The sequence below is a fragment of the Rhinolophus sinicus genome, chromosome X, assembly GCF_036562045.2.
Source record: "Rhinolophus sinicus isolate RSC01 chromosome X, ASM3656204v1, whole genome shotgun sequence".
Lineage (NCBI taxonomy): Eukaryota > Metazoa > Chordata > Mammalia > Chiroptera > Rhinolophidae > Rhinolophus > Rhinolophus sinicus.
The window spans coordinates 41,818,765-42,107,122 of NC_133768.1; the positions used below are offsets into that span (position 1 = coordinate 41,818,765).

General features: G+C 45.6%; 6 protein-coding genes and 1 pseudogene across 19 annotated transcripts; 3 read left to right on the plus strand and 4 right to left on the minus strand.

The window, feature by feature from the left end:
• Window positions 1-21,960: 21,960 nt before the first annotated feature.
• On the minus strand, window positions 21,961-54,776 carry KDM5C (lysine demethylase 5C). 4 transcript variants are annotated; one of them, XM_019717696.2, is made up of 26 exons: window positions 54,317-54,776; window positions 50,156-50,233; window positions 47,640-47,762; window positions 47,161-47,331; window positions 46,504-46,638; window positions 45,643-45,766; window positions 45,353-45,534; window positions 44,167-44,325; window positions 42,246-42,365; window positions 41,957-42,115; window positions 41,161-41,342; window positions 40,905-41,067; window positions 34,601-34,720; window positions 34,297-34,491; window positions 28,697-28,878; window positions 28,483-28,607; window positions 28,209-28,356; window positions 27,469-27,574; window positions 26,424-26,782; window positions 25,683-25,821; window positions 25,030-25,209; window positions 24,730-24,867; window positions 23,944-24,540; window positions 23,605-23,674; window positions 23,270-23,469; window positions 21,961-23,167 (listed from the first exon to the last, which is right to left on the minus strand). In XM_019717696.2, the coding sequence occupies exons 1-26, from the start codon at window positions 54,464-54,466 to the stop codon at window positions 22,802-22,804; spliced, it is 4,671 nt and encodes a 1,556-aa protein (XP_019573255.2). In that variant the 5' UTR covers window positions 54,467-54,776; the 3' UTR covers window positions 21,961-22,801. The 4 variants fall into 4 exon arrangements, with proteins under 4 accessions (XP_019573255.2, XP_019573253.2, XP_074180368.1 ...); XM_019717694.2 differs by having other exon boundaries at window positions 23,596-23,674; XM_074324267.1 differs by having other exon boundaries at window positions 46,504-46,635; window positions 54,317-54,773.
• Window positions 54,777-61,941: 7,165 nt separating this feature from the next.
• Window positions 61,942-137,877, minus strand: IQSEC2 (IQ motif and Sec7 domain ArfGEF 2). 6 transcript variants are annotated; one of them, XM_074324134.1, is made up of 16 exons: window positions 136,939-137,835; window positions 114,684-114,713; window positions 101,378-101,473; window positions 81,136-81,397; window positions 79,932-80,333; window positions 76,487-77,382; window positions 74,926-75,087; window positions 74,319-74,441; window positions 73,171-73,337; window positions 70,769-70,908; window positions 69,842-69,967; window positions 67,863-67,962; window positions 67,168-67,329; window positions 65,372-65,545; window positions 64,858-64,907; window positions 63,168-64,247 (listed from the first exon to the last, which is right to left on the minus strand). In XM_074324134.1, exons 1-16 carry the CDS (start codon window positions 137,643-137,645, stop codon window positions 63,282-63,284), a joined length of 4,563 nt encoding a protein of 1,520 aa, XP_074180235.1. In that variant the 5' UTR covers window positions 137,646-137,835; the 3' UTR covers window positions 63,168-63,281. The 6 variants fall into 6 exon arrangements, with proteins under 6 accessions (XP_074180234.1, XP_074180235.1, XP_074180237.1 ...); XM_074324133.1 differs by lacking the exon at window positions 101,378-101,473 and having other exon boundaries at window positions 61,942-64,247; window positions 136,939-137,877; XM_074324136.1 differs by lacking the exons at window positions 114,684-114,713; window positions 136,939-137,835 and adding an exon at window positions 103,361-103,513.
• Window positions 137,878-139,048: 1,171 nt separating this feature from the next.
• LOC109438091 (small ribosomal subunit protein uS2B) lies at window positions 139,049-140,256 on the plus strand. The gene is given in 3 exon segments (XM_019717690.2): window positions 139,049-139,060; window positions 139,451-139,969; window positions 139,972-140,256. Coding segments are annotated over 3 exon segments (816 nt in total).
• A 64,999-nt stretch (window positions 140,257-205,255) lies between these two features.
• SMC1A (structural maintenance of chromosomes 1A) lies at window positions 205,256-242,897 on the minus strand. Of its 2 annotated transcripts, XM_019718920.2 has the most exons (25): window positions 242,730-242,897; window positions 238,518-238,706; window positions 238,294-238,406; window positions 235,730-235,933; window positions 235,396-235,634; window positions 234,460-234,718; window positions 234,225-234,365; window positions 233,357-233,439; window positions 232,318-232,525; window positions 230,936-231,121; window positions 230,667-230,846; window positions 230,429-230,575; window positions 230,202-230,339; window positions 229,232-229,348; window positions 229,017-229,123; window positions 225,764-225,905; window positions 223,085-223,230; window positions 222,840-222,993; window positions 221,706-221,816; window positions 210,796-210,952; window positions 210,202-210,356; window positions 209,933-210,084; window positions 208,769-208,838; window positions 208,374-208,484; window positions 205,256-207,946 (listed from the first exon to the last, which is right to left on the minus strand). In XM_019718920.2, exons 1-25 carry the CDS (start codon window positions 242,836-242,838, stop codon window positions 207,863-207,865), a joined length of 3,702 nt encoding a protein of 1,233 aa, XP_019574479.1. In that variant the 5' UTR covers window positions 242,839-242,897; the 3' UTR covers window positions 205,256-207,862. The 2 variants fall into 2 exon arrangements, with proteins under 2 accessions (XP_019574479.1, XP_019574481.1); XM_019718922.2 differs by lacking the exon at window positions 238,518-238,706.
• On the plus strand, window positions 236,302-237,213 carry LOC109438818 (proteasome subunit alpha type-3; annotated as a pseudogene).
• On the plus strand, window positions 242,829-256,915 carry RIBC1 (RIB43A domain with coiled-coils 1). 4 transcript variants are annotated; one of them, XM_074324138.1, is made up of 10 exons: window positions 242,829-242,962; window positions 243,099-243,256; window positions 243,587-243,701; window positions 247,155-247,280; window positions 248,127-248,243; window positions 249,893-249,974; window positions 250,180-250,524; window positions 255,635-255,753; window positions 256,176-256,570; window positions 256,688-256,915. In XM_074324138.1, the coding sequence occupies exons 5-10, from the start codon at window positions 248,127-248,129 to the stop codon at window positions 256,767-256,769; spliced, it is 1,140 nt and encodes a 379-aa protein (XP_074180239.1). In that variant the 5' UTR covers window positions 242,829-242,962; window positions 243,099-243,256; window positions 243,587-243,701; window positions 247,155-247,280; the 3' UTR covers window positions 256,770-256,915. The 4 variants fall into 4 exon arrangements, with proteins under 4 accessions (XP_074180239.1, XP_074180240.1, XP_019574482.2 ...); XM_074324139.1 differs by having other exon boundaries at window positions 247,155-247,269; XM_019718923.2 differs by lacking the exon at window positions 247,155-247,280.
• Window positions 256,916-257,078: 163 nt separating this feature from the next.
• On the minus strand, window positions 257,079-259,426 carry HSD17B10 (hydroxysteroid 17-beta dehydrogenase 10). Of its 2 annotated transcripts, none has more exons than XM_019718927.2 (6): window positions 259,270-259,426; window positions 258,768-258,932; window positions 258,032-258,196; window positions 257,800-257,928; window positions 257,610-257,718; window positions 257,079-257,412 (listed from the first exon to the last, which is right to left on the minus strand). In XM_019718927.2, the coding sequence occupies exons 1-6, from the start codon at window positions 259,294-259,296 to the stop codon at window positions 257,222-257,224; spliced, it is 786 nt and encodes a 261-aa protein (XP_019574486.2). In that variant the 5' UTR covers window positions 259,297-259,426; the 3' UTR covers window positions 257,079-257,221. The 2 variants fall into 2 exon arrangements, with proteins under 2 accessions (XP_019574486.2, XP_019574485.2); XM_019718926.2 differs by lacking the exon at window positions 259,270-259,426 and adding an exon at window positions 259,056-259,201.
• Window positions 259,427-288,358: the final 28,932 nt, after the last annotated feature.

Consider the following 288,358-nt stretch of genomic DNA (forward strand, 5'->3'; position numbering starts at 1 on the left):
GAAACTGACTCGAAGCTGCCATCTTTCCAGAGGTCACCACAACCTGCAGGGCTCCCAAGTCAGGGCTGTCTCTACCAGCCTCAATGAGCCTGGCCTATAAAATATAAAGCCCTGCACTTCCCCACTTCATCTCCCTCCCGCCTTACTCCTGGTGCTCCAGCCATTCTTACCAGGACAAGCTGGGCCTTGCTGTCTGCTTTCTAGGCCTTCGCTCCTCCTGAACCCCAAGGCTGATTCTCCTCTCTCTCCTCATAATCTGGTAACCCTTGCTCATCTCTCCAGACAGCTCCTCATCATCTTCTCTGTGGGATCTTCCCTGACCCTTTCCCTCAGGCACAGAAAAGTAGAAATATTAGCTACAATATATATACAGAGGGTGCCAAAAAAACGTATACACAATTTAAGAAAGGAAAACTGTATTGCAATTGTAATACTCAATATATACTGATAACAAAAGATGAATACAAGTCACGTTTGACTTCTGCAATTACAGGAGGTGCTCAAAGTGGTTACCATCAGCGTCCAGACACTTCTGATATGAACTACTGCTTGAGCAACGTTGACCAAAGTGTCCACTTGTGTACATTTTTTGGCACCCCTGGTATGTGTGTGTGTGTGTGTGTGTATACACATATTTGAAATAGCGAACACAATAGATGGGATAAATAGTGGGTTGAATATAGATGAAGAATGAGTGAGTTGGAAGATCAGATTGAGGAATTCTCCCAGAAAGCAGCAGGAAATAATAAAAATATAGAAACTATTAATTTTAAAAACCAAAAGAAATGTAAGATAGAAGTGCCAGCATCTTCATAATGGTCTCAGAGGAAGTGTAAGAATAAACAAATAAATAAATGAATGAGAGGAGAAAATATTTGAAGAATGGAGATAAATGTCCCAGGATTAAAATTTACTGAGTACACCTGTCAAGCTGGGAGCGTGTGTCTGGATTGATGGAGGAGGACTCTGCTTTCCATCATGGCCGCCTTCACTGGCTCAAGCAGGAGCAGTTGCGGCTGTAGGGACTGGAGCGCTCTGGGGGCCGGGGTGGGGGGTCTGCAGAGGCCCCTGGCCCACTGCGTGCTCCCCCCCCCCCAACGACTCCAAGCTGCGCTTCTCCTTCAAGAGTAACACCCAGCACCTGGAGTCCTGGCCAGGGATGGAGGTCAGGGAAGCCCCAACTCCACCCCAATCCCCTGGGGAGGTCATTTCCCCACTGGCCACCCCTGCCTGCAGGTCCTCAAGTCCCCGAAGGTCCCACCATCCCACAGGAACTCCCTGGACGTGGGGGCCGATGCTGGGTAGGGGGTTCCACGCTGCCTAAACCCCAGCACTTCCAGCCTAAAAAGGACAACTATTATCTCCAGCAGCCCCAACCATACCCAGTACAGCGGCTCCCAGGGCCCCGCTACTCTTCATACACTACTCTCCCTCAAATGAGACAGACGGCAGCACTCAGCCCCAGACTGCTCAAGGAGAGTGGAGCAACGGTGTGAGCCCCACATCCTGGATAGAGAGGGCCTGGTGGGGCTCCTTGCTAGGAGGAGAGAAGATGCCTGAGATGCTGCTTCCCCAGAAGCTCTGCGTAGGGAGGCCCCAGGCATAACAGAGAAGGTCCAAGTAGGTGCTAGATGACTTGGGGGTGATGGGCCCGAGGCTGACAGAAGGAAGAGGGCTCGGAGTTGCCAGGAGCAAACCAAAGTGAAGGAAGAACAATGGGAAGCTCTCTTGGGACTGCCTCTTGCAGCGGGGCATCCCACAAATGCTGCCTTGGGTGGGGTGGGGGCTGGGGTGCTGCATAGCCAGTGTTTGACTTTCTTTTCAAGTGGGGGCAAAAGGGAGAGAACCTAGAGTGAGTAGTGTTCTCCTCCCTGGCCCCGTCTGTCTGTCTGTGGTGGTTTGTGTTGCCAGGGAGGTGTGGCGAGATCATAAGTCATTCCCTTCCCAGTCCAGGCCTCCTGCTATATTTGGAGGACCTATCTGGTTTCTGATTTGGCTGGGGTCCCATGAGGATGTGGGACCCTTCAATACAGGATAACAAACAGGGGAAAAAAATGCTGGGTACAAAAGTCAATTTACAAAGATGACTGTATTTCTGTATACAAGTAGATACAGTTAGAAGATAAAAACTTTAAATTACCATTTAAGTGGCATTTAAAAATCAATTGCTTAGAAGTCCTAGAAATGCATCTAACCAAGAACGTGTAGGTCCTCTATAAAGAAAACTATGTAATTTTTTAAAGAGAGTTTAAAGAAGATGTGAATAAATGGAGTGACAGATCATATTCATAGGCTGGTAGACTCAATATTTGAAGGATATCAGTTCTCCCCAAATTGATCTACAGATTCAATGCCATTCCAGTTAAAGGGTTGTTGTTGTTTTGTGAAACTTGACTGATTCCAAAATTTATATACAAAAGAAAAATGCCAAAAATAGCCATGACACCTAAAGGAGAACCATGTGGGATGACTTGCTCTATCAGATGTTAGGATTTTTAAAAATAAATCTATAATAATTAGGACTGTAGTATTGGCACAAGGATAGAAAACTAGCCTGTGGAAGAAACAGCTCAGAAAAAGACCCATGCATATTTATTTGCATGCTTAATTTAACAAAAATATAGCAACGTAGAGCAGTGGTGCCAGGGCAGTCTTCTCAATAAACGATGTTGGGACAACTGGGTGTCCACACAGAAAAAGAAAAAAAAAACTAAATTGGATGTTTACCTCATATCATATATATTATAATATCAAATAATTCACAGATTATAAACCTAATGTGAAAAGCAAAGAAGATAACATAGGAGGATATATTTTTGACTTTGGGATAATAAAACATTTCTTAAACAAGACACTAAAATTACTAATGATAAAAGAAAAGGACTGACAAAATTGACTACATTAAAAAAATTACTTCTTTTCACATAGAAACATTATAAACAGTGCAAAGGCAAGTTATAGAATGGGAAAAGATATTTGCATCATTTACAACTATCAAAGATTTCATATCCAGATTACAAAATCAAGTCCTACAGTTCAACAAGAGAATGATAAGTAATCAATAGAAAGATATGCAAGAGTTGAACTAGAATTTTATAAAAGAATATCCAAATGGCCAGTAAGTATATGCAAAGATGCTCAATTTCATTCGTTACCAGGGAAATACCAATTTAAACAACATGAGATACCATTTCACGTTCCTCAGATTGGCAAAAGTTCAAAATTGACAGTACCAAGGATTGGTAAAGATATGGAACAACAGCGCCTCTCATACTCTGATGAAACTAAAATTTCTCTAAAAAATAAAGTCTGTATTAAAAAACAAATCTCAGAGAGAGATCCAAGATGGTGGAGTAGATAAACACTGTGGGTGCTTTCTTCTGTGAACACATTAAAATTTCAACTAAACTATACAACAATCAACCTGGAGAACCATCAGAAGTCTAATCTGAACAGAAGTTTTACAACTAAGGATATAAAGAAGAAGCCACATCAAGACTTGTAGGAGGGGCAGAGATATGGAACGGGCTGGCCCCAAACTTCCGTGTGGTGGTTGAGAATCAGGAGAGCTATCTTGGCCACGCAGGTTCCCCCCGAGAAGCGAGGGACCCCAGCCCCACACCAGGCTCCCCAGCCTGGAGAACTGATGCCAGGAAGAGGAGTCCCCACAACATATGGCTGTGAAAAACAGTGGGGATTGCAACCATCAGGTGGAACAGAAGGCTGCGGGAAAACCAGACGTCCTTTTAAAAAGCCCACCCACAGACTCACTCACAGGCGTTTACCCTGGGCCTCAGCAGAGGGATGGTGACTCAAGGGGTGTCAGAGGCATATAGGGTCAGACTGAGGTGTGTGGCTTCCAGGCAAGGGCTGGAGGACAGTTGCCATTTTCCCTGTGTGGAGTCCTCCTTGCGTGCATCTGGCAGGTGGAGGCCATCTTTCCTGTGTTGAGCCCTCCCCCACATAACCAAATCTGGCTTGGTCTGGTAAGCTCCACTGGGACCCAACCCCACCCAACTCCCTCAACGCTGGAGGCACTTTCTTGGCAAGCAGCAACCCCATCTGCGTTACACTCTTTTTTGGAAAACTACTGGAGTCTGCAGGCCCCAGGCAGGAGATGGCTGGCCTCAGTGTGCTCTGAGACTTTTGCTGCATAGCTCCAGGCTCAGCACTGGCACCAAACCAGAGTCTGCATTAACCTGATGAATACAACTCTTCCCACTCTAGTGAATCCCTGAGACCCTGCCTCACCCAACTTGCATACCACATGAGGCTTTATCAGTGGCTGAACCTTAAGAAAGTGGGCAGGTGGCAGCAGGCCTCGGGGGGGTCCTGGCTTTTTTGCAGAGATACCCCAGGCCTGGTACTGGTGGCAGCCATCCTCGTTTTGCAGCATGGACTCTCCCACACACCTCCAGATTAAGCACAGGCAGCAAACTGCGGATCACTTTGTAGCTCCTACCAGGTAGTCTCCTGCCAGTCACAGGGAGTGGGTGACCTGGGCTTGCACTGAAGCCCCTCACAAAAAGCCCCAGAACGAACATACTTGGAGGTTGGCTTCAGAACACAACAGAGCACCACCCAATCAGTCCCGTAAGCAACACACACAAAGGGCGGTCTCAATAGGCACCAGAGCTTCCTGAGGTGAATCCCACTCAATGAGGTAAGCCCACCACACTGCAGCCTGTGGACATGGCCAAACTCCACAGCCAATCAGCCTGAGGGTCAACCTCACCCAATGACCTGCCAATAGCAATCAAGGATCAACTATAATAGGAGGACACACAACCCACACAAGGGACACTCCTGGAGCACCCAGACCAGGTGACCACTCAGACTGTGCCACTGGCCCCACAGGACACCTACTACATAAAGCCACCTGACCAAGACTGGAAAACATAGCAGATCTACCTCATACATAAAACAAACACAGAGAGGCAGCCAAAATGAAGAAACAAAGAAATACATCCCAAATGGAAAAAAAAAAGGAGAAAATTCCAGAAAAAGAACTAAACAAAATGGAGGCAAGCAACCTATCAGATACAGAGTTCAAAACAATGGTTATAAGGATTCTCAAGGAACTTAGTGACAACTTCAACAAAGAGATATCAAGCATTAAATAGGACATAGAAACCATAAAAAGAACCAGTCAGAAGTGAAGACTACAATAACTGAAAGGAAGAATGCACTAGAAAGAATCACCAGCAGACTAGATGAAGCACAGGATCAAATCAGCAATCTGGAGGACAAGATAGCAGAAAACACTGAAACAGAACAGCAAAAAGAAAAAAAAAGAAGATAGTTTAAGAGACCTCTAGAACATCAAAAGTAAAAACATTCACATCATAGGGGTACCAGAAGAAGAGAGAAAGAAAAGGATTAAGAATGTATTTGAAGAAATAATGACTGAGAACTTTCTTAACATGGGGAAGGAAATAGACATACAAGTCCAGGAAGCACAGAGAGTCCCAAACAAGATGAACCCAAACAGGCCCACACCAAGACACATTATAATTAAAATGCCAAAGTGAAAAACAAAGAGAGAATCCTAAAAGCAGCAAGAGAAAGGCAGCTAGTAACTTATAAGGGAGCTCCCAAAAGATTGTCAGCTGATTTTTTCAACAGAAACTTTGCAGAACAGACGTGATTGACATAAAATATTCAACATGATGAAAGGTGAGGACCTACAACCCCGCATTTAGAATGGAAAGACAGACAAAGAGCTTCCCAGACAAGAAAAAACTAAAGAAGTTCATCACCACCAATTCAGTATGACAAAGACTGTTAGAGAGACTTCTTTAAGACAGAAAAAAAAAAAAAAAGATCAAAATTATGGATAATAAAATGGCAATACCTACATATCTATCAACAATTACTTTCAATTTATTAAAAAATCCAATCAAAAGATTCAGGAGTGCTGAATGGATAAGAAAACAAAACCATTACATGTGCTGCCTACAAGAGACTTGCTTCAGATTGAAAGACACATACAGACAGAAAGTAAAGGGATGGAAAATATATTTTATGAACATGGAAACAAAAAAGACCAAAAAAAAAAAAAAAGCTGGAGTAGCCATACTTATACCCTACAAAATAGACTTTAAAACAAAGGAGGACCAGTAATCCCACTTCTGGATATTTATCTGAAGAAACCCAAAATGCTACTTCAGAGGGACGTGTGCACCCATATGTTCATTGCAGCATTATTTACAATAGTCAAGATGTGGAGGCAGCCTGGGTGCCCATCAATGGAAGAATGGATAAAGAGGAAGTGGTACATATATACAATGGAATATTGCTCAGCCACGGAAGGGAATGGGTTCTTGTCATCTGCTGTGGCATGGATGGACCTGGAGGGTGTTGTGCTGAGTGGGATGTCTGACAGAGAAAGGCAGATGCAATGTGATTTCACTTATATGTAGAATCTAAAGAACAAAATAAAGAAACAAAACAGAAACAAACTCATAGATACAGAGAACATTTTGATGGTTGCCAGACAGGAGGGGTGTAGGTGAAATAAGGGGCAGGGATTAAGTACAAATTGCTTTTAAAAAGTACTCATGGGGATGTAGGGTACAGCATAAGGAATATAGTCAATAATATTGTAATAACTATGTATGGTGTCAGATGGGTACTAGATTTATCAGGGTAATGAGAGAGGGGTGGGGAGCAGGGGAAAAAGGTGAAAGAATTAAGAAGTACAAATTGGCAGTTACAAAATAGTCATGGGGATGTAAAGTAAAGCATAGGGAATGTAGTCAATGATATGGTAATAACGATGTATAGTGCCAGGTGGGTACTGCACTAGTCAGGGGGATCACTTCTTCAATTATATAAGTGTTTAACCACTATGCTGTACACCTGAAATTAATATAAAATAATATTTTTAAAAGCAAATAAATAAAAGACAAGAAATCTCTTTATCTCTTCTAGTCCTCGGACTGATGTAGCCTGAAATCAGACATAAAACCAAATCCTGCATGTTGAATTCACAAGATCTCCAGGTCTCTTATGTGAAACCAAAATGCCACTGACTGGGGGAAGAGTGGACCCTTGGGAACTGGAAAAGGAACACTGGGCTTGATTTGGATAGATCTGAATTTCGTAAACCCAGTCCCCACTGGGCCTCCCTTGGTGGCAGAGGCAGCCCTTCCTTGTTAGTCTAATTGAATGAGGCCTGCCTGACTTGGGGACCCTATAATGATTTGGCTATGTTTCTCAAGATCCACCCATATCACCCTTTGGAGCTTCCATACCAATTACTGGATTCATTCAGATTCCTATATGTCCCAGGGGAAGTAGAGTCGGACCTGTGAGGAGAAAGGCTACATACACACGAAAATGATAAGATGTAACTAATTTATATTGGCAGAAACCTCTGTAATATGTGCAGGAATTGCTTCTATGAATGATAGATTAGAGAGAAATAAGATGTAGCTTTAGATTGGGGCAAACTTTATTATTGTGGTAAAATATATAGCATAAAATTTTCCACTTTAGCCATTTTTGAGGGTACAATTAGGTGGTGTTAATTACAATCACAGTGTTATACAACCATCACCATGATCTAGTTACAAAACTTCATCACCCCGAACAGAAGCTCTGCATTCATTGTGTAATAACTCCCTATGTCCCCCTCTCCCAGCCCCTGGTAACCGCTAACCTACTTTCTGTTTCTATAAAGTTGTCTATTCTAGATATTTCATATAAGTGGAATCATACAATATTTTGCCTTTTGTGCTTGTATTATTTCACTTAAAAAATAATGTTTTCAAGGTTCATCCATGTTGTAGCATGTGTCTGAACTTTATCCCCTTTTATGGCTGAGTAATATTTCAGCATGTGTATATAGCACATTTTGTTTATTCATCTGTTGATGAACACTTGGGTTGTTTTCACCTTTTGCTATTATAAATAATGCTGCAGTGAACATTGCCGTACAAGTATCTGTTTGAGTCCTTGTTTTCAATTCTCTTGCGTATATACCTACGAGTGGAATTGCTGGACCATATGATAATTCTCTTTAAGTTTTTGAGAAACTGCCAAAATGTTTTACACAGTGGCTGCACCATTTTACATTCCCACCATCAATGTACAAAGGTTCCAATTTCTTCAGAGCCTCTGTTTTTGTTGTTGCCGTTGTTGCCATCTAGTGGTGTGAAGTGGTATCTCATTGTGGTTTTGATTTGCATTTTCCTAATAACTACTGATGTTGAGCAATTTTTCGTGTGCTTGTTGGTCATTTGTATATTTTCCTTGGAGAAATTAAAATATTTTGCCCATTTTAATTGGGTTGTTAGTCTTTTGTCATTGAGTTGTAGGAGTTTATATTCTGGATTTTAAACCCTTCGCAGATATATGATTTGCAATTATTTTCTTCCATTCTGTAGGTTGTCTTTTTATGTTCTTGATAATGCCCTTTGATGCACAAAAGTTTTTAATTTTAACTAAGTTCAATTTATCTACTTTCCTTTTGTTGTTCATGCTTTTGGTGTCATATTTAAGTATCTGCTGCCAAATCCAAGGTCATGAAGATTTACTTACCCCTATGTTTTCTTCTAAGAGTTTTATGGGTTTAGCTCTTGTATTTAGTTGTTGATCCATTTTGAATTAATAGTATATGGTGTGAGGTAGGGGTTCAGCTTCATTCTTTTGCATGTGGAAATCTATTTGTACCAGCACCATCTATCAAAGAGACTATCTTTTCCCCATTAAATGGACTTGGCATTCTTATGAAAAACCATTGGGCCATTTGACTTTGTTCTTCTTTTTCAAGATTATTTTGCTTATTCAGGGCCCCTTGCAATTCCATATGTATTTGAGGATTGGAATTTCCACACTTCTGCAAAAAGGCTGTTGAAATTTTGATAGCAATAGTGTTGAATCTGTAGATTGCTTTGGGTGATCTTGACATCTTAACAATATAAAATCTACCAATCCATAAACACAGAATGTCTTTCCATTTATTTAGGTCTCCTTTAATATCTTTCAGCAATGTTTTGCAGTTTTCAATATACAGTACAAGTCTTTCACTTCCTTGGTTAAATTTATTCCTAGGTATTTCTTTTAGATGCCATTGTAAATGGAATTGCTTTCTTAATTTTAATTTTGGATTGTTCATTGCTAGTGTATAAAAACACAACTAATTTTTATGTGTTGCTCTGGTACCCTGCAACTTTGCTCAATTTGTTTGTTAGTTCTATGCTTTTTCTGTATCAGAAATGCCTTTTCTGCATCAAGTAAGATGATCATGTATGTTTATTTCTTTTGTTCTATCTATGTGGTGTATAACTTTGATCATTTTTTTTATGTTGAACTACTCTTGCATTCCTGGGATAAATCCCATTTGATCATGGTGTATAATACTTTTAATATGCTATTGGGCCTCAAGAAACAAGAAAAATCTCAAATAAACAATCTAACTTTACACCTAAGGGAACTGGAAAAAGAATAGCAAATAAAGCCCAAAGTGAGTAAAAGGAAGGAAATAATAAAGATCAGAGTGGAAATAAATGAAATAGAGGCTAAAAAGCAAACAAACAAAAATACAAAAGATCAATGAAACCAAGAACAGGTGCTTTGAAACGATGAACAAAACCGATAAACCATTAACGAGACTCATCAAGAAAAAAAGAGGAAAAAGAAAAAAGAAAAAAAGAGAGAGGACCCAAATAAATAAAATCAGAAATGAAAGAGAAGTGACAATGGAAACCACAGAAATACAAAATAATTTAAGAAAATATTATGAGCAATTATATGTCAACCAATTGGACAATCTGGAAGAAATGGATAAATTCCTAGATGCATACAATCTTCTAAAGCTAAATCAAGAAGAAACAGAAAATCTGAACTTCTGATTACTACTAATCAAATGGAATCGGTAATCAACAAGCTCCCAACAAACAAAAGTCCTGGACCAGATGGTTCCACAGGTGAATTCTACCAAACATTCAAAAAAGAATTAACACATATTTTTCTCAAACTAGTCTGAAAAATTCAAGAGGAGGGGAGGCTCCCAAGCTCATTCTATGAGGCCAGCATTACCCTGATTCCAAAACCAGACAAAGACATTATAGAAAAAGAAAATTATAGGCTGATATCCTGGATGAACATAGATGGAAAAATCCTCAACAAAATATTAGCAAACTGAATTCAGCAACATATTAGAAAGATCACACACCATATTTAAGTGAAATTTATTCCTGGGATGTAAGGGTGACTCAATATCCACAAATCAATTAACATGATACACCACATAAACAAAATGAAAAATAAAAGTCATATGATCATATCAATAGATGCATAAAAAGCGTTTGACAAAATCCATCATCCATTTATCATAAAAACTCTCAGCAAAGTGGGAATAATGGGAACATATCTCAACATAATAAAGGCCATATATGACAAACCCACAGCTAAAATCATACTGAATGGGGAAAAGCTAAAAGCATTCCCCTTAAGACCAGAAACAAAACAAAGATGCCCACTTTTATTCAGCATCGTACTGGAAGTTCTACCGACTGCTATCAGACCAAAAAAAAAAAAAAAAAGAAAAGAAATAAAAGGCATCCAAATTGGAAAGAAAAAAGTAAAACTGTCATTTGCAGATGACGTGATACTATATAGAAAGAACCTCAAACATTCCACTAAAAAACTATTAAACTGATAAATGAATTTAGTAAAGTAGCAGGATAGAAAAATTAATATTCAAAAATTGGTTCCATTTTTATACACCTATAACAAACTATCAGAAAGAAAAGTTAAGAAAACAATCCCATTTATAATTGCATCAAAAAATAAAATAATTAGGAATAAATTTAACCAAGGAGGTAAAAGACTTGTACACAGAAAATTATAATACATTGAAGAGAGAAATTAAAGAAGATACAAATAAATGGAAGCATATGCCATGCTCATGGATAGAAAGAATTAATATAGTTAAAATGTCCATAGTACTCAAAGCAATCATAGATTCAAGGCAATCCCTATCAAAATACCAATGACATTTTTCACAGAACTAGAACAAATAATCCTAAAATTTATATGGAACTATAAAAGACCCCAAATAGCCATGGCAATCTTAAGAAAAAAGAACAGAGATGGAGGTATCACACTAACTGATATCAAACTATACTATAAGGACATAGTAATCAAAACAGCAGGGTATTGGCATAAAAGTAGACACATAAATCAATGGAACAGAATAAAGAGACCAGAAATAAACACATGCCTATATGGTCATTTAACCTATGTCAAAGGAAGCAAGAAAATGCATTGGGGTATAAACACTCTATTCAATAAATGGTGCTGGGGAAACTGGACAGATACATGCAAAAAAAAAAAAAGAAAGAAAGAAACTGAACCATCTTCTTACTCCATATGTAAAAGTAAACACAAAATGGATTAAAGACTTAAATTAAGACCAGAAAGCATAAAACTCCTAGAAGAAAACATAGGCAGTAAACTCTCAGACATTACCTTTAGTAGTATTTTTACTGATATATCTCCTTGGGAAAGGGAAACAAAAGAAAAAATTAACAAATTGGACTACATCAAACTAAAAAGGTTTTGCACAGCAAAGGAAACCATTAACAAAATGAAAAGATATCATACTGAATGGGAGAAGATATTCACCAATAATATATCTTATAAGAGGTTAATATCCAAAATCTATGAAACAAAAAACTCATATAGCTCAACACCAAACAAACAAACAAAAATCCAATTGAAAAATGGGCAGAGGACCTGAATAGACATTTCTCCAAAGAGGACATACAGATGGTCAACAGACATATGAAAAGATGCTCAGTGTCACTAATCGTCAGAGAAATGCAAATTAAAGTCACAATGAGATGTCACCTCACACCTGTCAGAATGGCCACCATCAATAAATGAACAAACAACAAGTGTTGGCAAGGATGTGGAGAAAAGGGAACCCTTGTGCACTATTGATGGGATTGCAAATTGGTGCAGCCACTATGGAAAACAATACGGAGGTTCCTCAAAAAACTAAAAATAGAACTACCTTATGACCCAGCAATTCCACTCCTTGGTATTTATACAAAGAAATCCAAAACACTAATTTGAAAAGATATATGCACCCTTATGTTCACTGCAGCACTATTTACAATAGCCAAGGTATGGAAACAACTGAAATCCCATCAATAGACTATTGGATAAAGAAGTTGTGGTACATATATACAATGGAATATTACTCTGCCATAAAAAAGAATGAAATATTACCATTTGTGACATGGATGGACCTACAGAGTATTATGCTAAATGAAATAAGTCAGACTGAGAAAGACAAATGCCACATGATCTCATTTATATGTGGAATCTAAAGAACAAAATAAACAAACAAAACAGAAACAGACTCATATATACAGGGAAAAACTGATGGCTGCCAGATAGGTGGGGGGTTGGGGGGCTAAGTGAAAAAGGTGAAGGGATTAAGAAGTACAAATTGGGGGCCAGCCCGGTGGCTCAGGTTGTTAGAGCTCCATGCGCCTAACTCTGAAGGCTGCCCGTTCGATTCCCACATGGGCCAGTAGGCTCTCAACCACAAGGTTGCCGGTTCAACTCCTCGAGTCCCGCAAGGGATGGTGGGCTCTGCCCCCTGCAACCAAGATTGAACATGGCACCTTGAGCTGAGCTGCCACTGAGCTCCTGGATGGTTCAGTTGGTTGGAGCACATCCTCTCAACCACAAGGTTGCCGGTTCGATTCCCGCAGAGGATGGTGGGCTGCGCCCCCTGCAACTAGAAAGCGGCAACTGTACCTGGAGCTGAGCTGCGCCCTCCACAACTAAGATTGAAAGGACAACAACTTGTTGGAAAAAAGGCCTGGAAGTACACACACTGTTCCCCAATAAAGTTCTGTTGCCCTTCCCCAATAAAATCTTTAAAAAAAAAAAAAAAAATTGGTAGTTACAAAATAGTCACAGCAATGTAAAGTACAGCATAGAAAATATAGTCAATAATATTGTAATAACTATGGATAGTGCCAGATGAGTCCAAGACTAATTAGGAAGTTCACTTCATAAATTATATAAATGTCTAACAACTACACTGTATGCCTGAAATTAATATAAATTAATATTGAATGTTGACTACAGTTTTAAAAACAATAGTCATGGGATGAGTAGTGCAGCATGGGGAATAGAGTCAATAATGTTCTAATATCTACGTACAGTGTCAGGTGGGTAGTAGACTTGTTGGGGTTCTCACTTGGTGAGTTATGTAAATTTCTGATCACTATGTTGTTCTGTACACCTGAATCTAATAAAAAATGTGCTATTGTGTTCGGTTTGCTAGAGTTTTGTTGAGGATTTTTGCATCTATATTCATAAAGGACATTGGTCTGTAATTTTCTTGTGATGTGTTTATCTGATTTTGGTAGTGTCAAACTTTTCAATATGGGTGCACTTATCAGCAATCCTGGATGTACTGTGTTAGCTGAAGCAGCTAGGAGTATTTATAAGATTTATTCTAGTGATTGATTGAAACCTGGACTCAACAGTAGCCTGTGTTAAATGAGGTTAAGAGGTCAGATGTACACTGTAGAGTAAAGAATCTAAATGATAGTGGTGTTGGTGGTATAGTGGTGACATAGCTGCCTTCTAAATGTTTCGGACAATAAGAATGTTGGAATCAATTCATCATATGCAACTCATTTAATTCACCCCCTAACTATGTGGACATTCTTTTTCACAAGGGCTTTGAGAAATACATTATGAGGTATGATAGAGACTAGTTAGGTGGTCGTTAAGCCTAAATTTGTCCTCCTTTGGACAAATTTAGACTACATTTTCTAGTGTCCCTGGCAGTTGGGTATAACCACTGAGTTCTAGCTAATGCAACGTGAGCAGAAGAGATGGCCACTACATCCAGGCCTAGCTCATAAAAACCTCCTACAAGGGAGAGATCCAAAATACCAGAGTAGATAAACACTGTGCCTGCATCCTTCCATGAACACATTAAAATTACAACTAAATTATAGAACAATCAACCAGCTGAAGTCTGGCTAAACAGAAGTTCTATAACTACGTCGAGACTGGTAGGAGGGGCGGACATGCAAAATGGGCTCCAGACCTCCACGTGGTGGATGAAAATTGGGAGGGATACCTCAGCCATGGAGGTTCCGTCAGAGGATCAAGGGACCCCAGCCCCCCACACCAGGCTCATGAGCCCAGAACACTAGTACCAGGAAAAGAATCCCCCACAACATCTGGTTGTGAAAACCAGTGGGGATTCCAACCGTCTGAGTGGGATGGAAGGCTGAGAGAAACCCAGATGTCCTCTTAAATGGCCTGCGCACAGACTCGCTCACAGGCACTCGCCTTGGGCTCCAGTGGAGGGATGGTGACCCAGGAGGCGTCGGAGACATATGGGGGTCAGAGTGAAGTGTGTGGCTTCGTTGGGGTGGGGGGAGTGGAGCAGTGGAGGACAGTCAGCATTTTTCCTGTGTGAGGTCCTTTTTTGTGCAGCCAGCTGGCAGGCACCATCTTTCCTGTGTTGAGCCCACCCTCACCACAGCCAAATCTGAATCTGATTGGCCTTGTGAGCTCTGCTGCTCCATCCTGCTGACTCACTGGGACCCCACCCTACCCAATTCCCCCAATGCAGGAGGCAATTCTTGTGTTAGTAGCCAGCCTTGCTTGCATTGCACTCTTTCTTGGAAAATTATCAGAGTCTGGCAGGCCTCCTGCGGGCAGTGACTGGCCTCTGTGTGCTCTGAGACTTGCTGAGTAGCTCCAGGCTCAGCACTGACACCAAACCAGAATTTACATTAACCGGGTGACCAGAAGTCTTCCCACTCTAGTGACTCCCAGAGACCCTGCCTCACCCAACTTGCATACCACATGAGGCTCTATTAGTGGCTAAACTTTAAGGGAGATGGCAAGTGGTAGCAGGCTTTGGGGTGTCCTGGCTTCTTGCAGACCACCCACTGATGTGCCAATAGCAATCAAGACTCCAGTATAACAGGAGGACACACAACCCACACAAGGGACACTCCTGGAACACCCAGAGCAGGTGACCACTGAGACTGTACCACTGGCCCCACAGGACACCTACTACATAAAGCCACCTGACAAGACTGGGAAACATAGCAGATCTACCTCATACATAAAAACAAACACAGAGAGGCAGCCAAAATGAAGAAACAAAGAAATATGTCCTAAATGAAAGAACTGGAGAACATTCCTGAAAAAGAATTAAACAAAATGGAGGAAAGCAACCTACCAGATAAAGAATTCAAAACAATGGTTATCAGGATGCTCAAGGAACTTAGTGATAACTTCAACAAAGAGATAGCAAGCATTAAAAGGAACATAGAAACCACAAAAAAGAACAAGTCAGAAGTGAAAAATTCAATAACTGAAATGAAGAATGCACTGGAAGGGATCACCAGCAAACTAGAGGAAGAAGAGGATCAAATCAGAGATTTGGAGGACAAGGTAGACAAGGTAGCAGAAAATATCCAATGGGAACAGCAAAAAGAAAAAAGAACCCAAAGAAATGAAGATAGTTTAAGAGACCTCTGGGACAACACCAAGCATAACAAAAGGGATTGAGAACCTATTTGAAGAAATAATGACTGAGAACTTTTCTAACCTGGTGAAGGGAACAGAAACACAGGTCCAGGAAGTGCAGAGAGTCCCAAACAAGGTGAACCCAAACAGGCCCACACCAAGTGTTATGTGGGGTGTCATGCAGGGGTCTCTGGTCCCACTCCCCGCACAAGAACGCAGGACATGGTGAGGCCAAAAAGGATCACCCACGGAGCCATAGATAGGGGAGTCATACCACTATATTCTCGCTGGTGGCTGGGTTGGAGACACAGGAAGCAGGAGCCACATGATCCGCAACCTGCCGACCGCTTCTCTGACAACCAATCAACCCCCTTGCTAAGAGCAATCCGCTGTGCTAACTGCAATCGCCGTTTGCTAGCTTAGCCACCGCTGTTATAGCAGTGGCTAATGGCTGACTGGTAACAGTGATGGCCAACTTGTCACAGCTGACGGTCACCTAATAACCAAGCCAGTACCTTTCCACTTGAGGCCGAGAGCCTGGAAACTGCTCTCCGGGACTCTGTCCCCACACCGAGACACATTGTAATGAAAATAGCAAAGATTAAAGGCAAAGAGAGAATACTAAAAGCAGCAAGAGGAAGGCAACTAGTAACTTACAAGGGAGTTCCCATAAGACTGTCAGCTGATTTTTCATCAGAAACTTTGCAGGCCAGAATGGAGTGGCACAAAATATTCAATGTGACAAAAAGCAAGGACCTACAACCAAGACTACGCTACCCAGAAAAGCTATTATTTAAAAACAAAGGACAGATAAAGAGCTTCCTAGACAAGAAAAAGCTAAAGGAGTTCATCACCACTAAACCAGTATTGCAAGGAATGTTAGGACTTCTTTAAGATGGAAAAAGAAATCAAAATTATGAATAATAAAATGGCAATACCTACAAATCTATCAACAATTACTTTCAGTGTATTAAAAGTGCCAATCAAAAGATTCAGGAGGGAGCGCCCGGATGGCTCAGCTGGTTGGAGCACGAGCTCTGAACAACAGGGTTGCCGGTTCAATTCCCACATGGGATGGTGGGCTGTGCCCCCTGCAACTAAGATTGAAAACGGCGACTGGACTTGGAGCTGAGCTGCACCCTCCACAAGTAGATTCAAGGACAACTACTTGGAACTGATAAGCCCTGGAGAAACACACTGTCCCCCAATATTCCCCTAATAAAATTTATTTAAAAAGAAAAGTTTTAGGAGGGCTGACATTGGGTAAGAAAACAAAACCATTACATATGCTGCCTACAAGAGACTCACTTCAGATTGAAAGACACACACAGACAGAAAGTAAAGGGATGGAAAAATATATTTTATGAACATGGAAACAAACAAACAAAAATATCTGGGGTAGCCATACTTATACCGGACAAAATAGACTTTAAAACAAAGGCTATAACAAGAGACAATGAAGGACCCAGTAATCCCACTTCAGGGCATTTATCCGAAGAAACCTAAAATGCTACTTTGAGTGGACGTGTGCGTCCATATGTTTATTGCAGCATTGTTTACAATGGCCAAGATGTGGAGGCAACCTGGGTGTCTGTCAGTGGAAGAATGGATAAAGAGGAAGTGGTACATATATACAATGAAATATTGCTCTGCCACGGAAGGGAATGGGTCCTTGCCATCTGTGACAGCATGGATGGACCTGAAGGGTATTGTACTGAGTGGAGTATGTCAGACAGAGAAAGGCAGATGCAATGTGATTTTGCTTTTATGTGGAATCTAAAGAATGAAACTAATGAACAACAGTGAAACAAACTCATAGATACTGAAAACATTTTGATGGTTGCCAGATGGGAGGAGTGTTGGGGTTTGGGGTGAGAAAGGGGAAGGGTTAAGAAATACAAATTTGTTGTTATACAGTAGTCATGGGGATGTAGGGTATAGCACAAGGAATACAGTCAATAATATTGTAATAAATATGTATACTGTCAGATGGGTACTAGATTTGTTGGGGTGATTGATAGATGGGAGGGGTTGGGGGCAAGGTGAAAAAGGTGACGGCATTAAGAAGTACAAATTGGTAGTTACAAAATAGTCATGGGGATGTAAAGTAAAGCACAGGGCATATAGTCAATGATATGGTAATAATGATGTATAGTGCCAGGTGGGTACTAGACTAGTCAGGGGGATCTCTTCTTAAATTATATAAACATCTAACCACTTGCTGTACATCTGAAATTAATATAAAATAATATTGAATGTCAACTGTGATTGAAAAACTTAAAAAGGGCAAAAAAGGTGATGGGGAATAAGAGGTCCAAATTTCCAGGTATAAAACAAATACTCAGGGGAATGTAATATACAACATAGGGAATATAATCAATAATATTGTGATAGCGTGGTACGGTGTCACATGGTTGCTGGTCTTATCATGGTGATCACTGCTTTAGGTATATAAATATTGAATATGTATTGTGTACACCTGAAACTAATAGAGTATTGTATGTTAACTATATTTTTAATAAAAATATTTTTAAAAAAAACTTCCCACATGGTCTTTTCCTTGTGTGGTTGGCTGGGATGGAGATAACAACAGTACAATGACGATCACATTTTGAAGAGGTCAGTTCTTCTAGATAGAAGGTGTCTAGGCCGCTGAATCATCACTTAGAAAAGGGAAGCCCGATTATTAACATCTGTTTTGGAATATTATAGGAGCAAGAAATAAACTTCTATTGTTTTAAATCACAGAGATTTTTTTTCCCCCAGAATCTAATTTTGCCATAACTATTACATGAGTGAACATCAGTATCCTTAAAAAGCATTGCAGTGGTTTTTTCCTGTAAATCAGGGTCATGGTGAGCAATCATGATAATGGGTCTCCTGATTCAATGGGGATGATAGAGTTACCTCCAGAGACAAGTTGGGCCTGATTCCTGTAATGGACAGCAGAGCCACAGCAGTAATCAGAATGGTTTGACCTGTCGAGATCTGTAGTGGTTGCTAATTAAACATAGTTTCCCTAGTTCCAAAATAGATGGACAGCCTAATAAAGTCCTATTTGATTTATATAACAACAAAAAATCTAACCTAGCAAATGGAGTCCTTATCTAGGCCTCAAAATGTAGAGTCCTAGCCTCTCCCCCACTTCATGGACTCTCTCTCTCTCTCCCCCTCCTTCCCTCCCTGCCTCCCTCCCTCTCTGCTCACTTGATTGGTCTGACAAAGGAAGCAGCCATGTTGCGAGCTGCCCTATGGGAAGGTCCACATTACAGGGAATCTGAGGGTGGCCTCCCGCCAACAGCCAGAAAGAAACTGAGATCCTCAGTCCAACAACCTGCAAGGAACTGAATCCTGCCAACAGCCACATGAGTGAGCTTGGAAGTGGATCCTTCCCCAGTCATATCTTGAGGTGACTGCAGCCCCAAATGACAACTTATGGGAAACCCTGAAATAGAAACCCAGCTAAGCTGTGCCCAGATTCCTGACCTACAGAAATTGTGAGATACACGTTTTGTGCCACTAAGTTTTTGGAGTAATCCGTTACATAGCAATACATAGAGCATAGGTAGGCATGGAGGTGATATGCAAGTTCAGCAGTATGGACTTTTGCTTACCAAGGCCAATCTGGCTATAGCACTACTGAGTTCCCACCTGCCAGCAGCAGAAATCACCACTGAGCCCCCGCTATGAACGATTTCCTGGGGGCAGGCTGATTCCTTTAGACCCCTCTGTCATGCAGCACAAGCTGTAGGTTCAGAGGCTTTGTGGGAATTCCAGCTCTGCCAGGCTGATATGCCTGGGCCAGGCCTGTTCTTCTTTGGGGTATTTCCTGAGTGTCTGACAGGGACTTTGTGAAATCTCCCACATGGCACACAGGAGGGACGTGGCACACAGGGGGTACTTCACAAGGGGCTGCTCCCTTCCTTTTCCTGGAATGTGAATGTCCCAGGGGCAGGGGCCCTGTCTCTCTGCCTCCAACCTCTCTTCTCCCACCACAATTTCAGGACCTCTGGGAAGCTTGGTCATTGTCTGCCCCTTCACGAGCCCAATGACCATGGAGCTCAGGCCCGGTCCCCACTCCCATGGGGTAACACCCTTACCAATGAGCTTTATGCAATGCAAAGGGAAGAGAGTTCACATGCACAGCGTGGGGCTCCAACTGCTGCTCCCATCTGAGCCCAGACTGTTCAGGCCCCTGACTGGAAGTGGGGTCAGAGGACGCAGGCCTGGGCCCTGCCTTCCCTCCAGGAGCTCCCAGTATGAGACACAGGCCTGTTTATCCTAGAGTGTTTCAGATGCCACATAAGGCACAGTAGTGGCACTAGGGAGGGGAAGAATGGGGTTGGGGAAAGTCCTTAGTAGAAATGGTCTCTTCCCATCCCCTTGTCACCTGCAGACTCAGGAGTCACCCTGGGATGTGGCAACCTGGGAGGATGCAGCAGCAAGGCGTTGTCTCTGTGGTAGAAAATGACTTGGAGGTAAAAAGACACCCGCTGCTTCCTCACCTCCCACAGGTGATGGAGGTACTCACTGTTCTCCCCCTTCAAGGTTCTGGAAGGGGTGCATGTCCACTGTGGGGGTTGGGGCACGGACAGGGCCAAGATGGGAACGATGGAACCTGCTGACGGCTGGTCTGGACCCTGGAGGACCCCAGCCTGGGAGCTGCTCCAGGTCATAGGCACCCTCCTCCTCTCCTGTCAGGCCACTGCTTCCAGGGGCTGCCTTGGGGTGGGGAGTGGTAGTGAAGTGCTGAGCCTGAGCCCCTTCCTGCCCGTCCCAGTTGTCACGCCCATCTCTTCTAAGGTCATCTCCAACTCTCTTCAGGATCAATTCCGCGTAGAACTGGGCCCAGGACAAGGTTGTTCAGGAGTCCCCATCTCCCTTACTGGTATAGCTGTGTTTCCTGACTTGGAGGACGGACGCAGGGCTGAGCCAAACCCTCCCACTAATGGAAGCTGCCAGAAGAAGTGGGCTTTCTCACCCATCGCTAGGTTACTACCAACTGGAAATCGTGGGGAGGGGAAGTGAAGCAAAACAAGCCCCCTGAGCATTCCGAGAAAGGACAGAGTGGCAGTATGCTGGGCTCCTGGGCTAGACAGGTATCAGGGCCTGGCCTTTAGCCTTTAAGCCCTCCGTGCAGCTTCTCCCCCACTCCGGAGTAACAGTCCTTGCAGAGCCGGGAATGATGGAGAGCTGGAGGGCTGCGCCACTGGAGTAGCCTCGAGGCTCCTGCTTCCCGTGTCCCATCATGGACAGACGCTAAGAACATTCAGGAGCGCAAAAAGTGGTTCTTAGCCTTTGAAGGGACTAGAATCCCTTTATGAATCTGATGCAAGCTGGTTAGTCTTCCTGCCAGGAGTACATGCGTGAGAACCCCCACAAAAATATGTAAACGGTGGCCGTCCCTGATCTAATCCAACACCTTCACTCTGGGGCCCCGGAGGAAAATATCTGTCCAAGATAACTGCACCATTAATGTCTACATTTCAAAGTGAACTCAGCTTGAAACCATTATGCTAAGTGAAAGAACACAGTCACAAAGGATCGCATATTGTATGATTCTATTTATATAAAAGATTCAGAATAGGCAAATCCATATAGATTAGCGGTGACCTGGAGGGGCCCGGGTGATGCCAAAGGATGTGGTTTCTTTTTGGAATGATGAAAACATTCTAAAATCTTTTGCAGTAATGGTTGCCGAACTAGAATATACTAAAAGCCACTTAACTCCATACTTTCGGTGGGTAAACTGCATGGTATGTAAATTGTATTGCAATGAAGCTGTTTGAACTTGGGTTGCAAATGCACACACATCTGAGATTGAAGTCCCCATTCACAGGGGCAGAAAGAACCTTGAGGGTGGAGAAAAATCAGGGAAGGGTCCCTGAATGTGGCATGTGGGTTGGAAAGGAAAGCATTCCAGAAAGAATGAGATCATATATATAACCTTGGACTTCAGGGCGATGCAGCAGCACAGACAGTTTTAAGCAGTAGACATGAATGGTCAGAACTGTACTTAAGAAACACCCCTCTGAATTGTACATTTAAAACAGGTAAATCTTATGGTGTATAAATTATACCTCAATAAAGCCAAAAACAAAAACAAACAAAAAAAAACCCACCCCAAACCAAACCAAATCCCACTCTGAGGGCTTGATAGATGAGCTACTACTGCAGGAGTTAGGTGAGAGGTGGGTGCAACGCCATCTGTTGGGAGATAGGGAAAACTGGCTTGGGGTGCAGTGGGGAGGCTCTGGGATGTCCTGCCCCCAGTTAAGGAGACCCTGGTGGAACTTGGTTCCAGAGCCCAGAGCTCCCCGGCTTCAGCCCTCGTGCCCCCGCCAGCACGGCAGCTGCTCCACTGACAGGTGATGGAGGTAACTCACTGTTCTCCCCCTTCAAAGAGAAATGCACTTCAGAAACATGTTTCCAAAAAATGTTGCTAAAGGGTTTTATTTCTAACAAGAGGAAAATAATAAAATAAAATTAAAATAGGCTTCAGTTGGGACCAAGTTCCTTGTTTTGCTTTTTTTTTCCTTTTGAACAAATTAATTACACACCAACAATCTTGTTTTATTACAACATGAACCCAGGAGGAGGAAAGGAGACAGGGCAGGACAGGGAGGGAAGGTCAAGGCGGTTGTGAGGACAAGCACCAAACGCTTTCTTCAGATTACAGGGCGCCCTGGTCAGCTCCCCAACCGAGTTTATTTAAACTGTGAGCACAGCTATGTGAAATTTCCTCCTCCTGGGTGGACCAGTCAGGGGAAGGGGGAAGGGAGACAGGAGATGGAGAGGGAGAAGAGGGAAGGGGGAAGGAAAAGAGAGGGAGGAGAGTGCGGGGTGGGGGGTGGGGGGGAGGTGAGGTTAGTGTAGCCTGGCCTGGCCAGGGCTGGAACTGGGGCAGGGGAAAGGAGATTCCCCGTTTGCAAATGCACTGGCCTTGTCTCTGGAATGGTGCTGGCCCGGCCCCAGCCACCGCCCTGCCCACCTGCCCATCCGTCTGTCTGTCTGCCTCAGGTGTCTGGGAATGCTGGTTAGAGGCTACCAGGGAGGGGTACTCCAGGGGCCGGCCCCCAGGAGCTGAGGTCTGAACAATACCTTGGAATCAGAATATAAAAGTCAAGGGGCTCAGGGGTGGGTTGGGTGGGGGGTGGCCATCCCCCCTACTTGCCCACCTCCCAAGAAGCAGGCTTGATGGTCAGAAAGAGGATCCTTGAGGCCAAGGGGGGGTCTCTGTTGGGGTCTGTGCCAGACTCAGCCACTGTCACAACTGTTGCTGAGGTGGCTGCTGTGGGCAGGGCACGTGCAGCCGGGGAGTCAGAGTGGAGAAAGGGGCCGAGGGGCCTGATCCGGCCCCTAGCGCTGGCTCCAAGCCATTCTGGTTCTCCTGGGTGCTGGGGCTGCCGGCGGAGGGCAGGGGTTGGCGGGGACCCTCAGCCCCTGTCTCCTCCTCCAGCTCCTCCTCCTCCTGGGCCTCCTCGGCCTCTGGCCCTGAGCTCCGGACCCTCTTTGGCTCTAGCTCCTCTCGGGCTGGGTCATCGCCCTCCCCACCCCGCTCCACCTTCCGCCGCCGCCGCCTCTCCAGTGCCCGGCCCCGGGCCCGGCTCCCATGGCGCTCTGCCTTCTCCAGCTGTGATCACAGATGGGCAGAAAGAGGTGCGGGCCAGTGGTCAGGTTTGCGCTCTGCCTGTTTGGCCTGACCTCCTGGCCCGGCCCACAATCCCTTCCTCACCTCCAGAAGAGTACGGATCCGCTCCAGGTCTGGAGGCTGTCCAGCCTGAAGCAGCTGCCAGATGCTGTGGTTCTCATCCAGGGTCACCTCAAGCAGGTCCCCCTCCAACATGAGTTCCTCCAGGGGGGCCCGGGTTGCCTCAGGCAGCTCTAATATGGGGCCAGTCAACTGTGGCAACAGTGAGGACAGCAGCTCCAGGTCTGGGGGGTTGCGGGGACAGGCTGGATTAGAGGCTGCCCCTGGTCATATCCCCACGACAGAGCTGAGGACCACGTGGGTCAAGTCTGGTGACATCCAATAAAGAGCCTGCCCACAGCTAGACCTACCTCTCTTACCTGAGCCCTCCCCCGGGGCTACCTTCTCGGGACTGGTCACGCTGTCGCCATTCTCCAGCAAGCCCTGGACCTGCCAAGGAGAGCAAGAATGGGGACTGGTGACTGAAGAATGAGGTCCTGTTCTTCCCCCCCACCGCAGACTTGGGCCCCCCCACATCCTGGAGGAGGGCAGGCACAGGATGCCAGCAGCGAACACTTAACACTTTAGGGACCCCTAAAGGGTACAGAACGGGGCAGAGAGGCTGGGCCAAATAAAACTGGAAGTCAGAACAGGGCCAGGGCCGGAGCCCACACGGGGAGACAGGAATGCGAGGACAGGAACAGGGCTGGGCGGCTCACCTTAGGCACGTCCTTGCCACCACCTTCTCTGAGAGGGTCAGAGGCAAGGGCTGAAGGGCAGGTAGGGGGCTCCTCAGGCCTGGGTTCGGCCTGCAGCCGCTGGCGAAGCTCAGCCAGCCGTCCCAACATAGCAGTCACATCCTCTGAGGCCAGAGCCTGCCTGGCACGGCCTTGCCAGTTGATGGCCCTCTCTGTGAGGCACTGCAGGGCCTCGCCCTCGGGCAGCCGCACAGGCAGTCTCTGCAGGGCCACCAGCAATGCCAGAATGGTCTCCAGGCGTGGGCGCCGTGAGCGCATGCACAACGGACATAAGAATTTGGTGTCCCACTCCCACCAGGCCAGCAGTGGGGACGAGGTGGGACTGGGCCTCGGGGAGCTGAGGAGGCGGGGTACCGACACACATCCCCCATGGAACCAGTCCTGACACAAGTCACACTGCAGAGCTCCCACCCCGGCCGGCACCTGCCCACACACACAGATGGAGGTTGCAGAGGCGGCCACGGTCGATGCCAGTGGATTGGGCTTGGCAGAGTTGGTGCGACGCAGCTGCAGGATACCCTCCTTCTCCTTCTGCTCCCCCTCCTTGAAGGCCACGATCTGCCGTGCCCAGGACGGGGGAGAGGAGGTCAGCAGTCCATCCTCTCCCTTCTCTGGCACCATCAACACCCCACCCCCAACCCAGGAGTACCGAGGCCCAAGAAGCAAGCCCGTGGTCTGCCCATGGTCACCCAGCTCAGACACTCTCGTCGCCAGGCTCTTGTCCCCACCTGGGTCCAAGCTCCTTACCACAGAGCCTGGGTCCCTGAGGTCCTGCGCAGACAGCCCCAGCAGTTCTGTGTCAGATTTGTACAACCCCAGCTCCTTCTCCATCCACCGGTTGCGCTTGGTGCTATCTGAGCCGGCGTCTGCACACGGGCAGAGCACCTGAGGCAGGCGGGCAGACACGAGGGAGCTGATGGGCTTCCCTGCTGCCCAGCCTCTCTCCTCCCCTCCCCAGCATCCCAAACCCCCATGTTGTCGTATGAGCTGTCTCGCGACAGCCAGGTCAGAGGAAGGAGAAGCTGTGGGTCAGATCCCGGGCCTCACCTCCAGCAGCGTATAGCATGAATTCTTCTTGAGGAAAGTTTTCGAGGCCTTCTCCCTCCAGGAGTGTGCTGTAAGCACCTGCAGCTCTAACTGTCTCAGCTCCTCCAACCCCACAGGCAGGTCCCGGCCCACGGCCACCAAGCCCTCCAAGTCATCCAAACAGGGGTAGTGGTCACCATTCTGGGACAGGGGCAAAAGATAGCTCAACGCAACATGCCAACAGCTACTGATGGGACTCTGTGCCCGGCCCTGAGATGGAAGATGGATTGGACTCGCCATGTTGAGGCACAAAAACCACAGGGATCACCTAAGGCAGGCAGGCACGCCCACCCGGCTCTCCCCACAAACCCTCCAGCCACGTGCTCACCCCCAGCTATCCAGTCGGTCCCCAGGACCAGCAGACCAGTGCTCTTCTGTGCTTTGCCTCTTCTATCCTCCCCGGGCCCACCACTCTCCCCCTCACCAGCACCCTCTCGTCCCTCAGGCCAACCTCGCGACCGCTGCTCACTGCTCGCCAAGCACAGTTTAGCTCCTTACGTTGCCCCCTGCCCCTCACTAGCCAAGCCAAGCCGACCCAGCACGATGCAATGTATGCCCTGTGTCCTGGCTGGACTGCAGGTGCGAGGGGGGGACGGGGGGCGGCAGGGCCTCACTTGGATCTCGTCCACATCTGCAATCCAGGCCCTGGCCTTAGCGAGGGCATCCTTGAGGGCCTGGATGTTGGGCAGGTGAACAGGGATGTTTTCTGCCTCATGGATGATGGCCTCGAGTGTGGCTGGTGGGTGCTTCTGCCTAAAGGTAGGGGAAAGAGAGGCCTTAGTTTGGGGTGACCCGCCAGACCGGAAAGCCAGCCTGACCACCAGCTGGATGGGCACAAGCCCGTGGGGCTGCCACATGGGCCTGCTTGCATGTATTCTGCCTACGGGTGGCTGCCAGTCACTGCATGCCCCAGGCGGCATGCACCCAACTTCTGCCAGAGCCCTCGTGCCTCTGCTTGTCCGCCAGTCTGTCAACCTGCTGGCAGTGACTACACACACAACCTCAGGTATTAATCCGGTGCTGCACTTTGTCAGACTGCCCTGTGAGTGGTGTCTTTCTACCGGTATCTGTCCATCTGCCTGTGGGTACTTGTGCTCATGCGCATGCGCACGTCAGCCTGCAGAGCTAATCCTCTCTACACTTCTGTGTCTGTCCACCTCTGCCTCCCCACAAGCCTGTCTCTGCTTCTATGGGTATATGGAGTGAAAAATATAAGAAGAAACCAAAAAGGGAAGGAGAGTCGATACACCAGCACAGGAGTCTGGTACCCAAGGCCACCCATGGGAATCCCCTTCAGCTTCTCCGCGAAACCTGAAGGCAGGGGTAGAGCAGGGAGGGCAAGAGGCTAGACCTACCTGGCCTCCAGGCAGAGGTGGGCTTTCTCCTCCCAGCGTTCAGCAATGGTCAGCAGCTCCTGCAGCTCAGCCCGGGCCTTATCCACAGCAGGGCTAGGGGCTACACTGGCACCCGCGACCAACAGTCCCCGCATGACAGCCAGGGTGCCCCTTCGGGCTGAGGGGGCCAACGTGCGTTTCACCTCATCCAGCCATCGCGCCTGTTCCACCTGCCGCTGCAGCTGCTGGGCCTCAGGCACCTCCACCCCCAGCTGCCGCCCCCTCTCCAACAGGGACTGCAGGAGCCCTGGACTGGAGGGCAGGGAGGCCAAGGCCTCACGGGCCTCAGCCTGGTAGGCCTCCACCTGTTCCAGAATGCCCTACCAGGACACAGACGAAGAACAAACTCCTCAGCTGGGCCCACTTACACGTCCCACCACCAGATCCCCTTGCCCCCACCACGCCTCCCCCACCACTATCTGGGAAGAGAACCTAGCACGGGCTGGGTGCTCCCCTAAGACAGTGCTTCCTAACACTGCCTGTCACAATACACTGGAGAACTTGTTGAAATGCAGATTCTTGGGCCCCAGGCCTACAGGTTCTTAATAGGGGTTGGTCAGGAGTCTGTGCTTTATTTCAATCCCCAGAGGATTCTGATGCATAGCACCACACCGACCACCTTAAAAATGCCTTGCTACGCCTTCTCACGAGCCCTGCACTCACACTGCTGTCCACTGCCCTCTCCATCCCTCTTCTCTGCCTTCCTGAACTTGACTCTGCTTCCCAGGCCCACAAGCATCCTTCTTCCTCCTTTTCCACCTCTGCCAAGAAACCTTCCCTTGACTCTGCATCCTGTACTCAGACCTTTGCTACCTGCCCCTCAAATCCTATTTCTAAGAGGCAGTTGCTAGACCCTTTGTCTCCTCCCATTATTTTCTCACATGTGCAACCTGTCTCACCCAAATACTTGAGCCATTTTAAGGGAGCCAAGCGTGGCCTGCTGCTCACACCCGCTCCCCCCCAGCCCCCGATCCCTCAGCAGCACTCCAAGCCCACCCGTCCTCACCTTGACATCCCCAATCTGGTGCATGGCACAGGGCAGGTTGCTCATCTGGTCCAGAAAGTCCCGGAGCTCAGCTAGGGTCATCTGTAGACCAGCCACCCTATGGGGACTATGGAGGTTCACATGTGGGGTTTCCAGTCCAAACCCAGTCCCCTCCCCCTCCACGTCTATGCGGAGACCCAACACCTTTCCTCACTCCTGCCCACCTTGACCTCTCATGCTTCACGGTTCCCCCCAGCTGTCCAGGACAGAGGGAAGGTTCTAAGATACAATCACGTTCACGTGATGAGGGGAAATAATCAGAAAAGAGGGATACAGGATATATTGGGGGGGGGGGGGCTTAGAAATTAACTGATGGTAACAGAAGCTGGACTTTTCAATCCATCCTCTACTGTAAACTCTATGGTCAGGTCTATGCACTGTGTCCTTTTCTTGCCCCTAAACCTTCCAAACTCCTCCCTGCCCACAAAACCGCTCAGCCTGCCTGCCATCTCCTGTAGGCACTTATGAGAAGAAACATTTTTAGCTTTCTTAGCACGAGGCGCTCTTTTCCGTGCTCGCTGCCTGGCCTCCTTGCCCCTCCCGCCCCCAACGCCACTCAGGCCACCTCGCACGCACTACCGTGCTTGTCAGCTTCCCCCTGATGGCGTCTGCCCAACAGTACTCAGTCACCCCTTGGAGTACTTCTCCTAGGTGCTGGCTCGTGACAGGCTACCGGCAGCCAACACCTCAGGCTGCCATACCCAGCTTCCTGGCCGCTGACCAGTCCCAGAGCCCGGGACACGCACGCCTCTGCCTCGTTCAGGCAGTTCTTCAGTCGCTGCAGCAGCTCACTGTTAGGAAATCTCCGCTCACGGGCCTCAGACTCTAGTGCCCTCAGCTCTTCAAGGCCTGGAGAGAGAAAGAGAGCAGCAAGGAGGAAGCAGTGTTGAGTAAAGGCAGAGGAAGAGGAAGGGGGCTACAGAAGAAAAGGGAGTAGAACTTGCCTGTGGAGTCCCCCCAGCCCCCATCACTCACTGCGCTTCCGCCCATCCTCCACCTCCAGGGCCACTCGCACTTTGTTGGCCCAGGTGTCAAAGGACTCAGCCCGAACCTTCAGCTTATGTAGCATGGCAGGGAGCTCATCCAAGGTATACCGATACCTGGAGGAAGAGGGCAGGGAAGAGCACCTCTAGCCCAGCTCAGCATCTCCCTCCTCAGCCCACTTCCTCCAGGTAGGCCCCCTGCTCACCGCAGGTACTGCCGGCTACTGGAGCACTTGCAGAGGTCATTGATGTGGGAAAGGCAGACAAGGCCGTCTGGGCAGTCGTAGCAGGCCAGGGCTGATAGGAAGCACGTGGTCTTACACTTGATGCACTGGCGCTCATCATCCGGGAGCAGCTCAAAAGCCTCTCGCTCAGCTTCCGTGATGCCCTGGGGGCATTCGACCCGTGCACATTATGTAGAACCAGAATAGGGCCACAGAAACCCCCATCTGAGCCACCACCAAGCCCCGTGTTAGACACAAATCTGTGCTGAGAGCTGTGGGGGAGACCCGACGCCATAGAGCACATTGCCTCTATGAAGTCCAGACTTTCAAAGCTGGGGGAATCAGATGAACCAGGGCAAAACCAGTGAGCTGAGAGGGAAAAAAATCAGGTAAGATTCAGATCGGGTGAAAGGGCCTTTTGGGTGCGAGCAGGTGAGGAAAGTGGTGGACCAAGGCACCAGAGAGCTGGCGATGTGTGCAAGTGGCCAAGAGAAAGGCCACGTATTGGGGAACAACAGTGGCTTCCAGACACTCCGTGTCCACTGTGTTCTAGGCACTGTGCTGGCTGCTTAGCGGGCAGGACGCACTGCGTACACATATGTAACTTACAGAAATAAAACTATTTGCTTGTGTCCAGTGTTTAAAGATGCAACAGTTTTTTCAACAACATAGCTTCCAAACCTAAGCAATGACTTCATCTGTTGTTCAGATGAAGACAACACAATCCATTCCAAAAATAGAGAATGAGCTGGCTTTGTTGGAGGAATTGAAAGACAATACAGCACTATCATTACAGGCAATTTTAGGGATTTTAAAGGGACATTTTGACTCTTAACTTTTTATCTTCTATACCGACTTTAACATCCAACCTCTGCATAAGATATGAATCCACAGCACAATACAAATCCCACTTTGCCATTTAGTAGCTGTGTTATCTTGAACAAATTATTTAAATCTCTGTAGGTTTCCATTTTCCTACCTTGTAAAACGGAGATAATGGTACAATCTCATTGGATTGTTATGAGGATTAACATAGATAAAGCAACTGATAAAGATACTTCAGAAAAGTATCTTAGCACTTAGAATAAATGGAACCACAAAATACCCCAAATAGCCAAAGCAACCTTGTGAAAGAAAAACAAAGCTGGAGCTATCATGTTTCCTAATTTAAAACTATTCATAAAAAAAAAAAAAAACCACACACACAAACTATTCTACAAACTTATAGTAATCAAAAACAGTATGGTACTGGCAGAAAAACAGACACATTGAGCAATGGAACAGAATTGAGAGCCCAGAAATAAACCCCTGCATACAGATGATCAACTCATATTTGACAAAGGACCCAAGACTACTACTCAATGGGGAAAGGACAGTCTCTTCAATAAATGGTGCTGGGAAAGCTGGATAGTTACATGCAAAAGAATGAAACTAGACCTCTATCTTACACCACTCACAAAAATTAACTTGAAGTAGATTAAAGACTTAAACGTAACACCTAAACCATAAAACTCCTAGAAGAAAACATGGGAAAAAAATCTCATTGACATTGGTCTTGTCAATGATTTTTCTGCACATGACGAAAGCACAACAGAAGTAAAAATAAATAAGTGGGACTAAATCAACTTAAAAAACTTCTGCACAGCAAAAGAAACAATCAACAAAATGAAAAGGCAACCTACAGAACGGGAGAAGATATTTGCAAACCATATATCTGATAAAGAGGTTAATATCCTAAATACTTAAGGATAAGAATAGACGACTCATTGGCAAAAAAAATCCAATTTAAAAAATGGACAAAGGAGCTGAACAGACATTTTTTTCAAGAAGACATACAAATGGCCAACAGATACATGAAAAGTGCTCAACATCACTAATTATCAGGGAAATGCAAATCAAAACCACAATGAGGTACTACCTCATACCTGTTAAGATGTCTATTATCCAAAAGATTAAGTGTTGGCGAGGATGTGGAGAAAAAACCCTTGTGCACTGCTGGTGGGAATATAAACCGGTGCAGCAACATGGAACACAGAATGGAGGTTCCTCAAAAAATTAAAAATAGAACTGCCATATGATCCAGCAATCTCATTTCTGGGTATTAATCCAAAAGAAATAAAATCAGGATGTGGAAGAGATATCCGCACTCTCATGTTCACTGCAGCATTTCTATAGCCAAGATATGGAAACAACCTAAGTGTCTGTCTACGGATGAATAGATACAGATGATGTGGAGAAATGTCTATTCAGGTCTTCTGCCCATTTCTCAATTGAATTGTTTTTTTGATGTTGAGTTATATGATTTCTTTATATATTTTGGATATTAACCCCTTATCAGATGTATCATTGGCAAATATCTTCTCCCATTCAATACGTTGCCTTTTTGTTTTGTTGACGGCTTCCTTCGTGGTGCAAAAACTTTCAGTTTGATGTTTATTTTTTATTTGTTTATTTTTGCTTTTGTTGCCTTTGCCCGGAGATATCAAAAATATACTGCTAAAACTGATGTCACAGCTTACTGCCTATGTTTTCTTCCAGGAGTTTTATAGTTTTAGGTATTACATTTAAGTCTTGAATCCATTTTGATTTTATGGCTATTATCAAAAAGACAACAAAGAGTAAGTGTTGGCAAGCATGTAGAGAAAAAGGGACCCTCTTGCACTGTTGGGATTGTAAACTGGAGCAGCCACTATGGAAAACAGTAGGAAGATTCCTGAGAAAATTAAAAACAAAACTACTTTGTGATCCAGTTATTCCACTTCTGGGTATTTACCCGAAGAAACTTCTGAAACACTAACTCAAAAAGATATATGCACCCTATATTCTTTACAGTATTATTTACAGTAACCAAGATATGGAAGCAACCTGGGTCTCCACTGATAGATGAACAGGTTAGAGAAGATGTGGTATATACAGTTGACCCTTGAACACAGGTTTGAACTGGGCAGGTCGACTTACACATGGATTTTTTTCAATATACCAGGTGGACCTCTGTATCCCTGGGTTTTAGATCCACAGATTCAACCAACTGCCGATGGAAAACAGTATTTTTGATCTGCAGTTGGGAATCCACAGATTTGGAGAGCTGACAGTACACATTTTCTACGCCATTTTATATAAGTGACTTGAACATCTGTGGATTTCGGCATCTGTGAGGGGCCCTGGAACCAATGCCCCAAGGTCAAAAGTTATATGCAAATTTTCAACTGCATGTACAATGAAATATTACTCAGCCATAAAAATGAATGAAATCTTGCATTTGTGACAACCTAGAGGGCATTATGCTAAATGAAATAAGTTAGAGAAAGACAAATACCATACGATTTTACTTATATGTGAAAATTTAAAAACAAAACCAACAAAACAAAACAAAACAGAAACAGACAGAGAACAAACTGAGGGTTGCCAGGTGGGAGGGGGGTGGGGGATGGGTGCAATGCGTGTAGGGACTGAGAATCACAGACTGCCAGCTATACAGTAAGTCATAGGAATGTAATGTATAGCATAAGGAATACAGTCAATAATATCACAACTACAGAGGGTGCCAAAAAAATGTATACACATTTTAAGAAAGGAAATAATTGTATTGAAATTGTAATACTCAATATATACCGATAACAAAAGATGAATACAAGTCATGTGCATATGTTTTTTTGGCGCCCCCAGTGTGTATGGTGCCAGATGGGTACTAGGCTTATTGTGGTGATCACTTCATAACATATATAAATGATCTCATCACTATGTTGTATACCTGAAACTATTATATTGTATACATCAACTATTTTTTTAAAGTAAATTTAAAAAAATGAATTTTTTTTTTAACAAAGGAAGAAAACAAGATGTGGTATAAGTACGTATCCACGTATGTATGCATCCACACACACATACATACATACAATGGAATATTATTCAGCTACGAGAAAGAAGGAAATCCTGCCATTTGTGACAACACAGACACTGAGGACGTTCTATTAAGTGAAATTAGTCAGACAGGAAGAAATACTATAGACGATCACTTATATGTGGGATCTAAAAACGCTACACTCAGAAACAGAGCAGACTGGTAGTTGCCAGGGGTTGGGGAGCGGAGGAAGTGGGGAGATGTTAGTCTAAGTTATAAGACAGTTTTGGGGACCTAATGTACAGTATGGTGACTACAGAATAAAAGAAGTGCTCAACAAATATTTACTGTTATTAGCTCTAATTTTCAGGTAAGGATACCTATTTCACAGGTCTATCTCATTTTACTAAGGAAGAAACTAAGTCTCAGAGAGAGAGTTAGTAACTTGACAATGTGACAATCTGAATGCAGTCAATTTGACTCTGAAGCCAGCGAATGCTCTAAGGATGAAGTCCCTAGGTATTTTGGGATCATGGACTCCTCTGAGAATTGGATGCCAACTATGAGCCCTCTCCCCAAGAGTACTCAAACACAAACAGACACACGCGCGCACACACACACAGACACACACACACAATCTTTTACACAATTTTAAGATTGGGGGTCGAGCACCCCTCTTCAAGGTAAGGGCCAAGTATAAAGAAATCTGAATGTCAGGATGAGAATGCCAGTCTTCCCATCTTGCTTTGGCTCCCTCCTGGAGTCTGGTATAGCCCCAAGGTCATCATTAATAACAGCACTGAACAGAGAGAGAAATGATGCCTGTAAAGCCCAGGGGCTCACCGACTAATGCCACAGGCCGGCCCCAGACTTCCAACTCTTATTGCTGCTGCAATTCTCCTTATAGCCCATGCTCATAGGAAAGTTGTAAATGAGCTTTAAAATGAAAATGTATTACCCTGAACAAGCAGCAAGATTCCTCAGGACTATTATTTCTTTGTAATCCTATGGAGGACTCTAAGTTAATTCCCTAATTGGGCAAGTGTGGAGCTTTAAGAAGACAGCTGAACTACACTCATCTATACACAAATGACACATACTTATGAGAAACTGATTAAAGGAGGACTGCCTTCTACTTGGTAATATTACACTAGTGTGAGCTACTGAACCATCTGAATGTAATAAATGACATTGTCTAAGAAAGGTTCCATATTTCGGTCATTTTCTTCATGTATTAATGTTACTAATAGTAGCTGCTACACTGCAACAGATGCTTTGACATAAATCACCTTACTCAAGTTTTACAATCATCTCGTAAGTTAGGTATTAATTCCCATTTTAGAGTGGGAAAGTGAGACTATGAGAGGTTAAGTGACTTGGAAAGGTCATCCAGCTCATCAGCATATGCCAGTCTGCCTTGTTGGGTTATTTAAATAATGAATAGCGGCCATAGCAGCACCTGCTATGGCTCAGTCACTGAATAAACACCTTAATCTACTCAACTATCCAAAAAGATAAGCACTATTACAATCCCCATTTTGTAGACAGGGATATTGACGCTCTGGTTGTTGGTAAATGGTAGGGCAGGGAATGCAATGTGGTTCCCAATCCAGATGCCATCTAGTTCTTTTCACTACTCTCCAAGAACAGGAGCTATCTTCAACTTATTGGAGCCTCCCCTTCCTTCCTCCACCTCTGCCAGGCTAGGGTGCCCAACCAGGGCACTCTCCCCACCACTCACCTTCTCCAGCAGGGCCTTTCGGAGACGCCGCTCCTCCTGCACCATGATGAACATCTCCTTATGTACAGCTGCTGCCAGGTTCAGGTCTAGCTTCTCTGGGCAGGCAGCCATCTTGCATATGAGCTCCTCATGGGAGAAGACGCAGTATCTACGGAGCCGGCGGTAGTGCTCAATGCACTGGCGCCCCGCTGGCAACTGTGGACAGGTTCAAGGTTGAGTGTTGTCAAGTCTGGAGGCCGCGGTGCCTCAGCTTTCCCATAACCCGCCTGCTTCTCCCTTTCAGCCCACCACACTCCAGACTCACCCAGTCCGCAGTGCAAAAGTTGACGGCCTCAGCAAAGTTGTAGCCTTGGTTGAAGCCACTGTGGTAAGCACGAGGGAAGGTAATGACGAATTCTCCTGCACACTGGTTTGTGCGGACAACCTGAGGAAGAAAGGCCAAAGTCACTGAGACAGAGATTTTCCAGTATGCAGAAACCTGCTCTAAGTACAGGGTCCTTAAGGAGGCAAAGGAAAGCCTCAGGGAACAGTCTGACAACAGAGTCCCAGACCCTCAAATTCTGAAAGAGAGGATCACTGGTCTCTGCTCTCAAGGTTTGGTGTTGACAGATGACAGGAAGATTTGAGTCCAAAGTTAGGAAACATACATACCAAACTATTTCAACTTCTCTAGTAATTCTTATAAAAATTTAAAATACCACCTTTCATTAAGCTGGCCAAGGTTTTTTCTTTAACAATGATCTTTATCAGTCATATATGCAGTTTCGAGAGCCAAATGGTTCTACAAGATTTGTTATAAAATCAGCAGGCCCTGCCATTCTCTACTCCCCAGAGCCAATCACTTTCACTTCTTCTGATTATTTTGGCATTTACCTTAACACTAAATAATATGCCTCTAGACTATATTAAAACCGTGTTTCCCTGAGAATAAGACCGGGTCTTGTATTAATTTTTGCTCCAAAAGGTACATTAGGGCGTATTTTTCAGGGGAAATAAGACTATTTTTTCATGTACAACCATCTATATTTATTCAAATACAGTCATGTGACCTTCTGGAACATTGTCATGATGTGCTAAATGCATCCGTCTGGCTGATGATCTTAACTGGGGCTTATTTTCGGGGTAGGTCCTATTTTCAGGGAAACACGGAAATAGCCTCCTATGTCTCAATTTGTTTAGTTTTCTATGCATATATTAGTAATTTAATTCCCACCTTTTGGACAAGTGCCCAACTCTGCTCTCTATCAGTTTTCACGTTTGTCTCTCATGGAGCCTTATGATCTGTTCCAATCTGGACCAGCTGTCCTCCCTGGAGCGTCACTCTCCAGTGACGCACTGCCTGCTTCTCAGAGCCCCTGTCTTCCTCTTTCTTGGTTTATTCCTTTGCTGTGCTTGAGCACATCCTAATACCCTCCTGAGAAATGGTGGGAAGAGATTTTTTTAAAAAAATATCTCTACTTTACTCTCACCCTCGATAATTTCACTGTATATAAAATTCTAAATTGACAATTATTTAAAGGCATGGGCTCTAGTCTTCTAGATTCCAGTGTTGCTTTTCAAAGTCTGAAGCCATTCTCACAGCTAATGCTTTGAATTAAACCTGTTTCCTCTCTCAGAAAGTTTGTAGGATTTTTCTGGTCCCAGTGTTTGATATGAAAATCCACCATATATACCTTGGTGTGAACCTATTTTCATTCATGTACTGGGTAGGCCCTTTGCTTCTAGAAATGCAGTCTTTCGGTTCAGGGAAATTTTCCTGAACAATTTCATTAACGACTTGATCCTTTCAGTTTTCATCTATTCTTTTCTCAGAACTCCTGTTATTTGATTACTGAGCCTCCTAAACAAATTCTCTAATTTCCTCTCTGTTTTTCTCTCCTCATCTTTTTATTCTATTTTTCTGGGAGATTTATCATAATTTTAATTTCTAAGAGCTCTTTTTATTCTCGGTATGTTCTTTCTAAATAGTATCTTGTTCTTATTTCATGTTTGCAATATATGCTCATCTCTGAAAATATTAACAAGGTTTCTTTTCCTTTCCTTTTTTGAAGTTTACTTCTCCCTGCCTAAGCTGTCTTTCTCCAAGTTGCTTTCTTCCCTGTTTGGTTCTATTTTGTTTTCTAGAGGTTTCCTTGGTTGTCTGCTAATCTGTGGCTGTCTACTTATATTGAAGAGGAAGAAATGAAAAAAGATGAATAGAAGCTCTGAGTACACAGGTAAAGTCTGTCAGCTGTGAGCTTCACTGGAGGGTGATCTGGCTCAGTCATTTAGTTTGGGAAATTCTAGGCCTTTCCTTTTGGGCCAGATTCCCCAGAGAAAACTCTCCCATTTTTTGCCTGAAAGAAAAAGGTTTGACTGCCAGTGTTCTAAGAGCCAAGTGGAGGGAGATGGCTGGGAACCTTAGCAGCTAGTATATATACAATGATGAATCCTACTATTTTCATAGTACCTCCACCCTCAACTGTACCTAGAAGACCTCAACCCAGAGATCTTCTATTTTAAACTCTTCAAAATTAAATTTCCAGTCTTTTCCTAGAGTGAGGGAGGGTCACATTTCCAGATGCCCAGTGTGGGAGAGCATCTCACAACTTCTTATATAGATGTGAACCAATCCTTATTTTCACCCCATTCATCTTTATTCCCAGAATGCCTGGTACCACCAACTATTGAACCTTTGGGGAATTCTGATGTATAAATCAGATTGGTTCTCAGATGTACCAGTACTGGCTTAAGATTGAGTTTTCTTAACTGTTTTCTAGTTTCAAGCATTTTATCATTGTTTTCTCTCGTTTTTCCATCTCTGTATTCTTTTACCTTAAAAAACAAAAAAAACCAAAAAACCTTTGTACCATTTTAGTGGAGTTTCAGTACATAATGGAAATAGCCATATGTATGTTTAAATTCACCATCTTTACCGAGAAGTCTCACAAAAGTTTTTTTAAGATGAGCACTCAATGCCAATGAAGACACAGTGAAACAGGCACAGTGTGGAAAAGAGGACCAATAACATCTATTCTCTGGAAAGCAACTGCTAATCCATACCAAGAACCTAAAATGTTTATACCCTTCAACCCAATGATTCCTCCGGTAGGATTCTAGATTAATGTGGAGAGAATTAACATCCTAACAATACTGAATCATCCCATTCGTGAATACATCTACACATTTATTCAGGTCATGCATCAACTGTCACCTCCAATACATTTTTGTCATCTCAAATCTATCCCTACTTAGAGGCAACATTAGCGTTTCTTGCCTGTATTACTGCACTGGCCCCCATTACCAACCACTAGAATTGTTTTCCAAAAAAACGCAATTTTGACCATTTAATGACCCTACCGAGAAGCCCTCACTCGAGTCCCCCTGTCCACACGATAAAGCCACGGCCTGACAGGCAAACTCTCTTTTTGCCAGGGTCACCATTTCTACAAATGTTTTCCTGACCACTCCTCCCCCCCAACCTTCCTAATGAGGCAGTCTGTTGTTCTTTTGTAGCACCTCTAACATTTTATTCCACTTATTTAGTCATCTCAGACCTCCACTCACCTGTGCATACCCTTCGGTAGGGACTGGTTTATTTACCTTCAGGGCGTTGACCAGAGAGGCCTTGCACACAAAAGGAGTTCTAGCAGTATCTGCTGAACAATCTAGTTCCAGCCTTAATTTTATAGATGTGAAAACTGAGTTCCAGAGAAGCCTCAAGTAGCAGAGCCAGAAATAGAACCTAATGCTCCTGACTCTGTCTCAACCTACACCCTGATTCTGGCAATGTCACTTTACAGTTTCCTATGTAGTTATTTTAAAAAGTTCTCCTCACATTCTGCAGCTGTTAAAAAATGACCCAAACGGCCATCAACAGGTGAATGAATAAACAAAACACGGTGTACCCATACGATGGAAAACTATTCCATATAAAAAGGAATGAAGTTCTGATACAGGCTACAACATGGATGAACTTTGAAAACATTATGCTAAATGAAGGAAGCGAGACACAAAAGACCACATATTATTCCATTTATATGAACTGCCTACAAAAATCAAATCTTTAGAGACAGAAAGCAGATTAGTGGCTGCCTGGGACTTGGGGTTGGAATGGGGAGTGACCAAAAGGGCATGAAGGATCTTTCTGGGGTGATGAAAATGTTCTAAAACTGGACTGTAAGTGATGGTAGCACAACTCTGTAAATTCACTGAACTGTACACTTAAACTGGGTGAATTTTAGGGTATGTGAACTATACTGCAATAAAGCTGCTTTTTAAAAAGGCTTGGTATTTTTTAAAAGGTGGTTATAAATAGTTCATAGTAAGAAAGCAAAAATCACTCTAGACCAGCACTGTCCAATATAATGCCAGCTACATATGCGCTTTAAAATTCTCCAGTAGCCACATTAGAAAGAAGAAAACAGGTGAAATTAACCTCAACATATTTTAACTTAATGTAGTCACAGTATTATCATTTCAATGTGTGGTTGGTATATAAAAATATTAGTGAGACATTTTATATCGTTTGTTTCATAGTAAGTCGTGAAATCCAACATGTGTTTTAACTTTCAGCACATTTCAGTTGGTATTAGCCACACTTCAAGTGCCCAGTAGCCACATGTGGGTGGCTACCAAACTGGACAGTGCCATTCTAGATCATTAGAATTACAAAAGACATTACAAAATTCACAGACTGATTATTGCTATATCAAAATTTACATAGAAAAACAACAGGTGGAAACATAACAAAACGGGGAAGAAACAGGGATGACCTCTCCTTTTCCATTTTTTTGGACAGGAGGCATGTTTCTTTTATAATGAAAATAATACTTATGCTATATATCTATAAAAAGAAATGGCCTTCTCCCACCAAAGGGGAAGGGGGGGCAGGCTAAAGATAGCGCTGGGGGAGCTCCAACCGGCTAAACTGCAGCCTGCCAGCACGAGAATATGAAAATCATAAAATGCCTGGATTGAGGGACACCGCCGAGTCCAAAGAGCCCAGAGATGCTGGGAACTACCTATAGAAGGGGCAGGGCACAGAAGTGGGGTGGTGAAGCAGCAGGTGGCCACAGAAGCTGGTAGGCCATGAGCAAGAGAAATGCTGTGGAGGTGGAAGGAAAGCACACATGTTTAAAAGTCGTGATCAAGTTTTTTAAATAGAGGTAAGTACTAAATAGCTATATATATACATTAGCTGTCTGAGTCCTTAAGGAGAATCCTCCTCTACTCTTAGAATTTTCTTTGACATTGGAGGAAAGGTCAGACCCAATGTCTACTTGTGAAGAGAACTAGAAGGGCCCTTGATCATCTCGACATCGCGAGTCCAATGATTCTTAAATAGGGTGAAGCAGAGAGGGAAAGGACAGCCCTACCTCTGAGGGGAGAAAGTTGCCTGAACTGTTGTAGAATGCTTCCTCTAATTCCCTAGATACCTCAATCCTTGGTTAAAGATCACTAAAATGTATAATAAAAAATATGACGCACAGGGTACGTAGTATATCAAAACAAGGTGAAGGCAAGAAGAAATTCAGGTGAGAAACACTGACCTAGTCCAAAGCCCTATTGTACAGATGTCCAGGGATCTCAAGGAGACATTAATTCAATATGGAATGACTGCCAACCATATCCCATGCATCAGACTTAGTGGCAGGGCAGGCAAGGCAGGGGTGAGGGTGGAGAATGGAAGGGAGTGGGGAGGAGAGAGTACAGAAGACTCAGAGCAGAGGTGGTGGAGATACTAATCCCTGTTCCTACAGGACTGTGGATCAGGTTTTCAGACCCACACCAGAAAACTAGCTGATGCAAATTAATGCTGGAAATTCCCAAGAATATAAAGTCCCTTACAGGTAAGCCAAGATGTATACCCAGCAAAATGTTTTATAGGGTAGGAGGGGCCCACAGAGGAGGACAGTATAAACCAGGATCCCAGGTTAAACTTTGTTTTTATTTTAATGTTGGAAGATACTGGTACTTTTTCTTTTAAGGTTACTTCCTGCCACCCCCACCCCCAGCTTCACTGAGATACCGAAACATCAAATAAGTTTCAGATGTACAACATGTTCATTTGAGAGGCTTATGTATTGCAAAATAATTATCACACTGAACTTCTGACCTGCTAAATAAATAAAAAGACCTGCTCCAAGAAGAGTTATAGTCTAGAGAGTATGGCAGAGACTGTTGTCCCAATATCCTTTCTCACCTTCTTTCATAATAACATAACCTCCAATTTGTAGTGGTACATGACCATCCAGAACAAAAATCCCATTTCCCAGGTTTCCCTGCAGCTAAGTGGCCATATGACTAACAGGAAATGAATGGAAATGATGTGTGTCCTTAGAAGGAGACTTGTCTTGCCCTGTCCTTCCCCCATTTCTCTCTTCCACTCGTCAGAATGTAGATGTGATAAGAAGCCATCCCTAAGGCACTGCCCTCAAACACATGGCCCAGAAAGCTTGCCATCACATTGTGTATCTAACCACTACTATTTTGGGTCTGTAGAATCGTCAAACCGAGTGCCCAATTAAGATGGAACGGCATAGCTTCCAGACGATCACCACCACCACCACCACCAAGGACATCGCTACAGCATTGCCACCCCTCGTCCCTGTTTCTCAGGCACTCACCGGCACGCCGTGGGACATGAGGGTATTGGGATTCATGAGGGTAACGAGCTGGTGCAGGAGATCAGGCTGGCTATCAAAGAGCTCAGGCGTCAGCTTCTTCATCACCTCCTCCAAATGTTCTGCTGCAAGCGAGGGCACCCCATACCAAGTCTTCGGCTCACCCCTGTCCAAGCGGAAAGGGGACACACGGAGTGGTCACAACCATGGTCCTGAGGGAGCCCACCCTGCCTCCCTGGTCCCCCAGGGCTGCCCTCACCAATGGAGATAGTTAATGGAGTAACTCCAGTGATCCTCGATATGCCAGCAAAAGGCTGAGAAGACCATGCCCACGTAGAGCCAGGGCACCTTCATGCCCGAGATGTCTGCATTGATGTGGCACAGCACGGACTGCTCCAACACCGGCATCACGTTCAAGTTCCAGCCACTGGTCGCATACTCCTGTCGGGTCGAGAATTGCGGAAAGGGGGTGAGTTATACTGAGGGGCTGAGACCTCTAGCCCAGCAAACCTTAATTTCAAGGTCACAGACCTTTTTGAAACACCTACGAAATATTATAGGTATTCTTTTCCCCGCAAAAATGCATACAAACAAAATTTCAATTCAGTTCAATTTCAAGGAGGTTGACAGATACACCCACTCACCAAAATACCTGCAAATTAGAAGCCCTTGCTCTGGATCAAAATGCACCCTTCCCTTGAGGCAGGCCTGGCCCCTCCACTTTTCCTGAACATACAGTCCCAGTCGCTGAACTTCTTATGAACGAGCCAGGTACCCTGCCAGGCATTTTACACACCTTCTTATGTAATTCGTGTAACAAATTTGTAGGTAAGTACTATCCCCAACCTACGGGTAAGGAAACAGCCAATCTCATGGTTGGAGATGCCACACCAGTACTAGGCTGTGTTCTTTACCCACATATCATCTCACCTAAATCCCACAGCAACCACAAAAGGCAGGTGTAAGTATCTGTATCCCATAGAGCCACAGAGTCTTTCAGCCGCTAAACGACGTGCCTAAGCTCACGTAGCCGCCATAACGAATCATCCACTCACCTCCTCCTCAGGGGTCAGGTGCCGCTTACTGTCGCTGACAGGGAAACCGCTGCCAAATTCTTTGGAATGGATGTCAGCCCCATACTCAACAGTCACATCTTCCTCAATGCTATTCACCAGCCGCCAGAACTCCTTCTCCACGAGTTCTGTGGGCACCATCTGGGGAACAGGGGGAGCAAATGACGGTGGTCCATCCTAGCCGAGCCCCACTGCCCCAGGAGAGCTAAGGCCATCAGGCACCAACTTCTATGACCCTAGCCCTGCACTACCCCAGCCCTCCATCACCTACGTGCACGGGCATGTTGAAGTAATCAGCTTTAAAGGAGTCGGCCATCTCGCCAAAGCTCTGCAGAGTGTATTCCCGGGTAGCCTGCTCAAAGCCAAAGGCTTCAGGGGGGCGCTTACATTCCTGAAACCCAAAGGAGAACATGTCACCAAGACAGAGGCAAAGAGGTGGAGAAGCCTCAAAAGCCGAGCCGGAATATGGTAGGAGTAGGGAGGGTGAAGAGCCCTAGGTCTGCACTCCAGGTCCCTGAGGCAGGCCTCACTTAATAGCGCCACCTTTTTCTCCTAGCACTTCAGCTCAGTCTTTTCATTCGCCACATGTGCACTACCATACTTTTGATCTTCTCTTCCTTTAAGACTTTACTATCTAAACCATGGGCTCTGACTTAAATATGCTATCCTATGCTTTTCTGCCACCATTTTTTTTTTCTTGAGCTAAAATGTAAGCTTATATAAGGTGCTTAGGGAAGCTTTTTTATGTCCAGACCGGAACTACAGGCCTGGAAAAATGGCAGTGAATATTCTAGTAACTTAGAGGATGACAAACAAAGGCACTAGCTTCTCCAGTGCCAAACCCTATACTGTTCGTTTTTCAGACTGTCTCAGAAGACTGGCTGTGGGCTCATCTCACTTTGTACCTATGTTCATGGCTTTAGACGAGAGCTGTATGTATGCAAGTCAGACACACAGTCTGCCTATGTCTGAAAACTAAATGTCAATCTGGTCCACTGGTCCAACACCACTTAAGAGTCAAGTAGGGCTGATAGTCTTCTGTTATCTATTGTTCTGCGAGTATCCAAACTCTTCCCCCAAAGGAATCTCCACCACTACCAAGGCCATCCATTATGCACTGTCTTGGTCTCTTTCCTTATCTGTACGTGTGCGTGTGTGCATATTCACACCTGGTCTCTATTCACACCTGGTCTCTACGACCACAGTTGAGGCCCTAAGATAAGGCAAGAGAGATTATCCACGTCTGCTCTCCAGAAACCCAGAAAGAAATGTAGGTGAACACCCAGCATTTGCATGTAGGCAGGAAGCGCATGGAACGGACTTGGCAGACTTGCCAGGCCTCTTAGCCCTCACCGCGGCTTCAGCTGCTCTGCTTACTGCCTCTCTTGCACTAGGTACCTTTGCCCCCTCTCCCCTTGCTCCTGAATGCCCTCCATCCCCCGGTCTAGAATGACCGCCCAGTTCTTCGAGTAAAAGTCTGCATCACTGCAAACCAATTTAACTATCACAACAGAAGAAAAACAACTAAATATTTTACCCATATGACGGACTCCTTCCAAGAAAAACAAATCATACTCATGAATAAATTGAATAGCTTAGAAAAATTATAAAGTAACATATGAAAATATGCAAAATCCCAAATTTGTTAAAGATAGTTTACTATACGTATGCAACAACAAAAAGATGAGAAGAAAATATGCGACTATTAACAATGGTTGTCTCTAGGTGGTGAGATAGGTAATTGGTGTATTTTCCAAGCTTTTTTAAGAAAACAAACAAAGCAAGAAAACCAAAGAATAAAAAACTTGGAAATAAAAAGAGCAATTTTTTCTTCATACTCCTATCGTCTAAATCTCAATCCTGACACCTACCCTTAGTCAGTTCCCTCTCCCCAGAACTTCCACACCTCTGAGTTTCTAACGTACAATTTAGCGTTTGATTACATGTCATCACAGACAGGCTGTCTAATCAGGACTCTCACTTTCCCAGGTGGTCTGGGAGCTCCCAGAAGACGTGCAAAGGCTGAGTCTCCTCGTCCTCTTTTTCCTGAAGCTCTGCCCATCCTAGCCTCACCCCAGGGACACAAAACCCAAGAGTGTGGCTGAGCTAGGATGCTGCTGTCAGTAAGGCCAGATGAAGGAAGGCAAGGACACCCTACAGGCAGACATGCACCGGGGCTGGGAAGGCCTTACCGCCATGACACACTTTGGGCACCGCCAGACACCCTTGGGAATCTCAGGCAGAGGAGGCAGCAGGCAAAAGATGTGGTAGTTGTCGTCACAGCCATCACACAGCAGGAGTTTGTCGTCCTCATCCCCGCGGGTACACATCCGGCATACATAGGACTCGATCTGCCAGGGGAGGGAAGCAACAGTTCATCCACCTAAGCCCTGTTCAGCCTTCACACAGCAGACTCCTCCAGAAAGGAGCCAGGTCCACAGGGCTCTCCACCAGAAACCTGCAGTGCTCGCTGGCTGGATCATTCTCGGCCCTGTACAGGCCAGTCATGCTGGGTCTACAGTTCAACTGCATGCACGTATCATCTCCTCAAACTGGTAGAGCTGTGAGAGCAGAGTTTTTATCATTCAATCTACAATCCCCCATTGTTATTCATTCAATAAACATTTACGGAACACTTACGTGTTCGACAAATGCTAGCCTCTGTAGTACAATGATGACGGCGGCGTGGCATCTGCCTTCTAAAGGCATACAGTACTAGAGACACATGTTCGTAACAATTACAGGGCAGTGTATTATATAGAAATTGCCAATACCGGCCCATGAAGGGTACTGTGGGAGCCTAGAGAAGGAAGCACTGAAATCAGCTGGAGATAAGGAGGGACAGCCTCGGAGAAGGACTTCACTGAAAAGGTAACACCTGAAACTGAAACCTGAAAGCAAACTGCAATAGGGCAGAGCACAGGGGAGAATTCTTTCAGACAGAAGAAACAGCGTGTGCAGAAGAGGGGGAAAGAAAGAGCATGGCACGTCTCAGGGAAAACACGAACATACCTACAAGTAGTTCAGTGTGGCTACAGCAGAGGAGTGAGATGGGCAATGCTGGGGAATGAGGCTAGAGGTCAGCTGGGACTGAATCATGCGCGGTAAGGAGGAGCTTAGCCTTTATCCTGCAGCAGTGGAGAGGGAGTCTCCTTCTGCGGCCCCTCGCAGCACTTGGTGTTGACAGTACGTGATCACCCTTTCCTGTTCTGTTCCATGGGACTTGGCCTCGTTTCTCCAACTAAGTGAGCTACCTGATGGCAGGGCCCACCAGGCCCACTTTTCTGCTTAATGCGACCCGGTCCAGTGCCACGCCGGGGAAATGCTCGTTGAAGGGACGAGAAACAGAGCATTAGGAAGTCAGGGCTGGGTCCTTACAAACTGGGCATTGCTGTGGTTCCTCCGCAGCCTCATGGTCATCTTGGTGCAGGGCTCTGGGCTGTGACTCGGCTCCTCCTTGCTCTCCAGGAAGGCCTTGGGTGAGGTTGACTCCACCTTCACGTCCCCTCCTGAATCCTCCTTCACCACTACGGTGGGGGGACACTCAGGCCCTTCCTTATCTGGGAGAGCAGAACAGCTCTAAAGTACAGGTCTGCAACCCTCAGGGCCCCACCTCCTCTCCCCAGGTGACACCGTCCTTCGCACTGCCCCCGCCTGTCAGGCCTCACCTTTCTTCCGCAGAGTCTTATCCTTGGCCATGAGGCCCAGGCCCATCATCTTGGGGCCTGCCCCATAGATCTGCAGCTTCTTCAGCTCCGGATTCTTTTCAATGTCTTCTTCTGTGGGTTCCGGCTGGAAGAAAAGGCCAATGAATCAAGACTGCTACCTGTCCCATCCTAAAAGAACAACAGCGTAGATTATGTATCCCCTGAGCTGATGCCAGGGGCTGAGGCATGGGCAGGCTAGGGCAAGAATTCAGAACTGCTTTTTGGAGACAGGGTAAATGAGCTCCCTCCTCAGCTGTCTTGGAAATGAATTAAGACAGGATCGCAATTTTCCCAGCTGTAAAATTGAGACTATTAACCCCGACCTTGGAGTTACAAGGGGGTGTGGGAATAACATACAGAAAGAAATCTACCAGGGTTTGGCACTACTAATAAATGGCAGTGCCTAACAGGATGTGCTAAATGACATGCTTCGATAAGCCCAGGGACAGTGTCCAGCTTGTTCTCTGTTGTATCCCGGGTGCCCAGAAGAATGCCTGGCACGTAAGCTTCCGCCTGAAGCTAGGATACAGCTCTAAGGAGAAAGAAGAGTTCTACCCCTGTGAGCAGAGTGAGTCAGGAAAGGAACAAGGCAGGCAGGAAGGGCAGACAGAGAAAAGATACTGTATGAACAGATCAAGACCCACTTCGGAAGCTCAGCCGAGAGTGGAGGAAAGAGCAGGAGTGAGTTCAGAGAGGCTCACTACTGTTCAGAACTAGAGAACTGAGAGAAGGGCGAGTGGAACAGGAAACAGAGCCTTGGCCAGAGGGAGGGAGAGGCCTCTCTCGGACCGCAAAGCTCTAAGTTAGGCGGGAAGTACTCACGTCAGGCTGCAGCCTCTTGGCCCGCCGGCCATAGCTGTTGAACTTGGAAGGCTGCACAGACTGTCGCAGCGGGATGCTGTGAGGTTTGTATTCCTTGTCCTTCTCCTCATTATCAAATGGACGTGTGTTACACTGCTGGGGACAAGTGAGGGGTAAGTGGCAGGCCAAGGGGCCCCAATCCCCAATAGCAAGGATTTTCCTCTACCCTCACCCAGTGGCAACCAAAGCTATGGCTGCACCGCCCGGACCCATACCAATTGGCCCTGCTCCCCTGGTCTTTACCCCTGACACCCAGCACACACTTTGGGAATTCTTCTCATGCCTCTGCTTATGCCATTTCTCCTTCCAACCACCTCCCCACTACCAGCTCCCCAACTAAATCAGACTCCATCTCTTCCCAGACCTCTGAAGCCCAAAAGACCTCTCCCTCCTCTGAATTCCTCTACCAGTTAAAACCTTGTCACACAATGGACAGTAGGCTGGCCCTGCGGATAACTCCATGACCTCTGAGCCTGGGCTATGTGAGAAGAGAACGAACGCCGCTAGAAAAGGGTGGAGTCTGGCTCTGAGGTCTCTAGTCCACTGAACCACTTTCATCAAAAGCAAATTTAGACATCTGCATCTGGTGGGGGCGGGGTGGGTGTGAGGCCTGCTTACCACTAGGTTGGCTCCAGACTGGTACATCTCATAGGGGTAAACGATACGCTCATAGTGGGAACGTAGCAGAGAGCCAATGTTTTTGCCTGGTGGGTAGTTGAGGCGCTGGGCCACCCGAGCCCATCGACGGTCCTTGCAAATGGCTTCATAGCCACCTTCCTCCACCACGATCTGCAAGGACAAGCAGGAGGGAATGTGGACATGCTGTGTGTACATACATGAGGGAATAGGCCTGCAGGAAGGGCAATGAGGACAACTCCAGCCCTCACTTCCCCGGGGGCTACCCCCTCCCTCCTACCACCACCATACAGACTCGAATTGCAGCAAGAGATGCCCAGAAGTTATGCTGACAGCTTGTGTGCTACCAGGCTGTACTCCTTCCACTGCAGCCTAGACATCCAATATCCAAACCAAGGGAGCCCCCAGAGTACCAAGGATATTAAGGTGTGGGAAGGGGTTTAAGAAAAACCTGTTCTTACTTTGCTTAGGCTGTAGAGGTCCAAGATCCGCCGTTCAACATTGGGAATCTTTAAGGAGGAGCCCTGGATTTCCCAGAACTTGGCAATCTGGTCCAAGTAGTTCAGTTTCACTCTCGTCTGGGCCTGGAAGAGAAACAGCTCAAAGAGGCTGACCCTTCCACCTCACCGTCTTCTGGCTTATCTTAGGGGAGGAGAAAAGGGTACAGAACAGCCCACTACCCAGGGCCTCTCCCAGTGAACTGCATCCCAAGCTCCAGGCCGTGCTTAGCCTACCTCTCTCATCTCTGCCACCTTCTAGTTCACAGGATAAGCCCAAGATCCCCAAATGGAGAGTGTGGGATGACAGCAGCCAAAACTTTACATATACTCTTTCTCAATCTCCCTGACGGGGCTGGTTGAGTATCGTCATCTCCTCTACAGAGAACCTGTTTTCTTAAATCACACAGCAGGTACCAAGAGATCTGAATGCCAGTATAACGAATACAGATAATATTACACTACAATTATATAATGTGATAAATATCACTACATCAGCAATCTTATTATTATAAATGTATCACAGTAATTTGCCATATACCTTAAACTTACACAACATTACAAGTCAAGTTTATTCAATTAAAAAGAGAGAGATCTGAATGTCAAATAACTTGTTTCAGCTTTTCCTCTGCTACTGATTTGCTGTATAGCCTCGAGCAAATCAGTTTTACTCTCTCAATCTGTTTTCTGATAATAAAAGGGAAATAAAACAACTTCCCAGTCCACTTACCCCAGAAGGGTGGACTTATGAGAGGAACAATGAACACCCCCTGGAAATTCCAGAATTTTATCTAAGCTCTAGACATGTTTCAGAGAATGAAGGCTCCAAAAGAGCACATTCACCTCTTCTTGTGCACCACGAAAACTTGTTCCATGGCAGCTGAAGGCTGAGAGACAGAGGGGCCTAAAGAACTAAGAAATTGCGTACCAAAGCAGCGCTGGCACCTGGCCAGCCCAGGACCCGATGTGGGCCAAAGATCCTAGGAGTAAAGTATGTACCAGGCTCCCCTGAAATCTCAGTGGTGCAAGAAGGGCTTCACAAGGCCCTAAGTCTATAACCACCTCACCCTGGTCCGAGGCCTGACCTTAGGGAGAACTAGTTAAGTCACTGCCATTCACTACGTTGCTCTAATCCTATTAGGGGGAACAGGGACAAGTCTTTCTATTCCATAGATGAGAAAAACTAAGGTCTATTTGTGGAAGGAAACAACCTATGGGTACTAAGCTGTCAGAACCCCTAAGGGGCCAGGAACTCTACTCCCTCCACCTCAAACCCTTGGCTTTCCAACTTTGGCCTCATCCCTGCTCCTCCCCCTTCATTAGTCAGCACTATCTTTCCAGAAAACCTGCCCCTGTGCCATACTAGGCAACACCTTGCCCTAGCTGTACTCCCACGGACCTGGGCAGAGCCATTTCTTTAAGGATCTTATACCCTTACAAGAGATGATCTTTGCTCTGATCCGAACAGTACTTAGACCCTAAAACAGCGATTCTCAGTGAAGGGCAATTTTGCCCCCCAAGAGACAGGTATCAAGGCCTAGAAATATTTTTGGTTACCATAACTGGGAAAGGGTACTACTGACATCAAATGGGTAAAAGCCAAGAATGCTGATAAATAATCTGCAATGCACAGAACAGCCCTTCATGACAAAAAAATTATCTGGGCCAAAATGTCAATAGTGCCAAGGTTGAAGAGCTGTGGTCTGTATGACAAGTAAGCTTTTCAGGTCACAGGTATTTGGTTGGGCCTAATATGCCCCCAGGACACTGAGTAAGGCTTGTGGATACATAATAATGATGCAGGGGGTGGTAGCATACTTCTAAGCTACATCTTCCATGGGAAACTCCAGGATCTTACCTGGAACTGGCTTCAGGGCACACACTCTCATTAACCCAGGACATTTTCAAGCCCTTAGTGGAAAACCTCACCTACCCACACAAAGGGCCTGGACTTCCTGTACAGAACAAAAGGGAGAGGGAAAAATCTACCTGCCTGACCTCCGGCCCAAGTTTGTAACCATTCCAGCCTCCACACAGACCAGTGTTTGTGTTGTTCCCACCCATCTCCGTCACTAGGCACCATGGAAGGAACGATAGGAAGCACAGGGTTGTGGATGAATTGGATGACGAGGCTGAACTCATCTGGCCAAACAAGGGTCTTGGCCACCTCCACACTTCCCTCTTGTGGAGTCAGGTAAGGTAGGTAATTGACAGGGGAGCTTCAGAAGTAGCAACCGTTTGTGGGGAAGGGACAGCCCCAGCCTTTGGGCTACGACACCAGAAACGCTAAATGCCCCGCTCTCAGTTATAGTTAGAGCCCTAAAGCTTCCTCCATGCCCTCCATGCAACTTCACAGAAGAGAGAATAAAGAATAAAGGCCCAGGCAACAGGTACCTTAGCCAGAGAAGGTATGAGGGAGGAGGGGCCAGAGCTCAGGTTTCCATTCTCCCAACCCCGCCACCAGCTGTTAGTCTTCTCACCTCTAGTTCATTCAGCCTCTGGATTCGGGGAGTAAATCTGAAGTTGTCCACTTCTACAGCAAAGGGTGGCTGCCAGTCCTGAGGGGGTACAGAGGGGAAAGGGAGTTGGGTTATTCCAGCGTAGCACAAGACCAGAGGGCACCAAAAGTAGCTCAGCACTCCATTCACCTTCCCAAACCCGTAGCCACCCCTGACTTTTTAACCTGCAGACACTCGGCCCAGTTGCACCACAGAGAACTCAGAAGAGGGCCTTAGCAGCCCCTCAAGTCCACCCCCAACGCCTCAGGCCCTGGGAACCTTCTTCCAAGTCCCTCCCAACAGTAAAGTGCTAGGATTTCAAGAAACAGAGAGATGGGGCCCCAAACAGTTGACCCCAAACTCTCCCTACATCCACGTGAAACCCCTCATCCCCTAGGCATGTGCTGTGTGTGGGACACACAGTCTGGAAGTCCGGGAAAGCGCGCAGGATCTGGAGTCAGAAGACCTGGGTTCACGTTCTAGCTCCACTACTGACTAGCTATGGGATTTTACCTTTCTCAGCCTGTTTTCTTGTCTGTAAGGTGGCAATAGAAACTCTTGCCCCGGCTTCCTCATAAGACTAATATGGAAAATTAAACTGGTTTTCAAATCAAAATGTTATTCAAAGGCACCATTATTAAGACTTAACATCTAAGGCTGACCCCACTACCCAATACACATGCAGGGTGGCTCAGCTCTGATTCTGGCAGGATTTAAAGGTCTAGGCCTGTACTGTCTGTTCTCTCATTTTAAAGGGCCTGAGACAGACAGTGCAGGGACGAGCAAGGAACAGGGAGCAAGAATGTGTATCAACCACCCAGCCTGGGAGGCTCTTGTGGGTCCTCTCTCAAACACCTGCCAGCAAGAGGCAGGGGAGGAAGCAGCGGGGGGGCTTGGGGGGGGTGCGGTGTAGTGCTGGGATGTCCAACTATGGTGGCAAAGAACGGGAGGTTTTGGGGAGGAGGAGGGAGGTCAGAGGAAGATCACGATAATAAAAGTGGGGAAGACTCTGCCCTGCCACGTTGGAGCTTGCTGTGTCCCGCCCAAAAGGTGGCTGTGGAGAGCCCCCTCCCCAACACCCTCCTCTTCGAAACCTCCCATGCAGTCCTCTTCTCCCCAGAGGCCTGGCTCCTGCTGCGACGGTGAGAACCTACAGTAACCTACACCAATGCCCTCATTTTACGAATGGGGAAAGTGAGGCCCAGAGAAGAAATGTGATTTCTCCACAATCACCTGCTGAGTCAGTGGGAGAGTCAAGACTAGAACCCAGGTCTTCTGACTGCCAGGCCAAGGCTCTTCGCACCGCCCCAGGCTACCCGTGCTCACACATACATAAGGGGGGGTGGGCAGTAAAAGGAAACAAAAAGCTGTTGGCCTCTTTTGTATGCACATATTTAGAAAAGGGGCCCGAGGACTCATCCTTGCATCCACACATACGTCCCCCAACCTCCACACAGGTAGCAAACACCTGGAGCTCAGTGAAGCAGGGGCTTAAAAAAACCACACGGTTAGAGCTCCATGCTCCTAACTCCTAACTCCGAAGGCTGCCGGTTCGATTCCCACATGGGCCAATGGGCTCTCAACCACAAGGTTGCTGGTTCGACTCCTGCAAGGGATGGTGGGCTGTGCCCCCTGCAAATAGCAATGGCATCTGGACCTGGAGCTGAGCTGTGCCCTCCACAACTAAGACTGAAAGGGCAACAACTTGACTTGGGAAAAAAACAACAAAAATAACAGAGTAAAATGTTATAGCTCAAGCCCAGACACGCTCCCTGTGCCTTCTTGCCTCCTATTAGTAGGGCACTCCCCTCAGTGCAAGTAGCCCAGGTAGAAAGGTGCTCAAACCCCAAACTCCAGGCACCCTTCTTTCCTGTTGAATCAAGTTCCAGATAAGAATAAGAGCAACTTCAAGCAACCTGACAGGAAGTGGCAGAAGCAGAATCCTAGAGCAGGAGGAGCTGTGGGTGCACCAGACAGCTGAGGAGGGCCAGCAAACCTCCCTGCCTGGCTCTCCCTGGAACCGACGAGCTTCCCATCCTGCCTTCAGCCTCACTCTCCCGTGTTTGTGTGCCAAACATGCAGTGCCTCAGTTCGAGCAGGAAGGTGCTAAAAAGGCTGACTACCTGATGCAGGAGGCAAGGCCCTGCCCAGCTCCCCTGGGTGTGCTCCGGGGCACCAACACTCTCCTCTCACCCATCTTCCCCAAGAGTAGCAGTCACCTGTCTAGCAATTCAGAACCCAAATGGCCCTTCCTCAGACAAACAAACCTCCATTTCCAAGTACCCACTGATACATAGGTTCCCACCCCAGGCCCAACCACTACTTGGGTGAGTGCTTCAAATTCCAGCCAGGAGGCCTGGCTGCCTAAAGGTGGCTGAGCAGCAGCCTGACAAGAGGAAAAACAACAACAGAAAACAGAACAAAACCAGACAGCCAGGTCTCCTGAATTGGAGAAGCACACTGTTGAGGTAGAGAAAAGAAGCGTAACAAAGGACGGCCCCCTGCAAAGGACAGTCTCACACACATTAGGGACGTGTCATTTTTTTCCCTTCCTGGTCCCCCAACGGAGGGTAACAACACCTGCACAGGGCCAGCCTGCCGAGATAAATCCAAGATAGAAAAAAATGGAAAGTCAGGCCCCCACTATCCTCTACGTCAGACATTGCCTCCTTGAGGCTGCCCAGGATTCAGCTTGTCCTTTCTGCTAGCCTTCCTGACCTCTCACTACCCACTGCCACTCCCTCACCACGGACAAGGATACTTCAGAGATCTGTGGCCAGGCTCCAACAAGGAAGAAATGAGCTTACCCAACACCTCCCAGAGGATCCATTTGAAACCAGCCTAGATCTGTGGCAGAGCACCAGAAAGCACTAAGTTAAATAAGAAGGCCTGCGGTGCCCTCCTCAGGTGGCAGAGAGGCTTCCCATCCCGTTTCAGCCAGGGACACCCACTCGGAAACATCCTGTTCCAGACAAACTCAATTTCTGCCCTTGGAATCCCAAGTGGTGACTGAACACACACGTCGTCATTTCTCCTCCATGCCAGCCTTTCCTAGCCCTTTGGGGACTTCTCCTGGCCTAAAGCCAGGCCTAGGAGCAAAGATATGCCCTTTGTTGCTGACCTCTGGGATTCAAGCATTCCAAAGGAGGCAGACTTCCATAGCTCCATTCTGTTTCTGGGAGTCCAAGAATACCCTATCCTCTGGGGCCTCCTACATCCTGGGACAGAGTGGAGTAGAAACCCTCTGAGAAGGACTCATACCCCACCAAGCCGACTGGTCCAAGCCTCTCCATAGAAGTCAAGTCTGGGGAGGGGTGATGTGTGGCAAAGTCCCGGATACTGCCTTCCACTAGGAAAAGAAAGGGACAATTCCCTGAACCCATCTCAGGGGAGCCAGACAGAGCACTCGCTGTGAGACTGATTTCCTGACTGATCTACCAGGCCAGCCTGATATTATCATAGATGGATTGGCCTGGCAGGATGTGAGTAAATATGAGTCAATTCACATAGGAGCAAACCAATGACCACATCAAACACCTTCGCAGTCACAATAATTACCACTTATCTAGTGCCTACTACACATAGACGCGACCTAGTTTAACCGAATTTTTGAAATAACCCTTCGTGGAACCCATTTCACAGGCTCAGAGAAATTATATTACTTGTCCAAGGTCACACAGCTGGGAAGCTGCAGAGTGGTGTTTTGAATTCAGGTCTGTCTCCCTTCAGAGCTTCCCCCTACACCACACCGCCTGCCTTAAGAGAAGTGATGACAGTAGATGGGGGAAAGGCCTTATTTAGTGAAGCCTTGACCTGGAGGGTCTGGGGTAACTAAGAGATGTGTGGGTGCCTGTCTGAACTGTCCCGGCCCACTAGGCATCCCTGTCTGGACCCTTACTAGGAGTGATTCCGAAAGGCGAAGTGGGAGTGGGGGTGGGTCTGAGCCCAGGTCACTTGGGGGCCTCAGATCACGGGGACCCCTGGCCCCAGCACCCTTTCTCCGACCCGCGCCGCATCCACAACGGTCTCAGCCACCCCATTTTCCCCACATCTCAAGCTGCCCACCCCCACCCCCCAGACTCCCCCGTCAGCTACTCTAGGTCCCTGGCCTCGCCGCGGGCGACCACCGGCCCCGGGCCTTACCGCGGGTGGGCGGATCTTGCAAATGCCCGACTTCTCGGCGATGGGCCTGATTTTCGCGATGTAGCCAAGAGGGTCTCGGAACTCGGCCCAGCTAGGTTCGAACACCGGGCACTCCGGCGGTGGTAGGAAGTCGTCAGACCCCGGCTCCATGGTGGGCCCTAGGACTGCAGGGTTCGGACCACCCTTAAGGACTCATGGCGGACGCTGCTGTATGAAACCGAGGCACTGCTCGGAGACTAGGCCCTAAGCGGGGCGGCCGCCACCCGCCGGGGGCCAAGGGGGCGTGTTGCTTGCCGCGCACTGAGAGGCACAGGCTGACGCTGCTGCTACCGCCTCTTCGTCCTGCTCCGTTCCTTCCAAACTCAGCCGCTGCCGCCCAACTCCCGCAGCCTTCACGACCACAGCTACCTCCCAACCGCCGCGGCCTTCATCGCCGCCGCCGCCATCTTGGTTTGTCAGCGCCCCCCCCTTCCCTCACCACAACAAACCGGATCCCTCCGCGGGATGTCCCTCCGAGCCTCGTATATCTTGTATGAGGCCGGGCCCTAGGAAGCCTTCATCCCGTGGGGACAAAGCAGATGGGCAGGCGTGGGTTCCCTATTTGGAAGCGGGAACTCAAAAGTAGGTCCCAGGCTGAGAGCAAATAGTCCTCCTCTGCAGCGGAGGAGCAAAATTGTAATTAAACTGCCGGATCCTTTTTCCGGATGGACCGGCGGTGCACGTTTAAAGGCCAGTGGTGCGCATGCGCGTTATGGAGACAGACCGGAAGAGGAGCTGGGGTTGGTGGGCGGTAGACCGAAACTGGCACCCCCCCTTCGATGACCTCAGCCCTGGCGGGAGCCCCGCCCCAACATTCTCTCCTCCCTCCTCTTTCCGGTGTGGGCCGCTGAAGGCAGCTCTCGTTGCCTGATTGCGGGCGACACCTTGTGCCAGCCGGCAGGTTAGGGGAAACGTAACGAGCTCCCAGCTCTAGGCGCTGACACCTCTGGGGCTTTGAAAGAAGGAAGGCAGGAGGCTGCTCACTCCCCAGGCATTATAGATTTTTAGAATCCTGGGCCCCAGGGAAAGGAAGGAAATATTTATTTCATCCAAGGTTATGCGTAGAGACCTCTCAGGGATGGGGCTTCCATTGTGACCCCCAAAGAGTCATTGTCAGCATTTTAATGAACACTTTCAACTGTTCTGTATGCACTTTTATTGTGTGCATATTTGTGGAATGTACTACAAAATAAGCCTGAGTGTATATAGTATTTTAACTATTGAATATTGGATGTTTAGCAGCAGCGTATTTATCACCTCTCAGTGCCTATGGTATGAGAAACACGGTGCCCATTTGTGAGTCTACTGTGTGCTTATCAAACATCTATGTACACGGATTGTATTTACTGTGGATAGCCCGTCACATGCATTTGAGTACCTTCTATGTGTACAGCTATTCCTATTGTGTACACATTTGTTGAACACTTTCTAAATCGGTTTATCACAACTACTTTGAATGAGGATCAAACCAGTACTTTGCTCATACATCAGGCATCTACTGTGTTTGAGGATCATCTGTGTTATTCAACAGGTGCACATAAAGTTTGAACACCTGCTGTGCACATAGAGTACTTGTGTACATGCTGATTAAGTGCTTATTTCGTGTTCCACCATCAGATTAAATTCCTTAAGGAGGGACCATGTGTGGACTTACACATCCTTAACACTTGGCATAGTAAGCAGTAAATTGATGTTGAGTAAACAACAGAAAAATGAATGTATACTTTTGAGCAGTCTTAGTATATACTGACTGAAAATAATATCAACTCTTTGCAAACATTTTCTGTGTATTAAGCATCTGCTGTATGCTCAAATATGTTTGAAGTGGGTAGGCAATATCATTCCTTCATTCAGTTAATTGTTGCTAATCACATACTGCGTCCCAGTTAGGTACATCATCCTGCCTGCTTCAGGACTGAGCTAAGCACAGCCTATCTGTGGGAGCAGGGCACACCCTGGGGTCAGACAGACCCGACTTCTAGTCCCACCAGCTCTGCCAATTTCTACTTATGTGACCTGGGCAACTCCCAGCTTCTGAAACAAATGGGGATGATAATATTAATACCTACCTGGCAGGACTGTTGTACAATACCTGGCAGACAGAAGGCCCTCAGTATCTGTTAACTAACTGTTATCTTTACTTCTGAGAGTCAACAACCAATATGTCAAATCTCATTAAGAATCTCTTTTGTGTCAGGCATTGTGCCTAGTGATTTCTTATTTTTTATCACTTGAATCCTTATTTTACCTCGAATGTTTAGAATCTTTATCCCCACTTAGCTTGTGAAGAAACTTGTTCCAATTAATACAAATAGTGACATCTCTTTTCTAGTTTTTTAGGTGTCAGGGGAAACCTCAGCCCCTTTGCACTGGAAACACATGTGAATGACCCAACCAAACAACTGTCTAGATGGGAAACAGAAAACTAGGGAAGGTGATGCTAATACCAGTAAAATCACTAGCCTTTCACATGTGTAAGCACTGAACAGCCCACAGAGCTCTTTAATATAATGTCCCTTAATCTTTGCAACAGTCTTGGGAAAGATGTAGGTCAATTTACCCTTTCTGTAGATGAGGAACTATGTTCCAAAAAGATTGAACAACTTGCCCACTGTTACACAAGACGTTGCTGACTCTTGGTCAAATGCTCTTCATCTCATTTGCTCTCACCAGTAACAGAACTGGGCAGGAGAATGGTGAGAAGAATGAAGACGGTGGGAAAACATGCCAAATCCTAGGCTGAAGAAAGTTTGACCTTTCCATCTGGAGGCAGCTTAGTGAAGGACAAAGAGCATGAATCAGGAGTTGTGAGGCCAGGTTTGGGGTCTCAGTTCAGCCCAGGCTTCCCGTAGCCTTCTTTGAGGTCCTTAGCCCAGACATTCCCCCCACCATCCTGTAAATGCAAATGGAAATTGCATAGAGTCTTTAAAGCCAGTCAGATTCAATTCATTCACAAATATTTGTTAAATTTCTACTGTGCACCAGGCACTTTTCTGGGCCCTGGAAATATAATGGTGACCAAGACAGACATGGTCCTGGCTTTCCTGAAGCTGACATTCACCCACTGAGATCTGCCAAGTACCTCACCTCCTTGATCCTTGATTTTCTCATTTATCCAATGAAGTGCTATAATCCCTTCCTTACAGGGTAGTTATGAAGATTAGAAATAATGATGACTGCCATTCATCAAAGGCCAGGTGCTATGAAGTAGGTATTGTTATCTCTGTTTGACAGATGAGGAAACCGAAGCTCCAAGAAGTATAAACTTGCCCAAGTCACATGGATAGTAAGTGGCAGAGCTAAAATTCAAACCCAGGTCTGTCTGACTGCCATACAATTCTGCCTGTAAAGTCTCAGATGGCATCATTCTCAACACACACACACACACACACACACACACACACACACACACACACACACACAGGTGCTCAGGAAACGGGTTCCTTTCCCAGGCCTTGGGTCTTGCTGAGGACCAACTGGAGTCTGGGCACTGCAGACTGAAGAATTGGGAAGCACTGGGGAGCTCACCCTGGACCGGAGGCTGGGTTACTCTCAGGCACCCACCTGGGACAGAGGGTCTGGCATGGAGCTGGTACAGAGCAGTGATTGGAAGGCTCGGCTGGGCTCTTGACCACACTCACCCCATCCATGTTTTCTGGATGAACTGGATAAGCATGACCTTGTGCCTCACTTTTTTGATCTGTAAAATAGGGTCCCTTCTAGTTCTGAGCTGTGAGCTGTGAGTTCTGACTCCTAAGGAGCTCTGGAATCCATCCCCTCCTGCCATGCCATTTTCTAATCTTCTATTCTATGTGAGAGCCATTTACTATCTCTAGCCTGATTATTGAAAGAGCCTCCTCAAGGTATCAACATATCTGTGTGAACTCATGGTTTCATATACATATATGGAGAGAAATATAGACATATGTTATGTGCTTAATACATACATATAACAATAAAAAGATATATTCAAAATAATAATTCCAAATGAATTATGATAGTAGTATAACTCATTGAATAAAATAAAAATCTATAACTCTGCACTGATACAAATGCATAAAATGAGGGAAAAGGGAAAGCTCTTCCTTAAAGGAATGATGAGTGAAAAAATCAATAGATGTGCAAACACTTTTCAAATGAAAAAGCAAACTCTAAAAGCAGCTATAACACCAAGTGCCCAAATCTTGGTTTCTAAATGTCATTCTCATCCAAAAAGAGCCAGGTGTCCTTGGAAAAAAAATGGTCAGTTCCTGGGCTGGGCACGGAAAGGACAAGATGGGCCTGCAGCATCTTGTGATGCAAGAAAACAAGGAAGCGCTCAAAGAAAGATGGAGACCTGCCGAAAGCACACAGGAGCCAGCGTGGAGGGCCTCTTGCTGGCCAAATGTGGGGCATTTTGGAATATCAAAATAAAGAATGGCATGAGTGTGTTATAGCCCATTGAATAAAATAAACAACCATGAGTCCATGAGGATATAAATAAATAAATGTGGGAGAAGGGAAAGCTCTTCCTTACATTGGAAAGCCAACTAATCCATGTCAAAAGGATGATGGTATTTGAAAAATCACCATTTGGCTATCTGGAGAATAATGGGTGAATGCTAAAACTGGTGGGGGAAAGTTTGAGCAGTAACATGTTATTTACATTATTTTGATGCATCTCTCCACAAGACACTCATTAATTACAAAGAGAGAAACAGTCATTTTACAGTGGAGACATTATGTAGCCCAAAGTGTCACTTGGTCTTACTTTCACTTTTTCTGAGACCCTGGTGAGAAAACCTGTGGCAACAGAAGAATGAGGGTACACGGATGGCTCACATCCATCACCCCTGGGCTGCCCTCTCCCGTTCCTTTCTCATTATTCCACAAACACATCGCAGACTCACATACCTCCAGGCCTTTTCATACGCTGCTTCCTCTGATGAATACCCTTCTTTACCTGGCCAGTTCCTACTCACCCTTAGAGACTCCGCGAAAGGGGAAGTTCCAGATACCCTTCCCTGACCCACCCCACCCCTCCCCAAGTTGGGTTTTCCCCTTCTTGGTGCCCTCATACACGCTGTGCTTCCTTCTTGGCCTGTACTTATTATGTTGTATTGACATATCCCTGCCAGGCTGTCCACCCCTGAAGGTCTTGTCCTGCCCTGTCCAATATGACAGCCACCACCCACATGTAGCCATTTAAGATAACTTTAATGGTAAAAAATTGGTTCGTCAGTGGCACTAGCCACATGTGGCTTCGGGTTACAATACTGGACAGTGCAGTTACAGGACATTTCCAGCAGCACAGAAAGACTTATTGAATAGCACTGGTCTAGGACAAAGAACTCTGTGAGATTCCAGGACCTTTGTCCTTTGTTACGTGTTGTCCATCTCCAACCACATCCTTGAAGATACTGGCAATAGAACCTTTGATGTGAGGACAGCCACTGGTCGGTGAGCCTCCAGGGAGAGGGGGAAGGCGGGACAGGGATAGCCCAGTGCTGGGACTGCAGTGAGGAGGACACTGGAGAGAGCTGAAGGAAACATGAGGAGTTCCCACGGGGCCCCAAGGCTTGGTACACAGGTGCAGCAATCAATAAATCAACCAAAGATAACTTACTCTAAGATTTAGCTTAGAAAGAACCGTTCATTCAAATCAACCAAATGTTAGTGTCATCTGTGCTGTACCAAGCATTGTGTTGGGCAATGCTCTGGACAGAGATGATTCAGACCAGTGTCATTCTTGAGCCACTTATAGTCTGGTGAGGAAGACAGATAATGATATGAGGAACCTCAGAGTAGGGAACCAAGGGCACATTCTGTGAGGGATGGGTCCTTTACGCCCATCTCCCAAGAGTGAGAAAACCCTTATCAGGCATATTGGGAAGAGCACATCGGGCAGGAGGGAAGGCACAGGTAGAATACAGTGGACCCTTGAACAATGTGGTGAGGGTTGGGGTAGGGGCGCCGACCCACCCCGGATCAGAAACCCGCATATAAATGGACCTGTGCAGTTGAAACCCGTGTTGTTCAAGGGTCAACTGTACTGAGTTTGGAAATTACACACAGGCCTTTTCAGGGAAGTGACTGGATGACCAAAATGTGGGTGAGGAATGAGAGTTAGGACTACAGAGATCAGCGGGGGCCACATAGTGGAAGACCTCCAACCTCAAGACAAGTTTACGCTTGTGTCTGTAGGTGGCCCAAAACAGTTCACTGTGTGTCTAGCAAGGGGTAGGCATTTCACATGCATCTATTAACAGTTTCCCTGCAAGATTAGTATCCCTAGTCTTTTACAGGCAAAAGACCAAGCCCTTAGAGGCTAAGTGACTTGCCAAAGGCAACACAGTCAAATCTGTGACTGAGCCAGGATTTGAGTGCTAAAACTGAGCTTTGGGGAGATGAAACCAGCGTCTAACTGAAAGTGGGAGAAGGGGGAGTGACCAAAGGCAGTGCAGCTTGGTCCACCAGGGAAGAAACAAACAAACAAACAAACAAACAAAACACAGATTGGACTTGATTCCTGACCCTCTTCCTCTGGGTCTAAGCTCTTCGAATGCCTCCTCAAGGAGGCATCAAACGCTTAGATAGTCCCAGCTGCTGCTTTTGCTTAAATGTACGTATGAGGAAGAAAACAAAGACATTGGTCCAAGATGCTAAAGAGTGGGGCCTTCCAAACCATGCCCTCTTAGAGGCCATTCCAGACTCTAAGAAGGCACCAAAAATATGTACTGACTGCTGCTTCTGGGGACCCTGCTGCTGACCCTAACCAAGAACCATTGCTCTGCCTCATTCCTCCTGGGCTCAGAGCCCAGGGCGTAATCAGTGGTGCTGGAAACATGTCCAGTTCATAGGAAGGCAGTTGTGGGGACTGGAAAGAGGACTAGCCTAGAAGTCAGGAACCCCCATCCTGACTTGTTATGCGGCCTTGGGAAAGATCCTTCCCTTCTCTGGGTCTATACTCTCCGCTGTGAACTAAAGGGAGTCCTGCTATTTGTTATCTAACATCCTAAGTATATATACAGAACTCTTATAATGTATCTAGCCCCTGGCTTCCTGGCCCAGGTTACCACCCCCCTCGAGGACAGAAATGTGGCCAGCTGTGGGGAGGGGAGAGGACTCCAGGGCAAAGCCAGGCCAGCCACAGGAAGGGTAAGAATAGACACCAGAAGAGTAGAAGGAAGTATCCAAGCTGTGAACGGAAGAGAAGGGAACTAACTTGTCGAGCACTGACTCCACGCTGACTGCTAGACATTTGTTACCGCCGTGTGGCAACGGCTACCACCCCAAGTTCTAAACTGAGGAAACCGAGACACAGAGAGTGTGTCTTTCTCCAGTGCACATGCCTAGCAAGGAAAAACCCCAGGATTTGAACTGGATCAACTCCACAACACAGGGCCTCACTACTCTTGTCACACAGACCATTAACAAATTGAGACAGGAAAACTTCCCTCATCTCCACCTCCCGCCCAATCGAAGCATGTCACCCACCCAGTTACCAGAGCTTCTCCCATCAGCGCCTCACCTCCCAGGGCTAAGGCCTCTCTCTCCACAGGCTCCACAGTGGGAGAGGGCCACAAGGAGGAGGCAGAGGCGGGAGGTGAGCACAAGGTCTTTTATGAGGCATCAAATATACATTCTTATATACAAGGAGGAAAAAAGACAATGCCTGAACCCCAGCTCCTCTCCATACAGCCCCTCCCGCTGCCGTACTCCCGCACCCCCAGGCCCCACAGGCCCTGGCCCTTCATACAGCCAGGATCTGTCTGTCTGTCTGTTACTGCAGCCCATGGCAGAGAGGGGAGAGGGAGGCAGGAGCTGAGAAAGGAGCTGGATATGTGGGGCAAGAAGAGGAGCTGGGGCTTGTAAAAAATATATTTATAATAAATAAACAGGGCTGTAAAGGGGCTGAAGAGGCAGTGGAGATTTTGGTGGACAGAAGGACTCAGGCATCCTGGTTCCCAGCCCCCACTCTGATGGCTTCAATCTCTGGCTCAGGAAGGACATCTCGGGCTTAAGGTGGCCCTCTGGGAACCTCTCTCCCCAAGGCTGATGCTGGGTGCCCTGCCCCAGCGAGGTGTGTGTGGGTGATATCTGTAAAGTGCATTGTCTTCAGTTGTAGGTGGGGTAGGTGTAAGGGAATGGGGGGGGCATGCAATATGGGTGAGGGAGGGCAGTGCCCTTCTCATCCCAGACCTGAGCCCCCCCCCCAAACCTGTCTGGACTTTGATCAGGATAAGAACGCAGCAAGGAGAGTCAAGGTCCTGAAGCTGAAGAGGTCTGGACTGGGGCATAGACTGGCTCTGGAGAGGAAGCACTGCCCCATCTGGGGGCTAGCATAAGTGGGTCCCATCCACTGAGTGCACTGACAGTCCATGTCCTCCGGCAGGTGGAGAGACACATGGAAGTGTGTGGCCAGGCCCTAAGGTCAGAGAGAGGGCCAAGCCAGCTGAGGTTTGGCCACAACTCTACAAAGCTCCCTACTAGTTCCACACAGCCAGGGGCGCCCTGGGGAAGTCTTCAGCCTCACTCCTTCTGACACCTGCCCTTCCCTACCAGCCAGAGCTCACAGGGAGCTCACACTGGCTCAGAGGTCTGAGGCCACCCCAGCTAAATCTCCCGGGGGAGGGGGGAGCGAAGGGGAGAGATGAAGAGAGGAAAAAGAGAGCAAGGATCTCCAAAAGGTCCTCATCACTCCCCAGAGCTCGAGAGCCCTGTGTCCAGGCTTCAAGTGGCAAGGGTCCTTGAAGCTGGAAGGAAACCCCATGGCGACTGTTGGGGGTTAGAGGAGGGGTCCCAAGGCAGGGAGGAAGTAGGGAGGATGACATTTCTATGTGTATATAGTATATTTTGGAAAAACTGAAGAAGCAGAGAGGATGCAAGGCCACCCTCCTATGGATTCCCCAGACCTCCCCGGGCCCCAGCTCACTCTCTGCATTCATCAGACCACGGTGCTGATCCGACTGGGCTTGGCCTTGGGGTTTGCAGTGGGTGGATTGGCCGTGCCAGGGGGCCCAGAGGCGTGCAGGGGGCCATGGGGGGAAGTGGGTGGCAGGGGCGAGTGCGGGGTGTGGGGTGAGGGTGGGGGCAGGGGTGGGTAGGAGGGGTGGGGTGGGATGGGGGAATGCGGTGACAATGGTGACTGGGGGTGGTGGGGGTGGGAGTAGGAGCCCCCTGGTGGCCGGGATCCAGGACCCCCAGAGGCCCCTGCTGCTGGCATCATCTGTGGATGGTGGCTGAAGATGAAGTGCTTGGGGCCCTGTTTGTGGGCTGGAGGGTGCTGGGGGGCAGGACTGTACAGGGGCAACGGGGATGTGGGTTGGTGCAGAGGGTGGCGGCCATGTGGAGCAAACTGAGGGTGTCCTCCAGCCCCCCGTCTGGGAGCCCTGCCTGGCCGGCCCAAAGTATAGTGCTGGGGGCCTGGGACTGGGCCATGGGCGTGGAAGTGGCGATGTGGCCCCACAGGTGGGGCTGAGGCGGGAGGTGGTGGAATGGAGCCCAGCTGGGGCAGGGGTGGCGGCTGCTGAGGAGGTGGGGGGAGAGGGGGTTGCTGGGGTGGGAGGTAGGGTGGTGGAGCAGGGCCTGGTCCTTGGCAATACTGGGCATGCAGGGCCTGGAGCTTGGACTGCCCATCGGGCAGCACCCCCAGGCCACCGTGACTGTGACCATGGTGGTGGTGGTGGTGGTGGTGGTGAGTGGAAGAAGCAGATGAAGAGGAAGCAGAGGCCTGGCCTGTTGGCGGTGGTGGCATCTGGAAGGGCCCCTTGCCCCGCTTGCTTCCAAATAGGGAGCCCAGGAAGGATGAGGAGTTGGAGACGGGCCTCTGGCTCTTGTACTCCTCTGGCGGCGGGGGTGGGGGCGGAGGTGGCATCCTCTGGTGAGGGCGTGGACTGCTAATAACGGACCCCTGGAAGGGGGGAGGGGGGAAGTCAGGCCAGTCTAGACGTCCTATATCCCCAACCCTAAACTCCTCCCGGGCCCTGAGGGCTGGAGCTAGGGAGACAGGAACCCCAAGGCATCAAGAAAACCAAAGTAACAGTCCTGTACTTGTACATGAAGCTCCCCAGCTTGCAGAGCTCTGCTGTCACATCCACTATCTCATCTGAGCCTCAGCTGGGAGAGGAAGAATTAGCAGTCTCTCCTCCTCATCCCCATTTTGCAAGCAGAGAGAATGTTAGGCCCAGAGAGACAGAGTGACTTGCTCAGGCTCCAAGAGGTAGGACTTGGAGGACTTGGAGGTAAGAGCTCCTTGTGGCCCAACTCCAAGGGCCTCACTACTCAGAGTCGGCCCAGGGGTTGGGAGGGGGCTTGGGAGAGTGGAAGACAGACTGAGAGACAGGCAGAGTGAGGACAGACAGAGTTGAGGACAGATGGAGAGAGTGGTAGGCTGGGAGAGGTAGTCGCAGGGTTCCCAGCAGGTAAGATGGGGGAAGCAACAGGTCCCCTCCTCCTCCAGGGTCCATGGCAGAGGGGCGGGGCTCATGCAGAGGATGAGTGGGGCAGGAGCTGGCACTTACTTCGATGGTGCTGTCCAGCGATCCCACGCTGTTACGCCGCCCCCGCTTCCCTGCACCCACAAGCAAGGAGCCCAGCGTCAGAGCAGCAACCCCCCCTCCCCACCCTGCTGGGCTCCAGAGCTGGGCCCCTCCCGGGGACAGACACCCCTATTCCCTTTCCCCCATTGAAGAGGGGGTGGTGGGGAGGAGGAGAGGTGGAGAAGGAGGAGCAAAAGGAGGAAGAGATGGAGAAGGAGGAGAAGTGGTGCTGGAGAAATAGAAGAGGAAAGAGAGGAGGAGAGGTGGAGCAGCAGAGAGGGGATAAGACTGTGGCCCCACTTCACACTCCCTGGCCCAAACTCTGGGCTCCACCTGTTCTGACCTGGCTCCCAGGCCCCCTGTGGCGCAGCGCCCAAGGCTCTAGATGAAGGCAGGGGGCGTGCGTGTGTGGCAGGTACAGGGAAGGCTGGCCGTCAATGAAAGGAGGCTAAGAGGACACTGGGTCCCACATCTCCCCAGGGCCTGGAAGACTTGCCTGCATCTGAGAGGTCTCGCAGGGAGCTGCTGAGTGCGCCCCGTTTGAGCCCATCGCCTGCTCCATATGTATCCTCCAGGCTGCTGCGGACCAGCGTGCCATTCACTGAGTCCTTGGCCCCTCCAGGCTGTGAGGCGTTAGGCCGCATCATACCTTTCTGCTTCTCCAACTCCGCTGGGTGGAAGTGAGGGAGACAGGGAGTGAAGGTTAGGAACAGGAGTGAGAGGCCACCTGACGGACCCCAGGCCTCCATGGGCCTTCCCCCTCCTCACTTGCTCTGTCCCTAGGGCCCCTGCTTTGCCCCTTGGGCCGCCAGCACATCCCCTCAATCCACAGCTACATCTCCCAAGCCCCCTACAGCACCCAGCCCCATCTTTTGCCATCTCCTCTGGCGGTCTTCCCTTCTTCCCTCTCAGGGCCTGCTCCTCCAGCTCCTCTCCCCTTTCTTTCGCCCATCTTGCTTCTCCCCTCCCCTGCCCGCTCTCAGTGTGGTCTCCCAAATGACCCCTGCCCTTCAAAACAGAGCTTCACAGTGGCTGGTTCACAGCAGGGGTGGAAGGCCCTTCTAGCCTATGGTGAAGGGCAATCATTCCAGAGTCTGCTCAATTCTCAGATACCTTGCTTCAGAGCAGAGGGATCCTGGAAGGTCAGGAGCAGGAAACAGACAGGAATTGTGTCCCCTACTAAGTGCTAGCCGTATACTGGGCTCTATGCATCCTTGATCTCTCTCAATCCTCACAAGAGTTCGGAGGTAAGTATTACCATTCCCATTTTTCAGAGGAAGAAACTAAGAATCTGAGAAGTCATAGAGCTTGCCCAGAGTCGTACAGCTGGAAATGGGGGAGCTGACATTCTGGAAGCAGGTCTGCCTGAGTCCAAAGCCTGTACTCTCTGGCTTCCTTACAACCCCAGCCCCCGCAGAGGTCATGGAGACTTCTATCGCCCTCCCCTTATCTTGGTATGCTCACCCCTCTCTCTGAATGTCCCAGTGTCTCAAGGATCTGGGGAACTGAAATGTGTGACCCTGCCTTACTGAGGAGTAGAGTAGACCCTGGAAGTGTGAAGGCCTCCATCTCTCTCTCTCTCCGTCTGCCTGCCTCTTTCTCCTTAACACCATGTTACTTAACTGTGACTGGAGAAGAAAAAAACTTGGAGAACATTGGGAGGAATGAGATGTAATCACTATTTTCTATTATATATGATCAAAATGACTTGGTGTGGCCCCTGGAGGCCAAGAGGATGGGTCACTGGGACTCAGCTGAGGAACTGGCATGTGTGGAGAGGAGCAGAGAGGCTGGGAAGGAGAATAACATTTGCTGGACGCCTAGGATGTTCAACACTGGTGTCCTTTTAGTATGGAGGATTCTTCATTGGTCTCCTCTCATTGACTCTCCACAACTCTGTGAAGGAGATTTCATTATTCCAATTTCATGTAGGAAGAAATTGGGGCTCAGAGACTCAGGCAACTTGCCCCAGCTTACCCAGATAATAAGTAGCATACTTGGGAACTAAAACTAGAGTCCTACCTCCAATATCCTGATTCTTCTCCCTGCTGCCTTTCATTAGAAGGAAGAGTTGGCTCATAGTTAGGGCTTGGAATAATAATCAGAGGTTGACAGGTAATGAGCCCCTTGTCCCTGAAGATATTCAAGCAGAGACTGAAGGGTTCCTGGAATGGGGTTAGGAAGTCTGGACAAGCTAACCCTCAACTCTGAGATTCTCAGAGGACAAGACTCTTGGTGTCAGCAGGGCAGCGTATCGGGAGGTGTGGAAGGAGACGTGGCAAGGCTACTCACATTCCACGCGGTACTTCTCCATCTCCTGTACCTCAGCGATGGACTCGCGCAGGTCAGACGTGAAGCGCAGCCGGTCCTGGAGGCTGGGAGCATTGAAGATGATGAGGACTTTGCGCTCCCCGCCAGGTACTGCTGACAGCAACTTGATCCCAAACTGGTAATCTGTGGGGCAAGTGGAAGTGGGACCCCTCTGTTAGGACTGCAGCAATGTGTCTCATATGCAAAATAATCTTTCTAATGTCCAACTCTGATTGAACCTCTCCTCTGGCTCAAGCATCTTCAGTGGCTCCCCTTTGTTCCCAAAGTCCCCCAAAGTCTTCTGGGAGTCATGGCCCTGTTACTCCCTGTGCTCCAGGATGAAAGGGCAAACTGAACTCTGACGGCTCTCTAGAACCCCTTCCTTCACACCTCTGCCTCTTCTCACATTGCTTCTGCTGGCCAGAAGGCCACCCAACAAAGCTCCTCCGGCTCAGTTCTTCAAAGCGCAGCATGATCACCGTCTTTTGGGCCCACCAGAAAACATACACACCGCGGTTCTCTGTGACCCCATCAGCTCTCCAGGGCACAAACCCAAGTCATACTCCACCTTGGGCTGCCCTGCATCCCAGGACCAAGTGCTTTGGAGACCTCAGACTAGTTATAATGGGGACCACAGCATAGACTCTTGGGATGATGGGATCCAAGAAGGGACTCACATGAATTCTGGAAGAGCTGCATGTGCATTTCCACGAGGGGAAAGGATTGACGGAAGCTGTACGTCACCAAGATCTTCTTCTTCTGGAAAATTTTGGTGACCTTTGGCAGGGATGGGAAAAAGACAAGAGGCAGGGTTTGGGGTGGGGAATTTTCACATGGCACCTGTTTCTCCTCACTTCCCTCCCCTCCCACTGCCAGTAACAGACATATACACACAAACACACATACCCAGAATTTGGGGAGAACTGAAGCTTGAGGAGCAGAACAGGAGAAAATGCAAGCTCCTGATGTAATGACAACATACATACAGGTGTTTACAGTTTTCACAGGAAGAAACTGAATGCTGCTCCCTCCAGGAAGCTTGTCCTAACACCCCACACAGATCCCCTACCCCACCTCCTCTGCTCCCAGAGTGCTGGTTCAGTGCCTTTCACCATCAGGCTTGAGAACATTCTATGGGTGTGATAACCCCCTGCTGGACCGGGAGCTGCAAGAGGAGCCTGGTTTTCATGCATCTTGCCCACCCCCACGGGCCCCAGCACACAATGGCAATCTCTGCTGAATCAATGTATAGAGTTAACAAGTCTTCCTCTCAACAACCCACGGTCTTTATCTAGTACTCGGGCACTCTGGACTCAACTAACATAGGTTGTGAACACCTCAGACAATCTGCAATTAGAGCAGTCTACATTTTGCATTTAAAAGCAAATTATTTTATTTCAGGATGGTTACAGTGCACAGTTAGGCAAAATACATTTTTATTCCTTTGGACTGTGAGCTCCCCAAGAACAAGGACTGAGTCTCAGCCACCTCTGTGAACCCAGTGCCTAGCATGAGGCTGGACACACAGGTGCCAGTGAGTGACAGATATTGAAACATTTACTCAGCACCTGTGTAAGCCAGGCACTCCTCTGGGTTAGGCTATTCCACAGCTGACCTCTTAATTTCATCCTCAGGACAACCCTATGAGATAGGGAGTAGCCCCACTTCACAGAGGAGGAATTGAGGCTCAGAGAGGGCATTGGAAGGGCTTTGTCTAAAGCAGCGATTCTCAAGTGGGAATGACTCCCCTCCCAGTGGACATTTAGCAATGTCTGGAGACATTTTTTGGTTGAGGAAGTGCTACAGACATCTAGTAGGTAGAGACCAGGGTGTGGCTAAACATCCTCCAATGCAGGATAGCCCCCGGATAACAAAGAATTATCCGGTCCCAAATGTCAACAGTGCCAAAGGTGAGAGACTCTGTTCTAAAGGAAAGAAGATCAAAGGGGACAAGTCACTGTCCTCAAATCCCCGAGCAGAGGGAGAACACTTGTTCTCTGTGATCCCAAGGGGTGAATGACAATCATTGGAGGAAACCCATCAGGAGACCGAGTCTAGCAGTCAGAGATGTCTAACAGGAAAACTGGCTGCCTTGAAGGAAGGCAGCCTTCTGTCCTCACAGTCATGCAAGCAGGGAGCCATGCAGGAAGCCAGTTTTTGCTCTGGGTAAAAGGTTGGACAGGAGACCCTGAAATTCCCTTCCCACCTGCAGAATCCTAAGAGTCCCAGCTCTGAAAGACACATGTCGACAATGGTGATGAGCTCAGTTTTAAGAATCACTTCAGGCATCCCGACCACCCACCTGAAGGTTTCAGAATGACTCCAGGGTCACAGGTTCACTTCCCTCCACCCAACCCTCCGGGCTATTGAGGTGGACGGGACATTTCCTACCTCTTCCCAGGTTGTAAGTCTATCATCTCCCTTGATCTTCGCATTTTTTGCTACACAGATGCCTCTGTGTAGCTATCACTACCTCCAAATGGATCCAGGAAGTAAAGGAGGGGTGGGGGTGGCCTTATCCAACACCACATAGATTACATGGCAGAACCCTTCACCTACCACACCTTCACCACCAATGTTAACATGATTCACACCAGACGCGGGGATTCAGCTCACCACCTCCCTTCCATCTCCCCCTGCCCCACAGTGCTCGTACCACGAGGAGGTCATTGAAGAGGAAGACCTCCCGCTGATGCAACCCTAGTCTCTGGGGGCGGTTGGGATCTGGCACCTCATAGAGCTGGCAGCAGCAAACCAGTCGACGGTGAGGAAGAGACAGGACCTAGATAGGCATGAAGAAGTAGGTGTCAGCAAGGTCAGCATGGCAGCTTCAGGCACCTTAACATGGACTGCAAGAGGACGTTTACCTCTGATATGTATCACTGGCACTCGGACACAAGGCGCCTAAGAACCGAAGGCCCAGGCTTTCCTGCTGCCTTGCCTTTGTCCCAGTAGCTCCCTGTCTGGAATGCCTTTCTTGCCCAGCTTCATATGGCCACATTCCGCCCTTCCTCCGAATCCCAGTTCCAGTGATACTCTTCCAAGAAGCCATTCCTGATCTCCCTAGGCTGAAAATGACCTCTCCCTCATTTGTGCTCTCCTAAACTAAGTGTAAGGCAGAAGTATTGTGTCTCTGTCTGACAACCCCCTCCCCCAGTCTGTGAGCACCCCCAAGGCCAGAGACCATGTCTGACTCATACCTGCATCCCTGGTACCCAAATGCTGGGCTTAGTGGAAAGGCATCTGTCAATGTTTGTAGATTAAAGACTGGAGTGTGTTTCTGACTTTGGTTATCAATTAACTATTAGCTTGGCTCCTCACTTGGAATGGACAGGCAAAACCAGAGGTGGGAAGGATGTTAATATTTACACAGCACTCACCGTGTGCCTTGCTGTGTGCTAGATGTACTCTCAAAGAGCACCTCACTCAGTCTGCACCATGACCCCTGAGGAATGCGTCATCACCCACTCCATTCAGCAGGTGAGGGGGTCTGAGGCTCAGAGAGGGCCAGTGACTTACCCACCACTCGGTGGCAGAGGCAGACCCAAACCCTGTCCCCTCTGAAGCCACCCAAGTCACTTACCGGCTTCTTGCCCACAATCATGCGCTCCACAGCCTGGACCTGGGACACGTGGTCATCGTTGGTCCGCAGTTCGCGCCCCTGGATGCGCTGGTAGATGCCCACCAGGAGGTCTCGAGGGATGTCTTCACCGTTGTCAACCCCTGAGTGGGAGGAGTAACACAGGGATATATTCCACAAATGTGGGGAGCGGGTGGCAGGGGTTCTCCATAACACCCCACACCCAGTCATGGGCCATAACAATGACCAGGACTAGAAAGAGTGGCACCCTCAGTCCCGCGGTGAGGAGAGGGCCAGGAAAGGCGCCCTTCAACCAGACAGCCAGCTGCTTGCCTCCCAAGCATGGTTTTGTCTAAACAACTCAGAACACACTTTGATGAAAACAAGTAGATACTTTTGTTTGCCTTTCTAACTAGCAAAAATAATGCTAAATGATCATATCCAGTGTTAGTAAGAGTGCAGGGAAGCGGGCATGTATATTAATTAGCATAACAATTTGGGAAGGTAATTTGGCAAGATCCTAAATATTCAGTGATTTTCCTCTTCTAGGAATCTGCCCTAAGGAATTACTCAGAAATATGTGCAAAGACATGTACAAGTACTACTTAGGGCAAAATTTTGAAACAGCCTAAGTTCTAACAATAGAGGAACAGTGAAGTAAAGCTAAGTATACCTGTTTAATAAAATAATTTACAGCTATAAGACACCTGATGTTTACAAAAAGCATGAGAAAATTCCTGTGGCAAGTTAAGTGAAAAGAGTGGGACAGTAAATTGCATGCATGATCTTTACTTTATATAAAGTTACATAAGCATAGGAAAAAAGACTAGAATACACCAAAATATTTACCACTGTTGCCTCTATGGGGCAGAATTTTGGGTGATTAAAAGAAATTTTCTAATTTTCTATATTTCCAAAAGTTGTGGAATGAGCAGGTATTCATTTCATTTGTTTGTTTATTTGTTTGTTTGTTTAGTCATTTAATAATTGGAGAGGGAAAGATATACATATATACACACACATATAAAATATATATACATACACATATACATCAAGAGAGAGAGGGGCGGGGAGGGAGGGGGAATGAGTGAAATGAATGAATGAATGAATGGCAGGATTCTGGGAAACGGCTCCCGACGGCCTCTGATCTGTCTAACTCCCTCCTCCTGTCTATCATTCTTCACTCCTGATTGTCTGCTGAGCGAAACCTATTCACTCTTGTCTTTAAACTTTCTTCTGGAGAAAATGTTTCTCTTTTGAAAAGGCCACATCTCCTCCTTGGACAGGTGCTAAAAGCACATCCATCATCGCACTGCCTTTTGACCTCAGCTGTCAGAGAGCTTAAGCCCGTCAACTGTGCAAACCCTGCCGGTCAGCAAATTTGTCTTGTCTGTTTTTCCGCAATTCGATTTCCTGCTTTCATTTCTGTTTCAATAATCCTAACATCTGTGTCATTTTTAGTAGGCTGCTCTTTGGTGAGAGACAGGGCCTGACATCAATACAATAAACCAAGAGAAAAGGTCAAGGTGACCCCTTTAATCTGGCACACAAGGTCCTCGTATATTGGTTCCAACCAATGTTTCCAACTGGATGTCTAAGCCATCTTGATTGTTCTCCAGACAATTTTACATTTTCCTACCTCTGTGCCTTTGTTATTCTTACTGCTAGTTAAGCCCTCCTCTATGGCCATTCTGCCATGTTATCAGCGCGTTCAAGGCCCACCTTAAAATGAAAATACTGCTTCCTCCAGGAAGCATATGGGAGGCGGGCTCTCCCTCCTCTGAGCTCTGACTGCACTTTCGGCCTGCCTGACATCACAGTTCGCTTTCGGTCTTGTGTTTGGTCCCTTGTACTATAAGTCAGTCTCTCCCACGGACAGGGAGCTCTCTCGGGGCAGGGACTGTGGCAGATACCCCTCCATTGTCCTTAGCGCCCGTCATAGCGCCTGGAACACATGACACACTTGGTTTGTATTGACTGGCTGGCTGGTTGGTTGAATGAAAAAAATGAATGCACGGAGAGAGAAAAGGGTACTAAAATAATCAAGTGAGTCTTTATGGGCATACATAAAGAAGACAGAAAAGGGGGGAGTGATGAGTGAACGGATGTGTGAATGACTGAGTGAATTAGTGGAAGCTCTGTAAGAGTCAGGACTTTTATTTCTCTTGTTCAGGACCTGCTCAGGCAATATCCAGTGGGGGAATGAGTAGATGGACAAACAGCTGATTGAATTAGTAAGTGAATGCCCTGGGAACATCCAGCCTTGGCGAAAGTGAAAGCATCATAGGTTAATTTCCAGGGAGCCGAAGTGATCTCCCAGTCCTTCCCCACCCTATCCCCCACCCTGCCCACTTGCCCTTCCCAGGTGAAGGACAGGAAAAGCTGGTAAGGAGATCTGGGGTCACCTCTCAGGTTCTTGATGAAGTCATCTAGTTTCATCTTGCGTTCAGCCTTGACACTGGGACTGTACATGTCAGTATTGAGGAGGATGATGGCAAAAGCAAGGATGAAGATGGTGTCTGGGTTCCGGAACTGGCGCACGAGGGCTGGGTTACACACACAGTACCGCTGGCTGTAGGATAGGAGGGGTCAGGGCCAGGGTTAGGCACCAATTATCTCCACTTACCCACTCGCCTCCCAGTCTGGCACCACCAACCCTCTCCTTTGAAAAGTACTCCCAAGCCCTTTGGGTCTGTCCTCTTTCTTCAGAGTTTCCCCAAGACTAGCATGTAAAAATCACAATCACTACTACATTGTACCGAGCTCTACCAGGGGATTTATGTACATTGTCTCATATAATCCTATCCCAGTCCTTCAAGGTAGCTATTAGCAGCCCCATTTCACAGATGAAGTGACTGAGACCCCAAGTGGTAAGGTAACTTGCCCAAGATAATAGAGCTGGTAGATGGGAAAGCCAGGATGAAAATCTAGATCTTTCTGATTGCAAAGCAAATCCTCGTCCGATTATGGGAAAAAAGTTCTCAGCATCTCTTGTTTCTCCTCTAAATATGCCAAAGTGGTGGGACCAGGATTTATACCCAGGTCTGCCTGATCCCTGCAGCATTCATAGTAGAGGATCAGAGTTAAGGGCATGGGTCATGGAGTCAGACGCACTTGAGTTCAAATCCTGGTTCCACTGCTTACTCACTGGATGACTCTGGGCAAGTTATTTAACCTCTCTAAACTTCCGATTTCTCATCTGCAAAATGGGAATAATAATAGAAGCACCTACCTCATAGGGTTGTTGTGAGTATTCGGAAATATAATCATGAAAAGTGCCCAGTTAAGCACCTGATACCTGGAAGTGCTCAATGAACATTAGCTATTGTTGCTAATGCTGTTGTCACTTTGGAGGCCCATGACTAAGATGCTGAGCTAGATACTTTCTGCACATTACCTGTGATCCTCACAACTTAACTGTCTTGCAAGATCAGATTTGTAACTGCCATTTTCTGATGAGGAAAGTCTGAGGCTCAGAAAGGTGATCTGCAAACATACTATGCTGCCCCCCAAAATAGGGAAGGGCAGCTTTAGCAGTGGGAAGTAGGCACACCTGAAGGCTTCGATGAGTCGTTCCACTTTTTGGGCCTCACCCTGAACCCGGATATGGGACTGGAACTTCCGGAGTGCATCATCCAAATCCATGGAGGAGAAGTCCATCTCATCCACCACACAGCTGAAGAGCAAAGATGGAGGTGTGACCCTCTCAATTCCTCGGTAGGAAACCTCTGACCCACTCAGACCTGCTCAGATGGACAAATATCCCCCCTGATAGACTTCCACAAAATCTGAACCTGTGGCCCAAGCAAGTACATAGGAGGATGGAACATTTGAAATTGAATTCATCCCAGAAAATCAAAGCCGGACACATGGTTACTAAGAGTCCTTTCCATCAACCGACTCATTTCAGAGATGAGAAAACTGAGGTCCAAAGCAGGCCATAGGACAAACATGCCTTGCCTGGGGCCACCCAGAAGACTTTAGGAATAGGGCCAAGGAAAATCAGAACTCTTATGGGCAGGGGAGTACGGGAACAGGAAGGGCCATGAATCCTATTTTATAATTTATCTGAGCAGAAAGGACAGGCTTCCCTCCTCCTCCCTCCTGCCCTTCTTTTTCAGGAATCCCTGGCCCGGCCTGCCCCATCCTTGGGTCCTCACTCCAACACGTCTCTGTTGAACTGCTTCTGCCGGTTCCCTAGGAATTCCCCTATCATCTGCCGGCTCAGGCCTTTCCGTTCCAGGATGAAGTGAGCCACTCCCACCGGTGTGTCTGACAGGAAGCCGCGCTCAATGAGATACTGGATACCCTTCTCTGGCTTCCTGCAGAAATAGGAGAGGTAAATGAGATGACTGTCCTCCTGGAACTCTGCCCTCTGTCCCATTTCATGAACTAATTTTGGGCCCAACCGTGGCCTCAGAGAACCAAGGAAGTCGAATATATAATTTGGTGCAATCCTTTCACAGGACAGGTAGGAACACCGAGGCCCAAGGAGAGGAAGCCACTTTGCCATTTCACAGAGCTTCAGATCTCCAGGGTATCCTCAACCCAACTTCCTCCTTCACTGGAGCTACAATTTAAAGAAAATTAAGATCTAGTAAGAGCCTGCTCTATTGCTGGAGCTTTGATATTCCCCACAGGCACCAAGGAATCCTGGGAGGGGGCCTAAGCTCCAGGCGAAGCCCTTCTCTCCGAGTCCTAGGCCCTCAGAGTAGGAATGAAGTGAAGAGGTTACTTTGCTCTTTATCCCACATTCCACTCACATCCCCCACCCACCCAGACAGGTATCACCCAGCCTCTGAGTGTTTCCACGGACAAGGTGCTCCCTGCTTTCCACTAAGCCAACTCTGGGTCTGAGCTATCCCATATTCAGAACCCGAGCGCCTTAGCACCCCACAAGGCTAGAATGTGGAAGAGACTTTGGTGTGACAGGAGTCCCAGACCCATCATTTCCCATGTTTGACTTGGGACAATTCCGTTTACTTCTGTTCCTTCTCAATAAAATAGGGACGCTACCATCCACCTTGCCGAGTTTTTCTGATAACTAAATACAGTAGGTGGCAGTGTCTAATAGGCTACAGACATAAGGCATTTATTTTCTTACTATTTTCTGAACAAATGTCACACTCCAGCCCCACTCCTAAGCACCTGGCACAAGACTATGTACCTAGAAGGAGCTCAGTCCTGGTCACTGACTAGTCCAGCACCCCACCCTACCCTGCAACACCTCGAATGCACACACCCTGCTAGTGGATAGATGGAAACACTGAAGCCCAAGGAAGGAACCTATCTTGCCCAGGGCTACACAGTGAGTCTGGCCAAAGTCAAGCTAAGAGTCCAGGTCTCCTGTTCCTCAGAGCAGGACTCTTTACACACCACATTAACTCCCCACCGAAAAGGGGAGGTGGGGGAACCCCAGGTTCAGAATCCATCCTGTAGACCATGAACTGGGGCCCAGAGAGGGGAGCATCTCATCCAAGATCACACAGCTAGTCAGACGCAGTACTAGGACATGAAGTACCGCTAATGGGTATGTTGGGGAGGGGGCTTTCTACTCTGCTACCTTGCTGTCAACCCTCTTCCCTGAACAGCTGGGGAGAAACACCATCCACAGAATGAGAGGATGGTGGTAGCAGATCACTGCTTGGAGTTCAGCCCCAAGGTCAAAGTACCCAGTGGCAGGGTAGGAAAGGGCAAGAGGGTGAGAATGGGAGCACGTACTTATTGAAGAGGTTGAGGCCAATTCTGTAATGGCGCCTCTGTACCACGTCGTTGTTGAAGGCTGGTGAGTCCCAGCTGTGCCTCGTTTCCCGCTGGTAAGTCTGCTTGCACAGGCCGGTGGCTGGAGGCTCCCTCAGGCTGTCCCTCGAAGAGGAGCCAGAGCTGCAGTTGATGGTCTCATTGGAATTGCTGGAGCTCTCAAGGCTCTCATTGTCTCCACCATCAGAGTTCTCTCCCGCGGCCTCACACTTCCCCAACCTCCGACCCCCAGCCACACCACTGGGCCCAGTACCACTGTTGGGGGCTGGTGGCAGGGGCCCTGGCGGGGCTGGGGCTGGGCCCTCCGGGGCTGGGTAGTGGCGATGTGGGATCGGGGCCCTGCCCGGTGGCCCCTTGTGCTTCAGGGTCCCATGGGGGCTGCAGCCATCGGCTTCATACACCAGCTGGCGGTGAACAGAGCCACGATCTGAGCGGTCACTCAGGTCTACAGAGCTGTCACTAGGAGGCTCGATGGTAAGTAGGGGAAGGTGGGCGGCTCGCAGCCGGAAATCACGACACTCTAAGCACCCAGGCCCCCTGCGAGTGCCTTCCTCACGGCTACCATCTTCCCGGGTCCCTGGTGGCACTGGTGGAGGAACTGGTGGGAGAGGGGCTGGTGCCCAGAACTCAGGCCGGCCCTGGGGTGGGGGCTCTGTGCTGGGCAGTCGTTCAGGGGATGGCGGGGGAACTGGGTCATCCAAGTAGAGGGGAAGGTCACTGAAGGATGTGGCTGAGCTGTCCTCTTGCTGTTCCTTTGACTCTCGCTTCTCCAGTTGGGCTGACCCTGGCTCCTCGGACATGGGCCCCGATGGGTGGCAGTTCAGGGCCTCGTCGATGGATTCAGCCAGAGACTTTACCTGTGGGGGGGAGGGAAGGAGGGAAAGGGAAAGAAAGGAAGGAAAAATGAAGGGAAAGATGGTGGGATGGTAGAGGAGTGGGAATGAGGGAGGAAGGAAAGGAAATAGTGGGAAACTTCCTGGTGGGTCAGCCAAGAAGAGGGATTCCCCTGCCCCACCTCCACAGGTTCTCTGCAGTGTATAAAATAACGCCCAGGGAGCCATGGGTGAGCTCGCAGGAGCTGGGACTAATGCCCACAAGTTCCCTTCTCAGATATCCCAATACCTCCTTAATGTCTGATTAGACCCAAGCCAAATGCCACCTCCTCCCTGATTCAATCCACATTCCTGCCTCTGCCATCCCTTGGGTAAACCCAAATCCCAGCTTCCTCTGGGCTCCCAGAGCCCTCTGTCTGGTTCTTTCTTAGGAAATCCATAAGATTTAGCCTTGAGAATCCAGACCCTGACTGGTCTGGATTCTCTGTGGTATCTGCCTCTCTGTGGTATCCAGCCTCTAAACTGACCCCCAATGATCCCTGTCTCCTGGTTGGTCTGTGGGACTGATGACATATGGCAGAAGTGACAGGATATCACTTCCGAGATTAGGTTATGGAAGACTACAGCTTATGTCTTGAATCCTCTCACTCACTTGTGCTTTCTCTCTCTCAGACCCTTTGCTCTGGGGGAAGCCATGCCATGAGCAGTCCTATGGGGAGGCCCATGTGGTGAGAACCTGAATCCTCCTGCCAACAGCCAAACGAGCGAGCTTGGAAGCAGACCCGTCAGCCCTAGTCAAGGCTTCAGAGATTGTGGTCCCACCCTACAGCTTAATTGCAGCTTCATGAGAGACCCTGAGACAGAACCCCCCAGCCAAGCCGCTCCCAGATCCCTGGCCCTCAGAAACTGTATGAGATAATAAATGTTTGTTGTTTAAGCTCAGTCTTTAAATTTAGTTTTAAGCTACTAAATTTTGGGGTGATTTGTTATGCAGCAATAGATAAACTAATACCCTTCCCCATCAGATTGGGATAGCACTGAGAGCTGGGCCCAGGCCTGCTTCCTCGATGTCCCCAGAGACTGTGAGCTCCTTTCCCCCACTACCCCTAGGGGGCTGGTTCCAGGCCCAGTTTCTTTCTTTCTAGCTCAGCTCAATACATTGCTTAAGACAGAAGAGATGTTCAATTAAATGTTTGTTGTATGAATGAATAGATGAATGATTTAGATTTTTCTTTAATACTTATTTCCTTCCCTCTAACCACCCCCAACACAACCCCTTCACTAGCTACAAGCAGGCATGCCCAGACTGACGGCAGAGCCAGATCACAGAGGTTAGAGCAGGGTGATTTCTTCTCTTATAAAGCTTCTTTCCTTCCTTCCTTCCTTCCTTCCTTCCTTCCTTCCTTCCTGCCTGTCTTCCTTCCTTCCTTCCTTCCTTCCTTCCTTCCTTCCTTCCTTCCTTCTTTTAACAATCTCAACCAAACACCTCCTCGGTTTTAGGAAGGAAACTCACATGTACTTAGCATCTACCACATACTAGGTGTTTTCATATATATTATCTAGCTGAAGTGAATCTTTAAAACAACTCTAAAAAGAAGGGTTTATCTCCACTTTATTGATCATGTTTTAGTGAGGTTAAACAGTTTGAGCAAGGTCATACAGCTGGGAAATGACAGAGCTGGGATTTGCACCTGAGAAGCTGTGCTGACATGCTCAAGCCTAGAATGATCTCCCACCACCATCAGTGCCTGATACATTCCCACCCTTCCATGTTTTTGGCTAATGCAATGCCTATGCAAGCGACACCCTGCCTATCTCGCTAAATCTTATCTGTCTGGTAAGGCCCAGCTCCAGTGCTGTTTTCTCAAAGAAGCCTTCTCTGGTCCTCCCAAAAGAAAGCTTCTTCTCCCTCTTCTGGTTCCCCCAGGACTATACATGATCATTTCTCAGGGCTCTGAGCACACTCTATTTCAGGAGACAGTAATGTGCACATACGTTGGCCATTAGATCCTGGAGAACTACTGGCCTGGGAGATCCTTGAAAACAAGGACCTGGGTGGTTCATCTGTCTCCCCCAAGGTGGCCAGCAGAGAGCCTGGTCTGCGGTAGTGTGGTGTAAGCCAAAGGGCATGGGCTTTGGAACCAGGCAAAGCTGAGTTCCAATCCAGTTTGGAAAAGTCACTTCATCTCTCAGGACCTCAGAGCCTCAGTCTCCTCCTCTGTAAAATCAGGGTACCCTCCCTCATCTCACAGGTCATTATGAGGCACGCACAGTACCTGGCACAGAGTAGTCACTCATCACAGGCTTTAGGCCAAAATTTGATAGTGGATCAAGTTCCAAAGAGTGAGAACTTTCATTTTCTTATGTGTTCTACACCCCCAGATTTGTAACTTGCTTGTTTTCACTATATAATTTTTCTGTCTTGCCAATTCACAGTCCCTACTCATGGTAGCTAGTGGTTGTTCTTAAATATTCGTGGGGCAATGTCTTTCAGTTTGAAGTATAGGTAAAAAGTCATAGGAGTCGTCAGAGAACGGGGATGGGGAGGAAAGGCCCTTCTCAGGGATGCTGACCTGTTTGGAGAAGGAGTCCTCGAGCTCTGTGATGTCATTAGAAAACTCTCCTGATGTGGTGACGGAGCTTCCCCCACCATCGATGCCCCCTCCACAGGAGCCTCCATACGGTAGCCCCCGTTCAAGCCGGTGGCTCCGGGCACCAGCCATGGCACCCTCGTCCAGCGAGGCAGGCTTGCCCTCGAAGTACGCAGGGTTCTGTGCCTTCTCGTACTCCTCGAAGGAGAACTGCATCCGCATGTTGGAAAGGATGATGCGCCGGGACATGCGGCTCTCCGAAGCTGAGCTGCGGAGCCGCTCAAAGTTCTTGTTCATGCGGTACTGGCGGAAGGCCGTCTGGATGGTCCTGGCGGCCCTGCGGCTCAGAAAGGAGCCCCCATACTTCCTCTCCAGCATTTCCACCTGGCAGAGGAGGGTCGAGGGGAACAAGGTCAGAAACGCACTACAGCCTCATCTTTCTAGGCCTCAACAATACTACCAGAGTCACAGCTAACTGCTTACAGCTGCCTGAATGCACCAGGCTGCACTCTCAGACTTGTCTTCTCGCTCTAATCTCAGATAGCACTTGTCACACGGGGCTGGATTGTGGTTTTCTTTTTTTATTTACAAGAACTGAATAGACATTCAGTATTCCAAAAAAGTTAGAAAAAAATTGAGAGGCCAAAAAAGGAAAGAAAGAAGGAAGGGAGGGAGGGAGGGAAAGAAGGGAGGGAAGGAAGGAAGGAAGGAAGGAAGGAAATAAGATTGGTTCACCTAAACTCCTAACGCCTAACCATAACCACAATTAACATTTTGGTATATGTCCTTCCAGTTTTTTTTTCCACACATAGTATTTTGTGCCTCCTCCTTTAGCTAAACAATATCTTGTGTGATATACTGAGCACACTCTTCTCAAATTGTCAACTTATGTGTGTGCTTCTTCCATCAGACAGAGATTTTTGAGAACCAGTCCAGGTCTCATTCATCTTTATATCTCCAGGACCCAGCATGAAGCTCAGTGTTTGCTGAGGGAATCCAGATTCAGTGGATAAGTGGTAAATGAGTTCCCAATAGGGTGAAGGGTCCTGGAGCCTGTCTTCTCCCATTCCAGCCTTATTATCCCTCTCTGGATACCACCCTCAAGTGGCACATGCCAATCCCTCCTGCGATTCTCTCACACCCCCGTTCCCACTCCCATTCCCCGCCAGGGCCATCTCCTGTTCACCTTCTTGTCCTGCAGGTCTGTGGAGAGTTCGTAGCTGTCCGAAAGGGCCTTGGAGCGCTTTATCTCCTCCTCCTCCTGCTTCCTCAGGGCGACACTGGCTGGCTGGAGGCGGGCCCGCTGAGCCCAGGGAAGGCCCACCCCAGCAGGGGGGCCTCCCATGTGGCTGCTGGTGGAAGACAGCTGGCTCAGCCGGTAGGGGGGTTGGCTCCCAGGACTATCAACCGCTGTGCTCAGGTCACTGCCTGGGGCATCACCCTCCACACTGTGGGGATGAGATAAGATGAGCCAGGATGTGGGAACAAAGGACAGACCTGCTGGGCCAGACTGAGAGTGGATGGACCAGATTCCTTCCCATAGCCCCACCCCCCAGCTTCTTCACAGTTATAAGGACCCAAGTATTTAAAGGACAAAAGGGAGTCTTACACCCCACCCCCCTACCCCATCCCCTCCAAACTTTCTTTTCACTGCCCTCAGGGTCCCCTCCCTTCATGCCCCCTTGCCTTGACAGCCTCATCCTCGGTCCCCTTCTGCCCCAGCCCTCACGGCTCTGTCCTCAAGTGGCCCCCGCCCTCTCACAGACCTGGTCCCGGCACAGCCCCATCCTCTAGACTCCTTTCCCTCAAGGCTGGATCTTCTCAGTCTTGTCCCCAGTCCTGTTCACCCCTCACTGCCTGGTCCCCTCATGGCCACATCCCCTCACAAATTTAGTCCCAGACTAGTTTTCTTCTAGTCTTGTCCTCTCAAGCCCCCTTTTCTAAGAGTCCTGTCCCCTAATAGCTCCATCTTCAAATCCTCCTTCCCCTGATGGACTAGTTCTCTTACGGCTCCAGCCTTCCCCCCAGACCTCTTCCCTCACGGCTCTGTTCCCAACACAGCATGTGCCTGTGGTTTACCGTCCAGCCTGATCCCCAGCACCACCCCAAATCAGGCCAGAGGCCCACTCTTGCATCCCAGGCAGGATCTGCCCAGCCCTGCCCCCTGCAGCCCCGCCCCTGCCCTCAGCTGTCTGGCCTCAGGCCTGGGCAATTCCCAGGATTCCCCGGCATGAGGGCACAGGGCTTAGAGACAGTGGGTGGGGCCTCTCATCCAGCATCCTCACAGGTAAAGAGCTGCCCTGCGGGGTAGCTTCCTTTTTCTCCTCATGGCCTCCTCTGCTCTGCTAGGGGAGGCGACCAGGGGTCTCAATGCTGAAGGGTGGCAGGAGCCGGGCACTGGGCCTTGCCTGCCCTGGTTACCCAGAGCTGTTGTTCCGTCAGAACCTTTCCCATGGTGCCCAACTCCGCCAGACCTGCTTCCATGGGTGTCAATGGCAACCAGGCTGCCAGGGAACCCAGGTGGCAACAGAGCCCAGCTGCCCTGAGCCGCCCTGAGCCGAGAGGGCATGGTGAGGAGGCACAGAGGCAGGAGAATCGGGGAGAGAGTCAGCAGGGGAGGGACAAGCAGGTGAGGCCCAGGGGGTTGTGGAGTAGGGGGAATGGGTGTGGCTGGGGCCCAGATAATGGTTTGGTCTGGGCAGGCACTGGATTGATGGGGCTCTTAGCTGGTGAAAGGGTTAAGGGCCACTCCCCAGCCCTGACTTGGCAGAGGCCAGGGTGCAGGGCAGAGGAGAGCTGGGATGGGTGTAGGAGGGTTCCCTATCAGTACGGAAGATTGAGCTGCAACAGGCCTGCCAGCCTTGCAGAAGAGCATTTTGGGCTGGATGCTGGGCGGGGTGGGGAAGCTGTACCTATGAGGCTGGGACCTGGGCTGCAGGGATGGAGCTTGGCTCTGCGCTGGTGGGAGCTCCTACCCACTGCTCATCTACCACCTTCCCAAGCATTAGTCTGCAACACTGCCAGGAGCTAGGCGGAAACAGACTGAGGGGGGTGGGCGGCTGCCCTCTCCCCCAAATGCTCTCTCCTTCAGGGCCTCGGGCCTGTGAAATCCCCCTCCAGGAGTCAGACCCAGGCCAGCCCCTCCCCCCCTCCTGGCGTCTAAGATGCTCCTCTCCTCTCCCCTCAGGACTCAGGTTCCTGCCCACCACCTCTCAAACCTCTCACTTCCCAGTACACAGCTCCAGCTCAGTTTTAATCAACTGTCTCCTTTGTTCACGAATCATCCATAGCTCCCACTGCCCACAGAGATAGCTCAAGTTCCTCATTGTGGCATTTGAGCCATCTCCAAGATGAACAATAGCTAATGCTTAGAGAGCACTTAGCATGTTCAGGCACTGTTCTTACCACTTCACATTTAATAACTTGTTTATTCTTCAAAACAAGCCTATGAGACAGGTATTGTTATTCATTTTACACATAAAGAAACTGAGGCCCAGAGAGGTTAAGTAATATATCTATGATCACACACAGCTATTAATGATAGAGCCAGGATCCAAATCCAAGCTGTCTGATTCCTGAGCTCACGTTCTTAAACATTAAGCCATGCTACAGGGCTGGCTGCCAATACCCCACCCCCTCCACCCTTCCCTCCAGCCTGGTCTGGTCCTGTTTCTCCCCAATACTTCTCTGCTTTCCACCTCCAAAGCTGCTCATACAGTACCTTCCACCTGAAATGCATTCGCTATCATCTCTGCCATCTACAATCTGAGAAATCCCCCCACACCCTAGTTCCATCAAGACTCAGGTCATATGCCACCACTAAGAAGCCCTCTTGAAGCCCACCTTCAGCCAGAAATCATGGCCAATCCTGTTCAGAGCTCCCCCACACAGAACATGTCTGTCCTTTTTATGGCACAGATTAGCTTTGGCAAAGTGTGACAGCTATTTGTGTACATGACTCCTAGATCCCAGCACAGGAAAAAAATTTGGTAATCTCCTAGCTAACACAGAGCACAAGGCCTGGAGCAGAGTAGGTGCTCAATAAAAACTTCTGGAGTGAGGGAGTCAGTGAATGACCTCTGGTGGGCTGAGCTAATAAATCCTCTCACCTAAACTTTGACAACAGCCTCCAGTCTCCTCGTCCAATCTGTTCTCCATCTTGTGGCCAGAGAGATCTTCCCAAAATACAAGTCTGACCATTTTGCTCTCCCACTAAAACCTTTCCATGGCTCCTCACGATTCGTTCATGATTGAGTGCTTTCTCTGTGCCAGGCAGTGCTGGGTGCTGGAAATATAACAGTGAACAAGATGCATAAGATTTGTTTCCACGAGGAGGTGACATTCTAGTGGAAGAAGCAGACTATAACCACATGCTATTATTTCAGATAGAGATAAGTGCTAGGAAGGAAAATACAGCAGAATAAGAAAAGCTGTTGTTTTAGATGTGGTGGTCAAGGAAGGTCTTTTGGAAGAAATGGCATATAAGCAGAGCCCTGATGGCAGGGAGGGAGCAAGCTGTGTGGTTATCTGAGGCAAGAGCAATGCAGACAGAGGATAGAGCCAGTGCAAAGGCCCTGAGGTAGAACTGTGCCTGGCATATTTAAGGAACAGTGAGGAGACCGGTGTAGCTGGAGCAGAGTGAGTGAGGGGAAACTGATAGGAGGTGAGATCGAGAGATAATAGAGGGCAAATCGTGAAGGGCACTGAGTCCACAATAAAGACTGGCTTTTGCTCTGCTTGAGATGAGCAGAGGAGGGACATGATCTAACAAGGTTTACAGGAATTATCATCCATAGGATAACCTCCAGCTTCCTCACCATAGCCGTGGCTGGTTCTCCTGACCTGACCTCTGACTTATACACCCTCTGCCCCATTACTCCAACCTCGTTACCTCCTGTTCATCCTTCAACATGTAGCTCAGGTGTACCCTTCCATGTCTGCCTGTCCCCTTCACACAGGTTGGCTTACAGGCTCCTCCTCTGTGCTGCCATAGGGCCCTATAGTCCCTTCCATCCCTAGGGCAAGGGTGTTCATTGGCTCATTGAAGCCTTGCAACTTATTGAGGCAGGCATCATTAGCCCCATTTTATAGATGAAGACACGGAGGCTCAGACTGATGATGTAAACTGGCTCAAGGTCACACGGCTACTAAGTGTGAACGTCAGGATGCAAACCCAGGGCCCAGGCTGTCTTTTCATGACATCTGTCTGCCTCTCTCCACTTCTGGCTCGCTCTCCCCTCTGCCACCACTTGGTTGCAAAGGGATAATGGTAGAGAGGTCAGGATGTAAACATAGGCTCCCCCTAGAGGGCCTGGTAAAAAGGACAAGGCTTGAGGGCATTGCCCCTGATGCCAGACATACAGCTGAAGAAAGGAGACTTGGGGACGTGAAATCGCTTAACTCAGAGCCCCCAGAGCACTCAGGGACATGTTGATCACATGGAAAATCAATCTCTCTCTCTCTCTCTCTCTCTCTCTCTCTCTCTCTCTCTCACCCCCCCACCACACACACACACCTGCGCCCTGTTTTGCACGCTTTGCTGGGCTATTCTGTGGGGGAACTGAGAGTGTCCTCTGCAGCGGAGGAAATAAACCATGTTACACAAATAACCACAGTACAAAGCCGAAAGTTCTCAGGGTTTGGGAACAGAGGAAGTGCTGGGGGTGCTCAGGAGAGAGATTCCTTCTGCGTGGGGGTGGCTGAGCAGAATAAAAATAAACTCGCACTTACAGTTCACCTTCCCCGTGTCAGGCATTTTTGCACATTATTTAATCGGCATGGCAAACATGAAGGAAGAATTAGGATTCCTATTCTGCAGGAGAGGAAAAAGGCTTTGAGGGAGGAAGTGACTGCCGAAAGTCTCAGAGCTAGGAAGTGGCAAAACAGGGACTCAAAGCCCAGAGCTTGCACTAGTTCCCCTGCTGCCTGAAGGCTTCCTGGGGGAGGAAGCTACTGAATGGGGCCTCGCCTAAGAGGAGTCGATAGAGTGCCTTGTGAGCCAAGACACTAAAATGGGGAGAGGAGGGACAGGATGGTTTGTAGGGATTTGGGGTAGCCTACCCATGGCAGGGGCACTGACTGCTGCTCCTAACGGGAGGTCTCCCTCCTTCCCTTTACTGGCACTGCCCAGAGCCAGGCAGCCAGCAGGGGATGGGATCAGGATGCAGTTGCCATGGAAATGAATGGGGGCTGTTGCTATAGATACCATAAGATGAGGGCAAGAGGAAGCTAGGGATGCTGAGGACTATCCCCATGACAACTTGGGCTGGAAGGGGGGGGCGCGGGGACCAGAAGTGAGAGACAAGAAAACAAGATGAGGAGGTCAGTGCACATAGATGAGGGTCTGTGGGTTCTGGAGGAAGACTGGGCAAGGAGACAGGACCCAGTGTGTGCGGGGGGAGAAAGGGATCTCTAGTCACCTCTCTCTCCTCTGATAGCTCTTCTGAAAGCTATTTCTGCTGCCCAATCCCAGCGCCACAGAGATTCCAAACCTGAGGCCAGACCGGCTTGGCATAGGGGCTGGAAGGGAAGAAGGAAGCCATCGAAAGCCTGACTGAGTAGACAGCAGGCAAATAGGCTGGTGAGCACACAGACCTGGGTTTGAATCCCAGCTCTGCTTCTTTGCAGCCCTAAAAATAATAGTTGTCATTTACTGAGTACCTACTCTTTGTTAGACCTAGTAACCCTGAAAGGTATGGGTTGTTCTCTCTGAAGGGATAACACAGATGAGGAAACTGAGGTGTTAAGAGATGAAGTCATTTGCCCACAGTCTCAAAGCTCAGCAGTGGTGGTGCCAGGCGAGTCACACCAATGTACACAGCAAGTCAAATCAAAGTTCCTGCTCTTACCTACCATCCCACACTGAGCAGCCCCTCCAAGGCTGAGTCCCTGCATTCTCCAGCTCCCCATGCCTTCCCCCAGTGGCACACAGAGGGCCAGAAGCTGGGTAAATATTTGTGGAGTGTGTGAGTGAGGAAGCAACCCAGGAAGAAACAGGAAAACCTGGGGTAAGAATGCAGAAGTGCCTGACTACGAGAGCAATAGTTCATGGGTTTGGCTGGCTGAGGGTAGAAGATCCACAGAACTTTATGAACCTTCCAACCCCACAGATCCAAAATGAGACCCCAACAGTCAAAGCGCTTTGCCCAAGGTCCCAGAAGATGAGAATTCAAGTCCCCTACTTTCCCACTCCCTAGGCTGTGACGAATTGATCTCATCGCCATGCCTGTGCTCATGCTCTTCCTTGGTTTCTTCTGCCCAGGATGCCCTCCCCCTCCCCTCACCCTCAGACTCCATCCGTCTGATGTAGCTCATCTACGTCTTACAGCAGCCTGGGCAGGCAGGCCCTCCTGGGAAGTCAGTTCTGACTCACTCTACTGACCCCAAACCTGACAGAGTCAGCTACACCCGGCTCTGTGTCCTGCGCACACTCACGTCACAGGCGGTACTCATCTCCAGCTAACCTGTGATTCCCTATTGAAGTGTCCATCCCCCACCCTGTTCCTGTTTCCCAAGGGCAGTGGCTGATGTGATTCACCTCTGTGGGCCCTCCAGGCCCAGGCCAAGGCCCGGCACACAGCAAGCACCAACAGCCACCTTAGTCCCCTAAGAGCACAGGTAGCAGTCATGTGTGTCTGTGTGACCATCCTGCCTGACAACTGTCACACTACAAGCCACAGCCCCGCATGTTCAAAAGTCACCTACACCCAGTTTTGTGATTATCTTCACTGGGCACAGAAAGAGAGCCCGCCAGGCACAGAAAGTCTCCACTTCACACGCTCAGAATTCCTCACACCCAGCCTCACACAATCACATTCCCGGAGATACATACCAGTGCACGGTCTCTCACTCCCGTCAGACCCGCTGGTCTCATGTAAAGACATGCACACATATGCACAGGCACACACGTTTCCCTCACAACTGATAGAGACCTCCCCCTTCCCGCAGCACAGACCCTCAGCCAATTTGGTTGCCTACACCCTGGCTCCCATCATGGCCATCTGACCCTGACTGGCCCTGTCTCCCCATTGAGTTGAACCCCGGCCCCCCTACTGCCTTCTATCTCCAATCAAATGAAGGGTAAAATGTTCTCCCACTCCCCAGCCACAGGTCACCTAGACCCACCTGCCATGGAGAGCCAGTCAAACAGAGGAGTCTACACACCATTTCCCAGCATGACCCTGGAGCTCTCTGCCAGGTTTTTCTTCATGCTGTCTCTGTCTCCTGTAACGCCTCCTTACCTCTTGCCACCTATTCAAAGCCTTCCCAGCCTTCCACTCTTGCCCCTCCTTGTCCAGAGAACCCCCCTGGACACTACCCCTCAGTCCACCTTGACATCTCCCTCGTCTTTGGGCCAGGAACACATTTTGCTCATCACTGAAGCCATATCTGCTCAATCATTTCAGCCCTTCACACCCTGACTACTTTCTCAAAGGATTTCTCATCTCCCCTGGGAGATGGAAAACTTACAGATAATATATTTTTGACCCCTCACAGTATTTCACTTGAAGCCTTGCACACAACAGGTGCTCAAGCAATGCCCTCTGGAGGAGAAAATAAGGGAGAGAGGAAGAGAGGGAGGGAAGAGATAAATGAGAGTTTGAATGAATGAATGAATGAATGAATGAATGAATGAATAGATGAGTTGAGTGACTAAGTGCATAAAGCAATGAGTGACGGAATGAGGTGAGCCTATGGAAAAACGACGAGCTCAATGTGATAGGGATGACAAAAACAGGGAGGGAAAAAAAGGAGAGGGGGACTCTCACCTGGGCCTCAATCAAAGCAAGAGCCATTAATCACTGCACACTTTCCCAACCGTGCACCAGACCCTATGCTGGGCTCCTTGTATTTTCTTGCTAATCTTCATGACAACCCAGAGAGGTAGATATACTCTCACTGTACTCAGGAGGAAAATGAAGCTAAGGAGAAGAAAATCCTCACTCCAGTTTATGCAGAGAGTTAGCGGCAGAACCAGAGGTAAACTCAGATTCATCTAATGCCAAAGGCTCAGAAAGGGAAAGTGTGGGGGTCTCCTGGCTTTTCTCCTAACACAGACACATCATAAAAGATGTGGGTCCTACAGCCCATAGAGGAAACCTTGCACTCTCCTGCTGACAGCCTCCAGGGATTCTTAGAACCAGCTTCTGGCAGGTGCAGGGTCATTTAGGGTCATTGTATCTGGAGGAAATGGCTTCCCCTCAGATTCAGAGATCCCTAAAGTTGTAGAATCAGAATCTTGAAAGTAAAAAATCAAGGACTCTTAACACCTCAGAATATTAAAACCACACCATCAGAATTTTTTTTTAAATGGTAGAATCATGAAATCTTAAAACCACAGGATTGGAGAATCCAAAAATCATTGAAGAATTAGAAACCACAGGATTGCATGGAATGTGTCACTGAATTATCATATCTTAAATTCGTAGTTTCTTAAAATTGTAGCATCTCAGATTGACAGAATGTCAGAGCTGGAGGAGCCCTTGGAGATCCTCTGGTCAAGCCTCCCTCCTCCTTTTACACACGAGGTAGCAGAGAAACCAAGCGACATGTCCAAGTTGGCCAGCTCATGCCACCTCAGGCTGATGGGCTGGAGAAGGCAACAGGCTTGCCTGTGGTGAGAGTGCCACACCGTTCATCCATTTATCAAGTGCCATTTGGGCGTTGACAATACCATGAATAAAACCCTACTCTCTCTCCCAGCCGCTGTTCCCAGCCTTGGATAGGAAAGCAGGTAAGGCCCTGGTGGGGACAAGAAGAGGGAAGCAGGGGTAAGGGTGGAACATACATCAGACAGAGAGAAGAGATCAGCTTTTATTGATGGAAATTCCTTTGTACACAGCGACACGCGCTCCAAAAGGCCTTTTCCTTCTGATCATATTTACAGAGCACTATGGGAGTGGCAGGGGGCATGGGACAAGGCCTTCAAGCAGTGGAGGAGATGGCAGCGATGGCCACAGCGAGGGAACGAGCTAGGCAGGCTGGGCCCGCCCCCGCCTGGTCCTCTGAGCCCTAGGCACCCTGCATCTCTGTTTGTGCTCACAGAGGCCAGAGGTAGGTCCTTGGGATGTCACTGGAGACCTCTCCAGGGTGCCTGGGAAGTGGGGTGCGGGTGCAGGAGGGTCCAGGGTCCAAGTTCCAAGCTCCAAGCTCCAAGCTCTGCTGCTCCCATATCTTAGTCAGACCTAGGGCTCCAACCTTTCGAATTTGAGGGCTGGAGTCCAAGGGAGACAGCAGTGGGGGAAGAATTCCAAGAAGGAGGTGGGGGGAGGAAGGGGCTAGATGCTTGCCCATCTAGTTCTTGAAGTAGGGACAGGGTCCCATGGGGGATTGCGGGGGCGGGGGGGGGCTGGTTAAGGCTTTTGCTTCTGCATAGAAAATGACCCTCGTCCTCTCAGTTACCGAGAGGACGGACTGCTGCACTCGGAGGCCGGACAGCAGAACTGATGAGCGTCTTCCTCTTCCTCTTCCTCAGTCTCCTCCTCCTCCTCCTCTTCCCTAGGGTCAGGAAGGGCAGGGTAGAGGCCACAGGCGGCGGGTGACAGAGAGAGGCAGAGGCATTAGTTTGCAGAGCAGGGGAGATACCTGAAGGGCTGGAACCAGGGAGGTGGGGCTAGGATGGGGGTGGATTAATCCAGGGCCACAGCCAACTCTGCTCTGAGGAGCCAGTTGCTGGTCCCCTCCTGAGACAGCCCTCCCCCACACCCAGGCTGGGCTCAGTCTTCAGGTCTTGCCCAGGGGATATAAACTCCACCTCTGACCAGGTGAGGCAGTACCTTCATTTGAATATAAATAGTAGTAACCAGCTCTCTGGGGCACTTTGCATACATCATCTCATTTAACTCCCCTAACAACTCGGCAACAATTTAGAGATGAGGGAATTGAAGCTCAGCGGAGAGGGTCGATAACCTGCCCCAGGTCACATAGCTGGGTGAGGGTAGAGTCAGGATTTAGACCCGGAGTTCCCGGAACTCCACACCTCAGACTCATCCCTCCAGGGTCTTCGGGTGAATTTGGTACTAGCTCTAGAAATCCACCCTGCCCTTAAAGGACAAAGATTTGTATTTCCTGAAGGCTCAGGGCTGGGAAAATGGGAGATGCTTAGAAATGGAGTGTGGAAAGCCCACATCTTTGGAAACAAAGAGACCTGGGTTCCAATGCCAGCTCTACAAGTATTTCCAGGCTATGTCCCCCAGGCAAATTATTGCCCTTCCTGGAGCCTCAGTTTTCTCATCTGGAAAAATGGGGCTCATAAGCCAACCCCACGGGATTGTTTCAAGGACTGGAACACACATCAAGTGCCTGGCAAACATGAGCAACGTGAGTATGATGGTCGTTATGGTTCACTGCTCATGAGCTGAATCTAATTCCCAAGGTGGCCCTTTGCACCCATACAGAAGTGCCACAGAGGCAGGGAGGAGTCATTGCAGGAACAAACGCCTGTCCCTAGGGTACTGTGGAGCACTACCAGGGGCCAGTCTGGAGGTGCCAGTCACTGGAGCTGGGCTACAGTTTCATGGGGTGGATGGACAGACAGAACAGAGGTGGAGGGGAGGGTGACCAGGTGCCTTGGGAGTGAACAGCCTCTTCTGGGGAGAGCCAATGAAGCAGTATCACCCCACTCCCAGCCTCCTTGGCTGGGAGAGGCAGTAAGTATGGAATCCAGGAAACTAGAGGATTGGGAAGAGATGGGAAGGAAAGAGGACAGGCAAGGGAAAACGCTGCTGTCGATCTGCCAGACAGACAAGCGCACACATATGCACACACATCCATGCATGCACACTTTCCTCACACTCAGAGTTCCCTTTGACACATTGTTCCACAGTCACTGAGTCATTAAACTCATGAGTCAGCAAAATCACATGAACCAGGGCTCAAGTCCTAGGCAAGTAGCTCCTGCTTTCTGAGTCTCCCATTCCTCATCTATAAAAGGAGAAGAAAACTTCACACCTCTCAAGGCTGTCATGAGGAACAAATAATCTTTTAGGCCCACTGCTCGCTCCCCTCGTAGCCAGGCCAGACCTCTGCTACCCTTCACTTTGATACTGCAGCCACTTTCTGATTTCTTCTCCCTACCCTCTTGGACCACATTAGCCTTTCTTAAGCCCTCCTTCGAGCATGAATCTGTTCTGCTCAGACACCCACCGTGGCTCCCCATTGCTTTCTGGATAAAGTTCAGACTCCTCAATTTGGCATTCAACTCTCCCTCACCATATGGCCTCACCTGGCCTTTCCTGTTAGGTGAAAAAAAGCACGGGGCTTTAGCGTCAGACAGGCCTGGGTTTGAATTATCAGCCCCACCGCCTACTAGCTGGGTGAACTTGGGTCCATTTCTTCACCTCTCTAGGACTTCCTTTCCTTATCTGCAAAATGAGGAAACACCTATTCTGCGGGGCGTGCCGGGATTAAACGAATTCAAGTACGTAAAGCAACTGCCACAGGGTAGGTTTGGTGCTTCACACATGGTAACTGTTATCATTACTGTCATTACCAGTGGCATCAATGTTATCCTGCTTGCTCATGGCCAGCCTTCATCATGCTAGCTTGTTCATGATTCCATCAGCATGTCCAGCCTTTTCACATCTCTATCCCTTTGCTGACTATTTCTTCCTTCTGCACCGATCTTTGCCTATCGAAATCCTGTCTGAACTTCATGGTCCAGCTCAAATGCTGCTTCCTGTAGGAAGTCCTCCCTGACTCCCAACCAGAAGTATTCTTTGCTTCCTCCTAGCCCCAGCATCCATGCCTTTGGCCAGGTATCTCCATTTGTTGCTTTGAACTTGCCTGAAACATTTCTTTCACCAGTCTCCTCTACGCCCTTGTATTTGCCCTCGCTACCACCACTGCCTCTGCTTTCCTTCCCTGTAACAAAGAGAGGGCCCCTATGCTATTTAAGGTCAGTCCCTCCACCTGGGCTGTGGAGCCCACTCCTGCTACCTCCTCCACAGCAATCATCCCCTCTTCCTCCCATATTTCAACCTCTCCCTCTCTGTGCCTCCTTCCTACCAACATTTATAGAAGCTCAAGTATCTCCCATCTGGGATAAAAACCCTCTATCTGCCCCCACATCTCCCTCTAGCAATCGCTGCCCCTCTCCTCTTCATAGCTACACTTCTTGAGAAACTCGTCTACACTGGCCATCTCCATTTCAGTACCTCCCACAAGCTCTTCAACCCACTGCAATCTGCCTCATGCGCCCACCACGCCACAGAAACTCTTCTTAGTAAGGTCACCCAGGATCTCCTAGTGGTTAAAGCCAATAGACTCTCTTCCACCTTCATTTTACATCCCCCAGCTGTAACATTTGCCACTCTTAACAAGCCCCTCCTACAGGCGGAGGGCTCTTTCCTTCCTCTGCTTCAGTGAGCCCACTCCCTGCTGGATTTCCTCCTACTTCTCTGCCCACCCCCAGCTCCTCTTGCTCTCCCCAGTCCTTATGTGTTGGTACCTCTTCCCCAGTTCTGCACCCATCCTCTTCTCTTTCATTCCACACTCTCCGTCACTGATATCATTCCATTTCATAACTTCAGGTACGGCTGAGGACCCCTGCAGCTCTCTCTCTAACATAGTCTCTCTCCTGGGTCCCAGACCCATCAAGCCTAATGCTTGCTGGACGCTCCACTGAGATGGCCCTTAGGGCCTTCAGAGCTCACAGGGACCTCTAACTTAAGCATCTCACCACTGCAAACCTGTCCTCCTGCATTTCCCACCTTAGTGAAAGTCACCACTATCCACCCAGTCACCCATGCCCAGAACATACCTGGGAGTCACCTTCCTGCTCCCTTAGCAATTCTAGGCACCAAATCCTGCTGATTATACCTTCTAAATAGCTCCCAAAGGCTATATATACAACATCTGACCCCTGCTACCTCATTTCCTACTCCTCTTACCCCTTGTTCACTTTCCAATCATACTGGTCTCCCTGCTGGTCTCCCTCAAACACAATGAGCACTGCTGTTCCTTCCATCTGGAACATCGTTCCCCAGATAGGTGTGGCGCCAGGCAGTCTATATATTTAGTTGTTTGTTTATTGATTATCTGTCTCACCCACTGTAAGATGTCTCAGGACAGGCATCTGTGTTGTTCATTGCTTGTATATTCCCAATTCCCAGCACAGTGCCTGGCACTCCATAAATATTTGTTGAATGAATGAATGCATTGCCAGGCCCGAACACTGCAACTTACTGTGAGCTCCACCCTCAGTCATCTCCATGCCCAACCCCCCATTATCTATTCAGTCTCTAACTCCCGTCCTTTCTTCCTCCCAACCACCTCTCAAGTCTATCTCCTCTGCTCTATCGCCATGGCCACTATGTTAGCTTATCTCTCTCTGGGGTTACTGCAACAGCCTCCTCCCTACTTTCCCTTCCTTCTAAAATGCTAATCTGATCATGTCATTTTCCCTGCTCAAGAATTGCCCATGGCTCTCCAGCTGCCTACCACAAAAAAGAAGCCTGAATGCCCCAGAGAGCTGTGAGGCATGTCTAACTTCCGCACCCTCCGGTGTTTAGTTTTACCATTTCTCACCTCCAGGCCTTTGTGTACACTCTCAGAGCATCCTCTCCCACTTCTACCTCTCAGAATCTTTATAGACTTTGAGTGACTGGCTCACACACTACTTTCTTCAGAAAACTCACAAACTGGAAGTAGTTCCTCTCCAAAGTCCATAGAGAAATAAGTGTCTCCAGGGTCCCTCAGGATCTCCGAGTACCAGGAGTAGGATGGAAGGCAGTAATTATGTCTAGGATCAAAGAGTTTGGGTGCTGGGTGAGCACTAACAGGGGTTCCTTTTTCCTCCTGAGTTATTACCCTGGACCCATATCCCTCTGGCCCTCTGCTAACGCCAGCTCATCCCGGCCTCCTCCCTTTCTCTCATCTTCTATTGGGTCTATCTCATTAACAGCTCTCAAAGAATTTGGGTTCCAGAATTTGAAGTTAAAATGCTTCTATGTGAATGGTGCCCACTAGAGTAGTCCAACACACAATAGCCCTGCTCGAATCCATTTCTTTTATGCCAACACGCAAGTTTGCACCTTACAGCTGGCTTCCGTACTTACAATCCATTTTTCATATTGCTAACGTGATGTTTTTAAATCACAAATTTTACCAAATTTCTCTCCTATTTAGTTAGGATCCATTTACATGACACTTTATCACCAGCAACACTGGTTCTTAATCATTTGGGGGAAACACAAACCCTTGGTGCATTTAATGAAAGCCATTAACCATCTCCTTGACAAAAAATACACATAGGTATACATACACAACATTTTTCATTCAATTTCAGGAGGTTCATGGGTCACTTGAAGCCCATGAGGGACCTATGCACCCCAGGTTAAGGACCTCTGGCCCTACCCAATAACATCCAGCTGCTTCTTTTGCATATGCTGTTCCTTCTTCCTGGAATGTTCTTCCACTCTTCACCCTTCTGTCCCTGGCTCTTCCTCATCCTCTAAGACTCAGCTCTTAGGCTAGGTTGACCTGTGCCAGCTCTAGATGGAGCCAGATCCCTTCCTCTGGGCTTCCACAGCCCCCCATGCTCTCCTCAGTCATAGCTCTTCCCAGTCTCCCGAACTGACTGGGAACTTGTGGAAGGCGAGAACCATTACCCAGCATAAGCCCTGGCCATAGCAGAGCTCCATAAATATCTACTGAAATGAATGCTAATAACTGCTACGCTCCCACCCTTTTTTTTGTTTCATTTCATTTCATTTCTTTTTTTTAAATTTATTTTTGCTGCTACTCTTTTTTGAGTACCTATTGTGTGGCAGGCACTCAGTTTGGTGAATTCTATTTATGATCTCATCCACTCTCCAATAAATAATCCCCATGATGTTGGTGATATTGCGTCCTTTTTAACAGATAAGGACCCAGGCTCAGAGTTGTGATGTGAGTTGTTTAAGGTCACCCAGCTAGTGAGTGACAGAGTTGGGACTGAAACTGAGACATGTTGGCACCAATACAAATATTGGTCCACCATGCTTCCCTGCCGTGGACTGTGAGATTGGGAGACGGCATCAGCAAAAGAACAGGACCAAGAATCAAGGTCAGAATACCCTACCTGGGCTCCATTTCCCAGGGCCGCCGCCTTTTATTTTCCCTCCTGTTTTACCTTCATTCTAAGACCAGGCACCTGGCTATCTCTTCTTTTGGTGAAATCCCCTCTATCCTATATACTACTACTCTCAGCCTCTTCATCCCAAAGCCCCACTATGGTCAGGCTCATCCTTTGCCTCAGGACCATTCCAGACACGTACAGCTTTTAGATCCAGTCTAATCCAATGCTACACACTGGGCTGTGAGTAAAACAAGACATGGGTAGTCCCTGCCCTTCAAGAATTGATAGTCACCCAGGAGTTTTACATGTATCATCTCCAATACTAAAATCAGCCCTGAGAGGTAAGTAAGCATTATCATTACACAGATGAGGAGACAGGCTCAGAGGTTAAATGGCTTGCCAAAGTCATAGAGTTGGTAGGTGGCCAAACTTGGACTTGAATAAAGGTACCGACTCAACCGTTTTTCCCCCATTAGGTCATCCCGCCTAGAAGAGCCAAAGCGGGCAATCATTTCTAGCAGAGTTCAGGGAGGAAGGAAAGTTCAAGACTCCATACACACGTCCCCTCCTGTAGGGGACAGATAGGGTTAGGTACCCCTCCTCCAGCTGCCCTCTGATCTTACTTCTGCCCCATCCCAAACCACACTACGCTGTCACTGTCTGTGTCTCTCTCCCTTCTAGGTGTGGGTTGCACACCTTTTTCTTATTGATTTCCAGGAGACAATATAGATAGAGACAGAGATATTAACCTGTGCCTGATATCTATGCAGCAAATATTTTCTCCTAAGCTGTTGTTTCTGTTTTAACTTTGTATCTATGAGTAGTATCTTTTTTCACACAGAAGTTCTTAACTTTAATGTAGTCAAAATTATTGCTCTTCACTTTATGGCTTATGGGTTTTTAAGTCATGCTCACGTAGACTTGAACTCGCTCATGGGAGAACCAGATACAGTTTCTTCCTCTATCCTACTAAGGTTCAGCACAAGGCTTAACTGAGCAGGCTGGACAAATGCTTGCTAAGTGAATGCGGTAGTATTTGAACTAGTTATTAAAAGGAAAAGCAAGATCTGAACAGTTGGGTACAGGAAAAAGATATAGAGGAGGAGGAGGTAAATGAGTGAGTGAAAGTAAGGAAACAGGACCAAGGGAAAACGCCAGTACTTTTGAAACTGTGACAGGGTGTGTATAACATGTTGTCATTATTGTTATGGGGCTTTTGTTTTCCTTACAAGAATGGGATCATACTATAAGCCCTGTTCTGCAACTGGGTTTTCTCATATAACACTAAGCCTTGGACATCTTCCTATGCCAGTACATGGAGATACATCTTCTTCTTTTGATCTGCTACAGAGTAATCCATATACTACGGGTGAATCATGGAGGAAAACCTGTTCCTTACCGATGGACATTTAAGTTGTTTTAATTTTTCGCTATTATAAACAATGCTGCAATGAATATCTTTGCATATGTCTGGAAGTAGTTTTGAATGATAGATCCCTAAAAGTTGAATTGCTGGGCTAAAGGAATGCACATTTTGTTTAAAATGTAGATAAAATTTATTCCCGTTGCTTTAACATTTTTATAGACTGGTTAAAAATAAACAGTATTTCTATTCATAATCCTGTTTTTATTTTGGGAAGCATATACCATGCAACCTTTTCATTGAGAGTTGGATGAGAACGCCATCCTTGTGGGCATGTGATAAAGAGTTGCACAGCATGGTTTACGTTTGAAGTTAGGATTGAGGTGTTTTAGAAAAGGTCTCTGGTTGGCCAAACTGGGGTGCATCTAGTAGTAAAACCTAAGGAAATCTAGCTTCAAGACATGGATCCCGCCTTGCAAGTATATGACATTTAAGATTCTGGTGGCAACTAACAAATTATCCGATTTAAAAAAATGGTACCAATTTGCACTCCAATCAAGGTATGTGAGAGGTTCTGTTTCCTCACAACCCTTTCAATCTTTTAAATTTTCGTACTTTAAAATTGGTACTTCATTGTTGTTTTAGTTACATTTCTTTAGCTATTATTAAGCTTGAGCATTTTTTCTCATTCATTAGCTAATTATCTATTTCTTCTCTGAATTGTCAAATCATGTCATTTCTCCATTTTAAATCAATTTTTCTTATTGATTTCCAGGAGACAATATAGATACAGACAGAGATATTATCTTTGCTTGATACCTAGGTAGCAAATACTTTCTCCTTGCCTGTTGTTTATGTTTTAATTTTCTATATACTATCTTTTAAAGTTAAGAACACAGAAGTTCTTAACTTTAATGTTATCAAAATTATTGCTCTTCACTTTATGGCTTATGGTTTTTCAAGTCATGCTCAGAAAGGCTTCTCTAATATTATAAAAATGTTCTGGATTTTCCTTTGGCACTTTTACAGTTTTTTTTTTGTTTTTGTATGAGGTAGGGGTTTAACAATTTTTTTTTTTCAAGTGGTAGCCAATAGTCCCATCCGATTTACTGACTCCCCACTGATTTGAAAGGTGTCCTTTATCATAAATTAAATTCCCACATGAATATATGGATTTCTTTCTAAACTCTCTATTTTGTTCCATTTATGTATTCCTCTATTTCTGTGATGATATAATATTTCTAATTACTGCAGCTTTACATAAGCTTTTGTATCTAATAGGGCAAGTTGCCCCACATTGTTCTTTTTAAAATTTTTCTTAGTAGTTCGCGGGCATTTAGTCTTCCAAATGAACTTCAAAATCCAATTGTCCAATTCTCAAAGAAAATACCACTGACATTTTAATGAGAAATGCATTGAACCTTTTGACCAAATTGGTAGGGAAATGTCATTTTTATCATATTGAATCCTCCCATCAAGAAATAGGATAGGATTCTTGATTTCTTCAAGCCTTCTTATAGCCTTTGGTGAAATTTTATAGTTGTCTACAGAAAACTATTTCATTTATTGTAAATTCCTAGGAATTTTATAATTTTTTTGCTGTTGTGAATGGAATCTTTTTCTATTATGTCTTCTAATTAGTTATTGCTGGTATTCAGAGAAGCTAATAGTTTGGGTGTATATTTATTTATCTTGCATCTCCCCATCTCCCCAAATTTTCTTATTAGTTCTAATAATTTTTCCTTTTATTCTCTTTGCATATCTAAGTAGACAACCTTATCATCTTCAAGTCATGCTAACTCTGACTCTTTCTTTCTAATATTTATGCCACTTATTTCTTTTTTTAACTCCATTGGTTAAACTTCCAGAAAAACAATGGTTAGTGACAGTGATAGCAGTCATCTTTATTTTGTTCCTGAATTTAACGGAAATTTATCTAGTACTTCCCTGTTATATTTGATGATTGTCTTTGGTTTCTGACAAAAATTCTTTACCAAGTTAAGGAAGTTTCCATTGATTCCTAGCTTACTGTACTAGTTATCTATTGCTGTGTAACAAATTACCCCAATGCAGCAAGAGATAACTAAGACACTAAGAGTTTTTAAATCAAGAATGAATATGTAATTTTATCAGATTATTTTTTCAGCATTTATGGAGCTAGTTATGTGATCTTTTCTCTTTAATCTATTAATGTAATTAATTACAATAACATCTTTCTTAATGTTGATCAATCCCTGCACTCCTGGGACAAACCTTCATTTGTCATGACTCATTTTTCTTTTAATACACTAATGGATTTAGTTTGATAATTAAAATATTTGTTACTCTATTAATATGTGAGATTAAGCTATAGTATTCCTCTTTTTTTTCTGTCTAAACCTGTCCAGTTATCCTAGCCTTCTGGACCGAACTGGAAAGCTGTCAATCTTTTCCTATTATCAGATCTTTCAAGATTCGATAGAACTTCCATCATACCAACTGAGCCTGGTACCATTTCTGAGGAGAAAATTTGGACCATCTTTTAAATTTCTACTATATTGTTCTAGTCTGTTCAGGTTTTCTGCCAATCCTTAAGTCATTTGCTAATTCATATGTTCCTAGAAAACCACCCATTTCATCTAGATTTTCACATTTATTGGTATAAAATTATACAAGGCATTTTCTTTCTTTTTTTGTTAGTTCCAGGTGTACAAAACAACATAGTGATTAGACATTTACATACCTCACAAATAACCCCAATAAGTCTATTACCCAACTGACACTGTACATAGTTATTAGAATATTGACTATATTCCCTATGCTGTACTATATATCCCCATGACTATTTTTTAACTATAGTTGATATTCAATACTATCTTATATTACTTTCAGGTGTACAATGTAGTGGTTAGACAGTTATATAACTTATGAAGTGATTCCCCCCGTAAGTCTAGTACCCATCTGACACTACACATAGATTTTACAATATTATTGACTATATTCCCTATACTGTACTTTACAGCCCTACGATTCGTTTGTAACTACCAATTTGTACTTCCTAATCCTTTCACCTTTCTCACCCTGCACCCCAAGCCCTGTCCCATCTGGTAACCATCAGTTTGTTCTTTGTATCTATGGGTCTGTTTCTGTTTTGTTTATCTTATGAGTTTTTTCGTCTCCTCCTTCATCATACCTTATTTTATTTTCTTGCTTTTTCCTCGGAAATATTTGCCAGAGGATGGTTTTTCCAGTTTACTGGTCTCCTAGTTTATCAAATGTTTTGTTTTCTATTTCATTAATTTCTGGTTTTATCTATAGTAATTACTTTATTCTGCTTTCTTTGGGTTGTTCTTTTCCTAGATTCTTCAGTGGAATAACTAGTTCATTTAATTTAAACTGTCTTATCATTTAGTAAAAGCATTTAAGACTATAAATTTTCCTCTGGGAACCTCCATGATTATATCCCATAGGTTTTGATAGATAGTATTCTCATTGACATTTATTCTGAATAGTCCATAAATTCCATTGTTATTTCCTCTTTAACACAAGTATTTTTAAACTTTCAAATGGGCCTAGCTTTTTTGCCATTGCTATTAATATTCATTTTATTGCATTATAATTAGAAAATATAAAATGTTTTTTCCAATTAACTTGGAAATAATGTTGTTCTCCAAAGGTGTGGGCAAATTGTTCCTTCTGCCTAAACACCCTTCCCAGTCCTATCCAACTGGCAAACTCTTACTCATCCTTTAAAACACTTGTTACATATTCTAGGACCAACCACTCCCGCTTTTGGGGGCAGGTATCTAGGGAAGGATTTTTTTTAGGAAGGACAAACTACAAAAGGATTCTGAATGTCCTCGTTGGTCTCCTGACCTGGTCCCCTAGTCACTCTCCTCACATGCGCACGGACACCCATTCCACAATCATTCCAGGGGCTAGAGGGAGATAGGGGGAGGGTCTGGCAATGATATTGCATATTTGTCTGGAAGGGTGAAGGATTAGGGGAGGGATGGGTCTAGCTCTTACCTGCTCTCTGCCAGCCTGCCTGAGGGGGTAAGCTTCATGGAGTCAAGGACCTGAGTAGGACAGCAATACTGGTGTAGAGTATGAGACGCTGTGGACCTGAGAGACAGCGAGAGACAGAGAGAGGGAGAGAGACAGAGAGAGAGACAGGGAGGGAGGGGAAAGGAAAGGTGGGGAATGGGGACAAGGAGGTGAGAGTGAGTGGGGGAGGGGAAAGGGAAGACTGGGAGGAAGGGGTGGTGGGAGATAAGGCATGGAAGAGGAGGAGTGGGAGGTAGGGAGGCAAGGAGGGAAGGGAGAAAGGGAAAAAGAGAGGGAGGGAGGGAGGGAGGGAGGGAGAGCGGGAGGGAGGGAGGAAGGAAGGAAGGGAGGAAGGAGGAAGGAAGGAGGAAGGAGGAAGGAGGAAGGAGGAAGGAAGAAAAAAAGAAAAAAAACCACAAAGTCAAGAAAGAGAGGACGGCACTCGAACCACAAACAGAACACAACGACAACAGGGGGCAGCAGAGACAAAAGAGCTAGGCTGGGCCTCCTGTGTTCCAGGTGACTCCGTGGGGACCTTGGCCACGGAGACACCGGGACACCACAGCAAGGAAGGGGAAAGGGAGCCCTCCTCACACCAGACGCCACACGGGTAGGGAAGAAGGGAGCAGGAAGGGGGGATGAAAGAGAAAGGCAAAAGACATATGGGGGGATGCCCCCTTATAGAAGACCCCTCACAAGAAGGGAGGGAGGGAATGGAGAGAAGAGAGGCTCTGGGTCTGAAGAGTGGGAAGAACCCAGGCCAGGCAGGTGGAGGAAACACTGTAGGAAGAGAGGGAGAGAGACAGCAAGAAACCGAAAGAGACAAGGAAAGGGTGAGACAGAAAAGGAGAAAGACAGAGAAAGAGGGAAGACAGAGAAAGGGCAAGACAAAGAACACAGAGAGAAGACAGGGAGAGGCAGAGAGAGCCAGAGCAAAGGAGAGGAGAGGCGAGGGCGGAGGAGAGCTGACAAGGTCTCAGAGGTCTTGGTGACAGGATGGGACTAGGGGGTGAGTGGGCGGGTGGGGCCCAGCTAGCCAAACAGGGTGGTTCAGAGGAGCAGGAGCCTTTGCTTCCAAGGCCAGTGCTGTGCCCCCACCCCAGGGCAGTGCCCAGGCTCCGCCCACCCCCCCCCAGTGCTGTGTCCCCACCCCTATTGCAGGGTCCAAAGGCCCCTCTGCGTCCTGCTTCCCACAATCAAAGTCCAGAGAATGGAAAGGACAGCAGGGTAGTGAGGCTGAAGGCCTGGTCCCTGCTCTACCCAGCTCGGGGCAGATGCTGGGAGTGGAGCTGACCCTATCAAGTCAGCCAGCCCCCATCCTCCACAAGCCCCTGAAGGCAGGTTGTGGTCAGGGCCTGGCCAGTCAAGAGCCCAAGTAAAGGCCCGGAGAGGTGGCTGCAGGCCAGGCCAGGCCAGCCGCCCACTATCTCACTTGCTGCAAATTTGACGATGCCCAAATCTTAGAACCTTACGGAATCTTGGAATCTGAGACTCTTCTTATCAGAGATTCTGGAATCATCATCATCTTCAGAACAACTGTTTCTCAAGGGCCATCTATGTGCCAGTTACCAGGCCAAGTCCTTGACTCATTATCTCATTAATCCTGAGACCAGAGACCCTAAGGCTGCTGGAATATTGGTATCAGAGAATCTGAGCAGCTATAGGGAGTCCTGCAGTGACAGGCCAAGCTAGCAAGCCAGGGCAGCCACCAATCATACCCCTCCCAGGCCCCAGACTGCACTGTTCAAGGTTCCAGGGCCCTTACAGTGCGGGACACCCGGACGCCTATGGGCTCACCCACTTGAGCTGGCTCCCTCCCCCAAGCCTCCAAGAGTCCAAGAGGGGAGCCAGAAACCAGGAAGCCAGGAAGCTGCTGAATCAGCAGCCCAGGGATCGGGTCCAGGCCTGGGCAGAAAGGAAGGGGTTCAGGCTGCAGGGTTTGGAGTGGGGGGTCCAGGTTCCTACCTGCTACTCCTCCCGGGGGTCTCCATGGGTCTGGACCTGTCCAGAGGGCAGGCCCCCTGGCCTGGGCGGTGCCTCCACCGTGTCACCAACCCCTCCTCCCCAGCCCTTCCCTAGAAGGAGGAACCAAGGAGGCGGGGCCAGGCCAGCTGGGCTGTAGGCCAGACTGCAACTGGAAACTTTGCTCCTTCCCCTGCTCCCCCAGGAGTGCTGGGAACTCCTGGTAAGAGGAAGCCGCTTTGAGAGCTCACAGTGACTCCTCTGGGCCAAACCCCAGGCTGGGCTCCCTATGTGCACCTCCGCCAGAATCTCCCCAAGCACCCTGTCAAGTCTATGTCACTAGCCCCATTCTCCTGAAGAGAAAAAATGAGATGGAGAAATGTTAAGTAATGAGGCACAAATAATACAGCCAGTAAGTGACAAAACCCCAAGATCAGAATCTGGTTTGGCCATTCCTGAATCTGGAATCTGTCCCCTTGTGAACACAGAAACCTTTCCATAGAAGCTTTTAGCAAACGTCCTCATCTTCAGCACAGCTGAAGAGACTATTGGGTTGTTCTGGGATGCTCCAGATCAAGTAAAATTCAACTCATATATTTGGGGAAATCAAGTTGAGGCCCTGGCCAATATTCTTGACCATTACAGTAAGTTCTCACTTTCTTCTATGTTGTTTTCTGGACTGGCTGAGAGAAAGGCTCCCTGAAGAGGAGAGCAAAAAGCCAAAGAAATGCCCTTCACAATCAAGAAGCTGTTTTCCCCAGGAAATTACCCTGCTTGATTTCATGGATGGGAAAATTGAGGCCTGGAGAGGGGAAGAGTCTTACTGAAGTTCATACAGACAGTCAGACTAGAATCTAGGGGCCCCAACTCCCCACCTATCTGCCATAGTCATCTCTCTCCCTCCATGTGGATGGGGCTGGTGGAAGGAGAGAATGTGGAGGATTTGAAGGATGTGGGGCTCCTGAAGGGCACACCAGATCCAGCTCAGAGTGTTTCTATCCTTTCACGGCTCCAGAGCCCAGGCTCCCGGCTGTTCTGAGCAGAAGGCGGCCCTGGGAGGGGCCAAGGGTACAGTGATCTAGAAGGAATAGGAACTGACAGGTAGCAGGCCAGCCTTCCTGCTTCCCTGCTGGGGCAGCTGGTTCCTCTCAAGAAAGCCAAAGCTGCTGAGCGAGAGGGAGGCCCTCTGGACCACGATAAAGTTGGCATCTGTGGGTCCTTCATGGCCTCCTCCTCTCCCTCTGCCCCCCCCAGTAAAGCCCCCTGGTCCTCAGGGCTCTGGCCTCAGGCCCTGTTCTTTTCTCTCTCCTTCAGAACCTCCTACTTCCTGCTGCAGCTGCACCTGGTGCCCACTTGCAGTTACTGTGCTAAGAGCTGCACCTCTGGCCCAAACCTTCCTCTTGACTTGGCAGGAGTTCAGGGACTGAAATTCTAGTCCTGGCCCTAAGGCTGTTGCTGTGTGACCTTGGGCAAAACCCCTTCTCCTCGCTGATGAAGCAAAGAGCCTACACTTTGGTGCCTGGTAGAGCCAAGTACAAGTTCCATCTCATCCACTTTAAGCTAGAAAGCCCTCTGAGGCTCAGTTTATTCACATCTAAAAGACAAGTGGCAATCTCCACCTCATAGGTTCTTGGGAGGATTCAGTGAGACGAATGTGCACATAATGAAGTGTCTCAGCTTGAGCCTGAGAGAATCTCTCCCTTCTCCCAGGGAGGCAGAGGGACCTATGAGAAGGCTGTTTGTTTTCAGGATGGGAAGATTTCTAGGAAAATATCTCTTAATCTGGGCCACTCTTGCAATTCAGACATATCTGAGCATGCTGGGTAGACTCATGTGATGACCCACCAGGGGCTGAAGGGAAAAAAGGAATTATGGGTGAGGAGCTTGACCCAGCCACAGGGTACTGTCAAGGCCTTCATTCACTTATCCAATAGATTCTGCAGACCAGGCACTGGGCCGGGGGCCAGATACAGCATTGATTAAGGGTAGTAAACAATTTGATCTCATGAAACTTATATCCAAGTGAGAGGAGACAGACATTCAAAGACTAATGGAATTAAACTGGGCAAAAAGTGGAGGTAGCAGGGAAGAATGTTCTACGCAGAGGAAACAACTTGAGCAAAGGACCTGAGGCAGTATTTCCAGGAACTGCAAAGAGGCCAAAGGGGACGAGTGGAAAAAGCAAAAGGAAAAAGGGCGAAACTGGAGATGTAGGCAGGGGCCTGAGTATGCAGAGCCTTGGAGGCCACAATCAAGTTTTAGTATTTATACTAAGGACAATTTGGCAGCCTGTGGTTCGTGGAGAGGCATGGGGGTGTCTCTGATGCCCCTGAAGCTGTATGACAAATATCGAGTAACAGCATGTTTCTGGGGAGAACAAAGCTTTCATCAGATGCTCAGATGGGCTAGTGATCCCAAAAGAATAGGGAAGCTCCTTATATGAGTCCATTCACTAAGTGTTTACTCTGAGCTAGTGGTAGGCAGGAATCCTAGAACTTTCTGTGAGCTGGCCCCTACCTCCCACCTCCAACAGGTCTCAGCCTCCCCCAATCTTCACTCTGTGCTTCACCCAGACAGAAGTGCTTGTAATTCTCTGCCACTCTGCTGTCCACACTTATCTTTGCCTGTGCAGTCCCTCTGTTCAAAAGGCCCTTCCTCACCACCCGGCCCCATGGCTACCTCCCCACCTCTCTAGCTCCCCCTTGTTCTTCACAAGTCAGCTCAAAGGTTGTACCCACAGGGAACCTGCCCCGACTCCTCCCCTCTGTTCTTCCCACCCTGCACTTCTCTCAGCACTGTCTGTTGCCTCTTATGGGCCAGAAGCTCTGTGGGACAGGGGCCAGGTCTTATTCATCCCAGTGTCTTCAGCATCCAGCACAGGGCACCTAGTCACACAGGTCAGTTAAGTATTGGTGGGAGATAGACGATTCACACTGAGGTGGAGGCTGCAAGATGGACTGGTGGACACTAGAGGGCACTGTGGCCATTGGAATCCTGGCCTGACGCTGGCCAGGCTGACAGGCTGGGCCCAGGGCCTGGCAAGCACATGGGATTGTCTCCAGGAGCTCAGAAGCATGGAAACTCTGCTCCTAGATCCTGCAGCATCTCAGCTCCGGGCCTGATTGACCAGGATCCCCATTCCAGCCTCCCAATTTACCTTCTGCCCCCTTTCCAGACCATTCGTCATGACAGCACTATCCTACTGCACATACAGCTTTCGTTCTTCACAAATACAGGTACCAAACACTCCTCCCACAGCGCTGGCATACACTTTTTGTTCTGTCTGCAACACTCTACATGTCTCCTCACCCACCCCACCCCTCACCTGGCTAACTTCTATTCACCCTTCACCTCTCAGCTTAGATGTTAGCTTGGAGAAGCCTCCCTGACCTTCAGGCTGTGTTGGATATATTTCCAGGGTGCTCCCACAGCCCCCTACACTTCCTCTGTAATTGTAGTTGTCTATTTCCTCACCTGTTTCCTTACCAGATGGTGAGTTTCCTCGGAGCAGGACTCTGTTATTACCTGCCATTGTTATCAACCACATTTAATTTAGCACGTTAGAGTCCGGTACTTTGTACGTACTCAATCATCCCCGAGTAAATGAATGAATGGATAAATGGATAGATGGGTAGATGGATGGATGACCTCAGACAAGTCATTTTACCTCTCTAGGTTTGTTCCCCATTGGTAAAGTGGATATGCTCACCCCTCCTTGGCAGGGCAGGCAGGAAGATTAAAGATAATGTGTGTCAAGTGCTCCCTAACAGTACCTGACACATAGCAGACATTTTTGGAATCAAAGCAATTACTAATATTTGGAATAGTGACAAAAGGGAGGGGAGGAGTTGAAAGAGACCGCCCTGAGCCTGGGGTGATCCCGCCCACTCAGGTTTACTATTTATATGTGGAAGATGGCTTTAACAATAATAAGAAAACTATCATTTTTATTAGAAACAACGACAGCACCTGCTACGTACCAGACCAGAAACAGGAGGTCCCCAAGGAGGTGGTGGGCAGCCTCTAGTCTCAGCCATGGGATGCAAGGCCAGGGCTGAGGTCAGAGCCGTGGGCATTGCCCCTGTGTCTGGAGAACAGTCATTATGGGAACAGCTGGTTCTGAACTCTTTACTCATAGGTGAAAATTTGTCTAAGGGGTCATTAATTCCCTCTGTAATTAATGTAAAAACTGCAGGGTTTGTATTCATGGAAAAATAGGCTCAAGCGTCAAGCTGATAATATTGATAATGTGTGCTTGTAATTATATACTGCAGATAACTATAAATTCAGTCACTGCACTAATAAAATGTAAAAATTCCCAAAGCAACCAAGAACTTGGTAGCAGTTGTACCATGAGTTGCATTATGCCAGTCGTTCTGAGGCTAGGAAAATCACCACATACTGGGAGTAATGGTAATATTCACTGTGTACTTAAAAGCTGTTTCGGCATAAAGTAAAGAAAAATTTTTAGATAAAACAGGGCACTTTTATGCAAAAGCATGAAATTTGAAAGCATAGTGAGCAAAGGTCAATTTGCATTAGAGTAGGAACCAAAACCTTGATGAATTGGGTAATCTTACAATTGAGGCTCTCAGCAGACTGCCCTTCGGGCTCTGACTTTCCTGTGGACACATAAAAACTATGGTCATCGTAGAAGACCAAGTACAAAGCATATGACCTCTCTACCCTCACCCCCTTCAGAGAGAATCGACTCCCACCTACAGCCCCTTTCCACCTCATGTTACCATAGGCTGGATAAAAACACTGCAGTCACATGGGACATGGACACTGAAGCTGGAAGGTCACATAGCCTCCAGGTTGGTAGCCAAATCAGGCCTCATGAAAGCAGAGGAAGCCAGTCCAGAGAGAGGAGTCAGTGACAAAGAGATGAGAGGGACCAGGCAAGCCATGAGAGATGGGAGTCAAGACATGGACCCCAGAGATGGAGAGAGGGAGGGAGGGAGGGAGAGCGAGAGAGAGAGAGAGAGAGAGAGAGCACAATCTTGGTCCCTTGGTCCTTGATTTCTTGCTCCCACTTCCAGTTGGCGTGAGGCCTGGCTATACTTCATTTACTGTTTTTAGATTCTGTGAGGTGTAGCCTCACAATAGGTCCCCCCCACCCTTTATTCTTGAGCAATTTTGAGTGGGTTTCTGTTCCCTGCAACAAAATGTACCCAGACTAAGAGAAGGGAAAATTGGGGATATAAGTGCAGGGCTTGCATAAGCAAAAAACTCATAAAGAACACTTATGTAGGGAGGGGTGAATGCAATTATAAAGCATTTGTGTTTGTTCACCCAAATGCTCCCTCATTTCCTAACACTTGCTCTCACAGACACATGCTACAGCCACATACGCACACACACTGACATTCAATGGCACACAGAAACAAAGGCAACAAGAACCAGATATGCTCTTATGTGGACACCCTGACATGCACAGACACGCACCAGCATGCAGCACTGCCCGTGCCCACAGCCGCATGGACACGGCCGGCCTGCCTGCATGAAAGCCATGGATGGCACTGCCCATAAGGCTAGGGCCAGGGTGAAGGCTCAACTGGGCACTGCACTGCCTATCTTCCCAGCTGCCAAGTGACTCATCTACAGGGCTGCTAATTAAAGCCAGGACAGAGGGGACAGACGCAAGGGGAGGGGAAAAGAGAGAAGGCAAGTTTATTTTGGTGCCAACCAGGCACTCAGCCAGCTTAGGGGTCACCCACTTCCTGGGGCTGGGCCAGGTGGGGGCAAGGGAATACAAACAGGAAGGGGAGGGAGGACCCTCTTACTCCTTCTGGACCCTCGACCCTCGTGAACTTCCTGGAAAGGTATTTCCAACTGACTCCGCCTCTCTCCTCCTCTGTCCTACTGTCTGATTCCAGCTGCACCCCCTCCAGACTTGTCCTTACAACTGGCTTCTCCTCAGCAGCACACTCCCATTTGGGCTTGCCAGAGCTGGCTCATCTGTGCCGGTACCCGGCTTCCGTCTACCAGCCGCCCCCCACCACAAATGATCACCCAACACAGGCCTGGTACATTGGGAATGCTCTCTATGTGCTTCTGGAATACGATTGGGTTAACCCTGGTACAGCCCAGCCCAGTGGTGACTATCGCTCTGATGGGCGGGATTCCTATCCTAGTTCTACCAGGGCAGGAGTTACTTTAGCTCTTTAAGCCTCAGTCTCCTCATCTGTAAGATGACAAGAACATATATATATCCTATAGGATTATTGTGAGGGCTAAATGAGAGAATATAGGAGAGTGCCTAGGACGGTGCCAGCATACATTAGCTTTAGCGATCAGCCAGTAAGTGCTGCTGCTAACATCCGCCTCAGCCTGGGGCAGCAGCACTTACAGAGAGCTGAGGTCCAGGCCCGGCTCCACCTCACAGTACCCGGGGGACTGCAGGCAAGTCACATAAGCTCTCAGAGCACTGTCTCTTATATAAAATGGGGATTCGTGATGTGACACCATAGATTTACTGTAAAGATTTCAACCTGTCAAGTGTCCTGTGTGGAGCCCAGCTCTTAGAAGTGGCTTAATAAATTGCAGCAGTGATTACTAAGGATACTGTGTTTCCCCAAAAATAAGACCTAGCCAGACCATCAGCTCTAATGCGTCTTTAATTAATATAATTAAAATAAGCAAAAATTAATATAAGACCTGGTCTTACTTTTCTATAATATAAGACCGGGTCTTGTATAATATAATGTGATATAAGACAGGGCCTTGTATAATATGATATATAATATAATATAATAATACCTATAATATGATATAATAATATAATATAATGCTGGATCTTACATTAATTTTTGCTCCAAAAGACACATTAGAGCTGATGGTCTGGCTAGGTCTTATTTTTGGGGAAACAGGGTAGCAGGAGGAGCTCAGACCTCCAGAGCCAAAGAAGCCCAGGAGGGAGGAAACAGGCAAGGAAGGCTTCCCAGAGTGGGCAGGACTGGAGTTGGGCTCCCAAGCCAGAGCGTGTTGGGCAGGCAGCAAGTGACAAGGTTCCAGGCAAAGGAAGTGGTGAGAACAGAGAGGTGGATGGGGGAGCAACCAGGCTGCACCGGACAGGACGCAGCATGGGAGGGAATAGTCGGCTGCAGCTGGGGCGGCTCTGGGGACTGGTGGTGTCTTGGACACGTGGATGGGGGAACCATGGAAGGTCCATGAGGTCTCAGCCACCCCAGCTTACCAGGAGGGGGATTATCACTGTGTGAGGGATATAAATGATAAGGGGGGAAGACGGTGGTAGATGAGGGTAAAGGGGATCAAATATATGGTGATGGAAGGAGAACTGACTCTGGGTGGTGAACACACAATGGGATTTATAGATGATGTAATACAGAACTGTACACCTGAAATCTATGTAACTTTACTAACAATTGTCACCCCAATAAACTTTAATTAAAAAAATAAAAAAATAAATGATAAATGTCTAACTACTACATTGTTTTGTACACCTGAAACTAATTAAAAAAACAAAAACAAGGAAGAACCTTAGAGATTATCTAATCCAAACTCCCATTGGGCAGATGGGGGCACTGAGGTCCAAAGTGGGAGGCCTCCTCTGGGAGTAGAGCCAGCAGTGGCTCCTCCTCTCATTTTTCCTCCCAAGATTGCAGCAGCTCCCCGTTGCCATGGGGACATCCCTGGGTGTCAGTGGCTCCCCACCCCTTCCTCCTTTCCTAGCAACAGGCCACCTCCTCCAGCCTGCAACCGCAGCCTGTCTGCCCCCCTGCCCCAGTTCCAGTTTGACCCTCTAGGACTGGGCTCCCTCTGCTTCGGTGGCAGAGATATCGGTCCCTCCTGCCCCTCTGCTTTCAAGTTCTACACTTCTCCACATTTCTCAAGCTTGACTATCCAATATATGACAAAGGACTGGGTTAGGGGAGGGCAGAAGGCACTCCAACGTGTTGAGTCACTATTTTGTGCTGAGCATTGCTTTACTGTAAATTCTCTCATCAGCCTACCGAAGTCAGAATTATTGTCCCCATTTTACCGATGAGGAAACTAATAAGGATCAGAGAAGTTAAGTGACTGCAAAGAGCACACAGCTAGGAAGCAGGCACTGCTGAGAGCTAGCTTCATGACCTTGAGCCATTGCCAAGGTCTCTGGACCTTGGCTTAGGTACCTGTAGGTTTGATGACTTCTTAGGGATCTACAGGAAGCCGACGCACCTTCCTCTGTGCACAGCCCTCTTGCAACAACAGCTGTTCAGCTCTAATTAGACACCACACTTCCTCCGGCACCCCATACTGGGAAGCCCTCAGGCCTTGGCCCTGCCACGGGCTTGGGGTGGGTGGGCTTTCAATCCACCAATTCGGCTCATTCCTTGCTGTTCCACGTCTGACAAAGCCAAGGCCTAGCCCCTCTCCTTGGTGTTTCTCCTATCCTCCTAACCTTTCCCCTTCACACACACACAGAATTTATTAGAGGACACTGGGGCTCCAAGGGATGAACAGATTTGTGCAGTCACGTAACTAGAAAGTGACCTAGCCATAAACAGAACCCTTTGCTGCCCTTGCTATGCTGCAAAGCCCAGCCTCTCCTCCAAACTTCTCCAGCTCCTCACTGACGACAAAAGGCGTCTGTGACCTGGCCCTGACTAGCGTTCTGATCTTTAACATTTGTGCCTTTCCTGCCCAGATCTGTTTTAGCCCAAACGTCTGCTCCCATCCCTAAACCCACCCTCACTTCCCGGGCATGCTGGTTCCACTTCCAGCGATTCCTTCTGTGTGCAGAGTTTGCGTGTCAGTCCTTCACAGCCCAGCTCAGATGCTGCATTTTCCAGGAAGCCATTCCTGACCCCTAACTGAAGTGAGCTCAAGAATTTACATGCGGGTCCTGAGAGCATCCTCAGACAGTCCCACCTGGGCCTGCTTCCCCGTTCAAGAGTCTTCCCAACACGTTTGCAAGATTCTGCCCCACAAGTGCTATATTTCAGGTCCCTTCCACAGCCCAAGTTTCACCCTTGCTTCTCCAATTGCTGAGTCCCCAAGGCCCCTGTAGCCTCCTTGACTGTGGGCCCAAGATCAATGGCAGGAAGCACGTCTTAGTGACACAAATGCTGGCTTTGGAACCAGACAGCTCAGGGTGTGAGTCAGAGTGATGCAACACAGCCCCACTGCTCTTCTTCCCCTGGGCGAGGCACTTACCCTCGTGGGAACCTCCTAGTCCTCGTCTGTAAGTCAGGGACCCTACTCCATGTCTAATAGGGCTGTTGCAAACATTAAATAAGATCGTGTTCAGAGCTCTTAGTATGTGAGGAGCAAACGATAACTGCTACTATTACTAACATTAGGATGAGGATGAGGATGATGACTATTATCCGTAAGGCTGTCGACATCTCCTGCAGGGATGGCGTAGGCAGGGCTCTGGGCTTAGTGCCCGGCAGACCTGGGTTTGAATCCCAGTTCAGCCAAACATTAGTTGCGTGGTTGTGGGCAAAACCCATAACCAGGCTGAGCCTCAGTTTCCTCAACTGTAAAACAATGATGATCAGGCCAGCCAAGTTTCCACCTACAGTGTCACTGGGAGGATCAAACAAAAGAAAGTCCCTGACAACGTCAGTAAGTTGTAAAGGCCCAACTTATATCATCCTCTGACTTATGATTATGATAATTACTAAATACCCTGAGCTACAGGTCCCAGGAACTCCCCTGCTGGGAAGAGCTCAGAGCTTGTAGAGCCTTTAATGGGTCCCTTGACAAGTAGCAGACATATCAACAGGGATGCAGGGGGAGGGCTGTGCTGGAAGTCAGCCCAAGTTGCCTTTCTCTAAACCCACAGTGGGACAGTGGGATCTGTGTCCTTTGCTAGACTAGTGCCTTCCTAAATTCTAGGATAGGCTGTGCCCATGCCCCTTGGCTGCATGCTGGGACTAATTGTGTCTTGTCATATACATTGGGCCTGATTGCCGCCATCACATTCCCCTTGATTTCCTGCTGGCCCACAGCCCCTATCTCGGCCCGGGGCATCAGTGTGCCCACCCCATACCCCCTGCCTGGGATACTAGGGCACTACATTACACACTTCTGCCTCCCTCCCATATCTACTGCCTGGATGCCAGGACCCGGGCTGCTGCATATGGTTGAGCAAGCTATGCCCTGCACAAGCGTTCACAGCCAAGAGGGCGTGAGTGGGGACTGAATCCAACCTGTGCTCTGCTCACCGAGCCGGGAACCCTGGTGAGGACACATAATTACCCAGTGGAAAGGGAACATTTCTCCAACTGATCCACTCAGTGGATTCTGCTCTTCACAAAGGTGCTATACAGAGGGTGCCAAAAACATGTATACACATTTTAAGAAAGGGAAAAATGTATTAAAATTACACTGATGGTAACCACTCTGAGCGCCTCTTGTAATTGCAGAAGTCAAACGTGACTTGTATTCATCTTTTGTTATTGGTATATATTGAGTATTACAATTTTAATACAGTTTTTTTTCCTTTCTTAAAACGTGTGTACGTTTTTTTGGCACCCTTTGTGTATGTTCGTTGTAACCCTGGCTGGGACTGAGTACATTCATCCGATGCCTCTGTTGCCTGGGACCATCTCATCTCAGAGGCCCATCCCATCAGCCCTGGCCTGGATGCTAAGACCGATGGGCCCCACTCTGAGAGCCTCATCATTCCCACTTAGTCCCTATACTGCATATTGTGTCTTCATGAAGCTTCTGAGAGGTTGAGGCCTGGGAAATGCAAACAGAGCCCTTGTCTCTAACCCAGTTTTATTCCTGCCTCCTCAAGTGGCAGATTGATCACACCCTGAAAACTTACTGAAACTTGTAAACCTTTTTTTTTTTACCAAGCATGCAAAAAAAAAAGTGCACTTGTCACCATAATTATATTTCTAATATGTAGAATGTGTCACATCAAAAGTCCATCCAAATCCCACTACTCAGGGCTAGCGCAGTTCAGGGTAGAGCACAAAAGCCGGACCAGGGAAGCCCCACGCCTACTGTGCCCTCTTCTCCTGGGAGGAGAAGGTGGAGAAGGTCCCAGGGTCAGAGGTGACCTGCCTGCAGGTCGGCTTTCCCACCTGGGCAGCTCCCCTGAGCCCCTCCAGGGTTCAGCCCAGCACCGGAGTCAGTCAGGGTCAGAAAGACTGAGGAACAGTTTCAACCCCCTCCCCATGCTTGCCAAATTCACTCCAGCCCTCCCACCCTACTCCATACCCACCCCTAATACCAACAGGACAAAACCAGCTCTGGAGTTGGCCCCCACCCCTACCTATGGATCCTGAAGTAACAAACCAGAAGTCCCCACCCCAGTCCCTGCCCCACCTCCCAACTCATGCTAAAGAAAGGAAGTACTGACCTGACTGTTCTGGAATTCTCACCATCAGATCTGAAAGGGAAATAGAAAAAAATCAACAGTCAGCATATGCTTTCTCCTCTTCTTCCCCCGCTACCCTACATAGTGGCCTTGAGGTCTGACACACATCGTGAAAATGAGGGGTAGGGTATTTCTTGCAGAATGAAAAGCCAGTGCAAGTGCCGTGAGATGGCACAGGGTCTGGCCAGTGGTTGGGACAGGGAAGAGGACAGTGTGGCTGGGATGGAGTGAGTGAGGGGAAGAGTGGTCAGAGGTGAGGTCGCAGAGGTGCCAGGAACCAACCGTGTAGGCCTGATGGGTCATGGTGAGGAGTAAGGCCTTCCTGGGAGTGGCTGAGAGGCAGCCTGCAGCTGTGCGCAGGAGCAACACCCGAGCTTTGAACACAGACAGACGGAGCCTCTGATAACGGCTCTGCCACTTACCAGCCCTAGGACCTGGGCAAGTCACTTCTCTCGGAACCTGAACCTCAGTCTCCCCACTTGTAACATGAGGCCAATTCTCAGAGGGCTGTTGGGATGATTAAGCCCTTTGGAACCCAGCAGACAAATGCCAGGTATTATTAACAACATAGAAGAGGCTTTGCCAATTGCCTGGTCCAACCTGCTTATTTTCCAGATGAAGAGAATGAGGCAGAGAGGGTGAGTCAGCTGCTGAGCTCCTTTTTACTACATTGGTATGCCTTCTTCACTGTGAGGCCCCTCAGAGGCAAAGGAAGGGCGACAAAAGAGAATGGAGTGGGGGACAGCTTTGAGGGAACCGAGGGGATGAGTGAAATCTGAACTACATCCCTGTGCTGCTCCTCCCTAAAAGGTGTGTGTCTGTGTGCACACGCACGCGCACTCACACACAGGCATGGAGAGTTAGGAAGGACGGGAGCTGCTGCACTGGGGGTGGGGAAGGGCAGGAAGGAGGAGCAGGGAACTTGGAAGAAGCGGGAGAGTGTGGGAATTGCCTTCCCCATCCCCTGTCGTCTTTCTCCATCTTTATCCACCGCCCCCAACCATAACTGACTGCAGAGCGGACAGAGATGAACACACCGCAGGCTCTGTCCTCAGCTGCGAGAACCGTGATGTGACCTTTAGTGAGGGGAGCGTCATCTATGCAGAGTGCAAAACGAGAGAGGGACACACACAGGTAGGGTGGTGGACCTCAGAAGAGAGTATTTGTTGGAAGAGTGACGGGAGCACCCCCCAGTGAGGTGAGGCAGGCAAGCATCAGGGTGCTGGGGCTCAGACAGTGAGCTCAGTGCAGTAGTTGAGTCCAGTACTTCCAGTTCTGCTACTTATTAGCCACATAATCCCGGGCAAGGCACTCCTCTCTGTCCACCCTCAGCTTTGTCACTTGTAAAATGGGGGCAGGATAATGACAATCCCTCTCCTTGGTGGAGGAGGGGGTGCAGTGAGGCTCGGCCTAGCACAGTGCCTGGTACATGGTACAATGTACATGCGCAGCCAACAACAATGGTTCCAACCTATAGCCTTCACAGCCCCCTAAAAGATGGAGGACCAGGGTCATAGAGCACCTTTTCACATTTATTAAAACTTTCTATCTGACTCTGCAGCAATAAGATTGCTTCTGAAGCCTGGCCCAATTATCCACAGGTACCAGGTCAGAGGGGCCTAACTTCAGTGACTCCCTGACTACTGAAAGAATGGAAGCCAAGACCCTCAGCCTCTCTCCCAAACATTAACCCTCTGCTCCAGGCACGCTGGTCTCCTTGTCACCCCACCCCCAAACCCCAAAACACTGTTATGCAGTCTACTGTATACCAGGCCCCAACCCAGGAATACAAACCTCAAGGAGCTCGTGGGCTGGCCCCCTGCCCCAATCTACTTTAGAGCGACGTATATACTCATCTCCATTGTCATGTGAACAATCACTAAGCACCTACTATGTACCGGGCAAGGTGTCAAGCTCTTTTTGTACATTATCTCCTTTGATCCTGCAAAGTGGGAATTACCTATCCAATTTTAAGATGATGAAACTGAGACTCAGAGAAACTGAAATGATTTGCCCCATGTCACACAAGTAAGGGGGGCTTGGTGTGAACCCCAAAGCTCGTGCTCTTACTACCAGGCTCCACCGTACTAGCAGCTCAGTGCTGGGCACTTGTGCATGGTTAAGATGGCTTTCCTCATGCTGGTTCCCCAGTGTCAAGACAGACCCTTCCTCTGCAGGGCCTTGTCTTCTCGGAGGTTACCAGATATGTACCTCTGCTCCAAGAGCATTTCTAGATGATGTTCCAGTCCTCAAGATGGCAGCTAAGAGGAGCAAAAGACACTCTGAGCCATGATACAGAGTGAATTAGCCAGTTCTCACTGCGGACTGATTCTTACTAGTTTGGGGGTATACGGAATCATACGACCTTCAATGTAGTGATGCATCCACCTCAGGGGTCTGCGGCCCCTTATGCATTTAGTATATTATTAATTATGTACAGATAACGATCATCAAGCCCTGCCCAGTGGTCAATCCACCTCTTACTCCAGGTAGCTGGGCTGCCATTCTTTCAGGGCACAGCACAGACTGGTAGAAAGAATGCTGGGCTCTATTACGGCTCATTCCCTAACTGGCAGCATAGACTTGGACAAGTCATTGCTCTCTGGACCTTGGTTCCTCATCTATAAAACAACGAGGCTATGTTAGTTGAGTCCCAAACAATCTTCAGGCCCTAAAACATTTAGTTTTGTTAGAATCCCAAAGTTTCTCCTTTATCAACTGGGTCCAGCTGTCCACATGAAGAAGCAAAGACTCAGGATAGCAGGCCTTACTGTATCACTCCACGTCAGGAGAGGAGAAGGATTTCTCCTGCTAGTCCCACAGCCTTCTCCTAATGAAAGGCCACTTAGGACCCCAGGCTTCTCAAAGGCTCAGTTATGCCAATTCCCCTTCTCAGGAGTGATGTCACTAAACAGTAATGCATTGAAGCCTAGGAGTATAGTGACCATATTTGCTGAACTGAAAACTCAGGCATGTAATCTGACCAAGGATTCTGATGTTGCTGTTTCCAGGTACAAGGAACAATCGGCAGATGAGGGAGCATAAATGGCAAAAAAATCAAAAGTTCCTGAACCTTTTGAGGACTTATGGGGACAACAGAGCAGAATAGCTGAAAAGAATATAGGACCTCAAGTAGCCATATTGGGGTTTCTGCCCTCATCTCCTGACGGGATTCCCGGCCTGTGGTTTTGATGCTCTAGGCAATCTATAAACATCTGGGGAAACTATAAGGCACCTCTCACCCAGAAACTGGAATTAGATAAACAAGGTTGTCCTCTAAGAGCTAAACTAATAAAACAAACATAAAACACACCAGAAACAAGATATGCAAAGTGACCTGAAAGAATCAGACTGGTCCTCAAGCCAGGATTCGAGTAACATGTCAAAAAAATCAGGTGTCCAACAGAAAGGAGATTGGACATCAATGAAAGCAGAATTTTTTAAGGAGACTTGAAGGGCAACTGTGAACAGGGCTCCTCCCAGAAGTGTCCTGAGGAGAAAGAGGTGGGTACCCTGACCCAGGAGTCATGCAGGTCTCTCCAAAAGCTGTGAATGAGACCTGGGGTTGCCAGGCACCTCCTGTCCCAAACATCACTTTGTCTAACTGCAAGTCTCTTCAACGGACACTCCCTTGTCAGACCGGCTGCCAAAGGAACGTCTCTGAAGTGCAAAGCACTTGACATGGTTCCACTTCCATCATCATTCAGTAATTTTCCCAGCAACCTTCCTGCTGGTCAAGCCCAACCTCTCCAAAGGTCTAAATCTCACTCTGCCCTTCCATCTGCTTTTGTTTGTTTGTTTTGTTTTGTTTTTAGCACATCTGGTATTTGCTACCTGGAACACTCTTGCCCCTATTTACAGTTTTAGAAATATTTTTAATTTTATTAAAGTGATAGGTGAAATAATTTAAAAAGTCAAATTATAAAAGCATCTTAACAAAAATAATAGCCTCTTGGGGTGGCCAGTTAGCTCAGTTGGTTCGAGCATGGTTCTAAAAACACCAAGGTTACCAGTTTGATCTCTGCATGGGCCCCTGTGAGCTGCGCCCTCCTTAAAAAAGAAAAAAAAAAAAGAGTCTGTCAACTCTTTTAGTTATTTTTTTCTGAGTTCACACTCATATTTCCAAAGTATATACTCATATTGCTAATCCATTTGAAATTTTTGTGTATTATTAAAATTTTGTTTTCCAAAGTAATACATGTCTATAGATTATTAAGTCACACTGTACTGGAAGGATTATAACAAAAAACACAAATTCCCCAGTCTACCTGTTCCCACCCCACCCCCAACACCCACTCTCAGAGACAAACCGTTTTCAAGTCTTTTAACTGTCTTCTCAGATATTTACCTTCTCATTTCTAAAGACCACACACATACTTCCATTTCTTGATTTATTTGTGTAGTGTTATATATTCTGTACAGAATTCTTACTGTGCAGGGAGAGGATACAGCTTTACACACACTTCCACCTCCAGCCCCCAGTTTTCATGCAGGTACACACGTCCCTTCCTCTCATTCTACCACTATAGTCATATCACAAAGTTTTGGTTAAATCAATATTAGTGGTTTACATTATATGACTGCCTCAATACTAATAGTGCATAAATCATATCATATGGTATAGTTACATTTCCTTTTCCATACAACTTTTTCTTTTCCCTGGTGTTGATTACTACTATAATTATTATTACTATTTTGCTTGCTGGCTTAGTTTTCTTCATATATATGATCGATTCTCTCCCAACTCTATCACAAGTGCAATTCTCCTCTCAATATGTTTTGACATATCAGGTAAATCCATCAGATTTTTTTTTTTCCTTCAAGACATCCGTTCCTGCTACAATTCGAACTGGTTGCTCTCTAGGCCTGCACAATGTTGCCCTAAGATCTTCTCCCTTCCCCACCACCCCGGGATTCTGTGTTGGATTTTCTGTTTCCTAGATTCTTTGACCTTTTTTATGAGCTTATGTCTTCATTTCACTGGAGCGCTTTCTCCAGTGCTTCCTGAGAAAGGAGGCATGGGACATAAAATCTTTAGATATTACATGCCTGAGAATGCCTTTATTATGCCCTCACCTTTGATTGACATCAACTGAGTATAGAGTTCTAGGTTGGAAATTATGCCCCCTCAGAATTTTGAGAACACTGCTCCACTGTCTCCTAGCTTCCAGTGTGGCTGTTGAGAAGTCCAATGTCATTCTTTTTCTTGATCCTTTGTACGTGACATGGTTTTCCTCTGGAAGCTTTTAGGATCGTCCTTTTATCTCTGGTGTTTCACAGGGGCATACCTTAATATGGGTCTTTTTATCGTTTATTTTGCTGGTTACTCAATGGGATTTTCATTCCTTTGGTTCTGGGACATGTTCTTGTATTACCTCTTGGATCATTTCCTTCCTGCTGATTCCTCCTTTCTCTACTTCTGGGACTCCTATTGTTGGATGTTAGAGTTCCTCAACCCATCCTCCAATTTTCTGTTGTCCATCTCTTTGTCTCGTTATCCTGCTTCCTAGAACATTTCCTCACCTTTTATTTTCTAACCCTCCTGCTGAAATCTTTATTTTGGCTCTCACTGTCTTTAATCTCCCAGGTTTCTCCTCCTCCCTTCATTACCCCTGTTCCTTCCAAGTTCGTTTCCTATGTTTGTTTGCTTGCTTGCTTTTTTGGTCATTCTTGCAGGTTGATGGTCTTCCTCAAATGGCCTTGTACTAGCTGACCACCTCTGGCTACCTAAGGCTCGGGGTTTTTTCTTCATGTCAGTTTTACTGAGGTTTAATTTACATAAATGAAATATACCTATTTTAAGGGTCCATGGCTGGTGAGCCTTGGTGATCAGTTCCCCATGACACTAAAGAGCTGATGGGAAGCTGTGTGTGTAGGTGGCGCCTGCCAGGTGGTGGGCTTCACCGAGTTACTGAGCTGCAAGCCTGTTCTTGTGTTGGAAGACTCCCAAATGTCATCTTTTGGAGGCCTTTTCCTGGAGCCTTTCAGTTTCCCCAGAGAATAATCCTTTGCTCTCTCATGTGATCCTGACTTTGGGGTCTTAGAAGTAGGGGAGTGGAAAGAAGTTGGGGGTCCCACTGTTTCAGGATGCAGGTCCCTTTGCTTGTAGCCCCGTTTCACCCCATCCTCCATTGTGCCTGGTGTACCCCAGCCCAGAGCCTCTTAACTTCAATTTCTACAAAGAATCTGCAGAGATGGGCCTGGCGGGGGCAAGGCAGGGGCAGTCCCTGACTAGATGCGGTTGGAGAGGGGCCAAGAGGCTCTGTTAACAGACTTCCAATATTCTCCCTATTTGCAGTTCCACACCTCACCCGGCCTTCTGCCTTCATAGCGCCTCTGAATTCTGAGTATTTATGGGGCTTTCTGGATGGAATAATTTACTTCTGATCAGCATCCCTGACCTTAAGTGTTGTCCCTTTTTTATTCATTTACTCATATTTCAGTGGGATTTGGGGGAAGCAACAGAGATAAATAAATTTATTCGATTTGTTGTGTTTACCAGCAAGCTCCCTTTCTTATCCCAGCAAACTCCTATTCATCCTCCACGACTCATGTAGGCAAGCTTCAGGAAGCTTGTCTCAATGTCCTCAGGCTGGATGATGATCCCTTCCTCTGTTCTTCCACAGGTCCTTTCCTTGACTCTATCACCGCCCTGATCAAACTGTGCTGACAGTGTCCATTTCCATGCCTGACTCTCCCTGCAGACTGGGACATCGTAGCAGCGGGGGCTGTGTCTTAGTCACATCCATGCCCTCAGTTCAGCATCTGGTCCACAGCAGTACCGAGCAAACACGTGCTAATGGAATGAATGAATGAATGACTACAAGAATGGATCAGACCAGCCAGAGGGACCATCTAGAAAGGGAAATAAGCTCAATGGAATTGTTCCTGTACCAGGCCAGTTCCCTAAAGCTGTATGTACAGGGATGCCCACTGCAGCATGATTTAAACCAGTGAAAAATGGGCCCAGCTTCTACACCCTACGTTTAAGAATGATGAGGTACATTACGTATATCCTTGCCATTAAAAATGATGCTTATGAAGAATATGCAGTGACGTGAGGAAATGCTCAAACAAAAAAGCAAGAAAAAATCATATGTGCTGTATCATTTCAACTGTATGAAAACAATGCAGAGAATGAGGGAAATACACCAAATGTTCCGAGTGGCTGCCTTTGTGTGTGGCAATGATGGGTAATGTGTTTCTCCTCCACTTTTTCCACTTTTTTCTAAATTTTCTAATGGAAGAATGCACTAAATGTTTAATTTTTTAAAGAGCTCCTAAGAAAGGACAGTAAGTATCCCGAGAGTGCTCTGAACACAACACTGTGAAGGTAACCTAGTGGCCTGTGTGCACACCCAGTGACACTTGCTAGGAAGGCAGGTGTCCAGCCAGAGGGCCAGAGACCCCGAAGACCCAGGCCCATGGAACACTGCCCCCCTCACTGCAGAGCAGGACCTAGCTCCGGAAACCAAAGTAGAAGGCTCATGGAGCCCGGCCTATGACAAATCACAGTGTCGTAGGCTGTATGAGGAAACAGAGGCCGCTACACTGGGCCCCACACTTTAGAGACCCATCTCTATGAGGTCTGTGGGGCCAAGGGAATATGTCCATCAGCAACTCTGGCCCCCTCTCTTCCAGACTGCACTCCAGATACCCCAAACCCCAGAATTCTCTGCCCATAGTTCTTGAGCTTCCTTGCAGGAATTGTGTGGTCTTATTATCTCGGTCCATCTGCTAGGCCCAACGGGTGGTCAAGGGGGTGGGGAAATAGACGGGGCTTGAATGTGGGCTGGGCTGTCCACACACATCTTAAGGTTCCATATGAACCACAGGTGGGAAGAGAAGGGAGGAGAGCCAAGGGCCTCAACTGGTACCTTGCCTGGACCCCACAGAGGCAGGCAAGTCCATAGGTCCCTCCTAGTCCTCAGGGTTTGTAGAAGGGCCTAGCCTTGGGTGTTGGACAGATCTGGGTGCAAATCCATTTATTTGCTGTGCAACCATGGATGAGTCTATTCCCCTCTCTGAACCTATTTCCCCACGTATAAAATAGGTTTGATAATTCCAACTGCAGAGACTTGTTGTGAGGCTTGTTGGGGGCACAATGGCTTAGTGGTCGTGAGCACAGGCTTTGGGTCAGACAGGTCTGGGTTTAAACCCCAGCTCTGCCCCTCCTAACTACGTGATTTACATCTCTAAGGCATAGGTTGCTCATCAACATCATGGAGATAATAATACCACTAACCTGATAAAGTTGTTGGAAGGATTATGGTTTTAATGAATATGTAATAACATTGGAAAATGCTTAAATGAGAAAAGGCTGCTTAATAATGGTCATGTGAACACTGGCTATGGTGGAGTTGACTGGGCCTCTGCATTCCCCATCTCCCTGCCCAGCCTTATTTTTCTCCATAGCACTTACCACTGTTTGACATATTCTGTACCTTCTTTTTTGTTTCTGTTCTGTCTCTGCTTCCCCCATTGGAAATGTCTGCTCTGCAGGGCAGAGGTTTTGTCTGTTTTGTTCACTGTTTCCAAGTGCCTGGAACAGTGGGAGTGTTAAGATGTTCTTCAACAGTCAAGTAGATATCTATCACATACCCAGGGGTAACAAGGCATTCTTGGCCAGGAGAACCGCTGGAACATCGGCATAGAAGCATAAACAAGCCCACTAGCTTAGAGAACCCTGGACAGTTCAGTACAACTTGAGTGCAAAGTCGGGAAGGGAATAAAGTGGTCAGAAAGATGAGTGGGGCTGTGGTGTGACCCAAAGGCACACACAAGAGCTTTCCTAGACCACAAATGGTGTGAAGACCTACCTGTGATGGCCAAGCACTAGGAGAGAGGCAAAGATGCCTCCCAAGTTCAAGTGCCATCTAAAGCATGACCATGTGAAAGGTGAAAGTAAAAGCCTTTGGAAAGATGATTCAGGTGGAGAGGAAGACCCCTTTCTAAGGGGCCCAGTTGAGCCGAGAATCAGACCTAGAAATGACAAATAAGCAGGTATAGAAGTCAAGTGGATGAGGTAATGGTAACATGCAAGGAAACCTTTTAAAGGTTATTAAAAGAGAAGAACAACAAGATGAACCACAGGACAAATCAAAAACTCGTCGGATAATGTAAACACTTTCAGCAATGAACCCACGCAACATCAAGGCCAAGAAGGTGGTGGGGATGCAAAATGAAGGCCATGGTGGTTTTAGACAAGTTGTGGGATGGTAAGAATGGCGATGAGGACGACAGCTGCAGACTTCAAAGGCCATATTTGTCTCTCACTTTTTAAATTTCTTGTCAGGAAATGAAGAGGCAAGTATCACTTTACATTTTTATTCTCAAGAGAAGAAAGACAGTCAGAGACTACAACAAAGAGAGCCTTAAACACCAGGCAAGAATGTGAACTTCATCCTATAATTGCTGGGGAGCCCTTGCGGGGGCTCAGCCCAAGGAGTGATGAGGTCTAATGCTATCTTCTCTAAACCCCCTCTCCTTTCAATCAGTAAAGCAGGCTTTATTTGGTCCTTAGCATATTCTGCCTTCTAATAATCCAAAAAGAATAAGGTGACTATTTATTAAACACCTACAACGATCCAAGACTTGTATTATCTTCATAACAGCTGTACAAGGTAGTTATTATTCTTCTCATTGTATAGATGTGAAAACTGAGGCTCAGAGTAGCAATGTGATTTACCTAGAGTCACACATTTAATAAGCAGTGCAGCTGAAATTCAAGTCTGGGTTTGTCTGATTCCAAAACCAATGCTTTTAAGTGCTACAGCTGCAGCTTCCTTCTGTCATGCCAGAGCTAAGTGGCACTTCATCTCCCATACCAGCCTATGAGTTTGGCCTCTCTCCCTCCCAAGCTCTGGTCTCCCCTCCACACAGCACAGCCCAAGATCCCCCATACCATGAGCATTCAAGGATGGAAGCGGGGAGCACCAGAAAAGGAAGGTGAGGTTAGGCATGGGTATTGCAGCCCAGACCAGCTCAGCACTATGGCAAAGAGAGAGAGGAGAGGAGAAGAGAGGAGAGGAGGGAGGGAGGGAGGGAGGGAGGGAGGGAGGGAGGAGGAGGGAGGAAGGAAGGGAAGGGAAGGGAAGGGAAAGAAAGGGAAATGGAACTGGCTCTCCTGCCCTCCCTTCTTGCTTCCCTCTGCTGGAGGCAGAGGGCTGGAGATTCAGCCATGATGGGAAAGAGAGTGGGTGGAAGGGGGAGCAGCTAAAGCAGCCTGCTGTTGCAGAAGCCTCAGCTCAGCCTCAAAGCCCCCTCCTGTGAGCTTGGGGGCCATCTCTGGCCCACCTGCTCCTCACTGCCTAAGCAAAGGAGGCTGGGCTGCTCTCCAAGCACCCACCCAAATCCTATCGACGCACAGCTCACAGCAGACCCAGACCCTCTTGAGTCCCGGCAAGCTCACCCTGAGAGGCGGAGGGCTGGCCCAGAGCTACAGAGGGAGGCAGTGGCAGGGCAGGGGTCAGAACACAGGTCTCCAGTTCTTCAGCTGAGGGTTCTCTTGACTGCATGGTCTAGATGACAGATGTTGAAGAAAAGGGTGCTGTAGAGGCTGCTACGGGAATGCTCATGACAGGGCTGGAGCCAGAGGCAAGACATGCCAATAAGGCTACCCAGGGTTGGGTATTTGGGGGGTTTACTAATAATTTCCATTCTCAATCTAGACTGAGGAAACAAAAGTAGATTTAGCCTCAGTTTGGACTTCAAGAGCATTAATGTTTACATCTCCCCTCTCTCCCAGGACCCCACTAACATGAAAGTGAAGGAATAAAATAAGGTATGAACTCATAACAGTGAAGAGGATGCGAGAGGGTGATAGCAATGGGTAAGAAATTTCGACAAATTTCTGGAAGCAGAAAAACAAAGAGAAGAGTGTTCACAGCGGAAGGAGAGCCAGGGACACCACTCAGGAGGTTGTGGGGAAGGAGCCAGTCAGGCCACCAGAGGCCCAGAGAGATTCCAGACTTGGAGATGGTAAGTATGAGAGAGGGTAGGAGCGACCAGGGGCTGAAAACAGGGGGGTAAACTGAAGGTAAATATGTGAAATCTTCCCCCTTCCCCCCAGCCCCCAGATCCAGAACACAAGTTACCTGGTATTCACCCTGAGGCAAAATATCAGAGGGCTTTTGGCTAAAGAAATTAAATTACGTCGGATGAATTAAGACACCTAGTGACGTGTTGATGACCCCCAAATAAATTCTGGTATTTGGAAGGCACCCATTATAATAGCCAGCTCCTTGGTGGTTCACTTAAAATAAAGCCAGTGAGTGAACAAGCCAGCCTGGATAGACAAATGTCTCAGTCACACCTTCTATTAACTTATTCATAAACTCTAAAATGGAACATACGAGAGAAAAGGTAAGCAGCCTAGAGGATCAATCCAGGACGTTCAACATCCAACTAACAGACATTCCAGAAAGAGAAAATGAAGGGGGGAAACTATCAAAGAAATTATGTAAGAAAAGACAAAGTGCATCAAATGGCAAGGTCTCACTGGGTACCAAGTGGGGTGAATGACAAACAGACCTTGAGCTAAATGCTGGTTACATAAAGTGTGTTTGGCTTGTAAAAATTGACCAAGCTATTCATTTGTGATATGAGCACTTTTCTGTCTGCATATTGTATTTCAGTATGAAGTTTCAAAAAGTTCCTCTCCTAAAAGTCTCGAAGTAAAATGTCCCCAGAAGATGTGTTATGATTATCGCATGGTTTCAAGGAACTACACACAACAGTAATCAAGCATGCAAATACATCAAAGGGAAAGAAGGGAGGAAGGGAGGGAGGCAGAAAGAAAGCCCTGGTCCAAATATGAAACAAAATAAAAAGTGGTGCGATTTTGAGCAATTCATAGAGCACAAAGAAAGGAAAATTCATTTGATTTTGATGCTAAGAACATTTTCCTGGAAGTACAGGGGCAGTGACTGTGGACCTGTGGGAAGTGAGGTGCAATTATAGTACATTATTTGGCCTTGCAATGAATAATATTGACATAGTCATCATCACATAAACACAATGTACTGGTCGTCAACTTTTAAAATCAATTTGTCTAGATAAAACGCTGGAGACCTAATTATTGTCACAGAACAGGATGCAAATGTCACCAGCCTTGCTGGATGCAAAAGTACCAAACACAGAAAAGTGGGAAGTGGAAGGGTAGAGGGGAGATGGAGAGAAGGATGGGGCACTAGAAACTATGTCTTACAAACTGAGTGGTCAAGAGATACTGTGAAAAACTGATGAAATAAGAAATCACAGTTTAAAACAGCACTTAATAAAGTTACCAAGGTAACAAATAGAGGAACCAAAATGGTAATATAATTATCCATATTTTGGAGAGGGAGAGAAAGAATCAGGTGTTAAAAATAAGCTAAATTTCTATTTGTCATAGTAAGAGGAAGTCAGCAGATAATGTTTAAAGTTGATAAGTGAAGAAATAACTATTAAAGCATGTTATTTAGAGATAGGAAGTTATCACCAGAAAACCTACATGGTAAAAGTGGTCCTTCTTGGGGCTGGAAAGCGGGGGACAGAGAGATGTTGGCTTTTTATCATACTATTTACGTCCTTGTGTACTATTTGCCTTTTGCAAATTGCGTAAATGTACTGCTTTGATTTAATTTTAAAAACAAATTCACCCTCTTTCTTTGAGCCTCAGTCTCCCACACGTTACACACAAAAGGGTGATTCTAGGGAGAGGTGATGTAGGTGCTGCTCTCCAATCCATGCTTCTTTTTAGAGCAGGAACAAGACAGGCAAGTGAAGGACCGACTCCTCCCTCAGCCCTCAACTCTTCGTAGGACCACAGTCACCCATGCAGATGCAGCCGTCTCTCCGTTGCCTCAGCCTGCACCACCCTTTGTTCCTCTTCAAAGCCCACCACCACCAGTCCAGCCTCTCCAGGCTTCTACTCATTCAACTATTTACACCCATTAGTTATTTATACCTGCCTGAGTCACAAAGGCTTTGAGGTGGCTTGCTCCAATAACACAGATAAGGAAAGATTAAGAACTGAACTAGAAAACAAGAACTCAGTAAAAAAGATCAACAAAGATGCTAGAGCTGTACTTCAGATGAACTGGTACCTGAGGCAGAAAGCAAGATACAAGGAGCCGTAACAGCCTCATCCTGGGAAGGAGGAAAGACACCAGTTTTCAGGGGAAGCAAATCTTTGCCAAGCACTGAATTGTTCAAGTCATTGTCCATGGGAGATTTCACGAAGGAGAAGGAAATGACTGCTTTTCTTTGTTTTGCTCTGCTGTGCTTTTTTCAACTTTGTCTTATTTTAATGATATGCTATTTCAATATTTGGATGAGTTACCGCCTATGAAAACTGAAGAATCTCTGGCAATATGATTATGAAATGAGGTATAAGAGCATATGTTTTGGCAAGATCATGGATTATTTCATTGGTTTTCTCCCCCCAGAAATAACTCTTTATTGAGTACCCGCAAGTACCATGGAGTACCATTCAAATGATTGTGGTTAATCCTGAGAATCGGGCATTGTTATCCCATTGTACAGATGAGGAAATAAGGCTCAGAGAAGGTAAAATGACCTAGCTGAAGTCATCCAGTGGGTTGGGGCAGAGCCTAGATTCAAACTTAGGTCTGCCTGTCTCCAAAGCTCATTCTTTCTGTATCATACCATGGAGCCTCAAAACAAAGGCACCCAAGCCAGAGATACCCTGCCCAAGGCAATGGGGACACAGCGATGACAGACACAGGCCCGCCCTCTTCCATGAAAACAGAAAAAGCAGGATGACAGTGCTGGCCACCTGGCCAGAAAATACCTCTGAGCTGCATCAGTTACGTTAAATGAGGACATCTAAGGCAGAAAGGAGGCTAGGCCTGGGTGGAGGACAGGAGACCGTAGACCCCAGCTATGAATCTAGCAGATCTGATTTCCGAGGGCCTGAACCAGGGCAGAGGGTTTGTCTGCCACTAAAGCAAAAGAACCTTTATTGAGGTGATGCCTCCTCTTCATTGCTCCCTCCCTGACAAGTCACCCAGCCTCCTTGAGCCCCGGTTTTCTCATCTGTACGACACAAAGATAATGATCCCCACAACCTTCACAGGGTTTCAAGGCATGATATAGCACATTTAACGAAGGATGCTTTGAATACGGAATACGAGAGTGGCTCTTCTAATCAGCTCCTCTGCTCACATGTTGAGTGGCCTTATAAAAGTCCTCTCTCTCTCGGCCTCAGTCTTCTCACCTAGAAAATGAATAGCCTGAGCTGGATGATTCTTAAAGGTCCTTCCAGCTCAAACTTTCTTGACTTTTATGCTGGTATTATTAAAAACCCTACTGGCCCTAGATGGCAGCCGCTCATCTGAGCTCCCACAGTAGGCTGCACTCCCCTCTGTCACAGCACTTGTCATTGTGTTGTCACTGCCTTCTCCCTAATAGATTATCTCTATTCCCACTGCTTATGCCCAGGCCTTATCATCTCTTACCTAGACTATCACACCAGCCTCCTCATTGGATGCCCTCCAATCTATCTTCCAAACTGCCCTCTAATGGATCTCTCCAAAACATGGCTCTTAACAGGTCACCCCATACTCTACCATTCATACCTCTCCCCTCAGCTTAAAACCATATATTGGTTCCCAATTTCCAATGGGATAAATCTCCTTATGATCTGGGCTGGCCAACTCTTCAGACTCTTCACCAGACACTCCGTGACTCCCTGTGTGTGCTCTAGTTTGTACTGAGCTGATAAAAGGGCTCCTCTCCTCCCCATACCCTGCTGCTTCCCTGCCTCTGTACTTTTTCTTATGCTGCCCCCTCTGCGTTAATCTCCTTTTTACCCCCCATTCCCACCCACATGCCATCCTTCTTCACCTAGCTAACTCCTACGCATCCTCCAAGCCCAGTTCAGGTATCACCTCCTCCAGGAATCCCTCCCTGACAGTCAGGGTAGAAGTCCCTCCTTTGGGTACCCATGGCTCCCTAGCTCCCCTCTGGCATAGCGCACAGGACATCGCATTGCCATCATCTGTTTCCATGTTTTCCACCCAACTGTGAGCACCCTGAAGCCAGGAACTGTATAATATTAATCACGAACTTCCTTCCTACAATAGCACAAGCCATGCCCCATACTAGGCACACAATATTCACTGGACTAACCTCTCAGAAATGTGGTAAGCTCCCACATGGCTTCTAACTCCTGCCCTTCCGCAGCACATAGTTTTTACAAAGTCATTATTAATAATAAAAATGCCTATAACTGAGTAAACACACACTATGTGCTGAACACTTCATGAGTCATCTTATTTAATTCTCACAACAATCAGCATTAGATGGGTTATTTATGAATTGGCTAGCATATCAGATGTGTACAGTTTTACAGGGAAAATTGGGGGGAAAAAGAAATTAGGTACTTTTTATTACAGATATAATGACAATAATTCTAAAGTGGTTATATAGAGAAAAATACTGGTTTTAGCCAGCATACTGCATTCTGGAATCCAGTAGGAGGAAATCAAAGGCCCAGATATGCAATCACACTACCCCTTTAAAAAGGCATAAAAATCACATAGCAACAAAGAAATGCATTTCATAATAATGAAATGGTACATATCGAGTGACAACTGTAATAGATTTCTTTCCAAAATGCTAGAGGAATTACCCTTCTGGGCCACGCAGCTCTGGATTGTCATCCTTGTTTTGAAAAGGCTGTGATGCGAAGATCTTGGCTTACTTTGGTTGTTTTGGTTGCTATGCTCCACCTCTAGGGGGCAGGGCAGCCTCACATACTACTTTCCATCCTTGCCCCTCAGCTTTCCATCCAGATTGGAAGCTTGATGCGTATGCTACGCAACCAGAAAATTTTCTGATTCAGTTTTGTGGAGGGCAACATGAATCTTACACATCAGAAAACATAGTCTTGTCCCCATTTACTACTTGAGAAAACCGAGGCCCTGAAAGTTAAGTGACTTGCCTAGAATCAGAATCCTTCCCCAGCAAATGCGAAGGTCCCAGAGAGCTTCAGCTCCTAAGTGCTTAAGAACGGGCTTCCCTATGTAAATGCTTTCAACATGGATGCTTGGAGAGAGACCCAATGCCACGAGGCAGTGAGAATGACTGGCAAATGGTCTTGCCCTAAATGAGTTACCTCAAAAGAAGAAATAAGTCACTTATCCATCATTCTCCCTGTGACCAGTGTTTATTATTCTGCCAGGAAATACAGCAGGGAATGAACCAGAGGGGATGCATCTTATTCTGACTCCAAGACACTGTGCCTGGCCCAGGGTTTGAGCCTAATACAGATTTGATGGATAAACAAATAACTTTCCACTGGACTGGATGGACTGTACAAAGGTCCTATGCAGGCCTCTTTGCTCCTTTCAGAACAAAATATCTTGCATTGAGGGTCAAAACCATGGTATGACATGGGCATAGCATGGGAGGGAGAAGTAACTGTGAGCAGGGTGGCCTAAATGTCTCCAAAGTCTTATCTATCTCTGCTACCCTGACATTCTACGAAAGGGGAGACTGGTGAGTGTGGGGAGCACAGACAGCAGAGGCCAAACAGCTCCAGGGAGCACGAGATAAAAGCCACACAGGAGGCAAGAGAATTCTGAAGTTGAGTCACCTCTCTCTACAGGAGTCCTGGAATGAAGAAAAACTTAGGCACCTGTGGCTATTAATGCACCATGACTTAATCTGATATCCATTTGTCTGCTCAACATTTATTAAGCAGCTACTATGTGCTGTGCTATGTGTTTCCAAGCTTCTAGCTCCTTCACTCATGCCCACAGCACCTAGCATAAGGCCTGACACCATATGCACTCAATACAGTTCAGTTAAATCACAATCTGAAGAGGCTCTCAATTTAGCAGAGAGGACACAAGATGTAAACAAACAACCAACAAGGTATAAAAAGGGGCCAAGTTCTCATTTCAAGGGTCAGGGATAGACCAAGCACCGGGAGAGACCAGCGAACAAACATGGGAGAGGTGACAGCAGAGCTGAGTGAGCCTGGGAACTGGATGAAGCCGCCCAGAAGGGAGCAGCATGAGCCAAGATGCAGAGGCTGTCAGAAGGCTGCGTGGGCTCACAGGGGGGCACACAGGCCAGTCTGGCTGGAGCATGGCCTGTGTGAAGGAGACTGTAAAAAGATGACATGAGAGAGAGAGAGAGAGAAGTTGGGGGCGGATCCTAAGAGGACTGTGCATGGCAGATGGAGGAGTTTGCGTATTCTCCTGCAGGCCAAAGAGAGAATGAAACCATTGGAGCCTTGCAGAAAGTTTGGCCTGGCTGCCCTTCGTCAGAGGCTTGGCAAAGCAAGAGCGGGAGGGGCATCTATTAGGAGACTATGGCAGAAATCCAGGAGGCAATCATGTGAGGGAGCCTGACTCCGGCAGTGGTCCCAGGAGCTCTGCTGGGGGAAGCCCAGAGCCATGCCTGGAGTGTCTTTATGGCTTTACACCACACCTGTCTGCAGGAGGCAACGGTGTACCATAGGCTCAGGAGCCAGATGGTTCTAGGCTTCATGCAGTTGTGTGACCTTAGGTAGGTAACCACCCCTCTCTGATCCTCGTTACCTTGTCTGAAAAATGCGGAAAATACTAACACCCACCCGGCAGGGACTATACAAATGAGATAAGAGGCAGTATTGCCTGATGGGTAAGAACACTGCAGGAGGACTCTGGAGCCCCACCACTCGGGCTCCTTCCAGCTCCTCAGTTCTGTCACTTATTCACTGAGTGACCTTGGGTAAGTTGTCCAACATTTCTGGGCCTCGGGTTCCTTATCTGTAAAATGGATTTAATAACAATATCTACATCAGAGAATTCAGATGAAGATTGAATGAATTCATACATGGAAAGCACTTAGAACAAACAGTGCTTGGCACACAGTAAATGCAGAAAAAAATGTTAGCTATTGTTACATAAAGCCACATAGGATGGCACCTGGCATGCAGAAGGCTGAGACTCACTCAGCACATACGTGGCCCCCTCTCTATGCTCCAGGCCGTCACTGTGCTCTCTGCAAATTCAGAGGCCACAGCAGGCAAGGGTGGGACAGAAGGAGGAGCAGAAGAGAGCAAGCCTAAGTCCAGTCTTCTGCCCACCTCCCCCTCCAATGGACACCAGGAGATGCCCACTCTCTTCAAAGCCCCTCCATCTGGGTCCTCAACCAGCGGCCTGGCCTGCCCTGACCTCTCCCTCCTCCGAGGATCTCCACTCCTCACCACCTTTGCTACGCATTTTGTCCTGGGCACCACCGCGATGGGGGACCAGCCTGGAACTCTGTGTCTCTGGCCTGGGGTAGGGAGGGTCTCAAGCACAGAGACCATGGTGTTGGCTCAGGCTGGTGGTTCCTCCTGCTGTGTGCACACAGCTAAGAAATGTTTGTGGATGACAACAACCCCATTCTTGCCCCAGATCTAGACAGAGAAGTAAGACTCCTCTAATTCTCATTCAACTCAACATTATTATTTCCTCCCACACAAATACAATGCTCCCAACACAGTGGGCAGGGGCGGAAGACAAATGGTTTTTCCTCTTGAGGAGAGACCCCCCTGGGAAAAGCACTCAAGACCCCACATGAGACAGACTTCCCCAGGGTCCCTCCCTGGGCTCCCTTCCTCCCTCCCAGTGACCTCAGCGTCTCCACCACACGTGGGAGAGCCGTGTGGTAGACCAGACATTGCCCTGCTGTCAAGAATACCAAGCTGGTCCTCTGGTTGCTGTTCCCCAGCGTGAGCCAGCTTGTGAGGTGGGCAGGGGGTGGGGGCAGAGAATGGAGAGTTATCACCAAACCAGCTTCAGCCCACCACCGCCTACAGCAGAGCCAGAGCTGGGCCCATGCACAAAGCACGGGGAACGCAGCTCTCTCCAGGGTGGAGCGGCTCAGCAGTGGCCCCCAGCGCGCCTGTAAATCACTCCAGCTGCCTGACCTGCAAGGGGGGCCAGGTCAAGATCAACAATGAAAGGAGGGCTATTCTCTAGTCATCTGAAGGGGGCAACAATTCCAGGGGAAAAGACCTGATCATTGGGAGTGACTAGTAGCTACTAAAAAAACAAACAAACAAGCAAAGTCCTCATGAGACGCCAGAAAGAGGTTGTGCCTCATCCTGCTCTTTGCTGCACTAGAAAGGCCATAGCCAGGGCACAGGAGAAGGCATACCGGCATCTGGGAACCTGTCCAGAAGAGATAATGCGGGAGGATGTGGAAATCCTGGGGTGATGACATGGGCGGGGGTGGACGTGACAGCTGCTATCAACTGCAGTAGAGGGAAAGTTCACAGGACTTATAGGTAGTGTGACTTCTGCTGTGTTGCTTCACTTCTCTGAGCTCTCAGTTGCTTTGGCTGTAAAATGTGGATTGTGGTGACAGATGCACAGGATTGTTGGACTCTATATAAGTCCCTAGGCAGAGGGGGCTCTCAACAAGCAGCAGCTGGGCCCAGGCCCCTCTCTTCCCTCTTCCTCCACCAGAGGGAGCCTGGGGACCAGGAGTTCCCAGCCTGTACCAGCAGTACCTATCCTCTGCTAATGCTCCAGCCTCTGCTGCTAAACTCCCACCCTGCCTGCCCTGGCTTCCAGAAGCAGCCTTCTCACTCACTCTACAAACCCAGAACAGGCCTGACAGGTGTGTGTGTGGGGGGTCGCTTGCAGCTGCTGTGGTGGCAGCAATGGCTATTTCATCAATAGGCCCTCCCAATGCCTGGTGGGGAGGGAGAGTGGAAAGGAGAGAGACACGGCCTGCTTCCTTCCCCCGTCAACTCCCCCACTCATCCCAGAGTCATCTCCTCCTGCTCAAATCCTCTAGTTACCTAAGGTTCTCCTGGCCTCTCCCAGTTGGTGACCCAGCCACATCCTGAGGCCAAGAGGCTCCTGTAGGATGGAAAGCTCTAGTGGAAAAATAACAGGCCTTGGAGACAGGTGGACTTGAGTTCTAGTCTTAGCTCCGTTAGGAACTAGCAGCATAACCTTGAGCAAGGTCCCTTTATCTTGGAGCCTCAGTTTCCTCATCTCTAAAATGGAGTTGCTAATGCTCACTGCACAGGGCCTGTTGTGAGACCCAAAAGAGGAAATGATGGATGTGCAAATATTTAATATGTGGTTAGGAGAAATTCAAAGTACTATTTAAATCCCTTATTAATCTAGTAGGAAATGTGAAGCCAGGAAATCCAACAAACAGCCTGGAGCGTGCACAAGAAGAGGGAAGGATCAAGAGGCAGGCCTGCATGGATGGCAGAAGCACAGAGCTCAAGAGCAAACAGGCTGCCAGCCAGGCAAGACATGCAGACCCACGTCTGCAGGAAAGAGAACCTGAGCGTCATGGAATCCTGGAATCGGGGAAGGCCCAAGTAATTCCATTGGGCTTTATACCCAATTCAGGAATTGTGCTTTCTCCAGCTCTCCCCTACCCCTATTGGGCCTCTGCTGGACACATCCAGCTAGCCCCCACCCCCACCTCTTGAGGCAGTCCACTGCATCACCAGACAGCCAGGTTGGGAAGTTCTTCCTGATTTATCCCAAATTTTCCCATTGCTCCTGGTTCTGCTTCCTGGAGCCACACATAATGAGGCTGCCTCCTTTGTCACAGGCCTGACGACTCTAGAAAAGTCTGCAGCCAGGCTTGAGGACCACAATGCCCATCCAGTCTCCCTCTGCCCTCACCCTACCATGGCCCTCTCCTGAAAGGAGACCAAGACCATGCTTGGTTGATCCAGACCCTTCCTCCAGTGTGAGGTCCCAAGCCACACGCAATCAGTCCTTCAGGAATGGGTAGGCTACCAGCAGCCCCGCTTGGGCAGGGGAGCCCATCTCCCTTGCCCCCAGACTACTCTGGGGCAGTCCACACCAAAACTCAGCTGAGGATGCACTGCAGTGGAGCCCAGCTGGGCCCTTGAGCTGCAGCTGCTGCTCCTGGGGCCCAGCCATCTCAACCCAGCACCCCAGCCTGCTGCCTCACCACGGGGGAGTTGCAGAGAGCTGTCTCCCGGCAGATTTCCTGAGGCAGAAGGCTTCCCCACCCCCAGCCCAGCCTTCAAGAGACACGCCACTGGTTGTGGCACATGGTAGGACCAGCTGAGCAGTGAGAGGAGGGGGAAGGCTGTCCATTTGCTAGAGGACTTCAGACTTGCTCTGTAGTGTGGCTGGATTAGTCACAGAACCATCAAATTTAAGCTGGAGGGGCCCTTAAAGAGAATTCAAGACAGACCTTGCCTTTGAAAAAGATACGGGGGAACTGATGGCTGGCGAGAGGAAGGGACTCAGTCAAGGTCACAAAGCCAATCTGCAGCAGAGCTGGAAGGGGAACCCAGGTCTCCTAACTCCCAGTTCAGTGCTTTCTAATCCAGCAGAAGAGAAATCAGGGAGCCTTTAGGGCAGCCCTGTGAGCCTGCATGCCCTTGACTCTCCCAGCCTGACATTTATCCCAACCAGCTCACTATGGTATCTGCATGGAAGAAGTGGACCCAGGCCATGTCCCACCAACCCAAGAAATAGTGCCAAGGTGTCCCAAATAGGCAGACAGACAGACCCCAGCACAGAAACTGGCATTGATCCAACAAGAGGGCCGCTCTGTAGACTTCCCTTTCTAGTACACTGTTTCATTGGGTGGTATTTTTCTTGAGGGTGGAGAGGGGGTGGTCTCTGATGAACTAGCTAAGGGCAAGGCCTCCATCTTTGCTCCCCCATCTTTGCTCCCCCGGCCAGGATGTGCTGCAGTTCCCCTCAGATGGATGGCTCAGCCTCCAGCAGCCATTCTGGTCCCCACCTGCCTCCCAGAAAGGATGGAGCTGAGGCTGCCAGAGGAGACAAGATCAGGCCTGCACTCAGGACCTGCAGAGGAGACCCCAACAGGCAAAAAAAAAAAAAAAAAAAAAAAAAAAAGGAGGAGGGGTTTCTTTTCCTTGGGGCTCTGAGTTGACACCATCGCAGACAATAAACACATCCAAAATAAATAAATAAATGGGAAGCTATCCTCTGGCAAGGATGCAGCTACAGGGTATAGAAGTGGAGGGGGTGATGACTGCTCTAGGCCCTCACTGGCTACGGTCAGAAAGAAAAGACGCCTGCTCTCCTCGGGCCAACCCAGTCTGGGGCTGCATGAGGTGGACCCGGCTTCTCCTGACAGGTTGGGACAGGAGAGGAGGACACGGAATCAGGCACCGGCTTCTTACTTTACTGGCCAGACAAGTTGGAGAAGGAACTAAAGGGGAAGGGGCGGGGGTGGGGGGTGGGGGGTGGTACAAACACACGTTCCTTACTTTCTCTGGAGGGTTGTGGCCGGGCTGGTGCTGGTACTGGTGCTGTGGCCGCCGCCGGCCCCAGGACTGGAGCTCCTGGATGCGCCACGGCTCAGCTGGCCCCGCTCCCGCGGTGGCCGGGACCCCACGCCCACCGCCGCTGAGTAGCTGGCTTCCTTGTCGCGGCCCGGGTGTGCTGACCCAGCCTCCCTCCCGCCCCGCTCGCGACCCAGGGCTGGGTTCTCGTGGTGCAGGTGGCACTGGGCCACGTCGCGCTCGCGGGCTGGGTAACCGGTAGTGTCCTGGAGCGGGTAGGAGGCGTCCCGCTCCTTGTCCCGATACACCGCCTCCCGGTTCTGGTAGGCGCCGTCCCGGTTCGGGTAGCCCACGTCCCGGGTCGCCTGGTGGAACTGGCTCTCCCGCAGCTCGCGGTGGTGGAACTGGGTTTCGCGCAGGTTCTGGTACTGGCTCTCACGGCCTGGGCTGTCCCGCGCGCCGTGGGGGTCCCGATGCAGCTCCCCGCGGTGCAGCTGGCTCTCCTCCCTGAGATCGCGGTTCTCCTGGGTGAGCTGGTCCAGCTGGCCCTCCAGTTCCTCAATGCGCCGTCGCTGGGTCTCCAGCAGCTGCTGCTGGCTCTCAATAATGTTGTTCAGCTCCAGCAGGTACTCCACCGCCCGGTTGGGGCTCTCGGATCCCGGGCCACCCGGGGGCCCCGACCCCGCCTCCATCCTGGCGGCCCAGGGGCAGGGGAAGGGGCAGGAGAGCCCGGGCCCCGCTCGCTCACGGCGCCACCCTCCCCCGGACCCAGCCGGGGGAGGGGGCCGGCGGGACGCAAGGGCGCGCACCGGGCTCGAGGGCCCGGGGGCCCGGGGGGGCCCGGGAGACAGCTCTGGGGCCGGCGGCACGGGGAGCAGGAGCTGAGACTACCGCTGCTGCCGCCGCCGCCACCGCCACAGCCACGGCTCGGGAGAACGCGGCCCACGGCGCTCCGCCCGCTGCGGAGTCACTGCGCAGCGCGGCCGCGCGGGACCGCCCAGGCCGCCGGCCCGCCCCCCGCCCCCCGCCCCTGCCCCCACCCCGCTCACCCGACCCGCCCCCGTGCACCGCACCTGCCCCCTCCTCCCACGCGCGAAGCCGGACCGCCCTGAGGCACCCAGGCCAGCCCCATCACAGGCTACAGGAGATCGCTCCCTTCCACTGGTCCCACACACATCACCTAACGCAGCCCGACGAAGCCCTCCATTCCAGTCCCTTCCAGTGTTCCCCGGGTCCATCAGGCCCTAGATCCTCATCTAAGACATCTCAGGAACCTCCATCCCAGGCAGCCCCCAGGACCAGGCATACCACGGGCTCCCTATCCCCTTTCGGTCTGCCAATCCCAAGTGTCAGATTCCCCATCCCATCCAACCCCTGAACCCACTATTTCCGGAGACCTCACTCCATCCAGCCCTTATGCGGGCAGTTGCTGGATCTCTCATCCCAGCCAGTCCCTGGACCATCCCTCCATCCCAGCGAGCCCCGTGTCCTTCCAGCCCAGCCAGTCCTCAGCTCCCCACATCCCAGGCAGCTTCTGGACACCCCACCCCCAGAACACACACATCACAGGCACCCTCCACTCCAGCCAGCGCCTAAACTCTCCATCCAAGCCGTTGTCCAGATCCCCTAGCCCAGCCAACCCTAGGATCCCACAGGTTAGCTAGTGCCTGGGTCCTCCCACCAAGGCAGTCCCAGAATTTCTCATCCCCCAAAGCCTGGGACTCCCCATCACACCCAGTCGTAGGATCAAAGCCCCGTTCATGCTGTCAACTCTCATTTTCTCCTCAAAATTGGAAATGCTCTCCTCCATTCAGTCCATCATCTCCATCCAGTGAAACTGTACCCATCCTTCAAGACTCAAATGCTGCCTTGCTGAAGCCACCCCTGATTTCCCCAGCCAGATGTGTTCACTTTTTTTCTCCTCTTGACCTCCCACTGCACTTCCTCTACACTTCTCTTGTGACATTTGTGGGACAAGTGGAACTCTACTTTATAGTGCATTCGTTTGTGTTCTTGTTTTATGTCCTCTGCCAGACTATCTCCTTAAAACCAGAAACACTCATCTTTGTGAGCAGTTTGGGGTTGAGGAGAAAGCATGAGTTTTACAGTCAGACAAAAATGGATTTAAATTCCACCTTCTCCTCTCTGAACTTCCATTTCCTATCAATGACATTTACCTCATATGTGTGTTCTTGGGAATAAAGCATGCAAAAACAAAAACATTTGACACAGAAAAGACAACCCACAAAATGTGAGAAAATATGTGCAAATGACACATCTGATAAGGGCTTTGTATCCAGAATATGTAAAGAACTCTTACAGGTCAACAACAACAAAAACAACCCATTTTTTTTTAAATGGACAAAAGATTGGAATAGATATTTCTCCAGAAAAGATATACAAATGACGAGTAAGCATGTGAAAAAATGCTCAACATCATTAGCCATCAGGGAAATGAAGATCAAAATCACAATGAGCTTTCTGTGCTACCCATAAGGTGTTTTTCTGGGTTCCCGTCATAAATGAAAGGAAAACTGTCACAATATTCAGAGCCCTTGCTGTCCTGCAGGTGAAGGAGGAGGATGTCCTTAAATTCCTTGCAGCAGGAACCCACTTAGGTGGCATCAACCTTGACTTCCAAATGGAACAGCACATCTACAAAAGGAAAAGTGATAGTATCTGCATCACAAAGAGAACCTCAGAGAAGCTTCTGCTGGTGGCTCATGCCCTTGTTGCCGTTGAAAACCCAGCTGACATCAATATCACATTGTCCAGGAATACAGGCCAACAAGCTGTGCTGAAGTTTGCTGCTGTCACTGGAGCCACTCCTACTGCTGGCTACTTCTTTCCTGGACCCTTCACTAACCAGATCCAGGCAGCCTTTTGGGAGCTGCGGGTGGTTACTGATCCCAGGACTGACCACCAGCCTTTCACAGAGGCATCTTATGTTAACCTGCCTACCATTGCTCTGTGTAACACAGATCTTCCTCTGCACCATATGGACATTGCCGTCAAAGAAGCAACAATAAGGGAGCTGACTCAGTGGGTCTGATGTGGTGGATGTGGGCCCAGGAAGTTCTGTGCATGTGCAGGACCATCTCCCGTGAGCATCCATGGGAGGTCATGCCTGACCTCTACTTCTACAGAGATCCTGAAAAGATTGAAAAGGAAGAGCAGGTTGCTGATGAAAAGGCTGTGACCAAGGAGGAATTTCAGGATGAACGGAGTTCTTTAGCTCCCGAATTTACTGCTTCTCAACCCAAGGTCTCTGAAAGGGTAGGAACAACCACTGGTTGGTCTTAAGCTGTTCTTCCACAGGCTTTTAAACAGAAAATGGAAATAAGGTAGTTGAAAAATAAACATCAGTTTCTTAAAAACACACACACATTGAGATACCACTTTATACCCACTATGATAGCTAAAATAAAAAGGACAGACAGGGAGAAACATTGGTGAGCATGTGAAGAAATTGGAACCCTCATTCATTGCTGGTGGGAATGTAAAATGGTGCAGTCACTTTGGAAAACAGTTTGTAAGTGCCTCAAAATGTTAAACGTAGAGTTACCATATGACCCAGGAATTCCACTCCTAGGTATACACCCAAGAGAAATGAAAGCATATGTCCACACAAAAATTTGTACCTGAATGTTCATAGCAGCATTTCTCATAATAACCAAAATGTGGAAACAATCAAATGTTCTATCTATTGATGAATGGGTAAACAAAATGCAGTATATCCACACAGTGGAACATTATTCAGCCATAAAAGGGAATGAAGTACCGATGCATGCTAAAACATGGATGAACCCTGAAAACGTTATGCTAAAAGGGACACAAAAGGCCATATATTGTATGATTCCCTTTATATAAAATTCCAGAATAGGCAAATCCATAGAGACAAAAAGTAGACTAGTGGTTGCCAGGAGTAGGGGCATGGGTTGGAGAAAGAGGAGTGACTGCTAATGGGTATGGGTTTTTTTTGGAGGGAGAATGAATATGATCTAAAATTAGATTGTGGTGATGGTTGCACAACCCTGTTAATTAAAAACCACTGAGTTTTACATTTTTCAAGGGAGAATTTTATAATATGTGAATTATATCTTGATAAAGCTGGCTTAAAAAAAAAACGCAGCTTGCACAGACTCTAGCACATAACAGCAACGACAATAATAATAACTTTGATTACCCTGATTCCAAAACCAGACAAAGACATTACAAAAAAAGAAAACTATAGGCCAATATTTCTAATGAACATCGATGCAAAAATCCTCAACAAAATGTTAGCAAACTTAATTCAGCAATACATGAAAAAGATCATAGACTATGATCAAGTGGGATTCATTCCTGGTATGCAAGGTTGGTTTAATATCTGCAAATCAATGAAGGTGCTATACCACATAAACAAAATGAAAAATAAAAATCACATGGTCATATCAATAGATGCAGAAAAACATTTGACAAAATCCAGCATCCATTTATGATAAAAACTCTCAGCAAAGTGGGAATAATGGGAACATATCTCAACATAATAGAGGCCATATCTGACAAACCCACAGCTAAAAACATTCTCCTTAAGATCAGGAACAAGACAAGGCTGCCCAGTTTCACCACTTCTATTCAACATAGTGCTGGAAGTTCTAGCCATAGCAATCAGACAAGAAAAGCAAATAAAAGGCATCCAAATGGGAAAGAAAGAAGAAAAACTGTCATTATTTGCACATGACACGGTACTAATATATAAAAAGAACCCCAAAGATTCCACCAAAAAACTATTAGAACTGATAAATGAATCTAGTAAAGTAGCAGGATACAAAATTAATATTCAGAAATCAGTTACATTTTTATACATTTGATAGTTGAATGAACTATCAAAAAGAGAAATTAAGAAAACAATCCCGGGGCGGACGGGTGGCTCAGTTGGTTAGAACGCGAGCTCTGGGCAACAGGGCCAGCTGGATCGATTCCCACATGGGTCAGCGAACTGCGCCCTCCGCAACTAGAATGAAGTCAATGAGCTGCCGCTGAGCTCCCAGGTGGCCAGATGGCACAGCTGGTTGGAGCACGGGCTCTCAACCACAAGGTTGCCGGTTCAACTCCCACAAGGGATGGTGGGCTGTGCCCCCTGCAACTAGTAATGGCGACTGGAACTGGAGCTGAGCAGAGCTGCACCCTCCATAACTAAGATTGAAAGGACAACAATTTGACTTGGATGGAGCTGATGAGTCCTGGGAAAAACACACTACTGTTCCCCAGTTAAAAAAAAAAAAAGTCCTGGAAATACACAATGTTCCCCAATAAAGTCCTGTTAAAAACAATCCCAGTTACAGTTGCATCAAACATAAAAAAATAAAATACTTAGGAATAAATTTAACCAAGGAAGTAAGAGGCCTACACTCAGAAAATTATAAGACATGACATTGGGGCAGCTGGTTGGCTCAGTGGTTGGAGCGCAGTGCTCATAACACCACGGTCGCTGGTTCGTTTCCCACATGGGCCAGTGAGCTATGCCCTCCACAACTAGATTGAAAACAACGATTTGACCTGGAGCTGAGCTGCGCCCTCCACAACTAGATTGAAAACAGTGACTTGACATGGAGCTGATGGGTCCTGGAAAAACACACTGTTCCCCAATATTTCCCAATAAAATTTTTAAAAAAATTATAAGACATTGAAGAGAGTAATTAAAGAAGATACAAATAAATGGAAACATATACCATGCTCATAGATAGGAAGAATTAATACAGTTAAAATGTCCATAGTATCCAAAGCAATCTATAAATTCAATGCGATCCCTACACCAATGGCATTTTTCACAGAACTAGAAGAAGTAATCTTAAAATTTATATGGAACCATAAAAAATCCCGAATAGCCACAGCAATCCTGAGAAAGAAGAACAAGGCTGGAGGTATCATGCAAGTTCATATCAAATTATACTACAAGGCTATAGTAATCAAAACAGCATGGTATTTGCATAAAAAGAGACACATAGATCAATGGAACAGAACAGAGAGCCCATGAAGTAAATCTATGTATATATGGTCATTTAATCTATGACAAAGGAAGCAAGAATTTACACTGGCATAAAGACAATCTATTTAATAAATGGTGCTGGGAAAACTGGACAGATATATGAGGGAAAAAATGAAACTGGACCACCTTCTTACGCCATATACAAGAATAAACTCGAAATGGATTAAAGACTTAAATATGAGACCCAAAACCATGAAACTCATAGAAGAAAATATAGGAAGTAAACTCTCAGACATTAGCCTTACTAATATTTTTACTGATATATCTACTCAGGCAAGGGAAACAAAAGAAAAAAATAAACAAATGGGACTATATCAAACTAAAAAGTTTTCTCACAGCAAAGGAAACCATCTACAAAACGAAAAGACATCCTAGTGAATGGGAGAAGACATTTGCCAATGATACATCTGATAAGGGGTTAATATCCAAAATTTATATTAAAAAACTCATATAACTCAACACCAAAAAAACAAACAATCCAATTATAAAATGGGCAGAGAACCTGAATAGACATTTCTCCAAAGAGAACATAGAGAGGGCCAATAGACATATGAAGATGCTCAACATCACTAATCATTAGAGAAATGCAAATAAAAACCATTGGTGCATCTATAAAAAAAGCCAAGGAACATCAAGAATTGCCAGCAATGAGATGTGATCACCTCACTCCTGTCAGAATGACTATCATCAATAAACCAACAAACAACAAGGATGTGGAAGACGTGGAGAAAACAGAATCCTGTGCACTGTTGGTGGGATTGTAAATTGGTGCAGCCATTGTGGAAAACAATATGGAGGGTCCTTAAAAAATTAAAAATAGAATTACTTTATGACTCAGCAATTGCATGGCTGGGTATTTATCCAAAGAAATCCAAAACACCAATTCAAAAAATTATATGCACCCCTATGCTTACTGCAACACTATTTGCAATAGCCAAGATATGGAAACAACTGAAATGTCTATCAATAGACGATTGGATAAAGAAATAGTGGTACATTTGTGCCATGGAGTATTACTCTGCCATACAAAAGAATGAAATCTTACCATTTGCAACAACATGGATGGACCTAGAGAATATTATGCTAAGTGAAATAAGTCAGACTGAAACAAATACCATATGATCAAACTTGTATGTTGAATCTAAAGAACAGAATAAATGAGCAAACAAAACAAATAGACACAGAGATACAGAGTAAAAAACTGATGGTTGCTAGGTGGGAAGGGGTTGAGGGATGGGGAGAAGGTGAAGGGATTAGAAAGTACAAATTGGTAGTCACAAAATAGTCACAGGGATGTGAAACACAGTATGGGGAATACAATCAATAATGTTGTAAAGACTATGTATTGTGTCAGATGGGTACTGGACTTATCAGGGGGAGCACTTCATGGATTGTGTACATGCCTGGCCACTGCACTGTACACCTGAAGCTGATGTAGAATAATATCGAACGTCAAATATATATCCATATATGTATATATACACAAAAAATGTATATACATTTTTAAGAAAGGAAAACTGTATTAAAATTGTAATACTCAGTATATACCAATAACAAAAGATGAATACAAGTCACATTTGACTTCTGCAATTACAAGAGGTGCTCAAAGTGGTTACTATCAGTGTCCAGATGCTTCTGATTAGTTGACCAAAGTGTCCACTTGTATACGTTTTTTGGCACCCCTGGTATATTGAATGCAATAATATTGAATGCCAACTATAATTTAATATATATATATATATATATATATATACACACACACATATATATTTATATACATATATAGTCACTGGATGTAAAGTACAGCACAGAGAATATGGTCAATGGTGTTGTAATAGTTATGTACAGTGTCAGATGAGTAGGAGACTTGTTGGGGTTATCACTGTGAGGTATGTAAATGTCTAATCATTACATTGTTTTGTATACCTGAAACTAATAGTAAAATAAATAAATAAACAAATAAAATTAAAGTACAAAAAAATAATAATTATGGTGCTTACCATGTGCCAGGCACTGTGCTAAGCCCTTTACATGTACAAACTCACTTAATTCTCATGACAATCCTATGAAGTGGGTACTGTTATTACCTCCATCTTACAGATAAGAAAGTAAAACCCAGAGGTTGACTGAGTCGTCCAGAGGCATAGACAGGATGCTCAAATGTTTCCTTCTCACTTCTTTGTAACTTTCCTCATATCTTGTATAAAATAAGTGCTCCGTAAGTGTTAAATTAATTCATCCAGCAAACATTTACAGAGTATTTATTATGTTCTAGGCAATACTTGAATTCCACCCTTATCCCTGCTTCTCTCATTCAGATTCCCCCTGGGGTAGGGGGCAAAGGGGTACAAGGATTCATAACAAAATAGACAACAACCCTAACTTCACAGAGCTGACATTCTAGTGGGGGAGAGAGACAATAAACAAAGAATGTATAGAGCATGTTGGGTGTACTGGGTGTACTGGGTTGAATAGCATCCCCCCAAACCCCAAAGTGATGTCCACCCCGTAACTGTAACCTTGTTTGGAAATAAAGGTCTTTGCAGATGTAATCAAGTTAAGGTGAGGTCATACTGTGTTGGTGTGTGTCCTAATCCAATGACTGGTATCCTTATAAGAGGGAAATTTGAACATAGACACACACACACTCACACACAGAATGCCATGTGAAGGTGAAGGCAGAGATTGGAGTGGTGCATCTATAAGCCAAGGAACATCAAGAATTGCCAGCAAGGAACACCAAGAATAAGTCCTGAAGCTGGAAGAGGCAAGAAAGGATTCTTCCTTAGAGCCTTCAGAGAGAGAGCACAGGCCTGCCGACACCTTGATTTCAGACTTCTAGCCCCCAGAACTGAGAGAGAATAAATGTGTGTTGTTTTAAGCCACCCAGTTTGTGGTACTTCGTTAGAGCAGCCCTAGGAAACTAACACAGATGGTGATAGGTGCTCTGGAGAAAAACAAAAACGGGGAAGGATGATGGAGAGCTAGCTTTGGGTGAATCAGACATAGCCTGTGCCCTCAGCGAGCTCCCAGTGCAGCCAGGGAGCTACAATCATAAGTCACAAACAAGACTAATAAGACACAATGTGCAAGGTGCTAGAGTGGAGGCACCAGGACTTGGGATGCTGGGAGAACTTTATGGACGTGAAGGTATTTGAGCTGAGCTTAGGTTTTCTACAAGTGGAAGTGGTAGGGCTGAGAAATGCCTGTTGAAGGCAGCTATGTCCAGTGGGAGGAAAGGAACAGTCAGGAAAACAGTGTGTGTTTAGGGGATCACCTGTAGTTTGGTTGAAAAGACCATGAGAGACGTGTGTGTGTGTGTGTGTTATAGGGGATAGGAGGAGATGGGATGGGAAGACATGGCTTGATTCAACTTGAAGAAGACTCCATTGCCAAAATGGAGCATCTGGACCTTCTCCCATAAGCAATGAAAAGTCATGGAAGGTTTTTGAACAAGAGAGTAACTTGGTAGGAGGGGAGGGGATCCACATGGATATTATATTACCAGATATTACACACTACAAGGTGAGTCTTGTATTGGTTTCTTGTTATTGTTCAGCAGAGACTGGTACTAACTTCTTTTCCTGCCTGCTGCCTCCCAGAGGCATTTCCTAGAAGCCTTGGTCCCTTGCCCTAGGGCCAGCTTTGCCAAGGTATGTGGAGCTAGAGCAGGAATGAACCCTGAAAACCACATCTCACCATTGCCAGTATCCAGTCAACAAGAACTTGTCATGATAATGAGAGCTATGAAACGTTTTCCTCAGATGCAAAGGTGGCATCTGTTCAAATTGGTTTTTCCTATTGGATTCTCACAGCTCTATTCATAAGCAGATCTTCTTCTGTACCTGTTAGCTGCCAGACACGAGATGGGAAAATCAAATTAAAAAAAAATCATTGGTCTTTCCGTGAAAGAGTTTACAGCCCAGAACATCAGGGCTGAAGTGACCTTAGAGATGAACTTATTTTTCAAATGAGGTCACTGAGGACCAGCGAGAGAGAAATGGTTTGCACAGAATTGCTATGTGTGTGTTACCACTAGGCTACAATTTCTTACTTGGGCTATTTTCTGGGGTCTGGTGATCCACAGTCTTCAAATTGCAGACTTTAAAGAGCAGAATGGTAGGAAATGACCATTTGTGAGGAACATAGGAGAAGGAAAAGGGAAAAGGAAGAATCTCATCTCTGTGGAGATCCCTAAGGAGATAGCGGTGCTTAAAACTGAGACAGCATTTGGCTGATTAATTAATTATCTTTCCAGCCCCTTTCCCCCTAGTGGGGGAAGGGCCAAGACAGAGCCAAAGTACCAGTCAGTCTTGAGTAGTCTCAAAGAAAATCATCCTAATAGGATAGTCTGGAGTTTCGTTTTAGGAAAAATTTTCTCTCTGAAGATGATTTGTAAGCTTAATCCTGTCAGAACATAAAACCACATAACCCAATGTGTTTCCAATTTTGTCCTAGCTGCCATAAAACTTTGAGCCAAATTCAGAGTCCAATTATAATCCAGTTCATTTTAGGTACCTGGCAACATCTATTCGTGCTTCCTTTACATGCATGGTCTCTGCTCTGTTTTCTTCCACATTTTTATCCCTAATTGTCTTTCTTTCATGTTGTAACTGATGAGTTACCTAATATCCTCTTTAAAGTAGGCAGGATATGAATCTTACATAAACTAAACTATATCTACAGATGCTAAGGGAATTTGTACCAATAAAGAACATTGGAAGGAACAGATGATATTTGGCCTGGAGGAGAGAGGGCTTATGAAGACGTGATTACTGGCTTCAAATATCAATAGACTGTCAGGGGGGCAATGTAGTGGAATTATTCTGTTTAGTTCCAAAGGGCACAGCCAGAAGCAATGGGTGAAAATTACTGGGAGACAGATTCCCCAGAGAAAAAACCTCTCACAGGCAAAGCTTAGTGAAGATGGTGAGTTCCCCATCACTGGAGGTCTTCAAATAGTGGCTGGACGGCCTCATCTGGAGGGTCTGTTGCATAGGGAATGTAAACACTGGATGGAGGGGTTGGATAAGATCATTTTAAGGGTCCTGCCTGATATATGCAAAACACAGTTCTAGAGGTAGAACAGAAGACTCAGAGGTGGATTGGGGAGAGGGGACAGGAAAGAAAGAAAGGTGCATCTGCTTTGGGCTAGAATGCTGGAACATTCTAGCCGAAAGCAGTGAATCCTAACTGCTCCTAAGACTCTTCTTATAAAAGGGCAAATGGTTCATAAAGAGAACTCAAGCCTGCATTTCCCCAGTCCAAGTCCATATGAAGCTTCTAGGACAGGAGAAATAGAAGAATCAACTCCATTGCTCCCATCTAACTGGCCATTATTCAAGGAAGAGCAGGTCAAGACTGTTAGAGCTAGAAGGGCCTCAGAGATCCCATAATCCCAACCCCTCATTTTACAGCTGGAAAGAAAGAAGCCCAGAGAGTGAAAGCAGCCTGTCTACCTGACAGCCACTTCACCTGATCATGTGCTGCTGAAGGACAGAGACAGTTTTATTTACCTTTCAATTCCCCGAGCCCCAGGTCCTTACACACGGTGGGTGCCCAGGAATCAGCTGGGAAATTGAATTGAATTGCCCAGAAGGGCTGGAAGTGGAAGGTAGGCCTTTGAACCCCAGCCTGTGAAAATTTCCATGACAAAATTTCATCCGGTTCAATTCAACAGACATTTATTTGGCATCTCTGTGTGCCAGGCCTGGAGCTATAGCCAGAGATGAACAAGAGGCAGACTGTGCCCTCTAGGAGGCTACGGCTCCTCCCGGGAGCTGGGCTCTACCACTCTAGGGCCGGCACACCTGCTGTTCTTTTGGTGTGGAAAGCTTTTTGCTGCCTACTTACTGCCTATTCATCCTTCAGATCTCAGTTCATCAGCGGCACCTTCTCTCACTCCCAGACAAGGCAGAGCCATCTGATATATGCTCTCAGTGAGTCCTTCTTCTTCCTTGAGCTTAGCAAGTCTATAATTATATACTGATTTGTGCGATTCTTTGTTTGCTTCCCTCCTGCCTCCCTCACTAGACTGTTAGCTCTACAAGGGCAGATACCCCATGTCTTGCTCCCCACTGTACCAGTCTGGCACGTAGTAAGTAAGCAATAAGCTATCCATGGTTGTCGAATGCATAAATCAATGATCTAAGAGGGTATATAGCTAAATAAATTATAATACAATTCAAAGTGTGATAAGGGGTAAAAGGTAATATGGAAATCAGTTTTTTTAGGAAGGAGGAAGCCAGCTCCTTTATCAATGGAGCTAGCCTTGTAGAATGTGTACATTGCCAGGCGATCAAAGCATGGGCTGAACATCCCAGGCTTGCGAAAGTGCCTGTTGTGTTTAGACAAACCAAAGTTATGTGCCAGTATCTCTCTATGTCCCCAGACCCCTGAGAAACAGGGAAGTCCTGCTACAGTGGGACAGACTGGGCCCTTGAGTGCGACTAGGATTCGGGCACAATGAACAAAATCACACGACATGGGTCTGGCAAGGCCAAAAGGAAGCTCCTGGGATTTGAGCTCCACAGATCTGTCTGTTCCTCGGTGTTCTCCTCTACAGGGGAAGGAGAACTGTACAGGATTGTTTGGTCCTGAGAGGGGACAGTTCTGTACCTTTTGTGTGGTTAGATCTACTCCCAGGTATAAGAGAATGTTGCCCTCTAGTGGTGGTGGTGATGATGGTGGTGATGATAACTGGGGTGACCTACTATCCCCTTCTGCCTGGGTTTGTTTCAACACTGAAGTTCCACTTCCCAGGGAACCTCTGAGTCCCATGTGAACTGGGACAGCTGATCATCCTACTCCTTGATGGTATTCAATGCACTCTGCGTACACATGATCTCATTCGATGGCTTATAACCCCCAAGGCCAGGAATCAGGACTAAGGCTCCACAGATCTGGAGAGCTTTAGCGATCCAGCCCATTTTTCAGAAGAGGAAAGAAAGCCCAAGAGAAGGGAAGTAACTTCCTTGTTCACCATCACATTGCAAATTGATGGCAGAACTGGAGTCTAGGTGTCCAGACCCTTAGCCCAGAGTTCTTTGCCTCTGCCTGGCATACCCTTGCCTACTTCGTCAGTTTGTCTAGGTCCCATGTCCTCCAAAAAGCTTTTCCTAAATTGCCTACTCCTCCACTCTTTCAGAAAGCTTCCCCCTTTGGATGACTGAAACACTCATTTGGCACTTAGCATGTGCTATAGGTACTGGGTTTTTTTTATCCTTTAAATGTATAACTAGGAAAAAAGGAAAGTTCCTCAGACCCCACCCACAACCCCCCGGGAGATACTGGGGAGGAGGGCAGCTTCTGGGTAGAAGCGTCTCAGGGGTGCCCGTAGTTTGTCCAGGGCCCTGAGGAAAGGGCATTTAGCATTGCAGAGCAAGGAAAGAAACAGAGAAGAGGCTTTTGCAACCACCAGGTGGGATCGATTTGCGAGCCAAGAGCTGAGCAGAGGCGAGAAAGCATCCCTGCAGCCTCGAGAGGAAAAGAGAGAGAGTGAGAGCTTTCTTCGCCCAGTGATACCATCAGGGAATGGGTCCTAGTTTTCTTGCTACCAGAATTGCAGTGTCCCTCTCTTCTCGCCTGGTCTCTAACAAGGACCCCCCAAATCAGCCTTTCCTCTCCCCTCCACTGAGACAAATTTGCAAACTCCCACATCTCTGTGGAAACAGCAGAGAGCAGGAGAGAAGAAAAAAGGAGAAAAATCCACCCACATGCCAACAAACTGGAAAAAAAATAACCCAGGCCTTGTCTCCCTCAGCTGTTGGCTTGCTGCTCCCTCCCACTGTGGCGGCTGCTCCTGCCTCCTGGACAGAGACCTGGCTCTGTGCAGCCTCCCTTCTTGTCCTGAGCTGGCTTTTGTCCATATACCCCCGCCTCACCCCAGCTACTGGAGGGAGGGTCCTGGAGCCCATGGGTAGGAAAGATAGAAGGAAAGACTGACAGAGCCCCCAAATGCTTGTGACTAACCACAAACTCAGTTTCCATCACTGTCCCCAAAACCACGCAGGGGACTCTTCTCCTATCCCAGGGGTAGAAGTCAAGGAGCTCTCTCCATCAAGCACCTTCTCCCTCAGATTCTGTCCCCTGCCAGCCCCCTATCCAACCCATTCCTTCTGCTGCCTCTCCTACTATTTCATTTTTAGGCTTTGTTTTTCGTCTCACTCCCTCTACTCCAATCTTTTTGTGCCCTATTCTTTCTTCACCTTCCACCCCAGGGCCTTATATTTTTTTTAAAGAAAAGATGGAGTATTGATAGGAAAGGAGGGCTCTGGAAATCATCATTATTAGGAACTTAAAGAAAATTGCAAGGTTTAGCCTGCAGGAGAGAAGATACGGACTCACAGAATCATGGAAGGATGGAACCACAGGAGTTTTTAGGATAACCGTATCCAACCCTTCATTTCACAGATGAGGTGACTGAGGCCCAGAGAAGGAAGAAGACCTGGGCTGTCATGCAGAAGAAGGGACAGCCTTGGTCTGTGGGCCTCCAGGAAACAGAAGGAGGACCTGTGAGTAAAAGATATGAAAGAGTAGATTTAAATGACAATTTGGTTTCTTCCTTCCAAATCCTTACTCCTGTTATTTTATTTCCTTGTCTTAAAGTGCAGGATCTCCAGTTCAATGCTGAACAAAACAGGCGATAAAGGGCAAAACTGTCTTGTTACTCATCTTAAAGGGAAAAGGTTCATTGTTTCACCATTGCATATGCTTGCTGTAGGATTTTGGAGGATGCTTATTTTCAGTTTAAGGAAGTTCCCTTTTATTCCTAGTGTGATAAGAACATTTTTTTTTTTGGTCACAAACAGGGGTTAAATTTTAAATGCTTCCTCAGTACCTTCATAACGATCATAAGGTTGTTTTTTTTCTCTTCTAATCTATCTATATGGTCAAGAATGCAGTATTTAGCTTAACAGAAAGATGAAATTTCTAACATACAAAACCATCCACAGAGGCATTGGCCACCTCGTGGATCAAAGTAGTCAGCTCCAAGTCACTGGAAATGTTCAAGCAGAAGTGCAGTCATTCAATAAATATGCAGGTGCCAGGCTCTGTTCTAGGTGCTGATGACTCAGCAGTGAAGAGGGTTCTTGCCATCCTGGAGCTCACATTTTAGAGAAAAGATGACAGACACAAGCAACCAACAAATACACGAACTAACTTATTTCAAAAAGTCAAAAGTGCTTTGAAAATAAATGAAAAAAAAAAAAAGCAAAGGTAGTGTGACTGGGTGGGGATGGGATTAAGATGAAATAGAGTAGTCAGGGAAGGTCTCTTCAAGGAGGTGACAGTTGAGTTGAATGACAAGAAGAAACCCGTCATTTCAGGCAGATTCAGAGTCCTGGCATTCCAGACAGGGTGAAACACAAGGGCAAAGGCTCTAGGATGGGAATGAGCTTGGTGTATTCAAGGGGTTTCAGGAAGAAGTCTGACTGGAGAGAATAAGAGACTAGTGCTAGATGAGGCAGGAAAGCAGTTCTGGAGCAAGACTGTGTAGGGCCATGTCAGCCAAAGGGAGGTGTTTAGATTTTATTCTAGGTACAATGAAAAGCTATCAGAAGGTTTTGAGCTGGGAATGACATGGTCTATGATCACTCTGATGTAAGAATAGCTTATAGTGGGGGCAAAACTGGAAACAGGTAGGTCAGTTAGCAGGCTAGTTATGAGATGAGTTAGGAGGACCAGACAAGAGACCACACGATAGCTTGGGCTAGGATAGTGATGGTGAAGAAAGATAAGTGGACAGATTTGGGATATATTTTTATGCGAATAGCACTATCAACCAACTTAATCTCGTTGGCATGTATAGACCACACCATCCAACAACAGCAGAATGCACATTCTTCTAAAGCTTGTAGTGAACATTCACCAAAAGAGACCATATTCTAGGCCATAAAACACATCTTAACAAATTTAAAAGAATAGAAATCACACAAAGTGTGCTCTCGGACCACAATGGAGCTAAATTAGATCAGTAAGAAAAATTTCTGGAAAATGCTGAAATGTTAAGAAATTAAACAACACATTTCTAAATAGCATATGGGTCAAAGAAGAAGTCTCAAGAGAAATTTTAAAATATTTTGAATTAAGTAGAAATGAAAATACAATTTATCAAAATTGATGGGATTGTAGAAAATCCCAATCAACAACAACAACAACAAAAAAACCCCTCCTGGCGCTAATGAGAGCACATGTATAGCAAGGTTGTAGAATGCAAGGTCAATACACAAAAAAATCAATTGCTTTCCTATATACTAGCAATGAACAATTAGAATTTGAAATTTTAAGAAAACTGTACTACATACAATAGCTGCCAAAAAATGAAATACTTAGGTATAAATATAGCAAAATATGTACAGGATCTGAATGTGGAAAACTATAAAATACTAATCAAAGAAATCAAAGTTCTGAACAAATGGAGAGTTATTCCATGTTCATGCACAAGAGGATTCAATATTGTAAAAATGTCAGTTCTTTCCAACTTGATCTATACATTCAACATAATTGCAGTCAAAATCCCACTATGCTATTTTGTGCATATAGACAAAGTGATTCTAAAGTTTATGTGGAGCAGCAAAAGACCTAGCACAACCAAAATGATACCGAAGAAAAACAAAGTTGGAGGATTCACACTACCTGATTGTAAGACAGCCATGGGACTTTAAAGCTACAGTACACAATAGAGTGGTATTGAAGAAAGGATAGACCCAAAAATCAATGAAACAGAATGGAATATATTTTGAGGTAGAGCCAAACTACTTGTTGATGGGTGTATAGGGTAAGGAAAAGAAAGGAATCAAAAAGGACCATCTATGTTAGATGGGAAGAAAATTGGGTTAGATGCCATTTTCAATTTCTTCAAATTGCAATTTTTAATAAAAAATTATTTAAAAAAAACTATAAGGCCTATGATTCCTTTACCTGCCACACATATTTCTCCTAACCCACAAGAGCTATATTTGGGGCTGGGGTCACATTACTTACTGATCACACACCTTCAAGCTCAGGCCTCCCCCACTCCCCTTACTCTTCTCTGGAGGTGGTGTTGGGGGCTCTCTGCAAGTGAGAGCCAATAAACTGGGTGAATGCTGTCTCTAGTCTTGGTTTTAAGAGGCTCGAAGCTATGTGTGTCAAAGACCTGATTACCCTATAATTAGTGTGTCAATGAAGCATGAGGGAGAAGCTGTGGAATGTAAAGAGAAAGGGAAGGAGAAAGAGGAGAAGAGAAAAGAATAAGATGAAGAAGGAGATATGGGGGAGGGGAGGAAAAGGGAAAGAATAAGTGATCTGTTGGCAGAAAGGAGGGAAAGGAGCAGGCCACAGTGGCATATAAGAGTCTTCTGAGGCAGAGTACATCCAGCCCTGCTGGCCTCAGCTCATGTCCCATGTCCGCAGCAAGCTCCCTCCTTATCTGTGGCCCTAAGAGAGCAGAGAGACCATGATATGGAGAAATACAAATAGTGACCACATCTGATCAGAGTGGGACAATGGATGAAGAGAAATGGTTGGAGTTAGAGCAATGGTGCTTAACTTTTTGTTGAGTCACAGACCTGTCTGGCAATGCGATAAAGCTATGGCCTGTACACTCTCCCCAGAAAAATGCTAACACATACAATTATAACATATTTTGTCTATAACTCAGCATGTTCATGGAGTCTCTGAAACCCTCCAAGGTCCATGAACCCCTGTGCAGAATCTCTGAACAACAGAATACAAAGTGTGATAAAAAACTATGGTGAATGCTACTGCCGAGTGCCATCCAACAGAAAGACAGGGATCTTGAATAAGGCAAGAGGCACATCGAACTTTAGTAAGAGTGTGTGACAAGTTTCAACTTGTTCAGTGCAGTTAGTCAGGTGTGAGCTAAAGTTGAGACAACATGTGTTTTAAAGTGTGCCATAAATCATCCTCCATCATGACAATGCTCCGTGTCACACATCGCTTCTGGCATACGGCAACTTGTGTCAAATAAAAACATTACGGTGTGTCCTCATCCACCTTATTCACTAGTTCTGGCACTGTGCGACTTCTGGCTGTTTTCTAAAGTCAAAATGATTCAGAACATTGAGGCAGTCACGACAGCACAACTAAAGACCCTCATGAAAGAGGATTTCCAGATCTGCTTCAGAAAGTGGCAAGAACGGTGGGATAAGTGTGTTTGAAGTGAAGGGGAGTACTTTGAGGGGGATTAATGGCAATGTGTCTTTTACTGTCATACATTTTTTTTTAATTTAGACATTCACTGTATTTTTTTTAATCACACCTCATATTCAGGAGGTAAAAATCAACATGACTTGTGAATGAATTGTATGTGGTTGTTAAGAGTGAGTCAAAGAGGAAGCCTGCATTTATGGCTGAGGTGGCTGGGTGGATGATGGAGCAATTCACTGAGACAGAGAACACTCAAAGAAGAACAGGTTTCAGGGAGAAAATACTGAAATAATGAATTCAACTTTGGACCTGCTGAATTTGAAGTGTCTATGAGATATTCAAGGGGAGATATTCAGGAGACAGTTGGATATACGTCTCTGGAGTTCAGGAAAGAAATGTGGGCAGGAGCTGTAGAGTTGGGAGCCATCAGCATGTAGATGGTTATTAAAGCCATGGGAATCGATAAGAACACCCACTGCGACTGTACTGAGTGAGAAGAATAAAGGGCCTTGGACATCAGCATTTAAGGAAAAGGTAGAGGAAGAGGGACCCACAGAAGGGATGGAGAAGTAGTGGCCAAAGAGTAACCAGTAAAACCTGGAGAGTGTGCTGTCACAGAAACTAAGGGTAAACTACTTCCAAATGGAGAGAGTGGTCAACATGCCAGCTATTACATAAAACAAAGTCTGAAAATCATCCACTAGATTTAGCAACAAGATCACTGGAAGTTTTTCAGAGAACATGTAGTGGTGGGGGTGGATGGCAAATTACAATGGATTAAAAAGGAAGGAGTGGAAGGCAAATGCAATGAGTTAAGAGGTGACTAAAGAAAAAAAAGATTTTAAAAAAAGTTAATGGAAGTGCAAACAACATTCTAAAGCTGTTTGCCCATGACAGAGAGTAGAGAACTAGGGCAGAAGCCAGAGAGTGATGAGGCACTGGTGTTGTTTTGTTTTTGGTGAGCAAGAAGTTCTACTCTCTTAGCTAATTTCAATTATACAATACAGTGTTTTCAACTCTAGTTGCCATCTTATACATTAGATCCTCAGACCTTATTCATCCTATAGTTGAAAGTTTATACCCTTTTACCAACCTCTCTCCCATCCCCCCTCCCCAGCCCTTGGCAACCATTTTTGAACTCTCTGTTTCCATGAGTTTGACTTTTTAGTTTCACGTTTTGATTCCACATACAAGTGATTCCAAAGACAAGTGATGGAACACTTGTCTTTCTCTCTACGGCTTATTTCACTCAGCATAATGCCCTCAAGGTCCGTCCATGTTGTTGCAAATGACAGGATTTCCTTCTATCTCATGGCTGAATAATATTCCATTATCTACCTATCTATCTATCTATCTATCTATCTATCTATCTATCTATCTATCTATCTATTGATAGATAGGTATACCATGCACCTGTTGGCCATTTGTATGTCTATATATAGAAGATAGATAGATAGATAGATAGATAGATAGATAGATAGATTACATTTTTTTTATCCATTCATACATTGATGGACTGTTAGGTTGTTTCCATATCTTAGTTATTGACACTAATACTGCAAAGAACATGTGAATGCAGATATATTTTCAGGGTCCTGTTCCCATTTCCTTTGGAGGGTGAAACCCAGAAGTGGAATTGCTGTGTCACATGGTAGTTCTATCTTTTAATTTTTTGAGGAAACTCCATACTGTTTTACATTCCCACCAACAGTGCACAAGGGTTTCCTTTACTCAACATCCTCACCAACACTTGTTATATATTCTTTGTTTTTGTTTTTAATTTATTTTAATTAAAGTTTATTGGGGTGACAATTGTTAGTAAAGTTACATAGATTTCAGGTGTACAATTCTGTATTACATCATCTATAAATCCCATTGTGTGTTCACCACCCAGAGTCAGTTCTCCTTCCATCACCATGTATTTGATCCCCTTTACCCTCATCTACGCCCCCCTCCCTCCTTACCCTCTGGTAACCACTAAGCTATTGTCTGTGTCTATGAGTTTCTGTTTCTCAATTGTTTGCCTTGTTCTTTTGTTGTTTTTGATTTATATACCACATATCACTGAAATCATATGGTTCTCTGCTTTTTCTGTCTGACTTATTTCGCTTAGCGTTATAATCTCAAGATCCATCCATGTTGTCATAAATGGTCCTACTTCATCTTTTCTTACCGCCAAATAGTATTCCATTGTGTATATATACCACCACTTCTTTATCCATTCATCTATCGAAGGACATTTTGGTTGTTTCCATGTCTTGGCCACTGTAAATAAAGCTGCAGTGAACATTGGCGCACACGTGTCTTTATGGATAAATTTTTTCAGATTTTTTGGGTAGATACCCAGGAGAGGGATTGCTGGGTCATATGGTAATTCTATTTTTAATTTTTGAGGAACCTCCACACTACCTTCCATAGTGGCTGCACCAGTCTGCATTCCCACCAACAGTGTATGAGGGTTCCTTTTTCTCCACAGCCTCTCCAACACTTGTTACTATTTGTCTTGTTGATGATAGCCATTCTGACTGGGGTGAGGTGATATCTCATTGCGGTTTTGATTTGCATTTCTCTGATGATTTGTGATGTTGAGCATTTTTTCATATGTCTATTTGCCATTTGTATGTCCTCTTTGGAGAAATGTCTCTTCAGGTCCTCTGTCCATTTTTCCACTGGGTTGTTTGTTTTTTTTGTTGTTGAGTTGCATGAGTTCCGTGTATATTTTGGATACTAGCCCCTCATCGGAGTCACTGTTCACAAAAATCTTCTCCCATTCAGTTGGTTGCCTCTTTATTTTGTCGATGGTTTCTTTTGCTGTGCAGAAGCTTTTAAGTTTGATATAGTCCCATTCATTTATTTTGGCTTTTACTTCCCTTGCCTTTGGAGTCAAATTCATAAAATGCTCTTTGAACCCAAGGTCCATAAGTTTAGTACCTATGTTTTCTTCTATGCAATTTATTGTGTCAGGTCTTATGCTTAAGTCTTTGATCCATTTTGAATTAATTTTGGTGCATGGTGACAGATAGCAGTCCAGTTTCATTCTTTTGCACGTGGCTATCCAATTCTCATAGCACCATTTATTGAAGAGGCTGTCTTTTCTCCATTGTATGTTTTTAGCTTCTTTGTCAAAAATTGTCTGTCCATATTTATGTGGTTTTATTTCTGGGTTCTCAATTCTATTCCATTGGTCTACGTGTCTGTTTTTCTGTCAATACCATGCTGTTTATTGTTGCCCTGTAGTACAAGCTAAAGTCAGGGACTGTGATACCTCCAGCATTGTTCTTTTTTCTTAAGATTGCTTGGGCTATTCGGGGTCTTTTGTGGTTCGAAACAAATCTGATGATTTTTTGTTCTATTTCATTAAAAAATGCCATTGGGATTTTGATGGGGATTGCATTAAATCTGTATATTGCTTTGGGTAACATGGCTATTTTAACTACGTTGATTCTTCCAATCCATGAGCACAGAATGCCTTTCCATTTCTTTGTGTCTTCTTCAGTTTCTTTTAAAAGTATCTTATAATTTTCAGCATGTAGGTCTTTCACATCCTTGGTTAAGTTTATTCCTAGGTATTTTATTCTTTTTGCTGCAATTGCAAAAGGAATTGTTTTTTGTATTTCTTTTTCTGAGATTTCATTGTCAGTATATAGGAAAGCAATGGACTTTTGTATGTTGATTTTGTAGCCAGCAACTTTACTGTATTCGTTGATTGTTTCTAATAGCTTTTTGGTGGAGTCTTTAGGGTTTTCTATATATAGCATCAGGTCATCTGCAAAGAGTGACAATTTAACTTCTTCATTACCAATTTGGATGCCTTTCACTTCTTACGCTTGCCTACAGGAGTGGGTTCTGCAACAGGTTGATAGGAGGAGGTCTTTCTTTTGTTTTCCAGTATATGTTAGTAGAATGTTTTATTTTCTCTCCGACTGCAGCCTTTTTTTCTCTCTGACACTGTAGTGTTATGTTTTCTCAGCACTATTCCAGCTTCTCACACAATGGGGGGATTCCCTGGAAGGCGGGCTTCTCCTCTGTTAACAGTTTGCCTGGGTCATAGGGTGCTGAGTCCCTGTGGGGATGCGGAGAGCTTTTGAAGTTCCAAAGCTCTTCCTGCACCAGATTCAGAGCCTGTGTGTTTCAACAGTTCTGTTTACTCCCGCAGGGATCCGCCCCAATAGGTGGGGACAGGGGCAGGGTGAGTTGTGAGAATTGGCCCAGAGCAAAGGTGGTGACCACCACCACAGCCAGTCCTGCTTTCACAGCTCCCTCCCCTTTGCCAGAACTAGTTGGGCTGCAAATCTGTGCCTGCGGATCACAGTTCTCAGAACTGCAAATATTCTGTTCTTTTGATCTGACACTGCTACTGTTCCGCTTCTAGCACTGGGCAGGTGGGGGCGGGGTGAGTTCTGGGAGGGTAGGGAGGGGGCGGCTAGTCTCAGTGCCTAAGGTTTCCATTTTCTGCTCGTCAGTGAGGGCTTAAACCACTGTTTTCAGCCTTTTTCCCTCAGTCTTTGCTCCGAGGTCTCTGCTGTGAATGTTGGGTTCAGCCATGTTATATGCTGTCCCCTCAGCCCTGTGGGCCATAAATGGAGCTCTAGCAGTCCGAGTTCTTCCCTCTCCCGCAGCTGCGGTCATTCCGGGATGCAGCGAGCTCGGAGCACTGAGGTAGGTGTGAGTCCTGGGCCCGCGCGGCTCCATCTCTGCACCTCCCCCTCCCTTCTCCCCCGCTCACGCAACTTGCCCACCTTTATGTGAATTCAGTAGTGAGACTCTTTGTCTTGCCTGTCTGCTGTGCAGGGAGTCCTTTGTGCAGTTATACTTATTCAATTTGTTGTAAATTCCAGGGGAGATTTCTAGAGGCTTGCCTCACGCTGCCATTTTGATGATGTCTCTGTTTGGGTTTTTTTGATGATAGTCATTCTAACAGGTTTGCGGTGATATCTCATTGTGGTTTTGATGTGCATTTCCCTGATGATTATTGATGTTGGGTGCCCTTCATGTACCTGTTGGCCATTCGTATGTCTTTGGAATATACACAATGGAATAGTACTCTGCCATAAGAAAAGATGAAATAGTGCCATTTATGACATGGATGGATCTTGAGATTATTATGCTAAGTGAAATAAGTCAGACAGAAAATGTCAAGAACCATATGACTTCACTGATATGTGGGATATAAAACTGAAAGCAACAAAGGAACAAAACAAACAAAGAAACAAAACTCATAGACACAGACAACAATTTAGTGGTTACCAGAGGGTAAGATGGGGGGGATAGTAGAATAAGGTAAAGGGTGTCAAATATATGTTGACAGAAGGAGAACTGACTCTGGGTGGTGAGCACACAATGTGATATATAGATGATGTATCACAGAACTGTACACTTGAAACATATGTAATTTTACTAACCATTGCCACCCCAATAAATTTTAATTTAAAAAATGTCTATATCGTTCCACTGCTCATTTTTAAATTAGATTGTTAAAGGGTTTTAGCTATTGAGTAGTATGAGATCATTATATGTTTTAAATATTAACGCTTATCAGATGTATAATTTACAGATATTTTCTCCCATTCCATAGGCTGCATTTTCATTTTGTTGTTGGTTTCCTTTGCTGTGCAAAAACTTCTTAGTTTGATATAGTTCCACTTGTTTACTTTTGCTTTTGTTTCCTGTGCTTTTGGTGTCAAATCCAATAAATCATTGCCAAGACCAACATCAAGGAGCTTACCCCCATGTTCTCTGCTAGAAGTTTTATGGTTTCAGATCTTACATTCCATTGAAGAACATGTCTGTATTCATGCCAAAGCATTCCCCCATTTTCACTGAGATATAATTGACATACAACACAGTATAAGTTTAAGGTGTACAGCATAATGACTTGAAAGACATATATTGCAAAATGATTATCACAATAAATTTAGTTAAGAAGAAGGTCTAAGATGGCAGATTAGGTAAACGCTATGCCTACTGCCTCCCAGGATCACACCAAAATTACAAATAAATGATAGAATGATCAACCTCAAGAATCATCTGAAACTAGCTGAACAGAACCCCTATAACTAAGAATATAGAGAAGAGGCCACATCAAGACTGGTAGGAGGGGCAGAGATGTGAAATGGACTGAACCCAAACGCACAGATATTTATTGAACACCATGAGGGACGACTCAGTGTTGTAGGTCCCCCTGGAAGAGGGAGGGGTCCCAGCCCAACACCAGGCTCCCCAGCCCAGGGGTCCCAGGGAGAGGAGTTGCCACATCTGGCAGTGAAAATCAGCAAGGACTCTGCCTGTCCTTCTTGATGAGATGGAAGGGGGCTTAAAATCCAAATGCCCTCTTACAGGGCCCACACACAGACTCATTCGCTTGCAAACACTCACCTGGTCCCTGGTGGAGAGGCGGCAACTTGAGAGGTGCCAGAGACATATGGGAAAGGATTGAGTTGTGTAGCTGCAGGGTGAGGGCTGCCTCACATGTAGACTACAGGAGGGCACAATCTTTTCTATGTTGAACCCTCCACCATAGGGCCAAATCTAAGACCACATTGGTCTGGTAAAATTCGCACACACATACCACCTTGGTGATGCACTGGGTCCCTACCCAGCACAGCTAGTACTGCATTGCTAGGGAATGTCTTGGCTCCTGGTCAGCTGACCCTGCCCCACAAGGTGTAGAAGACTTACAGCAGCAGATGGCTTGCGACTGCCTGGGGGAACTTTTGGTGGTGGGCAGTGAGACACAACTTGCACCACAGCCTCTCTTGGTGGCTCTCAGGGATCTGTGGGCCTGAGGTGAGTGGTGGCTGGCCGTGGTGTTCTCATGGCATTTGGGGAAATGCTCACAGGCCAGGCACTGGCACAATAACTGAATCTGCATTACCTTTGTAAAAACCACAGACTACGACTCCTGACCCCTAAGACCCTGCCCCACCCAGCTAGTGCTGCATTGCTGGAGGCACTCTCAACACTGGGTCATGAATCCTGGCCTGTGCACCTAATGATGCTCTTTCAATGGCTGAGGCTACCAGGAAGCCAGCAGGTGGCAACAAACCTAGGGGGCCATGGGCCTTTTGCTAAGATGCCCCAGGCTCAATACTGGTGGAAGCCAGCCTCAGTTCACAATGAGGCCATGCACACATGCCTCCAGGTCCAGCACAAGCAGCAACCAGCCACATATAGCTTTGTGGATGCTACCAGGTAGCGCCGGGCCAATCACAGGAAAGGCTAAAATTGACCTCTATGGAGCCCCTACCAAGAGACACCAGAAACAATACACCCAGAAGCCATCTTCAGATCATACCAGAGCAATACCAGGTTAGCCCCACAAGCGGCACATCCAAAGGGTGGTATTAACAGGCACAAGAACCCACATGGGTGAATCCACCTTGAGGGGTCAGCCTTCATAAAGCAGCTCATACACTGTGGCCATAGCCAATCCTCACAGTCAGTCAGTCTGGGAGTGAATACCACCCACTGATGCTCCAAAAGCAATCAAGGCTCAGCTACAACAGAAGAATACACACAGTGCACTTAAGGGACTCTCCTGGAACACACACACAGGAAATCAGGAAGACTGCACCATTGGACCACACAGGACACATGCTAGATAATACCAGCCAGCAAGGACTGAGAGACACGAGACATCTACTTAATACATAGAAGCAAACACACAGAGGCAGCCAGAATGAGGAAACAAAGAAACATGTCCCAAATAAAAGAACAGGAGATGCCTCCAAAAATAGAACTAAATGAAATGGAGGCAACCAACCTACCAGAGACAGAGTTTAAAACACTGATTGTAAGAATGCTTAAGGGGGGTGGCCGGTTACCTCAGTTGGTTAAAGCATGGTGCTGATAACACCAAGGTTGTTGGTTCAATCCCCACATGGGCCACTGTGAGCTGTGCCCTCCTTAGAAAAAAAAAAAAAAAAAAAAAAGAATGCTTAAGGAACTTAGTGAGAATTTCAACAAAGAGATAGCAAGTATAAAGAAGGACATAGAAATCATAAAAAAAGCACCAGTCAGAGATAAAGAACACAATAAATGAAATAAAGAATACATTAGAAGGAATCACCAGCAAATTAGATGAAGCAGAGGATAGAATCAGTGATTTAGAAGACAAGGTAGCAGAAAATACCCAGTCAGAACAACAAAAACAAAAAAAGAATTAAAAAAAGAAATAGTTCAAGGAACCTGTGGTACAACATCAAGCATAACAACAATCAAATCATAGGAGTACCAGAAGGAGAAGAGAGGGAGCAAGGTATAGAGAACCTATTTGAAGAAATAATAACTAAAGGCTTCTCTAACCTGGTGAAGGAACTAGTCATAGGAGTCCAGGAAGTACAGAGAGTCCCAAACAAGATGAACCCAAACAGACCCACACCAAGACACATTATAATTAGAATGGCAAAGATTAATGACAAAGACAGAATCCTAAAAGCAGCAAGAGAAAGACAACTAGTTATTTACAAGGGAGTTGACTTCTCAACAGAAACTTTGCAGGAGTGGCAGGAAATATTCAAAGTGATGAAAAACAGGGCCTATAACCAAGACTACTCTACCCAGCAAGGCTTTTAAAATTAAAGGAGAGATAAAGAGCTTCCAAGACAAGAAAAGTCTAAGGGAATTCATCACCACCAAGCCAGTATTGCAAGAAATGTTAAAATGACTTATGTAAGCAGAAGAAAGGAGAAAACAGCAAATGAAGATAAAAAATATGAATAATATGGGCAGCCGGATGGCTCAGTTGGTTAGAGCACAAGCTCTGAACAACAGGGTTGCCGGTTCGATTCCCACATGGGCCAGTGAGCTGCGCCCTCCACAACTAGATTGAAGACAACGAGCTGCAGCTGAGCATCTGGAGGGGCGGCAGGATGGCTCAGTTGATTAGAGCACGAGCTCTCAACAACAAGGTTGCCGGTTCAATTCCTGCATGGGATGGTAGTCTGTGCCCCCTGCAACTAAAGATTGAAAATGGCGACTGGACTTGGAGCTGAGCTGTGTCCTCCACAAGTAGATTGAAGGACAATGACTTGGAGCTGATGGGCCCTGGAGAAACACGCTGTCCCCCAATATTCCCCAATAAAATAAAATAAAAAAGAATAACAAAATAGCAATAACTATGTACCTATCAATAATCACTTTAAATGTAAAGTAATAAATGCTTCAATCAAAAGACATTGGGAAGCTGAATGGATAAGAAAACAAGACCCATGCATATGCTGTCTACAAGTGACCCACCTCGGACTGAACGACACACATATACTGAAAGTAAAGGTATGGAAAAACATATTTCACGCAAATGGAAAGGACAAAAAATCTGGGGTAGCAATACTTATATCAGACAAAATAGACTTTAAAACGAAGACTATAATAAGAGACAAAGAAGGACATTATGTAATAATAAAGGGATCAATCCAACAAAAGGACATAACCCTAGTAAACATCTATGCATCCAACTCAGGAGCACCTAAATATATAAAACAAATATTGAGAGACGTAAAGTCAGAGATCAACAGTAATACAGTCATAGTAGGGGACTTTAACACCCCACTGACACCAATGAACAGATCCTGTAGACAGAAAATCAACACAGAAACAGTGGCCTTAAATAATACATTAGACCAGATGGATTTAATTGATATTTTTAGAGCATTTCACCCCAAAACAGCAGAATATACATTCTTTTCAAGAGCACACAGAACATTTTCCAATATAGATCACATGTTAGGCCACAAAACAAATCTCAATAAATTTAAGGAGATTAAAATCATATCAAGCATCTTCTCTGACCATAGTGGTATGAAACTAGAAATCAATTACTAGAAGAAAACTGAAAAGCACACAGACACATGGAGGCTAAATAACATGCTACTAAATAATGAATGGGTCAACAATGGAAGAAATCAAAAGATACCTTGAGATAAATGAAAATGAAACCACAAAGACCCAAAATCTATGGGACACAGAGAAAGAAGTCCTCAGAGGGAAATTCATAGAAATACAGGCCTACCTAAAGAAACAAGAAAAAAATCTCAAATAAACAGTCTATCTTTACACATAAGGAACTGGAAAAAGAACAGCAATCAAAGCCCGAGGTGAGTAGAAGGAAGCAAGTAATAAAGACCACAGTGTAAATAAATGAAATAAAGATTAAAAAAAATACAAAAGATCAATAAAACCAAGAGCTGTTGTGGTTTTTTTTTTAAAGATAAACAGAATTGACAAACCTTTAACCAGACTCACCAAGAAAAAAACAAGAGGACCCAAATAAATAAAATCAGAAATGAAAGAGGAGAAGTGATAACAGAAACCAATGAAATACAAAAAATTTAAGAAAACACTACGAGCAACTATTCACCAACAAATTGGACAATCTAGAAGAAGTGGATAAATTCCTAGAAGCATAAAATCTTCCAAGGCAGAATCAAGAAGAAACAGAAAATCTGAACAGATCGATTACTACAAACAAAATTGAATCAGTAATCAGCAAGCTCCCAATAAACAAAAGTCTTGGACAAGATGGCTTCACAGGAGAATTATACCAAACATTCAAAAAAGAATTAACACCTATTCCCCTCAAACTATTGCAAAAAATACAAGAGAAAGGAAGGCTCCCAAACTCCTTTTATGAGGTCAACATTACCCTGACTCCAAAACCATACATTACAAAAACAGAAAACTATAGGCCGATATTGCTAATGAATATAAATGGGAAAATCCTCAACAAAATATTAGCAAACCAAATTCAGCAATACATTAAAAAGATCATGCACCACGATCAAGTGGGATTCATTCCTGTTGTGCAAGGTTGGTTCAATATCCACAAATGAGTTAATGTGATACACCACATAAACAAAATAAACTATAAAAATCATGTGGTCTTATCAATAGATGCAGAGAAAGCATTTAATAAAACCCAGCATCTATTTATGATAAAAACTCACAGCAAAGTGGGAATAGAAGGAACATATCTCAACATAATAAAGGCCATATATGACAAACCCACAGCTAATATACTCAATGGGGAAAAGCTGAAAGCACTCCCCTTAAGATCAGTAACAAGACAAGAATGTCCACTTTCCCTACTTTTATTCAACATAGTGCTAGAAGTCCTAGCCACAGCAATCATACAAGAAAAAAAAAGGCATCAAAATGGGAAAGGAAGAAGTAAAACTGTCATTATTTACAGATGATATGATGCTACAAAGAAAGAACCCCAAAGATCCACAAAAAAACTATTAGAACTGATAAATGAATTTAGTAAAGTAGCAGGATACAAAATTATATTCAGAAATAGGTTGCATTTTCATACACTAAGAACAATCAGAAAGAGAAATTACGAAAACAACCCCATTTACAATTGCATCAAAAAAATAAAATACTCAGGAATGAATTTAACCAAGGAAGTAAAAGACCTGTACTCAGAAAATTATAAAACATTAAAGAGAGAAATTCAAGAAGATACAAATAATAGGAAGAATTAAAATAGTTAAAATGTCCATATGACCCAATACAATATATAGATTCAATGCAGTCCATATGCAAATACCAATGGCACTTTTCACAGAAATTTTAATAATCTTAAAATTTAAATGGAACCATAAAAAAACCTCGAATCGCAATAGCAATCCTGAGAAAGAAAAAAGCTGGAGGTGTCACTGTAACTGACATCAAATCATACTACAAGGCTATAGGAATCAAAACAGCATGGTACTGGCATAAAAACAGACACATAGATCAATGGAACAGAATAGAGAGCCCAGAAATAAATCCATGCCTATATGGTCATTTAATCTATGACAAAGGAAACAAGAATTTACATTGGAGTAAAGACAGTCTATTTAAAAAATGGTGCTGGGAAAAATGGACAGATACATGCAAAAAACAAAAGAAACTGGACCATCTTCTTATGCCATATATATTAATAAACTCAAAATGGATTAAAGACTTAAATGTAAGTCCCAAAACCATAAAACTCTTAGAAGAAAACATAGGAAGTAAACTCTCAGACATTACCCAGAGTAATGTTTTTACTGGTATATCTCCTTGGGCAAAGGAAACAAAAGAAAAATAAACAAATGAGAGTACATCAAACTAAAAGTTTTTTCATGGCAAAGGAAATCATCAACAAAACAAAAAGACATCCTAGTGAATGGGAGAAGATATTTGCCAATTATAGTATAGTTGTACATCTGATACGGGCTTAACATCCAAAATTTATAGACAAAATATAACTCATACAACTCAACACAAAAACAAAACAAAACAAAACAAAAAACAAAATCCCACAAATAATCCAATTAAAAAATGGGCAAAGGACCTGAACAGACATTTCTCTAGAGAGGACATGCATACGGCCAACAGACATATGAAAAAATGCTCAACATCACTGATCATCAGAGAAATGCAAATAAAAACCACAATGAGATGCCACCTCACTCTTGTCAGAAAGGCTATCATCAATAAATCAACAAACAACAAGTGCTGGTGAGGATGTAGAGAAAAGGGAACACTAGTGCACTGTTGGCAGATTGCAAATTGGTGCAGCCATCTTAGAAAACAATATGGAGATTCCTCAAAAAATTAAAATAGAACTACCTTATGACCCAGCAAATCCACTCCTGGGTATTTATCCAAAGAAATCCAAACCACTAATTAGAAAAAATATATGCACCCCTATATTTACTGCAGCACTATTTACAATAGCCAAGATATGGAAACAACAAAAATGTCCATCAATAAATGACTAGATCAAGAAATAGTGGTACATTTATACAATGGAGTATTACTCTGCCATACAAAATAATGAAATCTTACCATTTGCAACACTGATGGACCTAAAGAATATTATGCTAAGTGAAATAAGTCAGACTGAGAAATTCAAATACTGTATGATCTCACTTATATGTGGAATCTAAAGAACAGAATAAATGAGCAAACAAAACAGAAATAGACTCATGGATACAGAGAACAAACTGATGGTTGCTAGATGGGAGTGGGTGGGGGTTGGGTGAGAAAGGTGAAGGGATTAGGAAGCACAAATTGGTGGTCACAAAATAGTCATGGGATGTGAAATACAGTATCGGGAATATAATCAATAATGTTGTAAAGACAATGTATTGTGTCGGATGGGTACTGGACTTATTGGGGGGATCACTTCATAGGTTATATAAATGCCTAATCACTGCACTGTACACCTGAAACTAATATAAAATTTTAAAAAACAAATAAGTCACGGGGATGTAATGTACAGCATTGGGAATATAGTCAATAATATTGTGATAACATGGTACAGTGTCAGATGATTGCTGGACTTGTGGTGATCACTTCTTTAGGTATATAAATGTTGAATAACTATGGTGTACACCTGAAACTAATATAATATTGTATGTTAGCTATATTTTAATAAAAATATTTCTAAAAATTTTTATAAGTCAAAAAACAAAGGGATACAATTTAGAACTTTAACGTGAATTTAAAATGATGTTCATTGCATTAAACTTATAAATTAATTTGAGGAGTATTGACATCTTTATAAATATTATGTCTGCCCATCCAGGAACTAAATATGTCTCTTTATTTATTCAAAAAATGTATATCTTATAGGGGAGCTTGTGAACTATAGAATGAGGTTTCCAGAGGGTATGGTGGAAAGGATTTGGAAGAAGAGAGGCAGTTCAAGTTTGGCTCTAGGCAGGGGAAGTCCACAGTTGTACAAAATACAGGATAGAATAAATGATTAGAGGAGCTTATATAAAAGATGGTTACTGTACTAGTTATCTATTGCTGAGTAAAAACTAACTGCAAACTTAGTGTCTTAAAACATTTATTTATCTCATGGTTTCCATGAGCTTACCTAGGCGCAGGTCCTCTGCTGGATCTTGTTTCAGGGTTTCTCACAAAGCTGCGGTCAAGATGTTGGCCAGCGCTGGGTCTCATCTCAGGGTTTGATAGAGGAAGGATCCACTTCCAAGATCACCTTGTTGTTGGTCGATTTTTAGCTCCTAGAGGACTGCTGGACTGAGACACTCAGTTCCTGACTGGATGCTGGCCTTCGCTTACTTAACACATGGGCCTCCCTAACATGGTAACTTGCTTCACCAAAGCCAGCAAGGGAGAAAGTCTAGCAGCAAGATGGAAGTCAGAGTTTTACGTCGTCAAATCCCTAAGTGATATCCTGTCACCTTGGCCACATTCTATCTGTTAGAAATAAGTCCCTAAATCAGCCCACACTCAAAGGAAGGGGATTACAGAAGGTGTGAATACCAAGAGTCAAGGACTATTAGAAGGTCATTTTAGAGGCTACCTGGCACAGTCACTAAGATATCTAACTTATGGTAGGTTTGTTAGCATCGGCTAGCTCAAAATTTGCCAAAGGAATGTCTTAGAAGTGCCCTGGCACATGGGGCTAAGGAGGGACATGAGTTCAGGGTTCATGTGCAATTTCTATGGGTTGCATTTCCAAGAGAATTGTGGTCTCCGATGGAAGAGGAGACTCCAGTTCATTAGGCTGTGTAAATAATAACCATTTCCATATGTGTAGCACTTCAGAGTTTATAAATCTTTTGGAGCCATTAATTTGATTCTCATAATAACCCTGTGAGGTAGCCCGGCAATGAAACTAACGTTCAAATAGGCTACATGGCTACCTCAGATCTCACACTCAATGGATGGCAGTGCTGAGACTAAAGTCTCAGTCTTCACATATGAAAAAATGCTCAACCTCACTAACCATCAGAGAAATGCAAATAAAAACCACAATGAGATACCATCTCACCCCAGTCAGAATGGCTATCATCAATAAACCAACAAACAACAAGTGCTGGCGAGGATGTAGAGAAAAGGGAACCCTTGTGCACTGTTGGTGGGAAATGCAGATTGGTGCAGCCACTATGGAAGACAGTATGGAGGTATCTCAAAAATCTGAAAATGGAACTATCTTATGATCCAGCAATCCCACTCCTAGGTGTCTATCTGGAGAAATCCAAAACTCTAATTCAATAAATTTATGCACCCCTATGTTTATTGCAGCACTATACACAATAGCCAAGACATGGAAACAACCAAAATGCCCATCAGTAGACGACTGGGTTAAGAAACTGAGGTACATTTATACAATGGAGTATTACGCGGCCATAAAGAAAAATGAAATCTTACCATTTGCAACAATATGGATGGACCTAGAGAACATTATGTTAAGTGAAATAAGTCAGACAGAGAAAGACAAATACCATATGATCCACCATACTTATATGTGGAATCTAAAGAAAAGAATAAATGAATGAACTAATCAGAAACAGTCTCAGAGACATAGAGAAAAACTGACGGTTGCTAGATGGGAGGGGGGATAAGAGGGAAGGTGAGGGGATTAGGAAGCACAGTCGGTAACCACAAGAATGCCACGGGGATACGAAAGTCAATTTGGGGAATATAATCAATAATGTAAAGATTTTGTAGGGTATCCGATGGACACTTGTCTCATTAGGGAGACCACCTCAGGGAAGATGTAGATGCCTGATCACTGCACTGTACACCTGAAGCTGAAGCTGAACAATAATGAATGCCAACTACAATTTTACATATATATATATATGAATGAAGCGGAGTACAGCATTAGGAATAGAGACAGTGGAAATGTAATGGCTGTGTGCGATGTCAGAGGGGTAGTGGATGGGGGCAGGGGGTTGTCACTGTGTGAGGGACATAAATGATAAATGTCTAACTATTACATTGTTTTGTGCACCTGAAACTAATAAAAAATGTTTAAAATAAAATAAAGTCTCAGTCTTCACATTCCTAGTCTATTACACCATGGTTCCTTCTCCAAAACACAGAAACATGCTGGTTTTCCTCTTCAATGGCCTCTCTCACCATCTTCCTCCCTCCCTGAGTTCTTATTTTGTCTCAGTTATTACTAGGCAGCCTGTCAACCTCACTGCACCTTGCAGAATTACTGTAGAGTCAGAGATAATGTTTGTGAGGCTCCCAGCCCATTGTCTGGCACACAGTAAGTTCTCACTAAATGTAAAATAGTAGCTCTTATTATTCTTTCTACTCTTCCAGGTCAGCCTCATTGCTAGTCGTTGTCAATTCTGCTCCTTCCCATGAATCTCTGTGGTACCACATCCCAAAGCGCAATTTGCTTTCAAAAGACACCAATACTCAAAACTTTTACAGGCAGACATTGCCCATTTCCCAACACTCCAACACAAAGAATTTGGTTGTCAGTTGTGTGGCTTCAGCTTCCCCCAACCCCCCAAAAACCTCTTAAAACATAACTATAACACTTACTGCCCAAATCTTTGTTTCTAAACGCCATTCTTTACTAAAAAGAACCAGGTCTCTTGGGGGAAAAAATGGCTGATTCTAGGGCTGGGCAGGGAAGTACAAGATGGGCCTGGAGCACCTTTTGGTGCCAGAAAACAAGGAAGCGCTCAAAGAAAGTTGGAGACCTGCCGAAAGCACACAGAAGCCAGCTTAGTCTTGCTGTCCAAATCTGGGGCACTTGGAGTATCAAAATAAAGACTGGCATGCATGTGTTATGGCCCACTGAATACAATAAATAGCCATTAGTCCATGAGAGTATAAATAAATAAATGTGGGAGAAGGGATAGCTCTCCCTTACACTGGAAAGCCAACTAATACAAGTCAGAAAAATGATGGCATTTGAAAATCTCCATTTGATATCTTTGACCATAATTGTTTCAGGCAAGAATCATCAGTGAATGCTAAAACTAGTGGGTAAAAGTTTGAGGAGTAACAGGGTATTTATATAATCTCAATGTATCTTTCCACAAAATATTTAATAATTACAAAAGATAAACAGTCCCCCACCCCCCATCCATGGTTTTGCTTTCAATAGTTTCAGTTACCTGGGGTCAACAGCAGTCCAAAATATTAAATGGAAAATTACAAAAATAAACAATTCATAAGTTATTAATTGCACATTGTTCTGTGTAGTGTGATAAAATTTCACTCTGTCTCACTCCATCCCACCTGGAATGTGAATCATCCCTTTGTCCAGCGTATCCATGCTATATACACTACCCACCCATTAGTCACTTAGTAGCCCTCTTGGTTGTCAGATCGACTGTCATGTTTTCATAATACTTGTGTTCAAGTAAATATGATTTTACTTAATCTTGGCCCCAAAGCACAAGTGTAGTCATGCTGGCAATTCAGATGTGCCAAAGACAAACCATAAAGTGTATGTACGAGGTGTGATCAAACAACATGGTGAATGTTTAAATTTAAAAAAATTATTACAGTAAAAGACAACTTGCCATTAATCCCCCTCAAAATACTCCCCTTGCTTCAAACACACTTACCCATCGTTCTTGCCACTTTCTGAAGCAGTTCTGGAAGTCCTCTTTCATGAGTTGAGGAGTGTCTTTAGTTGCGCTGTCATGGCTGCCTTGATGTCCTGAATCATTTTGACTTCGGGGAAGAGTCAGAAGTCACATGGTGCCAGATCCAGTGAATAAGGTGGATGAGGACACACCGTAATGTTTTATTTGACAGAAATTGCCATATACCAGAAGCAATATGTGACATGGAGCATTGTCATGATGGAGGATGATTTATGGCATACTTTAAAACACACCTTCTCTCCTGACTCTGGGTGGTGAACACACAATGTGGTATATAGATGATGTGTTACAGAATTGTACACTTGAAACTTATGTAGTTTTAGTAAGCATTGTCACCCCCAATAAACTTTCATTTTAAAAATAAAGAAAAACAGAAAAAAAACCATACCTTCTCTCAACCGTAGCTCACACCCGACTGACTGCACCAAACAAGTTGAAGCTTGTCACACACTGTTACTAAGGTTCGAAGCACCACTTCCCATACTGACGATCCCTGCCTTTCCATTGGATGGCACTCAGCAGCAGCATTCACTGTAGTTTTTTTATCACAATGGAAAAGCTCTGTGTCACACATCACTTCTGGTACGGTAATTTCTATCAAATAAAAACATTACAGTGTGTCCTCATCCACCTCATTCACTGGATCTGGTACCATGCAACTTCTGGCTCATCCCCAAAGTCAATATTACCATGCAAGGTAAACGTTTTGAACCAATTCAGGACATTGAGGCAATGCAACTAAAAACAATCATGAAAGAGGACTTCCAGAACTGCTTCAGAAAGTGGCAAGAACACTGGGATAAGTGTGTTCAAAGTGAGGGGGAGTATTTTGACAGGGATTAATGGCAATGTGTCTTTTAATGTAATACTTTTTTAATGTAAACATTCACCATATTTTTTTTATCACACCTCATATGTACTGTATAGGGAAAAAAACACAGTACTGTATAGACTTGACCCTTGAACATTGTGGGGGTTGGGGGTTCCAACCCTTCATACAGTCAAAAACCCATGTATCACTTTTGACACCCCAAAAACAACTACAGTCATCCCTCGGTATCCACAGGAGATTGGTTCCAGGACCCCCTGTGAATACCTAAATCCACAGGTGCTCAAGTCTCTTATATGAAGAGTGTAGAACACTGCATACAGTCAGCCCACTGCATCCTTGGATCCCCAACCGTGGATCGAAAATCCTATTTTTGATCCAAGGTTGATTGACTCTGTGGATGCAAAACCCGAGGATATAGAGAGCTGACTGTATTTATTGAAAAAAATCCTCATATAAGTGGACCCGCGCAGTTCAGGACTCAAATGTATATAGGGTTAAGTACTAGCTACAGTTTTAGGCATCCACTGGGGGTCTTGGAACATATCTTCTGTGGATAAGCGGGGACTATTCTATTAACTTTACATTGGAGAAACACAAATAGTCATCATGTGCCTCCTGATATGATGCACTGAAAAGGACACAGCATCACTTCTGTGATATTGCTACCAAAATGCTTAACCTGAATCTAATTGTGAGGAAACATCAGACAAAACCAAATTGAGGGATAGTCTAAAAATAACTAGCCTGCACGCTTTAAAAATGTCAGTGTCAGAAGACACAAAGAAAGACTAAGGAACTCTTCCTTATTAAAGAGGACTAAAGAGATATGACAACTGAATGCACATGATTCAGAGTTTTCTTTTGCTATAAAGAGCATTGTTGAGGAAACTGATGAGTTATGAATAAGTTCTGTAGATTATATTTATAATAGTATTGTGTCAATGTGAATTTCCTGATTTTCATAATTGCTCTGTTTATGAAAGATAATTCTATGTTTTAGGAAATACACATTGAAATATTTCAGGGCAAAGGGATATCATGTCTGCTGACTGAATTGGTTCAGGAGCAAAAATATGTATAGGAGACAGAGGGAAAAATGAGTAGGATAAACAAATGTGGTAAAATGTTAACATTTAAGGAATCTGGGTGAAGAGTATACATCAGCTCTTTGTACTATTCTTGGAACTTTTTTGTAAGTCTGAAGTTGTCTAAATAAAAAAATTATTATCTTTTTCAGGTGTACAACATTTTAAGTTGACATCTGTGTGCACTACAAAGTGATCACCCCCAAAAGTCTAGTTTCTATCCATCACCCTACAATTGACCTTCTTCCCCCCTTTCACCCAATCTTCAAACCCCTTTCCCTCTGGTAACCACCTATCTGTTCTCTGCATCTATGAGCTTGTTTTTGTTTTGTTTGTTTGTTTGTATAGTTGTTTGTTTAGAGTCCACATATGAGTAAAGTCATATGGTTTAACCTAAAAATAGAAGGCCAAAGTGAGAGGCAATAAGCATATATGTGAGATCCAAAAGAATAGCTATTTGGGAAACACTGATTCAGGCAGAAACCCAAATAGTGCTCCAATTAGGAGAAGGCAAGGGGTATTTATACAAAAGGGAAGGGAAAAAATTACATTAATAGAAGGAAGGAATTTCCATAGGTGCAAATAAGCTAACATTGTAACATTAATTCTGAAGAATGATTTTAATTTTTCGTCCAGTAATCATAATATCTGCTTCCTTGTTATCTTTGCAAAGAGTTGTTTGGGATACAATGCTGCTTTCAGCTCAGTCCAAAGTTTATTTTGCCCAGTTTTAACATTACAAAAATTTGAGGCATAAGTCATGCAAGGCAGTTCCTTTGGGATGGCAGCTCAAACTCCATTTTAAAGTGGCTCCATTTATATTATTTTTTTACATACGGTATTTGTCTTTCTCTTTGTGACTTATTTCATATAGCATTATACCCTCAAGGTCCATCCATGCTGGTGAAAATGGCAAGATTAATTCTTTTTATAGAAAAGAAAACATCCTAATTAAAATTTTAAAAACCTAGCTAAAGAACATCTACAATTTTTTTTTTCTGGTCCCAGAGATTTTCTTGCTTTGCTTTCTCTTGCCCCCTTAAGATACCACCAATCGATGTCATGTAACCCTCCTTACATCTCCTCCTTTGATTCTAATATATAAAATAAGCTGCAAAACTGCCATTCTCTGGAGCATTTTCTCATCCCATTGAGATTTTGCTTCTTAACAATTGTCAGTTTGGCCCAAATAAACTGATAAAAATTCTAAACAAAACAAAACAAAAAACCGAACATCTACAAAAAACCTGAAGCTGGTATCATACTCAATGATGAGAAACTAGATGCTTTCTCGCTAAGATCAGGAACAAAGCAAGGATGTCTGCTCTCACCACTCATATTCAACATTGTAGAAGTCCTAGCTAATGCAATGACACAAGAATAGGAAATAAAAGATACAGATTGGGAAGGAAGAAATAAAACTGTCTTTGTTTACAGATGACATAAACGTCTATGTTGAAAATCCCAAAGAATGCACAAAAATGTGCTGACACTAATAAACAATTATAGCAAGGTTGCAGGATACAAGGTTAAGACAAAATCGATCACTTTCCTATACACCAGCAATGAACAATTAAAATTTAAAATTAAAAACACAGTACCATTTAGATTAGTACCAAAAAATGAAATAGGTATAAATATAACAAAATATATACAAGATCTATATAAAGACAACTATAAAACTCTAATAAAAGATCAAAGAAGATAAATGGAGACATAGTCCATTTATATGGACAGGAAAACTCAATATTATCAAGATGTCAGTTCTTCCCAATTTAATCTACAGATTCAATACAACCCCAATAAAAATCCCACCAAGTTATTTTGTAGATAGCAACAAACTGATTCTAAAGTTTTTTTGTAAATGTAAAGGACCCAGGATAGTCAACACCACATGGAAGGAGAAAAACAAAGTCTAAGGACTGACACTACCCGACTTCAAGACTTCCTATGAAGCTACAGTAATCAAAATAGTGTGGTACTGCTGAAAGAATAGATAAACAGATCAATGGAACAGAATAGAGAGCCTAGAAATGCATCCACACAAAGAGAGTCAATTGATCTTTGACAAAGGAGCAAAGGCAATTCAGTGAAGAAAGAATAGTCTTTTCAACAAATGGTATTGGAATAACTGGACATCCACATGCATAAACATTAATCTAGACACACACCTTACACACTTCACAAAAATTAACTCAGAATCATAAGCCTAAATGTAAAATGTAGAACTATAAAATTCCTGGAAGATAACATAGGAGAAAATCTTGGTGACCTTGGGTTTGGCAATGACTAGAAATACCACCAAAAGCACAATCCATGAAAGAAAAATCAATACACTGGGCTTTGTTAAAATTAAAAACATTTGTTTGGTAGAAGAGAAGACACTGTTGAGAGAATGAAGACAACCCACAGAATGGGTGAAAATATTTGCAAAACACATATCTGATAAAAGACTGATAGTTTTTTAATAGTCTCAGATAGTTGAAAAAAGTTTAGACACCCCTGGTATAGAGGAAGGAGGGGGGAATAGTAGAATACAAGGGGTTTGGGGGACAGTAAAACTACTCTGTATGATAATGTAATAGCGGATACATGTCATCATTCATTTGTCAAAACCCATAGAATGTACATCACAAAGAGTGAACTCTAATGTAAACTATGGACTTTATTTAATGATAATGTATCAGTTAATTATATCTCAATAAAGCTGAGAGAAGAAAAAAAGAATAACGAATCAATATTGGCTCATCAATTGTAACAAATGTACCACATTAATACAAGATGTAAATAATAGGGACAATTATGGGAACTCTCTGTACTTTCCACACAGTTTTTGTATAAACCTAAAACTGCTCAAAAAATAAAGTCTGCATTAAAAAAAGAAGGAATGAAGTACTGATACTTGCTACAACATGAATGAACCTTAAAAACATCATACTGAGTGAAAGAAGTCAGTTGCAGAAGGCTACATATTGTATGTTCCCATTTATATGAAATCTTCAGAATAGGCAAATCTATAGAGACAGAAAATAGATTAGTGGTTGCCTAGGAATGGGGGGATGGGGGCTTTCAGAGTGACAGCAAAGGGGTATAGGGTTTCTTTTGGGGGTGATAAAAATATTGTAAAATTGATTGTGTTGATGGTTACACAACTCTATGGGTATAGTAAAAGACATTGAAGCATATACTCTAAATGGGTGAGCATACACTCTAGATGGGTGAATTGTATAGTATGTGAATTATATCTCAATAAAGCTGTTTAAAAAATAAAAACATAGCTACACACACACTTGTATAGACTTAGCACATCCACACAAAGGACATACAAGGAAGTTCTAACAGTGGAAATCCCCCGTGGAATATTGGGAACTGAGGATGAGAGATGAGAAAGAGACTTATTTTTCACTGTATATCTTCGTATATCATTTGAAGGTTTTATCCTGTGCATGCTTAACATACTCCAGAGTTCCTCCCAAATACTGCTGCTTCCAACAACCCTACCCTGCTTTTCCCAACCTCTCTCAAGCAACAATCTCTCTTTATGCTAGTTCCCAAAATAGGACAGAGAAAATCAAACCTAAAACCTGGCCAAAAACGTCTAAAGAAAGAAAAGTAATAAAAGGAATGCCAAAACCAAAAGGAATTCCATAAGTATATCCACTCAATGGATTATTTTGCAGCCTATATATGACCTTTATAAAGAATTTTAATGGGAACATGTTTGTGTGAAAATGGCATTATAAAATTGAACATACAGCATGATCTCAAATACGTTTTTTTAGGCCTAGAATAAAGCCTAAATACACCAAGATGCTAACGTTTGTTATGTTTGGGCAGTAGAATGTGTTTTTTCCCCCAAAATTTTGATCAATGAACATATATTACTTTTGGAGGGAGGGTCATTTATTTTGTTGTTTGGAGACTTCTGAGCAGAGGATGAGGTTATATGCGTGACCTCACATCAGGCACATTATCATCATTGGTTCTTTCCAGGTTCCTCTCTTATTTTTATTTTTTATTGAGGAACAGTGTGTTTTTCCAGGGCCCATCAGCTCCAGGTCAAGTCGTTGTCTTCAACCCAGTTGTGGAGGGCGCAGCTCACTGGCCCATGTGGGAATGGAACCAGCGACCTTGGTGTTATGAGCACTGCGCTCTAATCCAGGCTCTTGTTCATTTGATTTATTTATTTTCCAGAATTCCCACACCCCACTCTCACTCCTGTTCCCCTCAAAGATAAACCTTTAAATGTATTTAGTGGGTTTTAGTTTTGATATCAGGAATTTTTTACTCTCTCTATATATTATTATATATACAATATTCATATACAATATGTATAAGCTCTACATAATAAAATAAAATATAATTATACTTAAATATACAGTCATAAGCTGCATAATGATGTTTCAGTCAACGGAGGACTGCATATACGATGGTGATCCCATAAGATTATAATGCAGCCGAAAAATTCCTAGTGCCTAGTGACGTAGCACAACACATCACTCACGCGTTTGTGGTGATGCTGGTGTAAACAAACCTACTGTGCTGTCAGTCATATAAAGGTACAGCACATACAGTTATGTATAGTACATAATAAACATACATTATGTAATGAAGGTACATCATGTACAGTACATAACAAGTATACAGAGTGCAGTTTTTTTACTTATTAAAAGAAGTTTGCTGTAAAACAGTATGCCTGCTACACAGGCAGCAGCCTCGTACATGTCGTGTTTACCACATCTCTTGATTGCATCATTTTCTCTTGTGCTTGATGTAATTGCATGTTGTTTTATATAGAAACATGCTGTACAGGCTTGTAGCTTAGGAGCAATAGGCTATATACCCTTTAGCCTAGGTTTGTAGCAGGCTATACTACCCAGGTTTGTGTAAGTACACTCCATGAGGTTCACACAATGACAAAAACCACCTAACAAAACATTTCTCAGAATATATCCCTGTCATTAAGTGGTGCATGACTATATATGCTCTGTATATTCTCTCTATATGTGATATATATACTTGTGTGTGCTATAGAAAAAACACACACACACACATATATATACTTATATGTAATATATATTATATATTAATATCTCTATTTTTAAAAGAAAGTGTTCTGTCTGGGCCTGGCATTCTGGCTCTTGGCCCTCCATGGCCAAACTCCACCCTTCCTTTCAAAGCCCAGCCCCCACCAGGCCCGCCCCGCCCCCCAGCCAGGCTGCTGTCACCCCAGCCACTCTTGTCCTGCTCCTTTGCAGAAGCCAAGATGCAATTTGCATCTGAACCTTTTCTCCACCCTCCACCACCACCCACCCCCTTACCCCCACGCCCCCTTTTCATTGTGGAGCCTGACGCACTTGCTCTTGCTGTTTATTAGGTGCCTAAACTTGTAAATCACTTCTTCTCTAGGAGCATCAGTTTTTTAAGAGATGAAACGGGATATTAACAATTTCCACATTATGGGGCTGCTTTGAGTGTTAAGAGGTTATGTACAGAGAGACCTCAGCAAGTAATAGAAGCTCATTAAATGTTGAAGTTCCATCCCCCTCTCCCCCACTCCTCTTGGTGTCCCCACAGCACAAGGTCACAGTGGGTGTTCAGGATATGATTTCTTGTCTCTCTTCCACCTTGACAATTGTTACTCAAAGACTGGTTCCAGGGACAACTCCACATTAACTACTACAAACCTGTTGTCCAAAGGGAATGATGAGAGAGGCTGGGACAACGTGGAAAGTGACTCGGAATTGATGAGACTTGGAGTCTCACCATGACCTTACCTAGCTGTGTGGCTTTGGCAAGTAACCTAACCTCCCTGTGCCTCAGCTCACTTACCTGCAAGGAGGAGGGGAAACAATAGCACTTATCTTAGTGGGCACCCTCACTTTCTATCCCTCACTGCACCCTTTCTCTTCCACCTTGCTCCACCTCCCTGCTCACTACTTGGCTGGTTGGGCTTCACCCCGTGTCAACTGATCCAAGCCACGCCCCCTCCTGGAGAAACCACGCCCCATAGCTTAGAAGAACCTGCCAGGCAACAAGTGATGTCATGCAAGCCTTTCATGGCAGGAGTGTGCAAGGACACAGCTGAACCCAAATTTCATTCCTCATTCAACCATTCATGAACCTGAATCCGTGCAATGCATATTCGCTGACCCTTCTTCTGGGACTGGCCAGTTGCTGGGCTTTGCTGGAGACAGAGTCCCTGCCCTCAGAGAACTTCTGATCTGATAGGAGAGAGAACCTTAGACATCAGTTCTACATGGTCCCGGATCATAGGGGAGCTCTGGGGGCTGTGGGAGCCCAGACGACAGGATCCAGTTCTGCTTGGGAATCTAGGTAGGCAACTTGGATGAAGTGACACTTGAGGTGCGTTCATCAGGTTTGGGGAGCTGGTGGGAAGAACCTTTCATACAGAAGACATTGGAAAGACACCTAGACAAGAGAGAGTGGGGAACACTGTACGAACCACTTGTAGTTTAGTTCAATAGTCAGAGCACAGTGTGTGAAGCAAAGAGTGGCAAGAGATGAGTACGGCTCTGAGAGGTTTGGCGGGCTGGAACTGTGGGTGGTCTTAACTGCCAAACAAAGAGCTAGAACTTTATCCTTGTGTGGGGGGAGGGGTGTCACAGAAGGAAGTGATGTGCTGACTTTGCACAAATGCCCTCTCACTGCTGGTGAGCAGAAGGGTAGGCTGAAGATGGCCAATCTGGAAGCTGAGAGCTAGGAAGCAGACTTGGGGTCGTCCATGTGAGGTGTGTTGAGGCCGGAGCAGGGCCGTAGCAGAGGATGAGGAAAGAAGGTGGATTTGAGAGACAGAAAGGAGAATCGGCTGGACTTGCTGAAGGATTGGCTTGAGGGGAGTTTGGGCTGCACATGAGGCGGAGGACACAGAGAAAACGTATTGCACAAGTGCCAATGGGGCGATTAAGACAAAGATAATGGCAGGAGGAACTCTGAGGGCTGAGAAGTCAGTGTGGGATGGAAGGGGCAGAAACACTATTCCAGAGGAGGAGGGATTCAGGCTAAGACTCACCGTGTGACCTTGGCCAGTCACTTTATTTTTCCACCTGATAAATTGGGAAGCAAAGAATGATAATTGTGAGGAATGAATCACATAAAAGAATGTCCAGGAAGTACTTGGCCTGTGAGTGATTTGGATGGCGAGACCTGTGGCAGCTGTGTTTGGTCCAGGGTGGAGTGAGGCTGGGCTATACTTTGTGCAACAGCATTGCCTTTGGCAGGAGGACACGCATCCTTGCAAAAGAAGAAGGTGAGTGTGGAGGGGAAATGTGACCTGAACATATGCCTGTTGGATGAGAAGAGGTCAAAAGCCAAGGCAGTCAAATCAGATTTACCCTGGGAGGCGCTACCTTGGCAGTGGGCAGTGAGGGGCTTCTCTGAACCATGAATCATAGACTGCCACTTCCTCAAGAAGTACCTAGGCTGGGAGGCCTGAGGCTTCTGGGTTCTTAACTCAAGGCAGCACCTGAGTTGCTGCGTGACCCTGAGTCAGTTCTAACCCACTCTCCATCCCAGGTTTGTTATATGAACAACAACAATAAAAGCATCTGTGTGTTGGTAGAGAGGTGGATGAAATGTTTCCAACGGTCCTCTCCGCGTTCTATGACCCTGAGTCCTTTTTAAAAACATCTAGTCTTGTCTCCATTCCTGACTTCCTGTGTGGCATTGAGCCAACTGCTGGAACTCTGGATCTATTTTCACATCTGGAATATGAGAATATTGGTTAAGAGAGTCTCCAAAGTCCAATGATTCTCCCTAGAGGACGCCCACCCTCATCTCCAGCTGAATGTTTCAGACAAATCAGAGGAAAGTGAGGCGCTGGTCACAGACGACCCCCTCTTCCAAATCTTCTGTCTTCTCCCACTGCCCTCCCCTCCTTACTGTCAGGAGCTTGCAGCACTGGCTCACTTGCCAAACTTGTTGCTATGACAACGGTTACAAATAACTCAGATGCAGACGATTTTAACCCAAGAGCTTCTGGGCCAAGGGCTTCTTCCTCCCTCTCCACACCAGACCAAGGGAACAATCAGACAAATTACTTGAGAACAAGTCACTCCTCTGCTCACAAGTCTGCCAGGTTCCCCAGTGTCACAAGGCCGAGGCATCCAAGGCCCTCCTAAAACCTAATTCAAATCTTTCCAATCACATTTCCCACTTGCTCCCATTAAAAAGTGATCATGGGCGGCTGGATAGCTCAGTTCATTCGAGTGCGAGCTCTGAACAACAGCGTTGCCAGTTCCATTCCCACATGGGCCGGTGAGCTGCGCCCTCCACAACTAGATTGAAGGACAACGACTTGGAGCTGATGGGCCCTGGAGTAACACACTGTCCCCCAATATAATTTATTTTTTAAAAAAGTGATCATTCATATTTTGAGCACCTACTCTCTGCAAGTCTTGTGTTAGATGCTTTACATACAGTAGCTAAGGAAATCTTCCCAGAACTCTATCAGATAGACATCATTATTCCCATTTTGTAGAGGAGAAAATTGAGGCCCATGGATGTGACTAGAGGAAGGAGGTCAGAGTCAGAATTCAAACTCAACTCCATCAGAGACCGAAACCCAGGCTTTTTCTATTGCCAGTGGTTCACAAATGTTGGTCTACACACTTGGGGTCTAACCAGATAATTTGGGGCAGTTAAATATTCAGATTCTAACTTCCATTCAGGAAGATGGAACACGTCTGCTTCCTCTGATTCCTGACACCCGATAAAATAAGAGTAAAGGAATCAAGTGTATAACCTCACATTTTCAAAGAAACTGGAGGAGGTCCCATCAATGGGGAAGAGATTTCAACAATTTTCTGGCAAACAGAAAGGGGCTTGAGGGGTGGTAACTGAGAAGGCAGGGCCTGGAAAGGTAGAGGCATAGTCCACACGTGGGAGGGGGATCCACGGGAAGTACATTGGTCTGTCTTGCAAAATCCTGGTGTGGCTCTGGCACAGAAAAGGTACCCTGATGGTGAGAGTGAGATGTAGAGACCCTGACAGGTGGAGAATTGAAAATATATCTGAACAGTTGACTCACCCATCCTCCCTCTGCTCTTCCCTGTGTTTGGGAGTAGAAATCACAAGAGCCAAGCATCTACAATTAAGCAAAATACAGAGTGTTCACCCAAAGAAATCAAACAGTCTCAGAGCAAAGCCTCCACTTGCTGGACTTAGGAATCTTCCAGAAGAATGAGTAGGTCCTCCCCACCCCCACCCCTGCCCCAGTCACCTTGAAGGAAGTCTAGTAGTGGGCTTGACAAACTCCTGCCCTTACACAGACTCCCAAACCATCAGCTTTTTATTGGGTTCTTCTTAAATCCATGAGCTGAGAGGTCTGAACATTTGTGAAAACAATATGCTAATAGAGTTATGAACAAACTGATGAAACAAACGGGAAAAACTAAGGCTGGACACTTTTCAAGGGGGGGGGGGGGAACCAAGGAATTATTAAATTCAGGAATACAAAAAAAGGCAAAAAAAATCCAGGTAATTATAGTATATTTCTTGGCTCTGTAGCAACTGTTGATTACTAGGAATTGGGATATAAATATATTGGAATAGTGAAGGGAAGGAAAATAGGGATGTGTGTGTAGAGGGGGATACAATCCTCTTCTACCACAACAAGATATCAAAAGATAATGTCTCAAGGTCCAAGATGGCAGAGTAGATAAAAGCTGTGCTTGCCTCATTCATGAACACATCAAAATTACAACTAAATTATAGAACAATGAAGCCAGATAACCATCTGATGTCTAGCTGAACAGAAGTTTTATAAGTAAGGATGTAAAGAAGCAGCCACATGGAGACTGGTAGGAGGGGCAGAGATGTGAAACCGGTTGGCCCCAAACCTCTGAGTGGCGGTTAAAACTTGGGAGAGATATCTCAGCCACAGAGGCTCCCCCTGGAGGAGTGAGGGACTCCAGCCCCCCACACTGAGCTCCCCAGCCTGGTGTACTGGTGCTGGGAAGAGGAGGCCCCACAACATGTGGCTGTAAAAAATAGTGAGGATTCTGACCTTCCGTGTGGGACGGAAGGATGCAGAAAGCCCAGACGTCCTCTTAAAGGGCCCATGCACATACTTGCTTGCAGGCACTCACCCTGGACGCTGGCGGAAGGATGTGATTCTGGGGCATCAGAGACATATAGGGAGAGACTAAGCTGTATAACTTCAGGCAAGGACTGGAGGAACAGTCCCCCTTTTCCCTGTGTGGGGCCCTCCTTCCATGAAACCAGCAGGCAGGCGCCATCTTTCCTGTATTAAGCCTATCCCCACAGGCCAAATCTGAAACTGATTGGTCTGGTGAGCTACCATCCCTCCATCCTGCTGACTCACTGAAACGCTTCCTCACCCAACTTGCATACAGCACCAGGCTTTATTAGTGGCTGAACCTTACAGGAACTGGCAGGTGGCAGCAGGCCTCGGAATGTCCTGGCTTTTTATGCAGTTACTCCAGACCCGGTGCTGGTGGCAGCTGTCTTCAGTGCACAGAGTGGACTCTCCCACATGCCTCCAGGTATAGCACAGGCAGCAACAAACCATGGATCACTTTGTAGCTCCTACTAGGTATTCCCTGGCCAGTCACAGGCTGGGTGACATGGGTCTGCACCGGAGCCTCTCCCAAGAGGCCCCAGAGCCAATATACTTGAAGGTTGGCTTCAAACCATAGCAGAGCACCACCCAATTAGCCCCACAAGCAGCATACACAAAGGTTGGTCTCAAGAAGCACCAGAGCCCACTGGGGCAAATCCTGCTCTACAGGGGTAAGCCCCTCCACCCAGCATCCCATGCGCTGTGGACTTAGCCAAACCCCACAGCAAGTCAGCCTGAGGGTCTATACCACCCACTGACATGCCAACAGTAATCAAGGTTCAAATTTAACAGGAGGGCACACACAATCCACACAAGGGACACTCCTGGAGCACTCAGAGCAAGTGACCAGGGAGACTGTGTCACTGGAACCCACAGGGTACCTACTACATAGGGCCACCTGGTCAAGTTTAGAAGACATAGCAGCCCTACCTAATACATAGAAACAAACACAGAGAGGCAGCCAAAAATGAGGAAACAAATACATCCCAAATGAAAGAACAGGAGAAAACTCCAGAGAAAGAACTAAACAAAATGGAGGCAAGCAAACTACGAGATACAGAGTTCAAAACAATGGTTATAAAGATGTTCAAGGAACTTAGTGAGAACATCAAAAGAAAGACAGCAAGCATGAAAAAGGACATAGAAACCATAAAAAAGAACCAGTCAGAAATGAAGTATAACTAAAATGAAGAATGCACTAGAAGAAATCACCAGCAGACTAGATGACAAAGGATCAAATGAGCGATTTGGAATATAAGATAGGCGAAAGCACCCAATCAGGACACCAAAAAAAAAAAAATATATGAGTGTAAGAGACCTCTGGGACAACATCAAGCATAACAACATTCACATCATAGAGGTACCAGAAGGAGAAGAGAGAAAGCAAGGGACTGAGAACCTATTTGAAGAAATAATGACTGAAAACTTTCCTAACCTGGCAAAGAAAATAGACACACAAGTCTAGGAAGCACAGACAGTCCCAAACAAGATGAACCCAAACAGGCCCACACCAAAACACATTATAATTACAATGGCAAATGTTAATGGCAAAGAGAGAATCCTAAAAGCAGCAAGAGAATGGCAACTATTAACTTATAAGGGAACCCCCATAAGATTGTCAACTGATTTATCAACAGAAACTTCGCAGGCCAAAAGGGATTGGCACAAAATATTCAATGTGATGAAAAGCCAGCATCTCCCTCTCCTGGGTATCTACCCAAAAAATCTGAAAACATTTATCCATAAAGACACATGTGCTCCAATGTTCATTGCAGCTTTGTTTACGGTGGCCAAGACATGGAAACAACCAAAATGTCCTTCGATAGATGAATGGATAAAGAAGTGGTGGTATATATACACAATGGAATACTATTCGGCGGTAAGAAAAGATGAAATAGGGCCATTTGTGACAACATGGATGGATCTTGAGATTATAATGTAAGCGAAATAAGTCAGACAGAAAAAGCAGAGAACCATATGATTTCACTGATATGTGGTATATAAACCAAAAACAACAAAATAACAAGACAAACAAATGAGAAACAGAAACTCATAGACACAGACAATAGTTTAGTGGTTACCAGAGGGTAAGGGGGGTGGGAGGTGGGAGATGAGGGTAAGGGGGATCAAATATATGGTGATGGAAGGAGAACTGACTCTGGGTGGTGAACACACAGTGGGATTTATACATGATGTAATACAGAATTGTACACCTGAAATCTATGTAACTTTACTAACAATTGTCACCCCAATAAACGTTAATTAAAAAAAAAGAAAAAGAAAAGCAAGCACCTCAACCAAATATTCTCTACCCAGCAAGGCTATCATTTAAAATTGAAGGAAAAATAAAGACCTTCCCAGACAAGAAAAAGCTAAAGAGCTCATCACCACCAAAACAGTATTACAAGGAATATTAGATGGACTTCTTTAAAATGAAAAAGATAAAAAACATTAATAATATATAGTCACGGGATGTGGAGTATAGCATAGGAAATAGAGTCAATGGAATTGTAACAGCTATATACGATGTCAGAGGGGTAGTAGACGGGGGGAGGGGGATTATCACTTTGTGAGGGGTGTAAATGTCTAACTATTGCATTGTTTTGTACACCTGAAACTAATAAAATTACGAATAATAAAATGGCAATAACTACATATCTATAAACAATTGCTTTCAATAAGTGGATTAAATGTTCCAATAAAAAACATAGGGTCCTCAGCTAATCTCATAATTAATGGTGAAAAACTGAAGCCCTTTGCTCTACGTTCAGGAACACGACAGGGCTGTCCCCTCTCACCTCTGCTTTTCAATATAGTGTTGGATGTCCTTGCCAGAGCAATCAGGCAAGAGAAAGAAATAAAAGGCATCCAAATTGGGAATGAAGAAGTTAAATTGTCACTCTTTGCAGATGACCTGATGCTATATATAGAAAACCCTAAAGACTCCACCAAAAAGCTATTAGAAACAATCAACGAATACAGTAAAGTTGCCGGCTACAAAATCAACGTACAAAAGTCCATTGCATTCCTATATACTAACAATGAAATCTCAGAAAAAGAAATACAAAAAAAAAAAAAAAATTCCTTTTGCAATTGCAGCAAAAAGAATAAAATACCTAGGAATAAACTTAACCAAGGATGTGAAAGACCTATATGCTGAAAACTATAAGACATTTTTGAAAGAAATTGAAGAAGACACAAAGAAATGGAAAGACATTCCGTGCTCATGGATTGGAAGAATCAACATAGTTAAAATGGCCATATTACCCAAAGCAATATACAGATTCAATGCAATCCCCATCAAAATCCCAATGGCATGTTTTAAAGAAATAGAACAAAAAATCATCAGATTTGTTTGGAACCACAAAAGACCCCGAATAGCCAAAGCAATCTTAAGAAAAAAGAATAATGGAGGTATCACACTCCCTGACTTTAGCTTGTACTACAGGGCTACAATAATCAAAACAGCATGGTATTGGCAGAAAAACAGACACATAGACCAATGGAATAGAATTGAGAACCCAGAAATAAAACCACATAAATATGGACAGATAATTTTTGACAAAGAAGCTAAAAACTTACAATGGAGGAAAGACAGCCTCTTCAATAAATGGTGCTGGGAGAATTGGATAGCCACGTGCAAAAGAATGAAACTGGACTGCTATCTGTCACCATGTACCAAAAATAATTCAAAATGGATCAGACTTAAGCATAAGACCTGGAAGAATAAACTGCATAGAAGAAAACATAGGTACTAAACTTATGGACCTTGGGTTCAAAGAGCATTTTATGAATTTGACTCCAAAGGCAAGGGAAGTAAAAGCTAAAATAAATAAATGGGACTGTATGGAACTTAAAAGCTTCTGCACAGCAAAAGAAACCATCGACAAAATAAAGAGGCCACCAACCGAATGGGAGAAGATTTTTGCAAACAGTGCCTCCGATAAGGGGCTAATATCCAAAATATACAAGGAACTTATGCAACTCAACAACAAAAAAACAAACAACCCAATTGAAAAATGGGCAGAGGACTTGAAGAGACATTTCTCCAAAGAGGACGTACAAATGGCAAATAGACATATGAAAAAATGCTCAACATCACTAATCATCAGAGAAATGCAAATCAAAACCACAATGAGATATCACCTCACCCCAGTCAGAATGGCTATCATCAACAAGACAAATAGTAACAAGTGTTGGAGAGGCTGTGGAGAAAAAGGAACCTTCATACACTGTTGGTGGGAATGCAGGCTGGTGCAGCCGTTATGGAAGGCAGTGTGGAGGTTCCTCAAAAAATTACGAATAGAATTGCCATATGACCCAGCAATCCCTCTTCTGGGTATCTACCCCCAAAATCTGAAAACATTTAGAGATAAAGACACGTGTGCTCCAATGTTCATTGCAGCTTTGTTTACGGTGGCCAAGACATGGAAACAACCAAAATGTCCTTCGATAGATGAATGGATAAAGAAGTGGTGGTATATATACACAATGGAATACTATTCGGCGGTAAGGAAAGATGATATAGGAATATTTGTGACAACATGGATGGATCTTGAGAGTATAATGCTAAGCGAAATAAGCCAGACAGAAAAAGCAGAGAACCATGTGATTTCACTGATATGTGGTATATGAACCAAAAACAACAAAAGAACAAGACAAACAAATGAGAAACAAAAACTCATAGACACAGACAATAGTTTAGTGGTTATCAGAGGGTAAGGGGGGTGGGGGGTGGTAGATGAGGGTAAAGGGGGATCAAATATATGGGGATGGAAGGAGAAGTGACTCTGGGTGGTGAATACACAATGGGATTTATAGATGATGTAATACAGAATTGTACACCTGAAATCGATGCAATTTTACTAACAATTGTCACGCCGATAAACTTAAAAAAAAACACGTAGGGTGCATGAATGGATAAGAAAAGAAAAACCTTACATATGCTGCCTACAAGAGACTCACTTCAGATTGAAAGTAAAGGGATGGAAAAAGTTATTTCATGAAAATGGAAAAAAAACACACGAAAACCAAAACAACAACAAAAAACAAGCAAACCAACAAAACTAACAGTGACTGAAACACACATGTTTTTTTCTTTTTCTTTCTTTCTTTCTTTCTTTCTTTCTTTCTTTCTTTCTTTCTTTCTTTCTTTCTTTTTCTTTCTTTCTTTCTTTCTCTTTCTTTCTTTCTTTCCTTCTTTTTCTTTTTCTTTCTTTCTTTTTTCTTTTCTTTCCTTCTTTCTTTCTTCTTTCTTTCTTTCTCCTTCCTTCCTTCCTTCCTTCCTTCCTTCCTTCCTTCCTTCCTTCCTTCCTCTCTTTCTTTCTTTCTTTCTTTCTTTCTTTCTTTCTTTCTTTCTTTCTTTCTTTCTTTCTCTCTCTCTCTCTCTTTCTTTTCTTTCTTTCTTTCTTTCTTTCTTTCTTTCTTTCTTTTTTCAGGAAGTTAATTTATTGTTAACAAAAGTGTGGCATGGGTTCAGCTGCTCAATGGTATCATGAAGGAACCAGGCTCTTTCTAATTTTTTCTTCCTTAATGTGTTGAGTTTTCATCTTCATTCTTATCCCCTCATGCTCACAAGATTGCTGTCACAGCTCCAGGCAACACGACTATATTCAAGGTAGAAAGAAGAAGGAAGGAGACACTGTCAGCTATGTGTGTCTCAGGAAAGCCAAATCCAGTTCAGAAGTTTGCCCCCAGCACATCTCATGGCCATAACTGGGACACACAGCCATCTGTAGCTGCAAGGGAGTCTAAGACTGTATCTGGCTCTTCAGCCTCCGAGTGGGAGATGGCCTGGGAGAAGGGAGCTGGGAGTGGTAAGTGCCAGAAGAAACAGCCAAAGACTGGTAAAATAGTTTAAAGTTGCTGCCTCTAGGATGCAGGACTTGCAGAGGGAGTCGGACAGGATATTGCTGTGTTTTATTGTGAGCTCTTTAGCACCATTTTGTTTTTCAACAGTGCAAATATTGCTTTGAAGGAAAAAATTAAAATTTAGAAATAAAGTGTTATGGTTTCTATGACAAAAAAAATTTAAGAAATAAAAACTGGTGGCAGTTTTCTGTCTCCAGAAGAAAGGACATCAGTTCACTTAGAAGCAAACTACCCAGAACTGGTTGTTTACTCAGACTAAGGTATCTCAGGTATCCACCCACTGATCTTAGAGAAGATTGTGCGATCACCATTAACCTGAATATGGCTGGTGGAAACCAGTACAGCATGTTGTAGCAGTTGCATGGGTTGGCTGTGGTTTCACAGTCCTGGTGCAATTTCCTGTCTGCCATTTATTAGTTTTGTGTCCCTGGGCAGGTGACACCTGGGAGTCTCACTTTCCTTCTTTGAAATGAAGGTAATTCCAGTGCCTGGTACAGAGTAAGCACTCAGCAAATGTTTTCCAGTCCGATTAAAATGTTAAATGCTCTGAGCAGTGAAATAATTGGGGTGTACTTTTACAGTATTGTGCTTCCTCAGAGTTTCATTTTTTATGATAAACATGGGTCTGGACTGGACTGCTCCTGAAAATTATTATTTATTCTTGAGAGATGTGTGTGCATATTTTTGCCCAGACTTTTGCTCACAGAGATACTCAGTTTGGACCACATCAAGAGACATGCAGGTTTGGATTGCTGTTGACTCCTGTTGGAGAGAAGATTGTAAAGAAGAACTAGACTGGATTGTTGTTTCCACTACGTATATTGTTATTTAACATTAAAAACAATCCACTCCATGAAATATGCTGCTGAGTATTGTGACTGCCTCGGGTGGGCCATGGGGACCAGGTCAGCACTGTGGGAGGCAGGTATGAGAATGTCTGAGGAAGAAAATGTTTATGTGGAGTGTTATGCTGGAGCAGAAAATACATTTGGCCTGGGAGTGGGGAACAGAACAATAACTGCCTCTCTCTAATGTGAAGGTGAGAGCTGTAGATCTGGACTAGGGTAGGGAGCACATGGCCAAAAATTATTCAGTTGTTGGACAATCATCTTTCCCGCACAGGGTATCAGGCTGGGAGGCTACGGAGAGGGACAGCCCATAGGAAGCCCCTTCAGAGGGGCATGGGTGACATTCTGTTAGAGAGGTAATATCTGCTATCCATTTACAATTTTCTTTTCTGTCCTAGTAATTATCATCTGTTATTCTCAAGACTCCAGTAAAGTTCTATTAAGCACACATACACAGAAGGTATTGCATCCATTAAAAAAAAGGATGCTATGAAAAAGGCACCTTTGGAGAATAAGAAAGAGCGCTTTGAAATTAAAAATGATTACTAAAATAAGAAAGTTCAATAGAAGATAAAGTCAAGAAAATATCCCATAATGCAGGGGTGGGGGGAAGACATGGGAAATGTGAGAGAAAAATAAAAAGACAAAGACAGTCATCCAGGAGATCCAAAATCCTATGAGAGGTCTAGAAAGAGAGAACAGAGAAAATTAGCAAAGAAATAAAACAGGGATTTCTCAGGAGAGGGACATGATTCTTCAGATTGAAAGGGCCCAACCACCAGGTGCCCAGCAAAACACTGTTCTGGGCTTATCATTGCGATATTTAAAAACATTAAGCGTGGATAAAGACGACGTGATATATATACACAATGGAATACTACTCGGCCATAAGAAAAGATGAAATACTGCCATTTGTGACAATATGGATGGAGTTTGAAATTATTACACTAAGCGAAATAAGTCAGACAGAAAAAGTCAAGAACCATATGAAAAAAAAAAAAGAACCATATGACTTCACTCATATGTGGGATATAAAACTGAAGGCAACAAAGGAATAAGACAAACAAATAAAGAAACAAAATCTCATAGACACAGACAACAGTTTAGTGGTTACCAGAGGGTAAAGGGGATCAAATATATGGTCAAATATATGGTGATGGAAGGAGAACTGACTCTGGGTGGCGAACACACAATGTGATGTATAGATGATGTATTATAGAAATGTACACTTGAAACCTATGTAATTTTACTAAGCATTGTCACCCCAATAAATTTTAATTTAAAAAAATTAAGAAAAAAATAAGCTTCCAGAGGTGAGGAAAACAGGTTGCCAACAAAGGAATGACAATAATATTAGCACCCAACTTCTAATCAGCAACACTACACACTAAAACCAATACCTACAAAATTCAAAGGAAAAAATATTTTTAACATAGAATTCTAAAGACAAACTATTAATTCAAATATAAAGGTAAAATAATGCTACATTTTCAGACATGTAAAGACCCCAGAATTTACCTTTTTCAGGAAGTAACTTGAGGATGTTTTCCAACAAAATGTGTGATGTATCAGGATTTGGAATGCAAGTAACAGAAACTGACTCTAGTTAACTTAAGCAGAAAAGGGATTCATTACAAGGTTATCATTTAGCTCACAGAAAGAAGTCTGGAGAATCAGGCAGGAGAAGTCACACTAAGGCCACACTGTGGGAACAGGTGGGTTAGAATGCTGCTACTTGTAGTGCCACCCCCACTTCTGTGACCCCTGGACGTCATCCTACCATCACACGCCACTGCAGTTGAACGCTAACCATCTTCCTGTCTGTTCTCATTTATTTGTAGTCAACTTTGGGATTGTGTTACTCATGCTCTTCAGTGTGTTACTCATGGCATATTATTTTCCTCAGTCCATTCAAGGCTCCTCTTTTGTTTTATTTCATTGTATTATTACTTCTCCCTGTCAGTCCCGATCACCACTCCCATTCTCCTGCTCACCTTAGTGAGTTACACTAGTGTATTTCATGTATATACACTTCCTCCAATCCATCTTCTGTGTTTATTTAGATATATGCATATCCATGAAAATATACAGTCGTGTTGTATATTTATATGAACATTGTATATTTATATTTATTGTGAGTAAATCTCATTGTTTTTTTACCTTTTTCACTCAACACTAGGTTTTGGAGACGTATCTATGAGGCTATAGTAAATTCCACTCATTTCTTTTGACAGAATAGTGGAAATAATCCAACTAGAACAGCAAAACTAAAAAAGAATTTCAAAAAATGAGGATGGTGTTGTTTTCTATTTTGCATCCTATGACTGTGCCACTGTTTGCTTACCCAGTCCCATGGTGATGGACAACTGGGTTGCTTCCAATTCTTCACTGCCACAAACAATGCTAGAACTAACAACCTCAATTATAATTCCTCAAGGACCTAAGTGAGAATTTCTCTGAGATATATACCTAGGAGCACAATTGCTGGCTTGCAGGGTATACATAGACAGTAAGCCCTCACCTAACATCATTAATAAGTTCTGCAACTTTAGGTAAAATGACATATAACAAAACCAATTTTATTATAGGTTAATTGATATAAAAAAGAGTTAAGCTCCTATGACATCTCATCAACATTATAATGAAATGAAGTTGAACAAAACAATGTTCTACTTGCAGGCGGTACTGCCAAATTACTCTCTGGAATATCTGTACCAGTTTATACTTCCGCCCACAGTTTTCCTTTCCCTCACAACCTCATCAGCACTTGATAATATCTGACTTTCTACATGTTGCCATTCTTATAGTGATTTATCATTGTTATTTTAATTTTCAGTTTTTTAATTATTAGCAGAGTTGAAAATCTTTTAATATACTCATTTCCCCTTCTGCAAATCCAAGTTTCCCTCTCTGTTAATTACTCTTCATATCCTTTGCCCATTTTCTTATTGGGTTTACTATCTTCTTTTTCTAGTTATTCATCTTTTGCCAGTTATGCACATTGCAACTATATTCTCCTAATCTATCATCCATCTGTTAATTTTGTATATTCCTGTCTCCATTGTGTTGCTGACTCCAGATTCAAAGCCATGAACAGAGTATTCAGCCCCTGCTGCATGGTGGGCAGGGAAAGGAAGTATCTGACCACCTTCAGTTTCAATAGTCAGAAGTGAGGCCCTGCCTCCCAACAAGACTCACTATTGGGGAATCCCCCCAAACAGGATAGAGATTTAGATGCTAAGAAGCCACTAGAGTTAATTCCTTTGTGTCCAACATCTACACCTACCCTTCTTCCATTATGTACTCTAAAAAAAAAAAAATGCTTCCACCTAATATAATGCCCCATATAATCAACCATGCATTCATTCCCTCTCTAAAGGGAGACAGCAAAAAGTGTGTTAGAATACTTTTGGTGCGAGCAACAGAAAACCCAATTTAAACAGGCTTAAATAATAAATGCAACTTATTGGCTCACTTAACTGAGAAGTCTATAGGCAGGACAGACTTCAGACATGGTATGATCAGGACTATGGTTCCATTTCTCTGTGATTCTCTTGGCTCTGCCCTCTTCATTTGTCAGCTCCATCCTCCGGTAGGCCTTCTGTGTGTTCACAAGATGGCTAACAGCAGTGACCAGACTACGTGCTTCTTGATTCATATCCAAGGGAAGACAGGCCACCTTTTCCCTCAAAAACTGTACAAATGTCCTAAGTTTCAGTGTGATTGGATCATTCCTAAACCAATCGTCACCATGGCAAGGAGGTGAGATTACTCAGATCAGTTTATACCAATAAAGACCTATACCTAGAGCTGGAGGGGGGTCAATCCCACTCAAATTGCATAGTTATTATACAATGGGGGAGGAGAGGAATGGATATTGGAGAACAACCACTACAAAGGAGCAAACTAAGAAAGAGGAATATATGGGGTCCAGGAAAGATTGGGTCTAACCTGGAAGAGTATTGAAGGGATGTCCCAGGATGACAGTTGTGCCACAGGCCTACAGAGCAATCAGTCCAAATTGGAGCAGGAAGATGGAGGGCTCCAGGAGGACGTTATCTGGGAAATAGGGGGATTCAAATGATTTTATACTTTCCTTGAGAATTTGGAACAACTTAAGAAGGAGATAAAGTCAGACAATGCAAGGGAAAAAGAAAGGCAATTAGAAACTCTGGGGGGGGGGGCGTGGGGACTGTAAGAAAAGAAATGTAATCCTAGCACACTAATTGGAGCTTTGGGGAACAACATTTATATAATCATAAGAACATAAACACTTTATTGACTTTAAACTTTTGGAATGACCTGTCAGCAAACTATGAATGACTTAATTATGATTATAGAACAGAATGTAAATGTTACTAATCTTGTTGATATAAAAGTGAAAGTATAAAAGAGAAGTTGAGAGATTTAAAGAGGGAGTATAAATCTATTGCTTAAAGGTACAAAGGTTAGGAATAGAGGATATATAATCAATGACATGGCTATATTAGGGGCACGGGAAGAGGGCAGTTGGGTGGTATAAATAGCAGGAAATCAACAGGTAGTACCTAAAAGAGATAAATAAGTTGATAAATAGAAAACTCTGTATATTATTTAGCAATATGGAGATAATTACCAGAAAAATTAAAAACAAACAGTTAAAATTAAAAAGAAACAGTTATAAATAGTCTAGTATATTTCCAGGTCAAGATGGCAGACTTATCACATGTTTTTCTCCACTCCCATTTGAGGCCTAAATGATAATAAAGGAATTTTTAAAAGTATAAAAAGACAATGATGAAAAAAATGGGAGCAGGTCCATTAGCAAAAGAGAGATTTCAACAAACTTCGTGAAGATAGGAAGTAAATGGAGGAATGGTGACTAATGAAGCATGATAGAGGAAGCCATAGCCTAGAGTGATGGAGGTGATGGCAACAAAGAAGGAGCTGATCTTTCTCTGCAGAAGCTTGGAGTGTCTTGGGTCTTAACAATGCCAGGTATGATGTAAAGTGGGAGTGAGATATGGGGCTGAAAACGGAGATTAATTGGAAGGCTGTATATCAAACTGTTAACCCCCCCACACACACACCATGTGTACAGTTCACAGCAGCCAGGTGTCTACATATTAGGCAAACACCAGAGGGTTCTTACCTAAGGACAACATCAGAGAAAAAAATCTTTGTATTCTGGCATTCAGGGACTATGTAGCACAGCAGTCAGTTCTCTTTCAATCATCCTAAAGGAAAGCCACCAGTCGCCTAGCCCTGCCCCCCATACACAGAGCTTCCAATCGGATTTTTATTGCTACATTCTTAAATATGAGTAAACAATCATGGATCACCAAGCATTTGAGAAAAGACTGCAAATTGAAAGATACCAAAATAAGTAAACAGGGAAAAACAAATCCCAAAGGAAACAGATATTTCAAAGAAAAGAAGGAAATATAAAAATACCTACATTATCCTCAGAAAGATTCAAGACAATAGTGCATCCATTTAACAAGAATAGGCTACTATGAGAAAGGAGAAGAGAACATGAATGGATATTTGGAAATTTTAAAATGTGATTGTCAAAATGAAAAGAAATGCAATAGAAGAGTTGGAAGATAAAATTAAATCTTCTCCCAGAAAGTAAACAAAAACAAAAGGAAGAGAAGGAGAGCTAAGTAAGTAGGGGTGAGGGAGGAAGGAGGAGAGGGAAGGAGAGAAAAGATAAAACCTATAATCAATTTAGAAGGGCTAACATCGAACTTTAAGGAGTCCAGGAGGGAACAAAGATCACAGAAGAGAGGAATGTATCAAAGAAATAAAAGTAATTCCCAGAGTTAAAGAACTTCAAAATGAAGGCACCTAGTGAATGACCAGCACAATGAATGACAAATCCCCAAACCTGAATACATAATTATGAAATTTCAGAACATCAAGAATACAACTTTTAAAAAATAACTATTTAAAGAGGGGGTGGATAGAGTAGAAGTACTTTTCCTTAATCCTTTCCTCAACTACAGCTAAAATCCTGGGACATTATATACTGGGGGTGCCACAAAAATGTATACAAGTGGACACTTTGGTCAATGTTGCTCAAGCAGTAGTTCACTGTAATCAGAAGTGTCTGGACGCTGATGGTAACCACTTTGAGCACCTCTTGTAATTGCAGAAGTCAGACGTGACTTGTATTCATCTTTTGTTATCGGTATATATTGAGTATTACAATTTTAATACAGTTTTCCTTTCTTAAAATGTGTATACATTTTTTGGCACTCTCTGTATTTACATAAGAAGACTCTGAGAGGTGTAAAGAAGAAGGGAAACCTGCTGAGGACCTTAGTAGCAGAGTAGCAACAGGGTGGTAAGTTCCCTGGGTTTGCTTTTCACCTCACATAACCCAGACTCAGTGCTGGAGAAGGTGGTAATTACATAATAACCACTCTACTCCAGCCAAACACCACAGAAAAAAACTGTGGTCCCACTTGCAAAGGCAAAGTGGGGAGTCTCGACTTCCCCCTAACTGAATATAAAGAGTCACCCCTCCCCCTTCCTGCTGGGGTGGTATCAGTGAAGATTGAGTGGGGAGCCAGGACTCCCATCCCCCATCCAAGAGTAATGATGAAACTTACCCCCTGGGGTGTCAACACAAACTGACTGGATTCTGGACTTCCACATCCACCTGGCAGTAACAAAGCAGTATCCCTCTTATGCTGCCATTCAGAACAGTGTCTGAGGAGGCAAGCTAAAACAAAATATTTAAGTAAGATCCAGAGTCTCAAAACACAATATGCCAAATGCCCAAATTTCAATCGGAAATCACTCATCATACCAAGAACCAAGAAAATCTCAACTTGAATGAGAAAAGACACTCAATAGACTCCAATACCAAGATGACAGAGATGTTAAAAATTATCTGCAAGGGTTTTTAAGAAGCCATCATAAAAATGCGTCAGTGTACAATTAGGAACACGTTTGAAACAAATGAAAATAATAGAAACTTCTATTTCAGTAAAGAAATAGAAAACATAAAGAAGAACCAAATGGAAATTTTAGAACTGAAAAATACAATCACCAAAACAAACAGCTCAATGGACGGGCTAACAGAAAAATAAAAAGGACAGAGGAAAGAATCAGTGAACTTGAAGATAGTACAATAGACATTACCTAATCTGGAAAACAGACAGTAAATAGACTAGGGGGACAAAGTGAACAGAGACTATACCAAAATATCTAACATTCATATGACCGGGGTTCCAGAAGGAAGAGAAGAAAAAGAGATGGGGCAAGTTACCTATAAAGCAATGAGACACAGACTGATATCAGACTTCTTATCGCAAAAAATTGGGTGCCAGAAGAAAATGGAGCAATGCCTTTAAAGTTCTGTGGGAAAATGACATTGAACCTCAAACTTCATAGCCAAGTATAAGGATGAAATAGATATTTTCAGACATGCAAAGACTCAGGAAGTCTACTTCCTACATAGCCTTTCTGAGAAAGTTTCTTGAGAATGTGCACTATCAAAACAATGGAAAAAAGACAAGTGTCCATCAGATACCCTACAAAATCTTTACAACATTATTGATTATATTCTCCAAACTATGTTTCATATCCCCGTGGCAATCTTGTGGTTACCAACTTGTGCTTTCTAATCCCCTCACCTTCTCCCTCATCCCCATCCCCCTCCCATCTAGAAATCCTCAATATTTTCCTCTATGTCTCTGAGACTGTCTCTGATTAGTTCATTCATTTATTCTTTTCTTTAGATTCCACATATAAGTGAGATCACATGGTATTTGTCTTTCTCTGTCTGACTTATTTCACTTAGCATAATGTTCTCTAGGTCCATCCATATCGCTGCAAATGTAAGATTTCATTCTTATTTATGGAGCACAGCACAGGGAGTAGAGTCGATGGAAGTGTAACAGCTATATACGATGTCAGAGGGATAGTAGATTGGGGAGGGGAGTTATCACTTTGTGAGGGGTGCAAATGTCTATTACATTGTTTTGTACACCTGAAACTAATTTATAAGTACCGTGAAACTAATTTAAAAAGTGGAAAAAAATAAAGAAAACAAAAACCCTGGGAACCAGTAAACAGTGGGTATAACCAAGGAAAGCAATGAAGGGAAAGACAGCTTTCCACCAGGTGTAGAGAGCTACTAAGTCCAGATTTGAGAAAGGGGATGGAGGGCTCCAGAAAGAAGGTCTCTTGGGGGGAAAAGTGGGCTTGATGGAATATTTGATGTAATAGAGATTGTGAAAAGAAAAACAAATGGAATATACAATACAGTAAAATAGTGAAAGAGAAAAAAGAATTAGAAACTTGAGGAAAAATGAAAAACCACTACAAGGAAAAAATTATAAAAGTACATTAATTGGCTCTGCAATGAATATGTATAGTCATATTAATATAACTGTCTATTGCTTTTCAACCTTTAAAATCAAACTATCAAACTATAGATAAAACACACACAAAAAAACTTAGTCGTGATTACAGAACAGAATTCAGTGTTATCAATTTTGACAATATAAAAGACCAGATGACCGAAGTTGGGAGGTTGATGGTGGGGAAGAGAGCAAAACTAAAAGATATTATCATCTAACAAAGTTCTGGTCAAGAAATAAGGAAGATAAAAACAGCTACACAAGCAGGACACTTCCTGAAGGAACGGATGGAAAAGTGATGACCGAGTGGATACAGGAAAGAACAAATGAGCAAGTGAATGAGTACTTATATTAATGCATGAAAAAAGAAGCCAACATGTAAATGAAAAAAATACCTGTACCGGTGAGAGTTATGAGGGAAAGAGTGAGTGAGCTTCCACCTCTGTGTCTTGGTTCAAACCCACCTGGAAGAGCTTCTGCCCTGCTCTTCTAAAATGCACAGCATGGTGTTAGCCTCTTTTAGATGACAAGGAACAGACACATTCAAGTTAGAGATGGAGATTTATTGAAGCATTCCCAGAGAAATAAGGAAGATAAAAACAGCTACACAAGACGACTGGATTAAGAAACTGTGGTACATTTATACAATGGAGTATTACGCAGCCATAAAGAAGAAAGAAATCTTACCATTTGCAACAACATGGATGGACCTAGGGAACATTATGTTAAGTGAAATAAGTCAGACAGAGAAAGACAAGTACCATATGATCTCACTTATATGTGGACTCTAAAGAATAGAATAAATGAACAGACTAATCAGAAACAGGTTTGGAGACATAGAGGAAAAACTAGGGTTGCTAGATGGACGGGGGGTAGGGATACGGGGGAAGGTGAGAGGTTTAGAAAACAGTCGGTAACCACAAGATGGCCACGGGGTTTTGAAAATTAATTTGGGGAACGTAAGCAATAATGTAAAGATTTTGTAGGGTATCCGATGGACACGTGTCCCATTTGGGAGACCACCTCAGGGATGATGCAGATGCCTGATCTCTGCACTGTACACCTGAAGCTGAAGCTGAGCAATAATGAATGCCAACTATAATTTTATATAAATATATATATGTATATATGTGTATATATTTTGTATGTATATGGTTACAGGAAGCGGAGTACAGCATTAGGAATAGAGACAGTGGAAATGCAATGGCTCTGTGCGATGTCAGAGGGGTAGTGGATGGGGTAGGGGAGTTCACACAGTGTGAGGGATATAAATGGTAAACGTCTAAGTTTTGCTTTGTCTTGTGCACCTGAAACTAATAAAATTATATTTAAAAAAGAGAAAAGAAAAACAGCTACACAGGCAGCCTCACGGAAGAGCAGAAACTTGAAAATGGTTCATGATCCAAAGCAGCTCTAGAGCCTGGTTTATCTCGTCACTCCCCTCAGCTGCAGGCATCTGTTGATCCCTTCCCTTGTGTTTCCCAAAATGGTGACTCAACTTCTTTCTGGCTGCATTTATACTCCTACTGCTACTGACAACCTTCTCTCTGCTCCCTTCCTCGCTAGCCCGGGGCGTTAGGGGCCTCACAGCTTGTGGACCTCCTGGCACCTGCAGCTTCCTGGCTTCTAGGGCTTCAGTTCCAAATAGTCTGGGGCTTCTCTGTGTTGTATCTTCTTCTGCTTGCCTTGTACCATGTTTCCCCGAAAACAAGACCTAGCCGGACCATCAGCTCTAATGTGTCTTTTGGAGCAAAAATTAATATAAGACCCAGTATTATATTATATTAATTATATTACATTACATTATATTAAAGACCCTGTCTTATATTATATTAAGACTGGGTCTTATGTTCATTTTTGCTCCAAAAGACGCATTAGAGCCGATGGTCCAGCTAGGTCTTATTTTTGGGGAAACACGGTAATTCCTGCTGCCTCTTCAATGCCTGTTGCCTTGCTGAGATGTGGTTCGATACCTGTGGCTCTTTCAGTGTCTTCACTTCTGTTGTCTCATGGATCTTATCTGCTTGAGCCTTCTGCTGCCGTATGGATCTCAGATTCAGGGTTTTGTCTCATGGTTTCTTTCCTCATGGCTCCTGCTACATCGTGGCTCCAAACGCTTCATGGCTTCTGTGTCCTTTTGGCCCATTGTTGGCTTCATGCTTCATGGCTTCTGCTATCTTGTTGCCCCATGTTCTCATGCTACAAATGTCTCATAGCTTCTGCAGGGTTCTCCTTGCTTTTGCTATTTGGTTTATGGCACCCCTCATGCACTACCACTTCTGTCTCACTAAACTCTAACTAATTGTTCATTTCTTCTGAATGCCTCACACTCAGCCTCACTGAAAAATGATCTGGTTGTTTCATACATTGGTCATTCGATACAGACCGTCCCTATGAGGCAGACTTCTTACATCAGTCCACTTAACAGGCCACTGGCCAGCCTAGAGATTGGCTGTCCTTGAGTCCCACACTATCCCAGTCTAATCATCTGTGGCCAGGGTTATGAGGTCACATGTACAGAGCATGGCCACTCAGGGTTAAGAAATGCCTTAGAAGGGACTGTGGGCATGGCAGGCTTGCTGAAGGTTTCCAGAAGAGGGCAGTGTCATTAGCAAACTTCTTTTTTGTCAATCGGGACTTTTCTTGCATCTTTAAAATATCACAAATAAGTCTGAGGAATCATTCGACATCTTGGTGTTTCTGTAGCTGGACCACGTAGATCTTATTCATCAGCCTGCTGAACTGTTCCTTTTTCAGAAACATAGATACCACTCAAAATTTTTCTGATATCCTTGTTTTTAACTGTTGTGGCTTATTGAATCACAGTAGCTGAATTTGATACAAATTCAATATCATTTCCTTCAAAAATTAACTCATCTTTCTGGGCTTGAGATACTGAACAAGGAACACCCAATTTCATGTGGACCCCATGGATGATTCTTCACCCAAGAAACTTCACATTTCAACAAGATAACCATTCTCCTGAATAACACCGTTGATGAGGAAGTGAGCATACACAGACCTCATCTTTTAACGGAAGCCCAGTGTTACATCCTTGATTATATTACGTACGAGACTACAGATAGGAGCCGGTTCCTTTCTATTTCCCCATCATTTGTCAACCTGGAGCCTCTTCTTTCCTTTCCAAGGAGACTGAGTTCTACATTGATACGATCGAAGTCCCTCCGCAGGGTGCCTCTGGGGTCCTTCCAAATAAGTGTGCGTCACTTCACAGTGACGTTGACATTTTCTGGAATGTCCACAGACTGATTCTGAGAATGGTCTTCATCCTCGCAGTAGAAGCGGCAAAAAGCAATTGGCGAGCTTCTTGTTTGGCCTGTCCAGTGTATCGACCTTCAAGGACAACCTAAGTCCACCTCCTCCCTGGCCACCTCTGCCTGTCCTGATCTGCGATGGGGGAGACCAAGGCTCTAGGGGTGATGTGGAAAGGAAACAGGTTCCCGTTCTGGCTCCAACACTTCCTAGTAGTAGGGCCTTGGGGAAAGTTCCTTCCGCTCCAAGGGCCTCAGGAAGGGGTTGAGCAGTCTGTAAGTTCCTTCACAGGTCTGACATCTGGACATCTCACTTTAGGTTACTGCAAAAGGGATGTGAGTCTTACCTTGGGGAGCCCTCAAAAACACCTCCTGAGGTAGGAAAGGTAAGTCTGAGTCCTGACTTGGAAGAGCCTCACTGCATGCAGGTGGTGCTTAGCCAAGATTTATTGAACTAGATGAATGAATCAATGGCTGGTGGCTGGGGGAGACCACACAGCACAGAGAATGGTTAACTTGAGGGAGAAATTCCAATTGCTGAGGAATCTGGAAGAAGATTCTGATCCAGATGGATGAGGAATGACTGGGCTACGGGAGGAATCTTGGCTGTTAACGGGACCCCTTCTATCCTCAGTCAGCCTCCATATCCAGTCATCAGTCACCAAGTCTCATCCATTATCGTCCCGTAACAGCTCACACCTTATCACCTCCAATCCATTCCCGCTGCCCTGGCCTTTGAGGAGGCCTCCTGGTAGTAGACTGGTGCAAAAGTAATTGCGGTTTTTGCAATTATTTTTAACCTTTTAAACCGCAATTACTTTTGTACCAACTTAATATTTTCAAGTTTCCCAACTAACCTCCGTCTCTTTCTCTCCCTGACAAATGCATTCATTGATGCATTCACTCATTCAGAAACTATTTATTGGGTGCCTGTTTTAAGTCAGGCACTGTGCTTTCGCTGGGACTATAGCAGTAGCCAGATAACCCTGGGCCCACCCTTGTGGTGCTTACCGCTTACTCAGAGACAAAATAAGCATACACAATACACTGTGAGAACTGAACAGCAGGGAAACTACAGTCATGGGAGCATACAGCATGAGCATCTAAACCGATCCATTTCCATACTGGCTGGGCAGGCAGGTCTTTTTTTTTTTTTTTTAATTCACATCTGATCCGGAGTCTCTCCTGCTTAAAATCATTTCATCATGGCTCCTTCACAGCCTTCATGCTACAGTTCTCAAACTTGGCTGTAACCTGAAGTCACGTGCTGACCTTTATAGCACTCGATTCTGAGGCCCCACCTCAGAGTTACTGAAACTGAATTTTTAGAGGTTGGGGCTGGGACACCCCATGTGTTTCTGGTGTGTAGCCAGTTTGGGAACCACACTGCCCCACGAGATAAATCTGAACTCTGTAGCCAGGTTCTGAGGACCCTCTTCAAATCTGGTTCCTACCTCTCCAGCTTCATTTCCTGCAGCTCCCCCCACCCTATGCTTCAGTGTTTCTGAACTGCTTTGCTGTTTCTTGCCTTCAGGTCTTTGTGCATACCAACTCCTCCACTACCTGGAAACTCCTTCCACTTCCTCAACTTGCTAATTCCTACCAGTCCCTCAAGGCTCAGCTCAGATGTTACCTCTTAGAGGTAAGCGTCCTAGAGGATGCTTTCCCTTAACCCTAGTACCTAAGCAAGATGCCCCTCTTCTTTCTGTGCTTCTCTCAGAACACTGTTCACACTGTAGGGTTAGCAGTTGTTTTATGAGTTTCTTACCCAACTGGAGAGTGAGCTCCTCGAAGGCAGGATAAAGACTTGACTCATGTTTGCATTTCTGGTGCACGACACTGTGACCCCCCGAGTGAACTGCCCCATTGCAGGTAGACACGGTCATGGGGTCCTCTTCAACTCCCAGAACAAGGCTACAGGGCCCAGAGTATAAGGGATTCAACCTAGCGTCCTCCAGTGATCCCTAAGGAAGCTAGTCAGATCCGGCTTCCTCTTGGAAACACACCGCGCTTGCTGCTCTGCTCTCCTCTGAGCACAGCCTACACGGAGCCACGTCCCCTTGTGAGGATATGAGGCAGGATGGCACAATGGGAAAGCACTGGGCACGCACAGAGGATTCAAGCTGAAGTCTAGGCTCTGCCACTGAAACACTCGGTTCTCAGACATGTCATGTCACCTCTCCGGTCCTCAGGATTTGAGTCCTTCGTAGTACTTGTGTCCCTGTGGGCCAGGGCCCTAGCGCAAGGCATCTCATGCAATCCTTTCCACCCTGTGAAACAGGAATTCGTTATCCAGATTATTACCCACACCTACTGAATTCGATTTCCAGGGAAAGCAGAGCAAGGAGCGCCACATCCCTTGGACGTGCACCAGGAAACTGCTGCTTTGCATTATAAGCCCTTCTGTACTGTTTATTTTCTAACCAGTGTATACATTGCTTTGATTTTTGAAAAGGAAAAAGCTTTACAAATGATTCCAGTGCAGTCGAGATTGATAACCAGCCTCACAGTGGAGAACGCCCAAGACTGAATCGGAGCGCCTAGGTTCACGCCGTCACTGCTACCTCACAGCTGGGTCACTTAAGCTTCCTGGGCCTGTTTGCTCATCTGTAAATGGGGAGAATAGCAGTCATTACCTTTCAAGGCCTGTGATTATCTAGGTGCCAACTAATTTGCTTCAGACACATTTCATTTCGTTCTCCCCACACTGCTGCAAGGTAGGCCGCTATTATCTCCTTTCCTACGTGAGGAAACTGGGGCTCAGAGAGGTGAAGTAATGGGCTCGTTTCTATAGCTGGCACTGGAACCAGGGTGACTCCCAAACTATGCTCTCCCACATATGCCAGTACTTCCCAAACTACAGCACACACTCCCACAGCGGTGGTAGGGGCCTTCTTTAGTTCAACACAGACACATTTTGTTTTGTTTTGATAGTTATGTCTTTTAATATGCATTACAAAAAACATAACACATCAAACCCGTGATTTCATAGATATAACTACTTAGGATGAAACTCAAATAGGTAACAATGTTAGACCTAAGACGACCTCAGAAAAATATTGAGTAAATAGTACAGGAGGGCAATTTGGAAGTATCTATTAAAAACAAAAATATAAATAGTCTATGACTGCAACTCAACTTCTAGGAATCAATCATAGGCAAATTTTCATATACCTACACACACACGCGACGCTCCTATGTGGTATTCTGTAATAGCAAAATAGTCTTACTATTATTCCAAGAGAGACGGGTAAGGAAAATACGGTAGAGTCATATGACGACAATCTACACAGCAATTACAAAAGGATGATCTGAAGCTACTAGCAACATGCATTCGTCTCAAAAACTTTGAAGAAAGCAAACTGCAGAACAATTTCATGTGCCATTTGCATTAAACACAATAACATTTCCAATGAATTCGTATATGTAAGTCTTAAAACAAAGTCTAGATAGATGTACAATAAAGAGAATAGCAGTTAAGGGTGGGGGGGAATGGCAGTTCAACGAGGCTAGCTTTATTTCTAATAATCTAATTTCTTAAAAAGAATGAATTCGTGCATTACTTGGGTAGTTAGTACTGATTTGACTTTTAAGAAAGAAAAATGCAGTGTATGGATTGGGACAAGGTAATGGTGTGACAGGGTCTGTGAACGAGCAAAGGCTGACCTCACGGAAGCAGGCTGCGCCGTCTCGGCAGTCTCTGCAGCTTATGTGCTTAGTTCCCCAAAGGAACGTCATGTGTCATTAACCGGGGTATGACCCAGGCTACCTCTCCCCTACTTCCTCACAACTCACGTCGGGGCTCATATGACAAATGCTACAGGTTTCCTTCGACCCTCCGCTTACCAGGTAAACCCCATCAGTGCTCTGGAACTTTCCCAGTAGCCAGTGCATTCAGCATCTCCCAGATTCGGAGGCTCCTTTAGTCCCTGAAAACTGGGATCAGAAGCCCTCAGGGGTCCAGGCATGAGAAGGCTGTATTCTGAGGGGTTGGCACCTAGTGGACTCCAAGCAGGGATAAGGCCTCCAGTGAGGAGCTTGACATTATTAAATCCTGAGGTAGGTAATACTACTAGCCTCATTTCATAGATGAGGAAACTGAGGCACAGAAAGGTCTAATTAGTGAGTGATTAAAAAAAATGGGACTAAAACCTGCAAGTATCTGTCCCCAGAACCCATTCTGCTCCTAGTGCCTGACCAAATCCTGCGTTTATCGAGGTCCAGCTCAAATGTGACCGTCCCCAAGAAGCCTGGAGGTGACCATCCTCCTCAAATTCAAAGTGCCTATACACGTGACCCAACTGCCACAAGGACCCCGAAACCCACTGCATCTCCTTAGTAGGAGGGATCACGTCTCATTCAGTTCTGTATTCCTAGCAAAGAGCCTGACAAACAGAGGGCATTGTGTTTGATGAATACACAAATAAATAAAAACACAAATGAGTGAATGAGGGCAGTTCCATGTGACTGCCTGACGCCTATGAGGTCCTGAAAACCTTTGCCCAGCTCTGGGGTGCTGTCACACTAAGCTCTTGGAGTCAAATTCAGCCCAGTCTCCTTCTAAAATGGGTCTCCAATATCTTCATTATTTCACAAACACTCTCACATGCACACATGCGGACGCACACATACACACACCCACACAAGCAAAATGCAAGGGGCCTCATAGACCCATGATTATGGGTAGATATTGGGGGGGAGGAACTAGGAAGGGGAAGAGGGGGATGGGCAGATGGCCCTGTCCAGCTCAGTTCAGTTCAGCTCAGCTTCGCACCTCCTTCCAGAGGCCAGGACGCTCGCTCCCGGTAGCTCAGGGGTTTTTGCTCCAGACCTAACATCACCTCTGTTCCTCTTCATGCTGATAGCAGTGCCGAAATTCCATGACTACAGCAAACAGGGACAGGAGGTAGGGGAAGGTTGGCAGCCAAATATCCAGAGAGTGGAAGAGGGGCAGCTTAGGGATCCAGACAGCGCACGAGGGCAGAACTGCTGCTACTGCTCATTGGGGTTGGGGTTGGCATCTGGGTACTTGGTGAGGTCAAAGGTCAGGACTTTGCTGATCACACAGTCCCCTTGCTGGAGGAGGGAGGAAAAGGAAAAGGAAATTGTGAGCAGAGAGTAAGAGGCCTCTAGCATCCCAGGGGTGGGGGCCGCAAACCCTCCTCCTTCCACACCTGCCCAAAGCCCAGGCAATGCTTCTCTCTGGGTGCGAGGGGAATGCACTCCATCCTATGTACCTTCTCTCCCTGCCTACCTCTGCCCTCTCCTTTCTCTGCTGTCTGGCTGCTTCTGCTTGGCCTTTCCACCTGGCCCCAAATGCAACGGCCCTGTCCAGCTGGGCTGCCTAAGCCTCCAGGGCAGGGTTCCAACAAGCCCAGATGGCCATTCAGGACCTAAGTCTCTGTGCTCCCCTGCCGCCATGCCCCTCCACTGCGGCCTTTCCTTCCTGCCTTGGGCAGTCTGGCAGGGAGTGGGGCTGGCATCTGAGCCAGGCCTGCCCTACCTCGGGGTAGACTCCAATGAGACTCTCAGCCTTGGTGTAGAACTCCTCCTTGAGAGAGATGACGATGGCCTGGAAGTTGCAAGTTGACTGCTCCTTGATGTAATTGGCCACCTGTGGGAGGGGCCAGCAGGCACTCAGCAGGGCTGAGGCCCTAACACTGCCATGTGTTTTCCAGTCAGAACCACAGGCAGAGGGGTGGGGTGGGAGGGGGAGGGCAGGGGGAAGAGATAGTGAGAGAAGGTCACTCACTAGCACAGCGTGGATGACCCTGGGCCCAGGCTCCCAGGCACAGAGAACAGGAGCAGAAACAGCGAGGGCACACTCAGGAGTTGCTCCCTGAAATCCAGCCCTAACTTAGGGGCCTCCTTCCCGGGCCCCGCTTTCCTTGCACCCACCTTGCCAATGTTGGTGTTATCCAGGGCAGCATCGATCTCATCCAGGACGAAGAACGGGGCTGGCTTGTAGCTGGGAAGGAACCAGTAAGTGAGATCACACTGCTGGGGTGCGGTGCGGTGCGGTGCGGTGGGACAGCCCCCGGGCCCATCACAGGTGAGCTTCCCCTCCACTTCTTCAGAGACTTAAAAACCCAGGCCTTCATGTTCCCTGAGCCTCTAAAGGCCTATAGACCAACTGAGCTCTCCTCTGCATCAGCCCTATGCTCCCGGAGCCTGCAGAACCAGAAGACATGGTCCTCTCCGGAGCTTCCAAGCTGGCTGTGGAGATAAAGGTGTGCCAGGCTCTGGCCATACCAGGCAGGCTACATGGATGTGTGGCCCCCCCCACCTGCACCATGCGGTCAGGTCTCGCTGCCTGTACACGTACTGCGCCCTCCCTCTGAAATGCCTACTGGTCTCCCTGGTCAACTTCTCCTCATTCCATGCATTTCCTGCTCAAGTGTTACCTGCTTACTCACAACCTCCGCCCGCTGGGTGGTGTCCCACCTCTGTGCATCCACCCTCACCCATCATAACACTCAGCTCACTGTCTGTTTGCACATCTGGCTTCCACTAGACCATGAGCTCCTTGAGGACAGAGAGCATGTCTGACTCATCTGTGTCTCTAACCCCCTAACAGGGTCTGGTACAGAGCAGCCCTCAAGAAATGTTCGCTGAATGATACTATACAATTAAGCACTAAGTTGTGGGGGTCAGGTTCAGTACGACTGGCATTTAGGAGGGGAAGGGCAGGGAAGGCCGGTGGTGAAAGCAGGCTTCCTAGAGAACAGGAGGAGAACGAGACGTAAAGGGGCAGCAGGTGCCAATCAAGCTAGATTTGCATGGAAAGGGCTGAGTAGCCAGCAACCACGGGAGCAAAAGCCTGGTGGTAGGCCTGAATACCTGCGGGAGCCAGTGAGGGAGGGCACGCTGCGTGGAGGAGGGTGGATGGGGAACACGGGTCTAGGAAAGCAAGGACAGATGTGCTGTAGTAGGCAAGGAATCAGGGATGCAATCCAGATTCCACCAGACCATCTTCACCTCTGCAGACCTCTGCACATCCTTGGGCCCCAGAGAGACTCAGTTCAGTCTCTCTGCCAACTGCCCTGGGGGCCACAGCCTTACCTGTGGATGGCAAAGAGCAGGGCCAGAGCTGCCACTGTTTTCTCCCCCCCTGACAAGTTGTCCATAGGCCGGAAGCGTTTGCCAGGGGCCACGCAGTTGTAGTTGATGCCATCCAAGTAGGGCTCCTCAGGGTTTTCAGGGCCCAGGAACGCCTAGCGGGGAGGTAGATGGATCTGGGTCTAGGTCTGGATGGGGATGGGGGCAGGAAGCCTAGAGGGAAAGGCAACTGAGGATGGTAGGAGCTGGATGGGTAAGGGGCTCCAGCCTACCTGGGCACTGCTGTTGCGGGACAGGGCCTTGTAGATTTCATCAATGTTAGTGGCCACAGACTCAAAACAAGCATTGAAGCGGTCAAAGCGCTCCTTCTTGATCTGTTCGAAGGCCTGCTTGGCCTTCTTGGCTCGCTTTCGGGCCGCCTCAAACTCTGCCACGAGAAAGAGAGAGGTTACCCCTCAGTGCCCGGGTTCTGCCAAGGCTGAGGACCATGCTCTGGCAAGAACAGCCTGCAAATGACAATCCACAGAGCAGGGACATCCCAGAGAGGGAGAGGAACGCCAGGGGAGGGTCCCAGGAAGACGGTCCCACAACCCCCTGTATCCAGTGGGCCAGCCACATAAACACAGATTCTCCCCTGGGCTCTACCAGCAAGCAGCTGTGTGACCTTGGGCAGGTCATTCACTCTCTCTGAACCTCACCAGTTTTCCATTCAAGAAAACACGTGTGATAACCCCTACTGTTCAGGCTTCTTGGGACTTTCAAGAAAGCATGTGAAAACGGGAGTTGCTGTGATGCACCCGCCAGGCCTGACACACCTCCAGTCTCCTGTCTTCATCTCAGACCCAAATAAAAGGGGAAAGTCCTACCATCTGAGGTCTCCTGGAACTTGTCTCGGACACTCTCTAGCTTTTCCATGGCCTTCATGTTGGGGGCAGCAATGCGCTGCAGCACACTCTGCTGCTCGTTCAGCTTCTGCTGCAGTGTGTTCATCTCCTGCTTGATCTCCTCCTCAGCCTGGGCGTCCTGTAAATCCAAGGCACAGCAATAGCAAGAAGGGCCAGGCACCCAGAGCTGCTTGATCGCATGGGGCCTGGGGGCCTGTTCCCATGTGGAAGGCAGGTTCTTCCCCCAGCTCGGTTCCTCTCATAGAAACCACTCCCACCAGCCCTGGAAATAACAGGCTGACCCTGCTTTCCCATCTCGAGTCCTTCCCCCAGGCTCTGTCAACCTCTCCGTCTCTTAGGAGGAGCAGCTGGTGGTGCCCCTCTCTGGCTCTCAGCCCAGGCCACGAGCCAGCATCATCCCAGGGTGACCTAGAGGCTCCCACACAGACTGGTCTGCACTCCACAATGAATAAGGCAACTCACGTTTGCTGTCCCGATCACTGTATCTGAGCAAATCCCAGTTGAGTTTGGTTTTAGGTTTTATGGATATGGCAATGCATGTCTGGGCTTGTGCCTTTCTGCCACATCTAGTCAATAACTATTCACTGAATGGGGGCCTTGGGGCCCCCACGTCCTGTGAACCATAGTTCCTGTGCTCACAGAGCTCACGGACTAACAGAGGAACGCATATAAGCGAATAATGAGAACACTATATGGTGATACCACGACAGTGCTAAACACACATGCCAGGCGAGCACACAAGGGCTCCTAACTCAGAGTCCAGGGCTCGGGAAGGCTTCTAGAAGGTGTTTAAGCGCAGGCCTACGGGATGAAAGGTGACGACGGAGCAGGAACAGTCTTCTAGGCAGCAGACTGAGCATCATACGCAAAATCAGGGCTTTGCTCATGGTTCATTCAAGGAATTCAAAGCAATTCAAATAAACTTCAAAAGCCCCCACATACACACAAAAAAGGCAATTCAATATGGCAATAGTAGCAACTGTGTGCACGTGTGCGCGCACGCACGGGTGTTAGGGGGAGAGACAAGGCAGCCTGCTGACGAAGGACCTTTCAGGTCTTGTAAGAGGTTTGGACTTTATCACACAGGAGGTGAGACATCACTGAACGACTTCAAGCACAGGAAGAACGAGAACGTATATGCATTTTAGAAAAGCCCTTCTGATCTCTCTATACTGCTATAAAGTGGTCCTCAGGATATGTTGTAATGAAATGTGAAAAGCATACAATACAATGCTATCTTTTATCTGAGAGAGGGACTATGAACATATTTGCATACAAATATATTTGCATTTGAAAAGTACAGCAGAAAAAAGGATAAACCACAAACTAACTACAACGGTTACGCATGGAGGAAGGGAGGTAAAGGGGACAGGAAAGGAAGCTAAACTTCTCTTCATGTACCTTGTACCATACTTTTGGTTTTTAGAACCATATAAAGATTTTACATAATTATAAATTAAATCAAAATGTGAAAAACACTGGGTAAAAAAATTGTTGGGGAACAAGACAGTCACAAGATACCCAAGAATTACCCTAAAGATCACTAACTACTTACAAAGGTGAAAATGTTTAGTGTTGAGATCTGGCAACTGATATGTTAACTGAGGATCAAACTTTAGCATCACAAATATGGGACATGCTGACATTCTACACCTACTGGCATAACACGATAAAAGGTACACAGCATTGCCAATGACATGTTCTTGTCAAACAATTAGTTAACCATCCATCAAGCCTCCAGGCTAGGTCAAACTTCCAATTTACAGGAAGAACAAGTTAAACAATAATGAAAGGAAACTAAAGAGACAGGACAACCAGAAGCAATATGTGAATTCTGATTGGATCATAGTTTAAAACAAACAAAAAAACCTATAAAAGACACTTTTGGAACAACTAGGGAAATTTGAATATGGCAGAACATTAGATGTTAAATTACTATTAATTTTCTTGGGTGCAATATGCAATTGTGGTTATAGAGGAGAATCCCTTGTTCTCAGCATGCTGAAGTATTTAGAATTGAAGTCTACAACTTCCTTCAAATGGTTCAGCAAAAAGAAAAAGATCTAGTGCGGAGGGAGGGAGGGAGGGAAGGAGGGAATCAAGAGATGAGACAGAAAGTACACGGGCAAAATATGCATTGGTGAATCTAAGGTGAAAGACACGTGGATGCTCACTACACTATTCTTTCAATTTTTCTATAAGTTTGAACATTTTCAAAATTAAAGTTGGAAAAAGTAAGTCAAAATGCTAAAAAAAAGCAATCCCTTAAAAACTGGAAACAAAGAAAGCTGACTATAAACATTAAGCTGGTTAAACATTTAAGAATTTTTTCAAATTACTTTAAAACATAGGCAACACGACTGTACAGGCCCAATGAGCCATTACCTTAATGACAAAAAGAACCTCAAGGAAATCTTAAACAGCATTCAATAATTAAATTGTTACTAATGATATCTAATTGTGATTTTCAGACTATTATATACAGAATAGCAAAAAGTAAATACGTTACTATGTTAGTGCTGCTAGGAACCAAGATTTTGAGCAAGAATAACTGGAGACTCAAATATAAAATCAATGATGTTAAACTGTGAGAATTACAATTTCAATTGGAAGTATCAACACAAAATCATAATACATTTTCCTTCAAAGTGAAAAAAAATGCATTTCTTAGCCTAGTCTACTGAAAAGTTCTAGAAGCACCAAGCAGCGCAGCAGTCATGAGCACTCCAGTGTCCAGATGGTTTGTTCTGAGCTTTTTATCACTCATACCCAGCTCCTACTCCCGACTTAGGCAGATGTTGACCACCCACAGGCATCGCTCTGGTAGTCACTAAATAATAGCATTTCTCACTAAAAGAAATCAGACCTTCTAGGAGAAATGGCTAATTCTAGGTCTTGGCGTGGGACATGTAGAGGATGATGAGCCTGGACATATCAGAAAGCAAAGAAGATACAAAAGACTACAAGAGCTCTGTCAAAATGATTCACAGCCACATGCAATAAAATGAAAAGCCACGTGCAAAAGAATGAAACTGGACTGCTATCTGTCACCATGTACCAAAATTAACTCAAAATGGATTAAAGACTTAAGCATAAGACCTGAAACAATAAACCACACGGAAGAAAGCACAGGTACTAAACTTATGGACCTGGGGTTCAAAGAGGATTTTATTAATTTGACCTCAAAGGTAAGGGAAGTAAAAGCAAAAATAAACGAATGGGACTATATCACACTAAGAAGCTTCTGCACAGCAAAAGAAGCCATCAACAAAACAAAGAGGCAACCAACTGAATAGGAGAAGGTATTTGCAAACAACGCCTCCGATAAGGGGCTAATAGCCAAAATATATAAAGAATACATACAACCCAACAACAAAAAAACAAACAATCCAATTAAAAAATGGACAGAGGACCTGAACAGATATTTCCCCTAAGAAGACATACAAATAGCCAACAGATATATGAAAAAATGCTCAACATCACTAATCATCAGAGAAATGCAAATCAAAACCACAATGAGATACCTCCTCACCCCAGTCAGAATGGCTGTCATCAACAAGACAAATAGTAACAAGTGTTGGAGAGGCTGTGGAGAAAAAGGAAGCCTCATACACTGCTGGTGCGAATGTAAATTAGTACAGCCACCATGGAAAAGAGTACGAAGGTTCCTCAAAATATTAAGAATAGAACTACCATACATATGACCCAGCAATCCCCCTTCTGGTTATATATCCCCAAAAATCTGAGAACATTTAGTCATTAAGATATATGTACCCTGATGTTCACTGCAGCATTATTCATGGGGCCAAGACATGGAAACAACCAAAGCGTCCTTCGATAGATGATTGGATAAAGAAGTTGTGGTATATATACACAATGGAATGGAACTACTCGGCCATAAGAAAAGATGAAATACCGCCATTTGAGACATGAATGGACCTCGAGATTACCATTCTAAGCGAAATAAGTCAGACAGAAAAAGCCAACAACCATATGCTTTCACTCATATGTGGGATATAAAACTGAAAGCAACAAAGGAACAAGACAAACAAACAAAAACTCTTAGTTTAGACAATAGTTTGGTGGTTACCAGAGAGTAAGGGGAGAAGAGGGGTAGGAGAAGAGGGTAAATGAGGTCAAATATATGGTGATGTATTATACAAATGTACACCTGAAACCTATATAATTTTACTAACCAATGTCACCCCAATAAATTTAATAAAAAATAATTTAAGAAAAGAAAAATGTGAAAACACTTATTCGTAAAGATATAGGTATACCTTTGTTCATTGTAGCATTATTTATAATGGCCCAGACATGGAAACAACCTAAGTGTTCTTTGACAGATGATCAGATAAAGAAGATGTGGCACATATATACAATGAAATACTACTCAGCCATAACAAAGATGAAATAGTGCCATTTGTGCCAACATGAATGGATCTGGAGGGTATTATGCTAAGTGAAATAAATCAGATGGAAAAGGGAAAAAAACTGAATTTCACTCATATGTGGACTATAAAACAAAAAGTAACAAACAAAACAAACAAAAATAAACTCGTAGATAGAGACAACAGAATGGTGGTTACCAGAGGGGAAAGATGGTGAGAGGAGGGAGAAGTGAGTAAAGGGGGTCAAATATATGGTAACAGAAGGACACTAAACTTCGGTTGCAGAGCATACAACAGGGTACACAGACATCCAATTATAATCTCGCACACATGAAAATTATATGTTATTAACCAATGTTACCCCAATAAATTTAATTTTAAAAAATGATTCAGAAGCCAAAAATGCGACAACTTGAACAAGGATAATCACCACAACAGAGTACAACACACCAAACGTGTTTAAACCCGTAAGTTCATAATGATTTGCAAACAACTCAGTGGGCAAATCTTGAGAACGCCAAAGAAACAATTCATTCTTTTATAAAATGGTAAATCAAGGGAAAGAATGAAGCATATATATCCTGCCTCTTCTATACAAATTATACTTCAGGGTAACCAAAGAATTGATGAGAGGAAATCTCTGGTATTCCAGCTAATACACAAAAAAGAAATGATAGAATAAAAAGATCACCATTTTGCAACCCCGAATGAATTTACGGACCTAGGTAATGATCATCACGACTGGAAACTGCACAGAAAAGGCCACACAACCAGACATTATAAACCTCCCAATGGAAGTAACAATGCTACTTATGAAACAGTCTTCACCAAAACAAACCCCAAAACTTTAATCTAATCAAACCTCCACATATGAGCTGTCCAATAAGACAGCTATTAGCCACATGTGACTATGGAGTACGAAAAATGCAATTAGTGCATCTGAGGAACGAAAGTTTTAATTTTATTGAATTTTGGTTAATTTAACTTTCAAAACTGATACTCAATTCAGTTACTGGAAAAATTTTAAGTATATTTGGAACAACTTGGGTACATGGTTCTCCTTTTTCAATTGTAAATTTTAGGATATCTAAATACAGATCAAGTATTTCTGAGGAAAATTTAGCATCCAAATTGAGATATGCTGTAAGCGTAAAATATACTGGATTTTGAAGACTTACTACAAAAAGAGATTGTCAAATATCTCATCAGTAATTTTTATATTGCTTACACACTGAAACAAAAACTCTTTTGGATGTACTGAGTTAAACAAAATGTAGCATTAAAATTAATTTCACCTTTTTAAAATTACACATGTGGGTAGTAGTATCTCTACTGAGCAGCACTGATCTACACCTAACTACCCACTTACAGGAACTATGGGGGATAACAGAACTCTTTTTTGCTTTGTTCTGGGGAAAGATTTTTTAAAAAAATCACAGGATATAATCAATGAAATACAGAATGTAGAAAATCTCCAGGAGAAATGAGCCAATTTCTTCAACAACAAAAAACATAGCAAAGAAAAATAAAAAGGAGGGTGATCTTATAGATTAAATGGGACTTCAGACAGTTATCAACCAATTGCTGTATCAATCATGCATCTATCTATATCTCTCATCTCACTTGACTCCCAATTCAAACAAGTAAATTGAGAGAGAGAGAGAGAGAGAGAGAGAGAGAGAGAGAGAGAATCAGGGAAATGTGAATACTAACCATAATATTAAAGAATTATTGATTTTTGAGGTATGAAAATGATTCTAAATTTTTTATAGAATTATCTCTTTTAGAGATACAGTCTGAGATATTTACAAATGAAATGACATGATGTCCAGAATTTATTTTTAAATAACCTAGGGATGGGAAGGGAGGGTGGAGAGTACAGGGGTGCACGTAAAAACAAGTTTGGCTATGAGCTGATCACTATTGAAACTGGTGCTGGCAACATGAGATAGCATATTTTACTTTTACGTATGAAATTTTCCACAATAAAAATCTAAAAATAACAAAAACAAACATCAAGTTGAAGTGGTTCCCAATGGCCAAGGAAGAGACAATTTAAATATCAAAAAGGAAAATGCCCGCATTGCTCAGTTGGTTAGAGGGCCGGCTCTCAACCACAAGGTTGCCGGTTTGACTCCCGCAAGGGATGGTGGGCTGTGCCCCCTGAAACTAGTAATGGCAACTGGTCCCGGAGCTGAGCTGCGCCCTCCACAACTAAGACTGAAAGGACAACGACTTGACGTGGAAAAATCCTGGAAGTACACACTGTTCTCCAATAAAGTCCTGTTCCCCTTCCCCAATAAAATCTTTAAAAAAAAAAAAAAGGAAAATGACTCCAAAAGACTGAAACAGATCAAAATACGTTTACACACTTATGCTTATAATAACAACAAATTTAAAAACCTCGCTGGTCACCTTCAAAGATTACAATGACAACCAACTCATTCTAAAAGCTGGTAAATAAAGGAAAAGAATAAAATACCCTACCTTCTCTATAGGAACTGTATTTCAAGGGAACTAAACAGTTGCTGTGAGCAAGTTCTTTTTAAATATCCAATTACTAAGTGGAGGAGGAGTGAAAGCATTAGAAAATTACCATTTTGAAACCATTAAGGGACCTAGGCAATGATCATTAAGAGCTGCTAAAACCAACTCGTGAAAGGCTGACAGGGAACTTCATCAAAATCGACGGGGCTAACAGCACCTGAAACTAGAGGTCGTGATTGCTTTTCTTTTAACTTTACATTACGTAAATTTTCAAACATATACAAAAATGCAGAGGATGTAATGATCTCCCATGCACCTATTACCCAGCTTTAATAGTCATCAACTCATGGCAAATACTCTTCCATCTATAACCAATTCCTTTCTATATTCAAGTCTGTTAAAACCAATCTCAGACATATTTCATCCATAAATACTTCAGTATGAATCTTTAAAACAGGGTTTCTGAATCTCAGCACTACTGACACTGGGCAAGATGACTCGCTGCTGTGGGGGCCTCTGTGCACCGCACGGTATTTTGCAGCATCCCCGGTGTCTCCCCACTAGATGCCAGTAGTACCTGTGGCCCAGCTGTGACAAGTGGGTGTAACAAGAGTATCTCCAGACATTACCAAATGTCCCGAGGGATGCAAAATCCACCCCACCTCCACTGAGAACCACTGTTGTAAAAGACAGGCTAGATCAACGGAATAGAATTGAGAACCCAGAAATAAATCCACATAAATATGGACAGACAGCTTTTGACAAAGAAGCAAAAAACATACAATGGAGAAAAGACAGCCTGTTCAATAAATGGTGCTGGGAGAATTGGATAGCCACGTGCAAAAGAATGAAACTGGACTGCTATCTGTCACCATGTACCAAAGTTAATTCAAAATGGATCAAAGACCAAAGCATAAGACCTGACACAATAAACTACATAGAAGAAAACGCAGGTAGTAAACTTATGGACCTTGGGTTCAAAGAGCCTTTTATGAATTTGTCTCCAAAGGCAAGGGAAGTAAAAGCTAAAATAAATGAATGGGACTGTATCAAACTTAAAAGCTTCTTCACAGCAAAAGAAACTATTGACAAAACAGAGGCAACCAACTGAATGGAAGAAGATTTTTGCAAACAGTGCCTCCGATAAGGGGCTAATATCCAAAATATACAAGGAACTCATGAAACTCAACAACAAGAAAACAAGCAACCCAATTAAAAAATGGGCAGACGACCTGAAGAGACATTTCTCCAAAGAGGACATACAAATGGCAAATAGACATATGAAAAAATGCTCAACATCACTAATCATCAGAGAAATGCAAATCAAAACCACAATGAGATATCACCTCACCCCAGTTAGAATGGCTATCGTCAATGAGACAAATAGTAACAAGTGTTGGAGAGGCTGTGGAGAAAAAGGAACCCTCATACACTGTTGGTGGGAATGCAGATTGGTGCAGCCGCTATGGAAAGCAGTGTGGAGGTTCCTCAAAAAATTACAAACAGAATTACTGTATGACCCAGCAATCCCACTCCTAGGTATCTACCAAAAAGATCTGAAAACATTTATCCATAAAGACATGTGCACTCCAATGTTCACTGCAGGTTTGTTTACGGTAGCCAAGACATGGAAACCACCAAAATGTCCTTCGATAGATGAATGGATGAAGAAGTGGTGGTATATATACACAATGGAATACTATTCGGCTGTAAGAAAAGATGATATAGGAACATTTGTAACATGGATGGATCTTGAGAGTATGATGCTAAGACAGAAAAAGCAGAGAACCATATGATTTCACTGATATGTGGTATATGAACCAAAAACAACAAAAGAACAAGACAAACAAATGAGAAACAAAAACTCATAGACACAGACAATAGTTTAGTGGTTACCAGAGAGTAAGGGGGACGGGGGGTGCAGTGCTCTAGAAGAGGGTAAACTGGATCTAATATATGGTGATGGAAAGAGAACTGACTCTGGGTGGTGAACAGACAATGTGATACATAGATGATGTATTACAGAAATGTACACCTGAAATCTATGTAACTTTACTAATAATTGTCACCCCAATAAACTTTTAAAGAAAAAAAAATGACAGGATGGTTTAAAAATAAAACCCAATACCATTAACTCACCTAAAAATATTAATAGCAATTCATGAACATCATAGATTATCTGGTCAGTGTTCAAATCATCCTGTTTTATAAAAAATATTTTTACACGTTTTTCAAGGCAAGTTCTAAATAAGGTATACACATTGCGATTGGCTGACACGTCTCTTAAATCTCATTTAATCTATAAGTTCCCCTTCCTCTCTTTTCTTTACAATGGATTCAAGGGAGAACCATATATTCCAATTAGTTCATTTGTCTCCTATCGTCTATAAAAGTTCTTCCTCTCTATTTATTTTCTTTCTTCCCATTTATTTATGGAAGAGACCAGGTCTTTTGTCCTTTAGTTTCCCAAAGTCTGGATTTGGCTAAATGCATCCCTGGGCTTTCATTAAACATGTTCCTCTGGTACCAGTGTTTCATATAATTGGTGGATATAAAGGCTTGATCAGATCCTTGTTTGAGGTTTTGGCAAGAATATTTCATAAGCAATGTTGAACACTGATCAATCTTATCATCACACAGAGAGAGAACTGACATTCAGCGTCTACTGATACGATACAGAAGGACGAGTACACAGCACCACCTATGATATATTCTTGCCAAAAATACAAAATGAACCCAAATGCAATCAAACCCTCAATTTAACTATCAGTTTACAGGAAATACAGGGGATGGAAGAACATGTTAAATGACATCATGGGACATCATCAGCTAAATTCAGAATGTAGGAAATTGTGCAGGTCCAATGACTCAGTTTCTTTCATAAATAGGAAGAAAAAAATAAAAAGAGATAAGAAAATGTTAGACTAGAAGACACCAATTTTAACATATGGACCTCATTTGAATCCTGATATAAACAAACTGGGAAAAAAAACCTATTTGTGAGACGTTCATGGAAATCTAAACATTTACAGGTATTACAGAGTTGTAGTTAAAATTATTTTGGTGTGATACTGTGGTTACATTTTTTAAAAGAGTCCTATGAATGGAACAATACCTGGAATTTGGCTTAAAATAGGCCAATGGGGAGGGGGAAGGGTATACAAAATGAGAGTGACCATATGTTGCTAATTGTTGAAGCTGGGGGATGGGTACCTGGGGTTCATTATATCATTCTCTCTACTTCTGTGCATGTTTGAAAATTTCCATAACAAAAAGCTTTTAAAAAAATCAAGTTTCCTGGCTATAATAATGGATTGAAAAGCATCAGAAACTATTTAGGAGTCTCCCGCAGCAGTCCATGTGAGAGGTGAAAGTAGCCTGTGCTAGAGAGACAGTGGAAACAGAAAAAAGGTGACTAGATATTTAGGAGGCAGAATGGAAAGGGCTTGGTACACTGAATATGCAAAGTGAGAGAGGGAGGCAAGAGCAAGGCTCAGATTTCTGGTTTGAACCCGTGCCTGGCACTGAAGACAAGGGTCAGGTGTGGGGAGGGCTGGCGTCTGAGGTACGTGTGGGACCCAGCATAGCGATGGCAGCTGAAGGCCGGGGAGGGAAAGAAAGATCCAGGATGAGAGAGAGCCAAGTGAGAAGGAAAGAGTGCCTAGGAGAGAGCACTCAGGAACCGAGGCCTAGCTGTTCACTGTACAGGAGCCTGTCCCGTGCATGTGTATCTGGGCTGAGATGTGTACATGCGCAGAAGCGCAAGATGGGCAGCAGGCAGGGAACGGGGGCAACTGGGGATGTGGGAGAATATGCGCCGGGCTGTGGGTGCATGTGGGAGTGTGGATTGCAACTCGACCCTCTCTCTCTTGCTAGCTTGCCCCATTTTCATCCCTAGTCTCCAGAGGGGGCCCCCAGATGGGCTGACCCTCTCTGTGGACAGCTGAGAAGGTGTCCCTACCCCCAACTTCCCGTCCTGAGGCCGATCCTCACCTTCAGATCCTCACACAGGTCACCGTAGTCAATCTCGATGAGGGCCTCTCGTGCATAGATACTGGAAGTTCGCTGGGAACCACTCACTGAATCCTCCCCCTGGGAACTACCCTACAAAGGCAAAAGGGAATAGAGTGGAGCAGACTGGCTACAAGGGAGCCCCCAGGCCCTCTAGAAGCGGCTGGGGGGCTCCCTTGCAGCCTTCAATGACTGAGAAAGCACCTGCTTTGAAAGAACTGATGGAAGGACAGCAACTTTGAAGGCAGAAAGACCTGAGTTCAAAATTGGGCTCTACCACTGTCTGTGTGTGACCTTGGGCAAGCCGTGCTATCAGATCGGAGTTCGCTCATCTGTAACATGGGACAACGCCTGCCTGGCAGTTTGGATTTGACTTAGGAGTCATCATTATGTCATGTGCTACCATGAGGCCTGGCACATTTCTGGTGTTCAAAATATTTTGCAATTTAAATTAGACTCAAATGGTATTTGGGGAGGGGGCCGGGAAAAGGACATGTGGGACTGAGATACACGTCCAGGTGGAAGACAAGATCTACGCAAACCTCCTCTCAGGGAACATTCTCCCCCGCCTTGCTACTAATCTTCACTTCCAGTGGATAAAATGCCTTGGCTCCTCTATCAGCTGGTGTCCCTCCCTTTCCTGTAACAAAGCTTCGTCACCTCTGCATTGCTGACGTCCCTTACCCAACCCTCTCCTGGCCAACCTCCCTCACTGCAGCTGAGCTGTATCGTTCCTTGGGTCCTCCAGCTTCCGTCCTGCTTTGCTCTTGGCTGTCCCTCAATTCCTGCTCCTACCAACATCCACCACCTGCTGGAGCTAACTGAGCTCAAGTCCCTAAGGTTAGTGGTTGCTTTCATCTTCTCCGGGCTTACTTCCCACAGCACCTACTGACATACAGTTCTCCCCACGCCACTTCCCTCTCACAGCCACACTGCCACCTTGCACTTCACTGGCCCTCACAGCCTCACCCCACCATCCCTACTGTCCCTCTCCATGCCTGACCCCATCCTTCTCTCTCTCTCCCAGGCCACTTTCACACTTTCATCCTGTCCCTGGTTAATGTTGTTCGCAGCCCACTCCCACCAACAGCCACGTGCACCCGCCATGATACTCACCTCTTCCTGACTAATATCGTCCATGGTGCCCTTAGACAGTGGCAACTTGATGTCCTGCATCTTGCAGGCCTGTAGCAGGTTGTGGCGGTCACTGCGCTTCTGTTCAAGTTTGGTCTCAATGGCTGTCACCTCTTTCTGTAAATGGGTCATTTCCCTAAGAAGATCCAGGGAGATAAGTGAGACCCAAATCCAGCAGGCTGTCTGCTCAACCTACTTGCCCCAACCCCAGGCCTGAACCCACTCACTTGTTGGCGCCCCCCAGTTTCTTACGAATCTCCTCCATCTCGTGATTCTTGTCATTCACCTCCGACTTCTTGGCTAAGTGCTGATTCTTCAGATCTTGTAACTGGGCCATGGTCTCATCTATGATCTTCATGTGTCTTTGCTCCTCCTGGTCCCAGCAGCGGAAACAGGACAAGAGGTGAAGGCTTTCCTTATCTCACCTTAGGACCTTCTCCCCTCACTCCCACCCTTTATACCAGGCACTTTGTTGGAGCCTCTCTTCAATGAGCTCTGTTTTCACAAACTCGCATCACCCCTCAAGCTTCTTTTAATCTTATTCTAAATGATCTGGTTGCCCTCTCTCAAACACCCCATTTTACCAGTTGCCTGCTATAGAAAAGTTCAAAGTATAGAAAAAAGTATTAAGCGGGGGGGGGGGGGGGGGATCACTCATAATCCTACCAGCCAGAGATAACCAATTAACATTGTAGCCTATTTCCTCCCAGCATTACTTATAGATCGTTCTACAGTTAAGACTAGGTTGTAATAAAAACTTGATATTGTGACTTAATGTTACACTTCAGCATCTTTTCCACATCAAAACTACTGTCTTGAGCTATACAACAACATTGTTTTTTTTTAAACCCACAAACAATATGGTGTATTTCCTACGAGTACACATACATGAATGTACAAGTACCTAAGTAAATACCTGCAGGTGTAGCAGAATACACACTCCATGGGTTAGCCCCTGGAAGAGCAAGTGGACTGGGATTGAGAGTGGTAAAAGGGGACTGTTGTCTTACTTACAATGTTCTGACTATTTAAAAGGAGAATGTTTTGTTTTCATTTTGATTTTCAAGTCACATAAAGGGGATGTGTCGGCAACTCTCAAATGGCTCATAAAAATATGCATACAGAAATGTGCAAAAGCAAATACAGCAACGTGTTAATGACGGATGAAGCTTGGTGATGGGTAAATGGGACTTCTCTGTACTATTCTACTAGCAACTTTCTGCTATGTTTAAAATGATTTAAAAAGTCAAAAAGTCATAGAAATATATACTTCTGGATCACCTAGATGTCCACCTCATTCTGCCCCAGATTTTAGTGCCCAATCTGCATCTGCATTTACGATTCCGATGACACCAAAAAGGACTGTTTTAATCATTGGGGTTTAATGAACAAACAAAAAAACCCACACACACACAAACCAACAACAACATAGGCAGACAAAGAAGCCATGATACGTTCAGACCAAGTGAGGCCAAATCACCTTAGGAGGGGATGCTGTGAGGAGCAAAGATTTCATAGAAATGTAAAGAGAAGGGGTGTAGGAAGTGAGTCACCAGGCCATAACCGGTGGCACAGGCACGCTCAACTCAAAGGAACTTAGCCGTGGCAGTTAGCAGCACAGGCGCACTGTGAAAAGGGACTCGCTTTCAGCAAAACACCATCATCTGTTGCACTGAATTAACGTGGTTAATTATAAAATTCAATTTGTAACTCTGTCTTGGCTTTCTGGTTAAGTGTTCCAAGTATGTATGTTTGTATGTATATTTAAGCAGCATTAAGGATTTTTTAAGCCAACACTAGAGATCTTGGGAATATTTTTCCTTTAAAAGTGTATTACCTTTAGTGTATTACTAAAATTTGAAGACCATTAAACTACACAATACTTGTATGAATGTAGCATAATTTGCTAAATTCCTAATTCCCAGGGGACACTGGATAGTTTCCCAATGGAACTACAAATGCTTGTAACAAACATCAGCCTCTGTGTGCACAAAGCTGTGCCAGCATTTTGGATTTGCTCAGGTATTACTGAGTTAGAGGGGATCAACATTCAAAAGACTTTTTTTTTTTTTTGGTTGGAGAAAGTAGTCTGACACTTTATGCTTTATTGCTTTCGGGGGTAGGTGCTCAGGAGCTCTTGGTGGGGTGGGCCGGCTTCCTCTTCAGTGACACGGGCTCCTGGCTGCGCAGGATGGCGCTGGCTCTGCCGATGGCAGCCACGCACAGGTCTGGGCGGTACTTGTTCTTGCGGATCATCTGCCGGATGCTGCTGAAGGGGGCCTAGGTATTCTAGCTGATGGAGGTCCACACGTACGAGGTGGCCGGCTCTCTGCTTCATGATGACCACCATACCTTTGCCATTGGCTGCTGGCTCCAGGCTCACCGTCAGGCAGCCTGTTGTAGCATGAGGTGCGGGCCTTCAGATTATTGGGCTCGATGCTGCTTGTTCCTTTTGATAAGGAAGTTGGAGCAGTTGCGCAGGACCATCCATTGCAGATGCGCGGGCATGGCGACAGTGCCTCTCATTTCGGCAGCCAGAGACGGAAAGAGCCGGAAGTCTTGATACATGGTGCCATATGGCCTAAGAATGCTGGTCTTATGCGCCATGGCCAGTATTAAGCCTTATCCTTTTAAAAAAATCTTGAGTAATGTGATAGGAAACAAATTACATCTGATTGTTGTTTTACTTTGCATTTCTCTGATTTCTAGCAAGAAAATTATATGTGTTTATGGGCTATTTGAATCTCTTCTTGAACTGCCTCATATTCCCTTTTTTCCTATTTAGATCTTGGTGTTTTTCTTATTTCCATTAGAGCTTTATAAATTATGGATATTATCCTTCTAGTATATCTCTTCTAATTTTTCTCGCAGTTTTTAGTCTGTCTTTTCATGCTCTCGTTCCTTACCTTCTTGAGCTTTTCTATCTCATTTTCATCCTTTTTCACTGTCTGTTCCCACATGTGTACTTTATCCTGGTCCTCCTTCAGTTGGTTCTTTTCAAAATCCAACTGGATGCCCAAGCGAGTCTTCTGATTCTCAAACTCCAAACTGTGGGGAGAAAGGAGAACTAGGCCCAGGGCACAGGGGCCCAGGATTACTGCTGAATATCAGTCACCACTCAGCTCATCCACCCATATCCATATAAAACCTTCCCATGAAGTTGGAGAACTAAGTTCCTCAGCCTAGCGTTGTGGGAATGGCACAAAGCATGGGAGATTGAGCCAAAATCCATTAATCATTAATCCCTCTTTAAACACTGGAGGACTCCAGAGCACACTGCCCCCCCGCCCCCGCAACTTCCTACATGGAAGCACAAAAAGGTCCACATGAACCCACCAGCTATAATTTATTTTTATTAATAAAACTTATTAAGCTTGTGTACTTTACATACATTACCTCTAATCCTCTAATCAACAGCTCTACAAGTAGGCATTGTTATTCTAACTTTACAAATGAGGAAACTTGGGCCAAGAGGTAAAAGACTTTGCCCAAAGTCACGGAGCTAGTAAACGGCAAATGTGAGATTGGAACCCAGTCTAACACCAAACCCAGGCTCCTTCTATGGCATCAGTGCAATATAATGTGGTGGGATATACAGATTGGTATCCCAACGCTGCCACCTTTAATAGTAGTGTACTCTTGGGCAAGTTAGTTATCGTCTCCATGCCTGTTTCTTCACCTGTAGTACTTACCTCGGAGTTACCGGGAGATTTTCGAAACAAGTTAATATGTATGATGTCCTTAGAACTAGCCCTTGCACATAGTAAGTACTCAATAAATTTTAGTTACCATCATTATTACCAGGTATTTCACTCATATTGACTCTTTCCAACTACCACCCTCACATGCACACCCTCACCCCAAGATTCCAGAACTTCTAAGGGGCTGAGCTTGAGTAGTAAAAACCATGGAGAAAATACAAGATGCCTGCTATTGCCCTCCTCCCCATCTCTTCAGAAACTCAAATAGCATGTAACCAGCATACAAATATTAGTAAGACCAGGCAGGGCTAACTTCCAACTGCCCCCTCCCCACAATATCGTGTGACAGATGCTGCCAGATGTCCTGCCAGCAGTTTAAACCTATTAGTCACTATAATCCAAATGGAATGTAATTAACTCTATAATTCTGAGCTATGCAATTTTAAGTCCAATCTCCTTAGCATGACTCATAAAGCCCTCTGTGATCTGACCCCTGCTGACCTCTCCACCACCCCCACCTTCCACCTGACCCCATTTTTATGCTCCAGATATTCAAAACTATTTAGTTTCCAGAACAAGGCACGGTCTCTCACACCTCTGAGCATGCTGTCCTGCTGCCTGGCTGGCTAAAGCCTATTCATTCTACAGGTCTCCTGTTCCTCATTCCTCATTCTGTAAAACCGTTTCTGAAGGCGGTAAGCAGGTTCTTCGTTTCTATTACACTTTGTTGGGTTCCTCCCTTTTTGGCCCAGTTGAATTAATCACATCTCACAGTTCATAATACACTTGATTGCTATCTGTGCAAGACCCTTCCTTTGTCTCCTCTGATTCAATCCCCGATTTTCATTCCCATTATCTTCCTTACGGTGAACATGTACTCCAAAGTGACATACACACATACATGTGCGCGCGCGCACGCGCACACACATGGGGTGCCCAAAAAAATGTATACGTTTTAAGAAAGGAAAAAACTGTGTTAAAATTGTAATACAATGAATGCCGCTAGCATTCATTTGATTAACGCCATCTTTTGAGCAAACATCATACTACACATTGCTAGTGTAATTCAACTTCGAAAAGTAATACATAGATAACATCTTTTAAAATGTGTACATTTTTTTGGCCCCCCGGTACATACATATGTATATAGCCTTACAAATGCATATCCTTTTAAAATGTCCTTTTGTTTTTAAATTTACACAAATACACGATGTCATATTTATCCATGGTACTGCCTGCAAATCTAGTTCTTGCTTTGAACTATTCCAGTCTGTATATTCATCACATTTAACTTATACTTCCCCTTCAGTGATGGTTATCTACATTGCCAACATCCTACTATCACAAATTATGCCAAGATAAACAACCCTAAATGTGTCCCTCTGTGACCCTGTGGCAAGACTCCCTGGGATACCCAGGAGTGGCTTTGCTAAGTCACAGGGCTTATGTAGACTTATTCTTTCTGATTAGGAATGAGGCTGAACATCAATTCGCAATTCAAGCTTCTCTTTCCACGAAATGTTACCTACATCCTCTGTCCAGTTTTCTATTTGGTCTCTAGTTTTCATTTTTCCTCTTATTGATTTGCAGTTCCTTGACCATCTCCTCTGTATCTTATATCTCAGGTACAGCATCAATCACAAAGTTCTGAAATTGCTGATCTACTTGTTTGTCTCGCCCCGCTCCATGACTCAACTCCTTGCGCGCAAGGATAGTCTCTTAATTCAATTCTGTATCTCTTGAGCTTGGCTTGGGGGTAGAAAAGCAATGAATAGCTTCTGTATGGGCGATGCGCTGGATGAACTGCCGACTATGGTCAGGGTCCAGGGGACGACGTGTCAGGGAGACTACGTCGCATCCCCACCTCCGGGCCCCTTCCGATACCTAGCACAGGACAGTCTGGCACAACACAGGTTCTCAAAGGTTTGATGAACGAATGAATAAACTAAAGGGTGGAAGAGAGGAGAAACTACTGTTTTGTTCTTACTAGCCTTCCAACCTAGAACTTTGTTCCTCCTCCCTTGCATTGTCCATCAGGATAACGATAATAATAAAAGCCAATAGTCATTGCTCTTAGTAGGTTTAGTAGGTGCGAAGTATTATGCTAAACACTTTACAAGAATTATTCCATGTGATCTACCCAACAATGCCATGAGACATTTTATAGATAAGCAAACTGGGGCTCAGAGAGATCAAGTCACTGCCCAAGACAATGAGTTGTGACGCTGGGATTTTAACCCAGGTAAACCACATTTAAAGCTGGCACTCTTAACCACCAGACTATCAGACTATGTGACACTGCCTCCCCACTGTCCCTGTTCTATAAGGCTGACCTACAACAAATGCCCACTGTTCTAGGAGCTGCTCCCTGCCTTATGATGGCATCTGACTTCCTCCGACATCAGGCTGAGGGCTCAAAGGCATCCCAGTCTCCTCTTCTACCCACACTTCCACCTACCGCTTCTTGGCGATTTCATTCTGCCGCTTCACCTTCTCTTCCTCAAACTCCCGGATGTTGCGCACACCAATCTCCCGACAAAACTCTTCAAACACCTCATCCTCTACCTGAGAGGAGAAGCAAAGGATGGGAAGCGGCCCTTTGGGTCAGAGGGCTGCTTCCAGCCCCGGTTCTGCCCTGATGCACATGCTGGCCTGGCTCATCCCCCCACCAACCTGGTTCATCTTCTCCTTCAAGTCTTTCATTTCCCTCTCGCGGCTCTGGATGATCCTCTTGATGTCATTGATGCGAGGCCCAAAGTTGGCTAGCTCACTCTCCAGCTTGGACTTTTCCTGCAGGAAACAGGGTTGAGAGGGCAAAAAGAAACCAGGCTCCTTGGAGGAAAAGAGCCACCCCAAGTGCACTGTCCCCATGGGGGACAGGAAAGGCCAGCTCTCCACACAATGAGACAACGTGCCTTAGTACCAGTCAAGCCTCCGTCATTTCTCACTTGAACCAGCACACAGCCTCCTCCCTGGCCTCCAGCCAGCCTGCTTCCGTCAACAGGGCTGGGCACACAGTAAATGTGATTACTTACAGGTACACGCTCCCTTATCTATAACCCTTGCGGCCAGATGTGTTTTAGGACAGACACTTGGACAGACTTTTTGATTTGAGAAAAAGGCAAAACAATATATGTACTACATATTACATAACACCCCAGGGCGGTCTGGGGAAGCACCTCATGATCAAACACATTCACGTACATGGAAGAGTCCCACTGAAACGCCTGTAGCTCACTTTCAATTCATTTTTAGGAGAAGCTCAAATATCTATTAAGTGAATGAATTATGCCAATAATAGCATCTAACGTTTATTAAGTACTGATTGGGTACAAGGAATCAGTCTAAACACTTTACATGCATTAACTGATTCAATCTTCACAATGACCCTATAAAGCACATAGTATTCTAATTCCCATTTTACAGATAACAATGAAAAAACTAACACTGAGAGGTTAAGTAGTTTGCCTAACATCATAGAAAGTCAAGATCTGAAAGCCTGGCTGATTCTATGCCATGCTTGGTTCCCTGCAGCAGCCTGGGAGGAGAGAGGGAAGTTGGACAAGTGCCCGCGCCCCAGGGAAACTGAGGCCAGGAATGGGAGGACGGCCTTTAGGAAACAGGGCTGAAGGTCAGACCCCACCTGCAGATTCAGGGCTAGATGTCGTGTCTTGGTCTGTTCTAGGTCACTCTGGGAGTACTTGAGCCGCATCTGCAGTCCATGGGCCTGAGACTGCACCTGACGTAGCTCTGCCTCTTTCCGCTTTGCCTTCATCTGCTCCTGAAGTGGACAAGAAAGAAGCATGAGGTGGGAAGGAGGCGGCCGGCCTGGGCTTAGGACCCCCCGCTCCTAGGGACAACAGCACTTACTTTCAGCTCCTCTGTCAACCGCTCCTTCTTCTCTTTCAACTTGTCTACTGCTTTCTCATCCCAGCGCCGCGCCTTGGCCTTCAGATCACTGGCCCCGCCAGAGATCACTCCTGACTTCTGGAACAGGGTCCCATCCAGCGCCACTGTCTGCACACAGCAGGAGAAGGAGGAGCTGAACAGAGGACTCTCCATCACGAAGCCTGCCCGGCTGCACTCTGGGCAGGGGATCCATCCATACCTTGTGACGCTGGTGGCCGCCAAAGGCAATGCGGCGGGCATCCTCCACGTTGTCACAGACCAGGGCATTGCCGCAGGCATACTGCAGGGCCTTTTTGATATGAGGTGGCTCATAGCGAATCACATCAATCACCAGCTTGGCCCCCTTCAGCTCCCGGAGTTTTTCATCTGTAGGTTTCACCTGCGGGGAGAAACTCAGTAGGTGGCAGAGCACGGAGGGCTGGGAGGGGCCTTCACGTGCTGTCCTGACGCCAACCCCACGAGCCTCACCTCCAGGTAGTCCAGAGGCAAGAAGGTCTCAGGCTCCCCACGCTGCTCCTTGATGTACTGAATACAGTCCCGGCCTGTCTTCTCCGAGTCCACAATAATGGCATCCATGTTCTTGCCCAAAACTTTGGTTACAGCGATTTGATACTTTTTTTGTGTGGGCTGGCAGAGGTCAATGAGACGGCCATACTGAAGAAGTCAGAAGGGAAGAGTAAAGCATGAGGCTTCGGGACTGGCTCAGAAACCCCAAGTCCCAGCTTGGAAACGGAGACAGACCAGAATCTGTATCAGGAACACAACCCCCAGGCTATGGAAGAAAAGCCTCCTCTGGCCCCAAAGCAACGACGACTTCAGGCAGTCATGTCTGAGTCCCAAGTCATCTTTCTAAACCTCTTTTACCGTTTTGCAGACCACTGCCACCCCAGGCACTACACCAGATAGCCTATATACAATATCTCAAATTCTCACAATCACTCAGCAAAAGAAATCTCTTTTCCCACTTCACTTCCCCCATGCCCCCCAAACCAACAGATAAAGGGAAAGATCTTCAAGGGCAGGGACTAAGCCTAATTCACCCTTATAAACTCTCCAGCAGTGTCTAGATGAGAGACCAGGAAATACAGACGGTGCCAAAACAATGTACACACATTTTAAGAAAGGAAAAAAACTGTATTAAAATTGTAATACTCAATATATACCAATAACAAAAGATGAATACAAGTCACCTTTGACTTCTGCAATTACAGGAGGTGCTCAGAGTGGTTACCATCAGCGTCCAGACACTTCTGATGACAGCGAACTACTGCTTGAGTAACGTTGACCAAAGTGTCTTTAAAAATGTGTATACCTTTTTTTAGCACCTGGTATTTATGGAACCCAATTAAGTGGAACCCAGGGATGGGCTTACAGCAAGACAGATAATATTTAGGGAACCCAAGAACTCAGGATTTGGTCCAAGAGGCCAAGACATCTGATAAAGCCTGGTGAATGAGCCAGTTGGTACATGGCAACCAAGCTCATGTCAAAGCCTGCAAAGAGCTACTTCCTGGGAGACTGATTCTTCTTCCACGCCCCTCCCCTTCCAACGGCCTCTCCAGTTTCCCCACCTCCCACAGAGGAGTGGACACAGCAAGACAAAACCTTCAGGAAGATGCAATTGGTGGGATGAAAAGAACGTCAGGCTAAGAGTCAGAACAAGTTCGGTTTGAACTGCAGTTCTTCCACTGATAAGCTGTGCACCTTTGAGCAAGTCATTTAACCTAAGTCTCAGTTTCCCCAGCTGTGAAAATGCAATTAGCAATCCCGTCCTCAGAGGACTGCTGGGAAAATGATGACGTGAGCATGAAAGGAAGTGCTCGGGAAATGAGTTCTCTCCCCACTCTTACCACAGAGCCTGGGTACAGGCGCTTGATGCTTTCCATAATCTCTGCCTTTCGCTGTTGGCGGCTGCTCTCCTGGCGGTCGATGCGGGCATCCCCCAGCTGCTCCATCACCTGGTTCAGCTCCTTATTGATCTCATCAATACGCCGCTTGGCCATCTCCACCTCCTCTGTTAGCTCCCCCTCTAGCTTCTTCTGCTCCTCGAGAGACTGCCTACAAAGTGAGGGGACATACGAGTTACCCTGGCTGGTCAGGAAATGCTCTCGGCTGACAGTGTCTCTGCCTAGGGAGGGACAGGACATGTAGGGTTCACAAGAAGAAGCTGTGGTACATTTATACAATGGAGTATTACGCAGCCGTAAAGAATGAAATCTTACCATTTGCAACAATATGGATGGACCTAGACAACATTATGTTAAGTGAAATAAGTCAGACAGAGAAAGACAAATACCATATGAGCTCACTTATATGCGGAATCTAAAGAAAAGAATAAGTGAATGAACTAATCAGAAACAGTCTCAGAGACACAGAGGAAAAACTGAGGGTTGCTAGATAGGAGTGGGGTGGGGGATGAGGGAGAAGGTGAGGGGATTAGAAAGCACAGTCAGTAACCACAAAATGGCCACAGGAATACGAACGTCAATTTGGGGAATGTTATTAATAATGTTATAAAGATTTTGTAGGGTATCCGATGGACACTTGTCTCATTAGGGAGACCACCTCAGGGATGATGTAGATGCCTGATCACTGCACTGTACACCTGAAGCTGAAGCTGAATAATAATTAATGTCAACTATAATTTTATATATACATATATAGTTACGAGAAGCAGAGTACGGCTTTAGGAATAGAGACAGTGGATATGTAACGGCTGTGTGCGATGTCAGGGGGGTAGTGGGTGGGGGTTATCACTGTGTAAGGGATATAAATGATAAATGTCTAACTATTACATTGTTTGGTGCACCTGAAAGTAATTAAAACAAAAGTTAAAAGAGAAAAAAGAAGAGGCCTGCAAGTAAGAGGCAAGGCTGCAGAGTCACATACTTGCTAGTCGTGATGTACTCCTCCAGTTTCTCAATCCGCTTCTGATTCTCTTCAATCTCCCGCAGCTTTTGCTTGATCTTGGCCTGGGAGAGAGACAAATATGCTCCATCACCCGGGGCTGAGCAAGTTAACTCCAAGGCCATGGGGCCTGGGCTTACAGCTCCTATGGCCCACCCATCCAAGAGCCCAATAGTCTTGGACAATCTATCACGAACGCAGGAGACCTACTGAAAAGCAGACACAGACAGTGCTGGCGTGGCTCTGCTAACTGACGGGGTCTCCCCGAGCCCGACGAGACCCTCTCAAAGCGTCCTACCCAGTCTGGGCTATCTTCCTCACCACTCAGGGAGGCTCACACCAAAGCCAAGTAAAGCTTTCGGGGCCCTTCTGCATCTGTTTTCTCATCTGTAAAGCGCAGGTAACCTCCCCTTCAGAAATACACATTAAGTGCTTAATATAAGGTAGCTATTAATATTAATGACTACTGCCGAAGAAGTGCTTAGCAGAACACCTGAACACTGTAGGTTCTTGAGGTACTATAAAAACTTTCTATTATTGTTATTATTTCACTATTATTATTAGGAAAACAGCACACTTGATAAGAGTGCGGGCTTTAGATCTATACTGCCCAGGTTCATACCCTGGTTCTGCCACTTAATAATGAAGTGACCTTAGGCAAATTACTTCAGCTCTGGGGTACAGTTCCCTCATTTGAAAACAGATGAACTCAGTGGGTGAATACATGTACAGTATAGTGACCAGCCCACAGTAAGTGCTCGCTGGATGTTAGCTAGTGTCGTTCCTGTTAAGGCTGTCATCATTTCCCTTCCTCTGGACCATCACCCCTAATCCTATAATGCATGCCCACCTCTGTCTCTACTTTCTTCCGCTCTTCCAGATCCAGTCGGTCCTGGTCAGCTTTCTGGTCTCGATTGAATTTCTCCAGCTCCTGGGCCAGGGTAGCTGCTCTCTTGCTGGCTTCTTCTTTCAACCGGTGGTACTTCTTGACCTGTGTTAGGGACAGGGAAGAAGGACGCACATGACCAGTCAGTCCATGTCAGCCCAGCGATCTCCCCACCCACCCCCAACCCCCCAGACCTTACCTGATTCTCCTCCAGGGTCAAGTCTCTGCCCTGACTCTGACTCTCCTCTTCCATCCGTTCCTCAAACTCTTGCCGGGCTTTCTCCACCGACAGCATTTCCTTTTCCAGCTCATCCATGTCACCTTTACGCTTCTTGTAATGCTTCTGCGCATTCTGTAGGGACTTCTTGGCTGCTTCCAGCTTCTTGATTTTGTGGGAGGTATTCTCCTTGGCTTTGATGTACTGAGGCCGCTTCTGATTCAGCTCTGAATCCTTTTCCCTTTTGCCAGAGGGGAGGGAGAAAACCAGTTAATGCTGTTGGAGAAGGGAGGGATCCCCGGCTTTTTACCCAAAGAAAAGGGGGCCTGAGCCCCACCTCTACGCCTAGCCAGCCTCCGAGAACTGCCTAAAAGAAGAGGGGCCTGATGCCCCACAGATCCTCAAAAAGGGGCAGTGTGACTACCCCCTGGAACCTTAGCCTGGCATTCCAGCCACTCCATAAGGAAAAGCTCCCACCCCAACCTCAACCAGCCAGGCCAGGCACCTCAGTAAACAACTCCCATGAACACCCCGTGTTCACTTAGCTGACCCGCATCTGCTCTAACCTTTCCAAATTTCTGTCCTGCAAACTCCCAGCGCCAGTTTTCCTCTTCTAAGAAGGCACTCCCCGCCAGTCCAGTGCCTGGGCCTCTCGTTACCTCTAGCTTGGCAAGGCCACGCCTCTGTCAAGTTCTAAGTTCTCCCTCTTCTGAGTACCTATCTACCCAGAGCCTGAGTACTTAAATACTCTATTCGTCTAAAATGCAAATCAAGAAATGTGCCTGGTTCTGCCCAAAGCAAGTCAAGGGGAAAATAGAGAAACTAGTATGTGCGCTGGACTCCGGGTTCAGAGAAGCCCTAGGAAACAGGATAGCCTATTGGTTTCCCACAAGTTGCAGGCCCAGGCCTGCCTCTTACTTGATCTCCTTCTCAATCTGCTGCTGTTCCCGCATCATTTTGCCCAGCTCCTTCTTCTTCTCCTTCAGCTCATCCTCTACCTTGTCCATACGCTTCTTGTCTTTCTCGATCTCTTTGTTCTTAGAAGCCAGTTCCTTATTGAGCTTCTCGATTTCTACTTCATTATGATAAAGCTTGAAGAGCTGGAGCTGTACCTGAGCTCGCACCACCTCATCCTTCAGGCGCTGGTAACGATCAGCCTGTGCAAATAGGGGCATGGGGACAGGAGTACATCAATAAGGCACTGGCTCCCCATCCTGGCCCATCAGGGCCCAGAGGCAGCCTGGCCACCTACCTCTTCTTTCTCCTGTTTGGCCTCCTTGCGCTCAGCTGCAATGTTTTTCTTACGATGGTAATTAAACTGTGTATCCTCTTCAGCTTTCACCATTTCCTTCTTTCGCTTGTCATACTCCTGAGCCAGCTCCCCAGAGCGACTGATCTCTTCAAATAAAGCTGTCCTCTCCTTGGGGTTCTTCATGGCAATAGATTCCACAGCACCCTAGTAAAGATCAAAACACTCTCCCTACTTAGACCCTCGCCGGGCCAGTTCCTCCTATCTACTCCCACTCAATCATTCAGAAAAATTTCACTGACCCCCCCCCCCACACATACACACTGGGTGCCATATTTCACATTGGGCTTTGAGGACACATTCCCGGCCTTTTGAGGTGCACAGGGAGAAGAGACAGAAGCAAAGCTGACACTGTGTGTTATGTGCAGTGACAGAAGTAACAGAGAAAAGGGCTAAGTGAAGCTTGGGGGAGGAGACTGGTAGGGGTATCCACATGGGAAGGCTTCCTAAAGGAATTTGGAAGATGGGGAAGAACTAACCAAGAAAGTAAGAGACGAGGTTATTCATGGAATAACATGGAAAAAAAGTTAACGCGTTCCGCTGGTTTTAGCAGGAGTTCAACCGGCACCGGGTATGACCTGTCAGCCTCTACATTCTCTCCTGATGGAAGAGTTTTTCAAGTTGAATATGCTATAAAGGCTGTGGAAACTAGTAGTACAGCTATTGGAATCAGATGTAAAGATGGCATTGTCGTTGGGGTAGAAAAATTAGTCCTTTCTAAACTTTATGAAGAAGGTTCCAACAAATGACTGTTTGGATCGACATATTGGAATGGCGGTAGCAGGTTTGTTGGCAGATGCCTGTTCTTTAGCAGACATTGCAAGAGAAGAAGCTTCCAACTTTAGATCTGACTTTGGCTATAACATTCCACTGAAACATCTGGCAGACAGAGTGGCCATGTATGTACATGCATATACACTCTACAGTGCTGTTAGACCTTTGGGTTGCAGTTGCATGTTAGGGTCTTACAGTGTGAATGACGGTGCACAACTCTACATGATTGACCCATTAGGTGTTTCATATGGTTATTGGAGCTGTGCTATTGGCAAAGCCAAGCAAGCTGCAAAAACAGAAACAGAAAAGCTTCAGATGAATGACCTGCCGTGATGTTGTTAAAGAAGTTGCAAAAATAATTTACATAGTACACGATGAAGTTAAGGATAAAGGTTTTGAACTAGAGCTCAGCTGGGTTGGTGAAATAACTAAAGGAAGACATGAAATTGTTCCCAAAGATATAAGGGAAGAAGCAGAGAAATATGCTAAGGAATCTTTGAAGGAAGAAGACGAATCAGATGATAATATGTAACACTTAATTCAGCAACTGTTTTAAATTTCTAATACAACCCCCATGTAACTATTTAGTCCTATGGATTATTATATACCCACTGACCAATTTTCATTAAATTTTTGTCTTGTAATGATTGAAATTTGGTTAATACCTGTTCGACAAAAATGTGTGTGTGTGGGGGGGGGTAACTGAGCACATATTTACTCAGCATTAAAATGTTGACGCTCTTTTAAAAAGTCATTCATGCCTATTTAAAAATTCATTAGTTAAAACACTGCAGAGGTTTTGGAGTCAAATTAAGTCAAAGCTCCATTCCATTACTCAGTTAGAATCTAAAGGTTATATCCTGCTATATAACCTGTTGTGTAAGACGTACCTACAACTTAAGCAATTAATTGATGCCATTGCCCAGTTTTGTATTTGATAAATGATTTTGGTCATCAGCCACTGCTAACCTTTAGGTATAACACACAAGAAAGATGTTTCAGGTTGGAGAGTCAAGAATGTATTTTTTTTTTCTTTTATTATGGTAAGAAGTGGATTTAAGCATCCACAAAGTTGCTACTGTCACTCAAAACATTTCTTGATCTGTAAATTTCCAATAAAAACACCCATATTTTATGCTAAAAAAAAGTTAATGTGCAAAGGCCTGCAGGCCAAAGAAGGCAGGTCAATTTAGGGAACTGGAAATGGTTTAATTAGGCCAGAGTGCAGGGCTGGAGGAGGGGAGGATTGGCAGATGAGGCTAGTGAGGTGGGCAAGAACCAAAGGATGGTGTTTCCCGGATGACAGGATTTCATGCTAAGGCAACGGTTTTCAAACATTAGTACGCATCATCAGAACCCGGAGAGCCTGGTAAAACACAAATTGCTGGGCTCTACCCCACAGTCTCTGAGTCTGTAGGTCTGGGATGGGGGCCGATACTGTGCATTTCTAACATGTCCCCAGTTGATGCTGATCTGGAGACTACAATTTAAAACCACCACCGTAAGGCAATGAGACATCACTGAAATATTTTAAGGTGAGAAGGGAAAGAAACAGATTTCTGCCCTCAAAAGATGAACCTGGTCTAGGGGATGAACTGGAAGGGGCCAGACTGGAGTCAGGAAGCCCAGTGAGGAAGCTGCGACATTAGTTCAGAGGACAGGTGAAGCCAAAGATGGAGCAGGCCCAAAGGCGGGCACAAAGCAGAGAGCCAATCGTTACCACAAATGCCTACCTGGAAGACAAGGAAGTTACGAGCTTTGATGAGAATGCCCAGCTTCTCCAATTCCTCGCTGTACTCATGCAGCTGCACCACTTTATTGTTGATCTTGTACTCTGAGGAACCGCCTGCGAGACAATGCGCGAGTCACTCAACGGTCTAGTCTCCCTCCCACCCCAGCCAACTGGTCCAGCCACCTCCCAGGACACAAGGAGAGCCTTCCAGCCAGCCTCACCCACCAACAATGACACGGGCAAAGGTACGGTCCTCAGCACCCTCCTCAGAGTAGACCATGCTGACAAAGGCCCGGTTGGCAGCTGGCTTGCCCACAGGAGCTCCATGGATCAGATCCCTCAGGGTCTTTACCCGCAGGTTGCTGGTTTTTTCACCCAACACAAAGCTGATGGCATCCATGAGATTTGACTTACCTGAGGGAGGAGGGGACAAAACAGAGGAGGCGAAGTCAAGAAGAAGGAGAGGAGAAAAGGAATAAAGGAGACATGGAGAGGAATAGGAATGTTCCCTCAGGACTCAGTGCTCAGACTCACGGGAGAAGAAAATATTGCTCTGCCCTCATAAAGACGGGGGCCAACCAAAGCCCTGAGTCAAAGGCTTAGAAAAACAGTCCCTTTGCAGTGACTACTTACAGCAGCCAAAAACTAGAGCCCCTTCTAAGGAAATAGTATATTCACAGAATAGATTGTTCTACAACCTTTAATGAAATGGGAAAATGCCCACAATAGGATAAACAAGCAAGATACAAAACCCAATATAGTTTGATCTCAACCAAGTTTTTTTTTTTTTTAAGGGGGGCTGAGGAAGGGGGAAATGGGGAGTTAATAGATATAGAGTTTCAGTTTTGCAAGATGAAAAATTCAGGAGCTTGGTTGCACAGCAATGTGAATATACTTAACACTCCTGAACTGCACACTTAAAAGTTGTGAAGATGGTAACTTTCATGTTATGTGCATTTACCACAATTTTTTTTTAAAAAAAGGCATGTTCCTATTGTGATACAACATGAAGGACACAGCATCATCTATAGTTATCTTGCCAAAATCTAACCTGAACTTAAGCCTTTAGACCTCCCTTCAAGTTGACAGGAAATACAGCAGTTAGAGAAACAAGGTGAATGACACCATGAGGAAATCTTAAGACAAACACAGAATGTGGGATGTTCTACCAGACAACTGGTCCGGGCTTTGCAAAAAGTCAGTGTCTAAAAAGAAAGGTTGGGAGAACCATTCCAGAACATAAGAGATTGCTGGGACATAAGCAAAGGCAGTATACAAACTCTGATTGGATTCCGATTCCAAAAAAATAAAAAACAAACAAACAAAAAAACCCAAAAAGACATTTTGGGGAGCAATTAGGGAAGCCTGAATATAAGCTGGATGATTGATGACATGAGGAAATTAATTTTCTTAGGTGTGATAATGGTATATTGGTAACACAGGAGAAATGATTTTAGGAGATGAACGCTGAATCCCTTAGGGGTGAAATGTCATTAAGTCTACAATTTACTTGCAAATGATTAAGCAAAACACACATCTATGCTTGAAAATTTTCCTAATAAAAACTTGGGAGAGGGAAATGCATAGGACAAAATACAAGCAAATGTAAACAGTGTAATAGTAGGTAACAAACCAGGGAAGAAATGGAGTCTTCTTTTAACTGTATAGCCTTTAGTATTTTTTTGAATTTTATACCGTATGCATTGATTAGCTATTCAAATACATAAAACTGTTAAACAAGAGTCACAGTTTTTACTTTCTTCATTTTAGACTCAGGAAAAAAACATTAAAAAAAATCTGGACTGGGATTGGGGGTGGGGAATAGTTTAATCTCTATAAATTCTATCTCAAGATTCTCCCCAACTATGTTATATGACAGTGAACTGAGGATCTGATTTCCAACACCGATCTACTCAGCTATAAAAATGGTAGCCCAGGTCCTTCCATGGAGGCAGTACAAGACAGAGATTAAGAGCTTGGGGGCTAGTCCAATAGACCAGGTTGTAACCTTAGTTTCACTACTACTTAGCTGACCTATTCCCTCACCTGAAAAATATGAAAAAGCATGACTCATCGGTAAAACATCTAAAACGATGCTTGGCACATAATTGTCTGTTAGAGTGGCAAGAGCAAAAGTGTGAAAGTATAACAGACATGGGTTCTGACTCTGGCTCTGAGAATCAGTATGCAAGTGATCACAACTTTGTGCCTCAGTCTCCTCAAGTATAAGACAAGGATAACGGGATCTCCCTCCTAGGGTCATTGTGAGAATTTAAATGTAAAAGGTCCCAATAAATAAAGTACTTGACACACAGTAGGTGCTCAAAAAAACAGTAGCCCTATCCTAACAACAGTTCTAGACTCAGCTGTCTCCCTCATCACAGCAGGACTAGCACATCATGCAGATCAGGAGTCAGCCTGTTAGGCACCCATTTCCAACCTTTGGGCTTGTCCCATGCTCTCCAGGAACAGTAAGAATATCTCACAACCCAAGGCCTCCCTACACACAATCATTCAATATTGTAAACATTTTTAATAACATGTATTATGAGCTGAACAGTGATAAAGTTTTAAGGAATGTCTTCTTTGGGGCACTCATAGCATAGACCAGTGATGAAGATACAAAAACATATGCCATGAATACAAGACCAGAGAAAACAAATGTTAAAATGTATCAAGTGTCTGCTGTGTGCCAGAGGGGAAGAGCAATTCACTGAGGGGGATCAAGGAATGCCTTGTGGAGGTGGGCATTGATGAATGGGGGGCGGGGGGAGGAGGGCAGTCAGACCAAGAGCCTTTTGGAGCAGCTGAGGGGACTACATGATGAGGGGACTAATGCCAAGAGGTGCATCCTGGCTCTTTCCCCCACACCAAAATCCTAAGAAACTGGAGTGGGACCCCAAGCATTAGCCCTCTAGGCCAGTGGTTCTCAAACAAGGTTGGGAGGGGATGATTTCCCGCTCCCTTCAGGGGACATCTGGTATGTCTGGAGACATTTTTGGTTGTCACACCTGGGGAGCAGGGGTAGTACTGTCAGCAGTGGGTAGAAGCCAAGGATGCCGCTAAACATCCTACAACACAGGACCGACCCCTTAACAAAGAATTATCTTGCTGGAAATGTCAATAAGGCCGCTGGTGAGAAACCCTGCTCAACCGAGCCAAACCCGGGCAAGACTCCAGGCAAGGCTGTCAGTTTGAGCTACTTCAGCAAGGGTAGCTCCCCTCAGGCTAGGAAATGATTTAGCTAGAACAACTCTGGGGTGAAGCACAGCAGGATCCCAAACAAACATTCGTGGGGGTAGATGGGAGGAATCCATGATGTATCATTTAGAGATGGGGAGTTAAGATATGTAACAGAGGCCCTATCTAACCACCCTTTCTTTTTTCCCCCGTTTCACTGAGACGTAACTGACATGACATATTAGTTTCAGGTGTATACCATTATGATTCCATATTTATATAAATTACAAAATTATCACCACAATTAGTTAACATCCATCACCTCACATAGTTAACTTTTCCTTGTGATGAGAACTTTTAAGATCTACTCTCTTAGCAACTCTCAAATATACAACACAGTATTGTTAACTACTGACCACTCTTTCCATAGACACGTCCCTCTATCACATCAACCTGTGTTATTTCCTGCACAGCAGTTAACACAACCGAAAATTATTCTATTTTCTCCTTTATTATTGTCTTTCCCATCTGGAATGTAAATTCCCTGGGAGCAAGGCTTAGTCCATTTTCCGCTATTTCCACAGCACCTTGAATAACTCCTTATAAAACAGTAAGCATTCAACAAATTTGGTGAGCGAATAAGTTCTGAGTTTTAACGGTTTCAGTGGTAGCAAAGGGACGAGTTCGAGGCATCCCCACCTCTAAAATGGGGACGGGGTGGAGGGTCGAGACGCGAGAGCTGGGTCTCAAATTCAAAAGTGCCGCCTCCGAAGAAGAGTTTTAAAAAAAAAAAAAAAAAAAAAAAAAAAAAGGAGGAGGAATTGGAGCGTACCAATGCGAAGCGGGACGGGTAAGTGTACCGTTTGAGACCGGAGGCCACGGGAGGGCTACCAGCAGTCCCACATCTTCCGGAGGGTTCTTACAAAGCGGGGAATCTAACTAGCTGGCAGCGGGCTCCGGACCGCCACTTTTGGCGGGAGGGGGCAGAGGGCGGGGGAATATACAATCCGGGGCGTACCACTGGGGCCAGAGCGGGGGCCGCGCAAAGAGCGGCCAACTGACACCTGGGGAAAAGGTTCAAGTCAGAGCTCCTGAACAGGGAAACAGGGAAAGCGGGTTTGGGCCGAACCCCCTGAGGAGCGGCAAGGAACCTGTTAGGGTTCCCGACATTTCAAGTGGCACGGGCTGGGCTGTACTACTCTGCTGCTGGATAGGGGGTCCGGGACGTGCCCCTGGCCGCAGCCGGGTTTATCTTACCAGAGCCATTGGGTCCAATGATAGCGGTGAACCTCTGAAATGGTCCGATAATCTGTCGACCCTTGTACGACTTAAAGTTCTCGATCTCAATCAGTTTCAGGAAGCCCATGACGGCTACGGCGCCGGCGGCGGTACGAATGGCCGCGCCGTGCGCCGAGGAACTGAGATAGCCTGCGCGGGAAACACCGCAATGCAGGCCGGGCGGACCCCAAACGTCGCGAGAATAAGTGCAGGTCGAACGGGATTTCCGGCTTCCGGCGTGGGCGGGAGCTAGGGGCGGGGCCTTCGGGCTGACGCGCAGGTTTGTTGATCCGTTGCCAAGGCGCGAGCTTACGACAAGCGTTTGGGACCCGCCTCCCTTTCTTGTAGCCTGGCAACGCAGAGCGCCGCCACTACCGAGAGAATTGCAGAGGCAGCGGTGCCGCAGACTGAACAGCTTTTAGGATCCGAAGAAGCAGACAGAGTTCACTCTTGCTAACACAACTCTGAAGTCACTACAGGGTTATGCCCCGCAGGGCAAGAGGAAGGTGGGAGTTCGGCTTTAGCCTGGCCGGCCAGAAGGCTCGGACAAGAATAGAGTGGGGTACTAGAAGGACCCCGGGGAGCGGGGAGCGGGGAGCCGAAGGCTGTACAGGAAGGAGGGGCCAGCGGGAGGATTCGGTGTTAGATGGGCTCAGCTCTTACTGTGGCTCGGGGTTGGAGGCGGAGTGGGGTGGGGTTAGAGGTGGGATGGAGTGTGAAGGGGGATGGGGTGTTAAGAGCTATGAGGGTACTCGAGCCACAGGGATAGGGCTGGGGAAAGCCGTGGCCAGAGGTACTGCCCCTATCCCCTGCCTCCCTCCTTTTCCTCCAAGCAGAGTTCAGAGACTGACGCTGTAGCCCAAGAACAGACTTGGACCTGAGCCATTTGTTGGCTATTTGAACCTAGACCTCACTTAGGAGCTTCAAAATTGGGACGCCTTGATAAGAAAGGTATTTTGTGTGAACCCTTAGGAGTCAAGGTCCCTAACCCAGTGTTCTCCACCCTTATCCTTCTTCTCTTCTCACCCCTTTATCTCTCTCTTCGTGCCTCACCTCCATGCCATTCCCTCCTCTCCATCCCCCTCTGCCCCATCCCTTGCTTTCCCCTTACTCTTCTCTCTCTGCCCTCAGTCCTCCACACCCACCAACCGCCCTGTTGCTCTCCTTCTTTCCTTCTCTGCCCCCTCACTCTGCTCTCTCTGTCCCTTTCCCCTCTCTGTTCCCAATCTTTTTTATCCCTCCCCTTCATCCCCTCATCCCTATATCACCTTATACCTGCTCATTACCAAGGCCATGGCCTTAGCAGTCCAAGAAGCCTAAAATGTCTGCTGAGTCTTCCCCTTCAGTGACCTTATATTGTGGTGACAAATGGAATGAGTAGGCTGGAGTTGGTTCTTAGACTGAGACATGGAAAGGGTCTGGTGGTTGCCATAGCAATTCCTGTAACTATTTTTAAAATGATGTCCAGAGGCTGAAAAGAGTCTTGAAGTCTTAGGACAAGTCCAGGAAAGTGAGAAAGTTTGGTTGATACACTCTAGTAGAGAAGAACCATAAATGAAGTTCAACTGGGAGGAACAGTCATGGTCAGGCTGAGGAGTAAAATGGCCAAAGGACAGCAATCTGACGTGAACTATTGTTTCATTTTAAAAGATGAGCTTGAGCTTGAGGGGAAGAATCAAATTGAATCACTGCCTCTCAGACCATATACAAAATGCAATTCCAAATGGATTCAAAACTTAAATGAGAAAGGTAAACTTTAGAATTTTAGAACAATATACAGGAGACTATCTTTATGACCGCAAGGGATTCTTAAATAATAAAAACTATTATCAAATAATAATAAAGTGAAAAGACCAGACACAAATTGGAAATGTTTGCCACATATAAACTAAGAAATGGTTAGTGTGTAGAATGCATAAGGAACTCCTAAGAGTAATAAGAAAAACAACCTCATTTTTTAAAAAAAGAACAAAAGATATGAATGGGCACTTCACAGACGAGTAAACAAAAATGGCCAAAACACACATGAAAAGATATGCAACCTCATTAGCGATATGGAAAATTCCAATTAAAATCGGTTATTATAATTTTACACCCACACATTGGCAAAAATCAAAACGTCTGCAATACGAAGTATTGGTGAAGATGTGAAGTGACTGGAGTTTTTATACACTATCGTCAAGGTGTAAACTGGTACAATGTCCTTGGAAAACAAGTTAGCATTATCTTGTAAAGTTAAATACGCTGTAAGTGTTATGATCCAGCACTTCCACTCCTAGGTGTAGGCTAGAGAAACCTTCCCACCTCTATATATGTCTCTTTTAATCTACAGGTTCCTCCTCCCTCTTTTTCTCTTGCAATTAAAAAAAATACACTGAGTTTGTGCCACAGAGTCCTAGTCTCTGTTGAACCCACTTCAGTCAGGCTTTCGGCCCCATAACCCCCCCCCCCATGTTCTTGTCAAGGTCATCAGCAATCCTCATGTGAGTAAATCACTTCTCAGTCCTCCTCTTAACCCATCATCCGTTGCTCACTCTCTCCTCCCAAAAGCACTTTCTTTACTTGGCTTCTCTGACTCTCCTGGTTGTTCTCCCACCTCCCTGGCCACTCCTCCTGAGCCTCCAGTGCTAGGTCCTCCTCTTGTCATCTGCCCCTGGGACACTGTTACCCATTTACATGCGCTCCCTTAGAGATCTCTTATAGCCTTAGAGCTTTAAATTCCTTTGTATCAGTCAGGATTGGTTAAATGATGCTAAGGTGATAAACAACCCCCCAAATCTCTGCAGCTTATAAAAACAAAAATGTATTGCTCGCTCCTCCTTGTCCATTGTGGGTTGGCTGCATCTCTGCTGTGTCATCATCCCAGGACCTAAGCTGAAGGAGCAGCCCTTACCTGAGACATCACCAGTCTCATAGCAGAGAGTAAACACAAAAAGTGGCTATCACCTAACAGCCCTTAGTTCTGCTGAGGAATGGCACATGTCAATTCTCACACTGGACAGAGCAAAGCAAACATCATGGCTAACCTCAAGGGCAATGAGATAAGGATGTAGAATGCTCCTGTAGACAGGAGCAGCAAATCTTTTTGAACAATAATAAAATGTATCACACCGTTTGTATGTGATCGATGGACATCTATTAGACTCTCAAACTCAGCAGTCCAAAACTGATCTCCTGACCCTCCCCCCATCCCATACATCCCATCTCCCCGCACAGACTGTTCAGTTGATAATAAGTGCATCCCTCTGATTGCCGAGGCCCAAATCCTTGAAGTTATGCTTGATACTGCTCTCACACCACACATGCAACCCATCAGGAAGTCCTCTCAGCTCTGCCTCAGAATCTAACCACTTCTCACCACCTCTCCTGTTACCAACCTGGTGTGTCACCATCATCTCCTGTCTGGACAACTGTGATAGCCTCCTGTCTGGTATCTCTGCTTCTAGCCCTGCCTCCCCTACCTCCAGTCTATTCTTCACACAGCAGCTAGAGTGATCCTTCAGAAATCAAAGGCAGAACACGTCCCTCCCGCTGCTCAAAACCCTCCAATGGCTGCCCATTTCTCTCAGAGTAAAAGCCACAGCCCTTACAGTGGTCTGCAAAGTCTTACATTCTCTGTCCCCTCTGTTATCTCTCTAATGTCATTTCCTACCTACCTCTCCTCCACTCACACACTTGCCACATGCTGTTCCCTTGAATGTGTGCCCCTCATGTCCACCGTAAGGCCTTAGCACTTTCTGTTCTCTCTGCTTGGAGTACTCTCCTCCTAGATATCTACATAGGTGACTCCCTCACCTTCTTTAAGTATTTGCTTAAATATTACCTTCTCAGTTATGCCTCCGCTGACTTCAATATTTAAAATTGCACCCCCCATTTCCTTGGCACTTCCAGTTCCCCTTATCCTGTTCTATATTTTTCCCATAGCACTTATGATCTTACAAACTATTTAATGTACTCTTTATTGTATATCTGCCCCCACTAGAAAGTAACATCCACAAAGACTCAGATTTTTATCACTTATGCTGCTTGGTACCTCCCAGTGCTTAAAGAAGTGTCTGACAGTAAGAACTCCACAAATACGAGGTGTGATCAAACAATATAGTGAATGTTTACATTTGAAAAAATTATTACAGTAAAAGACACATTGCCATTAATCCCCTTCAAAATACTCCCCCTCGCTTTGAACACACTTATCCCATCGTTCTTGCCACTTTCTGAAGCAGTTATGGAAGTCCTCTTTCGTGTCTTTAGTTGCGCTGTCATGGCTGCCCCAATGTTGTGAATCGATTCAAAACGTTTTCCTTTCATGGTCATTTTGACTTTGGGGAAGAGCCAGGAGTCGCATGGTGCCAGATCCAGTGAGTAAGGTGGATGAGGACACACTGTAATGTTTTTATTTGACAGAAATTGCCATATACCAGAAGCGATGTGTGACATGGAGCGTTGTCATGATGGAGGATGAAGACATGAAAGAGGACTTCCAGAACTGCTTCAGAAAGTGACAAGAACAATGGGATAAGTGTGTTCAAAGTGAGGGGGGAGTATTTTGAGGGGGATTAATGGCAATGTGTCTTTTACTGTAATAATTTTTTTATTTAAACATTCACCATATTGTTTGATCACACCTTGTATATTCTAGTATTTCATAGTTACAAAATGGTTTTTCAACAAAGACTGGAACTAGCTAGAAGAATTGAGGAATGGTGTTGCAAACAAAAGAATGGCAGTGTATAAAGGCGGAGGTGGGAACAGTTGTTTCATTGGAGGACGTGATGGAGGCCAGTGTGCCTGGAGCACTGCCAGCAAGGGAGCCGGCCACATGAGATCAATTCCAGACGTGTGCAGGGACCGGATCTTGAAAACCCACAGTTAGAAGTTTGGATCTGATTCTAAGGGCGTGGGAAGCCAGTAGAGAGGGTTTTAAGCAGGTGCGAAATATGATCAGATTTATGTTTGCAAAAGTGTTTGAGACTTGTAAGGTAAGCAGGGATCAGATCATGGAGACCCTTATAAATCTAGCAGAGGAGGTAGGCTTTATCTTGGAAACACTGGGGAGCCATTTAAGTGTTTTAAGCTGAGGGGCACCATGGTCAGATTTGCTTTTAGAAGCATTACTCTGGTCACCAGTGCAGAGGAAGAAATCAGGAGGGTAACACTGGAACAAGGGGGGGGCAGCACTAAGGCTTCTCGGAATATTGTCTGGCACCAGACTGTGAGGCCTGAATTACGGTGGTGACAGCAGAGCTGGAGGACACAAATAGGAAATATATCAGGAAGTGAAATGAATGGGAATCAATAACTGGTGAGATACTGTGAGGACAAAGGAATGGGGGCAGGGGGGTAGCGCTGATGGGCCATCCCACCTCCTCGTTCCAGATGTTTAAGCTAGACCTGCCACCAGATCCGAAGGAGGTGGCAGCCATTGAAGCTAGACGAAATCGAGAAAGGGAGAGACAGAGCCATATCTTCAATGTGCGGAATCGAGTCTTAGGGGTGAGTGGGTAGCGGGGACTTTCTTGGCACCAGGAGCCCCCTTACTCTCGCACCTGGAGAGGAACGTAGCAGTGCCTGGTACAGCACCTCCCTGATTCGAGCAGGCCCCAGGGCTGGAAAAGAAGAAGAGGGGGAAAAGGCATCCCCCCCCCAGTCATGGGAAGGGCCTGGAAAGGAGGCTGGGGCTTCAGGGGAAGAGGAGCCGATGACAGCTGACTCTTTAGCCAAGTGGCCTGGTTCTCGAGAGACAAGGAACATGGAGCCAAAAGAAAGTGTAAAGGTATTGCATACGCCTCAACTCTCTCTGGAAGGCTACATAAGGAATTGAACTGGGCTGAGGAACAGAGAAGGGAGGAATGCTGACTCTTCACTAAATGATATACCCTTTTGCACTATTTTGAACCATTTTAAATGAATTATAATCAAAGAAAATATTGATAGTTTAAGAAACATAGATTGCTGGGTGGATGCATGGAGGGAGGATGCAGCATGGTATTCTGGAAAATACCCCATACCTGTGCTCAAGGGCCAGGTCTGCCGTTTACTAGATTTGTGGCTTTGGCTACATCCCCTGTCTTCTCTGAGCTCCAAGCTCCTCCTTGGTAAAATGAGGCTAACGGAAGTGTTGAGGTGAGTGTTAAAACGTGGTGGCTCAAAACCAGAGCAGAGTACCTGACACAAGTGAGTAGTTGGCTGAGGGATTGAGATCCAGCTGGCAAACATTTCCTAGGGCCTCGTCTGTGCCAAGCACTGGGCTGCCCAGCAGGGAGACAAAGCTGCAGCCCAGCCTCGGCCCTTAATGGGCACACAGTCGGGTGGAGATCATCATCGATAGAGGCCAACTTTTCAATATAATGTGGACAGTGAGTCCGAGATCCTGTAAGACTGGCACCTGCCAGAGGGGTCAGGAAAATGAAGCCTGAGCTGGTCTCCAGGGATGAAAGGAGTTTGGGTAAAGAGCGGAGGAAAGAGTATTCCTTTGGAGGGAGCAGCTGGAGCAAAGGCTGTCGGTTCGCAACAGCCCAAGATGTTGGGGAAACTGGACGCACAGAGTTCCTGGGGGTGGGACGGGGAGGAGTGTATTGAGATGAGTGTCATGCAGGGAATCATGCAGGGTCGCTGGTCCCGCCCCCCACAAGAGAACGCAGGATATGGTGAGGCCAAAAAGGAACGCCCACGGAGCCATAGATAGGGGAGTTATACCACTATATTCTCGCTGGCGGCATCCGCCTCTCTGCAATCTGCTCTTCTTAGGTCAGCCACCATCTTCTTGCTAGCCCCCATTTGCTGCCAGCGCAGCCACAGCAGTTATACTAGTGGCCAGTGGCTCATTGGCCACAGCCAACGGCCATCCAATCACAGTTGATGGCCATTTACTACCTGAGCCAGCACCTTCCCATGTGAAGCCAAGAGCCTGGAAACTGCACTCCCGGCTCCATCCCCACAGTGAGGCTGGAGAACGAGGCAGAGGCTAGACCGCTGAGGGGCTTACAAACCACACTGAGATGGTAGAATGTTGTCCAGTAGGTATTGGGGATCTACAGGAGGATTTTGAAGCAGGTAAATTCTGAGCAGATTGTTTTAGAGCAGTCAATGTCTGCTGCTGGGCTACCCCTCCTCCCCAATTTAGCTCATTTCTTTGCGATCAGGTGGATGTGGCAGCCCTGAATAGACAGGTGGAAGAGCAGAAGCTTTGGAAGGCAACAGAGCGGAGCAAGGAGGCAGCTTATGGTAAAAGCCCAAGGCCAGAGGCCAGCCCCGGAGGGTAACGTGAGGGCCTGAGTGGGCTGAGGGAGGGGTAGTTCTGCCTCAGAACCGGGCCTGAGGCCCCATGTGTGGCGGGGCAAACCAGATGGGCCCCGGGAGCAGAGGCCGTGCTGAGTGGGCTCTGTCCCTCCTGGGGGGCCTTCTCCATGTCCCTGCCCACCACCCCCAGCTACCAGCCAGGTGCAATATGATGTGGTAGCCCAGATGCTACAGAAAGAAGAGGCAGAACGGACACGTCGCCTGGCCAAAAAAGTCCAGGAGTTTCGCGAGCAGAAGCAGCAGCTCAAAAATAAGCAAGAACTTAACCTTTGGGATCAAGACCAATGCTGGAAGGACTTTCCAGCCCATGCCGGTGATTACAGCCCCTGCTATGGGCCAGCCAGCATGCAGTGCTTCGCTGGCGAGGACCTGCACAGGGCCACATGCCTGAAAATGCAGCAGGAGCAGTTCCGGTACAACCTGGAGAAGCAGGTGCAAGAGCGCCAGCAAGCCAAGCTTGATGAACAGTATGCAGGTAAGCCGCGGGGTCCCCAGGCGGGGTGTCACCCTGAATCGGGTACAGCATGCAGGAGACCACAAGTGTGGGGGGAGATACAATTACTCATAGGGCTGCTGCTGAAAGACTGAGCGGACCCCAACCTCCCTCCCTGACTTCCTTCAGTAACTGACAGTTTAGCCATTGGTCCCCTATCAGCCCAGCATTCCACAGTACCTGGAGGCAGTACAGCGACGACAGACCTAATAGCCCTGCTGCTTACTAGCTGGTTTGGACAAATGAATTTTCCTCTCTGTGCTTCAGTTTCCTCATCTTTCAAATGGGGATGATAATCCATACCACATAGAGCGTGTATCAGCATGAAGTGAGATTCTGTAGGTGAAGCACAGCTTAGTGCTCAATAACTGGTAGCTACCATTTCTAGGACATCATCTGGGGCCACATCCTCCTCTTCCATTAGAGTGAGCCCTTCGAGGACAAGGATTGTCTCTTACCTACTCGCACTGCTCACCTTTCAAACCACCCCTATTATCGAACTCTGTGCTGTTGTACCACTTATCATAGATGTCACTAACTCTGCAAGTCTTCATGGAATGTCTGTCTTCTCCCCCAAAATGTCAGCTCACTAAAGAAGAGCCACATCTCTCATTTCCACCCCTGTGTCCCAGTTGCCTAGTCCAGTGCCTGCCACAGTGAGGAGCTCAGTAAATCACTGTTGAATGAACAGTTGAAGACCAAAGTAAACAAGACGGGTCCCTGCCCTCCAGAAGCCCATAGAACTACACCTTCCAGAAAATCAACTTAGAATAAGAGGGAAAGATACATGCAGAAGTCATTCATCAGCCAATGTTTATGCTGTAACATTGTTAGTTACTCTGACAGGTACTGTGGTAGAAGGGCATACAGGACGTGGAGGGGACATGGAGCGGTCACTTCTTAGAAGGAAAGGGAAGCCGCGTAGGAGGGTGACACAGCTCAGCTGTCAGGAACCAGTTTTGAAAAGTTGGGTACATTTTGCCAGGATGGGGAGAGGGAACAAGAAAAGGCCCTTGTAGGCAGAGGGGGCAGCAAGAGGAAAAGTACCAGGGCTGTGAATGGTTTGGGGGTTTAGGATACCCAGTCTCGTGTCAGAGCAGCCCAGGGTTGAGAGCTTGGAGGAAGACCCTTTTCCACCAAACTAAGGAACTGCGACTTTACAGTGTAGGCAGTGTGTAACCACTTACCAGTTTTAAGCAGAGTGACAAGACCGTTTCAATATTCAGCAAATATTAAGCTACCTACTTTGTGCCCGACACAGTGAACAAAACAAAAAAAATCCTTGCTGTCATGGAGTTCACACTCTAATGGGGACAGACGGATAATAAACAGGATAAAACAGTGAAATATATAAGGAGGTTAAGATAATTGCTAGAGAGAAAAATAAAGCACAAAAGGGGCTATGGGGACTTTTGGAGGAGGGCACACAGTTGCAATTTTAAATCAGGAAAATCTCACTAACACATTTAAATACAGATCTGAAGATGAAGGAGTGAGCAGCACAAATGAGGCAAGGGCTGCCCAGGTAGAGGAAATAGCTAGTGCAAAAGCCCTGAGGCAGGAGGGAGGGTGTCTGCAACGTCTGAGGAATAGCAATGGGGCCGGAGTAGCTGCAGTAGAGTGAGTGAGGGGAAGAGTGGTAGGCAGTGAGATCAGAGAGGTGAGAGGGGCCAGATCAAGTAGGCCTTATGGGCCATGGCGAGGACTTCAGCTTTTACTAAGTGAGGCAGGAGCCACTGGAGGGTTTTGAGTATTGGAGTCACATGACTTGTTTTAGACAAATAACTCTGGCAGCCACTGTTGAGGTTGGATTACAGGGGCAAGACTAGAGGCAAGGAGATCAGGTAGAAGACTAGTGCAGCCAAGAGGAGGTGGCCACAGGCAGCTGTGTAGCTATATGATCCTGAAGTTCCAGGGCCAGTCTGGGCTACAGGGAGAGATCTGGGGGCCATGGTGGGGGTGGGGGTGTGAATGAGCAGAATGCTAAGCCTAGAGCCTGGGAAAAGGGTGAGCAAATGGTACAATCTGTGAAGACAAAGACCAAAGCTGCCTTGTTAACCACTACAAACCCGGTGACTTACACAGGGCCTGGTACATACTAGATGCTCAATGAATGTATCTTGAGTGAATGAATGAGTACAGGAAAAAGAGCCCATAATAAAGACTGAGAAGGGATCAGGGAGGTAGGAAAAAGATGCATAAAACAACAACAACAATAATAATAATAATAGCAGCAAACCTTTATTGAGCACGTACTGTGTACCGCATACTGTGCTAAGCTTTCTACTATGTATGTAACTCATTTAATTATCACAACAACCCTATGAGGCAAGTACAAGGATTATCCCTACTTTCAGCAGAGGAAACTGAAGAACAGGGATGTTAAGTAACTTGCCCAAATTCATGTAACTAGTGGGTGCCGGAAGCCAGAAGTGAACTCAGGCAGGCTGGCTGCAGAGCCTGTGCTCTTGACCACTGCCCCTTACTTTCCTTCTCAGTCCCCATGAGAAAGTGGGGACTCAGAGGCCAAGAGAGGACTTTCAGAGAGGGAGTCATCAATAATGTCAAGTGCCCTGGAGCAGTCCAGACAGGAACAGAGCCCTGTGTATTGGATTTGGAAATTAGGAGTAGTTGGTGATTTTTGTCAAAGCACTTGCAGTGGCACCCAGGGCAGCAGGCAGGCGTATGAGAAGTCAGAGTGAGGCATGGGGACAGCAGTACGCGGAGTGACAGTGACAGGTCCGTGTAGTGTGATGAAACGAACATGGGCTGATTCCTCCAGACACCTGGATTCAAATCCCAACCTGCTACTTGCCAGCTGTGTAATCTTGGGCATTTTACTTCACCTCTAACCTCTCAGTGTTCCCATCTGAAAAATGGGGCTGATCCTTTCCTCTTCAGGTTGCTGTGAAGAGTGAAACGAAGCAGCACCCTCCTTTTCTCTCTTCCCCCCACCCCTAGCCTTGCAGTCTTCAAGTCCGTGTCCCTATGCCTCTTCAAACCAAGCCTTCTGCCTGTGCTCTGGACCACCTTCTCCATGCCCTGCCCCTCAGTATCCCTTCCCCTGTGTTCTCAAGACTTCCCCTTCTGTGCAGGCTGCAAACATGCTTATGTCTAACCCATCGTAAAGAAACAAAAGCCTCTCTCCACCCTGTGATTCCTCTAGATGCTGTGAGCTACCTGTTTTCCTTCACAGCCATACTTTTTTGAAAAGTCTGCTTCCACTTGCTGTCTTTTCTTCCTAACTTTTCGGTCACACCTCAAGCCCCTGAGGTCTCATTTCTCCCTACACACCTTCACTGTCACTACTCTTACTAAAATCACGAGGGCCCTTGGTTATCAGGTCCAAGAGGCTGTTTATTTTTCTCCTTGACTAGACCTTTGACTTGACTCTGGTTACATCTTCCTTCTTGAACCTCTCTCTTCCTTGGCTTCTGTAACAGCACATTCTGCTTGTAACTCCCTGACCATCTTTTTGTGTCTGCCCATTGTGAGCTCCTCTTCCTTCTACTCCTTCCTTCTTGAGACTTTGTCCCTAGCGCACTGCTCTCCCAACACTGCATACTTACCTCAAGTGCCCTCAGCCCTCATTCCGGTTTCAGCTACCATGTCACCACCTCTGTCTGTGCTGAGGACTCTCTACCTGCAGAATCAGATATCTAGATGCCAGCTGACCACCTCCAACCTAGCTTCCTAAACAGAATTCACGGGTGCCCCCTAACCTGCTGTTCATTCTGTATCTTCTACTTCCAGCGGTAGCCACACCATGCATCCGGTTATCTCAGCCAGGATCTGGGGAAGCATCCCTGAGTCTTCTCTCTGACTCCCTCATTCAATCCATCAAGTACTGCTAATGTAACCTCCTGTATATTTCCCCTCCATCCTTCCCATCACTGGCCTAGTTTGAGCCCTCCCAACTGGCCTGCTGCAATAGCATCCAAGGTGGCTTCCCTACCTCCACTGTCCCCCACCAGAAGGAGCTTTCTAAAATGCAAATCTTAACTGTGTCACCCCCTTGCTTAAAATCCTCCCATGATCCCCACCACACTCAGGTGAAGTTTCTGGCCCTCAGTCTGACCCCTGCAAAGATCTCTAGCCACTTGCATTTTATGCTCCATAGTAGGTGCTCAAATGAATTCACTGTGCACCTACTATGTGACAAGCTCTGATCTAGGTGCTATTGCATGGTAGTGAGTCAAAGAGACAAAAACCCTGCCCTCAGAAAGGTTACCTTTTAGTGAAAAGAGAGACAGACAATAGACAAAACAATTTAAAATGTGGAGTATATTAGATGGTGACAAATGCTAGGGAGAAAAATCAGGGAAGGGGGGATAAATGTTGGAGGCAGGCAGGTTGCAATTTTAGGTAGGAGAGGGAAAGCCTCAGTAAAATGGTAACAACTGAGCAAAGACCTGAGGGAAGCAAGTGAGATAAGCCAAGAATAACAGCTATTGAAACTCCCTGAAGGAGGAGTATCTGGCATGTTCTAGAAACTGCAAAATCAGTATAGCTGGATTAAAAGTGTCAACAGCTTTGGTCATGTTGCACCGGGTATGCCCTTTGCTCTTTTTGCCCATATACAACATGTACATCAAGGATCAGCTCCTCCTGGAAGCCTTCCTCTCACCCACCACCTAAAGCTCTCATAATGAATGCCCTGTACACATCTCATTGACCTTACCACACTGAGTATGATCTATGTTTGATCCGTTCTCCTCACTAGACAGAGAGTTCTCTGAGGACATGACCTAATTCTGTGGTGTCCTCAGAACCCAACGCATGGCCCTGTGAGGCTCAGAGAAATGAAATGATTTCCCCAAGGTCACATAGCTCAGAAGCAACAGAGCTGCACTGGGCCCGAGATCTACTGGAGGCATCTTTCAGTTAAGTACTTGAGGAATCTTTGTTACTGCCACTTTGGCTATCCCTAGTCACACAGAGCTCCTTCCATATCCCTACAATTAGGACATCACCCCCATTCCCAAACACACATACACACATATCCACAACGCTTGTTGAACGAAATGGCTGAATGAGTGAACCAGGAATAGAGCAGGTCAGTATGGTGCCCTGTCCATATTTCTCTGAGTAGATAAGCTCAATGACCAGCTGCGCCTAGCCATGGACGCACGGGCCACCCAGGTGGCCAAGCTGGAGGAGTCCTGTCGCATAGCCATGTCGTCTGCCAGGGCCAACGCCAACAAAGCCAAGGTATGGCCTGAGCCATCCAGTGCTCCGGGCTCTCCCCAACCCCCTGAACAAAGTCCTGGGGAACCTTAGCCACATCTTTCCCTTCACAACCTTTCTTGAATCAACACCAGCCATCTCCTCTACCTGAGGACCTCCCCCTTCACCTTCTGCCCTCTTAGGGCAGAAGATGCCATTCCCTACCTCCAGAGTCAGGATGACGTGAGAACAGAACACTGCCCTCCCTTCCCCAGCCTCTCAGTCTAAAGACTTCCAGAGGCCAGGGAAGTTCCCTGCCCATTCCCCCCACTCCACCTTAGGTCATTCAAGGGCCACGCGATATCTCTGTTCCTTCACTCCCTGAGTGGAGGAGAGTAGGACCACATATCCTCCTCCCGTGACTGAGAGTTCCCTGAGATTGGCCTTATATTCGGGGACCCCACCAGGCAGCTGAGCTGGCTGAGCAGAAGCGCCAAGAGCATCAGCACCAACAGGAGGCCAACTTCATGGAGATCCAGAACCAGATCATGAGTGACCTACTGACTGAGAACCCCCAGGTCGCCCAACACTCTGCGAGTCCCCGCCGGGTCCTGGCCTATTGCTGGAAAGGCATGACTCCAGAGCAGCGAGCTGCCATCATGAAAGCCCAGGAAATGCAACGTCATGAACAGGAGGCACAGCGCCAGGCCAAACAAGCACTGGATGCCGAATGGGAAAGCCAGACCACGTGCCTGGCCCAGGCAGCCATGGAACTAGAAGAGCAGGAAAGACAGCTGTGTGCTGAATTCCAGAGGGGGCTGGGCTCCTTCAACCAGCACCTGGCTAAAGAGCAAAAAGCCCAGTGAGTTCCACAGGGTGGCAGCAGGGATGAATGCCAAGGGAGAGGCGGGGAGGGGATGGTGAGGGCCAGGGAGAGAGGGAATGCCCGTCAGCTAAGGCCACTGAACTTCTTTCACAGGGAGAATTATCTGAATTCAATAATCTACACCAATCAACCTACAGCTGAATATCACCTACAGTTCAACACCAGCAGCCGTTAAGCTCAGGATGGTTCTCCTTTCTCCATCCAGCTCACAGAGGCTAGGAGTCAGGAAAATGCTGCAGACCCCTTCCCCCAATCCATTCCCCAGTGGGAGAGAGCTGAGCCAGCACCCCTACCTTCAACCCTACGTAATAAAGGTGTCCACTAAAATCAAGGCCATGTGTTGTAATAGGACACAAAAGGTATGAGGTACTTACTGCCTTTCCCACGCCAACCCTGGGATCTGAGCATCCAGCCCTGTCAGTCTCCACCCCTTCACCTTTCTTCCCAATGCCCGTTCCCCCAGCACACAGCGCTACCCACTCCCTGTGAGAAATAGAGACTTTATTAGGCACAGAGGGTGACTGGTAGGCAGTTACAGAATGGCTACTGGGCTTCCTCCCAAGCTGGAGTACAATATGCCAGAGGAAGGAAGGGTGGAGGAGTATGTGTTTTCTCTGCCTTCTCCCTTCAAGGCTGCATGCGGATGGCCCCATCCAGCCGGATGACCTCTCCATTGATGAATGGGTTCTCAATGATGGCCTGTACCAGATGAGCATACTCAGCAGGGTCGCCCAGTCGTCTGGGGAAGGGCACCTGGCTGGCCAGGAAGTTGCGCACTTTCTCTGGGAGGCTGTTCAGCAATGGGGTGCCAAATAGGCCTAAACAAGACAGCCAGAGTCAGAGGCCCGCCCTTGCTTTCATGTTTACCTGGTCCCGCCCACCTGAGTCCTACTTGTGGTGCTTCCTAAGCCTGGAGATAGACGGCTGCTGCTGCTCAGGTGGTGGATACTTTCCCTTCTCAATTGCCCGTGGATCCCACCCAATCCCAGGTGTGGCAGGGAGGGGATATGTCTACCTGGAGCAATGGTCATCACCCGGATGCCCATGGGAGCCAGATCCCGAGCAATGGGCAGTGTCATGCCCACTATGCCCCCCTTGGAAGCAGAGTATGCAGCTTGTCCAACCTGGAGAAGGAGTGGAGGTCATATGTGGGAAAGCCCCAACAAGTCACTGAGGAGACACGAGCCTTGCCCCTGCCCACACACCTGGCCGTCAAAGGCAGCCACGCTGGCAGTGTTGATGATGACCCCACGTTGGCCTCCCTGGTCTGGTTCATTCTGTCCCATCTCACCAGCCACAAGACGGATCACATTGAAGGTGCCCATGAGATTCACCTGGAGGACCGGTAGAGACATGGTTAGGACCTGAGGCAGAGGCAGCCTTTTCCCCAAAAAAGCTTTGGGGGCGCCTACTCCTGGAGACACTCTAAGGCGTTACATTGAGAACTCGCTGGAAGTCCTCCAAGGTATGAGCCTGGCTCTTCTTTGAGTTGTACGTCTTGATGGCTACTGCAATGCCTGCACAGTTGACTGCTACATCCACACGGCCAAATTTTTCTTTTGCTAGAGTCAGGGCTGCTTGCACGTCCTTCTCTGAGGTCACCTTCAAAGGGAAAAGTGGAGAAGGCATTCATCTCCCAGCACACACACTCACCACTAAACGTATGGGAGGGGAGGGCAGAGTTATGTAATCAAGGGAGAGGCCAAGAGAAAATGAGATGGGGTAAAGGTGAAAATGTTGGGTACTACAGAGCAATGTTTCGAAACATTTTTCAGATCTATACCTTCTTTTGACAAATTCACATACCCATGGAGATTCTCAATTGCTGTGGATCAGAGAACTGTTTTGAGAATTAGTAATATGAAGGTAGACTAGTTTTGTACCCCTGCCTGCTAAGATGATTTCATCAAGCTTTACTGTCTGTACTTTGTTTCATGAAAAGTTTTTCGGCTTTGTAAATATAAAATTACAGGGCACCATGTGCACTGTCAAACTATACATACCCCCTCCAGGAGATTCTGAGGTGTCCAATCCCCAGCCCCACTGTTGTGAAGGGAAAAGAAGTTGGGTACACTGCTCACATAGGCACCTATGGGAAGGGACCCCACGGGTTCCCAGGCCGGCGTTGGTAACCTCATGCACACCCTGGAAGAGGTGAGGTGACCCCACTTACATCAGCTGGGGTGAAAACGCAGCTCTTCCCTAACTTCTTGGCCTGGGCCTCCCCATCCGAGTTGGGCATGTCCAGAAGCACAGCGCGGGCCCCCTGCCTCACCAGTCGCTCTGCTGTGGCCAGTCCTAAGCCCGAGGCTCCGCCGGTTATTATGGCAACCAGGTCCTGTGAAAGCACGGTCAAAGGCTACGCTGTGCAGACACTTTAATCTCCCTGTTCTCCAGGCTGCTGCGAGGGAGGCTCCCTGTCACCCTTAAGGTGTTACCCAGATGTGCTTCCTCTCCTTACCAATAGGTTTCTCATCCCCAGAGAGCGCATCCAGTCACCCCACACACACGTGAGGTGCAGAGTTGACCTTCACCTCCCGAGCCCCACCACCGCAATACCAGGCCTAGATACGCGTGGCCCTCTCTCCCAGCACCGATCTCTTCCCCCTATTTCCACGGCTGCGCCGTCGCAGCCGGTGCAGCGGGACAAGCCGCAGGGGCGAGGACCGGTATACCTTCACGCTCCTACACACCGCAGCCATCTTGCGCAGGTCTCTCCAAGGGGGCGGGTTGCTGGTGCTCGCTGATTGGCCGAGGCAAAGCTGCGGGGAGGGCGCGGCGAGGGGGGCGGTGCGCCGCGAAGGACCGGGGCGTGTGCGGAGAGGGCTAGGCAGCGGTTCCGGGCTCTCAGAGTTGTTTCAGCTGCGGAAAGAACCCAAGAGCCACAGCACAATACCACCAGACCTGCCACCCGACTCTCTAGCTGTCCCGGGGGCAGGAGGCCAGCTCCGCGGGGGTGGGGGGAGAGACAGGAGAGTGAGAGAGTGTCCCTTACTGCTCACAAAAAGCCTTCATTCAAGTATAAATATATCTGAGAGACTCTTATATGCTAGGCTTTGTGCGGGACACTGGAGATATCCAGAGGAATAATAAAGGGTTCATGCTATCCAGGAGGGCACAGTTCAGTTGGAAAAGAGGTAATTAACAGCACAGACACAGACAGAAGAGGACAGAAACAGATTCTGGGACACAGACATTGATATCCAAAGATGGAGATTCTGAGAGCCATATAGATAGAAATATGTTGAGGGAGAGAGTGAAAGGAACAGATGCCAGATCAGATCACAGAGACATGGCTGTGGAGAGCCACTGAGAAAAGCTAGGAGGTAGACATTTGGAGATAGAGCTGCTGAGAAGCACAAGCCCAGAGAGGCATAAACAGAGAAGAAAAAACTTCTTTCATCAGTTTAACCTTTGCTACTGTCCTCTGTGTCTAACGTATTTTAAATCCAAAAGCACAAATCACACATTGCAGATTGGACCTCAACCAGAGGCTGTCATTTAAGACTCAGGTCTTTGGTCATCCTTGAACATTTTTCAACCAGCACCCTAATTAGAATCTTGAGCCCACCTAATCTGACTTCCTTCTATACTTCTCCCCAAACCAAGGTCTTCAAGCCATAAATCTTACACTACATTTTCAGCCCCATTCGGCTTTCTGTTTCTGTTTCATCTGAAGTATCTCCCCATGTGCTTTCCCACCCAGGAAGACTTCCCTCTAGGCCTCCTGATTGTTGACAACTACCACACACATGGCCACTACCCCATGTTCATTAAAGGATGTAGTACCAGATTCACCATCCTTCTGACCACATGAAGTCCTTCCTGCAATTTATAGCACTCCTCTCTGGGCCCAATATGCTCCAGCCACAATGGCCTCTTTGTGTTCATCTTTGCATTAGCTGTTCCCTCTGCTTGGAATGCTCTTCCCCTGATCTTTGCATGACATCTATCTATCTATCTATCTATCTATCTATCTATCTATCTATCTATCTATTATTCAGAACTAAGCTTAAATGTCACTTCCCCTCCCTGATCACTTAAGCTGTAGCCACCTAATAGTTAATATCCCATTGTGTTGGAGGAGGTCATCAACAGAATGTGACTGCCAGTTTATCTCCCAGCAGGACCCAGGCAATCGATGCCTCCTTACCCTCTCCTCTGCTTAGAATATATGCTCCGTCCACCATTCCCGCAGCCAGAGCTCTTCTACGAAGGACACAGCCTTGAGAGAGTAAGGTGTCGTTGAGACCATCTGGACAGTATATGTGACTGAACCCAGCTAAGGCCTCTATATAAACTTTTAAAATTCTGACAGGCGAGTGCAGATATCTGCTCATCTTGTGGCCACCCAAGACAAGTCTCATATGCAAGTTCTCTTGCTTATTAAACCTGCCACCTACGAATCTGGAATGGTCTGCCTCTTTCTTCTATCTTTCCTTGTCCTCTGTTTATGGGAGCCAGTTTGCAAACCAACACATTACATATCTGAATTTTCTGCAAAGCACTTACAGGTCCATAATCTTTTTTTTCCAACCTTGGGGCCAGATTTGTTTTGGAATTCAGAGTTTTTTCAATTTTAGAAAGGAAGACATATACTCAATATTACATAACTCTGTATACTGCATATACTCTATATTACATAACTACTGAAAAAGATCTGGAGTGTCACATAATTAAACATTAATATTTCTAGAGTGAAAAGTATGAAAATTCACACTAAGTGTGAATCAAGATTATAAATAGCCTCGCACTACTTCAGGTCAGGTTTGGTCACCTAATGAGTTTGGGCTCCAAAGTATGAAAAAATAACCTTATGCCTTTCAGAAATTTGGGCACTATGGAATTGTGCTTAAAGGCTTTTGAGCCTTATCTAACCTGACCTTGTTTGTGTGTGTCTTTGTGCAGTTCTTCCCCTGTTTGAAGGTATGTCAATGGCAGCAGAATCTTGCCATGCTGGTTCACCTCTTGGCTACCCAATGCCAAGAACACTGCCTGGCATGTACTAGATACTCAATATCAATCAATCAACCAACCAACCAACCAACCAATCAATCTTGGGAGAATTTGCAGGCCCAGCTTCATGATTCCTTCATCTACTCAACTTAAGGGACCTTCATCTCCTCTCTACTTTAACCACCTCCATCTAGGCCCCATTGTTAACCTTGTCATGGCCTGGCATGACTTCCTCCCTCTCCCTAGCATCTACACACCACCATCTCTCACTCTGGCTCTGGCTGGCTAAGAGGTGACATTGACAACTATAAAGGACCTCAAATTATGAGTATAAAGAGCATCAAAATGTGTGCCTGTAATATCCGAGTGAGTTGGGGCACAATTCAAATTAATGGTTTAAACTCTGAAGCAGTGTACCTGACATGAGAATGACTGTGGCGAGCCTCTGAGAGGTGTGCTGAGGACACATGTAGCTGAGTGTTTACCATTTTAATTATTGGGGCTGACGTCTGAATGAGCCAGTGTAATGACTTTAGCTTGCCCAAATCAGTGGTGGTGTTCAGTCTTTGTGTAATCAGAACTTCCTGGCTGCATTTGACATGGTTGATCACTTCCTCCTCTTAGAAATCCCCCTTGGCTGCCATGAAACCTCACTCTCCTGGTTCCTCCTACTTCCCTGACTGTTCCTTCCTGGTCTCCTCCCTGGGTTCCTTTTCTTCTGCCCCTTTTCTGGGGAGCTCATCCATCTTCTGGTTTCATTACTGCCTCTCGGCTGAGGACTTCCCAATCTCTATCTCTAGCTTACCCCTTCGCTGAACTTCAGAATGAGATAGCCAATCATTCGCTAGCCCCTACACCAGATGGCCCTTAGGCACCTCCAACACATGTGCTAAACTAAACTCAATCATTGCTCCCTAAACCTGCTCTATCTCAGTTGGTAGCAATACCATCTTCCTAGACACGCAAGCCAGACCCTGGGGCTGATGCCCTCTTCACTCCATCTAATCAACTGCCAAATCCTATTGATTAAGTCCTTCATACTTCTTGAATCTGGCACATCCTTCCTCCTATCTTCCTATTATCAGCATACAAAATCTCGTCTGTACTATTGCAACTGCTCAGATCCCACTGTTGTCCCTCTTGAAAGGATCCTCCAAGAAACCAGCAAAAACCTCTTCCTACAACTCACATTTTATGTTACCCTCCTTGCTTTAAACCCTTTCAGTGGTCCCCTGTCACTTTTAGGGCTCTCCATAAGCTGCAGCGGCTGTCTGACTTCAGCCTGTATAACACTGTACTTTCCAGCAACAATGCACAGTATTCCTGCCAGATGAGATACAGGATGCTCGGTAATTATCTTTGAATTTCAGATTAACAACAAATAATTTTTAGTATGAGTATCTCCCGTGCAATATTTGGGACATACTACTATGAAAGTTATTTATTAACTAAAATTATTAGTTATTTATCTAAATTCATATCTGAGTGGGCATCCTGTAATTTTATTTGCTAAATCTGGCAATCCTACCCCACAGATAACCCCCAGGATGGTGAGATGCCCCTCCTCAGACTCCCACAGCTCTGAACTAATATTTACCTCCTGAGAGATCAGGGATCTCTTCTGACCTCTGCATCTTTGGTACGCTATACAGGGCCTGGCAGGGAACAGATGGCAGCGTTTGCTGAGTGAATGAATGCATATGCGTGACATCACAATAAACCTGCATCATTTGGTGGAATCAGTAAGTGTAGTGATCAGTGCACAGTGTCAGTTCCACTTATATCCATCTCGTCTTCACCGCCTTGGAAGAATTACCTCATGGTTGACACACCCACCTAGCAGGAGAGCTAGAAAACTGGGAGTCATTTGCAGACTTGGTGAAACCACTATAGGGCCAGCTGGGGATGGTTTGTGGTTTTTGGAGGAAGGGGAGAAGTGGGAGGGAGGCGAGCTATTCTGACAACATGAAGATGAGGAAGGAAAACAGGCGCGAGCCGCGGAGGGCTGCGGGGGGGGGGGGCATGTGGACAGCCCAAGGAAGGCAGGAAAGCCAGCAGGTAGGAATGAGGGCGAGGAACTGGGAGCCAGCTGGCACCAGAGCGAGGTGTGATAGCCGCAGCAGGCAGGGGACGGGAGCGGGAGAAGGCAGGCTCTGGCAAGGCGGGTAGAACCAATTCTCTTCCTCCGGAACTCCTCACCACCCCTCCTCCTAATGGAGGCGGCTCGAAAGACCCCGCCCTGCTCCCCTGCCGACGTCAGAGGCAGTCACCCGGGCTTTGGCCCTTCCGGGCTTCCCAACTCCCCAGCCCAGGGGTTAGTCTAGTTTCTCCAACTACTCCCCTGACCCCCAAACCAGGAAGACCAGGGAGAGAATCTGATAATCCCTTCCCCTCCTCGCCTGCCCAGGTCTAGTTAGTAAAGACTCAGAACACGATAAACTGGGGGAGATGAGTCAGCCTGGACCGGGCGGCAGCTGCCAGTGAAACCCCCGCCATTGTGATCCGGCAGCACCCAGAAGTGGGGGGGCCCCGCTGGGTGGAGGTTGCCCATTCCTGGTGCGAGGCTTTGGAGGCAGTGTCTGTAATAAGTCTGGAGCACTCACCCACTGAGGGAGCAGCTGTGGGACCTGGATCATTTCGTTTTGGTCTCCCAGCCTGAATTTCCTCCGCGGTGAAATGGAAATGAACATGTGCTTTATCCGAAAGTATTATGTCTGCCATAAAAGGCAGCTGTGCACTCCACCCTAGGCCGCTTGTGCCATGTGAGACTGTCCCTATGGCGAGGGTGTGGGTCGCTGTTAGAGGATGTTGACAAAGCGGTGTGTGACAGCGACAAGTCAGAGGGAAGACGAGGATAAGTGCAGCCGCCAGGGACAGTTGAGGCGGGCACAGAGTCCTCGGAAGTAGAAGGGCAGCTGTCCTTGCTCCTTTCGCCTGGATCGCAGTTTGCGGTACCCTGGGGAGACCGAAAAGCAGAGGACTGAAGGGAAGTGGTGTGTTAGACCCGGAGGAAAGCCCTCTCAATCCTGTCCTCACATCTCCATGCCCGAGAAGGGGCTCAGTCTGAAGTCCAGTCGTCCACAGATCATCCCCCCTGGAGAGGCTAAGTTTGGACGTTAACTGCGCCGCACGCCACCCCCAGCCTTCCAGTCAGTTCCAGGGGCCCACCCCACACTCTGGGGGACTCTGAGTCAAAAAGGGGGTCCCGTGGGGCGGGGTGAGGTTGAAAGACCTGCTATGGAGCCCCCTCTGTGGCTTGGGAGAATCTTTACTTTCCTCATCCGAGGCAGAGGAAGACCCCAGATGGGCCTGACAAACGTCTGAAAGAGTGACGTCAGACCACGGATCAGGAAGTGTAAGCCTGAAGGAGGTGGGAAGCTGCCCATTGTGAGATCGGGTTAGAACTTTGACCCCAGACTCCAGCAATAAAAAAGACAACATGGATGGCCCTAGAGGGTGTTATGCTAATGAAATAAGTCAGACAGAGAACAACAAATACCTTATGATCTCACTTATATGTGGAATCTAAGAATCAAAACAAATGAGCAAACCAAACAAAAATAGACTCAGAAACAGAGAACAAATTGGTGGTTGCCAGCTATAAAATAAATAAGCCATAGGGATGTGACGTACAGCATGGGGAATATAGTCAATAATATGTAATAACTTTGTGTGGTGGCAGATGGTTACTAGACTTACTGTGGTGATCACATAGTAAGGTATACACATGTTGCATCACTATGTTGTACACCTGAAACTAATATACTATTGTATGCCAACTATACTTTAATAAAAAATTTAAAAAGAAAGAAAGGGAAGGAAGCCATTGGCTGCTCCAGCTGCAGGTGTAATGTCATAGAGGCTTCAGAGACCTTAAAGCCTAGTGCCTCTTATGAATGAGGATCCTGAGACCCAGTCATACTATTTAACACTGATATGTGGCATGCTCTGTTGTGACTGTATTCACTGTTAATCCTCACCACAGCCCTGTGATTACAAGCATCCCTGGTTTAAAGATGAAGAAAGTGAGTACTGAAAAGTTCAGCCACTTTCCAAAGTCACAAAACTAGTAAGGAGCAAAGCAAGAGTTCCAACTCAGGCAGTCTGGCTTCAGAGTCTGAAGACGAATGATGAGACTAAAATCTAGGTCTTCTATCGCCCAATCTTTGGGCCTCTTTACTACGTGCATTTTAACATTGATTTGTTCATTCAGCGAATGTTGTGTCAGGCATTCTTGGAGGCACTTAAGATTCAGGAGTGAACAAAACAGACGTGGTTCTTGTCCTCGAGTCTCTGAGGGAGGGTGAAGGTGGAGGATGTCAGAGATAAACAAAGATGGAGAGTAGTTAAAGCAGTGAAAACAGCAGATTTTATTCAGTAACTACTGACAGTAGTGGAAAGAGCTGACCCCATTCCCATTTGTGCAGAGGTGACTGGGCATTTGAAAGGAGGGAGAGGAGCAAGCAGCATCTCAGCAGAATCAGGGAAATGACAAATGAAAGTGGAAAAGAGGGTGGGTCAGTGTAAGAGTGGCTAGGCCAGCTGTGTCTGCTGGCTGGCAATGATCAAAGTTAGGAGTCTCCTCCCACAGAGACTGGGAGACAGAGGACCTAGGCTTCCTGATGATTCCATTTCAAAGGAATGGCTGTCAGGTCCTTGAGAAAGACACTTCTGAGTTGTAGGAGAAACATCTACATCTCAAAGGGACAGGGGAAGATTTCACACTTGTAAGCCCGTTTTAGCAAAAATTGCTGTAAGAAAGGGAGAGCAGAAGCCTCTCCTCAGGCATCGGCTTGAACAAAAGAGAAACTCCTTTCACAGCCCTGAGCTTTTCCAGATGGGATCTGGGTCACCCCAGGAACTCGACCTTAGTGCAGGGGTGGGGTGGATGTTTGAATGGATTTTTCCTACTGAGAGTTTTTCCAGGGAGGTGGAACCAACAATAAACATGTAAATTCGACCTTCAGGAGGTGCTAATATTGAAGACCTGGGAGATGTGGGGAAGGGATGGACTCTGCTGGTGAACTGAGAGCCCAGACACACAAAGGTCCGGGAGGGAAAGAAGTCCAGAGGGAAGGGCAAGTGGAAAGATCTGAGGCAGGACTGGGCTTGTGTTCTGCTAAGGGCAGGAGTCAAGGCCAGTGTTCTGGAGTGCAGGTAACAGTGAAAGCAGTGAACGAGAGTGGGGCTAGGACAATAGAAGTCTCGGGTCTTGGGGACAGTCAAGGGCCAAATCACAAGTACTTATTATATACCAACAGGACCATCCCTATAAGGCCGTGCAAGTTTTCACTGTATAGGACACCTCGTGTTGAGGGAGTGAGAAGGGGGATCTAAAAGTCAGCCTTTCCTGTGTTCATCCAGCTATGCTGTCCATCCTGGTGCCGGGCTGCGTCGGCCAGGAGGAGGGGTGCCTTTTTCTATTAACCACAAGCTAGTCAGACTGTGGGCCAGAGGGGCTGCCTGAGGGGACAGAGCCCCAGAGAGCAGTTTCCAGGCTCTCGGCCTCACGTGGAAAGGTGCTGGCTCAGGTGGTAGATGGCCGTGAGCTGTAGTTGGTTAGCCAGTTGGTCACTGATATAACTGCCGCGGCTGTAGTGGCATCGAGAAGAGTCAGTCGGTTGGCAGCAAAGTGGACAGCAGGTAGCACGTCGTGTGAATCCAGCCTCCAGTGAGACCATAGTGGTATGACTCCCCCATCTATGGCTCCATGGGTGTTCCTTTTTGGCGTCACCATATCCTGTGTTCTTGTGTGGGGAGCGGGAGCTGAGACCCCACATGACACCCCACGTGACACATGGCGCAGCGAGCAGGGTATGGTGCCCGCCGAAACTCAACAAAAGATGGTGGAGCAGTTCATGTGTACAAAAGTTCAGCTTCAGGAGGCCTGCGAGGAGCGACGCTGGAAGCAGGAGGCACAGTCTGCCTGGGAGACTCGAGTCTCCAGCTGGCACACCTCCCTCTTGGCCATGGAAGACGTTGTCCTCCTTTTGTTGATCTGCTTCTGCTGTAGGCTCCAAGGATTGTGGACATTATACACCGAGGCGACCACCCACTCAGACACCTGGCACAGCGAGCAGGATTCCGACCAGGTAGGAATGGAGTCTGACTCTGGGCAGGAGGACGTGTGGCCCCCACACAATGTGTGGTGTTCGGTGGCCACTCTTCTCAGGAGTTGGACCCCCAAGGAGGGGTGGGAGGACATGGACGGCTCTCCGGCCAGCATGGAGAGGGCCCTGCAGGCTCTGGCTGAGCGGTTGCCGGAGGAGGTGAAGGCTACAGCCGGCCACATGGGCTGGATGTTCCTCACGGCCTTGAGTCTCAACACGGAAAATGCGCCTAATGAAAGAGCCCAGGTGCTGGACCAGGTGTCCCAGTTGGAAGCGCTGGAAGCCCGGGTCCGCTTGTTAGAAGAGGGGCCTCACAGTGGAGACTCTGAGGCAGAGGTGGAGGAAGCGAGTGGAGACAATGTAGCTCCCAACCCCCACGCCCTGCCAATCTTAAAGCAAAGGGTAAAACATGAGCAACCTTTGGGCCCCGGGGGCATTGCTGCCGGCAACCCAGCTGTGACTGAGTTCATGACCTACACCCCTTACAGTCCCACTGAGTTGCAGGAGCTGGGGAGGCGGTACAGACAGAGCCCTGGAGAGCCAGTCTCGGCTTGGCTATTACGTTTATGGGATGAGGGAGCAGACAGCATTCTCTGCTCCCCAGGCGAGATGGAAAAGCTAGCCTTCGTGACAGTGCATCCGTTCCTGCGACAAAGGTTACAGAACTGCCATAGGTTGGCCCACGACCAGGGCAACCATTCTCTAATGGAGTGGCTCACTGCTGCGGTACGCACAGTATGGGAACAGGCTGGCGAGCTGCCAGACACTGTGAGTCAATGGCAGTCATATACGGAACTTATGCAAATAATCCGTGAAATGGGTATGAGACATGCTATTTTCAACCTTAACATGCAGGGGCCGGATGACGAGCTTTTTACAGCCAGCATGAGAGATCTTGTTTTGGATACTGCACCTGCCAGTGCTTTTGGATCCTTGGTTGTCATTCTTACACAATATGTGGGGTGAAGGATCCATGAAGTTACAACCACCATGGCCACCCTAGGGGATGTTGAAAGTGGGAGGCAAAGGAAGTTAAGATAGGAGTTCTGCGCAGTTGAGACCTGGAAGCACAAATCAAAAGTAAAGGGGCGAGGTCGTGGGCCTCAGAGAGTAACACGCGCACAGATGTGGCGTGATCTTGTGGCAGCAGGGGTCGATTGGGAAAAAATAGGCGGACAACCCAATGCACTCCTGCTGGAACTTTGGAAACAGTTGCGTCCAGAACAGCAATTCCGGAGAAGCCTAAAGGAGAAGTCTGGGAAAGCACGACCCGTGTCCCTCTAGGACTTCATGCAGCCGCTTGAGGCTGACCCCTTGCAGCTTGATTAGGGGTGGGGCCAAGGTACCCGGTCAGAGGAGATGAGCAGGGACCGGAGGCCACACGTGGAACTGTCCATACATTGGTCCCTTTCTAATGTGCAGAAGGTTTTGGCCCTAGTTGACACTGGCGCCGACTGCAGTCTCGTTTATAGGAACCCAGAACTGTTCTCCGGACCAGCAATCTGCATTGATGGCTACGGGGGAAACACTGTGACTGTGAAAGCCGTTTCCTTACCACAAGGTATAGGAAGGCTTCCCCCTCGTACCTACAAGGTTTATGTCTCCCCCGTCCCGGAGTATATTCTAGGGGTGGACGTGCTACATGGCCTCAGCTTACAGACGTCGGTAGGAGAGTTCCGTCTCCGGATCCGGGTGGTGAAAGCAGTGACACGCGGGCATGCTCACCACCCTCCTCAAGTGTTGCCACAGCCCTGGCGTGTGGTTACAGTGCGACAGTACCGCCTGCCAGGAGGGCAGGAGGAGACTGGTGGTACCCTAAGAAGTCCAGGAAGTCTGGCTGTGCCCAGAAGTACTGGTGGTGCCCTGAGAAACCCTGGCTGTGCCCAGACAGCCTGGCTGTGTCCAGGATACAGCACTCACCTCCAGGCTCCTCTCACAGGGACCCTCGCGGAAGATGCTTGTCGCGTAGATTGTGAGGCGAGACCCTGTAGTGGTGGAGTGTGGGGACAGAGCCCCAGAAAGCAGTTTCCAGGCTCTTGGCCTCATGTGGAAAGGTGCTGGCTCAGGTAGTAAATGGCCATCAACTGTGGCTAGTTGGCCGTCAGCTGTAGCCGGTTAGCCAATTGGCCACTGATGTAAATGCTGCGGCTGTAGTGTTGTCGAGGAGCGTCGGTCGGTTGGCAGAAAAGCAGACAGCAGTTTGTACGTCATGTGAATCCAGCCTCTAGTGAGACTATAGTGGTATGACTCCCCTATCTATGGCTCCGTGGGTGTTCCTTTTTGGCCTCACCATGTCCTGCGTTCTTATATGGGGAGTGGGAGCTGAGACCCCGCATGCTGCCATGCGTGACACTGCCTCTGCCCAGAAGGGCACCTTTGTCTAAATAGAATGAAGCAGCTAGCTGGGTGATCTGTGGCTTGAGTGCCAGGCGCTGAGCTAGTGGTTGCCAGGGTAGCAGATCAGTTATGAGATTATTGAAAAAGCTAAGCAGCTGTCTTCAAAAAGAGGATCATGAACAATGAATTTATGTTATCTCATTACAGGGCCCACAAGGCGTGTTCAGCCCCTCCATGGAGAAACTATAACGATAATTGAACAAGGGAGAGTAGGATATGTCTGCTCCTCACTGATACTTGAGCCTGACTTCATCTAGGTGAATGACCCCCTTTTCCTCTCCTCTTGCATCCCCTTCCCTCTCCCCCTTCAAACTCTTCCTGGCTCTCTCTCTCTCTCTCTCTCTCTCTCTCTCTCTCTCTCTCTCTCTCTCTCCCCCCCCATTCCTTTTGTTTCCTTGAACAGAACACTTAATGAGCATTCATTACTTGCAGTGCATGCAAAAATTTCCTCAAGTGATGTCTCTGAAATGAGGTAGAAGAAATAGACAAATTTCGTTAAAAAAAATATCTTATGAAATCTCTTATGAAATGGATTCAAAGCAGCTGTCAGTTCTAAAATTTATCGTTTCCTGCCATGATACCAAGGTGGACAAAAGAACTAAGCTAGGGCAAGATGATGGTAAAAATCCCTTTTATTTATTTTGCTTAAAATTTTTATATTATATCTGTATGTTGTATATAGTTGTTTTATTAGTTTCTTTTCAAGTGTGCAAAAAAGTAGAGGATACTATAAAACACCCCCAGTTTGATCAATTCTTCATTTTTGTCAGATTTGATTTTTTAAAAAGAAAATAGGAACGACACAGTTGAACGCCCCTTAGCACCCTTCCTTCCCAGGTGCATTTCCCTTTCCTTCCCCAGTTACCATTGTCCTGAATTTGGAGTTTGCCATGCCCATGCATGTTTGTTTGTTTATTTGTTTGTTTTATTTTATTGGGGAAGGGGAACAGGACTTTATTGGGGGACAGTGTGTACTTCCAGGCCTTTTTTTTTCCAAGTCAAGTTGTTGTCCTTTCAATCTTAGTTGTGGAGGGTGCCGTTCAGCTTCAAGTTGTCCTTTCAGTCTTAGTTGTGGAGGACACAGCTCAGCTCCAGGTCCAGTTGCCGTTTCTAGTTGCAGGGGGCGCAGCCCACCATCCCTTGCGGGAGTCGTACCGGCAACCTTGTGGTTGAGAGGATGCACTCCAACCAACTGAGCCATCCCGGAGCTCAGCGGAAGCTCAGCTCAAGGTGCCATGTTCAATTTTAGTTGCAGGGGGCGCTGCCCACCATCTCTTGCGGGACTCGAGGATTTGAACTGGCAACCTTGTGGTTGAGAGCCCGTGCTCCAACCAACTGAGCCATCTGGGAGGCAGCTCAGCTCAGCTCAAGGTGCCGCGTTCAATCTTAGTTGCAGGGGGTGGAGCCCACCATCCCTTGCGGGACTCGAGGAGTTGAACTGGCAACCTTGTGGTTGAGAGCCCACTGGCCCATGTGGGATTCGAACTGGCAGCCTTCGGAGTTAGGAGCACAGAGTTCTAACCGCCTGAGCCACCGGGCCGGCCCCAGCCCATGCATGTTTTGTTCTTCAACTTTATATGTATCCTTAAATGTTTCCTAGTATTTGGTCGACATGATAGAGTCTTGTTTTCACGAGTGGCATGAACACTGTATGGCCCCTATGTTAATAGTTCGGATCCAGCTATCCCCTATATTTACACGATGCTCTCCAGCACCCAAAGGACTTTAGGGCCTGGTATTTCCTGTGATCTTCACACACATCTCTTAAGTGGCAGAACAAGTGTTATGATCCCCATTGACTCAAGAAGGAACTGAGGTCCAGAGAGTGAAGGGTCTGGCCCCAAGACCACAAAGGGACAGAGACCTAAGCTGACTGACTCCCCGCTCAGTTCAGTTCCCATCTGGGTGATACTGTGAGCTGTATCAAGACAAGTTGTGAGCAACCAGAGAGCAGGCAAATGGAAGGGAGTGGAGAGGAACGTGGAGTCAAGGGTAGGGAGGAAGGGAAGACAAAGGAGGACAAAATAAAAGGGCAGAGCCAGCAGATGGAGCTGCATGGCTTTAAATCTACGAGTGACTCTCAGCCTTAACTTTGGAATCACTCTGGGAGCTTCAAAACACATTGATGCCTGGGACCCACCCCCAGAGATTCTAATGTATTTGGCCTGCTGGGCAGCCTGAGTAGCAGGATGTTGAAAAGCTCCCCAGTGGATTTGGGATGCAAACAATTGAATAAGCAAAGCAATTTGTCAGGCAGTGAATTGGTTGAGGGGGAGGTACTCAAAGGCTGGCTTGTTAACATTAATAAGATCTTAGACCTCAAAGCCTGGCTTGATAATGCAATATAAATAAGGTATTGAGATCTTAGTCCTAGATCCTATGGGCAGAAATGGGCTCAAATGAAAGGTGATAATCCAGTTTCTTCAGTGCTGTTTATACTAGTCTTAGACTATTGTGTTCAGTTATTTTACTTGAAGGGGAGAGCAGCAATTTTCATAAACAACACCAGTAAGCCCCCACAGAGTAATAGAATTCAGCAAACATTCTCTAAGTACTTCCTTTATGCAGGGTCTGTGCTGCACGGAAGTAAGAGAGATGGGAAAATCACAATCCTTGCTCAGACTAACGGGCAACCCAGACAAATATACAATAATAAACACAATGTGCTCTGAGTGCTAAAGGTAAGTCCAAAGTGCGAGGGAACAGAGGGCAAACAACACCTAACTCTACCTTGGGGAGACTAACAGAGGGGCTCAGAGTGGGCTTCACAGGAGTGCTGCATGAGCTGGGGTTTGAACAAGTATGAGTTGGCTAAGGGCATTGTTGAGGCTGGGGTTAGGTAGAGCATGTGCAAAGGCTCAGCTGTAAATGCACCTGCAGAAGAGCAAATAGTTTGGTGCGGTAGAAACACAGGGAATATGTGGTGGGGGAGAAGCAAGTGATGAGGCTGGAAAGGTGGGCCTGTGTGCCATGCTGGGGTCCGGGCTTCGCCCTGCAGGCATCAGGCAATCATCAAAGGGAGGAAGGTGCAGAGAGCAGGAAGGTCCTAATGGAGGAGAGGGCATCTAACTTAGGGCTTGGGAAATGAGTAGAAATTTACCAGACAGGGATGTGGGATGGAGAAGGAGGCTTCTCCAGAGGGGTGGAGCGAGAAGGGGGAACAGTATGAGCAAAGGTGTGGAGGCAGGATGAGCCTGATTTATGTCAGGTGCAGTGAGGGTATCTAAGTCTGATAGGAATGATCAAAAACATCTGGGGCACTTTTGGAAACTCACTGCCTGGGCGCCACTGTCCCTCCTCCTGTGGGGATTCTAATTTCTATGGTCTGGGGGTGGGGCGGGGGCCTTAGTTTTGGGTTTTTTTCCCCCCCAGTATTTTTGAAAAGTCTCCTAGGTGGTCCTAATATGCAGCTGGGCTTGAGAGCCACAGCTGTAGGGGAGATGGTGAGGACATGGGTGGCAAGTTTGGCTAGATAACAGTGGTGATAAATTGGCTAACATTTATTGAATGTTAACTGTGTGCCAGGCATTTTATTAATCTAGGTATTTAATCCTCACCGCCTTGTGAGGATAGGTACTATGATCCTTGTGTGGCGGATGAGGAAACAGTAATTTGACCAAAGTCGTATACCAAAGTAAATGGCAGGCAGTCTGGCTTCCAAGCATATCCTAGACAGATTTGTATTCCAGCCCAAAGAGCTTGGGTTTGCTTCTGTAACCATCTTTACTAGTTTAGTGTGTATCCGTCCAGAATTTCTTTGTGCATATACAAGCAAATATGAATATGTATTCCCCCATTTCTTACACAAAAGGTGGCATACTAGACACACTGTTCTGCATCTTGCTTTAATAAAATATCCTGGAAATCTTTATGAATTAGTACATAGAGAGCTTTCTCATTCTTTTTTTTTTTTTACAGCTCCTTAGCATTGGTTTGTGTTCATGTATGATAATTTATTAAATCTTGTGTTGTTTCCAGTTTCTATCAAAATATAATAAATAACCTTGTATATGCATCATTTTGTATATTCCCAGAAATGGAATTGCTGGGTCAAAGGGTATATGTGCATTTGTAATTTCAATAGATATTGCCAAATTGTCCTCCATAGGTCTTGTTCTAGTTTGCATTTCTACCTGCAGTGAATAACAGTATGTTGGTACTTGTTTTTCTTAATGAAACAAGTTTTACTAATCATTTTAAAGGTCAATGAAATTGAAAATCTCCTAGCAGGGCTGATCAAAGTGGGGGATGATAATTCAAATTACTAACACCAGGAATAAAAATTAGGACATCACTATATAGCATACAGATATATGAAGGATAATAAGTAAATACAATAGACAACTTGAACAATTTGATATCTTATAGAAGATGAACAAGTTCTCTGAAAATGAAATTGAGATTGACATCAGAAGAAATAGAAATTCTTAACTGATCCATAACTATTAAAGAAATTATATTCAACAACATTCCTTCACCAAAAACTCCAGCCCCAGATGGCTTTACCAGTGAATACAATCTAACGTTTAAGGAAGAAATAATATCAATCCTACATGATCATTTACAGAAAAGAGAGGATAAGGGATATTTCTCACCTCATTTTATGATGTCAGCTTACTGTGACCAAAAGTTGATTGGCTATATCTTTTCATGTTCATTTGGAGAGTTGTTTTTTTCAAGGAATTGGCCCTTTATAATCTAAATTGTGAAATGTATTGGCATAAGGTTGTTCATAACCCTGTTTTAATATTTGCATTGTCCATAAGATCTGTAGTGATGTTCTTTTTATTCCTGACATTTGTTATTAGTATCTTGCCTCTTTATTCCTGATTAGTTTTTCTAGGTGTTTATCAATTTTTAATATAAGTTTTCTAACAACCAACTCTTAGTTATTGATATTTTTGTACGTATGTTTTCTATCTGTTTCTTTTCTGTGCTTCCTTTCCCCCCTTTTCCTCACACCTTGGGTTTTATTATGTCTCTTTTTTTCCTAGTTCCTTAAGATAAAATCTAAGGTTATTGAAGTATAGGCTTTTCTTCTGCCAACATATGCACTGAAGATGATAAACGTGGCCCGGCCCGGTGGCTCAGGCGTTTGGAGCTCCATGCTCCTAACGCCGAAGGCTGCTGGTATGACTCCTAGACTCCTGCAAGGGATGGTGGGCTGCGCCCCCAGCAACTAACAAGGGCAACTGGACCTGGAGCTGAATGGCGCCTTTCACAAATAAGACTGAAAGGACAACAACTTGACTTGGAAAACTCCTAGAAGTACACACTGTTCCCCAATACAGTCCTGTTCCCCTTCCCCATAAGATCTAAAAAATAAATAAATAAATAAAACAAATGATAAACGTTTCTTTCAGGACTGCTTTAGCTGTGCCCCATAGTTTTCATATATTTTATGCTCATTACCATTCAATTTGAAATATTTTCTAATTTGATTTCTACATTTACTTTTCTGTTATTTAGTGATATACTGCTTAATTTCCCAGCAGTTCTAGACCTTCTAGTTATCATATTGTTATTTGTGATATCATGTATTTCCACTATGATCAGAAGATATGCTCTGAGTGATTTCAATCCTTTGAAATTTATTAAGCCTACTCTATAGCTATGGATATGGTTAACTTTGGTAAATGTTCTATATACATTTCAAAAAGTTTATTCTTTTGTCATTGGTGTGGTGTCCTGTATATGTCAATTATTAATTGTTCATATCTTTTATAGCCTCCCAGATTCATGGAGTGGAATAGGAAATGTTTGGGTCAAAGTTCTTCTTAAATAAACTTTTAACCAATCCATCTTTGTTTTTTGGATGCACTCTTACTTCCACAGGCACCTGGTGCTGTTAATTTCAGAGTCTTTTGGGGATTCCATTTTCAATATGCTTTGTACTGATCTCAGCCTATCAATAACCAATGTTCTGGCTGTACTGACCCTTGTGGTTCTTATTACAATTGCAAGATGCCCTTCAGCAATAACCATCAGGAAACTTTGAAAAGATACAGGTTTATTTGTTACAAGACCTGGAAATGACACAGCACACCTGGGGTCATACAGTGAGGTTGGAGAGGGTGGGTGGGAGGGGAGGAGAGGAAGAATCGTCCTGGGGTACTCCTTTTGTTGGGGTTGAGGGTGGCGGCCCAGGGTTTTGTGGGCTTACTCTTTATTAGTGAATTTAAAACATAAGTGCAGGAATTTAAAACGCAGTAAGAGAAAACAAACAAGTAGCCCAAATGATCAGTTATTGAAATCAACCAAGATTTGTAAAACAACGGAGCCTCAGTGGGGGAAAGCACCTGGGTCTTTATCTAGTTCTGGGGCTGCCAGTGTGCTTATAGGAGATAGCCGGCTTTGAAGTGGATGTCTCTTTGAGACGGATGCCTATTTGAAATGGATGCCTCAACAATCAAAGCTTAAGTCAGGCACTTGCATTACAAAAGAGAACAAGAAACAAATGCCAGTACTTACACTTATGCTGATTTTTATCTTCCCAAAAGCTAGTATATGATTTAGCTTTCTATGGTCTACTTACTACATCTGTTACTACTCATCCATATGCTTGCCACATACCAAAATACATTTCAGAATTTTCCTCTCCAATACTTTTTGTTCTTATGGGTTGATGTCTTTTCTTTTTTGTTTTTTGTAGGCATGCTTTAAAGAATTACTTAATTTTTGTTTTTATTTGCATTTTTTCTGTCTCTTTTTATTAGTTTCAGATGTACAAAACAATGTAATAGTTAGACATTTATCATTTATATCCCTCACACTGTGTCAACCACCCTCCCCCATCCACTATCCCTCTGACATCGCACACAGCCATTACATTTCCACTGTCTCTATTCCTAATGCTGCACTCTGCTTCTTGTAAATATATATATATACAATTATATATATATATATATATATATATATATATATATATATATATATATATATATATATACAAATATATATAGTTGACATTCATTATTGTTCAGCTTCAGCTTCAGGTGTACAGTGCAGTGGTCAGGCATCTACATCATCCCTGAGGTGGTACTTAATTTTGGAATAGGTGATATACATATACTTCAAAAATGAAGGTGAAAAGGTGTGCAGTGGAAAACTCCCTGCCATCACTGTCCATCTACCCAGTGTCCACCCTCCTCACACATTAACCATTATTATTCATTTATTATATAATCTCGTGTTTTCATATTCTCACTCTATAGAGATTAAAAACTTATTAGCGGAACTTGTCAAATATACATAAAAATGAAGAATACATCTCTGCTCGAATGTCACCTCCTCAGTGAGGTCTGCCTTGACCATCTCATATAAAATAGCAAGCCCTCCCTATCCCCCACCACCTTGCATTCCCTCTCCCTTTTTTCTACTTTGCACTCAGTATCATCATGAGTTTTACATTTTTATTACTTGTTTATGATTTGTCTCTGTCCTGTGAGAAAGTGACATTTGTGAAGGCAGGGGCTTTGTCTGGTCGCTGTGTTGCTGTGTCCCCAGCAACTAGAACATGGCCTGGTACAGAGTTAAGCAATACATAAATATCTGTGGAGTAAATGCATGAATGAATGAATGGATCTGGCAGAGCATCAGAGCAGTAGTCCCAGCCCAGCTCAGCCCTCCTGATAATTCTCCCACTGGCTTTCTGTCCATCAGAAGCAGATGAACACCTTATATCTAAGCCCCATCCCCTTCCAAGGACGTTAAGGCAGAAGTGGGGCTCATGGCTCATCTTCAAAGGCTACTGCACATTTCGTCACAAAACATACTCCCTTAATCCTAAGCACAATAAATATGACTTCTTCTTTTTTTCCTAAGTGAGGGGAAGAAGGGGGAATATAATACTATCAACATTCTCTAGGTGAATTCCCAGTACATAGTTACTTGAGTTGCAATAAGTCAATTAGGGAATTTTCTTTGGAAATTTTGGAGCAGTTTGGAAACTCTGGAACAGTTTATGTCAGGCTGATAAATTGAGAAAAAGTGATGGAAGCCTATTATCTAGAGCTACACTGTCCAATATGTTAACCACTAGCTACACATGTCTATTTACATTTAAATTAATTAAAATCAAATAAAGGATCTGACACATGCTATCACATGGATGAATTTTGAGGACACTGTGCTAAGTGAAATAAGCCAATCACAAAAGGGCAAATACTGGGGCGGCCGGTTAGCTCAGTTGGTTAGAGGACAGTGCTCTTAACAACAAGGTTGCTGGTTCGATCCCCACATGGGCCACTGTGAGCTGCGCCCTCCACAAATAGATTGAAACAACTACTTGACTTAGAGCTGATGGGTCTGGAAAAGCACACTTAAAATAAATAAAAAGGTTTTTTTTAAAGCAAGATTTATAAAAACAACAACAAAAGGGCAAATACTGTATGATTCCACTTATAGGTAGTACTTAGAGTAGTCAAACTCAGAGACAGAAAGTAGAATGGTGGGTGCCAAGGACTGGGGAAGGGGGAAATGGGGAGTGATTGTTTGATGGGTACAGAGGTTTGTTTTGCAAGAGGAAAAGTGTTCTGGAGATGGATGGCGGTGATGGTTGCACAACAAACAGTGTGAATGTATTTAATACTACTGAACTGTACACTTAAAAATGGTTAAGATGGTAAGTTTTATTTTGCATATTTTACCACACAAAAAAAATAAACTAAAAAATCAATTCCTCAGTGACATTTGCCACATTTTAAGTTCTCGATAGTCATATCTGGTTAGTGGCTACCATACTGGACATTTCCTTCATTTAGAATGTTTTATTGGACAGTGCTGCTCTAGAGTTAAGGCAGAAAGCACTGGAAAATCAGAAAGAGGTTAAAGAAGTTAAAATGGTTGTCTCTGGCGCTGTGATTTGGGGTGGGGAGGGGCAGGCAGAAACCTTGCTTTTCAGCAAAAGCCTTTCAGGACTGTGGAATTAGTCCCATGCTCATGAATTACTATGATAAAAATTTCTGAAGGTCAAAGGGCACACACTTTCAGTTATAAGATGAATACATTTCTGGTACTCTAATGTACAGCATGGTGACTACAGTTAACAACACTGTATTGTATATTTGAAAGTTGCTATGAGAGTAGAGCTTTAATGTTCTCACCATAACGATAACAAAATGGCGATTATATGACGTGAAGGATGTGTTAACTAACCTTATTGTGGTAAACACATCTCAATATCTACATGTATCAAATCACCACATTCTATATCTTAAACTTATGCAATGTTATATGTCAATTATATCTCAATAAACCTGGGAAGAAAATGCCTCGAGGAAAACCCACTTGCCCAGGCCCCACCAGAGTTAGAACTTCTTCGTCCACTTCCCCTTTCCTTCTCCCTCTCTTTCTCCTTTTCCTCCTTTTTTCCCATTGAGGTGAAATTCACATAACATAAGATTAACTATTATAAAGTGAGCAATTCAGTGACAATTAGTATATTTACAATGTTGCACAACCACCACCTCTATCTAGTATCAAAATGTTTTCATCACCCCAAAAGGAAACCCTGTACATATGAAGCAGTTGGCCCCGTTTCCCCACCTACCAGCCCCTAGCAACCACCAATCTATGTTCTGCCTCTATGGATTTAGCTATTCTGAAATCATATATACGTGACTTTTTGTGTCTGGCTTCTTTCACATAACAAGTTTTCAAGATTCATCTGCACTGTAGCATGAATCATGTAGCATGTACTTTATAACTTTTTATGATTAAATAATATTCCATTGCATGTATATACCATATTTTGTTTATCCATTCATCTGTTGATGGGCATATGGGCTCCTTCCACCTTTTGGCTGTTATAGTGATGCTATGAACATGTGTGTATATGTATTTCTTGAGTACCAGTTTTCAGTTCTTTGGGGAACCTACCTAGGAACAGAATTGCTGGATCAGTTGGTAACTCTATGTTTACCTTTCTGAGGAACTGCCAAACTGTTTCCACAGTGGCTGAATCATTTGACGTTTCTACCAGCTGTGTATGATGGTTCTAATAATTAATCCACATTCTTACATATATATATATATTTAATTTTATTATATCCATCCTAGTGGGGATGGTATCTCATTGTGGTTTTGATTTACATTTTTCTAATGATGAATGATGTTGAGTATCTTTCCATGAGCTTCCTAGCCATTTGTATGTCTTCTTTGGAGAAATATCTATTCAAGTTCTTTGCTAAATTAAAATATCAAATTAGGAGATTGGGTCCAAGATGGCGGATTGCGTAAATGCTATGCTTACTGCAGCCCAGGACCACACCAAAATTACAACTAAATTATAGATCAATCAACCTCAAGAATCACCTGAAGACTAGCTGAACAGAACCCCTATAACTAAGGATATAAAGAAGAGGCCACATCAAGACTGGTAGGAGAGGGGTTGGTGCAAAGCAGGCTAACCCCAGGCCCACGGATGGTGGTTGAATGCCAAGAGGGTCACCTTGGTGGCAGAGGTCCCCCCTGAAGACAGAGGGGTACCAGCCCCATACCAGGCTTCCCAGCCCAAGAAGAGATGTTCCCATGGCATCTGCCAGTGAAGAACAGCGAGGACTCTATCTGCCCTTCCCAGTTGTGGTGGAGGGAGGCTGGAAACCCAGAAACCCTCTTGTAGAGCCAGCACGTAGACTCGCTCACTTGCAGGCCCTCGCCTGGTCTTTGGTGGAGGGGCAGCAGCTCGGGAGGCCCAGGGACATGCAGGGAAAGACTGAGTTGTGTGGCTTCGGGAAGGGAGTTGGAGAGACAGGAGCCATTATTGTCCCTGTGTGGAGCCTGACACACATGTACCCTACAGGAAGGTGGCATCTTTTCAGTGTTAAGTCCTCCCTCTAAGTGTCAAATCTGGGACCGCATTGGTCTGGTGGAATCCATGCATGCACATTACCTTGAAAACCCTCTGGGTCCCCGCCCCCTGCACAGCTGGTGCTACATCACCTGGGACATTCTTGACTGCTGGGCTGCTGGCCCCACTCCACAGGCTGTGGAAGACTTGCTGCAGTGGGCAGAAGGCCCCCAGAGGCCTGGGAAATATTTGCTCATGGGTGGTAACCTAAGACTGGCACTGCAGCGTCTCTTGGGTGGCTCTTGGGAACCTGCGGGCCTGAGATGGGCCATGACTGGCTGTGGTGTTCTTGGAGCATTTTTGTGAGGTGGTCGTGGTCCCAGCACTGGTGCAGGAGCCAGGAATGCAATGACTTTGTAGAAACCACTGACCACACCCCTTAGCTCCCTGGAACCCTGCTCTGCCTACCTAGAGCTGCATGGCCAGGGTCACTCTGGGCATCTGGGTGTCAGGCCCTGCCCCACAAGCTGCAGAGGCCTTTTGCAGCAGTGGAGGGCCCACAATGGCCCAGGGAGATTTTGGTGGTGGATAGTGACCCTAAACCTGTGCTTCAACCACTCTTAGGCAGCTCTTGAGGGTTTGTAAACCTGAGACAAGTGTTCTCAGGGCACAGTGCAAAGTGGTCACAGGCCAGGCACTGGCGTAAGAACTGAACCTGCAATTAACTTTGTAAAACCAATGGCCCCATCTTGTGACTCCTTGGGACTCCACCCCACCCACCTGGTGCTGCATGGCCGAGGACACTCTCAACACAGGGTCAAACAGCCTGGCCCACACATCTAAGGCAGCTCTTTCAATAGCCGAGTCTTAGGGGCAGCCAGCAGGAGGCAATAGGCGTAGGGGGCCCTGGGCCTTTTGCTAAGCTGCCTCAGGCCCAACACTGGTGGCAGCTGGCCTTAGTTCGCAGCAAGACTACCCCCACATTACTCCAGGTCCAGCACAGGCAGCAGCCAACCACATATAGCACTGTGTCTCCTACAAGGTAGCCGCAGGCTAGTAACAGGCAAGGTAGAAATTGGCCTGCATGGAGTCACCTCCTAAGAGATGCCAAAAAACAACACACTCAGAGGCCACCTTCAGACCACACCAGAGCGTGACCTGGCTAGCCCACAAGAGGCACACCCAAAGGGGGTTCTCAACAGGCACAAGAGCCCGTGAGGGCAAATCCTCCTCTGAGTGGTCAACCCCCATACAGCAGCTCATACACTGTGGACATAGCCAGTCCTCACAGTCAGTCAGCGTGGGAGTCAATCCCACCCACTGATGTGCCAAAAGCAATCAAGGCTCAATTACAACAACAGAACACAAACAACACACTAGGGACACTCATGGAACACATGCACAGAAGATTAGGGAGACTGTGCCACTGGACCACAAAGGAACACATACAACATAAAGCCACCCAGCAAAGACCAAGAGATACAGGAAACCTACCTAATACACAGAAGCAAACACAGAGAGGCAGCCAGAATGAGGAAACAAGGAAACATGTCCCAAACAAAGAGCAGGAGAAACCTCCAGAAATAGAACTAAAAGAAATGGAGGCAACCAACTTACCAGAGACAGAGTTTAAAACACTGATTATAAGAATGCTTAAGGAACAGTGAGAATTTCAAAAGAGATAGCAAACATTGAGAATGACATAGAAACCATAAAAAAGAATCAGTCAGAAATAAAGAATACAATAACTGAAATGGATGAAAACACTAGAAAGAATCAACAGTGGCTAAAATGAAGCAGAGGATAGAATCAGTGATTTAGAAGACAAGATAGCAGAAAACACCCTTTCGGAACAACAAAAAGAGAAAAGAACAAAAAACAATGAAGATAGTTTAAGGGACCTGTGGGACACATCAAGCATAACAACATTCACATCATAGGAGTACCAGAAGGAGAAGAGAGGGAGCAAGGGATTAAAAACCTATTTGAGGAAATAAAGACTAAATATTTTCTACCTGGCGAAGGAAATAGACATACAAACCCACTAAGCACAGAGAGTCTCAAAGAAGTTGAACCTAAAGAGGCTCACACCAAGACACATTATAATTAAAATGACAAAAGTTAAAGACAAAGAGAGAATCCTAAAAGCAGCAAATAGTTACTCACAAGGGAGCTCCCATAAGACTATCAGCTGATTTCTCAACAGAAACTTTGCAGGCCAGAAGGGATTGGCATGAAATATTGAAAGTGATGAAAAACCAATGGCCTACATCCAAGACTACTCTACCCAGCAAGGCTATCATTTCAAATTGAAGAAGAGATAAAAAGCTTCCCAGACAAGAAAAAGCTGAAGGAATTTATTACCGCAAAGCCAGTATTACAAGAAATGTTAAAAGGACTTCTTTAAGCAAAAGAAAGGAGAAAACAAAACAAACAAACAAACGAAGATATAAAATATGAATAATAAAATGGCAATTACTATGTACCTATTAATAATCACTTCAAATGTAAATGGATTAAATGCTCCAATCAAAGGACTTAGAGTATGTGAAATCCAAAGAAAAGAATGAATGAACTAATCAGAAACAGTCTCACAGACATAGAGGAAAAACTGAGGGTTGCTAGATGGGAGGGGAGGTGGGGATAAGGGGGAAGGTGAGGGGATTAGAAAGCACAGTCGGTAACCACAAGATTGCCATGGGGTTATGAAAGTCAATTTGGGGAATATCATCAATAATGTTGTAAAGATTTTGTAGGGTATCTGATGGACACTTGTCTCATTAGGGAGACCAGCTCACGGATAATGTAGATGCCTGATCACTGCACTGTATACTATGAAGCTGAAGCTGAACAATAATGTTTGTCAACTACAATTTTATACACACACACACACACACACACACACACACACACACACACACATATTTACAAGAAGCGGAATACAGCATTAGGAATAGAGGCAGTGGAAATGTAATGGCTCTGTGCGATGTCAGAGGGGTATTAGATGGGGGAGGGAGCTTATCACTGTGTGAGGGATATAAATGCTAAATGTCTAACTATTACATTGTTTTGTACACCTGAAACTAAAAAACAAACAAACAAAAAGACACAGGGTAGATGAGTGGATAAGAAAACAAGAACCATGCATATGCTGTCTACAAGACACCCCCTCAGATCAAAACACACACACACACTGACAGTAAAAGGATGAAAAAGATAATTCACGCAAATGGGAACAAGAAAAAAGCTGGGGTAGCAATACTTACATTGGACAAAATGGACTTTAAAACAAAGACTATAATAAAAGACAAAGAACATTACATAATAATAAAGAGATGAATCCAACAAGAGGACATAACCCTAGTAAACATCTATGCACCCACCACAGGAGCACCTAAATATATAAAACAAATATTGACTGACATAAAAGCAGAGATCAACAGTAACACAATCACAATAGGGGAATTTAACACCCCACTGACACCAATGAACAGATCTTCCAGATAGAAAATCAACAAGAAAAGAGAGGCCTTAAATGATACACTAGACCAGATGGATTTAACTGATATTTTTAGAGTATTTCACCCCAAAGCAGCAGAATATACATTCTTTTCAAGTGCACATGGAACATTTTCCAATATAGACCACAAAACAAGTCTCAGTACATTTTGAAAGATTGAAATCATATCGAGAATCTTCTTTGACTACAGGGGCATGAAACTAGAAATCAATTACAAGAAAAACACTGAAAAACACACAAACACGTGGAGGCTGAATAACATGCTACTAAACAATGAATGGGTTAACAATGACATCAAGGAAGAAATCAGAAGACATCTTGAGACAAACAAAAATGAAAACAAAACGACTCAAATCTGTGGGACACAGTGAAAGCAATCCACACAGGGAAATTAATAGCAATGCAGGCCTACCTCAAGAAACAAGAAAAATCTTAAATCAACAGTCTATCTTTACACCTAAGGTAACTGGAAAAAGAACAGCAAACAAAGCCCAAAGTGAGTACAAGGAAAGAAAAAATAAAGATCAAGTGGAAATAAATGAAATAGAGACTTAAAAAAATACAAAAGATCAATGAACCTAGAACAAGTTCTTTGAAAAGAAACAAAATTGATAAACCATTAAGGAGACTCATCAAGAAAAAAAGAGAGAGGACCCAAATAAATAAAATCAGAAATTAAATAGAAGAAGTGACAACAGAAACCACTGAAATACAAAAAAATTAAGAAAATACTGTGAGCAACTGTATGCCAACAAATTGGACAATCTGGAAGAAACGGACAAATTCCTAGAAGCCTATAATCTTACAAGGCTGAATCAAGAAGAACAGAAAATCTGAACAGATCGATGACTACAAGCAAAATTACACCAGTAATCAACAAGCTCCCAAAAAAACAAAAGTCCTGGACCAGATGGCTTCACAGGAGAATCTTACCAAACATTCAAAAAAGAACTAACACCTATTCTCTTCAAACTAGTCCAAAACATTGAAGAGGAGGGAAGGCTTCCAAGCTCATTTTATGAGGCAACAATTACCCTGTTTCCAAAACCAGACAGACATTACAAGAAAAGGATACACCAATATCCCTAATGAATATAGATGTAAAAATCATCAACAAAATATTAGCAAACCAAATCCAGCGATATATTAAAAAGATCATACACCATGATCAAGTGGGATTCATTCCTGGTATGCAAGGTTGGTTCAATATCCACAAATCAATTAATGTGATACACTACATAAACAAAATGAAAAATAAAAATCATATGATCTTATCAATAGATGCAGAAAAAGCGTTTGACAAAATCCAGCATCCATTTATGATAAAAACTCTCAGCAAAGTGGGAATAGAGGGAACATATCTCAACATAATAAAGGCCATATGTGACAAACCCACAGCTAATATACTCAACGGGAAAAAGCTAAAAACATTCCCCTTATGATCAGGAACAAGACCTGGATGCCCACTTTTATCAACATAGTACTGGAAGTCCTAGCCACAGCAATCAGAAAAGAAAAAAAATAAAAGGTATCCAAATGGAAAAGGAAGAAGTAAAATTTCATTATTTGCAGATGACATGATACTATATATAGAGAACCCCAAAGATTCCACTAAAAAAAACTATTAGAACTGATAAATGAATTTAGCAAAGTAGCAGGATACAAAATTAATATTCAGAAATCAGTTGCATTTTTATACACCAATAATGAACTCTCAGAAAGAAATGAAGAAAAAAATCCCATTTACAGTTGCATCAAATAAAATACTTAGGAATAAATTTAACCAAGGAAGCAAAAGACCTGTATTCAGAAAATTATAACATTGAAGTGAGAAATTAAAGAAGATACAAATAAATGGAAACATATACCATGCTCACGGATAGGAAGAATTGTATAGTAAAAATGTCCATACTACCCAAAACAATATAGATCCAATGCAATTTTTATCAAAATACTGATGGTGTTTTTCACAGAACTAGGACAAATAATCCTAAAATTTATATGGAACCGTAAAAGTAGCTATGAAAATCCTGAGAAAAAAAGGACAAAGCTGGAGGTATCATGCTACCTAATATCAAATTATACTACAAGGCTATAGTAATCAAAGTACCATGGTATTGGCATAAAAACAGACACATAGATCAATGGAACAGAATAGACAGCCCAGAAATAATTCCATGCCTATATGGTGATTTAATCTATTACAAAGGAAGCAACAATTTACATTGGGGTAAAGACAGTCTATATAAAAAATGGCGCTGGGAAAACTGGACAGATACATGCAAAAAAAAAAAGGAAAGAAAGAAAGAAAGGAAGGAAGGAGGGAAGGAAGGAAGGAAGGAAGGAAGGAAGGAAGGAAGGAAGGAAGGAAGGAAAGAAGAAACAAACAAAGAAACTGGACCAACCATCTTCTTAGACCATATACACGAATAAACTCAAAATAAAGACTTAAGACTCGAAACCATAAAACTCCTAGAAGAAAATATCAGAAGTAGACTCTCAGACATTACCCTTAGTAATATTTTCACTGATATATCTCCTTGGGTAAGAGAAACAATAGAAAAAAATCAACAAATCCGACTGCATCAAACTAAAAAGTTTTTTTCACAGCAAAGGAAACCATAAACAAAACAGAAAGACATCCTATTGAATGGGAGATGATATTTTCCAATGGTATATCTGATAAGGGGTTAATATCCAAAATTTATTTTAAAAACTCATACAACTCAACACCAAAAAACCAAACAATCCAATTTAAAAATTGGCAGAGGACCTGAATAGACATTTCTCCAAAGAGGACATACAGATGGCCAATAGACATATGAAAAGATGCTCAATGTCACTAATCATCAGAGAAATGCAATAAAAACCACAGTGAGATACCACCTCACTCTTTTCAGAATAGTTATCATCAATGAATAAGTGCTGGCGAGGATGTGGAGAAAAGGGAATCCTCGTGCACTGTTGGTGGGATTCCAAATTGGTGCAGTCACTTTGTAAAACAGTATGGAGATTCCTTTAAAATACTAAAAATAGAACTACATTATGACCCAGCAATTGCACTCCTGGGTATTTATCCAAATAAATCCAAAACACTAATTTGAACAAATATATACATATGCAACCCTTATGTTTACTGCAGCACTATTCACAACAGCCAAGATATGGAAACAACTGAAATGTCCATCAGTAGACAATTAGATAAAGAAATTGTGGTACATTTATACAATGGAGTATTATTTTGCCATACAAAAGAATGAAATCTTACCTTTTACAACAACGTGGATGGACCTAGAGAATATTATGCTAAGTGAAATAAGTCAGACTGAGAAAGACAAATACCTTATGATCTCATTTATATGTGAAATCTAAAGAACAGAATAAATGAGCAAACAAAACAGAAATAGACTCATAGATACAGAGTACAAACTGTTGCTAGATCGGAAGAGGGTGAGGTTTGGGTGAGAAATGTGAAAAGATTAAATAGTATAAATTGATAGTCACAAAATAGTCATGGTGATGTGAAATACCATATGAGGAATATAATCAATAATGTAGTGTGTTAGATGGATTCTGGACTTATCGAGGGGATCAATTCATAAATTATATGACTCCTAACCACTGGCTGTACACCTGAAACTAATACAAAATAATACTGAATTTCAACTACAGATGCAAATATATGTATAGTCACAAGATGTAAAGGACGGAGACTTCCGGAAAAATGGCGGCGTGAGGTGAGCCTCTGTAAAGCTCCCCTGGAATTTACAAAGAATCGAACAACAAAAACTCCACAAAGGACTCCCTGCACAGCAGACAGGCAAGACGAAGAGGCCCACCACCGACTGAAATCACCTACAGGTGGGAGATACACAGGAGCGGGGGGAGGAGGAAAGGGAGAAGTGTGCGGAGACGGAGCCGCGCGGGCGCAGGACACAGACCTCGCTCAGTGCGCCGAGCTCGCTGCTTCCCGGAACTACCGCAGCTGTGAG

Coding starts and splice junctions, on each gene's coding strand:
- KDM5C (XM_019717694.2), bottom strand. CDS start 54,466: ATGGAGCCGGGGTCTGACGACTTCCTACCACCGCCGGAGTGCCCGGTG. Junction 45,767..46,503: donor CCAAGAGGCTGCAGCCTGAC/GTGAGTACTTCC, acceptor CTTTTCTTCCAG/CCGGAACCCACAGAAGAAGA. Junction 26,783..27,468: donor ACCAGATTGGGGATGTCAAG/GTGAGGACGGGT, acceptor GTGTCCTGGTAG/GGCATTCTGGAACAGGTGGA.
- IQSEC2 (XM_074324134.1), bottom strand. CDS start 137,645: ATGGAGGCGGGGTCGGGGCCCCCGGGTGGCCCGGGATCCGAGAGCCCC. Junction 114,714..136,938: donor GCCACAACCCTCCAGAGAAA/GTAAGGAACGTG, acceptor TTTCCCTTTCAG/ATCTGATGGTGAGAATTCCA. Junction 64,908..65,371: donor GCGAGACCTCTCAGATGCAG/GCAAGTCTTCCA, acceptor TTGTGGGTGCAG/GGAAGCGGGGGCGGCGTAAC.
- SMC1A (XM_019718920.2), bottom strand. CDS start 242,838: ATGGGCTTCCTGAAACTGATTGAGATCGAGAACTTTAAGTCGTACAAG. Junction 230,340..230,428: donor GGTTGACAGAGGAGCTGAAA/GTAAGTGCTGTT, acceptor TGTCCACTTCAG/GAGCAGATGAAGGCAAAGCG. Junction 222,994..223,084: donor AAACTGGGGGGCGCCAACAA/GTGAGTGGGTTC, acceptor GGATCTTCTTAG/GGAAATGACCCATTTACAGA.
- RIBC1 (XM_074324138.1), top strand. CDS start 248,127: ATGTTTAAGCTAGACCTGCCACCAGATCCGAAGGAGGTGGCAGCCATT. Junction 255,754..256,175: donor CCAACGCCAACAAAGCCAAG/GTATGGCCTGAG, acceptor GGACCCCACCAG/GCAGCTGAGCTGGCTGAGCA. Junction 256,571..256,687: donor GCTAAAGAGCAAAAAGCCCA/GTGAGTTCCACA, acceptor CTTCTTTCACAG/GGAGAATTATCTGAATTCAA.
- HSD17B10 (XM_019718926.2), bottom strand. CDS start 259,085: ATGCGCTCTCTGGGGATGAGAAACCTATTG. Junction 258,197..258,767: donor GCGTTTTCACCCCAGCTGAT/GTAAGTGGGGTC, acceptor TTCCCTTTGAAG/GTGACCTCAGAGAAGGACGT. Junction 257,719..257,799: donor TGGCTGCCTTTGACGGCCAG/GTGTGTGGGCAG, acceptor CTCCTTCTCCAG/GTTGGACAAGCTGCATACTC.